This window comes from Tachypleus tridentatus, chromosome 8, assembly GCF_004210375.1.
Source record: "Tachypleus tridentatus isolate NWPU-2018 chromosome 8, ASM421037v1, whole genome shotgun sequence".
Taxonomy (NCBI): domain Eukaryota; kingdom Metazoa; phylum Arthropoda; class Merostomata; order Xiphosura; family Limulidae; genus Tachypleus; species Tachypleus tridentatus.
In genome coordinates this window covers 92,328,292-92,604,684 of record NC_134832.1, presented here as the reverse complement: position 1 = coordinate 92,604,684, position 276,393 = coordinate 92,328,292, and the positions used below count along the sequence as shown (strand labels likewise).

The 276,393-nt window shown below is 33.7% G+C and overlaps 1 protein-coding gene across 6 annotated transcripts; it reads left to right on the top strand.

Annotated features, from left to right (window-relative positions):
- Positions 1–73,167: 73,167 nt before the first annotated feature.
- Positions 73,168–239,828, top strand: LOC143222942 (uncharacterized). 6 transcript variants are annotated; one of them, XM_076450172.1, is made up of 6 exons: positions 73,168–73,524; positions 85,177–85,398; positions 193,920–193,988; positions 196,786–197,083; positions 232,766–232,934; positions 233,390–235,916. In XM_076450172.1, exons 4-6 carry the CDS (start codon positions 196,788–196,790, stop codon positions 234,692–234,694), a joined length of 1,770 nt encoding a protein of 589 aa, XP_076306287.1. In that variant the 5' UTR covers positions 73,168–73,524; positions 85,177–85,398; positions 193,920–193,988; positions 196,786–196,787; the 3' UTR covers positions 234,695–235,916. The 6 variants fall into 6 exon arrangements, 5 of the variants coding, with proteins under 5 accessions (XP_076306287.1, XP_076306288.1, XP_076306289.1 ...); XR_013012592.1 differs by lacking the exons at positions 73,168–73,524; positions 85,177–85,398 and adding exons at positions 179,788–180,194; positions 239,459–239,828 and having other exon boundaries at positions 233,390–234,746; XM_076450173.1 differs by lacking the exon at positions 85,177–85,398.
- Positions 239,829–276,393: the final 36,565 nt, after the last annotated feature.

Below are 276,393 nucleotides of genomic sequence, written 5' to 3'. Positions count from 1 at the left end.
CTTCAAGTGATGTGTCTGCGGACTTGTATACCTTTAAAAACCTGTAGCTTTGTGCTTAATAACAAACAACAGTATATTTTGTTTGTTGTAATTGCATTTTAGCAGACGTATTTATTCCTTGTTGTACATTTATTATTTATTAAGAATAAGTTAAGTTTGATGGTTGGGTGGAAAAAGCCAATGCAGTAATAAAATGTTGAAAAACGTGTAATATTCAATTTAACGTATATGCACGTATGTAGCTTAACATTTCTTCTCCATTGACCTTAAAACATAAGATGAGTAAAAAGTGTGAATTAAAAAGGCAGAATATGTATCGTCGAAAAAAGTACAGAAACAAGTTAAATCAAATGCAAAGAACGTTTTTAAGCCTACAACTAGGGACTCTTAAAAAAGTAAATAAACAAGACTGGAAATAGTATCTACATTATTTTCTCAAGCTACAAATCCCTGTTTTGACTCCACTAAAATTTATAAGTACCCTAAACTTGATCTATATAAAGTCTTTAGGTCAAGCTTGGTTAGCGTACTGGACTTATTATCAGATTCATATGGTGGTATAGTAACGGCTCAGTAGTAACCACGAAATCGTGCAATGATTTCGTTATTTTCAACCAGCTTTCTTAAGTTTGCAGAGGGCACTGCAACTCCTACAACCACCGGTGAATATATATGAAATTATATTACTGTGTTTTACTGCAACAAGGGGTGTCTTACTATATATCAGATTTGATAGTGTTTTTCTACTACAAAAAGAGAGATTTTATATTTCAGATTTGACAAATATTTTAAAATAAAAAAGGCTTAAACGAAGTTAATAGAAAACCAGAAGCAAAAACCAAGTGATTACTTCATTATTTTTATGTTATATTAAAGTTTAAAAAGTGCTCATATTTTTTAGTGTTTTAACAATGAAAGTCTTGGAACTTTAAAACCCACAACATTAACAAAGCTGGTGCCAGTAATCGCCATATATAAAAACTGACATCGACAGAAATTCAGTTAATAAACACTCTGAAACTACTTCATATAAATTTAATTTAAATAATAATTGACTTGTTAACTGTATTCCAATAACAAAATATATATTATTATATGTAATAAGCTAAGATGTTCTAGTTTATTCAGATACTTAAACTGCACCTTCTATCTGGCGAAAATACTAGAATTATTTCTGTTTTTTATAAAGATATTTATGTAATTATATTTGTTCACGCCAAGGAAGTTTGAATTACGATATTTAAACGTTAATGCCGGGGTAACTGTACAGCTTATGCGAGTTACAGTTTAATACACAAACTGTGAGTGAAACAGTGATTATACAATTCGAAGTGAGTCTCTTACAGAAACAAAGAAAATAATCTTGTAAGATAAGAAAGCAGAAAATCTATCAATAAAAATTACAATTAATGATAATTTTAGCAACTTGTCTCGTAGAACTCATTACATAGTTTTACACACACATTTAATTGTCCCAAAGACAAGCAGGTAACGAAAATATTAGTTCACTTTGGAAATTCTATAAAAACAAACAAAAACCTTGTTTTTCTTTATTTTATAACTTTCGAGCAGATCACTCTTAAATAAAACGATTTGTTGTGTAAACTAACAAAAGATTTCTTTTAAACTGTATTTATTTAAAATGAAAACAATTAACCACTAGTGTAGTAATTTAATAATTTTCGACTTGAAGTTTTCTGTGATAAAGTATAACATTTTATTAATAACTAAATAGGAAGAAATGACCATAAAAAGAATAAAAAAGTTATGAGTGTTTAATTTCATCCTTATTTTGGGAATGTATAACATTGTCTAATACCACTAATCTAATGTGGTAACAGAAAGTTTTATTAGAAGTCAAATATTTCTTTTCTGCAGATGAATATACTGTTATGTAAATAACTTTAATATGCCTGTCTTTTATTACCTTTTTCCCTAAGAGAATACCTTTTGGTTTTCAAAACAGTTTATACTATGTTTCTTTAGTTATTGCATTGAGTTCAAATAAAATGCATGTATAGAGCTGAATAATGAAATATTGTATCCCAATAGTGGCCAGGGCCAAATCATAAACAGTACAGATACCGTATCTCAGAACGGCTGGTATAGGTACTAACACTTTTATTGATAAGGAGAGAACAAATGTATGTCGTGGCAAGTATTTCTGGTGAAGAAATGAAGTGTTTCGTGTCTTCGATCTAGCCGGCCCGGCATGGCCAGATGGTTAGGGCTCGACTCGTAATTTGAGGGTCGCATGTTCGAATCCCCGTCATACCAAACATGTTCGCACTTTCAATCATGGGGGCGTTATAATGTGACGGCCATTCCTTCCATTCGTTGGTAAAAGAGTAGTCCAAGTGTTGGCGGTGAGTGGTGATAATTAACTACTTTTCCTCTAGTCTTACACTGCTAAATTAGGGACGGCTATGGCAGATAGCCCTCGTGTAGCTTTGAGTGAAATTCACAAACCAAAGACAATCAATCTAGCTATTGATTATTATAGATTTAATAAAGAAACTGGGATTACAATTGTTGGTGTTTTTAAGAAATCAACTTCTACTGTCTTTACTCACTTGTTTTACAAAATAGAGTTTTAACTACTTCTACAATACATATTTTATTGAATAAGTTGCATTTAAGTAATCTGTATATCTAATTATTCCTTTATTAAGAGATCACGGAATTGAATTAAGAAAGAAACTTAAAAAAAGTATTTCGATCAGTTTACCAGCACATCTCTTGCTGATTCTGATTAATATTTAAACCTCGAATGGTCAAATGTTTCGTGTAAATTCACATGATTACGTTGCAAACGCGATTACGTGGGATTTATTACGCGACACCTGCTCTTCCGTATAAGAGAGAACACCAGAAGTTGGAAATGAGAATGCCTCCTACACCTCCCGACAATTCATAAAGGATTTTGATGGTACGCTAAGTTCCATATCATTTGTACGGATGATTATCATACTGAAAGAGACGCTGTAAATACATTTGTTACAGCGTTATCTAAATGTTGTTTGTAAACAATTTTTAATAGTTTTTTCATAGATTGAAATTGTTGCATTCTGACTTCAGTTTAAATTTTTGAAAATTCGATTTTCCGGTTACTCTATCAAATCTGTTGCAAGATCTCCATAGGCTTGTCACAGTTAACACTGTTAAAAGCTTATTTTTGGCTCTTTTCTTTCAAATGGTCAGGTGGGTTAAGGCGTTCGCTTCGTAATTCTGAGGGTCGTGAGTTCGAATCCCCGTCACAACAAACATGCTCGCCCTTTCAGTCGTGGGGGCGTTATAATATAATAACAAATCACACTTTTCTTTGGTAAAAAAGTAGTCCAAGAGTTGGCGGTGGGTGGTGATGACTAGCTGCCTTCCCTCTAGTCTTACACTACTAAGTTAGGGAAGGCTAGCGCGGATAGCACTCGTGTAGCTTTGTGCGAAAAACAAAAACATCTGATTGCCCTTACTTTTGATGGTTTCACTGGAAGTCAGGGTAGGTTCAACCCAGATGTTATTCTTTTTTCCACTTTACTAATTTTATTCCTCAGTTTGTGTACGTTTCTTGTTCAGATACTCGTTTTTGTTTGCTAAAGAACACTTGATTTACTTATCTACTTTTCTTTATTTCCGAACTCCCTCTTGAGAGTTCTCTTCTTTCACTCACCTTTTTTTTTTTACTTCGCTTTGTATTCGGATTTTCCTTTTTTTCTTTTGTTTACATACGTCTTTCCCGCATCCTGTAACACCTCTTCATTTAACTTAATAACTGATCTTCAGTGTCTAAATTTACAAGTTATTGTTTCATTAGTTCGAACTGGTATTTATTCTCCATCACATTTTCATCGGCTGTGCTATTTCTTCTACTTTGTTCCAAGGCCCATTTTGTCTTGTGTGAAGACTCATTGTACAGCTTCTTCGATTTAAGTCTGATATTTTTGTCGGTTTACCATTTTGTAATCAGAACCACACTGTTTCCGAAACGTTCTTTAACTGGGACGTAGCCTAACTGATTTCTCATGCTTCTTTCTCCATGCGGTGATCTACAAGTAAAAAAATACCTAATGTGATGCTTAAAGTTAGAGCGGCCTATTACTAAGTCTTCCTCTTCACAAAATTGTAATAATTTTTCTGCCCTCTCTTTCTGTTCTCTAAGGCTATGTGATCATATTAGTATCTCGTTATTACCTTCACTAGTATGTATATTAAAGTCACCTGTACCAAAATATATTTCTCTGGCTTCATTGACTAGATAACGTATTTAATATATGGGTAAAAGCTTTTAATTTCTTTTATTTACTGTTAAATACAGATGCGGTTTGTCTAAAATTCCATACTAGAATAACAAAAATTAAAAGGGAGTCACAAAGCTCTGGTTATATTATGTTTTTGAAGGTCCGGTAATATTTCTTTTATCACAATAGGTTTGTTTTTTAGAGCAAAGCCACATTGGATTACCTACTATGTCCACTGGATTTTTGCATTGTAAGTCCGTAAACGTACCACTGTCTTACCGAGGGATAAATGGATAAATAAACAAGTAAGTTGAACGTGAATGTAAAATATTAAATTAGATATCGTTTTTAAAGTCATTATGCATCTGCCATGTAATATGAACTTCTGATTGGAGTAAAACTTACGCATTCCTTATATAAATTTTTAAATATTTTCTGCTAAGCACATTATTAATGAAGCCAGTGCTGGTCAGTGTTCAAGGTTAAACGCGATGCTTCTTTATAAGAAGCACAAATTTCAGCTATTTGTCAAAATCTAGAAATTCCTTAAAGGTCTTGAACCAGGTGCCCATTCAGTTAGAAACTGAAAGTATATACCTCAGGTATTAAAACAAAAGTATATACCTCAGGTATTAGTACAAAAGTATATACCTCAGGTATTAGTACATTGAGCAATGTCCCTCGCTGGGACAGCGGTAAGTCTACGGATTCATAGTGCTAAAATCAGCGGTTCGATTCCTCTCGGTGAACACAGCAGATAGTCCAATGTGGCTGTGCTATGAGAAAACACACGCAAACATTGAGTAGTAGGTTGTAAGCTAAGATGTTTTTATAAATAGTATATTAGTATATCTTGAAGTGATGTTACAAATGTTTCAGTATTAAAATTTCGTTAATAATTGTTTTAAATAAATTATTTGTGAAGATTTATCATGTTTAACTAATACATGTTAGAACAAGTACATACCTCAGGTATAATTGCGTTGATCTGTGTATTATAAGTTAAGATGTTTCTGAAAATGGTATATTAGTGTATTTTACAGTTCGTTTAGCAAATATTTTAGCATTAAAGGTTTTCTAAATATTACTTAAGTATATGTAACACGTAAAGTCTGTGAGTTTGCTTAAGTGTATTAACGTTAATAATTAGGCTATGATAAAATATGGGTTTTTATACAATAACTATAAATGGAGACTTGTATTAATATATTAATGGGGTGAAAGTTATCATGAAAGACTAAACTATACGTGTATATCTCAGTAGTTTATGAACTAAGGTGTTTTTATAAATAGTATCTTAGTGTATGTATAACTTTCCTTAACAATAGTTTCGGTTTGTGTGATACTTAAGTTTGAGATTTTAGTTACATACACCAATGACAGTATACTAGACGATGATGAAAAGTGAGTTTTATATAAGGAAATCACAGAACACTAATTTCTAACTGCCAGTTTTTATATGTTTTAAGCGAAATTGTAACAGTTTCAAAATCTATGTGCGGAAATATTTGTTTTCAAATAGTCGAGTAACTAGTTCGTTGAGCCTACTAGCTAGAAGTTTACAAGTTTAGATTTCATTCAATCATTTATCCCTTTATTTGGGCCCGGCATGGCCAAGCGTGTTAAGGCGTGCGACTCGTAATCTGAGGGTCACGGGTTCGCATCCCGGTCGCGCCAAACATGCTTGCCCTCCCAGCCGTGGGGACGTTATAATGTGACGGTCAATCCCACTATTCGTTGGTAAAAGAGTAATCCAAGAGTTGGCGGTGGGTGGTGATGACTAGCTGCCTTCCCTCTAGTCTTACACTGCTAAATTAGAGACGGTTAGCACAGATAGCCCTCGAGTAGCTTTGTGCGAAATTCCAAAACAAACAAACAAACAAACCCTTTATTTGTGTAATGACAGGTCTTTGGTACAATATATTAAAATGTCTCGTGACAAATTCAGCTTGCTTTCACATATTGTTAAACAAATGAAAAATACAAACTCTAACTGAAATGGTATTATAAACATAATGCCCAAAAATTGTATAAGTACTAACCCCGTAGTTTATAAAATAAGATATTTGTAGTACATGAGTGTGTTTTGAAATTTAGTTAATAAATGTTTTAATATGCTTGTTACATCTAAGATTTTATTTAGTTTTGTCAGTAAATGTTTCAGTATCACTGGCAACAGTCTTATTTAGAGTTTTTGGTTTTGCTTACATAAATTGTTGATAGCACATCCATATGGAGTCTGAGATTAGATGGTTAAACACGTATGTTAGAAACATGAATAATCAATTCGTGGAGTATAACTGAATAGAAAGTATACAAGAATTGTATTCTGACTGAAATGTTACAGTTCTGTTTAACATATAAAAACTTTTATAATGAGCCAGTAAATTATGTTTACTGACTTTTAAATTCAGTGACATACAGAAGCTGAGTATCACTGGTTAATTTAAAGTATAAAGAACGTTAAACTTATGAGCCACTTTCTAGAAAATATATAAGAAAGTGGATTTTGGTTACAAGTCTGATTTAATAGTCCACTTGTTGCTGGAAGATCCCACTTGCACCAATCAATTTCAAAGAACTATTTTTGAAATTAGATCTGCTAAATGTCTTGAACAACCAGAAATATAATAAAAAATGTGTCTATTATTCTGTATTTCTGACTCCAAATATCGACTTCTTCGTGCTTATCAAGTTACTCCAATGATCTGATCACATTCCAGAAGAAGATAGAAGTAATCCAGAGTTCACAAGAAGTTCATCACACAAACTCATTGTGAGTATGCTCTTTCTGATCTAGTGTAACAGTTTCACTTAAGGTTCAATAATGTATTATGTATAAAGAGAGAAAATAGAATAACATTTACCGTAACAAAGGAAGAGTAGATTTGGAAATGTTTAAAGTGGAACTACATAAAGATATCTTATTAGAATTGTTAATGCAGTTATACAGATTATGACTGGGAGAATTTCTCCTGTTAACTTTGTTTATAATTAACTAATGATGAGTCTATGCTATTGAACATAATAGACGGTCCTATTAGTAAACACTAGACTTTCAAAGTGAAGAATAAATGATTCGGGCTAGAGTTGTGTCAAGATAACATTGAGAGTTTCAGTTTAAATATAAATAAAGAAGATATTTAATTTGTATTCAGTTGTCTCTGTGTAAATTCTGTATTTCACACGTAAACTTTCTCGAGTTGATGGTTTGTGTGCTCCGCTCGCGAAAACATGGCCCGAAATATTGTAAGAATTTACTGTTACACGTTTATCTTGATGTCTACCTTTGCTTCGGTTTGATGCGTATGGCGTGTATTGTTGGCACAAGCCCCGCCTTTTCTCTAAATTTGTGGAAAATTCTTGAGAGTAAGAATGAACAGTATTTGTTTTACGAAAACTCTCGAAAGTTCGAGAAGCTCGCGTGATTCGTATAAAATCAGCTAAACAAGAAATTGTAATAGAAGATTAAATTGGGCAGCTATAGTCAATGTGATATAGGCCTAGAAGATAAAATTGTGATTAACGTTATTAATTGGTAAATGACAGAATTTGAACAGGAGTGTTTATAGATTTCAACAATAAAACCGTTCAGCTTCAGTGAACTAACTTCGGACGTTGGTGGTTCTGCGAGAACATTATATATTGTCGTCAATGAAACTTACGGGTGGTTCAAGCTTAACCAGCCGTCAAAAGAAGTAGATCTAGCATGGCCAGGTGGGTTAAAGCGTTCGACTCGTAATCTGAGGGTCGCGGGTTCGAATCCCCATCACACCAAATATGTTCGCCCTCTCAGCCGTGGAGGCGTTATAATGTGACTGTCAATTCCACTATTTGTTGGTAAAAGAGTAGCCCAAGTGTTGGCGGTGGGTGGTGATGACTAGCTGCCGTCCCTCTAGTCTTACACTGCAAAATTAGGGACGGCTAGCGCAGATAGCTCTTGTGTAGCTTTGCTCGAAATTCAGAAAAACAAGCAAAACAAACTAGCGTAGATAGCCCTCGAGTGGTTTTGCGCAAAATTCAAAAACAAAGCAAACAAAAGAAGTAAACAGGTGTATTAACACAGAATTAGCTTGCTGTCCGTGAACGTCGATAAGAGATTCAGTTTCAGACTAGCTATAAAATTCGGTATTGTTTGTAAATTTGTAAAACTCTGGTATGTAAACTATCATTTGTAATTAATAGTAGTAATAACTATTATTATAAACTGTATTGTTTTTGTTTGTATATTAAAATATACTCTTCAAAAAAAGAAACGCAAAAGGCAAAATATGAGACAAATTGTTGACAAGTTTATTCCGGGTAGTTCTGTATGACATGTGTGAAACTTTGCACATTCACTGCTGAAGATTCAAAGTCTGCAAAGGCGAAGTCCACGCTTACTAGGTGAAGTTTAACGTCACTCAGCGTCAATAACGAGTATGCCCCCGTGAGTATCAATAACTGCTTGGCATCTCCTGCCCATGGAAGCGATGAGATGACGAATCACATCCTGTGGAATGGCTGTCCACTCAGCCTGCAAAGCTGCTGCAAGCTGAGGTAGAGTCTGCGGTTGAGGTTGTCGCCGTTGCAGACGTCGGTCCAACTCGTCCCAAAGATGTTCGATGGAGTTTAAATCTGGTGATCTGGAGGGCCAGGGAAGAACGTTGATGTTGTGGTGTCTCAAGAAGACAGTGGTGAGTCGGATTGTGTAAGGACGGGCGTTGTCATGTTGAAAAACGTCGTTGACGTTCACCATGATGGGTTGCACATGGGGCCTAAGAATCTCGTCGACGGTTGCGTACGGTCTGATCGGAAATCCTACGCAGCCCTGGTATGGTTGAGGCAATAGACGTCGCAGTGGTGGTCCTATCCCGAAGGTGAAGTAACCAGATGTAGCGATCTTGTGCGGGCGTGGTCACACGAGGTCTGCCAGATCGTGGACGGTCACGAGTTGATCCATGTTGTTGGTGACGATTCCATAGCCTTATGATGGTGCTTGGGTGAACATTCACAGCTCTGGCAACATCTGATCGAGATTCGCCTGCTTCCAAGCGACCAATGGCGTTGTTGCGTTGTGCTTCAGTCAGTTTTGGCGTAACTGTATTGTGTATAGCTTAATACTGAGCTATGGAAACCAAGTACCCGTCACTTTTATAGGGATTTTGCACATGTTGCACTTGCAGAACATGCAGATCTCTCAAACAAATTTATTGGACACGAATGCGTTTTGGTGAAAAATCCGATGTTTTCCTCCGTTTTCAACGTGCACAACTTTTATTGTCATTTTGGTCTGGCAATCAGTGCCTTAACACGTGTAACATCACATACTCTGAGCTTGTAACGTTGTTACATATATTTCTCTTTAAAATAACAAAAATATCCCTTTTGCGTTTCTTTTTTTGAAGAGTATATATTTGTGTTTAAAAAATTGTGTATATCAATCTTGTTAGCAAATATAATAAATTTGATACATATTCACATTTAACTAACCTCTAAATTAAAATTAAAATTTCCGACTACTTGAAAACTTAATACCTAGAAAAAGTAACGTAATAAGTCGGAGATTCGTCTGAGATAAGTTATAATACATAAAAATACAAATATATTTCTTTGTAACAAGTGTAAAGCCGAACCAAACGACTAAGTCTATTAGCTCTCTAAATGCCCTTTACATTAGAATTTGCATAGTGAAAATTACTAGTGGTAAAATACATATGCAACAACATTTTGCAAAGAAAATAGTGTCAATATGTGATACAAATTGTCGCAGTTAACATAATATTTGATAAATTAGATTTAAATTTCGAGAGCTGTCGAAGCATTTGAAACTAATAGGTTAAAAGAAGCCATGTAAACTGCAATTTTTTTAAATTTACGTTTCCTCTCAAGTTGCCCATGTTGGATTTGAAATCAGAGGTGTATTTAAAAAGAAACAAACAAAAATAGATTTGAATGAAGTACAGAGTAAAAAACAACTGACCACCTAGAAGGAATACATCAGTTTAACAACATTCACGGCCAACACTTGGGCAGCTCTAATTTCACGGTCATTCTTATACATGTTTCCATGGCTCTTGGTTGCAGAACGTTTTTGTGGCAACTTCTGGATTCGTGGACCTTCAAATTCACAGCCCAACACATTAATCACGAGATCACGCCTGGCCCCGTATCAGGCATTAATTTGTAATAAGTAAAAATCAAACTTTATAGCAATTAGCAATGCTCATGAACAGCTCATTAAAAGTTCAATAATTTTTTTTCTTCTACAGCTAATGCATACGAAGCGTGTTAAGGCATGCGACTCGTAATCTGAGGGTCGCGGGTTCGCATACCCGTCGCACTAAACATGCTCGCCCTTTCAGCCGTGGGGCGTTATAATGTGGCAGTCAATCCCACTATTCGTTGGTAAAAGAGTAGCCCAAGAGTTGGCGGTGGGTGGTGATGACTAACTGCCTTCCCTCTAGTTTTACACTGCTAAATTAGGGACGGCTAGCACAGATAGCCCTCGAGTAGTTTTGTGCGAAATTTAAAAACAAACAAATTCTTTCTGACGGCCTTATTTGCAGTTCCAAGACCAATATCATGCTGCTGAGCTAATTTTTGTAATGATTTTGAAATATCCAACAGTTTCTCCTCCGATAACTTTGATGGCCTTCCATAGCGTTTGGTATCATCCACTAATCCTGTTTCCCGAAACATATCAACAAGGTTACGAACTGCATTGCGATGTGGAACAGGTGTATCTGGGAATTTTTCAGCAAATCGCTGTCGCACCACATCTGTGTATCTACCACCTTCTCGGAATACGTGTTCGACGAGCCATACACGTTCTTCAGTTGTTAAAACCATATTGGGATCAAAATCTGAAATATAATAACATATGATTACAAAACTGCACAATGACTTTTCGAACACCCTGTAGTTTTAACGAGCGGCACTTCAATGATATAACCCTATAATTGTTGCTTAAGTCTCGTTTTTAATAAACAAAATATAAATGCAAGTTTAAGTTGTGTAAATAAACATAAAATTATATTTGACAAGTATTAACCCGATAAAATAAATGAAAGTTTTTTTGTTGAAAGACTTCAGACAAAAACACGGTAGTTTTGAACTTGAACTCGTAAGGAAAGTAGTGTATCACTTAGCATTAATTGTTTGGTAAAGAATGTACAATGAATTCTATACTACTTTGTGTTTTCATTAGTGATCAATATCCAACGCTATTTATTAGTTTGTTAGGTAAATAATCATAGTTTAGAGTATTTACATGTATGAGTAACTAACTGTAGCCAGTAGTAACTAGACTGTTTATAATCACCAGTACTCGGAATATATATATGACTCTATCATTTTCTATGTTGGTGATCACTGCCTATACAAATTTTCTCACTTTTGAACTGATGTTAAATAAAACTAGCTAACCATAACAAGGATAATGCCTTAAAAACATTACCCGAATATGGGGAGGTCTTTTCTGAGTTATTAAGTAACGAAGTTCAAAGAGTTGGAGAGTAACTACTCATGAGAACATTACGACCCATAACAACTAATACTGAGATGTGTAAGGACGTGGGCTCGTACCTAACAGTAGGCTAGTGCCTAACGGACGGGAAGCTGTCAAATCTTAATTCTGATTAGTCAGTTACAATTGCACACACAGACGTTGGTCTCAGGACGTGTTTCATTGTTTGAAAGAGCATTACTACTAGTGAGTTGTGGCGGGGTGTGCTCTACAGCTATTGGATTAGTAGAATACTAATAATTAGAGGCATTATTAATAATGAGGTAACCCAACATGCCAAGGCCAGAGAGAATTAATAACACTTAAAACCGGGTTTCGATACGAATGGTGAGCACAGCACAGATATAAAAATGTTTAGGTTTTGTTTAGTAATAAAACAAACAATATCTTATTAAAGGTTCTCTAAAGATTTCTAAAAAATAGAAGGAACTTTTATTCGGACCATAATCTAGGTTTAATGTTTTAAATCATGAAGAATGGTGGTCGTTAATCTGTAAATAAAGACCCAGACTGATGTTCAACCAATTGGCAGTAATTGCTGCTGTTGGTTTTATATACTCAGAACTACGCAATGGACTCTATACACCGAAGCAAAATAAACCTGATCTTCTATAACAGAGGACTGTCACCACTGAGAATTACTTATTACCATCCGGGTTTAAAATTCAACTATATAATGGTCCTGCTATCTATTGACATTTTATGGAATTAGATTACAAACTAATTTGCCACCTCAGTAACACATGAGAATACAGAGGGAAATAAATTCAACTACTCCTGAAAAGCTAAAGATGTGGCTAAATCTCAACTTAATGAAGGTTGTTTTGAATTAAGCACAAAGCTACACAATGGGTTATGTGTGCTCTGCCTACCACGGGTATCGAAACCCAGTTTTTAGTATTGGACGTCCGCAGACATACCGCTGAGCCACTGGGGGACAACTTAATAAATTTCGTATGATTTTGAGAAGAAATATCGGCGTTTTAAAATCACTTTTAAATTTTTAGACCAAAATATTTAGTTATTAGGTGGTGCTACCATCGTTGGTAAATTCCTATTTATGAAGGTTGCTGTCACAAAGCCCATTTATTTAATCAATGTATGCGTATATTTGTGCTCAATTTTGAAATTTATTTTCAAAGTTTCGTTTTATTCTCGTAATGCAGAGGCAAACACTTTGGATATGATGTTTATTCAGTAATTAACAACCTCTAGTTAAGAGTAGAATTAATATAGGAGACCAGGAACTACTATCCGACGGAAGCCAATCCTTCACAAAGTGACCTTTCAGTAATGGGTCAGAGAGAAGTTTCAAACCTTACATTACAGGGCTTTATTTCTCTCGGCTGACAGAACAGATAGTCTAATGGCACTTTAAACTAAATCCAACGAAACGAACTTTATAAACAACTGGCTAGTAAAATTAATTGATGTCATAAAATAAACTTCAAATCCATAGTATTTGATGTCATCAGATAAACCTATAGCGATTGATGTCGTCAAATAAACATGTAGCGATTGATGTCATCAAATAAACTTCAAATTCATAACGATTGATGTTATAAAATAACCGTTAAACCTATAGCGAGGGAAGTCAAATATATTTCAAATCCATGACGATTGATGTCATAAAACAAAGTTCAAGTCCATAGCGTTTGGTGTCGTAAAGCAAAATTCAAGTCCATACAATTTGATGTCATGAAATAAACCTATAGCGTTTGATGTCATAAAACAAACTTCAAGTCCATAGCATTTGATGTCATCAAATAAACCTAAAATGGCGATTGATGTCATAAAACACACCTGTAGTGATTGATGTCATGAAACAAACTTCAAATCCATAGCGATTGCTATCATAAAACAAGCTTCAAACCTGTAGCGAATTATGTTATAAAACAAATTCCAAATCTATAGCGATTGATGTCATGAAATAAACTCCAAATTTATAATGATTGATGTCATAAAACAAACTTCAAATCCATAGCGATTGCTATCATATAAGAAACTTCAAACCTGTAGCGAATTATGTTATAAAACAAACTCCAAATGTATAGCGATTGATGTCATAAAATAAACTCAAAATCTAGAGCAATTGATGTAATAAAATAAATTTCGAACCTATAGCGATTGCTATCATATAAGAAACTTCAAACCTGTAGCAATCTAAGTAACAGAAAATTTAGAACACCCAGAAACAGACCTCGAAAACTAATGAATGAACGCAGCTGTGTTATACAGATACACTTATACTCGATAGAAAAGTATTGCTTTCATTACACATGTTGAAAGGAGATAAACCCTAACATACACTAAGAGGTACAAGCTTCTAATCCACTTCTTCGTAATAGTATGACCTTACTCCAGGAGAACGTGACACGGAAACAGGGCCAAACGAATATTATTTACTTAACAGAACAGTTGTTGTAACATGTAATGTATGTCTTAACCAGTAGATTAGTACAACTTTATAAATGTTTCTCATTTATTCAGTAACTATATACATAATGCCTGCGTGACATTTTTTGAAAAATTACCTGAATATGTCTAATTAGTTATGGAAGTGTGATATAATTAAATAATACATGAAAAATATATTTATAAGATATATATATGCAAAAACGGCTCGTTTGGGAGAACCTGACGATGACCGAAGAAGGTCGAAACGTTGTTCGCTCTTCTATGTAAAATATTTTCTCAACCCAAACGAGACGTTTTTGCATATATATTTCTCTACTAGTGGGTTTTCTCGACATCACTGATTATTTATAAGATACTTTGATTATCGCACATCCGACAAATAGAAAAATCAGAGAGTGAAGCCGTTTATTTCATTATTACTTGACAAGATAATTGTTATACAATCTGTTTATAGAGTATTTCTGAAATATTCAAAGCTTATAAAAACCGCATATTTTATGTAAGAAAATATGTGTTACATTAGTATGTAGATGTCTAATCTGTAAGTTTGGAAACATTTTCCGTAGAAAATTTTCATCATATTTCCTTACAGAGATACGATTTAGAGTGGAAGTTGTATAAAAACTATAGTTTCTGTTGCATTAGTATCAAAAACCATGAGATTGGTTATATTTTTAAACATGTTGTATTCTAAAATCTAAATCATATTGCAAACTAGCGATTTACTTGGAGAATAACAAACTTATATGGAATGATTTAGACCCTATCTTTAGAAACAGGTTTCCAAGATATGTTTTCTTTCAATCCAAGAACAGAATGTGAACCTGAAACTGAAAGACAAGTCTCAATCTCATAAGAACGAAATACGTCGAGGCTACATTATTGATTCGACAAGATATCACTTCCACTCTGTAAACGAGTTTGTTGCATTGCATAGAATGCTTGAAATCCTGAAATATTACATTACACACTGCTCTGAACTGTGAAGTTCGCTCCTTTGGGTTTTTGTATTATTCTCTATTACTGAACTTAAAAAGCAAACAAACTTGAGAGACAAAAATCAAGACATCTGCGGAATTACAGTAATGTTATTTCAAGAATTTTGTTTCTACTTACTCAGAAAAATAAATAAAATATAACGTACTTTTTGTGCGATGATAAGTGTAGAAAGATGTTACGAAAATAAACCTAACTTGTTGATCAAAATTGTCAATGGAACTCAATATTATCAAAGACTGAAAACAAAATTTGTATATAATTATAGAAAACCCTTACCCTCGAATGAGTTAAAAGCTTTTGATTCATTTTCGCAATGATGCTTCAACGATGACAAAAATACTACTTTTAAGTTACAATGTCATTTTACGTGAAAATGAAAACATGTATGTTTGGTTATAAGTAAATAGCTTTTCGATTTTTATAACCTATTTTAACTATGTTATAAAAACATATATATATTTGAATAAATTTACGAACAAGTGAGGAGGCTGGAAATATGAAATACATAAAAATATTAAGATAGACCTTGTACCTCTGTTTTTCTGTTTATGATCAGTTCTTTTATTATTTCGTTTTTTTTTGTAAGGTTGGGAGTGAAATATAGTAAAAATATTAAGACAGTTTCATTTTGTTTATACTTCAGGAATTGTAAGAACTTTTAGAGATGGCTGCACTCCAATAACTGTTTACAGACAGTAAAAGGGAGTAAGAGATGAGAAGTTGTGGGTGTAAATACTCACATCCATATCCTTAAATGATTTTCCATAATTTCTATTTAGTTTAACATCGTCATTTGAATTTTGTCTTGTATATGAGATATCCCCAAAATTCTGAGAGATATTACTATAGACAAAATCTGTTGTGATTTAAGGTAACGTCTGTGATTTACAATGGATTTTTCAAAATGTTTTTATTGCTTATTATTACATACACTGCTGGCCAAAATCTTAAGGCCAATGAACATAAAGAAAAAATATGCATTTTGCGTTGCTAAACTCAACCACTTATTTGACTAGAGCTTTGAAAGATGAGAATAAGAAAAGGAAAAATAAAAAAAATAAAAAACCTTTTTAGTACGTAATAGAGAAAATGTGAACACTGTGAATTAGCCTAAATACTAGCTGGTCAAAGATTAAAACCATACTGAAACGAAGGGTTAACCGGAAAACACGTAACGAAATGTAGTCATTTGTGTTCAAGCATTAGCGTTGTCAACATCTCCCACTGATATGTTCTGTGTTACATTGGGTAAAACATGGCAAAGGCTAAAAAGTTGACAGAGTTTGAACATGGCAGAATTGCCGAGCTGTAAAAGCAAGGTGTCTCTCAACGTACCATCGCTGGTGAGATTGGGCGTAGTAAAACTTCTGTTGCAAATTTCTTAAAAGACCCTGAGGATTACGGAACAAAAATTTTAAGTGATCAGCCCAAGAAAATTTCGACGGCATTGAGCAGGAGGATTCGACAGGCTGTCTGGCAAGACACCAGCCAATCGTCGAACCAGATTAAAGCCCTTACGGACACAAAATGCAGCTCAAGAACAATAAGACGGCATCTACGAGAAAGAGGCTTTAAAAACCGTAAACGTCTTTAAAGGCCACGCATCCTTCCATACCACGAAACAGCTCGGTTAAACTTTGCTGAGAAGCACCGAACATGGGACGAAGAAAAGTGTAAGAAGGTTTTGTTCTCTAATGAGTAAAAGTTTAACCTGGATGGCCCAGATGACTTCCAATGTTACTGGCACGATAAGGATATCCCACCAGAGACATTTTTCACACGGCACAGTGGAGGAGGTTCCATCATAATCTTTCTCCTTCCATGGAACAATTGAGCTTCAGGTTATACAGGAGCGTCAAACAGCAGCTGGCTACATTGGCACGTTGGAGAGAGCATCCTTATTGACTGAATGCCCTCGCTTGTGTGGAAATGACTGGATTTTTGAATAAGACAACGCTGCAATCTACAGTACCCGCAGGACAAAGGACTTTTTCATGGCGAAGAACGTGATTATTTTGGACCATCCAGCGTGTTCGCCTGAACTGAACCCCATTGAAAATGTTTGGAGGTGGATGGCAAGGGAAGTCGATAGAAATAGACATCAATTTCAAACAGTGCATTATCTTCGTGAAGTCATCTTCACCACTTGGAATAACGTTCCAGCCAGCCTTCTGCCAACGCTTATATCGACCATGCCAAAGCGAATGTTTGAAGTTATTCGCAATGACGGCCGTGCAACTCACTACTGAGACCTCTTGTTGGGCATTTTCTACTCTGTTTAGGACCATTTTTTCGTATAGTATTAAACTTTTGACCATTTAGTAGTAAGGTTAATTTCATAGTGTTCACAATTTCCTATTAAATGCTAAAAAAATTATTTTCCTTTTTCTTATTTTCATCTTTCGAAGCTCTACTCAAATAAGTGGTTGAGTCTAACAACGCAAAATGCATATTTTTTCTTTATGTTCATTGGCCTTAAGATTTTGGCCAGCAGTGTATACATATGAACGTCGGAAGGCTACGTTACAGTGATTTTTAAGGCTCTTATAATATTTTTCTTAATTTCTTAGACATATTATAGTTGATTTTGAGTAACATCGAGAATAAAATAGTAAACCTATGTCAATTTCTCCAATCTTGTAATTTTACACCAAACCTAAATAAGCATAACAGTATTGTCGCAGGGTGTTGATGGATATTCGCCGAAATGGGTATAAAGGTTTATTAGGTCCGTGTGAGAGTACATAAACATTTTCAGCTTTGAATTTTGCATTTGTAGTTTTATGGATAATTTGGTGTTTTTTATCATTACTTCACCCCCTGTTGACGGGTCTTCACCAAATTTAACGTGAAAGTTTGTTGGATCTATGCAGAAATACATACAACCTTGCAGTTTCATATTTTTTTGTGTTTTGCAGTTTTTCGGGCGTTTTGCGTTATTTACAATTACATATAAGGGAAGCAACTTTCATGTCGTAAGATAACTTTCATTAATCGTGAATTTACATAACTCACGTCCAGGGAATGGGTACTCCAACTAATAATTAATATTATATTACGTGTAAAACCAAGAAGTGATTCCTATTTGCCTGAACTCGTGATCTACCGTGAGTATGATCATCGTACTACGTCATTACAGCTATTAAGACGAAATCGTAGAACTTTATCAAAGACATTTAACCTGTTGCTATAGTGTAGAGTAGATACAAAATGATAGGTTTATCCTATGATGGCGAGAAGATACGATAGGTAAGTCAAAGACTGAGAAGATAGCAAAATGGTGCACCGATGTTTGGCTAAATATTACTGTGTTCAGAGAAATATTACATTAAATTATATTTTATAATTAAACGACAAGAAGGATGCGGATTACAAAGTTAAGCCATTATAATTTACGTTTCAATGGACATAGTTTAATATATTGATATATTTCTTAACTCATATAAATATTATAAGTAAATTCGAGTTGTTTTAAGAATAAAATAGTTAATTTGGATGAATTTCCTTAGTTTGTGGTATTATGTGCTAGGTTGATGATGGCAGGCTAGGCTTAGTGATCGCTTCTTTATATAAAAAAAGCTCAATCCACTCATATATACACTGATAACTTGATATACAGATACATGACAAATAAAGTGAAAAATAAACACATTAATAAATAACATTGAAAGTGGTTGCTACGTATTTGTGGTCGTTGGTTTAAAAGACCACTAGTTAAGTAGTGTACAATATTTGTAGCTTTACTGCCATACATAGCTAGATTCAAAATACTTCACTAGTACAATACAATTACAAGATAATAAAAGTACTATGTCACTAGCTTTCCTTACATAAACAGAAAAATTCACTTGAACGTTGTACTTTACTGGTACGATGTAAGATTTAACGTGCTATGAAAAGTATTTTGCAATTAGCTTCATCTAAATAAACTGACAATTCCACTTCATTGTTGTGTACTTCGCTAGTATCATATAAGGCTTCAAATGCTAAGCATAGCATTAGAAGCTCTTCTGAGGTAACTAGATAGATTCGGTGTGGGGCGTTTTACTAGTACACTATAAAGTATTCATGCTAATAAATATATTCTGTTATTAGCTTTGTCTTCTTAACTGTTTGGCGCCTTATTTATACGACCAATACAAGGTATATAAGCTAAGAAACATATACAATGTGAATATCTTTATCGACATACGTAGATTCAAGTGTGGGGTGCTATACCTGGTATGCAATAAAGTATAGTATAATACTCAAGCCCACAACGTTCTAGGTCTTTACTACCTTTTATTTTGTCTCCGTTCTAAAAACCAGTTTGTAAGGTAATGTGTAACATAATAATCTATGTTTTTTAGAGAGTTTAAAATTTCTATTTTTTATGTTTTTTTTTTTGTATGTTGTAGAGCAAAGCCACAGTGAGCTATCAGCTCTGTCTGCCGCGAGTAACAGAACCTCGGTATTTAATTTTAGAAGTCATATGTTAGTTTCATACCTGTCATGCAACTGTTACTCGTTTTCTGGGTCAGAACTAGCAACCTCTACAATTTCTTGTAATTCCCGGTCTGAGAATTTGAGGTTTCGCAGCTCATGACTTTTTACCCCAAAAACGCGCTACATACTTTGAAGTTATGGGTGTTAATCGAGTGATGGTAAGTGTTTATCAAAATTATTTGGTATTGTTAAGTGTTAATATATCTATAATGGTACTTTTAGGTGTTGACAATACCTATATTGATACTGTTAAGTGTTGACGATATCTATGGTTGTATTGTTAAATGTTGATTATATGTATATTGTTAATGTTAAGTGTTGACAATATTTATATTTGTACTGTTAAGTTTTGACAATATCTGTATTTGTACTATTGAGTGTTGATGATATCTAAATGGTAATGTTAAGTGTGGACAATATCTGTATTGACACTGTTAAGTGTTAACTGTATCTGTATCGGTACTGTTAAGTGTTGACAGTATCTATAGTTGTACTGTTAAGTGTTGACAGTATTTATAGTTGTGCCGTTAAGTGTGGACAATATCTGTATTGACGCTGTTAAGTGTTAACAATATCTGTATTTGCACTGTTGAGTGTTGACAGTATCTATATCTGTTTGATGATATCTATATTGGTAATGTTAAGTGTTAACAATATCTATATTGACACTGTTAAGTGTTAACAATATCTGTATTTGCACTGTTGAGTGTTGACAGTATCTATATCTGTTTGATGATATCTATATTGGTAATGTTAAGTGTTGACAATATCTATATTGACACTGTTAAGTGTTAACAATATCTGTATTGGTACTGTTAAGTGTTGACAGTATCTGTAGTTGTACTGTTAAGTGTTGATGATATCTATATTGGTAGTGTTAAGTGTGGACAATATCTACATTGGTACTATTAAGTGTTGATGATATCTATATGAGTACTGTTGAGTGCCGACAATATTTATAGTTGTATTGTTAAGTGTTGACAGTACTGGGACAGCGGTAAGTCTATGGATTTACAAAGTTAAAATTAGGAGTTCGATTTCCCCTTGGTGGACACAGCAGATAGCCCGATGTGGCTTTGCTATAAGAAAACACACACGTACACTTTCTTTACAATAATTTTAAGATACATGTTAGGCTTCGTTGACATGTATTATCACCAAATACTCGTTTTAAAATCTTATAATGACCCAAACTCATTAAAATATATAAAATTAATTTTAATTATCGATCAGTCATCTTAATTATTGAAACTTTACATTCAGTTGCATTTCAAAATGTGCATAATTATGAAGAACAAGAAGAAATATAATTAAGATAGATATTCTTGTCATCTGGTAGATAACAATTGAAATATTGAAAACCAAAAATGTTTCAAACACGTCACTCATTGGATTATTCAGTTTAAATCAAAACCGGAGTTATTTGGTTGAGTCATATTTGATTATCTTTTTCTAACTCTGCACAATCTTTATTGACACCTAATATGCTTTGAATATCTGCATATCGAAACCCGGATCAAAACCTTACAAAAGGATTGACAAGAATTACTTCACCTCTAAATGAGAAAGAGTTATATCAAAAATTTTGATTGGTTTCCATGATTACGTGGTTGTTCCTCTGTCTCATGGGAATCAAATCTTAACAAGCATATGTAGCAAGGGGAATTAACAAGCTGTGCTTGGGATATAAACCTCCACTGAATACAGTTGACTGAGTTGAGACAGAAGAGAACACATCGTGACAAGATAAACGGTTTTATCAACGCATGGATGCACCTATTGAAGTACAGCTGGAGTTCTTTACGTCTTTCAGTTTGAATCTGCACATACGTATTCTCGCGTGTTACAGGTTAAGTCTATTGGTATAAGTGCTGTGGTAAGAAAATATTCATAAAAGTCATGCATAGGAATACTATACCATACCTTTAAAACAACTAAAAGTCTGAGTTACGTCATCCAGTTTATTTCTAGAACCTAAGTTTCAGTCGCCTTTCAACTCTTCAGTTGTCAGTCTTCAAGCAAAAAGTGTGTACCGAAGTGTGTAAAATGATCTCCATTTTCCCGTTCTTGTTTTATAAATTGTTTTTTATGAGGTTGTTATTATGTTTCTGAACAATACAAACTGAATTTTACAAAATACAAGGAAAAAATTGATAAGAGTAGTATAAACAGAATAGAAGAAAAAAAATCAAAGACAGTTACACGTTTCACAAAAACTTCGTTTAATCATGACCTTGGTTTTCGTAGTAAAGCCATCATCACATTTATTAGTAAAGTAAGATTCTGAGTGTTACGAATCATATCTTAGAAAGGCACATTCTGAAGGAGTCATTTTGTAATTATTTGAAACATCACGAAGTCATAGAATTATTCAGGAATGAAAAGCTTGACATGGATTTTTCTTATCAGTGTAAAATAGAGCATGGAAATATTTCATTAATTATAATATTTCATACTGGTAATGTTCCATCAGTTTAAACCTATTTTGTTGTTATTTGGTGTCAATCTAAAACTAATCGAAAGTAAAGTTAGTTCGTCTAAGACCATCGTGATGACGTTTGATCATTCAGGGTTATTTTAGTGAGGCGTAGATATTCTAAAACTAAGTTAGTTGTGTTTGGTAAGTTTAAAACTTTGTTGGCAATGTTTAATCATCTACAATAAACGTTGTGATGTTGGGCTAACATAAAAGTTTAGAACATTTAGTTCTAGCACAAAGCTACACAATGGTCTACCTGTGCTTTGCTCATCACGGGTTTCGAAACCCGGTTTCTGGCAGCATGAGTCCGCGGACATACTGCTGTGCCATTGAAGGCAAACTAGAGGGAAGACAGCTAGTCAAAAGTAACCATTAACGAAGAAAAATTAAGATTTTACCATTACTTTCATAGCCACTATTATCGCAAATAACACTATGTAACAAAATTTTTACATTTTCTTGTTACTGGGCAGAAAGTGCTATTTCCCAATTTCTTATGCCTAAAGTAAATGGAAAAGACCTATTTTGGTCTTCAAACTTTGCTTTTGTGACTTGGGTAATGAATTTTTTACATTTGCCCATTTTCCAGAATATTGCAGGTAGATTCAGTGCTGTGTAGCTGATAGAGAATTTTCTCGAACTTACAATAATTTTTAAGAAGTTTTTAGAATATTGTAGAACTTACGAGAATTTTCAAGAACCTTTTAGAATTTTCTAGAACTTTCCTTAGTAATATTTATATATATATACATATACAGGGGCTTAGAACCAACCTGAAATCAGAGCTTGCATCAAGAAGCTGCAAGCATTCTCCAGATGCATTCTGCTATGTATGTGGCCAATTTATCAAGAAAAGAATGAAAAAGTACTCTGGAACAGCATCTGCTAAAACGTGTGAAGCCTACAAGGCATATTTCGGTATGCAGGTAACCCTGGGCTCTCATTTTACCTGCGAGCACTGTAAAAAACTGGAAGGTAAGACGGACAATTTTTGCTTGCTTGGATAGTAAGATTTTATATTATACAAATTTTAGACCTTGAAATATGATGAGTATAGCTGGGAAGTTCTCGGAGACTTCAAAATGGTAGCATTCCTGATGGGTCTTCAAAGAGGCTTTACCAAGTTCCCTGTTATCTTTGTCTTTGAGACAGCAGGGACACCGCAGCGTACTACAACAGGAAACACTGGCCACAACGGACCGAGTTCTCTGTGGAGAGACACAATGTCAAATGTGATCCACTAGTAGACCTCCAGAAGGTGTTGTTCCCATCTTTGCACATAAAATTGATTGGGTCTTATGAGACAATTTGTCATAGCTCTTGATAAGGAGTCTGCAGCCTTCAAGTACCCTTTGAGATACTTCTCCAAGAAGCTCAGTAGGAAGGAAAAACTCTGGGCAGCTTTGTCGCAGTGGTTCGGGGCTTCTTGGGCAATCACAAGGCTGAAAATTATGTGGAACTGGTTGAGGCTCTGGTGAGAACTACGGCAAATTAGGTTGCAGGATGTCCCTGAAGGTCCATATCTTTGACGCTCATCTTGATAAATTCAAGGAGAACATGGGAGCATAATCAGAGGAGTAAGGCGAGCGCTTCCACCAAGATATATTGGACTTTGAACGCCGCTACCAAGGAGCGTATAACGAAAACATGATGGGAGACTATATTTGAGAGCTGATACATGAAAGTGATTTACATTACAGTCACAAATCTCGAGAAACTACTCACTTCTAAACATTTTTGTATAACTTTAATATAAATACATGTAAATCTTGATTCATATGTTGTTTTATTCAGACTTTATATAAATAAATACAGGAAAATTTGCTCTTTTTTACAGAGAAAATAGGTTAATTTCTAAATTTCATTATCCGGGTCACAAAAGCAAAGTTTCAATGGAATAATGGCCATTATCTGTAATTTTACAACATAAACAATTAAGAAATAACACATACTATCCAGGAACAAAATTTGTGTTTCATAGTGTAATAGTTGTTGACAAAAATTATACATAACAGTAGTCGCGGAGGAAAATAATTGAAGACTTAGAAAATGCTAATCTAACTCTCCGTCAAATAGAAAATAAATTTCTCTAAAATGGCAAGATCTTACGCAATCTTCCACAGACATAAAGTTCGGTTTCTTGTTTTTAATCTCAACCAACACGAAGTATAGCTGTCGATCATGATGGATTTCCTCCTGTAGCAGATTATACGTTCTTTTTATCTTTATTTTTTCCAAAATCGAGAAAGAAAAAAAGTTTCACTTTTTTTTATTAGTTTGTCTTTGATGGTTAAAAAGGGTAAAAACTGGGGCTAGAAATTGGAACTTTTCATGTAGCATACTTTGTATAGTATTCTGTGATTTTGTCTGCTACTAATACTGTATTAAGTTCAATGTCAGCCGTCCATTCCACTCACGGCTTAGTTCTAATTTTGCAAAACATTTGTGAAGTAGCCCAGAGCTGTCAACGAATGTTGCTAATGGTTATTAACACTACACGTTTTTAGACATTAATCCTTACAGGATATTAGTAAAGCACTTCACAGTCAAATATATCTATGTATGTCGACAAAACCATTAGCACAATACATTTCGTAACCAGTAAACCTTATATTACAAAAGTCTCACTCGTAGGGACGGTTCGAAATGCGCAAATGGCGCACGCCATAAACTTTTCACAGAGTTATCTTCAAAATGTAATTAACTTAGGGCATGCCATAGTTCTACTTTATGAAAGTGAAAAACTAAGATGTTAGAAGAAATGCAGAAAATGTTCCACGAATAATCCTTTTTGTGTTGAAATTATTTTGTTTTATGAAGTTTTAGGTGCCTTTATTCTTAATTACATAAGCTAGTCACATATAAAATAAAGCGAAAATTAATGATTCTTGTAAGGTTATAGAATTTCGAAAATTCAAATCAAAAGGGTCAGCGAATTTTAAATGCATCGCTTTTTTACATTTTGGATAAAACGTGCAAACTGAGAGATTGTTTTTTTCTCTAGGCTGCGTGCTTGTCTATGATGCATGATAATAAGATATTTATATTTTAGGTCTAATTTCTAACGTTTGATTTAACATTTACTTAAATATTATATATAAAAAATTTATAAAGTTTTTTTTGATTCGATGCGAGAAAAAGTTTTAAACTAACTATTCAACGTGAAATAATTTTAAGTTTGTAATTTTAATTTAGCAGAAGGAGAGCGTGATTCACTCTTAGTGTTTATATCTTATGGTACAGTGATTTTAAAGTTGAACGTAATTTTATAACAGTATTCTGGCTAGTCTTGTGCGATTATACTATAATAATTACACTGAGCTGATCAGAGGTAAAGTAAATAGAATCATATTAATTTTAAGTTCTTGAGAAATAAACGATTGTTTGAAAAATAAATTCCTACAAACAGAAAATATCGTAAAATGTATAACTTATAACTGAAACTGTGGTTTCTTTATTACTATATATATAGGTTGTCCCCCAAAAATGTATACTCACTTTGAATGATTATAACTCACTCAAACTTTCTTTTATTTACAGGTGCAACTGACTTAAAGTAATGGCAGAAGCAAGAAGCTTTGAGAAAAGGAAATTTATCTTAAAGTGCCATTGAAAGTGCGAGAACGTAGCTGAAGTGCAAAGACAGTTTAGACAGAAGTTTCAAACAGATCCATCAACGCAACTCACCATTACTCGCATCAGAGATAAGTTTGAAACAAATGGAACTGCTCAAGACGTCCATAAATGGCGTTCTGGAAGACCGCGGTCGTCCACCAATCCCAGACAAGAAGCAGAGCTGTTGGAAAGTGTCCACCGATCTCGAATAAAATCTGTTTAACTAAGAACACGTGAGACAGGATTCTCAAAATTAACACTCCTACGAAAAGTGGGGCGTAATAGGCCCCAGAGCAACTTGAAAGGTTATTAATATTAGGCTAATAATTTTGTATTTAAATGAAATTGCCATTTAAATCCATTAATGAATGGATTAACGAGATTCCCACTGTCCCTATCTACTATCTAGCGAAACCACAGCCAGGGGAACGGGCTTGGAGAAATCAGGACTAGAAACGTCTTTTCGTAGGAGTGTTAAGCTTCCATCGCATGTTGAAGAGCGTTCATTGGAGAAGTTTTATTCCGGCATTAGTCCACGCCCTCAATGAAGATGATCCTGACCGGAGCGTTCAGTTTTGTGAGTGGTACCTGGTACAATCTGCAGAGGATGCACAGTTTCCAAACAAAATTGTCTGGAGCGATGGGGCTACATTTAAGTTAAATGGCTCAGTTAATCGCTACAATTGCACCTACTGGGCACCTTAGAACCCGTATGTTACGGTTGAAAACCACGTATACTTACCAGTGTGGTATGGATTATCAGCGTTGGGCGTAATTGGACCATTCTTTTTCGAAAACACAGTCACTGGTCTCGTTTTTCTGAACTTGCTGCAAGAATCTGTCGTGTCACGCATTCGAGAGTAATTTGGAGATGAGGAGTTTTATTTCCAGCAAGATGGAACACCTCCCTATTATCATAGTAATGTGAGGACCTATCTTGACGAAAATTTACCGAACAGATGGATTGGACGAAAAGGTAGCACTGAATTTCCCTCATGTTAACCAGACCTCACATCTCTGGAATTTTTTTTATGGGGATACGTCAAAGATAAGGTTTATGGCTCAAAACCTGCAACAATCATTGAGCTAAGAGCAGCAATTGAAAGAGAATGCACCCAAATACCAAATGAAATTATTCGTGAAGTTTACAATTCCATCTTTCCGCGTTATTAGCAGTGTTTGAATCAGAACGGTCATCAGTTCGAACACCTGCGATAACTCAAAAGATTCTACACTTGTCTTCTTAAATTTGGATTATAAAACCTAAATATATCTTAATAAACATTGTATTTATAATCATTCAAAGCGTGTATACATTTTTGGGACACCCTGTATATATATTGATGATATATTCACTTCAGGAGGTGACATGAATAATTTTTTAACGCTTAGAAGTTTTATCAAAGATGCAGAAATACGTGTATGTTTTCGTATAGCATAACCACAGAGGGCTATCTGCTGTGTCCACCAAAGGGTATTGAACCTCTGATTTTAGCGTTATAAATTCAAAGACTTACCACTGTCCCATCGGTGGATTACAAAAATATGGGGCCCGGCATGGCCCGGCGTGTTAAGGGGTGCGACTAGTAATATAAAGGTCGCGGGTTCGCATCCCCGTCGAGCCAAAACATGCTCGCCCTCCCAGCCGTGGGGGCGTTATAATGTAGGTCAATCCCACTATTCGTTGGTAAAAGAGTAGCCCAAGAGTTGGCGGTGGGTGGTGATGACTAGTTGCCCTCTCTCTAGTCTTACACTGCTAAATTAGGGACGGCTAGCACAGATAGCCCTCGAGTAGCTTTGTGCGAAATTCAAAAACAAACAAAAATATAAAAATTAACGTCATGTTACTCAACTCTAGTATATTATTATCAATTAAATACTGACAGTACATTTTACTAAATAAAACGTAGAGTTTCGCTGAATATTTAACATATTCAATGCTCTTTCCCCAAATACTAATACAAATACTAAGGTATTCCATAATATCTATATTTTTTCACTGATATTTATTTTTTGAGTAAATTTGGGGCTTAAATATCGGCATTTTTATTTTTAAAATACTGAACAATAAGCTGCACACGTTGTTACAACGACTTTCTATGGCTTTCAACCGAATAACGAGACTGACCGCCACCCTTATGATGCATGTACAGCTGAAAGTACAAAACCTATTTTAGTTGCATTGTGGTGTTAGTCATGGGCATTATGATCCGTAATCTGGCACACTAGCCAATAGACTTCGCCTGGCTCCCAAGTAAATTGGAAAATAAAATATCACTTCTTCTATAAGAGTTTTGCAAACTTTGATGATAGGTTAATTTAACATGCTATGTTATAAAATGTTTTTTAATTGGATTATTTATCTGAAGATTTAAGACAATGACATCAGAATTAACTATCAAATATTATAATATAGATTATTTTGGTTACAAAAAATTGTACTTATTACGACCAGACTATGATATTTTCTTAGAAATCTCGAGGTTGCGTGCTAACAGTTTAATTACTTGAAGGTAATCACTTCAATGTTCTCTGAAGCGAACTTAATCATTCAGTGAAAGAAAGCAGGCTGTCAACACATCTTCCAGTAATTATCCTGACTTTTTATGTTGAATAACGTTATTTTTTACTTCATTATTCAGGACAATACATAACTTGAAACATCATAAATAACAAAGTCAAATATTTCTTTAAAGTTTTTTCTCTTTGTGATTGAGACCTTTTTATTCAATAACGTTTGTTTACACTCAGTTACCACCTAAACCATTATTATTAGCTTTCCAGGAATAACTTTTTCTTATATAGTTAAAGTTCAGTAGATTATTCTTAAGTACAAAACATTTGTTAAGCCTATCATAATCTTTGGTGAACAGTTTTCATCTGTATATTATGAGATAAGCCTGTAACATTCTTACCAGCTTGAACAAGTAACAGATAATAATTTCAGTTCGCTTACAAGATAAAAGATTTCATATGAGATCCACTGTTTATTTTATAATTTCTTATGTTATATAATATAATTAGAAGTCATTATCTCGGTCTGGTGCGACTTCTGGTATCGCAAGTTCACGCAACTTTGAGTTCCACTGGGCAGAAGTAGAATCCTTATTATTGCCTTATAAAAGAAAGATTCTAACGAAGCACCTCAGTAAAGGCGAAAATTTCTTTCGTTCGTGATAATGATTAACGCATTGTTCAACACCTTGAAAACTGGTTGGAAAGCACGAACCGAGGATTCGGTTTTATGTGTTGTAGACTCGGGTGATTTCACTTTATGTACAACACGAAGCTGAGTCATTTAATCCTTACTTTCATTTTTAGGAACTTATATAATATTTAAAATATGTTTTGTAATATATATTTTGTAAGATGGGTTTTATTTTTTTATCAAAGGAACAGTGGTCGGTATATCAAAAATTAATTGCAGTGTCCCCTTACTAAAGCTTCGTGTAATACTATTTCCTTAAAAAATTAGAAATTTTGGAATAATGAACTTATTATAAAAAAACATATTTCTTCGTTATAGTACAGGAGCAGTCTGTAAAAAGTCTTGGACGGTGGTATACTGAGGAATTGAAAGACGCCAGGAGAGCTCAGGAGGCAGTTAAGTAGATATATGAGAGTCTGAAAGTAATTGATAAGTGTGGCTTACCAGGAAAGTTGAAAGGTAGGTGTTTACAGAACAGCCTTATTCCAAGGACTATATGGCCGCTCACTGTATATGAAATTGTAATTAGTCATGTTGAAAGGGTGAAACGCCAGACGAACAAGTATACGAAGAGATGGTTGGGAGTTCATAGTTGTTTGAACAATGCTATGTTCCACAACTGCAGCAAGAAGCTGGTGTTACCAGTGGGGTCTCATGTAGAGGAGTTCAAGGTATCCAAAGCAAGATGATTCATGACTCTAAAAGGCTAAAAAAGTCCTGTGGTAAGAGCTAACCAATCTAATGTCAGATCTAACAGTAAGTGAACTGCTGAGAAAGTGGTGAATGAGGCAGAGTCCAGACTCAAGCACGCTGAGATTGTAGGAGCTACCCAAGTAGGGCGTCAGGGTCTGGAACTGTCAATTTATAAATGTGGTCATCTGCTAATGACCAAGAGTGATGTCAGTTAGTTTTGTGAGAAACCTAGAAAGATGAAAACTATCCACAGCACTTGGCTAGGTCAAACTTCTTGGACAAATTGAGAATATGTACAGGAATGGACTTTATTATAAAATGTGTTGTGGCTAGAAGATACCAACAGATCTTGAAGGAGAAAGAAATTTCCATATGAAGTTGCAATCACAAACATCAGGCCATATATTATTATTTGTTATTGATTGTTTTGGAAATAAGCACAAAGCTACACAAAGAGTTACCTGTACTCTGACCGCCACAGGTATCGAAACCCAGTTTCTTGCACTGTACCACTGGGACACCTTTCGACAGAAACAGGCATGGTTTCAATGACAAGAAACTGATACGAATAGTAAGTATTATTGATTTGTAAGGCAAAACTAAGGTTTGGAATACAGTTTTACGTATTTTATCATCACTACCACGATTTATTTGGGCATTTTTGCCTAAATTTTTTCTTCTCTAAATAAAAGTTTGCTCGAAAAAAAATTAACTTCTCTTTTCGGCTGAAAATATTTCGTGAACGAACAAAGACGAAATAGACAGCAACTGCATAGTACAGGGTGACATTTGTAGAAAAAATTCTTGTACGACTAATTTATAAAAAGTAGCTCAAGAAAAGCCAACGTTCCAAAAGCCTTCTGGTTTTCATTGGATCCTGAAATAGTTTTAAGATACGAGTGTTTATTTTATCTTCAGCTTTTGTATAAAATTAATATAAATGTTTTAAAATTTAACAATGCTACCTAATCGGTTATAACTATGACTTGACAAAACATATTCTACTTAGTTTCTAAGGTTGAAGGTAATTAATGTTAATAAACTATCATACGATGAACTTGATCAGATAAATGATTAAATATTCGTTGATATTTAAGTTATTTTTGAAATTTCTTTTCTTAGCCATAGAATTACCAACTATTTTTGTGCTAAATAGCTTGTGGGCCTATTAATTTCTTTGTTATCGTGGTGTATTTGTGTGGTTAATAACACTAACCACACAAATACATCACTTAAACACAAATACCATTATCATTACTATTAATTAATAGCACTGAGTCCAAATTTAACTCATTTGGACTGAAATGATTCAGGATTATATTTGTAATAATACCATTAGCAAAATTCTTAATTGTTTGGGTTGGACAAGTGGTTATGGTATTTGAGGCACAATATAAGGGCCTCGGGTTTATGCTCACCTTTTCAACCGTTGAAGCGTAATAAGTGATGGCCAGTTATACTATTCATCGGTAAAAGAGTAATTCAAGAGTTGGCGGTGTGTGGTGATGATTAGCTGTTTTCCCTCTAGTCTTTCACATTATGGACACTTGTTTGTTTTCCAATTTTGTGCACAGCTACACGAGGGCTATCTGCGTTAGCCGTTTCTAATTTAACAGTGTAAGAGTAGAGGGAAGGCAACTAGTCATCACCACCCGCCACCAACGTTTCATGCACTCTTTCATGAACGGATATTGAGATTGACCATCACTTATAGCGCTCCCACGGTGGAAAGAAAGTCTGAGCGTCTTTGGTCTGATAGGGATTCGAATCCACCACTTTCAGATTACGAGTCGAACGTACTAACAACCTGGTCATGCCAAGCCGAATTAGGGACGGTTAGCGCAGACAAACTTTGTGTAGCTTTTCGCAAATAATTCTAAACAAAGTAGTCCAAGTGGAGTTCAATGGTAAATTTTAAGGTTTAATAACACTAAATTTTGATGTTTGATCATGCGGAGACACAAAAGGTAGCTTACTGACTTGTTTGGGCTAGAAACAAAACGAAACTTCATAATTAATTAAAAATGTTTCTCACATATTTATCTTCATTCTTCTTTACGAATATCATAACTTAAGCATTTGAAAATTAACTTTATGTCAAAAAGAAGTGTTTGAATCAACGCAAGTTAATTTTAATGTGTACATATGTACATGAAGAAGCAATTTAAAACATTATTTATAATAATACAGCGTTATTTGTTTGTTTTAGAATTTCGCCCAAAGTAACTCGAGGGCTATCTACGCTAGCTGTCCCTAATTTAGCAGTGTAAGACTAGAGAGAAGGTAGTTAGTCATCACCACCAACTCTTGGGTTACTCTTTTATCAACGAATAGTGAGATTTACCGTCACATTATAACGCCCTCACGGCTGAAAGAGCGAGCATATTTGGTGTGACGGGGATTCGAACCTGTGACCCTCAGATGACGAGTCGAGGGCCTTAACCACTTGGCTGTGCCGGGCATGTATTATTTAAGCAATATTTCTAAAATATTCGCTAGTGTGCCCTAGTGTGCTTCTAAAGATTTATGGTTCGTGTTTCATTGCTACAAAATTTTGCTCTAAAGATTGATGGTGTATGTTTTAAGGGTGACTGTAAAATCCCACTATTAAGTGGTCAAGAGCTGGAATTAGGTGCTATTGACTAGCTGTTTTGCTTCTAGTTTATCTTGCATAACCTTGCGCAAATATGGGAAATAAACAATAAACACAATAAGGTAATCCATGCATTTTCTTTATTATACTGTAACTAGTTCTAATTATTCTGGTCACCTTCCAGTTAGGTAATCCACAGACACAATTCCAATTATAGTGGGGCCCATCTTGGCCTGGTGTTAAGGCATTTGATTAGTAATCCGAGGGTTGCGGGTTCGAATATCTATCACACCAAACATGCTCGCCCTTTTAGCCGTAGGGCGTTATTATGTGACGGTCGATCCCACTATTCGTTGGTAGAACAGTAGTCCAAGATTTGGCGATGGGTGGTGATGACTAGCTACCTTCCCTGTAGTTTTTTTACTGTTAACTTAGGGACAGCTAGCACAGATAGCCCTCGTGTAACTTTGCGCAAAACTCAAAACAAACCAAACCAAACCAAACCAAAACCATTATAGCGGACTAACTTAAATAATCTGTTAATGCTATAACATATAAATCAAAAACAAAATGAACTGCACATACTAGAACTGGATACTTTAAGCATTATTTACAGTACTGCAGTGACGTTTAGATATGCACTGTTTATCTTAAAAACTGAAGTGAAACTTTAAACGAGTTTCTAAGGAGACCCTAAACTCGAACTCTTTCAAACAGTTCACTATTCTTCTTCAGGAACTATTCGAGAGTGCTCAAGTTTTGGGTCTCATTTTAAAACTATTATAACTTTTCTATGCAATTCTGTGCGCTATCTTTTGAAAATTTGAAGATATTCATATAGAAAGTAGTGGAATATATCCATTAAACTGTGCAAATTTTCCACTTCACTTAGTTTAATACGTGGCAAAATTTAGGTATGAGAGTGCACAGAAGTTCAGTTTTTCTCCACCCATCACTCAAAGTTCTTCTAATACGTACATTCTTTTATAGTCGAAAATGTTGCGTATTTTCATATTGTCCCGTCATTAATATCTTGTTTTTAGTATGTTCAGTTCCTTTTGAATATTATTAATACTCTTTCAGTACCTAAATTTATTTCTTTTTGCTATAACGTTTATATAAAGATATTCTAGTAAATCTAGTGCATTAATTACACTTGACTATTTGGACACATTCAGCGATATGACTTGGTAAACTGGTCTATTTGTATTACCTTAGGTGATACAAAATGATGCATTAGATTATTTATATTAATTTAAACTGGCACTTAACTGGCATAGTTAATTATTTATTTTTATTAAGCTGTCACACTCGACAACTTTGATTACATTAACTAACACACTTGGATATTCGTATTATAATAAATTACTGCATTTGACTTAAGCTTACACATTTGAACATTTACATAATATTAAAGTGACACATTTGGCTGAGTGCATTAAATGCAGTTAGTATGCTTGATTTTGTTTGTTTAGAAGTATCGAATCTCTGTCGGTGTTTGGGTAAGAAAAGTTCATACCCTGGAGGGTCAGGTTCTCTATGACCTCTTCCTCCTCCCCGTACTTATGTTCTTGCCAGATTAGTATTTATAATTGTAGAACTGAATATTATTTTGATCCTTTTCAGGGCAATGTCCATGTATTGTGAATCATATATAGTGATTATTTTATTTTATCAACAGAATGTCAAGTTTGTTGGTGGCTCTTTTTTTCTATTGTTTAATACATATATATACATATGTATATTTATTTTTATTATAATGATTATTTTTTACATATTTATATTTATTTTTAAATTTAAAATATAAGTTAACTGGGGAGAGATATTTCGGACTAGCTTCATCATGTATGAAGTACCTGTCTAGTTCGCATAGTAATTCGTTTTTCATCCAATTCTTATTAAAGTACATTATTGTACTATGTAGGAGTCTATCTGGTATGGTTGGTATGTTCGAATATTTGTGAATGAACTGAGATGATATAATTCTTGGAACTCTGTATGCAGTTGTGAGGAGTGTGTTTTGGATTGTTTGTAGTTTGGTTTTAATTATTTTATTGCTTACAGTTATCCATGCTGGAGCTGCATAATCTATTACAGGTCTGATATATGTTTCATAGATTTTTAGTATGTTATCTGTAGATGCTCCACTGTTTTTACCAGTTAGACTCCTAGCATAGTTAGTTCTTCGCCAGACTTTATTTTTAATTTCGTTCACATGATTGATCCAAGTTAGTTTTGAATCATAGGTCAGACCTAAAAATTTTGCCGATGGGGCAATCTGGAGTAGAGTGCCATTCATATATAGTTCTGGCTGTTGTTTTTTGTGTTTTGTCAATTTCGTAAAGACTATGAGTTGTGTTTTTGCTGTGTTTATTTTTATTCTATATTTTTAACAGTATTCACTTATTCTATTTAATTGCGGTTGTATGTTAGTGGCTGCTATCGTGGGTGTTGCGGCACTTTTCCAGACTGCCACATCATCAACGAACTGTGAAGAGAATCCATGATTTGGATCCCTCAGTGGAATATTGTTTACATACATGATGAAAAGTATAGGGCTAACCACCCCTCCTTGAGGGACACCAGCTTGTGGAGTAAAGTATTCAGAAAATGTTCCTTCAACATTTACTCTACATTTTCTGTTTTACAAAAAGTTAGATAACCAGCGAATAATTCCTCGCGGTAGTTCCATTTCATTCATTCGGAACCTTAGACCATCGTGCCAAACAGTGTCGAATGTTTTCTCGATATCAAGGAAGCAAGCGACAGTACATTCTTTTTTATTGAAGCTATCTATTATGGTTTCGGTTAATCTGATTAGGTGGTCTGTCGTTTGTCTAAATTTCCTGAATCCATTTTGTTCTTTTGGTAATTCTGATGTTATCTCCAAGAATGTGGAGAGTCTATTACTGATTATTCTTTCAAGAATTTTGCCTACACAGCTGGTCAGGCTGATTGGTCGGTAGCTATTAAGTTTATTTGCTGGCTTTTCTTCCTTATGGAACATTAATATATTTGCAAGAAACAGAGAAACCAAAACCCAAATAAACAATATTAGAAATCACATCAGAACACAAATAAAACAACAAAAACAAGATAAATGGGACAACTACTGCTCAAAACTAAATGATAAAACTAACCCGAAAAAATTCTGGTCACATCTTAAAAGACTCACCAATGAAAATACAGACACAAAGAAATATCCTGCACTCAAACATAATAATACTATAGCACACACAAACAAAGAAATAGCCGAAGCTTTCAAAGATCAACTCCAAAATACATTTAAAACTCACACTGATCCAGATATGGATACATATTTCTACAATAAAGTCACTAATCACATATTAAACAATAAACAACAATTTGAGCCAATTTTTCCAATAAACATAACTAATACAAATACAAGTTCCGACACAGATTATACAAGCACGTTACTAACAAATGAAATATCCCTTCAAGAACTACTCGAAGCAATAAAAAACACAAAAAACAAAGCACCAGATGAAGATGAAATACAAGCTATCCTTTTAAAAAAGGGCACTCCGAAATTGTTTGATTACCTAAATTTACTTTTTAACCTATCTCTATCCTCAGGATACATCCCAGTTTCTTGGAAGTTTAGAAGTATTTGTTTTGCATTGTTTGTTTTGAATTTCGCGCAAAGCTACTCGAGGGCTATCTGCACTAGCCATCCCTAATTTTGCTGTGTAAGACTAGAGGGAGGGCAGCTAGTCATTACCACCCACCGCCAATTCTGGGGCTACACTTTTACCAACGAATAGTGGGATTGACTGAAACATTATAACGCCCCCACAGCTGAAAGGGCGAGCATGTTTGGCGCGACGGGGATGCGAACCCGCAACCCTCAGATTACAAGTCGCACGCCTTAACCCATCTGGCTATGTCGGGCCAACTGTTTAGAAGTAAACACAAAGCTATTCAATGGGCTATCTGCACTCTGCCACCGTTGGTTTTGAAACCACGATTTTTAGCGTTATAAGTCTCAAGACATACCGTTGTGCCACTGAGGGTTTGTTTTAATTTCATGCAAAGCTACACGAGGGCTGAAAGGGGAACATGTTTGGTGTGATAGGGATTCGAACCCGCGACCCTCGGATTACGAATCGAACACCTTAACACACTTGGCCATGCCGGGCCTTAACATTTACTTACTTGCATTAATTGGGAAATCTTAACTCTTTTTATAAACTATCACTGAGCTGGTAAACTTGACTACTTGCTTTACATTAAATTGACACTCTTAACTATTTGTATAATATTATCCTACAAAATTTGACTACTATTAGTTTTACTTTAACCTGGCTAACTTGACTATTTGTATCGTATTATACTTGCGTATAGTTCTTACAGTAAGCTTACACACTTTATTAATTATAAATTAAATTACGTTAGGCTGGTAAAGTTCACAAATTTTTATTACATTAAGTTACACACTTAATAATCTGTGTCACAATAATTTCACACCATGGTCTGTGTTTATTACTTTGAGTTGGGACCATTGAATATTTGTTTTACATTAAGCTGGCAGCATTGGTTGTTCTTTTTACATCAACCGAATGTGCACGAGCCCTGTATTACAATGTATTACAAAAGGAATATCGATAACGATTCCAAGTTTACTGAGTGTATGTGCAGAAAATATGGAAAACGTTAAGTAAAATATTATATTCAAACAATCAGGTGTGTTACAAAAGTATTTATACTCCAGACTTGTCGGTAAATTAACGCCATCAGTATAATTGAAACTCTGACGACTCGAAGCGGAAGGTAATATTCAAGTGAAGATTAAAAATAATTTTATTAATTTCAGTATTTGTACTGTAGACAATATTACTGTATAGTGTTTCCAGTATTTACTATCATCTGTCATGAACTGTCAATAAATTAGCAGTGTTGGGTAAAATGAATAGTTCGTGGTTCTATCACGGATTACATAATACTACGTTCAATGTTACTGTTGGTGTGAGCGAGCTTTGCATTAACTATGAATAAAACCTACACATTAAATAGATGAAGTGAAGAAAAAGTGTCATTGGCCACTGTTTAATTCTTCACGTTATATAGCTGCACGATAGTAGATATAATAAAGAAATTAATAAAATGAACAAACAAAAAATTAGTGTAATCCAATAATACATGTTGATCAAAGTGTAGGTTCAACTGGACTTCTCTTGAACCTAGACTTTGGAGTTAAACAATTTTCGGAATATTAAGTTTATTTGTTATAATAGCATGTCGAATAATATTATGTAAACGGTCCTGACTTCTACACTTTGATCCGCACTCGTGCACAAAGGGTTAAGGTGTAAGCTTGGCTACTTGTATTTCATTAAAATGGTACACTTGATTCTTGGTGTCACATCAAACTATTATCAGTTTTATTACACTTGTATAACATTAATCTCACACGAAGATGGCAAATTTCACTATCTGTATTACATTGTTGCTGTATGGCTAACCCACATGACTAAATGTATTATACCAAACTGGCACATTTCACTGTTTATGTCATACAAGTTGGCGAACTTTGTTATTTTGTGTTAAATTAATTTTTCACGCATATCTATTTGAATTACCTGAAGTCGGCACATGTGACTACCAGTGTTACGTTACTTAAACATTTATATTACATTAAGATTACAATAAACTTGCACTTTTGACTATTTGTATTATATTACGCTGACACTAAATTGGTATTTTTGGCTACTTCTATTATATTAAGCTGCCACACTTCACTATTAGTAGTACACTAAAATGGCACACTTGACTTTTTACATAATATTAAGCTGACACAATTGACTATTTGTATTACATTAGCCTGGCACCCTTAACTAAATGTAATGCATTAAGCTGGCATTATTAAACAATTAAATATTTATATTTCACTAATATATCACATTGAATTATACATGTTAATTTAATCGGGTACAATTGACTGTTTGTCTTACATTAAGCTGAACACTTGAACCATTGTGTTACATTAAGCTGGCTCTAGACTAACAGAGTAGATTACTTATATTATATCAAATTAGCTCCTTTAACTATTTCAATTACATTAATCTGACACACCTGGTTATTCGTGTTACATTAAGCTGGTGCACCTGGTTATTTGTAAGTATTGCATTTGTTTATGTGTTACAATTCAGCAACAGTATTAAAAGGAGTGGATACATAACAATTATATTAAATGTTAAAAGATAAATATACCCACAATATATTAATTTGTCTGTTTTGAGTTTCGCGTATAATCACCCGAGAACCATCTGGGTTAGTTAGTAAAAAACACACCTAATACCAACTCTTGTGCTTCTCTTTACAACCAACGAATAGAGGGATTAATTGTTATATTATAACGTTCCCTACGACAAGTATGCTACATGAAGTTATCTGAATCCACGAACTGCATATTGTGAGTCGAATACTCTAACTACTAGGCTTTGCCTGGCTTGGGTACTTGGAGAAAGAACAGGACCAAAAGCTATGAAAAAATATATATACAGACAAAATAAACGAATGATGAAAAGGTTAAAAAGAAAAACAACAATAATAACAATAATATATAAAATATCTAATGTACTTATGTGTTTACCTAATCATTAAGCTACACAAGAGGTTAACTGCACTTCGCCTAATACATGGAGAGTTGAGTATAAAAATATAATGGTAAAACTAATGTAAAACATAATGGTAAAAGTAATGTAGAAAAGGAAAAGGGAAGAATGTAAGGAAATATAAAAAAACAAAGAAAAACAGAAGAAAGTGAAAGAAGAAACAAAGAAAAGGAAACATTAATTTATGAATTATCAATGACGTGCGTAAAATGATTTATTATGTTTACCTTACCTACAAATAAATTAGACACCATTCAAAAACTGTATCTTAGGGATACGTACTTAGCTTGGTAATGAAACAAAGCTACAAGGAAGGTAAATCGAATATAGTGCACGAACTCCAGATCATAAGAATAACTTTACCCATGATAACTCTTGTTTACGGATCATACCAGTGATTGCAAACATGAGCACTTTTGTGTATCACAAGTATGAACCTTTACGTCTAAAATGTTAAAACAATTGAACAAACCGGATCCACGGATTTCAATTAAAAAAACAATCTTTATTTATGAGAGGATATTTCGGGACTCTAAAAAAATTAAGCTGAAACGTAAAGAGTGAAGTGAAATAAAAAAATAAACTTTTACATGAAATTTAAATAATACATACTAGCGAATGAAGCGTGTGCGCGTTTGCTTTGAGTTTTTTGATGAAGTAAAAACCCATATATACCAACGTTTTCAAGCTTCGTTTCCTCTTTATGAGAATGCTTTTTAAATGCGAAATAGTAATATCTTTTATATATTTAACCCAATTTTATTTCGAAACAGGCTATAGTCAGGGGAGTATCAATATTACATCTTTATTGAAGAGACGCATATTCTGTAAAAAAGCACTGCGTCTGAATTTTGAACGAAATATAAAAACTGTTTGAGTCAATGAGAACTGTAAAAGAATTTATGTTACGGAAATGTTTTGTTACCAAACTAATCTCCATCTTAAGAATGCGCTGTTTCCACTAGTATGTCTAGCGTAGCTGAAAATACTTCAATAAAACATCCAGAAACGTTTATACCGTTCACTGAATTTCCAGTCTTGAATCTTGGATTAAAGAGTTTCGTGTGTAAGTTAGCTATTATTACTTTACAGAAAAGACTGTCTGTTAGTCTGTCTGTATATTACACATGCTTTTAGACTAAAAGGAAAATCTGAATTAAATTACAAAGGTTATTAAATATTTTCAAATACTGTGACGTGAAATATGCATGTGTTGTCATGCTTTGAGGATTTTGTTTAATATGCGACAGATGGTTTGAAATTTACAAGCGCAGTAAACTGTGAAAACGTAATACTATGTATTTATCACGAGTGTGAAATTAAAATTAATGTTTGGCGTCCTTCATGATTAATAATGGTAACATTCTTATAGAGATTTTCTATGACATAGTGTATTCCACATAAATCATGATGGATTAGTAATAGCTTATGCGCTTCATGACTGAGAAAAATACATTTCATACGCTTCATCACTCAGAAAATAACATTTATGAAGTTTATAGAAGTGAAAAATAGCTTTTTTACCTCCTAAGTAGAATTTCTCATACATATTTCTGATAGAAAATATATAAATGTGTAAACATTTTGAGAGAATGCAAAATAGATTCTTATATACTTTACTTACGGAAAAACGCAACACGAAGTTTACATAAGAATGAAATTATGTTTTCTATATTTGAGAAACACAATGCTTGTATACTTGATGATTGTGAAAGCAAGCTTTCATCCATACTTCAAATGTAGTAAATAGCTTTTTATAAACGCTTCATGACCGAGAAAAATAACGTTCTATATATGAAACTAAAAGCAGTTTAATGTGCTTCGTGAGTATGAAAACTGGTGTTTTGTGCGTACAATAAGAGGGAGGAGTAGCTTTATGTGCAAACAATGAGTGAAAATAGCGTCTTACATAAACAATGATAATTAAATGTCAGATTTTACATATATTGTGACTGCAGAATATTTTATTCATATCACGAATGTGGGAGCCAACACCTTATGTACATTATGTGTATATGTAGTAATGTGTACATGGCCAGGTGGATGAGGCACTCGACTCGTAATTTGAGGGTTGTGGGTTCTAATTCCTGTCACACCAAACATACTCGCCCTTTCAGCCGTAGGGGCATTATAATATGACGGTCAATTCCACTATTTATTGATAAAAGTGTAGCCCAAGAGTTGGCGGTGGGGGGTGATGACTAGCTGCCTTCCCTCTAGTCTTACACTGCTAAATTAGGGACGGCTAGCACAGATAGCCCTCGAGTAGCTTTGTGCGAAATACAAAACACTAAGTAATGTGTAATATCTACTGTGAGTATGCAAGGTAACATCTTATATGCATCACGGCTGTAGATAGTGACATTTTACGTGTATCGTGAATGTTAATAGTAATGCTTTATAGATATCATGTAGTGACTAGATAATAACGCTTTATTTTACCGTGGCTGTATATAATAACATTTTATGTGTCGTAGCTGTGTATAGAAATGTCTTATATGCATAATAGGCGTATATACTAACACTTTCATGTTTCGTAGCTGTGTAATGCTGTCACACATTATAGATATGTATAGAAACGTTTTGTAAGCATAATGGCTGTATATAATGACGTTTTATTATATAACGGCTGTAGATAGAAACGTTTTATTATATAACGGCTGTAGATAGAAACGTTTTATGATATTAAAAAGTGTGGAAATTAACCTTTTTCTGTAGTTTTTATGTCAACTTTAATAAGCTAGAATTTTTATTAACTGACTTCTCTTAAGACGTTATGGTTTGTAATAAAATGTATTTTCACTATTACAGGTCAATTTATATGTCGATTATAATAAGTAAGGATATGTTATTTTAAAGGTTTATCAATCTTGGTATAAATTATATTAATAATTAATACTTTTTAAAATAATTTTATTAGTTTACAAGTAACTACGGTATAAATGATGACACTGGTAACACAGCCATGCGATGTCAAGACTTTGTCTTGACATTTTTACTTGTTTGACAGTAATCCCTATACGTTGAATTTGAAAAATTATATCCATTACGTTGTAAAAACCCGTAGATTTTATTGATCTTTCACAGTAAAATTACTAACAAGTAAAAGCAATATAAAAATATAATATACTTCTTAAATTCACAATGATCAACCAACAGCTTTTACACCGTCCCATTTCAATTCAGAATGGAATAGCAATGTATTTTGTGGTGATATTTTTGTGGTTTCACACACGTATAAGATTATATTTTTTTGTAGATAAGTTATAAACAGCGAAACAAAAAATTTACTTGCTAAATACCATCTTTATGACCTTTATTATGACCTAAGTTTCAGTAACGCAAGAAGATAAAGGACTTGAAAGAGCAGGATCTCATTGACAAAAAGACACTTTTCAAAAATCGCAAGGCAAGACTTTTTTTTTGTTAGAGGGTAAGAGTGGAAACAGAGGGTTGTCTCTTGTGCACAGAGAATTAGTCAAGTCCTCTTTTATTCATATTAACTTAGGCGTATAAACTCTTTTAAAATCTGAAGTTAAACAGCGAATTATTGCGTATTAAAACTTAATAGCTTACCACAATTACTTTTTGCTCTAAAGAACTACAATCCTATGTTCCGTTCACTGAACTGAGACCTTTTTACTAATAACTCACAGCACCTAAAGTGTGGAACAAGGTGTACCTTTTAATAGTTGTGAACAGTAAGTTTGACTGAAAAAAAGGCACTTCTTGGGCATAAGAACAGGACAGACTTCAGTCCATCTAAGCACTCTCCCTTTACATCTCACTGTTGAGTTTCCCATAGAAGTTTACTTTTGATCTTAAAATAGTTAAGTGCTCAGATATTTTTTTTCGTTCGTATGCATCTTTAATGATATATTTAATTGGACTATTTTACTGAAGTAAACGGAAGACTTTATATTACTTTTACAATTTATAGTCTTACATTGCAAAATTAGAAACGGTTAGCGCAGATAGCCTTCGTGTAGCTTTGCGCGAAATTAAAAACAACAAAGAAACTAATAATCGCTTCACAATTAAATTGTGTTAGATCGTTTTATCTAATCTGTAAATTACTTCAGTAGAAATTATAATAATTGTAGTTAAGTTCCTTACTCTGTTTTACACCATAACTGTTGTTTATGAAAACTGAAGTACTAAGTCTGTTACATGCCAGCCAAAGATACTGGCTAAAGGTCTAGTCAGCACTGAATGTGGCAGACGTTATGTAGTGGACATATACTAACATATTATCCTTTGTTTTTCACTTATAGGTTCTTAGAATGTTTCTGTGAGTTACAATATTATGTGCCTGATATCAAATAAATTGTCTTTAAATGACACAAATCATTTAGTTATTAGTGTTAGTTGAGGTATTTGTGGCGGTTTCATCTTGAGTGATGAAGGGAGTACATTTTAAAGGGCGTGTGAAGTGAGGTATTGAAAAACTAAATATTTACAACTTTAACGTAACTATCCGAATAATCAGTTACTTAGACAGAAACTGGTGAATGATTAGATCACCAAATTAGATAGAAACATTTTCACCCGGAGAACGTACATCAAAATCTTCGAAGGCAGGAATTGATTAAAAATAAAAAATACTGATGTCTTTAAAACTACGATGAGCGTATAATGTTAGATACAGCGTAAATAATAGAGCTACACGACCTAGAAACATCAGTATTAAAGTTATTTTATCTACGTCACCACTTTAGTCATTTCATATACAACATAATCCAGTCATGAGCATTTTATCAGTTCTTTCTACTGACAGTTTACCAGCGTTTTACGATCCATGGGATATAAAAGTAAGAAGCACACCAAACTTAAAGTATTAAAAATTTTTTTTTTAAGACTAACCTGTTTATCTGTGTGGTTAGGTTTATTTTTGATCAACTTATCATGGTACATTTACAATGTGGTCAGTATCATGTCTTTTGTTAGTCGTGAGTGTCAGATATATAAAGTTTTATGACAGACAGTAAAACGTCCATACACGACTTAAAAATGAATACTGGTTTAAGTTTTTTTGCGATTAAATTTTGGTTTTCGTGAGTCATGCAACCATTTTACTCTTCTCTCACTATCTGACTTTCGTTTTACCACAAACTTTATTTTTATAGTAAATTTTAATGCAATTACCATTCCTCCCAGCTCATGGCATATCGTCTTTGACGTTTTGTAGTGCCTTGAACATTTCCAGTTCATAGAATCTGTGCTTTTGAGCATGCGCGTTTATCTGAAGAAAATTTACTGTCTTCAGATTTCATGGCGTATTAGATTCTCACGGAAACTGCCTATAGGTGTAACATTTTCACAATATATATCTATAAGATTGATAGTCGAGAGAGTATCTTGAAATAACTAAGTAATGGATGGGAAAGCTGTGGTGAGAGGCCTATCAAAATCATAACATTATTTAAAAATTAGCTTTCTCTTTATTTTTTGAAGCTATACGTTCAGAGCATGACGTAAACAAATGTTTTAAAAGAATAGAGAACCAACAGCCATGAAATATGATAGTATATAAGAAAAAACATTGACAAGGCTTTCAAAGGAACAAGAATATGTTGTTAAAATGCTACATGTGCTTACATTTTTTTTTTATCTAGAACAAAAGTTTAGGTTTAATTTTATGTGAAAGAATAAACAAAGCCATTATAAATCAAGCTTACTAATTACTTAATGTTTGTTTACTTTTCAAAATATTAATATATAGAGAGTGTTTCAGAAATGAGTACACACATTATAGAACCCTAATTCATTCTTGTTTTTTGTTCTTCTTCAAAAATATTATTAATGTAAACATGGGTGATGTAAGCTTGACGTTCGAGCAACGAATATTGGTATTGAAATGATAATGTAAAGTTGAGAATGTGTGTGAAATCCAATAGAAGTAGAGATGTGAATTTGCTACAGAACCTCCAAGATATACACAAGCAGTGATCTGGAAGACCCGCATATCTGCTGGTCCTGCAACTACTGATATGCTGTTACAATAATTCACACGATCATGGAGGAAATCCGTAAGGTAGTGCGCTCATGAGACAGAAATCAATAGAGCAATCATACAGCGGATTCTAAAGAGTGCGAGTTGGAAATGTTACATTCCAACTCTGTTAGATGTCATGAATGAATATGATCCTGATGGTAGAATTGAGTTCACGAATGGTTTCGAGAAAAGTTTGCTGAAGATGCACAGTTTTTCAACAAGATTGCTTGGTCTAATGACTGGCACAGTCAATCATCACAATTGCACGTACTGGTCTCGTGATAATCCACATATTCATGTGGAAAGGGACGTGAATTTACTAGGACTTACGGTCTGGTGTGGTTTGTCATCCAAGGGTTTGGTTGGACCATTCCTTTTTATGGGACTGTTACTGGTCCTATGTACCTCGACGTTCTTCAGACATCAATGATGTCCACAATTCAACAGTTGTGTGGAGATGAGGACAATTACCTTCAACAAGATGGGGCACCACATACTTCCATCGTGAGATGAGGAGTTACCTTGATGAAACTTTTCTATCTCGATAGATAGGATAAAAAGAAAGTGTGGATTACCCCTCCCCGCGTTCACCAGACTTAACCCAACTTGACTTCTACTAGTGGGGTTACCTGAAGGATAAAGTGTAACGTATATAACCTGCAACACTCAGAGAGCTAAGAGAAGCAATTGAAGAGATGTGTGCAGCCATTCCAGCATACACCTTGGTGGATGCTCGCAAAGCATTTATTCGACGACGTCAACGTTGCATCGATGTCAACTGTGAACAGTTTGAACATTTGAGTTAATTCATTACGTGTCACAAACAATTGCTTCTGTGTACATCAAATATATATCTGAATTATGATATTATAATAAAATATGTACCATCTGAATTATGTAATTGGTATTTGTTTGTGTAATGAAGTGTGTAAACATTATTTGAGACACTATGTATATATTTTATCAATGAGACATATTTTGTGAACACAACTATTTTTAGCTACAGTTGAACTGAAGCAAAATATCATTAAAAACTGAAGTAAATCTTGATATTGAATTAAATAACGCTTGTTTTTGTCTGCCTATGATTATATCTTAAAACGTTTATTAGTTTAACATAATTGAAATTGGACTCTATTCTGAACCTATTAAAACCTGAGAACACTATACAACTATAATATGTAATGTAATATTTTTTTTTATGTTCAGTAACATGAAATGTATTTAATGTATTGGTATCTTCATTCACACAAAAATAAGCCATTTTCATTGACTACGTCTAATTTAAATAAATATAAATATATCTCTATATGTCTAACTGTATTATTTAGAATATTCTATTGGTGGTTGATTTAATATGACAAGTTAACTTAATATAAAGCCTGCTTTTCAAACTTTAGTGTTTTAGAGCAGGTGGTATAGCTCTTATAGGGGCATAACAACTGCCTCGGTTGGCCCCGATATAAAAAAAAAAACGGATATGAAAGGAACCCAATTGAACAATCCCCAGATAGTTCCAGCACATACGTACTAAGCGTCTGCCTTTAATACATAACTAACTTTGCTATACACTTTGCTGTTTTTGTGTTTAATCAAAGAATAATAAACATGAAGGGAAAGGTATAAGGTTATCATCACGTTTTCTATTGTCACATTCAAGGTTGGCTACTTTACCCTTGTATCATAAGTGTAAGTGATGTAAGATATTAATTAATTTATCCACAGAAAAGTTTGCTCTATCTAAGATGGTAGAGTAAAGAGGATGTACCGAGAGGCTGCACAGTATTAGATAATCCTCAACTCAGAGGTAAAACAGTTTTCTATATTTACTGTCTGTGTTGTGTATTCAGAGATCGTGATTTGGGATAAAACTAAATGGATTTAAGTGACAGTTACAGCATTTCGACAGGAGTGATTAAAGGTTTTGGAACAGGCGACGGAGGTATAAGAAAAAATTAGCTGAATTTTAGCGGTGAGAAGATTGCAAATAGCCTATTGTGTTTCTTCGTGCTTAACATTAAAAACAAAAAAAGCCCACTAAATAATCTTATCTATTTGTTTTTCAACAAATAATCAGACTCAAAATATTTCATTCTTGTTCAAAATTACCTTTATAACTATAGAAGCTTAATGACCCCCAGTTTCTTCATATAACCAAATTTGTGTTGATTAATGATAAAATATCATAAATTGATTACTGAAGATTTTACCCGTTAATTGGTTTGGTTTGTTTGAATTTCGCGCAAAGCTACTCAAAGGTTATCTGCGCTAGCCGTCCCTAATTTAGCAGTGTAAGACTAGAGGGAAGGCAGATAGTCATCACCCCCCACAGCCAAATCTTGGGCTACTCTTTTACCAACGAATAGTGGGATTGACTATCACATTATAACGCCTTCACGGCTGAAAGGGCGAGCATGTTTGGTGCGACAGGAATTCGAACCCACGACTCTCAAATTTACCTGTTAAATACTGATCCTACATAATGTTAGTAACTGAAAGGGAGCTGATAGCTTAATCTAAAGTGGAAAGAATTGAAAAAACAACAACAACTCGTTATTATTATTGAAATTTCACTGCTTAAATAATTAGATCCTCTGCTTAAAATGTCACGCATAAACTTCAATAATATTATTAAAACCATTTTATATAATCGATTTGCATGTGTAAATGCACTGAAAAATTCAGTTGAAATAAGTGATAGTTTGTCTTATTCCTATCATTTCCTATAATTCAGTCCAATAATTAATAATTATTAAAAATTACTATAATAATATCCATTGGAACAGTTATATTTAAATGTACAAGTCACTTTATTTCAATAATATCATAATATAGTCATTTATTTTCATTAATACTGTAGCCACCTTCTAAATATTTATACAAAGAGAATTGAGGATCAAAAAGGGTTTTATTTCTTGAATATCAAGAAGATCATAATTAATAAACTAACACCAATGATGTTAAGGGTATAGATAACCACAAATTGCTTTACTTATTCACTATAACTACAGCGCATTTTCCAGATCGCGCTCTTAGTTTTATTACAACAGTGTGATAAAACGCAAGTATTGGAGTTTATGAGTGAGATTTGTGGAAACGTCCTCGCAGGTTTTCCTTCAGACGAGTAAAAAGGTAGAATCGTCACTTCAGAGATTTCTTTATCTGTGATGCATGCTCTTTATCACTGCAAGGTGGCTTCAATAAAATCGATATTCGTGCTGTCTTTCGAATGATAAAGGTTGAATTGAATGTTGGTATCTATCTATAAAATTCGGAAAAATCAAGACCATGGTTCCAAACTCCAAACACGTCATCGGTGTTTTTAAGTCAATGTAGTGGTATGGGTATCATGACGACACTTGTTAAGTGCCTACTTTTAAAAACGTGTATAAATTTCGTAACAAAAATAAAATGTACTCGATGACCCATTGCAACACCATTAAATTGGAGATGTATCTTACTGTCAAAATGTAAAACAATATCACATTGACTCACTTGTAGCTATCATTTCTGTGTTACATGCCACCAATCACGGAATACTACTAGCAGGAGGCATATTTTATATATTAAAAATATCATCCTTCAGACGTAATGTATTCTCATTCAGTGTTGGTATGAAATACAGCGGTGTTTTGATTAATCGATTTTATATTCATATCATAAAATAAATGTGAAAGAGACAAAATGACACCAGGTTACTTGAAGCAGACCTTTTCAGAACCAGTAAAGCAAATAAATTATCTCGTTTATTAAAATTTCAAAATGTCATACATAATTTATTTTAAAATTTCTAAAAACGGAACTTATATTTTGATAATGGTTTCTAAGGTTGTCATTCCACTTGCTATTCTTGAATATAATGAAAATCCAGTTAAATTTAGATTTATTATTAATTATTTTAAAACTTTTAAGATAACATGCTCAGTTAAACAATTGATTTATTGTTTGAGAAAATTAAACTACATATGAATGGTTTCAAATTATTCTATGAAGCCTCTTTCGTCTCTCCATGGTTCAGTGATAAGCTACAGCGTTTATAACGTTTATATTTGGGTAAATAATTTATGAAATTACTTTCTTAAAATATTTTGTGTATATTAGCTAATCAAACTAAAATATCAAGGAAGAGTTAGTGGAAGTTTATATAAAACTTACAGATTATTTGTCAGACAAACTTCGTGTGAGAAAGAGAAGAAACATTCTTGTAATACACAGAGTACAACTAAACAAATGTAATAGATGAAGTAATACATGTTTTAGTAACCTGTTTCCACTTTCGAACTTCTTTGTGCTGTGTGATTATTAATGCCGATATATCGTGTCTTCAGTCGTAGTTTGACTATAAGAAATTGTTGATTATTTTCAGGATTAATTTTCCTACAAAAGAGTTTGTGTATTGCCTTCAGTTTGTGTATTGATATTATTTTGTGTATTGATTTCAGATTGTGTATTGATTATATTTTGTGTATTGACTTCAGATTGTGTATTGATTTCGGTTAACATTTTCAAACATTTTCAACATAAACAGTACTTCAGTTATTTCATTTCTCTTTTTCTTATTTTAAATCTCATAATATCACACATAATTTGCTTAATCAGTTAAACACCCAACGTTTTCGCTTTGGAGCTTCTTCAAAAACGTTCCACTGAAACACAAACCGTAAATGTCAATTGGTTTAAAATATGAATGCTAATCGATTCTACGGTGTACAAGTAGTAAAGGTGATTTTTGAAAATATAATTTGTTATCTATTCTAATCAGAATATCTATTAAAACTAATGATTGAAATAATAAAAGTTGAGAAAGAAAGTGAAACCCTGAGCGTTAAACTCAAGGAGAAGAACATATTTCGTGTTATAAAGTTGTTTATTACTAGTATTAACGTGCCTTTTTCATTATAATTTGTACATTAGAAATTAAATATTGGTATTTTTTTATTTCTGTTATTTATTGTAAAAGCAATATTGACGTTTATTCCTTTAACATCAGCATAGATTTGTGACAAGATATCGGAACTGTTGATTATCTGAAAAATTAGCGGCTCAACTGATATCAATATAATTGTGTGAAAAAAAATAAAACGGTGAGCTTCAACAGTTTTTAAATAATTATTTATTTAGCATTAAAATCAAGGTGGGTGGATGTTGTCCGTTTCGGGTAACTAAAACTTAGTAAATAAATAGAAGTTAAAGAAAGAACACCCACTTAGTTTTTGCTTTGTTTTTCAAATATTGATACAATACAACATTCTGTATAATTTTTATTCAAATACACACACACACACACATATATATATATATATATATATATACACTTGGGGATTTTCTTAGAGAAGAACTATTGCAATGCCATTAATTTCTCATTGCTTTATTTATTTATTTTTAAGTTTCATACTTGGAATATTCAGAAACGTATATCTGTACTATAATGAAAATATGTCAGAGCTTTCGACACGCAGAGTAAATAATTTAGATTTTTCAAATATTTTTTCTTTAAACGTTTACTCTCGTGTATAAGTTCTATTAAGATTGAAATATTTTTATTCAATATTTGAGTAAGATATGACACACAAACATTCGTTTTGATCCTAGATAAAACACACAGATTCAAAAGAGTATACATTCCAGAGGGAATCCAACATCTTTACCTCCAAAATGAAGTTCGTTTAGAAGTTTATATTATAGAGGAAGGTATTAAACTTTAGAAGATCAGTTTAGAAGTTTATATTATAGAGGAGGGTATTAAACTTTAGAAGATCAGTTTAGAAGTTTATATTATAGAGGAGGGTATTAAACTTTAGAAGATCAGTTTTTCCTAATATTTCACATCGTTCAGACGTTTTGTCAAAGACTTATTGTTTTGGGTCTGTGAATTGAACGCTGTCATTTTCATTTATAAATGTAAGACATAATATATAGATGAATTTTTATATTGATTATTCCAAATGATAAACTATAACCTAGTTTACAGTTTCCGTGATGTAAAACCCTTTTCCGATATTTGTGATAAAATACTAAGATCGGATTTTTTCGATTAAAGAATAAAATTTTAGAAACAAAATATTGTATTTGAATTCCTTTGCACAGTAAATTTGTAGTTTCTAAAATGAATGAGTGTTCAGAGTTACTTAAAGACGAGAAGAGGAAAGAAAAACATGCCATTAAAGTGTTAGTTTTTGTTTATTTTCTGCTTGCTGTTAAAAGCAAAGTCACACAATGGGCTATCTGTGCTGTGATATCCACGGTTATCAAAACCTATTTTATTTTTTTTAGCGTTGTAAGCTATCAAATTTAACCGCTGAACCACTTTCGAGGGGGGGTATAAATGTGAATAAACTCTAAACTAAATTTAACATTTATTTTTATAACTGTTTTAAATTAAGTTTAAAGATTGGCTAAAAATATCTATTTTATCTTAGAATAGTGAGCTGTGTAAAGAATAACTGATAAATTATTGTCCTAAGAAAAAGTTACTAGGGCATTAAAGATTATCTCTCTTGCCTTTAATCAGATAACTGTGTAATACATACGTTAATGGCCTGGCATGGCCAAGCGCGTAAGGCTTGCTACTTATAATCCGAGGGTCGCTGGTTCGCCCCCGCGTCGCGCCAAACATGCTCGCCCTCCCAGCTGTGGGGGCGTTATAATGTGACGGTCAATCCCCCTATTCGTTGGTAAAAGAATAGCCCAAGAGTTGGCGGTGGGTGGTGATGACTATCTGCCTTCCCTCTAGTCTTACACTGCTAAATTAGGGACGGCTCGGTACAGTGGGCTAACAACCTTCTCACTTAAAATACTTGTTGAAGAATCCGCAAGCGATTGCGGCCCTATCTTCCTAGATGGAATCTAATGGTGATAACTAACTAACATACGTTAATAACTTATTGTTTTCAGACCTGTCTTCATAAGTATGGTAAGGTTTGCATATAAAAAATAATAGGTTTAAATGCTCTAATACGTTTTTGAACTAAGCTAGGTCTTTTTAATCGTATGATTTACCAAGATACTCATTGCAACTGTAAATATTAAAAAGACTACTTTTTATAATTAGATTATGTGTTTATAATTATATTTATGTTTATTGTTCTTATTAACCTAACGTTTTCATTTTGTTTAGTTTGTAAACAGTAACCCTAACTTTTCTGGGGTGACGACTATGATTTTCTATTTTTCTCTTTTCTTCACTGCCGTCATTCGGTTTCGTAACCAAATTGTTCATCCCTAATACATTTTCTAACATCATTGCAGGGATGCCAACTATTTCAAATGACTGAGCGTAATGATTGTAGACAGAGCTCGTACAGACATCGTAGAACCACTGGATACAGTTTTGAGTCATCTATGTCTGTGGATCCATCTGTGGCTAAACTGTAAACACTGTTAGTAAGTATGCTTGAAATCATTTTGTCATCTTCACAATCCAACATTTGTACAATGGCTGTAGTTTTGGTTGTAGTACAGCCATATGTTTTCGCTATATCAGAGTCTGGGAACATTTTTCTGAATAGAGATGTCCTGCATGATCGGCTACAGCTAGGGGTAAATTATGAGCAACAACGAATTGCGTGAACATCATTTCTGCATTTATGGTTTTATATTTTGAATTCTTACTCATAAATGTCGTTATCTGCATCTTTTTTGTCTTCGCCTCAGCCTTTTGTTGGTGAGATGTCGATTTTGTATGTCTGGAACAATCGTTTATCCCGCCATGCGCCACAGAAAAATCGATGTGACAAACTGTACAAAACGCATGACTGTCACTGACTTTTGATGCAATGACCAGATATTTTGCACTATACTCTTTCCTAAATTTTTGATTCACAGTTTTAGTCCTTTTAGATTTGCCAGAAACAAGACAATCTGGTGAACGAGGTCTCTTTTTTTTTTCATCCTGTGAAAGATCGCATTGGTGTTTCTATGCCACTTAGAAGACAAGAAATACCCATCTACGCGAGCGCTGATTGGCTAACAAGCACTGATGACGTAACTATGGATTCCACACGTACTCAGTATGGAGAAGCACCGCACTCAAACTATTGTTAGACGTCGGAGATACAAATATTTTGTATTATTTCAAACACAAACATGATTATCGCAAGAAGCCATTTGGACTATGTCTTTTATTTATTATCAAAATTTATTTGTATCTCAAAAGAAATTTTCTTTTCACCCCTTTCAAGCCCTGGGGAAACAATTAATCACTTTATTGTATAGGTCTATATAATGTATAATAATTTGGGAGTTGCAACAAGTCGTAATAATTGTCTGTATAAGCGTATAGTCGTAATGTATACACCAAAATCGTAATGATTACGCTTAAATCGTAATGGTTGGCATCTCTGTCATTTGGTTTAGCAAGCCTCTGTCTACCTTGTTCTTCTTCCTACTGTTTTCTCATATGTGACTTACCAGGAAATTTGTGGGTTTATAATGCTAAGTATCGAGTTTCGATACCCTGGAGGTTACAGCATAAATAATCCATTGAGTGTCTTTCTGTTTAATAATAAAAATAAACAAACAAATAAGCTTCCTAGGTTTAAAGATTATTTTTAACATGAAACATACAACCACAATGTGGTATAAAGGTAGATTTACATTACGTTAGAAATAATATGCAAGAGAGAAATTAAAACTAAAATTCCTAAAAAATGTCTCAGTGGTGAGGTTATGGATTATAACATCAAGACAATAAGTTATCAATTACCGAACCGTGTATATAACATTGTTATATATAATATTCTTGTATACAAATATTTTGAAAATATTCTCTCTAAAGAATGGATGTAAACTTTCTTATCGTATTATAATTTGTGTTTTCTTTCTTTCTTCGGAACAAAGCCACATCGAATTTGTTGGTGTATCCACCAGGGGGAATCGAACGCTCGACTTTAGCGTTATAAGTCTGTCAACTTGTATTTGTCTCGTCAACTCATTATAAAGACAGTCCCTGTTATCAACATGTTTTATTTTTTATTTTTTGGATACTCATGTAACTTTATACTTTACCGCAATCACTGAAAGACATTTATCGAAATTTATGTGGTGTCAGGTATTATATTCACAATAATTTTGTTCTGTTTAAGCTTCGATTTTAGATAGGCTTACTCCCTGTTTTATCACATAATAATATTCAAAAGTCTAACGTATTCCCAGTTGTTTCTTGCTATTTCTAATTAATGTAAAGCTACACAGTGAACTACCTATACTCTGTCTACAGCGGGAAAACGAATTTACCGTTTAGCCACAGGGGACTTGAATAATCGATAAAAACTTAATGTCAGATGACATAAAACAGGTTTGTTTGTTTTTTGAATTTCGCGCCAAGCTACACGAGGGTTATCTGCGCTAGCCGTCCCTAATTTAGCAGTGCAAGACTGGATGGAAGGCAGCTCGTCATCACCACCCACCGCCAACTCTTAGGCCACTATTTTACGAAGAAATAGTAGGATTGACCGTTACATATAGCATCCCCACGGCTGAAAGGGCGAGCATGTTTGGCATGACAGGAATGCGAATCCGCAACCCTTAGCTTATGAGTCGCATGTCTTTACCCACCTGGCCATGCCGGGCCTATCATCTGTGAAGCAACAAAACAGTGTTTCGTATTAAGTGTTACTATCAAATTTACGTGAAAAGTTTTTGACAGACTGTGCTAAACCGAATGATTTATCAGCTTGTGAGCATAAAGCTACACAATCAATGTCACTGAGAGAGGGTAGGTTTGTTTGTTTTGTTTTTGAATTTCGCACAAAGCTACTCTAGGGCTATCTGCTCTAGCCGTCTCTAATTTAGCAGTGTAAGACTGAAGTGACGGCATTTAGTCATCCCCACACCCCGTCAACTCTTGAGCTACTTTTTATCAACGAGTAGAGAAATTGACCATCACATTATAACACACCCACAGTTGAAAGGGCGAGCATGTTTGGTGTGACAGGGATTCAAACCCGCAACCCTCAGATTACGAGTCGAATGATTTAACCACCTGGCCAAGCCGGTTTAGAGAAACAGTCAGTATCATGAAAGTAGGAGTATATTAACTAGTTAATATTAATTATTTCAATAACAATTATTATAAAAGTAAAGATATAAATTAGGCATATTCTGAAATAATTTGATATCATAGGAATACAAACAAACTATTTAAAACCTCGTTCGTTGAAAACAATCCAGTCATCTTGCATAACAAATTAAATATATTTTAAAATAAATTTTAGTGAAACGGTTCCTAGAAATAGCTATATTTTAATATAAACATTATAATTATAAATCCATATAAAGTTTTTAAAATATATTTTAATATATAAAGTTGGTAAAATATATGTAAGAAAACGGTGGCTGCAGCTAAATATTGTTTTTGTTTTCTTTTAATTTCGCGCAAAGCTACAAGGGGGCTATCTGCGCTAGCCGTCCCTAATTTAGCAGTGTAAGACTAGAGGGAAGGCAGCTAGGCATCACCACTCACCGCCAACTCTTGAGCTACTTTTTTACCAACGAATAGTGAGATTTACCGTTCAATTATAACGCCCTCACGGGTGAAAGGGCGAGCATGTTTGGTGTAACGGGTATCCGAACAGCTAAATATTTGTAAAAGTACTTGTGTAACTGATGTAACAGAAATAATGACCCTACTCATTTTCTGACAACAGTTTCACTAAATAAAACATTTAGAATTCTATCGAGTATTTTAGAGACAAGTTAAGTAACAGTATTTATTCAATTAATAAAACATCTAAGTACAAGAGCAGTTGTACGAAATTTCAAAATTTATTACATGGTGTGATAAAACACTTAAAGTTTCTCTAACGTTACTTTAAAGAGAAATTAATGGAATATATTTGTTATGTTTAGTGAAAAGTAACGCGTTTACCCGTTTTCCTACTTTGAAGTGATTTCCGTCAGAAAAGGAAAGGAAGACGAAACTGTTTTTACCAATATACTGTCAATACGGTTTTCTAAGTGTGTTAATATTTCCTCTTTTGCCTTTTCAAATTATAAGTTCAGCACGTTTTCTAAAAATATTTTGAGATCATCACTTTTAAATTACTTATTATAATGAGGTTATATAAAAAAGAATCACTCATAGTATTATTGATTTGTGTCACTCTTCTGCGTCACACCAAACATTGTCGCCCTTTCAGTCGTGGGGATGTTATAATGTGACAGTCAATCCCACTATTCGTTGGTAAAAAAGTAGCTCAAGAATTGGTGGTGGGTGGTAATTACTAGCTTCCTTCTCTCTAGTGTTTCACTGCTATATTAGAGATGGCTAGCGCAGATTGCCTTCGTGTAGCTTTGCGCGAAATTCAAACCAAAGCAAACCAAACCACTCTCCTCCATTGATACATCCGTAATTCTACGGACTTATAACGCTAAACACTGGGTTGTGATATCCCTGATGATCACAGTTGATAGCTCATTGTGCATCCTTGTGCTTAGCTACAAATGAACAAAGTATTAATGACACATATATAAGGTACTATAGCAACTTCTTCAGGATTGTTTTTTTTTCCTTTAAATTTAGTGATGTTAAATATCTTGATTTACTGCAGGTATGTTTTTATAAAGAAATGTAACTTATTTAAATTTATGTTAAATAGCTAGCTAGGCTAAGAACCAATAGAAAACTGAATGTCAAAGAAAAGAATGACAAGGTAAGGGCGATAATTCAGCCCTTTAACCTAATTTTCTACATAAATAAATGCAAATGGTCAAATTAAGTAAAAACATATTTAACGATTTATAGGTGAACATTCGGCAATATATAACAATGATGAAAAATGTGAGAAATCAGAAACACATCTGTGGAAGTGAAAATTCATAAAACAAAACAACCACTCATAGCAATACTATTTGGAAAAAAACAAATACAAATCACCCTAAAAACACGAACATGAAAGAAGAAAAATAAGTATTGTATCAATTGTCAGGAAAGTTCAGGTTTGAAAAGAAAAATGTCTGTGACATAATCCAAAAATAATGATACGAACCATTTTTGACAGTAATATTATGTTATCGTAAATTTAAGTATTAATTAATTATAAATATAAATTTAATAGATGTTTAATTCAATTTCGGAAGTGTGTACAAAAAAGATAAATTGAAGTATGTAGAACCAATATTTACATTCAATTTTAAGGCTTTATGTTTGTTAGCATTAAAAGTATTGCAAGTTAGGTCACCTAATAAATATTTTAGTTTTATTAACTTCATTAATTAGAAGTTCTGTACAAATTTGTTTTACAAGTAGTTAAAATTTACAATTTGTCCTTAAGCACAAAGCTACGCATCTCACAGTTGGTGTCAAAAAGGAGTTTCTAGCAGTATAAATATATAAACATACCGCTCTGATATTGGTGGCCAATTACAATTTGCTTTATTAATTGGGTAACATCGTTTTTGAATTTCTGTAGTTTTCTATACATTAGGACTATTTATTTTACGGTATTAATAAAAAATGATTTCCATTTGATAATGTAACAGAAGGACAAATTCTCTTTAATGATTCTTCATCAATGTCCGTTTCAGTATTTTGTCTAAAGCAGCTAAGAACGCTATTACCTTTCATCAATCAGAGTTGACAGAGTTTGAACGTGGCAGAATTGCCGAGCTGCAAAAGCAAGGTATCTCTCAACTTGCCGTCGCTGGTGAGATTGAGCGTAGTAAAACTGTTGTTGAAAATTTCTTAAAAGGGATACGGAACGAGAATTTCAAGTGGTCGGCCCAAGAAAATTTCGCCTGTGTTGAGCAGGAGAATTCGACGGGTCGTCTGGCAAGACACCAGCCGATCGTCAAACCAGATTAAGGCTCTTACGGACGCAGAATGCAGCTCAAGAACAATAAGACAGCATCTACGAGAGAGAGGCTTTAAAAACCGTAAACGTCTTTAAAGGCCACCTCTTCTTCTACACCACGAAATAGGTGAGTTAAACGTTGCTGAGAAGCACCAAACATGGGACGTGCAAAAATGGACGAAGGTTTTGTTCTTCGATGAAAAAAATCTAACCTGGATGGTCCAGATGGCTTCCAACGTTTCTGGCACGATAAGGATATCCCACCGGAGACATTTCCTACACGACACAGGGGAGGAGGTTCCATCATGATGTGATGGCTTTTTCCTTCCATGGAACAATGGAGCTTCAGTTTATACAGGGGCGTCAAACAGCAGCTGGCTTCATTGGCATGTTGAAGAGAGCATCCTTATTGACTAAATGCCCTCTCTTGTATGGAAATGACTAGATCTTTCAGCAGGACAACGCTGCAATTCACAATGCCCGCAGGACAAAGGACGTGATGTTTTTGGACCTTCCAGCGTGTTCGCCCGAACTGAACCCCATTGAAAATGTATGAGGGTGGATGGCAAGGGAAGTTTATAGAAATGGACGTTAATTCCAAACAGTGCATAATCTTCGTGAAGCCATCTTCACCACTTGGAATAACATTCCAGCCAGCTTTCTGCAAACGCTTTTTTCGACCATGCCAAAACGAATGTTCTCAGTTATTCGCAATGACGGCCGTGCAACTCACTACTGAGAATTATTGTTGGGCTTTTTCTACCCTGTTTAGAATTCTTTTTGGCATGGTCTTAAAATTTTGACCAGCTAGTATTTAGGCTAATTTCATAGTGCTCATTCTTTTCTTATTAAATACTAAAAAATTTTTTATGTTCATTTTCCCTTTTCCTATTTTCATCTTTTGAAGCTCTACTGAAATAAGTGGTTGAGTCTAACAACGCAAAATGCATATTTTTTCTTTATGTCTATTGGTCTTAAGATTTAAGCCAGCAGTGTATATTTTCTTAGCAAACTGCAATAACATAAAATTATTTTTACTGGTATGAGGGTGAAATCCAAATTAAAAAGTAATGTTATTACGTAAATAAAACTAACCTTGAAATTATGAGAGCCAAAAGAAATTGTTCTTAAAGAAAATGTTATCAAATACATATAAAATTAATTAACTATATATAATTTAGTTTGAAACAATTCTGAAATGGGGAGGTGATTAACTAGCTAACATTCAAGGTTTAAAAATAATATGAAATTAAAGACAAATTAAACCTCTGATGACAGAAAAAACACACTATAAAGTGTTATCATAGACCCATATCAAACGAAGCCTAAATGAAAACAAAATCAACAAAAAATAAAGTGATACTTGAACGAACTGAATTTAATTTTTTTATTATTGATGGAATCTCAAGTAAAGATGAACTGGTTATTGCCAGTTGAATCTAGTTTAAAACTGTTGACATTGATGGTGATATTATTAAAGATAATAATGGAACTGAAGTAGAAGGTAAGCTATCAACTTTAGGTATAAAGAGTGATCTTAATGTCCAATTGTTAATACAATTAATTCTAGTAAAAATACCATAATATAATTATCACAAAAGCCGATAAAAAGTACAGTATTATCAAAGTTGATAGTTTGCTGATGGATGAGTTATATGTTAAAGTAAATAAAGATCAAACTTTTTTTTTTATAAGATAAAACATGATGATGAAAATTGTATAATATTAGCAGCTAATAAGAAACAGAATCATGTACTATCGTATTATAACATAACTAGATCTTACGCCTAACCTAAAGCACATCTGTAGATAACAGAGGATTGTCCTTTCGTTTAATTCCTAAATTCAGTTTTGGAAATCGTTCCTGATTGAGTACTTCAAGTGCCTATACTATTGAGAAATCGTTGGTTTTTATTACGAAAAAATCGAGGAAATTAATTTGATAGCATCATACCAATTAGTATCTTGAGATAGGGTGTTCTTATTTACTATAGTTCCAGTAGAAAAAAAAGACTTAAAATGTTTTAACGTAGATTAATGTGCAGTAAGAGGTATGCAACATCATAAGTACAGAATAGAATAAATTTAGTGCACTACGACCACAAGTAAAAGTTTGGCAATAGGTTCACAGATTTCACCATTTGATATTGAGTTATTCATGTTTGATTCAAACCAAAAACGCTAAGCACAATTTTGGTTAAACCAACTGTTTTAAATGACATACATCAATTACTTGTTTCTTGTGTGGGAGCGTAAAACGAAAACATGATGGGAGACTATATTTGGGAGCTGGTACGTGAAAGTGATTTACATTACAGTCGCAAATCTCGAAAAACTACTCACTTCTAAACAGTTTTCTTCATTTTTATATAACTTTAGTATAAATACATGTAAATCTTGATTCATATGTTGTTTTATTCAGACCTTATGTAAATGAAAATGTGCAAATTTGCCCATTTTTACATAGAAACTAAGTTAATTTCTGAATTTCATTATCCAGGTCACAAAAGCAAAGTTTGAATGGAATAATGAACATTTTCTGTACTTTTACAACATAAGCAAGTAAGAAATAAGACATACTATCCAGAAACAAAATTTGTGTTACGTAGTCATTAAATCTTAGATGTTCGACTTTCAGTGTATTCTAAAATTTAGTAGGAAATTGGGAGTTGAAAGGAAATAACTTACAAGAAAAATGTCACTTTATGTGAACGGTGAACCTCACAGAAATTATTACTTATAATTTAATTCCAAAATAAATAATGTGGTAAATGTTAGAGCACATAAAATGAGATATTTGTTTCAAAGATTCTGGAATTTTGTCTAAGAGTCGCATCATATTTGTTATAATGAATTCAGCTCTCAGCTAACGATATGAGTATAAACGTAATGTTTAGTTAATCTTTGGTTATGAATATTAACATCAATTATTTACTTCCATTGATAACTTTTAGAGCGATGTTGGTAACATAAACATCTTTACTTCCGATGATGACTTTTGTGCATGATTACTAACATAAACATCTTTACTTCCGATGATGTCTTTTAGTGCATGATTACTAACATAAACATCTTTACTTCCGATGATGTCTTTTAGTGCATGATTACTAACATAAACATCTTTACTTCCGATGATGACTTTTGTGCATGATTACTAACATAAACATCTTTACTTCCGATGATGACTTTTGTGCATGATTACTAACATGAACATCTTTACTTCCGATGATGACTTTTGTGCATGATTACTAACATAAACATCTTTACTTCCGATGATGTCTTTTAGTGCATGATTACTAACATAAACATCTTTACTTCCGATGATGTCTTTACTAGCATAAGCATCTTTACTTCCCATGATGACTTTTAGTGCATAATTACTAATATAAACATTTTACTTCTGATGATGACTTTTGTGCATGATTACTAACATAAACATCTTTACTTCCGATGATGACTTTTAGTGCATAATTACTAATATAAACATTTTACTTCTGATGGTAAGTTTTTTGCTTTAGCAGATGTGATATTTACTTGTAACTACGAATTTGAGATCAAATTTATTAGATGGATATTCATATATGTTATATAATGTACCGAATTTGTCACGGGAATGCAAAGTTGTGATCTCACAATAATTCGAGTTGATTGACGGAAATTAGTCTCGAGATTACTCGTGTTTCTGTCTTTGTTTCAAATATTAGTTTTGAAGTAATTTTCGGTCGATCTTTTTTCAGTTTTCATTGATAACATTTGATGTGATCTAGTTGTTTTTGTCCTGAGTTTTAGCATATCATCCTGATATTTCTTGTAGTTTCTTACGTTGTTTGGTGGCACCAAAATTGATTGCTTTTGGGAGTGTTATGTGTTAGCTCTTTGCAACATAAAATATTCATACACTCAAATCATAAAAAATATCCTCAATTCATGGAGTGATAATTCCCAAAAACGATATATATTTTGTACTTAATTCTATCGGAAACAAAGATGTGTATTTTTTCTTATAGCAAAGCCACATCAGACTATCTGCTCTGTCCACCGAGGGGAATCCAGCTCCTGATATTATCGTTGTAAATCTGTAGATTTAGTGCTGTGTCAGTGGGGAACAGGAATTAAAGGAACATGGATTAATTTAGGAAATCGCGACCATCCAGATGGTGACTTGTTACAAGAGATCATAGCTATGGTAAATAAAATTTGGCATTTTGTAACAGGCTAGAATACGTGAACTCAAGGGTCAGTAACGAAAGTTGTCCACATGTTCCAGACAACTGTACTCAACGTTAGGATCTACACGTGTATGAGTAGTACATGTCTGGAATGACAATATATTTTGTGTATACTACATGCTGTTTCCATGAAATATCGATAATGAAGATTGAAAAAATTATATGAGTAGCAATGTAACAAATTATAAGAAAAAAAAGGAAAAATAATAAACGATATAGGCTTAGGAAAATTAGAACCTAGAAGGGAAGGAATAAAAGAATTAGCACAGTACGTGTAGAAGGTGAACGTGGTCTCTTCATGGCTGATGGACAAGACAGAAACTTGAAATGTTATTGATTAAAGTGTTCCTCCTTTTTTAATAAAGTAATATCAGGTTTCATCTCTCCGATTTTTTTGATTGTCACAACATCAGTTTCAGTCTCCTCGAACTGTTGTTTTTATGGGTAAGCAAAGAAAAAAATCCATAAATCATGAATGTCGAAGTCCCATTTCTTGTAATTTTGGAATAATTACATGTATTAGTCAGAGGCTTGAGTTTGCTGTTTCTAACGCAGCCCTTACTTTTGATTTTGTTGTATTTTACTTGACTGTTCAGTATCTATATTCTCTCTCTCTACATATATATAAGTATATATTTCGTTCTCTCCAGTCAGGTCATAAATATTTTCTTTTTCGTTTTATGTATATCATTTCAATATTTCATTGTTGACTTGGATTACAACATTTCAGTCTTTCTCTATACTGACATGCATATTTTGTTTAAGAATTTCGAAATATTTTTATGACATCTGTAAAAATATAAATTCACTTATTTAAGCGATAATAAAGTTTATTATCCAGGTTGTCAAATCACATACACAAATATTTTCACATTTTCAATCCTTTTTCCAGTTACTCGTTTCAATGTACGATCTCTCCTTTATGTTGCTTAAGTCAGTTACTACTGGTGGGCAGAGCACAGATATTGTGTAGCTTTATGTTTAATTTCAATCAAACCACTTGCTACTGAACACTGGCATTAAATACACTTATAATATTTCTTTCTTTTGGTTTTACAGAAAATTGAACATACTTTATCGCTTCCTTTAGCCAGCTTTGTGTTTACTGCAGGATATAGTTTTTGGACACATCGTATGTTATGTTGAACATGTTGCTTTCTTTGTTTTAAATTTAATCTTGTTAGATTTTCTTGAACATTTAGGTATTATGCTATTTACTTATCTTCATAAATATCACTTTCTGTTACTCCATGAGAAAATAAGTGCTAGAAATTCAACATATTTTAAACACTAACACATATGATATATAGATCTCTGTATATATCTGTTCTTAATAATTTTGAGAGAGGTCAAGAGAGGGAGGATGGGCCTCCTATTTAATTTTATATTAATAAAACTATTGTAAACAGCATACTTTTTTATTTTTGGTATTGGTACTTTTATGTATTTTTATTACATTTTTAATGTTTATTTGGCTAATAAAAAAATAGTTTCCTATCTTTGTTACAAACAAGGTTGTATTTCACCCGCTCAACGGACGGGTACTCTAACTACCAGGTTCATTTTATAGTTTTGCTTTAAGCTACCAAATAGCTCTGATTTGAAATTGCTATTTGTACTTGTACTTCTCAGATATTCGATTAACATAAATACATCTGCTTAATAATAAGTTGGCAAATAACAATTTATAAACAGATGAATTGATTTATTTTGTAGAAACATGTAGTACGTTTTTGCAAAAAGCAAATCATTTTATTGCGCTTATAAATCGTTGTTTGCAAGCTTATTATTATATTAGCATAACGTGTTTCGCTACTCAAGAACGCTTGTTCAGTAACGTCACAAAAACCGAGGTTACATAAAGGTGTTTCTTTTGTTTTCTTAAGATTAATAATTAATTAAAATAAATAATTCTGTTTTTAAGGTTGGTTAAGGTCTAACTAGTAGTAGAACTGAAACTCTTTGGCTGATTTTTATTTAAGTTTTTGTATATAACAAGCTAGGGATTACACATAAGACTTTCTGTCCTTTTATTTCTGAGTTTGACAACTTTGTAATTGGAGCAATCCAGGTTGTCAAAGTACTGTACTCACAAACAAATGAATTTAATCTGTTTGATAAAAAACACAAAGTATATTATTAATCTGGTATGATATCCTATTCAAAGTAAACCTAGTAGATCTGGGAACATTGTAATGAATTTCATCTTCTCATACCCGAAAATAATACATCTTTTCCTTGTGTAAAAAAAAAAACTGTTGAGCAAGTTATATTCTAATCCTTGCTTTGTGTCAAAACAAACAAACAAGAGGATTTATTGCTTGGTTTGAATTTCGCACAAAGCAACATAAGGGCTATCTGTGCTAGCCGTACCTAATATAACAGTGTAAGACTAGAGGGAAGGCAGCTAGTCATCACCACCCACCGCCAACTCTTGGGCTATTATTTTACGAAGGAATCGTGGGACTAACTGTCACATTATAACGCCTCCACGACTGTAAGAGCGAGCACGTTTGGTGTGACACGGATTTGATCCCGCGACCATAACCTTACGAGCCGAACGCCTTAACCTGCCTGGCCATGCCGGGCTTAGGATTTATTGCAATTCCAGAGTCTGATAAGCCGAGTAAAATGTTTTTTTTTTTTTTTACTTTTATTGTCCTAATCCGGGGGTCGAGGTTCGAATCCCCGTCATACCAAACATGTTCACCCTTTCAGCCGTGGGGGCATTATAATGTGACTTTCAATCCCACTATTCGTTGGTAAAAGAGTAGCCCAAGAGTTGGTGGTGGGTGGTGATGACTAGCTGCCTTCCCTTTAGTCTTACACTGTTAAATTAGGGACGGCTAACACAGATAGCCCTCCTGTAGCTTTGCGCGAAATTCAAAACAATCCTAAGCTTCGCAGTTAATACCTGGGATTCTGCGCTTGGACAGGGTAAAGGAAGGACATACCTCTGAAAGGCTCTAGATTTCTACGTGTTATATTTTGCTTCATATTTTGTTAGTGTTTTTACTTTTCACTTCGAATTTTAGTTTTACGCCAGTAGACAGAAGACCTTATTTGAATTGGCCCAAGACAGGAAATACCCCTTCGCTAAACAACGAGGCGACATGCCGGTCGGGGAGTCGGAGACCAGGGAAAGCGATGTAGCGTCTGAGACTGAGGGAGCAAGCCCGTCTGTTTCAGGGACAAAAAGTAAGTCTAGTGACTGTGGCCAAACAGATAATGATAATTTAAAATTAAAATCTTTAATGTTCATAGCCGAAAAGAACTAAAAGCTAAGTTAACGCCGGTTAAAGAAAATACTGTAAGGACTCGAAAAAAACGAAAACTAGTAAAAGATATTATGATTTCAGCATGTGAAGACAATGTACCTAAGACTACGGTTATAGACTTTAATATGCCAAAAACTAGCAGTACTAGCAACCCAAACCCCACCCTGGATATTCAAAAACAAACATGTTCAGACAAAGACGAAGTTCTTTCTGACGACGAAGGCTTCACGCTTGTGCAGACTCGAAGTCAGAAAAACAAATTAAACAAAGAACAACCACCACAGACACACATACACAAATCGCACCAAAATCACCTAAGCACGCAGTTATAATCCAAGGAGTTCCTGGTAGTTACAACCAACCACAATTGGCCAAAGAAATATACAGGTGCAAACCTAATACAAAGATTACTAATATTAAGCGTCTGCCCAGAGGCGGTGTTCTGGTTCAAGGACAGGAACCCGCTGACTTAAACAGTCTACTAAAAGCTTGGCCTGCAGACGCATTCAAAACAGGAAGCATTACAATACACCTACCAGGAACTAAACCAACACCGAAATCTTTTGTGATACGAGGTGTACATAATTCAATAGACATAGAAGACGTTAAGGAAGAGTTAAGTACACAAAACATAAAACACATTTCAGTTGAGCGTATAATTTCAAATATTACTAAAAGACCCACAAACCTAATCAAAGTAGTCACAGACAACAGCCAGGATATTACACAATTCATAAATAATGGTATCACTATGTGGTATCATAAGTACACAGTGGAACAAACAAAAACACCAGCAGTGGTTGTCACACAGTGCTACCAATGCCAAAGGTTTGGACATGTAGCAGCAGCATGCCAAGCAAATGCGCGTTGTGTGGGCTGTGGGAGAATCACCACATTACACATTGTACAAAACAGAACCCCAAACCCAAATGCTGCAATTGTGGGGAAGAACACACGGCAAATTATAAAGGTTGCCAGAAATATAAATCCATAAAACACACTTATACGAAATTAAAATCCCAACATGAACAAGCCGCCACCACCACGAACAATTAAGGAACCCACACCTACCACTCCAGCACCACAAAGTACAACTACACAGACAAACACATACGCTGCAGTGGTTAAAATTCATCATCCCGACAGGAAAAACCATTACCAAGTGAAGAGGAAATACCAAAACCACCTAAAAATACACAACCAACAACAATTGAAACAACATTGACATCTGCCATAACTTCCACCTTCTCGGAAATAATGGCAGAATATACAAATCCACAAACACCAACAGTCTCACAGACATAATTGTTAAAATCATATTGGAAAACATACACAAGTTCTTGCCGCAAATTTTAACCTCCATCATAAACTCTACTAGACATGGATAACTTCACAGTTCTACACATCAATATCCAGGGTGCTCTTGCTTCCAAGAAACATGAGATTGAAGATACAACAAGCTCCATAAAACCTGATGTAATCATAATTAGTGAAACTCTTCTATATAACTACCATCGATTTAAATTAAACGGCTACTCTACTATTAGACATGACAGGAAGGATAATAGAGATCCAAACAGAGGTCTTTTATTATTGTATAAGACTGAACTTATAGTTCAGGAACTTACTATCCCTTCCAGTAATGAATCTATAGTTATTAATGTAAAAACGCAAAATCAGACAGACGTTACTGTGGCGGGCATCTACTGCTCGCCTAGTACAGTGTTAGATGTAAATCTATTGAATATATTGTATAATAGCAACTGTAATCTTATTATTATCGGCGACCTAAACAGTAAACATATAGCATTCAACTGTCGTTGCTCAAACGCAAATGGCAAATTACTTTATCAATTTCTGGACGAATCAAACATGACTTTATTAAACGATGCAACACCGACACATATCTCGTACGCACATGGAACCAGTGAAATACTGGACCTATGCCTGTGTTCGTCAAATATGAGTCGCAAATTCGTAAATTTTCATGTTGGTCACGATATAGATAGTGATCACCTTCCAGTTTGGTGTATCTTCAATCTCACCCCACTTAAATAAAATCATAGTGAGAGACCAACTGAACTACAAAAGCTAATTGGCCAGTTTTCCAAACTATATTAAATGAAACCTTACCTCCAGAAGTACTACATATTGCCGCGGACGCATCAGATATAGATGCATACTGTCATATCATCTCTGAGTGTCTAAAACATGCAGCCAACAGTTCGATACCGAAACAAAAACACTTCACAACAACTCATTCATGGCAACCACATAAAGATATAATACACTTAATTAAAACAGACGTATACTCCGCAGACAGTACATTCAAAATCGCAACCCCACACTTAAAACTCAGATAAACACAATAAGAAATAAAATACGAAACTTAATCAGACAACAGAAACAAGAAAACTGGGACACCTTCTGTTCCGATCTAAATCATAAAACTGATCCTAAACAATTCTGGACACATTTGAAAAGATTTACAAACACAGGAACAACAAACACAGTATATCCACCACTGGAACTGGATGGAGAAACAGCATACACTAACACAGAAAAAGCCGAGATATTTAAAAACACCTAGAAAACACGTTCAAAACACATCATGAACCAGACATGAACAGATACTTTTATAATACAGTCACAAACTTTATTGACCAAAACAGAAGCATTTTACACCTAAATTTCCAGTCAACAATATTACACACCAAGAAAAACAAAAGACTGGAGCACTCATCAACTGGTAAAACATATCACTGTTACAGAAGTAGTAACTGCTATTAAAAACACAAAAAACAAAGCTCCTGGAGAAGATGGTATTCAAGCTATCCTCCTAAAACAAGGCACTCAGAGATTATATGAACACCTAACAGCGTTATTTAATCTCTCACTATCAGCTGGATATATCCCCGTTTCTTGGAAGGAAGCAATAATATTAATGTTCCAGAAAGAAGGAAAGTCAGCGAATAAACCAAACAACTACCGCCCGATTAGCTTAACCAGTTGTATTGGCAAAGTATTAGAGAGGATAATTAGTAATCGTCTGTCAGTTTACTTAGAAGAAAATTCAAAATTACCAGAAATTCAAAACGGATTTCGAAAAACCGCCAAACTACAGACCACCTGATTCGACTTACAGAATCAATTACCGACAGCTTCAACAAAAAAGAATGCACTGTAGCTTGCTTTCTCGACATTGAGAAAGCATTTGACACAGTGTGGCATAACGGCTTAAGACATAGATTGCTTGAAATGGCATTACCCCAGGAAACTATTCGCTGGCTGTCCAACTTCCTGGATAACAGAAGGTGTAAAGTAAATGTAAATGGGGCCCACTCAGGGTCCTTTTCACCCGAAGCAGGAGTCCCGCAGGGAGGGGTTGTTAGCCCTATATTATTTATCATGTACGTGAGTAATATGCCTCTGTCGGACCTAAATTTAGGTTATGCATCACAGTTCGCTGACGATGTAGCAGTCTGGAAAAGTGCCCCCACTCCGTCAATAGCAGCAACGAACCTACAACCAGTCCTAAATAACATCGAAGAATACTGCCAGAAATACAGAATCAAAGTTAATATTCCAAAAACCCAAGTCATAGTATTCAGCAGACTGAATAAGCTGAAAAAAGATCCACCAAAACTCTATATGAATGGATCACTTTTACTGACTGCTACTTCTGCTAAATTTCTAGGTCTAACCTATGACTCAAAATTAACGTGGCTACCACATATTAAAATGTACTGATACGAATCTGGAAAAGAGCAAACTATGCAAGAAGTCTTTCAGGTAAAATCCAAGGAACATCACCAGACAACATACTTAAAATCTACAAAACGTACATTAGACCAACAATAGAATATGCATCACCTGCCTGGATTAACATAGCACCCACACATGTACAGAAACTTCAACGTATACAAAATTCTGTACTAACTTCAGCATACAAAGTACCACGTAGCACCTCAACCACATTCATGCACAAGTATGCAAACATAGATACAATAGCTGAAAGACTCTTGCATAATTCTCTAAAATATTTCAATAAGAATTGGCACAAAAATGACTTAATGTGTGATCTCGACAGATATCACGTACATGATGTAAATGGTACTAAATACCTCTCCCCTTTTAACATATATTTAAGAAATGTAACACAAGCTGGCCACTATGCACTAGACACTTAGTCCTTGTTTCTTTTTATTTTTATAATTATTATTTTCTTTTTTTAATCATTATTATTATTTTTATTTTCTTCTCTTTTTGAATTATTATTCAAGTATTGAATAATAATAATTATTATTACTTTCTTTTCTGTGTGAGTGTTTGTGTTACTACAAGTAGTAGTAGCATTCTCTCAATCGAGAAAAAGGAGAAAAAATACAAAAATATATATATATATATGAAAATACAAAAAAAAAAAATTAAATGGAAAAAAAAAACAAAAAAAAAAAAACTCCTTGTTCGTCCATGCATGGACTGAGCCCTGAAATGGACCTGAGTATGATGTTATACTTTTACTCTGGCCCAAAGCTTTAAAAAAAAACCAAAAAAAAAACAAAACCTAAAGACAGACGCTATAATCGTTCGGGAGGGAGGAAGAGGTCAAATGTACCTGACCCTCCTGGGTATTTAACAACATCAATACCCAAATACCCACACAGTCAAACTTGGAACTTAATACCTGTGAAAACTGGGGGGAGTGTCAGATCAGTCAATTTGTTAACAAAGCACGCTTTCAAAATATTTAAATGTGTTGATTACATATACATTTTAATAAATAAAATCCTGTATATTGCGTAAGTGAAACATGATTTTTTTATTGTGTTTGCATTTCCTTTCTTACATTCCTTATAAAAATTAAAATCGCGTCTATTTTTAATCACTTTCTACATCTTAAGATTTATTCGTATACTTATATTTACTTTAATATAATTAAACTTGAGACCCTTCTGTTGTGGGAGCCATGCACATTCGATCTTAAACTGTCCATCAAATAAAGAGTAGATACTTATTAAAACAATCTTATCACAACACGGAATATTTTTCATGACGTTTTATAATTTTCATTTTTAATCTTTCCAACTTTTTTCGCCATACAACTCTACTTTTTATACATGCATTCGTCTGTCCGCTTAGTATATGTGTCTCTTCCCTCAGTGGTTTAAAACATGTATTGAGTGTTACTATCAAATTTACGTGAAAAGTTTTTGACAGACTCTGTTAAACCGAACGATTTATCAACTTGTTTGCAGTTGAGCATAAAGCTACACAATCAATGTCACTGAGAGAGGGTAGGTTTGTTTGTTTTGTTTTTTATTTTCGCACAAAGCTACTCGAGGGCTATCTGCGTTAGCCGTCCCTAATTTAGCAGTGTTAGACTAGAGGTAAGGCAGCTAGTCATTATCACTCACCGCCAACTCTTGGGCTTCACTACGAATAGTGGGATTGACCGTCACTTTATAACGTCACCACAGCTGAAAGGGAGAGCATGTTTGGTGTAACGGGATACGAACCCTTGGGCAAAGCTTAGGTAAGTATTATTTTACTAACGTTTATTCCAAAATCATTGCATAACAAAGATAACCTCAGATCACCGAGCTTAATAGCAGAGTTTGATAGCAAGGTATGATTAATTTTTCTTGTTAAAAAAAAAACGTTTTAAATCTTTGGAACAGAAAAAAGAGGTTAGAAAACTGAAGAGCTCAGCGGTATGTTTGTAGAGTTACAACGTTAGAACCAGGGTTTCTGTACTCGTGGTAAGCACAGTACACAAAGCCCATTGTGTAGATATATGCTTATTACATGTATAAAGAAACAAATTACCAATGAGACTGCTCGTATCGATACGAAGAAGCAAGGCATATTTTTTAGGGAAGAGAACACTGAAATATTTGAATATTATTTCTAAGTAAATATAAAACATGGTATGTTGTAATATGTTTTCACTGATATAAACTGAAATTAATAGGTTTGGGGAAAATGTGATACGTGAAGGATATAATGTTATTAAATGTCTAGAATTTACATTGAAATTATATTTCTACCACTGTTTTTGTATTATTACTAACTATTTTATCTTATGGAAGTCTATATATATATGATTGAAAATGCAATAGCATTTTTACTGCCTATTGATTGAACCGTTTATGTGAAGTTTTTGTACTGATAATGCTTTAAACGCGTGTCTTTTTAACCAGGTCCGAGTTGTGTTTTGTGGAACAACAAAATATAAATCTTTTCTTTACTGCCATCAATCGTTGTGTAGATAACATTAGTCTGTAACAGTTTTACTGTCTTGAAATTTTTACATGTTCGACAGTATTTCCTGTACGCAGATTCCGAACGCGATATCCATTTTTGTCCATCACGTATAGATTTTTTCACAAAACGTTAAAATGCAAGACATAAAAGAAAGATCACAACACGTGGTTTTGAGACTCAAAGACGTAGATTTTACAAACAAAAATCAGGATGAATGAGGATATATACTGTTACATATTATAACTTTTCCCAGACGAGTCTCCGATTTATTATACTACGTATGTTACGTCTTATGATTTTAAATATCCGAAAATTTTAATTTAGAAGTTAATTAAATATTGATATGTATTAAATTTATGATATTGGCTAAATAGAATGATACACACAATTTTCTTTCTTAATACAAATATATTTTTATATACTAAAAAATAAACATTATTACAAAGAGCTATTACAAAAATCATTTATTTAAAAACATTTTACAAACTGAAAAACTATATTTAGTTTTCTATCTTGACAGTATCTGAATATTTTATCGACGATCTAGTTCCACGACGACCGAATGAATTCTGAGTTGACATTGTTACGCTTCGTTTAAGCTACTTAGCTGTCAGTTCTTGGCTGACCTCACGTCGCGTACAAGTTAACTTTTTACCGAGAAGACATTTAATGCTTACGTAGAAACACTAACGTTCGAAATTAATTCACTGAAGTTAAAAGGTCTGCAATGCTCGAATTCTATAAACGTTCCTAGTCAAATTCTGCAGTGTTCTAGTTAATAAGTGTTAATCACAATTATTGCTTCCGGGACTTATAGTACACTAAGTGTAATTTACTAACAATATAAAATATATATCATTGATTCTTATACTCGAGAATTTTCAACAAATTTGCAGAGCAGGCAGAACTTGCGTAATACACATTTAAGAATATAAGTTACATATATTGAGCTGAAACAAACGTAGATATTAAAATAAATTTACAACAGTAAATTCGTTACAATATACGTTTAACATCAATGCCTTTCTATTTTTCAGTTTGTTTGTATTTTAGTTACCAAACTTAATAGCAAACTAAATGTTCATTACGGTAAATTAATTAATAATTTGGTCTAAGTGAGAGTTTGTAAAAGATTTGTAAAAGAAAAAAATTCTTACTTGTTGCCCGGCATGTCCAGGTGGGTTAAGGCGTTTAACTTGTAATCCGACGGTCGCGGGTTTGAATCCTGGTTGCACCAAACATGCTCGTGCTTTCAGCCGTGGGGGCGTTATAATGTTACGGTCAATCCCACTATTCGTTGGTAAAAGAGTAGCTCAAAAGTTAGCGGTGGGTGGTGATGACTAACTGCCTGCCCTCTAGTCTTATACTGCTAAATTTGGGACGGCTAGCGCAGATAGCCCTTGAGTAGCTTCGCGCGAAATTCAAAATAACAAGTTACCTTACATGGTAGGAAAAAAGAATATTCGTTTTGAAATCTGTGTAGTTGACTTATGGAAAATCCGTTATTGAAACCAAAACAACTTCTATACAGTTTAAATGTGCAGACCATTTTAATTTTTAATTGTCAGTTCGTTAAACACTACACATGTGATTATTAAAAGAACTATTTTCATACTCTAGTATACGCCCCTAACGTGAACAAATAGACTAATCCAACAATCTGAGGCAGAAAAGTGACGTTACTGCACGTGATCCTATTAACATCACTTGGTCTTGTAGTGGTTTATTTGTTGCGCTACACATTTCAGAGAAGCGTTAAGTTACGCGACGTGGATTTTGTGTAGTCCGGCTGTGTTCTGAAATACTGTGTGGTAACCATACAGAGATAGGAAAAGATACTTAGTTAAATAAAAATAATGAAACTATTGTTATTCCAGTAGAACGAGTATAAGTGTTGGCAAGATTATTTATCCGTACTCAGATACAAATATATCGTATGAATAAAAGTGTTTGCACTACAGTCCACATCCAGATACTGCACGTAAAGGCTGTGACCCGTTGCTAGTGTGTATCAAAACAGAAACAACTTAAGTAGTTATTCGCACTGTCACTGGTAAGATACACACTTTAAAACTGGAAGGATATACGAAATAGTAGGTAAGATTTTCTCTGCAGTTTGTGCAACTAATTTAATATTAATTCTTGTAGCAGAAACTTGCTTGTTATTGTATGCGTTTTTCAGTTTTTACAACTAAACCCCTGAAAATTATTGTGTATCCCAATAATTTGTATAAGATCGTTCTATATGTACAGGATTGCCCGTAAGTCCTTACCCATCCATATATCTTATGTATCCAGTGTATCTGTGTGCTGTCCCTCATTCTCGCTGCATAATATTATGCGACGCCATGTTCTGTGAGACATTTTCCTCAATATGGGCTTACATCGGCCATATTTCTCTGAAAAAAAAAACAAGTGTATAATACATGCGTAATTGAATATAACATAATAAGATATGGATGGGTAGTGACTTACAGGCTACTCTGTAGAAAACTAGCTTGGAGGATGACGTAGCTGAAAAGTTATGATATTGTTGTAAGCTATATTTTCAATGTTATATAATCTAATTGTTTGCCAGAAGAAGTTGCATACTGTGATGATGATGCAATAGATAGAAAGTTCATGACTACTAAGAATCGAAGAACTTAGGGTAATGTGCATAAACAAAAGTACATAATAAACAGGAAAGCCACTGAAGCAGTGAATCAATGAGAAGTTACTGAGTATTCAGGAGAGCAAGTGAGTGATTCGGTTGAAATGAATTATCTGTTCAATCAGGTGCTCGATCGACTAGCAAGAGAATCCTATAATATTTGTATGTGTGCATTGAGCATATTATAAGTTTTATAATTTATTCTCAAGAATTGTTTGTCAATTTACACCTAAACCTAAAATTTGTTTCAAAGACAACTAGCCTGTAGTAAACATTATTGAAGGAATAAATTAATTTGTTATTGCTCTTACTGGACATGGTATTACTTTTACACACACGTAAAAATCCGTCAAATAGTAGAATTTTATAACATTGATGTCATAAATGAAATCACATTGATTGATTCAAAGTATAACTCTGAGTAAACTTCAGTCTGATAACATGGTGAAGATACAAGATCGAAACTTTAATAGAAATGATGAAACATTTAAAAAGGTTGAAAATTAAGCAAGAATAAGATGGAAAATGAATATAGAAACCCAACCTAAAACAGCATTTACCACAAAATATGGAATACATCTTATTTGGTCTACACACATTATTACTAATGCCGTGCCATCTGTTATGGCAGGACTTTTCTGGATTAATTCAGTCATGTCACTACCAAATCCAGTTTCGGACGTAAGCTGACCAATTCAGCAACAACGCTCTTTAGAGAAACTAATGGGCTATGATAGCAAGGTACCATGGGAGACGCATCAGGCTTAGGTTGAAATCATTTTGAGAGTGAGCAAAAACTATTAATATTGTAATAGATTAATGTAAAAGAAACAATTTTAACGGCATTAAATAATCAATCAGATGAGAGTCATGATAATTATCAACTGCTATAAAAGTTACATTATCTCGCAAGATTGTAGTGACACAACAGAAGGAAGTATTCCGAGCAAAGTTCCAGAGCATGATACAAAGAAAAAACATCTTAGTTAAACTTCTGGAAGACTTGGGAAGGCTTGCCCTATTATATTTTATGGATGCTCCACTTGAAATGAAGGAATCGTTGGCACGTGACCAATTTATAAGTGCTGTAACTAAAGAAGGTAGATAACTGGTTGGGAGTAAAGGTATATATATATATATATATATATATAATAACTTTTCAGTTGATGATATAAAGTTGCAGATAAACAACTAAAGGCATGATCTAGAAGTTTTTGTGATCATCAGATCAAATGGTTTTGAAATACAACTCCACCTGATGATAGTATAGAAGAACTAAAGGTATTAAGAAACTATTCGCAGTGAAAATAGAAAATAAAACACAAGACAATAGAACTAACTAGACATCAGAAAACGGGAATTTACTGGACATATGGGGCAGAGCTTAGCAAAGAATATCCATCTGCTCCAAAGGAGATAAGAAGTTATATATTTAAAGAAACAAGTCTTCGAGTCAGTAGGTTTATTGATTGAAAGCATTGCAGCTTGATTTAGTAATGAAAGATATGATCTTGCCTTCAGCAGCGATGAAAGAAGATGACTTGGTGCATAAAGCAAGTGGACGTAAATTCACACAAGTTCTTTATCGGTTATACGTAGTAAAACGTTTGTTTATTTTGTTCACAACGTTTCACTAGGATTACACCTCATCATCAAGAACTTAGGTTAACATTTTGAACAAAATAAACAAACGTTTTAGTATGCAGAAATATTTGTGATTTTCAAAGAACATAATTTTTTCTAATATTTCATCCAAGTGGGCATAAAGTTCGAGCTGTAGGAAAGATGAAAGTTACTCTTATTGTTGGAAACTTTTCTACATCTCATAATGCCTGGGTAATTGGTAATAAGAGTGCACACTGGGAACTGATTTTATGAGAACAAATGGATGCAAGGCTAGGATAGCTCCAGATAGCTTCATAGTCTATGGCATAAAATTCCTGTCACTATATGGTAATTATTACACATTATGATGAACTTTCAGTAATAGCAAGAAGACTACTCATTGTACTTTAAAGAAGTAAAATATCTATAACATGACTTTTTAGGAATAAATTTACATCTAGTGATTTGGCTGTAGAAAAATAAAAAACTCCAGTGTATCCTGAGAAGTTGAAATGGTTGTAAGAACTTTCACGGAAAGTTCTAAAGAAAAATCATCACTTGGGCAATGAACTATAAAATTCGAATCTGGTATCACTAGAACATTGTAAAATGTGAAAATTTACAAGTAGAATTTCTATATCAAAGAATATCAGAAGCGGTCATCTTTGCGATCAGATGTAGTATATCTAATGCCAAATCTTAACATAAAACAGCTTACTACTTCATTTGCAAAAACTGTATAAGTATAGCTGTGGTGGTATTAAAGGTGATAAATGCCATAGGTCACATGATTTGCTCATGGAATATCAAAGTACTTTCTTTAGTGTACCTTATTACTTAAACAAAACTAATAAAATATTTAATAAAATTAATACTGGAGATGTAGCCCAAATACATCTTAGCCAAATGACTACCACTTGAAAAGCAAGCTGAGGCATTCAAAGAGGTAGAAGTCATTAAGGAACAAGGATTAATAGAACTAAGAGGATAGATTAACAAGGTTCTACTAGAAGGTGAACAAAGTCGTAAAGGAGGGTGCATACCTATTACAAAGGATTTAATTATTTTAAATGTTCTATCTGGATCAAAATGGTCTGTGGCATTGTATCATAAGATTGAAAGTTGGCAAATCCAAGTTTATGAAGTAAGTAGAGATAATAGAATTTCTACTGCAGAAAATTGATTGTAATAATTTGTTTTTTATTTGTACTATATAAAGCATCTCGTATATTTTGATGACTGATGGAAATTATACTTTTCTATTTGGATAACATAATTGCAAATTGTGAGGCTTTTGGTAATGCTTATGTTGGTATAATAAAAGTTTTGAGTATGCTGAATAAATATAATCTAATGCTTATTTCCAAGAAGTGTCAACAAGTGAACTTCCTGGGATACATAGGCAGTAAAGAAGGAGTGTTGTCTGCAGATCTATCTCATGTGGAAGTGTTTTAGAATTTGCTTAAATTAAGGATCTTGAATGAGGTAAACGGATTTTTGGACTACCTTTTCTATCATCATTTTGTAAATTCATTCTTTCACAATTCAGATAACAAGATCGCTATAGGAACTTTAGGGTATAACTTTAATATTCTTCATATTCATGGGTGGACATTTGATACTATTGATGTATTGTACCAAAGATCACATACCAATGAGAAATGGAAATGCTCTGTAAAGAGGGTGTGTGTTTTTCTTATAGCAAAGCCACAAAGGGCTATCTGCTCAGCCCACAGAGGGGAATCGAACCCCTGATTTTAGCGTTGTAAATCCGGAGACATACCGCTGTACTAGCGGGGGGGCCTCTGTAAAGAGGGAAACACAGTAAAGAAAAATAATAATCCTCAAGTAAAACTGAGTACAATCTAAGATGTTACGCTTAGAACCAATGGTGAAAAACTGATGTGGGCTAACTTTTAACTGAAAGATGCTCAGGCAGATATGAATTTGAAACAAATTACTTAGTGGTTTAAAAACAGAAGGGAAAAATAGTCCCTTCATGCAGTCCAAAGATGTACTGAACACAATGGAATTTCATTATACCTAAAATAGGGTTTGTTATGTCAAAAATAGGGAGATACCAGTGTACAGTCTACATTCCAAAACTCTCTATCATTTCTACAATCTTTCAACAGCTGGATACTCATGTGTTAAAAAGACATTGAAGACAGTTAGAGAATGCTTCTGTCAGTTTATGTATCAGAAATATCTAGAAAACTGATATATAATGTTAAGTATACCATGAGCTATAAGGTCCATGAAAGAAACAGCATGACCAACTACAGTAGTATTGTGTTGGAGCACTAGTTAAGAGAGTTTCTGGCGCTTTTGATCTATGTTACAGAGTCATAGTGTGAATGAATACATCAACTGACCAGAAACGTGTGCTATTTCTAAACAGGATAAAGAAATTATAGCAAGAGAATTCATTAATCAATGAATATTTTCAAACTTTTGAATGTCTATGCAATTCCAATCGATTCAGGGAAAGAATTTTGAATCAGCTTTGTTTGTGGAAATGTGTCAGATTTTTGGAATATAAATAACCAATAAAACAGCCCCTAACATATCTTCTGATGGCACTGGGGAGAGATACAACTTTACACCGTTAACTCAATTAGCCATTTACGTGGATGAACATCAGAAAACATGGGATCAAGATTTCCCATTACTACTTATGAGTTACTAACTAAACATAGATCAGGCTACATGCAACCCACACTATCATTACTGATGTCTGATAAAAAATTTCAAGTGCCATTGAACCTTCTGTATTTATATCCTGTTGATATTCACGCAGCAGTCTTTCATAGAATATTCACAGGGACTAAGGAACATCATCAAGGTCATACATCACTTTACCTAGGAAAGATTTTAATCATCAAATGATAAGATGAAAAATGTATGTGATATTAATAATAGTAGAACTGGATTATATTGAGGTGAAATGGGATAGTTGTACAATTCCCATGAAAAGAAGGGATTAACTCCAAAGTTAAGAAGATGTTTGAAAGGCCCATATCTTGTACTGAAAAAAGTTGTGGGTTACAAAATTTAAAAGGACAAACACTCCAAACCAAAAGTCATCAAACGTAATATTCTTTGGCTGCATATCAGTGAGAGAAGAACAAACTGGGTAATTTCAAAAAATAACTTTCCAACTAAAAATCAACCAGCAGAAGAGCCCAGTTTTTGTAGAAACCACTTCAGGAGTATTCCGCAGAGGATTAACTCGATTTCCTACCTAAAGAGAATTTCTTCAGTAAGCAATAATAAGGAAAAATAAGAGAATAGAAGATTTAGTGTTTTATTTGTGTATTAGAACTATTCAATGGACTTCACAACCCAGAAAGGGGAGGAATGTTGTGAGATATCTTTTAACGGTATAACTGTTTGCTTGAGGGAATTACTAACCATGACGATGACAATGCAATATCTGAAGTTCAGGAACGTTAAGAATCGAGAAGCTAGGTGTAATATATATAAACAAGGATACCTTATAAATAACGGAAATCGAATCAGTGAATCAATCAGCGAGTGATTCGTTTCAATGTTAGAAGTAAAATGTTTCACATCTGTTCAGTTACTTGATCGATTAGCTAGGATATTTTGTACTTACGAGCTAGGCATGGCATTAGTCTCAAACGTTCAAACATAGTTTGTGAACTTAAGCATAAGCCTTATGTCAAATCACTGTAGCCTATAGAAAATGTCACAGATGAAATAAATTAATATGATATAGTTACTGTTATGGATACTTTTTGGCATTGTTTTTACCAGATAGCCCAGAAAAAATTGCTCAACGATAGAGTACATTACTCAATATCTTTCTACAACGTTGATTTTCTATGACTAAAAACACAATTCACAAACTTAGATAATCTCCAGGATACGCTGCTAACATAAGGAAAATATCTTAACCCTCAAATTACCAATTTGCATATATATATACTGTTCACTACCTCTGGGATCACATATTGCAACATATTGAATAATTATGTTTTTACTTTTTAGAAGACCCACTGTAAAGAACTAAAAAAAGCAACAAGTAAAATATAAAAGCTACACCAGCAATGAATAGTGCGGTTAACTGAAATATTCACTGTATATTTTTTTTCTGACCCTGTAACCAACAAAATCATAGATCCACAAGCAACTTGGTACATATCTAGTTTACGAAATAGCTTTCAAAAGCCAATGTGGTCCACATGAACCCTTACATATAATTCTATGGTTAGGCTAATCGGTTAGGCTGTAGCGTTGATAAGAGTTTTACAGCAATGAATAAATATTTTCTGTAACATTCTTATCAATGTCAAAAGTGTAGCTACTAGTTACATAAACCTAACTAATAGTTCAATCAATAACTCACGTGAGTTTTTACGTATGCGTACTCAAACATTTTGATAAAAAAGTAAGCTATTAGAGTTAAATAATTTTGCACGTGTGGTTTATATTTAGACCGAGTTTTAAACTTAAAGCACCAAATTTGAAAAAAAAATCCATAAAAGTTAAGTATAACTTTCTATCAAATAATGTTTCCGTACTTTCGGTCTTAGGTAAAAATAAAAGGAAAAAAACTGAGTAAATACTGAAGATTTTATATCTCGCAAATTGTCTTGAAATTTGGAAATGAACTAAGAGTTCGGTAGGGTATATTAACTCCTACTATAATGTTACTTTGGATTTCCACAGTCAGAGCTAAAGAAGGTGGAAGATTGATAAATTATCATTTCTTTTAAAAACACAGTATAACCTGCAGGTTCTTTTGGCTACACCACACACTAATGTGTGTCTTGATTATTCTATGTAGCTTTGTTCAGTACAATATTATGGGATATTATCTCAGTTTTAATTATAAATATATATATCATTGGTTAAGTATTGCTTCCATATGTTCATACTGCTTCTTTGTAGAATGGTACATTTACAAAGTAACTTAATTATAAAAAATCAATTAATATATTCGTGAAAACAATAACACCAGTGCTTTATTTTGATATTTTAATTGACTGAGTGTCAGTAAATAATTTTGATCAGGTATACTTTATTTGAATATAATACAATTAACTTGCGAAGACATGATTTTTCAATCATTTTTCATGTAAGTTGGAACATTTTTCTTTATTTTACATTAAGCATAGCGGACTATAATATGAAGAATTATTTATTGTGAAAAACTTAAATGCCTCATAAAAGTTTTTCACAACCAGATGGATGCAGGGGACACGTTTTTTGTCGATCGCTAGAATTAAGGTTTGAGTGAACATTTTAAATATATTTTGCGTAAAAGTTGAACGTTTTAAAATGTAGAAAAAAATGTTTAAGCATTCACATTCACATGTTCAAAATGGCGTTAATCTTGAACATACTGGACATGGTGACCTTAAGAGTGTTGTGTTAGTAAAACACACTCATGTCGAAATTCGTCCTAGTCTATTAATGCTTTAAAAATGAAAGGATGACACGTGTAGCTAAAGTTTAAGCACTGTAGCACCACATCTGAACTTACCTAGTTTATAACTGCAGTCACAGCTCAGGAAAGTCGTCTTTTGTGAGGTGAGATTAACAAACGCCTGATTTTTGAATTTTGTAAGTTGCATGGTTTTACTTAGTTTGGCGGCCCGGCATGGCCTAGCGCGTAAGGCGTGCGACTCGTAATCCGAGGGTCGCGGGTTCGCGCCCGCGTCGCGCTAAACATGCTCGCCCTCCCAGCCGTGGGGGTGTATAATGTGACGGTCAATCCCACTATTCGTTGGTAAAGAGTAGCCCAAGAGTTGGCGGTGGGTGGTGATGACTAGCTGCCTTCCCTCTAGTCTTACACTGCTAAATTAGGGACGGCTAGCACAGATAGCCCTCGAGTAGCTTTGTGCGAAATTTCCAAACAAACAAACAAACTTAGTTTGGTAAGTTGTTGAAAACAGTCATAAAGTTGTATGATTAATGTTTTTATTGGTTATTTTGTAATGTATTGCTTAGCAGTGGTAAGAACCTAGCTCGTATCTTGAATTTGAGTCGAGAACGAACATTTCTAATTGAAGATGATTTAAAACATATATAAAAATATTTGTGTCATGTGTTGTTTTTCCTATGTTGGAATGACAGATCATTTTGCTTCGTGGATTAACCATGTAAGTGAATGACTTGTGGATAAAATTATCTGTACAACAATAAATTGGCATTAAAATACCGAAGGACTGTCAGTGCTGAAATATTTACTTATTAATAAATAATTTCTCTGACCTTTTAGGCTTTGTTTAAAACCTGTAACATTTGGTAACTTCATTCATTAATTGAAACGGAGAATTTAAAATACAAACGGAAGTCTGTGGGTCTTCTGTAAGAACTGAGGAATATAGTTTGTGTTCGAAGTATGAACCGTTAAGATCTCTCAGGGTTACTTAATGCATTTCCTGGCAGGCAGAAATGTTGAGTTTAGGGTTGGGAACAATTCACCCGCTGAGCTTTTAAAACTTATTTAGTGGCGCCGGATACAACAAATACTTTTTTTTTTGTTAATATTAGCGGAAAGACTGAATAAATCTTTCATGCAGTTTAACTTTCCTTGATTTGACTTAAAAGCCTCTAGTATTCTCTCTGATCTTGCATTAGCAAAACAAAACAGCAACAACAAAGTATAGAAAAAGTCCTGATCTGAAAGGACTGGTGTCGTACAAAGGTGTATGTTCTAGACAGTCTTACAATAAACACATCTAATAAGCAAGCGATACCTTTTTTTGTACAGCTTTATCTGAAACTAGTTTCGTTGATCATAATTTCACTTATCAACTACTTATATATTTTTATGATACCTATTCAGTTATCAGTCATGAAACGTTTGCTCGTCTTCGAAAGTATAAACTTTACTACTTAAATTCAAGTATATAAATATTTTTTCTTTAATTCACATTTTAATTCTATAAGTGCCAAATATTATCTCCATAGACTTTTTAAGTACATCTTTGTAAACTGTTTATACCTCAAATCTCTTGTAGTTCCATAATTTGATAGGTCACTTAGAAATGTAAAATTCCACCAGTTTTGGAATGAATTCTATTACGGATTTACAACGCTAAAGTCAGGGGTTGGATTCCCCACGGTGGACTCAGCAATTAGCCCGATATAGCTTTGCTGTAAGGAAAACACAAACAAAGAAATTTACTGCTGGATGGCCATCAAATATTTCACATAGGGTGATTAGGTTTATCTCATGTTTCTGAATAGTTCTTTATACACGTTTTCCAATGGGATAGCGGTAAGTTAAAAACTTAAAACGCTAAAATTCGGAGCTTGATTGTCTGTAGTAGTCAGATCACATTGTGTACATTTGCACGGAAACAAATAGGAATCTTCATAGTGGGTACTAAAACGTGTATACAAAAATAAAATTACTAAGTGTAACGCAATATGTATTCCCTAACGGTAGAGCACAGTGCAAAATGAGATCATCAGAAGATTGAGTTATTGTGTAATAAGAAAAACCCTTTTTTTTTTTAATAGACTGTTGTGTTGAAGACCTTTGGTTCGATTTTATTCAAAACAAGAGATCAGGATAAAAGTTATTTTCCAGATAACTGTTGTAATTTTTATCATTTATTGTTGGTTTGTGCATAACTATATCTTCTTCTCGCTAGTGGGTCAGTAGTAAGCTGGATTACCGAAAACCGAAAACATCAGAAACACCATAATAATAATTTCTGAATGCACGGACAGACAAACCTGTGAAAATGATCTGTAAGAAGGCTGAATGATAATATTCAGAAAACTAATTCACTCAAACACGCACGGCTGATCTACTGGTAAACAAATACTGTTAGAACTTGAGAGCCACTCAGTAGAGTGAATATCTCCGCCATTTTGCGTGTATCATATCTGACACACAAAAAATACGGAAACGCATCCATGTATCCGTCATTATCGACGAACATGAACCAATTTTTGCAGAACACAAAGGAATAATATTCTACACATGTTCTCCAGATTTCATCAAAATCCGAATAATTTTTGACTGAGTTATAGAGCAGTTATAGAGTGTCATATGGATTTAGTGACATTGCTCTGACCTTTAACTTTAATCTTGACTCTCCAAATACAAAGAGCTTCTTAGTTTGATCATAGTCCAAATATATACCAGTTTTCGTCGAAATCCATTAAGTCTTTTTTTGAGAAATCTTGCTGACAAACACACACACGAGCTCGCATATACAGTGAAATAAAAACATGCCCTTCGGTGGCGAAGGTTACGAGATCAAGTCCAAACAAAAGCATTTTCGACTAAAGATACGCCCACAATTCAACATTAATATTTCTGGTAAATATACTTGATGTAAACGTTTTCTGATAAATGTCAACGATTTAATCTTAGAGTAAGAAACGGTCTTAATTTCGCAAGTGAAAAATCTCTAGATTTTGTAGTAAACGTCGTCTGTTTTTATCTTGATTGTTCATTATAACTTTGTTGCTAGATCTAAGAAATAAATGGTTACTGAAAATCAATATTTAATGAAAGTGTGTATACACTTTTATTGTAAAATGTGATGAAAGAGAAGCCACATTATAAAGACAACTGCACCTGCAAGTATTAGGGACCTATATTCGCCTGATAGTTTACACGTTCTTACCCACCTGTCGGCAATATCTGGTATCATGCAATATATATATAGTGAAATTAAATAACTACATCGAAATGAAGCCAAATAAGTAAACAAAATCACGAGAAAGGAGGTGACTGTGGAAGTAGGACCCACATTGTGGTGGGAATACACTGTCTACCAGTTACTTCTAAAATCTAGAATATATTTTATAATCCCACGTTGTACTTGTATCCTAGGATCTTTTTTCAAATGTGCAGCGTAATTTGTTAAATTTCAATGTGTTTTGTTTATGGCTTAAAATTATGGTTATAATATATATAAACTTCTAATGTCTAAAAATATAATACTGTGTATATTTTGCCTTGATAAGTGTGATCGTAAAGTCCAAATATAACGATAATCTGTGATTTTATTAATGTTATTCATCTATTCAAGATATTTATTTGAAATGTAAACATTGAAACGTGCTGGTCATTTGATGTTTTGATTTTGGTATAAATTTTGATGCAATTACTGCATTGATTACTTAAAGTGTACGATTAAGTATTCAATTGGTGTTTACAACGAATGGCACTCGTGATTAACATTCTCACATTTTATATAATGTTCAGCCCTCTTTTCACCATTTAATGCAACTACAGCGACTGTTTTTTTTTTACGGTTGTAATTATGTCTGTAAAACTGTGTGTATAAATAAGAATCAAGGTTAAGCCTAATTTCCCGTCGTGACTCTTTTCATTGTTTGATGTATTTTCAATTTTAATTCATATTTTTGCCAGACAAAAGAAAAATGTGACTTGAGTGTTATCTGTGAAGCACGTGTATACATAAGAATGCCGCAGGCATTCAAAGCGTGCGCTCATATATGTAACGAGTCATTATAATCCCTAATTATAGAGTACGTCCCTCAGTGGCACAGCGGTATATCTGCGAACTCACACTGCCCAGAAACTGGGTTTCGATAGCCGTGGTGGACAGGGCACAGATAGCCCATTGTGGAATTTTGTGGTTACTTCTAAACAAAGAAACAAACTCATGATGCACATGCACTCGCTTCAGGTCAAATAAACCTTGGCTTCCCATACGTGTGGTTTACCTCCTACATCTGTGTAGAGCCATGTAAGTAATTTCTTAAACCTTTTTTTTCAATACAATAAATACAGACATTGTTCCTTATTTATGTTTTATATGTGAAGGCAGAAATATATTATTACTTAACACAAATAAATTTGAAAATAAATATAACTATGAAGTTTTTTGCGTGTTTATATAATCACTCTTGTACATAGTTATAAGAACGTTAACGTGATACACATAAACGTACAATAAACGAATACGTTTTACAGTGCAATAGTGTTTTATATTTGATTTAAACAGAACAGTACACTTTATAACTATCATAAGTTATCAATTCATGATGATAAACTGGTGTACCAAATGTCCTGTATTACTTCCTACAATTCAACCAAGTTGTTTAGTATTCATTGAGCTTTTATTTTTCCACACAAACCATTATAGCTTTGATAGTATTCATATCAGTACTTTACGTTGGCCAAGTCATGATTATGATGGTTTCAGCGCCTCTTTTTATTTCTAGATATCATTTTACCACTTTAGATGTTTATACATTTACCATAATACCGTTTCTCTGTAAAGAGCATCCCTCCCCCATCTTTGCTCATCCAATTGATTGAAGTCTCGTGCCAATGTTGATGTGGTTCTCTGTTTTAAACAGAGAAGCTTATGCTCCCTGAGGCCTTTCGTGCATGTGTCTACTTACTCTTTTGGAAGTGACATTCAATTAGAGCAAAGACAAAACATCAGTAAATTGGAATATATCAGGCAAAAAACATAATCTGAAATCAATATCGACGCCCAAAAAAGACAGACAAACAACAACTTGGAAACTAACTTGTAGAGGAAGTACAGACTCTATTACAATAAGCGAAGTATCTAAACAGGTGAAATTCACCGTGTATTAGAGTTAACTGTTCACATGTCTCACATGAAATTAAAATGTAATTAGAAATATGAGCATCAACTGTGTGATGTTCTTGCTCAGAGATTATATATATAAATACGTATCTACACAGTAAGTGTAGATTTTTGCTTTTAATTGACAAGTGCATAACTAGTGGAACTATCATCGTCTTATTGGCTGTGACATGAAAACTCTTATTTGATCAAAAACACAAAGGCAAAAGTTTAAAGAAGTATAAACAACAGAAAGAACGCAGTTACATAATCCTGTCGTTTAGTCAGTTTTACCGTACAGTAATTGATTTTTCATGCTGAACAGTGTTGTACATATGAAGCACATTGTGTAACTGTTACTACAGGACAGAAGACTAAGGCTGAACTATGTTCAACAAAGAGCAAGACTGCCCTGAACGGAACGAAATATAAGTTTGAAAATAAAATGTCCAACTTTGTAATTGCATTAACGATCAGAAAATATCAAATATCTAGTCACTAAAGCAGAATAGACAGGAAGTCAAAGATGAGCAGAAAACAAGGAAGATGTAACATTCTAAGGGTAACGGTTTAAAAGAAGAAAACTTATAATGGGAGTTAAATCTGAAAATACTCATTGGTTTTTACATTCCAGGTCTGCGGTTGTTGAGGAGGTTGGGTTTGATAGCCTAAATATCATAAATGCACATCTGAAACTAATTTTCATTACCTGCATGGAATTGAAGGTAGTTGCTCTTAGTGAAACTATTAAAATCAGACAACTAAGGCTGTGGTAAGTAGTTTTTAAATGTAAGCTGTGTAATACATATTTTCCAGCATCACTTAAAATGCCTTAATGCTTCATTGAAACGTGTGAAACTTATTTTCATTTTTTGATAAGTTAATCACGTTCACTTTATGAAGTAAGTAAGGCTTCAGAGGTTAAATAATTTATTAATGTTTAAAATGACTTCATATGAATTAGAAGTGGTCACGAAGATGTAGAGAGAACGTGCAAAATGATACATGTACAAGACTGAAGTTGTGTTTTTCTGACATCATGTATACCTTCTAATCTTTGTGATCTGTTGTAACTTTGATAAAGTATTGAATATTTTGTTTATTTTAAACCCCTTCAAAAGAAGTTCTGAAAAAAAGAAGCTAAAGAGGGTGAAAAACATTGTGTCTCGTTTATAGTTTAGGATTATTGTGATAAGAAATAGTGTCATAATCCTATGAGAGAATCAGTATAGGATTCATTCGTCTTATTGTACTAATGTTAAATATATAATAATACATGTATAGACTTAATAGCTGAGGATAGAAACGAGGATAAGTGAAGTCTATCGGCTGTTTGATTTAAATTTTGAATTTTCTTTTTTTGTGATAAAAGAAAGCTATGTACTTTAGAGTGAAACTTAAAATCAAGTTGGTAACCAATATAGCTAATTAAATATACGTTCCTCACGTTTGTTCTTATATAAGAATTAAAATTCAATGCCTCATCAGTTGAGTATTTTCACTTTAAAGAATAATTCCAATCATAATCCAAAAGATATCTCAAGAGTTTTGGCCAGTTTAGAAGATTTAGATTTGTCTTAAGAAGTTAAACTAGACTAAAGATGTAAAATAACCAAAAATGAAGTATAATAATAAACATATGAAATATAAAAGCGTATAATGACATTCGAAGTATTGAAAAATATAACAAGTACAATTAGTGCAAAGATAAATAATATACCTTACTTAGATAACACACGAACACTGAACTACTGTCTTAGAAATATGTATATTAAAAACAAACGCTCAATGTATTCATTCTTTTCATGGGTAAAATTGAAATAGCATGTTTTTTACTACATTTACTACTCATGATTCCCTATACCGCACTATTAGTGTAAAGAAAAGTCGATATGTTTCTTCTGATGTACTATGATGGTTACTTTGCTAATACAGAAAGGCTTTTGTTATATTATAATAAAAATCCTGTCACATAACATAACACTGCATTTTATATTCCGCCTGGAGCAATGCTATAAAAATAGATTTTGGTATGATGAAGGAAATCTAAAGATGTTAAGTAAACTAGTGAACTAATGAGCTTAATAGTTATATTCATTGAGTATTCTGGTTAACAGTTATATTCATTGAGTATTCTGGTTAACAGTTATATTCAACGAGTTTTCTGGTTAACAGTTATATTTAAAAGGAACCTCTTTATTAGAAACTACATACTAGTTACCGTAAATACATGCTACTAAAATGCAGATTGCTTTCTCTCTTAATATTTCTCAGAATAAATGTAGATTTACTTTCAATTAGAACATAAAGACCCGAAATTTTAGAACGGTAGAAACGGAATTATTTCAACCTTAGTTTTTACAAGCTATGCTCATATGCCCTCGCCTTTTCAATATACCTTTTTAGTTTTTTTGTCCAAAGTGTGGTTTGGAAACGTAGTGAACTGTTTTCATACAAACTAGACCACATACATCCAAGAAGATGCATGTTTGGATTTTACAAGTAACTTGTATCTTTATTTTCCAAACCATTTTCTTTTATATTGTAGACTGGAAACCATGCGTGTTTGTTTGAAGCATTTTGTGGGCTATGACATTATAATTTCTCTGCATTTTCTTCTATGGGGAAAGACTGTGGCTGAACCCATTCCAACACACTAGGTGAACAACACATTTATAATAATTCTGCACATTACCCACTTTCTCACGTTACTCGAATTCTAATAATTTCGCCATAATTACTTTTTCGAATTGCCTTCTTATTCGATATCCGGTGAGTTAGGCGGTTGAGCAACCACAGTCCCATTACTGAGGAAGGTAGCTTGAATCTGGCAATGATAAAGGATGTAGTCACTTCGTGTTAGTCCTCACTTTTTCATAAATCTTGAAGTCAAAATATTTAAATTGAACCGAACTTTTTGTATAATTTTCGCGAAAAATGCCTCAAATAGTTATATAAAATATGAACTAGTGAGTGATGTCAATATTCTTGGGTTTTTCTAAAATGTTTGTCATTAAAAATCTAAAGTACGTTTGTAGTGTAGTTAAAGCTTTAGTTGAATTGGATATATTTCTAGAAGGATGGACATCAAAGTCTTCAATAAAATAAATAAAAAATATCCAAGTTACATTTCAATCGAAAATAAAGAAAATAGCTATAGAAATTCAGTTTGTTTGAAGGTGTGATCAAAGTGATAGAAGATGGCTTCAGGTACGAGTGTGTAGGGACGACAGGTAAAATGGTTCACGATAGGACTTGAAAACAAAGATAATAAAGATGGGAGCTTATTCTCAAGTATATGTTAAGTGTTGTTACTTGGCAGCTAAAGTTGTTGAAGTAATAGATCACGTAGTTATAGACTCAGTTTTTCTAGTCTTACGTTTTTTCAAAATACATTTGTATTAGAGTAGCGTGCTCTCCCAACACTTCAGGAATGTACTGACTGTTTGGTAGCATTATCTGCGCTCTTTCACGATCTTCTCTCTTCCTTCTTAGAAAAGGTTCCTGGTGCGCTAAGATCCCGAGTTTGATTCCTTATGGTAGAAGAGTGCAATTAACTTATTTTACAGCTTTGCACTAGAAAAGAAAACAAAACATAAGCTCTCAGTAAATGTGAGTTTAGAGCTCTAATCCATTATTCATTCTCACAAACTATAGACATTTTCTTGATGAATTTTTTTTTGGTAAAAATTCAAAGGGTGAAATTATTTAAACAAGTGCTAAAAAACACAACAGAATAATGAAGTTACTACAAGAAATTTTGTCATCTTAAGTGTAATTTCTTCTCAACTATTCATGATAGGTAATTTAAGTTTTTAGAAATAATGACGTAAGTCACATTTTGTTGCTGTCGTCGTGCAGTGGAGCAAATCTTCTCATCAGTTGTTCCAGTTGCTAGGAGTCTATTTGTCTGGCCCATGACCTCTACTTTTTCCCATTCTGTGTCTAGAAATTCATGAACCTTATATTTTCTCATGTTCTCTCTCACTTCATACATCTACCTTTTCTTTGTTATTCTTTTACTCTTCATTGTCGTAGTTATCATTCTCTTACTGGCATACTCTTACTCTCTTATTTACACATAATTGAGTTTCTCTTACTTTCTTTATAACTGATACTACTCCCACCCTCTTTCTAACGGTTCTGTTATAGATGCAGTTCCTCTTTGACATCCCTGTTACCCACCTCAGTGTCCACCTCTTTCATCATCTGCTCCTCCTTTTTTCCTTTAAACTCCAACATTCAATCCCATAAACCATACTTAGTCTTATCACTCCTTTATAAATTTTCCCTTTTAGCATTGTTTCTATTCCATACCTGGCCCGGCATGGCCAGGTGGGTTAAGGCGTTTGACTCGTAATCTGTGGGTCGTGGGTTCGAATCCCGGTCGCACCAAACATGTTCTCCTTTCAGCCGTGGGGGCGTTATTATGTGACGGTCAATCGCACTATTCGTTGTTAAAAGAGTAGCCCAAGAATTGGCGGTGGGTGGTGATGACTAGCTGCCTTCCCTCTGGTCTTACACTGCTAAATTAGGGACGGCTGGCGCAGTTAGCCCTCGTGTAGCTTTGCGCAAAATTAAAAAAAAACAAAACAAACAAATTATCACATACCACTTGAACCATGCTTTATTTATCCTTTTCTCTTTACTTACTCCTACGTCCACCTGCACAGTTGATCGAATATATTTAAATGTCTCCATTCTTTCAAGCTTTTCATCATTGGTAAGCCCATTTTTATTCTATCTTACTACCCTTCTACTCAATGTTACTAGGATGTACGTTTTGTCAGACTTGTATTCAAACTTCTCCTCTTACCCTTACACTTTACTGTTATTTTGTTCACAAAGTTATATCATCATCTGTAAATAACATACACCATGGTGCTTGTCTTTGTATGCCCCAAGATATCGTGTCCAGCATCATTATATAAAGGAAGGTACTCAGAATTAATCTTTGGATTCAGCTTTCACTTTAAAGCTTGTAGTCTCCTACCATACTCCTTAAAAATGTTTCCACTCATTTACATATATACTTTATCAACTTACGTACAGCTGTGATATATTCCTTCTTTCTTAAACATTACCATATCACCTCTTTTAACATTATGGCGTAATAATTTTCCAATGTATAATAATACCTTACACAAATATTTACTCTTTTCCAATATTTCTCTATCATCCCTATCAACGCACACATGGTAACCGTTGTTGGCCTGCCAGGCACAAGCCCAAAGTGTTCTGTCTCTGCACAACCCTCTCCCTAAGCTTCATTGTATGACATAACAACTTTATCCTTTGATAGTTGCTGCAATATTACACTTTGCGATTATCTTTGAATACTGGCACAAGCAGACTCTCCTTCCAGGCGCGGCCCGGCATGGTCAGGTGGGTTAAGGCGTGCAACTCGTAATCTGAGGGTCGCGGGTTCGAATCCCTGTCACACCAAAGATTCTTGCCCTTTCAGCCGTGGAAGCGTTATAATTTTAGGGTCAATCCCACTATTCGTTGGTAAAAGAGTGGCCCCAGTGTTGGCAATGAATAACTTCCCTCTAATCTTACACTGCTAAATTAGAGACGGTTAGCCTAGATAGCCCTCTAGTAGCTTTGCGCGACATTAAAAAAACAAAAAAATAAAAAATCCTTCCAGGCATATCTCATTACAACACTGAAAATCCTGTAAAACATTTAGCTTCCTAACTTCTCTAGTTATTCAGACGCTAAATAGGTGTGGGACTACTGTTTTATCATTTCTCTTTTTTTCCACATAACTGTCTCCTCCTATCTTATATCCAATTTTTCAAATAGCTCTCTTTGCAGTGGAGATTTAAATAAGTGTTGCAAAATTTTTCATTAAATAAAAGTGAAACTCTGATAGTTGAATTCAATACACAATGACGATTTTTCAAAACAACTTTTGAATCCAATGGACCGAAAATACATAAATATGGATTTGTCTTTATTTTAATTTATGTGTTTAGCCGTTTAGCTGTGATTGATTTTCTCAGTTTGTTCCACTATCTTGTGAAGACTTCAATGCAACACCAGTCAAATTGTCATAACTACATGCAATACCAGTCAAATTGTCATAACTACATGCAATACCAGTCAAATTGTCATAACTACATCTATGGAATTATAAATGATGATACCGCCTATTTTGATAGTATTCTACACTAGTGATGACACCACCTATTTTTATAGTATTCTACACTAATGATGATACCACCGATTTTTTATAGTATTCTACACTAATGATAATACCACATATGTTTTATAGTATTCTACACTAATGATGATACCACCTATTTTTTATAGTATTCTACATTAATGATGATACCACCTATTTTTTATAGTATTCTACACTAATGACGATACCACCTATTTTTTATAGTATTCTACACTAATGCAGAAGGATATGATTAATGTCATTGCCGCTTCATGAGTTCATCCGTTAATTTTCGTAATATAACTCGAATTCACAATAACAGGTATTGATTAAACTTTGCGTCAAATTTCTTCAACAACAAGCAAGATCTCTGTTTAAAAGAGGGTTTCCTGAGTTAATGGCTTTCTACACTTGTTTTGTACACAGAACAGTATTATGTAATTGTTTAAAGTAGCCATCATCAATGTGAACTGATTTTATGTTATGCAGAACTAAAATGTGCTATTTATTTGTCTCAATTAATGTTTTCTTATGGTATATACACAACTTTATCGTTACTTTTTACATCGCCATAAAAAGGATAGGCTGCCTGTATTAAGTTTCAAAAATGTTTAATGCAGTGAAAGTAATGTTTCTTCTTAACATGGATTACCAATCATAAAGTTGCTACAACTAGTGCACGTTTAATACAAGGAGAAGAAGTTTTGTACAGTTGAAATTATTTTTAAGATAGTTTACGGGTACCAGATTACTAACGTATTAACATTTACTATTATAATAATAATAACAGAAAACCAGTTTACTATTGTATAAAAATTTACTATTATTATGATAATGGCAGAAGACCAGATTAGTGATGTATTAAGATTTACTATTATAATGATAACGACAGAAGACCAGTTAACTAATGTGTTAAGATTTACTATTATAATGACAATGACAGAAGACCAGATTACCAATGTATTAAGATTTATTATTATAATGATAACACTATGTAACAAACTTTTTCTTGTTCCTAGGCAGAAAGTGTTATTTCCTAATAGCTTATGCCTAAAGTAAGTGGAAAAGACCTATTTTTCTCTTAAAACTTTGCTTTTGTGACATGGGTAATGAAATTTTCACATTTACCCATTTTCCAGAACATTCCAGGTAGATTCAGTGCTGAATAGCTGATAGAGAATTTTCTCGAACTTACAAGAATTTTTAAGAACTTTTTAGACTGTTGTAGAACTTATGAGAACTTTCAAGAACCTTTTGGAATTTTCTAGAACTTTCCATAGTAATATATATACTGGGACTTACCACTCACCACTTCAGTTTAGTTCTATCTGTCAAAGTAAACACATAAACCTATCTGATTTTACCAGAGATGGCATCAAGAAGCTGCAAGCATTCTCCAGACACATCCAGAAACCTCAAAGTTATGCTGCTCCATAACGGGATAAGTATCCGTCTCTTTCCCTGGCTCATTCGTTGCACCTCAAAGAGGAGTACAACAACGTCAGGACCTTGCTAGAAGCCTTGAAGTATGATGAGTATGGCTAGGAGGTTATCGGAGACTTCAAAATGGTGGCGTTTTTGTTGGGTCTCCAATGAGGCTTTACCAAGTTTCCCTGTTATCTTTGCCTTTGGGACAACAGGGACACCGCAGCAAACTACAACAGGAAACACTGGCCTCAACGGACCAAGTTCTCTGTGGGGAGTCACAATGTCAAGTGTGGGCCACTAGTGAACCTCCATAAGGTGTTGTTCCCACCACTGCACATAAAAGTGGGTCTTATGTAACAATTTGTCACAGCTCTTGACAAGGAGTCTGCAGCCTTCAAGTACCTTCAAGACTTCTTTCCTCAGCTCTCTGAGGCGAAGGTCAAAGCTGGTGTCTTCTTTGGACCACAAATAAAGAAGATCCTGGAGTGCACTGAATTCCCAAGAAGCTCAGTAGGAAGGAAACAATTTTTGGGCAGCTTTGTCACAGTGGTTCGGGGCTACTTGGGCAATCACAAGGCCGAAAATTATGTGAAACTGGTTGAGGTTCTGGTGAAGAACTACGGCTAAATGGGCTGCAGGATGTCCCTGAAAGTCCATATCTTTGACGCTCATCTTGATACATTCAAAGAGAACATGGAAGCATACTCAGAGGAGCAATGCAAGCGCTTTCACCAAGATATACTGGACTTTGAACGCAGCTGTCAAGGAGCGTATAACGAAAACATGATGGGAGGCTATATTTGAGTATTCATACGTGAAAGTGATTTACATTACAGTCACAAATCTAGAAAAACTACTCACTTCTAAACATTTTTGTATAACTTTAGTATAAATACGTGTAAATGTTGATCCATATGTTGTTTTATTCAGACCTTATGCAAATAAAAATGGGCAAATTTGCCCTTTTTCTACGTAGAAAATAGGTTAATTTCTAAGTTTCATTATCCGGGTCACAAAAGCAAAGTTTGAATTGAATAATGGCCATTTTCTACAATTTTGCAACATAAGCAATTAAGAAATAACACATACTATCCAGGAACAAAATTTGTGTTACATAGTGTAATGGCAAAAGACCAGATTAGTGATGTATTAAGATTTACTATTATAACGATAATGATAGAAGACCAGATTAGTGATGTATTAAGATTTACTATTATAATGATAATGACAGAGAAGATACCAATTTTTGGTACTTCTGTATGTTCTCCTATTACTTGTTATTCTGTTTGTTGAAAATGTATAAAATGAGGTTGTTGCGTCCTTGATATATATTCACACGTATGAGGAGTTTTATATCAAATTGTAAGTTTTTATCCCGAATTACTTATGGTTTTGAAAATTGCTACTTAAGTTTCCTGAAACAAAGAAATAAGTATTGTTCATCCGAAGTAAAACTATTCAATCTATGTAAGAAATCTACTTATATGTAAAACTACTTTTTGGCACTTGAAGTGAAACTGAATATTTGATTTTTTTTCGGACAAGTAGTAACTGCAACATCTGTGTTCAAACTGAAAAATGTATGACAAATACTGATTACTTGGGTGAACGATGTAAGATTTCTAGTTTTTGTGTCTGTTTTGATTAAGAATAAAAACAACAATTTTTAATATCTTTGTATGCATATATACAATCTAGTACAGAGTGAATACATACTCCCAAAATCGAAAATTAACCATCTTCTTGATGTCCTTCGCAAATAACACTGTCGTAAAAATAAAGCATGGCTCTTCAAAGGCAGTACATTAGAGCACCTCGTCACAACAACATTCTCACCCTTTCAACCGTGGGGGCTTATTAATGTGATGGCCAATCCCACTATTTGTTGGTAAAAGAGTAGCACAAGAGTTGGCGGTGGGTGGTAATGACTAGCTGCCTTTCCTCTGGCCTTACATTGCTAAATTAGAGAAGGCTAGCGTAAATAACCCTCCTGTAGCTTTGCGCGAAATTCAAAAACAAACAAACAAACATTAGAGCACCTATGCCACTATCCAATACATCCGGGAAGTTAACTATTTTCACGAGGTCGAACAATTAGATGACGTAGAAGTCAGCAAGAAAATGCTAGGCTTCTTGCATTGTCGCTGTTCTCAGTAAATAGGGTAGCAGTCTAGTTTCAGTCATGTCACAAAATAAGATTTCTATTTGGCTAAGGGGTCCGAATCCACAAGAAAAAGTGAAGACTATTTGTGACCTAGTATAGAAGTGAAGACTATGTATGGCCTAGTATAGAAGTGAAGACTATGTATGGCCTAGTATAGAAGTGAAGACTATGTATGACCTAGTATAGTTCATACTCGGATCTCGACCTAAAAGAGGGGCATGATCATAAAAGTTGTTACTAAAACTGATAATTTAGAGCATGTACAATAATTATATAATTTACTATCATGATGTATGTGGAGGGGGGGAAGGTCTTTTCAAATTAAAATGCGTAATATGTTGAAATTAGTGGTATGATGACACCCTCCTGACTTTCAAAACACCAAATGTTTAAGATGAATCCTAGTTTGTACAATATCTGTACATTATACATATCTGGGTTCGACGACTGTCCTTTTAAGAACTTTCGTTGAACTCTTTGCGAACCATGATAAAACACATAGGTATTTCTGTTGTAGCATGTGGGTCTCAGTGAATGATCACAATTTGTAATGAGTGAAAAGATGTTACTTCTACTCGATACATCTCAGTTCTCTAGCATGGTCTTCTACCCGTTTACACCAGTGACTAGTGTTTTCGTGTAAAATAGGACTCATATCCGTATAGCCCGAATCACGAAAGAAATGGGTGAAAGATCGAGGTATTAAAAATCTTTCGTGGACAGACCATTTATCCAACATACGTTTGTGTTGTTAATCTCCAATCGCTCTCTGAGACCTCATCCCAATCAATCAGCCTCTGGGTATACCCTCCTCCAAGTTCTTTGCCAGGAGTGGGGTATAATCAGAGAATTGTAAACTTTAAAAAGAAAATTGTGTATGCGATCTTTTGCCTTAAATACTTCAACTAGAAGATCAGTCAATCACTTCTAAAGATAACCACGTATCCGTTTCTTCATGTTTGTTAAATAAAACGACATTATTTCCAAAATAAATACATACTTGTACGTGTTGGTAGGCAATATATTCATTAATGTTGATTTTATTGTGTAAAAGGACGGAAGAAGATAATTAAGGAAGAGATGTTATAACAGGACATCCCAAATAAAGGACAAAACGATAATAAAAAATTACGAAAAATAAACCAAACGAAATAAACAATAAGAAACTTTCCAAAAATCAAATAAATAAATAAATTTCACGTAATGGAACTTTTGTGATGAACTGAAAACATGAAATGGTTTGTTTGTTTGTTTGAAATTGAGTGCAATGCTGCACAATAGGCTATCTGTAGTCTGCCCACCACGTGCATCGAAACCCGATTTCTAGCGCACACTTGGGATGGGACAACGTTAAATAGAATAATGTGTTTTAGTACTATTCAGGGTTAAGATTTATTATAATTTAGAAGCTTCTATTTGTTATACTTTCATATTCTATTATAATTATTTTTAATCGAAACATTGAAATCGAGTAAATGAGCGCTTTGTGTCTGATCTAACATAAATGTTTTAGTATATTTCATGAATTTGATACGTTCATAATTGGGTATACTAGTGTTTCAAGAATTAAGAATTACCAAACTGTTTTGGGTACTTGCTAGTTTTTTGTTTAGTAGATTTCTCTGTTACGCAAAAGTAGACGGGGAGAATATATTTGATTTTAATTTTTTTTTTTCCCGGAAGAAGATGTAGCTGGATAGAAAGCTGCCTATGATAAAAATCATCCAGGGCTATAAGAATGTTACCTCCGGGCCAGTGTTCTTTAATGGAGAAAATGATGATAGGAAACTTTAGTTCTGAGTAGTTAAACTGTTATTGCTATTTGTTATTAAGCACAAAGCTACACAAAGGGCTATCTGTGCTCTGCCCATCACGGGTATCAAAACCATGTTTTTTATCAGTATTAGTCCACATACATATCACTGTGCCACTGGAGGACGTCAGTGTAAGCTCAATTAAAATGTGGGTATAAAAAAGCTACTTTTTCTTATATTGATATACAGCCGTATAACAAAAATGTAATAAGGTGTTATAACATTTTTGTCCTCATATATATTTGGGGCATATTGGTTTCTGTACATTATATCCTGTATATTTCTGAGTATTATCCTCAGGTAGTCTATTTGAAAATTTATTTGAGCAGTGGATACCCATAGTGAGTTTATTGTTCTACAATTAGGGGTTTAATCCTAGCGGTGGAGACAGCTGAGCTCTCCCACAGGGAAACCTTTCTCGCTATTTCTTCATGTAATTTAAGAATTCATTGAAAGAGGAACAAGCAGTGATATTCTTGTTATTAGCTTCATTAAACGTTTTGTGTGAGTTCTCTTTCTTGTAAGATCCGCGGATACGTCAACCCTTAGATCGGTTTTTGTTACATAAGTGAACCAATCTTTGCAAGTCGATTTTACCAGAAAGGTTAGGGATGCTTTAATTCTTGGATAGTAATTATTTACTGAAAAAACAACAACAACATCTACTATATGTTAATTTTTCCAACAATATCAGAAGGAAACCAACCATTAAACAAGTTACTGATGGCGAGAAACCCACTTGAAATAAAAATGTATCTCAGAACGGCTGGTATGGGTATTAACACTTTTATTAATAAGCAGAGAACAACGTTTTGAACATCTTAGGCTCTTTGCTTATCAATAAAAGTGTTAATATCCATACCAGCCGTTCTGAGATACATTTTTATTAAACAATTTTCAAACTGAATTTAATTATGCATGTGATTTGTCTTCCAGGATGGTTAGGTGTACTTGTAAACAGTAACTTTATGACCTATAAAAACAAACTTTTAAGTTCTATAACTGTTAAATAACCAAAAAAAAAATTACTCCCGAGTAATTTAAATTCATTTCTGCCTATATAGAGCTTTATTTATTTTCACAAGTTGCACTGTTTTGTTTTCCTGTTGTTACAAAAACTACACAAATAATTACTCTGACCAGAGCAAAGACTTTCCACAGAATAATATTATAAAATGGAAACTCGAAACTGAGAACTGATCAGTGTTTAACTGATTAAATAAAGCTCCAGAACGTCTATATTTTGACTAATAAATCAGCTGTAAGTACAAAATATATTTTACTTATAACTATATTCTACTAGACATGTTTTTCTAGTATTTAATTACAGAACACTTTTAAGATTATTGTTGAATAGGTAAGATTTTTAAAACGAACCTGTTAACTAACCTTATAAATTAGTATACGTGACATTAAAACCAAAATTACGTCTATACAAATAAAAATAATTAAATTAAATTGAACATTTGAATTGATCTTGTGAATAAATATGTAATGAAATAAAATCCAGCTAACACGATATTTTTATTGAATATGAAATGGGCGTTATAAAGGAACACGTAAAGTGAAAGTCAATTTCCTAACGTGTTGCGAGATATGCATTAAGATAAATATTAACTTAATATATTTTAAAAAAATAATATTTCTACTGTTCATCATCATTTATAAATCACTCTTCCACAAAGTATGCAAGTGCGATGAATAAATGAAAATTACTTGCTTTACATTTTGATAAGTTAAAACAAATCGTCCTGTTGTTGTTTTTATCTTCTTGTGGTTTATTTTTTTACCTGAATGGTAAAAGGACAGAAATGCTTTTCTATTTCTGTTCCTTTTAGCGGGATGTCAGAATCTAGTAACAATTTGGGGGATTTCAAGAGAACACAGCTTGACGTTTTCCGGACACCTGTAAATAACGAATTCTTGCTGACTGATAAAGACATTTGTGATGTTCCTAACAGAAGGTCCCGGCATGGCTAAGTGTGTCAAGGCGTTCGACTCGTAATCCGAGTGTCGCAGGTTCGAATCTCGGTAGCACCAAACATGTACTTGCCCTCCCAACCGTGGGGGCATTATATGTGACGGCCAATCCCACTATTCGTTGGCAAAAGAGTAGCCCGAAAGTTTGCAGTTGGTGGTGATGACTAGTTGTCTTCCCTCTAGTCTTATACTGCTAAATTAGGGACGGCTAGCGCAGATAGTCCTCGAGTAGCTTTGCGCGAAATTAAAAAAAAAAACCAACAGAAGTAATTTCATTATTAAATAGCTTAAGGATCGAGGTGATGATTAGAAGATAATATATTTTGGTAATGGAAAAGAGAGACTGAATAGGCCATTCCTTTTTCCCCGTATGACCAGTGTATCGAGAAAGGAACAATATTAGAAACAAATGTATTACGAAAGAGCTTGAGGCGTAAACGGTTCATAAAAATTATTTTTTTACGAACTACTACCAAAAAGTGTTTGGTTAAAGAAAATAACATTACCACAATTTTTGTTAATAAATGCGTTAGGCTGGCAGCACTTACCTATACGTTCAATTAAAAGCTCAGCAAAAACGCTTTCGTGTGCAGAATAATTTTATTTGTATAATGTTAAAAAACAAAGAGCACGCTCTATATGTTTCGGTAGATAATATGATCCACCATCTTCAGGAGAGAAAGAAGGACAAATAAAGTTCTTCTATGTACATAGGAAAACGTACATATAATACTAGTATGTTGTACAGCGGCTCACTTGCAACAAAGAATTCTAAAAAAACACTTCCATAGCACGTGAACCTAAGTCTCTATCTAAACTCATTATTTTCTTTCTGACATTTGTAAATGACTCTAATGCATCTAATTCTTTTTGAATTCACCTTTTTAACTAATTTCACAGTGTCTCAAACAACCACACGTGAAGCGTCCGCCACATGTTCAATTAGGTTTAATTCTTCAACTGTATCTTTATGCTTTCTTATTCTAAATCTTTATACATCGGCTCAAAATAATATAGTCACAACTGTCAGGCCATCCCTTAAGTCATGTTCGAAAATTTGATACAGAAAGTGCATCGTCATTTCATAGAAGGTTTTAATGACTAAAATATGTAGTAGGACGTATATAAAAATGTTCAGACAAATAAAATAAAACTAACCAAACTCCACTTTTTCGGATCATTAATCAAATAAACTCTTATGAAAATGGATGTGTCAGAGGAGCACATTAGGCATATAATGCTTTATGAGTTTTAAAAAAGCAATAGTGTAACAGAAACTACACAAAACATTCAAGCTGTTTATGGAGCGGAGTCTCTCAATGAAAGAAAATGTCGAAGATGGTTTCAGAAATACAGATCAGGTGGCTAAAGTTTAAGTGATGCGCCACGTTCAGGTCGTCCTGTTGAGTGCACTTGATGAAAATTGTGCTGTAACAGTTGAAATACTAGCACAGAGCTTAATTAAACCACTTCAACAGCTCACTATCATCTGCAACAGCTTGGAAAGGTGTCAAAACTTGGAAAATGGCTCCCCCATAATTTGGCAGAAGCCAACCTTAGAGCAACAGTGGACATTTGCACTTCTCTGCACTCTTATAAATGTAACTCACCTATTTTAGACAGGTTAGTTACTGGAGATGAAAAAATGGATATTTTATAAAAGTGTTAAGCACCGCAGACAATGAATCAGTACTGGTAAACTGTCTAACGCAAAATGGACCTCCACCCTAGGAAAGTCTTGTTAAGTGTTTGGTGGAATATTGTTGGTGTGATCCACTTTGAGTTTCTGCCACTCAATGTAATGATTACTTTAGACTTCTACTGTCAACAGTTAGAGCACTTGAATGTTGCACTGAAAGAAAAGAGGCGTGCTTTGATCAATCGTAAAGGTGTTGTGTTACACTAGGATAATGCACGGCTTCATACAGCAAGGATCACATCTGCAAAGATTGAAGAGTTCGACTGGGACGAACTTCCACATCTTCCTTATTCTCCAGACCTTACACCATCTGATTATCATCTATTCTGAAGTTTGCAGAACGATCTTGATGGAAAAGAGCTTTGAACACATGAAGATGTCAAAACTACCCTCTCTACATTCTTTTTCTCCAAACTCCAAGAATTTTATAGAAGTGGCATTCAGAAGCTTGTGAATCGTTGGCAGGAAGTAATTAATAATAATGGGACATTCATTATTAATTAAATAACATTAAAAGCAATTGAAATCCTTTTTCTTTCTCTGAACATACAATCGGACATTACTTAAGGGATGACCTGATATATGAACTTTTATACATTCCACATTTATACTTTAATTTTGAAGGTCGCGAGTTCAAATCTTCGTTACACCAAATATGCTAGCCCTTTCAGCCGTGGGACGTTATAATGTGCGATTAATCTCACTGTTTGTTGGTAAACATGTAGTCCAAACGTTTGCGGTGAGTGTTGATAACTATCAGCATTTTCTCTAGTCTTATACTACAACATTAGGGATAGTTAACGCAGATAGTCCTCTTGTAGCTTTGTGCGAAATTTAAACAACAAAGAAGCAAACAATCCTCTAATTCCATTTTATCGTTTTAATCCATTGATAATATTAATTCAATTCAATTCAGGTGTAAAATATATTTTACAATACGTATATTTTATGAAAACATTACCTATTTATACTGAATACAATCATGTCGTTTTTCTAACGTTACCTTTTTATGCTGAAATTATAGAACGTGCAACAAACATGTTTTCCTAACATTACCTACTTGTGGTGAAATGATGGAACATATAACAAAGGGGTTTTTTTTTTAACATTGCTTATTTATGGTGAAATAATGAAACATCTAACAATCATGTTGTTTTCCTAACATTACCTATTTATGGTTAAATGATGGAACATATAACAAAGGGTTGTTTTCCTAACATTACATATTTATGGTGAAATAATGAAACATGTAACAAACATGTTGTTTTCCAAACATTACATATTTATGGCGAAATGATGAAACATGTAACAAACATGTTGTTTTCCTAACATTACGTATTTATGGTTAAATGATGGAACATATAACAAAGGGGTTGTTTTCCTAACATTACATATGGTGAAATAATGAAACATGTAATAAACATGTTGTTTTCCTAACATTACCTATTTATGGTTAAATGATGGAACATGTAACAAACATGTTGTTTTCCTAACATTACCTATTTATCTTTTTCTGAGCCATGTGTGAAGAAGGTTAAAATGACGTGAATGTTTTAGTGCAGAGTTTAAACTTCCTGTCGACCATCTGTGTACAAATTTCTTCGCATGTTGCGCAGAGAACTTTGTATTTAAATTTGTGTCTCAAATCTGGATTATTCCAGTCCTCTGCAAAACGTATCCTGGTGAGTCAGCATCAAGTCTTTGGACTTACGACTCTAAAATCAGGGCTGCGGTTCACCATGGTGAACTGAATAAAAAAAACACCAAAAAACATTGTGTAGGTTTGCGCTGAAAGCAAGTAAAAATATAATAGAGAACTTCGTCTTGAAATCTGGTCAGTTGATGTTATTATTTGGGCAAGCCAGAAGGTCTCTCGACTATTGGATCTTATGACCATATGGAATGTTATTGAAAACAAGAGAAGATAAAAAAAACAGATGTTGACTCCTTGTGGCTTTTTTAGACTTTGTCTATAGACAAAGACTAAATTGAGTTCGTTGCTTCCAACTGCTGCATGCAAGACAGACATAAACACTGCAGTGAACGTTTTGTTATACTTATGCATTTATGAACAAGACGTTTTCCAATTACGATACAATCGGTGGTCTTGGAATTCTGATTGATAATGTATCCTTTGAATACTAGTCTGCCCCCCACTAGTACAGCGGTAAGTCTGCAAATTTACAACGCTAAAATCAGAGGTTCTATTCCCCTCGGTGGACTCAGCAGATAGCCCGATGTGGCTTTGCTATAAGAAGATACAACACAAACACAGAATAGTAGCCTTATGTTTATCATAGTGCCATTACAATTACCTACTTGTCGAATAAGAGACAGCTACTCCTTTTTGAGGGTGTGTTAATGATTTTTAATGGTAAAAATAGGAATTTATTGAAATTTATTTATCGAAGTTGTATTGATTTAACTGTTTTTTTTTAGTTAATTAGTTGTAAACGCTGCCGCTAGAGAGTTTAAGCCATTTTATAAGAATGTTTAATTGAGAAGCATTTACGCCTATGGCATATAAATCAAATAATATCACTTAATTTTGGCATCATCACATAGTATCGATCATCTAACTTACTGTAGGACTATTTCCTGAAGAGACAAAGCAATCAATCACAATCGAATACACTCACAATAATAAGTATCTCAAATTTCCAAAGATTGAAAAAAGTTATATCTTTTACGTTTTAGGGCTAAGGATATTTAAATATTAAAGTTTAATGTAAAAACCGACTTAACTGTAGTTTATTTACATTTTTACTCTCGTCCCAAATAACCGACATCGATTAGATATCCAATGAAAACGCCCAGCGTGAGCAGGTGGTTAGGACGCTTGTCTCGCAATGTGCGAGTCGCGGGCTCGGATCCTTGTCCCACCAAACATGCTCGCCTTTTCACCTCTAGGAGCGTTTTTATGTTATGGTCAATCCTACTATTCGTTGGTAAAAGAGTAGCCCAAGAGTTGGTGGTGGGCGGTCGTGACTAGCTGCCTTCCTTCTATTATTTCACTGTTAAATTAGAGGCGGGTAGCACATATAGCCGTTGTGTAGCTTTGCGTGAAATTCAAAGTAAAAATGAAAAATGTTGACGTCTTGTTTTCGCTCACTAACACAGCATGTGGTACACTGATTATTTGTATTCAGCAGTGCGGAGGTGCCAGATTGCCACACATACAAAACAGCGACACAGGAAACAAACCATTAAATATTCTTATTTTGCTTTTAACATTTATTCGTGGTCAGTAAACGTTATTGAATTGTCGAATCCGTTAAATGCATCAACTGGCAAACCCCCACATTCTAGTTCATAGGACTTCAACAAATGCTTCACAATTCCTGTATCGTCTGAAAACAAACCAATAAAGCTTCAAAACCACACTCACTAGTAACCGAACCAGTGTTCGTTATCAGTCTGTCAACTTACCACGATGAATCTGCCCTATCCAGACTTTCCCTGATATGACAGGATTTCAGGGGTAAGGGGCATAATGATGAATGGAAAATCGCATTCAGAATGTTCACGACTCAGTGACTTTGGAAATTCGATAGTAAAGATGTCTAAGATCCTACAGTACATAACCACATGGCACAATAATTGTAATGCCTTTTTAACATTAGATTTTTTTATGTTTTTTCCTTTTAATATTTCAGTACCAGTCACGTGTAATTACTATTATTACTGGAAACACGATATTCAGTGCACAAACTTTGGAAATTCGTCCAGTACTCACCAGGTATGATTTGGTTTTTATCTTGTAAAAATTCATACGGTGTATTTATCAATTTTCGATCCCAAAAGTAAAATGTCATTTTAATGTAAAGATGTCTTGATAGAAGTTCAGGTCGATATTTCTGACCAGTATTTCAAAGTAGCAACTTAAACTTTTATTTTTATTTTTACTTCTTTTGAACACCAGATTCAACATACATGTAATTAATTAAATATAAATAATCTTCTGAAAGACAACTTCATCATCAAAAATCTAAGAAATTAATATTACTTCTTTGGAATGGTAGGGAACGATCCATATGATTTGTACAGAAAACAAATGAAAAACTTGTAAATATTGCTGGTAAGATGAAAGGCATCATTAGACACATTTTTTTTGCTAGTGCAAAGTTTTATTTAGAGGAAATACAAATCGCACAAAAACAGTAGTTAAAAATTGTTACTAAGCCTAAATCTAAGATTATGACGAATTCGAATGTTTCTGTTGGATTATTCACCGTACGAAGTCTTGGGAATCTTCTAAATCGCATGGGTCTTACTTAATGAAATATTGAAACGGACTACTTTGACAAATAGTTAAGTCATTTTTACTCTAATATTTATAAATATAGAGTGTAAGAAAACAAAAAGTACATTAAGACATTGGATAACGAGGCCTAGTTCAGTCCAATACCAAAAGAGGAGGGAAATATCTCTAATTCTTTTCTAATAATGACGAGTTTAGTAACCACTTATTTTGAAGACAACCATCTGTAGACAGACTTGTTTGGCACATGGCTAGCACGTGTAAAGTTTTGGAAATAAGGCTTGATTCATGCAACACCGCATAGTCAAAAACTATTTATGGTTATAAGCAAACACATTTAACAAAATATTATGCCACTTTAGATTTAAGTATCCAACATCATCACATGGTTGGTTTTAATATAAATGTTTTTAACGAAGATAAAAAAAATGTTTATTTTTTATAATTCAGAAACAGAAGTGACCGAAATAAAGTTAACTTTTATAAATCCAAGTATAACACATAATGTAATTTATAAACCCTAGTGTAACACATAATGTAATGTTGAGTTATGAAAAAAATATTTGCGAACCTTCTAGATATTTTTATCTAAGGCTTTATTTTGATGTCAAGTTCACATGAAACTGTTTAAATGCCACAAACAAGACTTATATAATAGTAAAGTAACAATAAAAAATCACAACACCAATATTTCTATGTGCATTATAATCTAATTTCTACAAAATGATTCACTATTTTCAGGAAATAAAGAATTACACCGGAGATTCATTTATGTATTTCACTAAATGTACGTATGCAAATAACATATTGTACAATGAAGCCGTATAACAAATATTTACTTCCATGTAACTTGGACCTAAATGTATTCAAATTCCTTATTTTATTTTTAATGGTTTCAAATAAATGGTATTTAAACTGGTAAAAAACGAATTAATTATTTTCACAGTATCTCAATTAACGACATGTCAAGTGTTTGCCACATCTATAACCAAGACTGAATCACTCGTTTCTGGTTTTTCAATTGCATTTTTGTTATCTTACTCTAAATTTGTACACACCTGCTCAGTATGCCTTTATATAATGTTGGTTTGTATTCAGTGTGATAGGTGTCTAACCAGGAAAGCTCATCGTGACAAAGAAATATGTTAGCAAAAGTAGACCCCAAAGATGACCCCATTGCTACGTCATCTATTTGGTCATATAGCTGACCATTGACAATAAGGTAGTGTCCTTGAGGACAAGTTTAAGTAATTATTCGAGTTGTTGACGATTAAAGTTTGTATAAATTTCATTTTTGTATGAAAAGTTTATTTAAAATTATATGTTTGATTCCTTCAAGTGGAATGTTTGTGAATAAAGATTCAATGTCGAAACTAGCAAGTGTGTATTGATCGGCGTTATTAATTTTAAACTTTTCTCAAGTAAAGGAAAAAGAATCTTTAACTGTAAACTCATTGAAAGTGAGTGAATTTGTTGTTTTTGAATTAAGCACTAAGCTACACAAGGGGATATCTGTGCTCTGCTCACCACGGGTATCGAAACCGGTTTTTAACGGTGTAAGTCCGCAGACATGCTGCTGAGCCACTGGGGGCATGAGTGAATTTATAATAGGAAGGAAGAATTTAGCCAATTTATAGGTATGGGAAGGGCCCAGCATGGCCAGGTGGTTAAGGCACTCGACTCGTAATCTGACGGTCGCGAGTTCGAATCCCCGTTGCATCAAACATGCTTACCCTTTCAGCTATGGAGCGTTATAATCTGACGGTCATTCCCGCTACTCGTTGGTAAAAGAGTAGCCCTAGAGGTGGGTGGTGATGACTAGCTGCCTTCCCTCTAGTCTTACACTGCTAAATTAGGGACGGCTAGCGCAGATAGCCCTCCTGTAGCTTTGCGCGAAATTAAAAACAAACAAACAATAACAACAAAGAACAAGGTATGGGAACTGATACTCGATAAAGTAAGTTTTAAAGGAATGTTATCTTTGTGAACTTTAGGTAATCCATACATGAGATCTGGGTGAGAGCCTTAGGGGTAATTGGTTTATTAAGTATAACCACACTTATACCTTTATCAGGGTGGGTGACGACGATATCTTTGTGATTAGCTAATTCCTTTAGTGCAGTATATTCTTCATGAGTACTAATGAAAGCAGGTTTATGGGAGTGTTTTCGAATTTTGTTTTTACAACCGCTCGATCTTCAACGGTCAGCTACATGACCAAATAGATATGGCAATGGGGTCACCTGTAGGGCCAACTTTTGTAACACATTTCTTTGTCACTATGAGCGTTCCTAAACGCCTGTCTCGTCTGCTCAATATAATTTAACTACAATCATATTAAATTTTATATATTTCACATTTGTCTTTTAGCTTAATTTTATCTTTCAATTTATTGGTAATATTAATTAACTTTAATTAAAATGCACAGGTCACTTGACAATTCATATATTTCATTTCATTGGTACATTTGTGCTGTTCTTTTTGAAAATATAAGAAACACATTCTTATTCTGTTTTTTTTTTATTGTTTATAACACATCATATAAAATATTTATAATTTAATGTAATATTTTTCTTAAATCCTATATATGATATTATATTTTTACCCTCTATAAATTGTTACATATTTTAAATTATGACAAGCAGTCGTTTAGGCTGGTTGTTGGAGCTTTGACTTTTACCACCAGTCACACGTATTTAAAGGTTTGGTTTGAATTTCGCGCAAAGCTACGCGATGGCTATCTGCGGTAGCCGTCCCTAATCTAGAGGGAAGGCAGCTAGTCATCACCAACCACCGCCAATTCTTGGGCTGTTCTTTTACCAGCTAATAGTGAAACTAAACGTCACATTATAACGTCTCCATGGCTGAAAGGACAAGCATGTTTGGTGCGACGGGAATTTGAACCCACGACCCTCGGATTATATGTCTGGTACCTTAACCACCTGGCCATGCCGGGCCCACTTATTTAAATGAAGATACAGTTACGAGCGGAGCACACAAGTCACTAACTTGAGGAGCCTACAGTTAGAACAAAGAATGATTCAGACACAGATATAATACAAAACATCAAACTTTAATAACACTTTCTTAAGATGCAACTACAACTTGTTTTCAACTTAATTAATTTCTCAGAAATTTCCAGTAGTTCCTTTATTATTCTTAAAAACTCTTCAGTTACTGTATTACTAGAGATACACTATCCATGTTACACATTTAGTTCCATGGCTATATTGATCGACCGAGAGAAATACCATTTGTAACTTACATCACAGTTGTAGTGGCGAACTGCTGTTTTTGAATAATGGGTTCCATCGGTATCATGAACTTATTACTTACTTTATGTTCCGGTGAAATAAGCTGCAAACAACTTTTCAACTGAACTGAACTTTTTCCTGGCTTCATTAATTTAGTCACTTAGTTACTGATCTCTATAATAACCTAACTTATTTTTAATATAGCTACTAATAACTCATGAAAATTATTAAACTTAAAGAGTATTAAAAACTTTATTATTGGCAGTATGTATTTTATGAGCTTTCCTGAATGTTTCATGTGTCATGAAACGTCTATTTGTTTTGGTTCTGTTTAAGAGTTGTCACTATTATTGCATAATTTGTTTCCATATTCTCAAATATGGCTAAGATCGTTAAATATCTTTTGCTGAAATGTGGTTTAAGTATCTTGGAGCAGCTAGGTAAAAAACATAAGAACAGAAGATGTCAAGAATGTGAGACGAAATGTTGGATTACCACTTAAATCTCATTTTTGACTTACAAGTTTGAATATGTATAATTTATAATTTTAGGAAATAACGCGTTTATGGGGGTTATCAAATCCTAGTATTTTTATCTATGTGAAGTTGAACTCGGATAAAACGGTTTTAATGACTAGGACACTTTATTTAGAAAACGTTTCTCGAACAGCACAGAAAGCGTTCAATTCAAGATACGTATGTTAAAACAAGTTAGAGATATCATATACATTTTTTAGTATTTTCAGCTTGTAATCACATTGTCCACGACCTACATTAAATCCCTTGATCAGTAGAAGGAATTTCAGCATCCGAACAACGTTGAACAGATTGTTTCTTTGTGTAATTACCGAAAAAGAAAACAAACGATGACAATATCAAACAACAGATGTCGCCCACTGTCTTAAAATTATTGGGTTTGTTAAATTACCTTGAAAATACGTCATTTGAAATGTGTGTGTTTGTGTGTTTTTCGTATAGCAAAGCCACAGATGGCTATCTGCTCAGCCCACCGCATTTGAAATGTATCTGTTCGAAAAAGAAGTCCAGTTATACGTAACGGACATAAAAACCTAAATGCTGCATTTATCTACATATTATGTAAATAAATAAATAATATCATGTAATATAATATAGATATAAAAAAAACTTGAATGTCCGTCAACAGCAAACCAATTTGTATTAATCTGGTATTCCGCTGAAGGTTCTCAACAAGTGTGTTTGTGTTTTCTTATAGTGAATCCACATCTGGCTAACTGCTGAGTTTATCGATGTGAATCGAAACCCTGATTTTAGCGTTGTAAATCCGCAGACCTTCCGCTGTACCAGCGGGAGACATTTTCAACCCTTTATGACTGTGTATTAATGAGTAACAGAGAGAAGGCGAAGAGTAAGTAAGGTGACGTTTGAAAGCTCCCTTTGATAACCTCATTATGACTGAGCTGGTGTTCTGATACGTTTGTTTTCTACCCACCACCAACTATCTGTAAAAACAAGAACAACAGATGAGGATGTTTGTTTGTCTATAATTAAGCACAAAGCTATACAATGTGCTTTACCTACAACGGTTATCGAAACCCGGTTTCTAGTGTTGTAACTCCGCAGACATGTCGCTTTGCCACCCGTGGGCACACGTGGGAATGTTTTGCAATAAAGCCCCCACGACATTATTGTATAGTGACAATCAATCTTAGTATTCGTTGAAAAAGGAATATTCCAAGAATTGGCGGTAAGTGGTGATGACTACAAGCCTTCTCTCTAGTCTATAAATTATCTACAAAAAGTACTTTAGGAAGCTCTGCAAAAAACTGTTGTGTCCCAAGTAGACCTATCATGTTCGTCTCTTACCCCAGTTAGTTCTTCTGCTTTATTGTGTATTATAAGTAAAATTCCTCGTCGTTTTTCTAGTTTGCGATTATAAAATATATTAGAGATCAACGAGGTTGGCTTTTTTTATAGCCTATGTTTTATTATGCGCTGAACACTTCTGAACCGATCAAGTCAAACATTTGGACAAGAACGTGCAAAAAATAAGAACATCATACGCGAAACAAACTAATTTTGACAGGAAAAGTGATGTGAAAAAGTGCTAGAAGGTCGTTAGTCACAGCCGGAGTCTCATGTAGCCTATAGAATTTCAATCTGTGTCGTATTTTTTCACTTTTTTCAGGCTATCCGTTTTTCAGTGCCGCAAACTACGATCTCTTATTATACTGGCTTGTCCGTGCAGAATTAAATCAGGTCGTGAGACACCTGAAGCAAGCATCATATTATATAAGAATATTAATGTTAGTTTTTGTGAATTACTTTAGAGTTGAACTATAAATAAACGTATCTCACTAAAACAAAGTGACTGGTTACGTAAGATTTCGATTAATCACTTTTACACAATATTGTATTGTTTAAATAAATAAGCAGGGACTAGTTAATATGTGAACGTCTTGAAATAAAATCAGGTGGAGTGAACTCCTCGGATTTCGATCTAAGCTACAGCCTGCTGACAAGTTGATTACACTGAACTAGTTTCATGCATTTGTCTTTTTTATACATGTGCGTGTGCATACATTTGGTTAATTTTATACCGCGCATAGTAACAATGTGTTGATATCTGTGTTGTGCCGACTACAGGTGTCTAAATCCGATATATAGCTTTATAAGCTGAGCCACTGTGGAGAGTTGGGGTTTAGAAAATCATGCAAATAAACGATCATAATAGCTCCTCGAACATAGGAAAGCTACGCTGTTAATTTTAAGTTCAGTGAGGCACAAATTGAATACATAAAACAATAATTCACCGGCCCTGCATAGCCAAAGGGATAAAGCACTCGATTCGTAATGTGACAGTTGCGAGTTCTAATCCCCGTCTCACTAAACATGCTTGCTCTTTCAGCCGTAGGAATGTTTTCACGTGACGGTCAATCCAACTATTCGTTCGTAAAAGAGGAGCTCAAGAGTTGGCGGTTGGTGGTGACGACTAGTTTTATTTCCTATAGTTTTACACTACTAAATTAGAGACGGCTAGCGCAGATAGCCCTCGTGTAGCTTTCCGCAAAATTTAAAAACAAACAAAACAATAATTCACCAAGAGTAAAATACGAATAAATCAATAAACAAATCAAGTTGTGGAAAGTTTTTATGAGCGAAGACTATGAGAGACAGTACATACACACTATGTTTTTTGTCCAAATATTTCTTCCTTTTGTGAGTCATCATGATCATGCTCTCGGCCGAGTTTTTAATTCTAAATCGGGTTAGTGATTCCTTACTTTTGAATATTGGAGTTTTTAAAGAAAATTTTAATTCGAATGTAAACTTTTAAGCAGTTAACTATGAAAGAAACTTTATAGATGCTAAAAATGTCAAACAAGTTAATTCAGTTACTGAATTAGTATATAAAATGGGAAATATTCTTGTGTTAATATACTTTCAAAGAAAAATTGTCATTTGTACCCAGTGTCTGAATGCTTTATTTTCATATTTTCGTTCCTGACTCTCCTAACCGTATACCAGTTTTATGCACCATTTAACCTTTTCTATATTTTTAGAGGAAGAGAGGAGACTTGCCACTATGTCTTTCTGTTATATTTCTAACTTCCAGTCGTATTTTTCACATTTATTCCACTGCTAACTTATAACATTATCTCACCAGAATTTCTAAAATACTTCAAAAAGTTAACGTCAGAAAACATATTGATGTTGTTTTTTTCACAAGAAAGTTCACATTGCTGTTATTAGGGTGGCTTGGATACGTCACTTAGACTAATGGTCGAGCGCTATTTATAACATAAAATGTTAGATTATTTGAGTAACTTAGTTTTCGAGGAATGAATAAAGTGAACACAAACGTAAAATTACAATGAACAATCTTTATTGAAGCACAGTGGATATGTACTTTACTTTCCGTATCGAACAGTTACCATTACTGTGGCGTTTTGGGGATGTTTTAACTTACCTATATGAGGCCAAAACAATACTAACTAACTTATCTGATAGCTTCACTTCATAAACATTTTGTAACTCGCTTAACTCATTAACATTAGCCTTACCTGTAGCAAAAAGTACTACCTCGTGTTGTTCACTTTTAGTGAAACATAGAACAGGTTGTTACCTCAAATAATCATCTAACTGCTACTGAATATGTAACTTTTCACACTACAGATGACCTTACAACAGTCTTTATTATGAGATGACAAAAAAGTATTGCTCTTGGTGAATGACACTGAATAATAGATAGCTAGAGAAAGAGTACCTTAACAACTTTCTTGGCTAAAATGTTATGTGGACACTGACATATTTGTACAAATAACAATTTTTGAAAACTACTTTTTATTATTACAAGGAGATAGAAAACATATATTGTGCTTATATATTACACTATTATAAAACCACCAAGCGTTGTTGAAAGGTAATTCGCTGAAATTGTTTGTTCCATTTTAATAAATTGCAATACTAGTATGTTGCTGAAGAGGATTCTGTTGTAACATTACATAATCGAGATGGTTCACTATGGCATTTCATATATCCCAATGTCACTGAAAGGTTCCTTATTGTAGGAGGTTCAATAGAATCCAGCAGGCATGTGAAAGGCTGGTTGTAAAAGTAAAAGCCTAAGTCTTTAGTGTACCGTATGACTTCCATTGGTGGTAAACGAAGAAATACAAAATATGAAATATGATAAAAAAGAGTTACACTCAAAGATACAGCTTGAACATAAATAAATTACTTTTACTCACTCGTTTTACTTTATTTTCATTTATTTGGCGAATGATTAAAGACTTTAAATTCGGGTCAACAAGTGCTAAAAACCACTCCCCCCAGTGGCTCAGCGGTATGTCTGCGGATTTACAACGCTAAAAACCGGGTTTCGATACCGGTGGTGAGTAGAGTACAGACAGTCCATTGAGTAACTTTGTGTTTAATTCAAAACAACAGCTGAAAATGATGTTGGATTGATGAAACTTAGTTGGGACAATAAATCTTATTTGTGAACCACTACCTCAATGTAAAAATAAAAACTTCGCTGTTTTTTGTAGTACAATGTTTCAGATAATTATTGTTAATATGGAAAAAATTTTTTTCTAATATTAGCTTGTCGCATTGAACAATCCATTTATATTGTTTGTGTAATATGTTAGCATGGGACTTAAACGTCAACTCTAAAAATAAACAGACAAGCATTCAAGTTTTAGAAAACTTGGAGCGGGCGGCATTTGTTTTATTCTTTTACCTTACCTTTCACTATATCATTTAATATTAGGATTAGATAACTAAAACCATCCAGGGATTTGAATGAATCTTGTTTACAATAACTTTTTTTTTACTGCTCTAAAACCAGATATATCTATCACAAAAGTATTGTAACATAAGGATTATGCGCGACACAGAATACGTTTTTGGTTTGGTATATTTTGAATTTCGTGCAAAGCTACACGAGGGCTATCTGCGCTAGCCATCCATAATTTAGCAGTGTAAGACTAGAGGGAGGGCAGCTAGTTATCACCACCCACTGCCTAATTGCACAAAAAATAATGTTATAATAATAATGAGTTTTGTTTAAGATTAAATAATCAAACTAATAACATTTAATTTAAAGAAGGATCACCAACGTGAGCGCCAGGCCAGTTCCTAACAAGGTTCACGATATGGCTAGGTGGTTAAGGCACTTAACTCTTAATCTGAGGGTCGCGGGTTCGAATCCCCGTCACACCAAACATGTTTATCCTTTCAGCCGTGTGCGCGTTATAATGTGACGATCAATTCCACTATGTGTTGGTAAAAGAGTAGCTCAAGAGTTGGCGGTGGGTGGTGATGACTAGCTGCCTCCTCTCTTCTATTTTTATACTGCTAAATTAGGGTTGGCTAGTGCAAATAGCACTCGTGTAGCTTTGTGCGAAATTCAAAGCAAACCAATCTAACAGAGGACTACTTCGTTCGCTATCAGGCTTCAACAACTGCATTGGAAAACACTCATCCTACAACAGAAATAACCAGATACTTGCAACATTCGAGACATATAGTTGTATATGGTCAACAGTGTCGAATTCAAATTCAGAAGCACATTAAGTTAATGTAAGTTTAAAAAACAAAATATATTACAGAATGGCATATATGGAACAACTGGTTGTGAAAATCACCAGGTGTCGTCGAGACATATTTTGTTGTATTTTATAATTAACAAATGCTGCAGAAATGGTTTTAATTAAAGCAATGATAAATGTTGGACGTTGCTAAGAGGATACACTCTGTAACACTATATGGTAATTAAATGTCCTAGAAAGTTGTTCTGTCATTTCATTATATAATCACCAGGCGTCACTGTAGAATAATGAATATTTTGGTAAAATATAAAAATATAAGAATATCAAGGTTTGCACAAATATACATACAATATTAATAGATCTTGTTTATTAAATTCAAGACAGTTCATAGTATACAAATATTTCACATGTTAGTTTAATATTTCTAATCAATAGTCTCTTGCTGGTACAGTAAGCTTTTTTGCAGTTTAAAAAGTAATCGTTGACAAATGTCATATATATGTTACACAGTTTTGTGTAAAGAAAAATAAAATAGACTGACACACCTACTTGTCTATCTTAGCTAATAAGCCATTACGAAAATGGTTCTTTCGGTTCATATACACATTTGAAAGCTTATAACGACAACATTGAAAATTCGATCCATTGTACTTTCGTCCTTAGCAAACAACAAACACTAAACCAATTATATCAGAATTGTTAACACTTTTCTACTCGTACAGTTAACATATTCAAAGAATTTCTTTCTTTCTTTATCAAACCATTTTTATTGAAGTCAGTTCTTTGTATGTTATTCATATTTATTTGCTCTCGCAAAATCTTATCCGTTCAAAACCACGAAAAACATTTATGCGAATGTTACATTATTAAAGTTGTATAGTTTATGAAAGCACACTTGTTTATATTAAAGCAAGCATGTGTAAATTCATTGGTGTGTTTTGAATTTCGCGCAAAGCTACGCAAAGGCTATCTGTGTTAGCCGTCCTTAAGTTAGCAGTGTAAGATTAGAGGGAAGGCAGCTAGTCATCACCACTTACCGCCAACTCTTGGGCTACTCTTTTACCAACGAATAGTGGGATTGACCGTCATATTATAACGATCCCACTGCTGAGTGGGTGACGAGAACTCAAACCTGCGACCCCGGATTACGAGTCGAGTGCCTTAACTACCTGATTTTGCCGGGCCGTGTAAAATTACATGAGAGAAAAAAAGTAGATTTAGGTCTCTGAATGTTACTAAGGGCTGATGTACTTTAACATTATTATTTTTATAAACATTTTAACTAAGGTTAATTTAAAATGTGCTCTTTGCATATACTCATGTTCTTCTACGCTACTTCAGCAATGAAATTTATATTGTTTTTACCTAATTTTTAATAGTACTTCAGGTTTAACGACTCTGCATTTTGTTTAACAGTTATCTAAAAACACCCGTTTGCTTTGTTCCCTAATTTCTTGATCAAGTGTTCATGTTATACACGGCCTGGCATGGTCAGCTGGTTTAGGCACTCAACTCGTAATCCGAGGGTTGCGGGTTCGAATTCCCGTTACATCAAATATGCTCGCCCTATCAGACGTGTGGGTGTTATAATGTGACGATCAATCCAACTATTTGTTGGTAAAAGAGTAGCCCAAGAGTTGGCGGTAGATGGTGATGACTAACTGCCTTCCGTCTAGTCTTACACTGCTAAATTAGGGACGGGTAACGCAAATAGCTCTCGTCTAGCGTTGCCCGAAATTCAAACCATATCATATACTTTACAAACTTGCTCTTGATATCATAATTTCTATTCAACCTTTTAAGATTATATTTTACCAAAAAAATTGAATTTATATATTTAAAAAAACTGCTGATATGGGTAGAGAAAGCAGTAATAGAGGAGCGAACAACGTTTTGACCTTCCTTGGTCATCATCAGGTTTACAAAGTAAGAAGGGGTTACTGACTAGTAGCTGAGCACGTGTTTGATTGTTTATTTTGAATTACTGTCGTGATTTGTAACTCTGTGGAGTTTACTAAGAGTTTGTATTTCAACCAGTGCTTTACATAAAAAAAACATTTAAGTAGAGGTTAATGACAAATAGACTCGGCATGGCCAGGTGGGTTAAGGCGTTCGGCTTCCCGTTGCACCAAATATGTTCACCATTTCAACCGTGGGAGCGTTATTATGTGGCGATCAATCCAACTATTTGTTGATTGATGACTACCTTCCCTCTAGTCTTACAATGCAAAATTAGGGACGGCTAGCGTAGATACCCTTCGTGTAGATTTGCGCGAAATTCAAAAAACAAACAGACTTAATGGCAAATAATATGATCTAATATTTTTAGCTTCTTACTTTGTTATTAGTATTTTCTATATATTTTACTTATGAATTTGTTTTAGATAAGTAAATGTTTGTTCGTAAATGGAACTGAATATGATTTTAATAAGGCCAGGAAGTTAGGGCGTTTTACTCGTAATTTAAGAACCGCGATTTCAAATCTTCATCTCACCCAAGATGTTATTAGCTCTTTCGGCTATGGAGACGCTATTAGTGACGGTTAATCTCACTATTCGTTGGATAAAGAGAGATCTTGTATGTCTTTGTGTGAAATTCAAAACAAATATTTTGACAAGTTTTACTTGCAGAAACCTCACCACTCCTAGTCGTTTATATATCCTGCACCTGACGTGTTATTCTGGAGGTATTTTCAAAAGTTTTGTACTAGTGCTCTGCGTGAATTATGACATGTTTGTTAACTGAGTGTCGTGTGCTTATCCTTTCACTTAAGTCAAGATTTCATATTTTAATGAATAAAAGTTTGTATTCCCTTAGACATGTGTTTGTACACACATACTCGAGTGGTTTAATTTGGGGATGTTTTTCTATAATCGTTATTTGGAATGGTAGTACGTATGCAGTGTTGTATTCTTGTATAGAAGTCTTGCATGCACCTTCACGAACTTATTTTATTTCACGCCGCCATATTGGACGCTTATCATTCCATCTACCAATCAACAACAAACCTAATCAATACAAAATTTGGTAAAGATTAATATGCTATTAATGGTATAAATATCCATCTCTCGAAAGCAATAAGGACCTGAAACCTACATCTATTCAGTTTCTCTATGTACCTTTTTCTTTGTACATTACTGATAAGATTTACAGAGTCAAATAACACGTTATTAGAATATACATTTGCCATTTTTTATCTAAAATAGATTTTAACCATTTAAGGTCCATTATGGCAAAATTAGCTTTAGATCGTGTGGCTTTTTGATGTCAATGCATTTGCTTTTTACTATGCTTTAAAATCTTGTCTGAATTTGATGTGTAAATTCAGAATTCTTTTGTTCGTTGTGCAGACGTTAAAGAAAAGACCCTTCTTTACAACAGCGACAGCAAAAACAACGGAAAGGTATAAGCTGCCAATAGGTGAAATAAACAACATACGATTGTGAGTGAATAATTTGTTTTATTTGTTCACATGTTTGTTTCTGTTGTGCGAGTTTCGTTTATTTTTTACTTTAACATTTTTGAAATCTACATTGTTGTGGATACAATGAACGTATTTTGGTATCATGACCAATGTATTAGATATTTTCGATTTATTTTGTTTTACACACTAATTTTTGTGTGACTTTATGTTACTGTAATATTTACGAATTGTGATTCCGGAAATACACTTTCTAAGACAACGTGGAACTTAACGGAGAGAAGATGGAGCTACGGATAAAGTAAGAACTAGAGGTGAGAAAAGTTACACGAAATAAAAGAAACACTCTATTTGACCCACAGCTTTCACCAACAATTGTTAGAGTGATGTCTGTATTTTCGGTATACTCTTGGGACCTTGGGTTTGATGGCCTTCTTCAGATGTGTGTATGGCGCTGAAATTTTACTCACGTGTTACTAAAAAGACATCATTCTTAAAGAAATGGCATTTTTTACAAGTCAAAGTACTTAGACTAAGAATAAAAGTCAGTCACCGAAAGGAGACTGTCTGGGAGATAGTTGTCGGGTTTTGGAAAACTTTTCTCCTGAGCAAAGTTTTTTTTTTTTTTGGCAATGCTATGAAGGTAAATTACTTCTTACTCAATGTAGCTGCAGCTTCATGAAGGAGAAACAGCTGTGTCTGATGCATTCATAACAACCAAGAAGTTTTTCTTTCGAGGATCAATATTACTGTGAGGGAAGCACAAATGATTAAGTACCATTATAATGTTGTAGTATCTGGTGAGATTGACACTGTATGGGATTCCTCTCTCAAGTAATTGCTAGTCAGAGTAACACAGCTCTAGCATTAGTCAAGGTCATCAAAGGCCAGTCAAGAAAATTTGAGTATGTCACTGTGAAGTACACCAGATACAGTTGTTACACCAACTTGTGAGAAGTGTAATAGACAGCTTGTACTGTACTCTTTCAGAGCTGGTTTGAGATTTATACGTGCCTGTTAGATTTCAAAGGCGATAGTTAAAGTTCCTGTATTATGAAGAAGCTACAAAGAAACACATTGTATATCGTGCATTTACCTCATTCTAGTAAATGGTGTAAAATTGGACATACATGAAGAGGCAGGTCTGGCATCACTCATTAAATGAAAGAAATCATCTCTCACCTTAATTTTGGTCTTGATATACTTTGAGATAGAAATACTGTAGAAACAAGTGGCTAGTTTCATCTTACAACATGTTAACTGATCCGGTAAACTTATCTGATGCCAGCCAAGGCCAGGAACAGTGGACTGAATGAACACATGTAGCAGAGAGAATCATATTATTTATTTGTGCACGAGTGGTATTCCATGGCTTACCATGGATAAGGGCTAGTGTATCAATACTTGTAAGGTGATAGTAGAACTAATCCATAAAATGCACTGTTCTCTGCTTAGAAAACAAGAAACTATAGCTGAGGTGCTTATCCACTCACGAAAAGATGAAGTTTCGGTGATCTCTGCAATTGTGAATAACTGGTTACCTACCTTCCCACTAAATTGGTCACAAAGTAAGTAAAACTGAAATGATTGAGGCTAGTAGGCATCACTACGATTGCTCATATTGTGCCATGTATAAAAGTAAGTACACAGTTGCTAACACATCTGAGTGATATAGCTGAGGATTGTGTGAACAGTCTGGACTTAAGAAAATAACAGCAACACGACGATTTGTTGGCTGAATATGTCAATGCAGTTCTATTATCACATGACTGCTTGTGTTAAACAACAGTATCTCACCATTATATATATGTATAAATATATATTACCTTTAAACGACTGTCATGCAGGTAGCCCTGTATCATTGTTGAGATATAATGAAAGTTAGATTTGAAGACTACGTGTGCAGTTCTGATCGAGCAAACTGATGAGATAGCGCCACCACCAGGATAATTTTATTACTGGTAACAAAGATGCTTCCAATAAATTAATGAAGGCATCCAGGTAAAAATCCTGTGGAACAGCAAGGATCACCAGTGAGACAATATGAGGGATATCCACGCCAATGGTGCTCAAGATACTGCTACTCAAGATGTTCCAAGAACAAACCAAATAGCAGGCAAAGTTAGAGCTACTGGTGAATTAACCAGTGACTATCATCATCTAATCCATCTTATGGTAACTATAAATCTTGAAGTGATATTGTCAAGGATAAAAATGGCCAAAGGTCTTGGTACTGCTCCAACTATGCTCTACATCATAACCCGGGTTGGAGAAAGAAGACTACCAGCTGTAAAGAGAGCTTGCAGAGACATGAAATGCCCTGATCAACATCCATGGGTTCATCACACCATCCCCATGACACTTTATGGCCAACTTTCATTTCAGAGGATCTCAGAGGATCCTATTCACACACATAATATGTATTTATTACATGGTCATTTGTAATTAGTTTCAGTTATGCTTTATTTCACACTTGAAGGGCACTGTATCTAATTTCCATTTTGTTTCTTTATATGAATGTATCTATTAATTACAGGGTGTTTCTTTCAATTTTTTGTTTCACATTTTGTTTTACTAATATTATTGTTTTGATGTAAGATATAGTCAGGTTCTTTTAGCATAATTATAAATGCATTTAGTTTGAGATATTTTATGTTTTTATATGGGATAACACTCGTTTATTTTCTTTTTGTATGTTAATGAATTTTTACAAAGTTTGTATAACGTTTCGTAAAATATGAATATTCAGAAGGTTATGCCTTTTTATTGTTGTATGCCAGTATGGTTTGCTTCTTATGTGAGTTTTTTATTGTGATTTCTCAGCGTTACATAAGCTAGTCTGTGATTAACATTAATGGTTTTATTTAAAGTATTTGCTGATTGTGTGGCAATGATGACAGAGAGCAGTAAATCTGTATGTTGATTAAGTGAAGAACCAGTAAAACCTAAGACCTGAAGGAGTGAAACATTCACAAGTGCAAGAGATACATGATATACGCGTAAACACATATTAGCCTGAAGAAATGTCACTTCACCAAGGTAACTGTTTTAATAGTCTATCTCTAAAAATAATGTTACAACAGAGCATCCTAGTACGCATCAACTTATTCTAATATAAATGCATTCTAAGGATTTCACATGGATGCATATATTTTCGGACTTACAGAAGAGGACGGCAAAAGAGATTTAAAATGACAGCACCTAGGAAAGTGAATTATTTGAAATATTAATGACTGGCAGCAAGTGACATTTTTTATTTTTAAGCTACCAAATGGTTTTTTTTTTGGGATTGAATATATGTACTTGATTATTTTACCGAGTTAAGACGTTGGTTGAAAAATCTATAACTGGAATGGCATTGTGGACATAATTTCTTAATTATTGAATAAAATTTAATAGTAAAAAGCTAGGCTGACATTTTGTGATAATTACCCAGTTTGTCTAGGTGAGATGAAGTGAAATTTCTGTGGAGCAAACCAAAAGGAACTCACTATATATTTAGTTAAAAGAAATACCAAGCAAAATTGCTGTTGGTTTGACGTTGATGACATGTTGGAATTCTTACAAACCAGTGTATGATGAAAGGCCTTTCTAATCCTTACTTTATGAGCACTCGTTAAGTTTTGTGGAAAATGTTAAACTTTGCTTATACAAACTTACAATTGTGCTTATAAAATATAAATCAACTGCGATTTGTGTTGTGCCTTTAGGGCAGAGGCAGCTTGGAAACTAAAAATGTTCCATAAAATTATTTTTAAGTTGTCTTTCAATGTTGCATATCCCATAAAGTATGGCACATGTGCGATACCAATTTTCTTTCATTCTGAAGAAACAAGTGCTACTATTGAACTTCTGACTATCATTGGTTATTACTGAGAGTTTTTAATCCCAACTTACTAATGGAGTCAAGGATCCTGTTAATTACCTATAAAGCCATTACTCTTAGAACAAAACTATGATGAACTGTAGAGCATACTGGAAAACTTCAGCCTAACATACCAGAAACGTGTAGGTTGCACAAATATTTGGGATAACACGCAATTCGAGTTTCTACCTACTGATGATGTGATGTACTCATTATGGAATGGGATCCTCATAATACCACCACATCTTGAAAAGGTGATAAACCCATAACCGCAGGAAAACCCATATTATAAATTAATAAAATATATGGTGTTCAAATGAATAATAACTGTTTTTATTATTTTTGTATTCTGAATTTATTCGTATTCTTTTGTAATTGATTCATACTATTTTATTATAATTCTTATCTTATATTTTGATTTATAATATTTTAATTTTGCCTTATATTTCATAATTTTGATTTTGTCTATTTCCAATTTTGTATTGTAATTTTGGTTTCATTTGTTTGATTTTAATCTATTTTGAATTTATTGTGTCGTAAGTTATCTCAGTTACTCTCTATATTTTTAAGTTATTGTTTACTATTAAGTACAAAGGTACACAAAGGACTATCTGTGCTATTTCTTACAGTATAAATCCGCAGACATACGGCTATGCCATTGTGGGCCTTTAAACTGTATTTGAATTGTATTATATAAGGTTTTCATTTATTTAGTTTATAGAGTTGTATTGCATTTTAGTTTTATTTCACTTAGTTTATATTGGTTGTTAGAATTTTATGTTGTTACCCATTGTTGTCTTTATGCAGGTGCCATGATGTGCAGTCACCCGAGAGAAAGGATGATAAGATTTTTAAACCCGTGTTTAACTTTCTAATTCAGCCAATAATGGTTAAATACAAAATTCAAAGCTAGAAAAAAAAATCGAGACAAGGCAGAGGTGGGGATTTGAATAGCTGGAACAGTTATTACATTTCATCCATTCATAACTAGATTTGGATAAATCTTTAGTACCATATATTCAAGAGAAATGTTTTTCAAATTTTCATTCAGGTATTCTTTATTTGGTTATTACAATGTTTTTGATAGAATGTTGAAAGGTCATGAACATATTCTAATCATGTTATGGATATAAATGTTGCATATGCAATGGATAAACAGCTTCTTTCACTTGTATTTCATGTCAATGTGCTCTCTATGGATGTGGAAATGAGTGAGTCAGCAGATATACTGGTGTGCTACTGAAGTGGGGCTTGGTATGTTTGACATCATTGTAACTCAATTACTATTTAAAATTAAACACAGGAACGTAAATTTCAGAAACGTTAAAAGAAATAGAACAAACAAAATTAAATTGTTATACGAAAAGGCTTGATAACAACCGAACTAGAATAAAGTGGATAAAACTGAAAACAAATTCATAAATAAAATTGAACATACATAAGTGTAAATAAATTAGAAGATACAAGACACAAAATAGATGTCATTAGCTAAAATAAAACATTTCGATTGAAAATTGTAATTCGACATTAATTTCAATTTATAATTACAATAAATAAAATAAGCTGAAATAAAACTTAAGATCAAAATCAAACCCATACTTGGTTACAATGAAATAAAACCATACTAATCTTTGACATAACTCAAAACAAGTATTTAATTGAACATCAGAGTTTTAAGCACACTGATAATTAGGCAAGCTAAACGTGATATAATGTTACTCGGTTACAATCAAGAATAACCACAGTAATACTGAATCGGGATTGACGTATTAAGTGACTCACAACAAGATATTACAAAAAATAGGGTTAATATATTTAATTGTATAAGACCGAAATGTAGAGAAACGTAAATGAAGGCAGCTAGTCATCACCACCCACCGCCAACTCTTGGACTACTCTTTTACCAACGAATAGTGGGATTTACCGTCACATTATAACGCTCCCACGGCTGAAAGGGGAGCATATTTGGTGTGACAGGGATTCGAATCCGCGACTATCAAATTACGAGTCGAGTGATTTAACCACCTGGCCATGCCGACCCATTTATACAAATACTAATCATGCTTTTGTGATCGTTTTTACAAACGCCGAACCTATATAAATTTTTACTTTTACATAGTACTGTTTCCTTGCTAGCTACTATAATGTTCCTGCCTCATCCGTTTATGTACTTTTTATTTCACTTATAGCTGACTCTCGGCAGGACAGCGGTAAGGCTATAGATTTACAACCCTAAGATCAGGGTTTCGATTCTTAAACTCAGTAGTCTGCTCGATGTAGCTTTGGCATAAGAAGACACACACACACACACACGCTTATAGCTTATTGTATTGTTCACACTTTATACATATTAAAAGTGTTTCATTCAAGAGACACCTAAACTATAAAAAGTAATTTGCTTCTCACACACACTTAACGGTTTGTAACTTGCTTCTCACACACACTGAACGGTTTGTTACTTTCTTCTTCACTAGTTTGAAAAGAACGAGAAATAGGTTTTTTATTATAACTTTTTCAACGTCCATCTCACAGCAACCCATTTGGAACGACACAAGGGACAATCTAACCCGACAAAAAATGTATAGAATACTTAAAACCAAGTTATTTTGTTTAAAACTTTAATGAGCATGAGAAAGAGTGTTGAAAAATATCAGAATAAGAGAATATTTGTTGTTTTTTGATATAATACAGACAAAATAGAGTTTTAGTGTTATCTGCACGTGATAATTACAGAACGTATACTACTGTGGGAATAATTAATTAATTGGAAAGTTACTGGAACCCCTTTTTTTATACTGATCCTGATGAATCAAGAACTTAGTAGCAGCTTTTTTATTAATAAAAACGAAACATACTAAATGTTACAGTTGAACAACCTGAAAATGAAAGTTACTGATTCCTAAAGGTTAGTTTTAGAAGTTGAAAGCACAAACAAAATATTATCACGAACTGCACCAGGCATCTCTGAGAGACGTACGTCATTGTCATTACTAGGAGTAATTATTAAAACTTAGGAACTCTTGTTATTTTAAAACCTTTTGTAATAACTCTTTATTGAGTAAATAAGTGCTACAGGTTTCAATTGATTTTGTACACTCAAGTTTCAAGTAATTAATCTCTCTCACCGACATCACAAACAAAAGTACAGTAATTTGTATTCTTTAATTGACTAAATAAATGTAATTTGCACAATAAATGACGAAGCGGACACTTAAATTATTTAACTCCCCAAACATTCAAAATTATTTATTTTCGTGAATCTACGCCATTTTGTTTTTGGGAAATTGACCTTCATAACAATAACGTTTGAAGGAATATTACGTTTCGGTCGTAAAATATAACAATATTCACTTTATAATATGTGCACCATTCAAGTCGGAAAAACATACAAAAGGTAACATCTGAGGTTGTACTCCTCTTGCCATCGTATGATATGCCCATACCATCTGAGGTGGATTTACTGTACGTTTCTTACTATAGTTATTGCACTTACGCTTTCTTGGGTATATACTTTGTGTAATCAGTCTTTCCTCGTAATTCTAAACGTCAACAGTAACATTCTTATCTCTATGATATTTAGCGTTTGCATATTTTTTTCTCCCCTGACCAGACTATTGTTTTGTAGATCATTCCTTTTAATTTCTCAAGCATCATTTGGCCACATATGATTTGAGACATCTACGATATGTCACATTTTATTCATTATTTACTTTCCTGGTATCCATGTGTTCCACAACGTTTCCATAACTCTTGATTATTCATCATAGATTTTTGAATTTCTATGATCGTATTATACATTCTTTTTAATGTCAATGGTTTCGCCGTTTTGTGTATCATGACAAAAACTACATTTCAATTTTTGTCTTAATGAGACTTAAACCTCCTCTTTCTAAATATTTCTTTCTTTGGCGTAACTTTTCTTCTAGTTCTTTTCGGCGTTCTACATATAAACATAACATTCGCATATATTGCATATATCTGTGGTGTTGTTTTTCTTGGTACTTTTCTGTCAATGTGTATCGAGCACAACAATGATTAACTATCGACTTAAAGCAAATCCTTGGTGTATTTCCACTGCTGTCAGAAGGTCTTTTGTGTCGCCTACAGATATTTGTACATATGCTTAATAATGTTTATATATCTCAGTAATGAGTCTTATACACTTTTTTTGAAATTCATTTCTTCCTCAAACTACTCCAAATCAATTCCCCTGGCATTCTAATCTACACATTTTCTAAATCCATTAATTATAGATGAATTGTTTTTCTTTCTTTTTTTTAGTGTTTTTCAATAAAACTTCACATGATAAACATTGTATATATTGTTGATCTTCCATGTATAAATTCAAATTGATTCTATAAGACTGAGCTTCCTTGTCAAACTATTTTACCTTCTCCTATAACATCATCGTACGGCTCATCAAATTTATTCCTCAATAATCCACACTTCTTTGGACATCAACTTTTCTCTTATACATAGAACAATTGAATATTTCTTCTATGTGCGAGGCAATTATTCAGTTCTCATTATGAAGTTAAATTTACGTGTCAGTTATTCCACTGTTTCACGACCAAATGCTTTCTGTATCTCAATTGGAATTTCATTTGAACAAACTATCTTTACTGTTTTCATTTTTTCTTGTTGTTCTTTCACTTCCCTTTTAGAAATATACTGTGTAAGTCCCAAGTTTTCCTGTTTCTGAGGAAACAGCTACATTGACTGAAATATTCTCCATATCTCTCCTTTGTCCACTTGTTATTACTTATTGTTTGCTCATCTACATCCTTGATGGTTCTCACTTTTGTAATGTACTTTGTTGGCTGATCTCTAGCTTTTGCCATCTTTTACATCATCTTCTATCATATTCCACTTTTTATTTGATCATTAAATTCATTTTGCGTTTGATTGCATATGAAATAATTATGTAAGAATACAATATTTATTATCATGGATGTGCGTGCCAACAAATACGTGACTGCACCAGCAAAATTGCAACAAAACAGTGGGAAATTATACGATTTATACAAAAGTGAAAATGCATCTTCACAGGCATACCATCAAAACCTAAACACGAAGAGCTAACTGGTGTAGTCACTTTATCTACAATGTATATGCTACTTTTCAGCTATCCAAAATGCTCCAAAGTCGAAAACTGGCAAATAATATCGAGATTTTTAAAATTTCTTTTATCATCATCTTTATTCAACAGACCCAGCGCCTACCTACCTCTAGCAATGAATATAACTTTATCATAACTTGAGAGAACAGTCTTTTCGATTTTTAACTGTCTATTTTTCGTTACTGTAAGTAAAATTTAAAAAAAATCAAAAATAATAACTCTATTGTAATCGATGTTATTACGTATTGAATTTAGCTTTCTTACAGAAATCTTTTGTTCCTTTAAAAAGTTTATGTGTGAAACACTAATTATAAACAATAATAGATGAACATTAGATGGCCCGTAACATGTAGAATACTCAATACTTTATACATTATACAATCGGTGTCTTTAGGGAACCAAACTATATCATGAAAAATTTAGAATAAGCTCGGTAACCTAGTAAAACACGTCCGTAATCTTATAAAAAATAAACAAATAAGTATTAGAATGAAGAATTATAGTAAAATAAAACGCTATGTGGTGCTGGCTACTGAACTTGAAGAAGGGAACCAAAAACCAAGCAAGATAGAAATGGAAGTTGACATATCATTTGATCCTGTTAATTATCACATAGGACACTAAGTCGTCTCGACTTTACATTGAGAATAAAATATCTTTATTTCTGGCTTTCTAATCGACAAAACAAATAAAACCAGAATTTATAATCGTAAAATGTTAATATATTGTAAAATACTCATAAAAGTAGTATTCTGATATTAACTAACGATGAAAGATGAGATTCTATTCAAACTCCAAACGTTACACAGACAAGCTCCCCGCTGGTACAGCGGTAAGTCAACGAACTTACGACATTGAAATCAGGGATTCGATTCCCTTCGATGGGCTCAGAAGATAGCCCGATGTGGCTTTGCCATAAGAAAACAAACACAGTCGATAGACAAAATAAGGAATCTTGCAATGTAAGGATTTTGCTCTCGATGTAAACTTGGGTCAGTTTTGTTTGTTATATGATCAAGAGGTGTTCATGTGATACGTCCATCCCTATGTTGTTTGGTTCCTTTTTTATCTAAATTTTAGTACTCAGTCCTACATAGCTTTTTTTGTTTAGCGATAATTTTTAACCACTTATGCCTTTTAACAGCATTTGTAGCACCACGCTATCTGCGAAGAGCATGCCAAGTATGGACATTTAAATTTGTTTATTTTATCAAATATATCCAAGCGCACTTTGCTTTTTAAAAATGAATATTTAAATCCAAAAACTGTGTTTTATAAATTAATTTGTTTCTACCTACTAATTCTGGTTCGATATAGCAGAAGGTGAACACACACTTGTGAGAACTTGTTGCTTTGTTAATAACTATTTTTTGTAAAAATATAGATACAAGTTAGCAATAGGAGTGCTATTACCTGTTTAAATGTTTTATTATTTAAGGTCCATCAAATACAAGTTTATATAGTTATTATATGTACAAAAAAAATAGATTCTTTATCTGGAATACTTGGAAATTTAGATGATTTTAGTAATAAATAACGTCTACAAATTCGTTTACTAAACTGTCGAATATTTAAAGTAGGAAAATCATATGTTAAAACGGAGAAGGTTGAATTCGAAAAATCTTAAAAATTTAACCATTCCAATACTTGCGTGTTGTTTTTTGTATTATCCAAAATACATGACTTGAAATGTTATAAGATTTTAATTAATTTAATCTTAGAAAGTACAAACTTAATACTTTATTTAAAATTAAAGTTATAAGCTTGATAATAGTATGATATCAATTAGTAATAAATCTGAGCTTAACTGGGGTTTTATGCAATTTACGAATTGTGTATAAGAAATGCAAATTTAAATATTTATAATCAACAAGTATATTATATTTTTTATTGTTTTCAGCTAGTCATAATTAACTGTAATATTCTTTCAGATGTAAATTTAGTAAAAGCTTCTGTACTATTAATTTCATTTATTATAGGCCCGGCATGGCCAGGTGATTAGGGCGCTCACAATCTGAGGGTTGCAGGTTCGAATCTCTTTCACACCAAAAATGCTCGATCTTTCAGCCATGAAAACTTTTTAATGTGACGATCAATCCCACTATTCGTTGGTAAAAGGGTAGCCTAAGAGTCGGCGGTGGGTGGTGATGACTAGCTGTCTTTCCTCCAGTCTTCACTGCTAAGTTAGCGACGACTAGCTCGTGTAGCTTTGTGCGAAATTCAAAACAAATATAATTTATTATAACCTGTCCATAATTTCTTTTGGATATAAATCCAAAGTTACTGCATGATTTATCAATTAGTATGTATAATGAATGTATGCATAGTATATATAACCACATAAATTGAACTATTTAACATTTTTCTTATGTTGTTACTAATAAATATTTTCCATTAGAAAAAGAATCACATGGGATAGAAACATTTGTTACTAATTTAAATAGTACACTCATTAAAATTTCTTTAGTTTTGATTTTATTTAAAATTTAGAATTTAGTTTCTTTGATTTAGGGTGTTTATAAAATCAAATGTACTTTTAAGTAGTTTATATATATATATATAAGGCTATACAATATAAGTTAGATGAAAAAGAATATAGAGAAGAGCCACAAAATAGCTCTAGCGGTTGACTGATGATCGTCTCTTGATCGGTCAGACAAGTCATGTCAGACATGTTGTTAGAGTACGAGTATCGAGTTGTTTTACAGTTAATATTTTGTTGTAAATAGAAATTATAGCTTTGATATACATATATATAACGTTAAAAGTGAAATAGAATTTTAAAAAAAAGGTTCTTAAAGTATCACGAACAATAAATGACAGTCCTCAGCAGTGACATGAAAATAAAATATGGGTATTTGTGATTTGAGTGTCACTCATTAGTTGGTCATTCTCTTGAAACAGATAAAGATAAATAACAAACGTACAGTAAATGCAGAGCCTTATGATGAAAAGTTTCTTTTTCATATTTCTAAATTAAGTGGTTAAACAACAACAGTGTGATTATTTGGAAAAGTTACTGAGGTGTTGCTCACCCTAAATGGCCTAAAAATTGGCCTGAAGCCTTGCTTTGATGGTAGGGTGCAAGTCCAAATATGAAATACACAAAGACTGTGCAGTCACCAATGCAGGTCGATTTTGGCTTCGGTGTCAGCATTTTAGTTTTCTTAAATTCCAACACAGCCAGAGAAATATCCAAAATTGAATAGAGATTGATAGTTGGGAAAATGTTTGTCGTATGAATGTCTTTTACTGACAAAAAGTTATTATAATAACTTATATTTGTTCTAATACAACAGTGATATGTTTATTGTATGGCTACATTATTTAAAGGTCCTTTAGAGATTTTGTGTGAAGAAACGTGTGTGTAGTACTGAACCGTACTACATCTGTCATGTCCATTGCTGACGACGCATTTCGCTCAATATCAGATCTCATCTTGTAGTTTTTCCCTTAACAACAACTAACTCAAAATAAACATCCTGGATAAAACATAAACTAGAGGTTTGTATTCAAGCTTAAATCGAATAGATTTCAGCATAAAAAAAATATTTATTCTCCAAACAGTGTAAGAGAGGACACCGTAGGGGAAGGGTAGGCAAAGTGGGCCACCTAAATTGATTCAGTGATAAAATGATTTATTTACAGATATCTAACTCGTTCTTTTTCAGTGTGTGATAAGGACAGTTTCTTCCATAAACCACAGAAATAGTTTGCCGTTATTATTCTTAATTTTAAAGGAGTAATAAAATATAAAAATTCCTTTCAATGGCCCATTTTGCCTTTCACCACAGGCAATATAGGCTTACCGGCTCACACGTTATCATTTAGGTTTATGTAGCAATCATCATTTTACAGAAGCCCTTCCTTCATAACACCCTGAAACATCAAATCCAAATGCTTCGGCGGTCTTGGTCATCTGCAAAAATCTTTTGGAAACGACCCAACTGTTTCTGAAGCGTCGCACATGGAATTCCATACCGTCTGGCTGTTTCCCTGCACTCAAACCCGAACGGGCCTAGGCCATGGCTTGTCTTAGGTTTTCCAGCGACCATGAAAATGAACCCTTTGAGGTTTTTTTCATGTACTTCGAGACCATTTACAAGTAGAAAATATGTTAACTCTCGTTAAATCACAAACGATAGATAAATAAATAAAAATAATTACTGATAAAATTATTATTGTTGTTGTTGCTGCTATTGTTACTGTTGTTAAACATTGCTAATGTATTCAGTGGGGCCTATTTATTTATTTAACACAAAGAATCACAACAAACATGCTACATTGCTTTATGGTGATTTAGCATTATTAGCAATGCAGACAATTCACTGGGCAAAGTGAGCCATGGTCATGGGCATAATGGGCTGTGGCTTACTTTGCCCAAGATGTAATGCCTAAAGAAAATCGTGTTCCGGTGCACCTTTTATCTAAAATATATAAAACTTTTGTTCCGTGTGAAAAGCCAACTAGACATTATTTGGGTTGAGTACAATATGGTGTGTGTGTTTTTTTCTTATAGCAAAGCCACATCGGGCTATCTGCTGAGTCCACCGAGGGGAATCGAACCGCTGTACTAGCGGGGGGACAGTACGATATGGAGATCGTGAAGTAGTGTAGAATCAAGGCATCACGTGATGTTTAGTGAAGGATTTGGGTGAAAAGGGTGCAATTTCTTACCTTTCCGTGTTGCTCAGAGGCGCCAAGATTCAGGAAAAGGAAGTTCTAAAATTTTGTAACATCGTAATCATGCAATGTGAAAAGCGCGCTTGTGATTGGGTAAAATGTTTTATTATGTAATTAGACCACTTGGCTCACTCTGCCCGCTGGCCCCATTCCCCTAATTGTTTAGTGACCTTGTCCACTTTAATCTGCGTAACATGTAGATTAGACATCAACTTGTTAGCAAACAGAAGTCTTGAGAACTTTAGTTCAGCCGCTACAACAGTTTGTGCATTTGTCAGATGGAGCTTGGAATCAGGATGCAATCCTCGTAGGAGACGGAAATGCATGCAAACAATTTAAGATGACGAAAATGTGAAAATGTCTGCTGTTGTCATCTCGCACAGTTTATTGACAACCGTTTCAAACTGTTGTCAGTCAGTTTACTCTACATCTGATGATAACCAAAAATACGAAAGTCATAAAAATAGAAGTGTTTGCAACTGTTGGTGAAAATATACATATTAATTCTAAAAATACTGAAATAACACTGAAGACTCATTCTTTGGTTACATTAATTTCCTGAGCACAAAAGTGAAAGAAATAGAAGTTTTAACATGAAAATAATACATTTGTTATATCTTTCATATCACATTTATACATAGAAAAAGTATTTCCGGGTTTTCAAAATATGTATGCTGCTATTACTCAGTATAATACACGTTACAGAATTGTTTAAACTTGTAATACTCTCAAACTTTGCAATTTTTCACGAGTCTTTATGTGATAAGTTTACGAAATATTTATGATATACCTGTGTAGAAAAAAAATTATAGTCTTCTAATTTTTGTTTGCTATCACTTTCTTACAATGCGTGTTCCATTCACCATCTTACAATGTTTAAATCTCGATTATTCACCTCCTGCCCCACAGTAACATAGCGGTATGTCTGTGTACTCACACCGCTAGAAACAAGCTTTCTATACACATGGTGGGCAGAGTGCAGATAGCTTATTGTGTAGCTTTGTGCTTAGCCTAGCGCGTTAAGGCGTGCGCTTTGTAATCTGAGGGTCGCGGGTTCGCGCCCGAGTCTCGCCAAATATTCTCGCCCTCCCAGCCGTGGGGGCGTTATTATGTGACGGTCAATCCCACTTTTCGTTGGTAAAAGAGTAGCCCAAGAGTTGGCGGTGGGTGGTGATGACTAGCTCCCTTCCCTCTGGTCTTACACTGCTAAATTAGGGACGGCTAGCACAGATAGCCCTCGAGTAGCTTTGTGCGAAATTCCAAAACAAACAAACAAGCTTTGTGCTTAATTACAAACAAAGAAACACAATGAAACATTCACCTCTGACACTTGTAAGAAAAAAACTTATGATGAAATGTTTTGAACTCATTGATTTTAACGTTCCTTTCTAGAATATGGTATGTTTCACACTTCAGTATCTATGTAGAACAAATTTTACTTTGCGTTTCCTAGGGGGCGTATTTTCAGAGTTTTTGTTTGCTATGTACGATTTTCAGTGATGTCGAGAAAACACGGCGATTGTACGAGAAGTGTAAGTCTTTGTGTTTTTCTCAGTGTATTTGTACTTACCTGTTACCATTATGTCTGAACTAGCACACCGTACACCACTATTAACAGTATACGCTCACACGATCGTTAAGAAACTAAGAAATTTAGACCAAAGAATTATCAATAGAAGAAATGACATCTATTTCATTCAATAGAAAGGAACAACTAACCCCTAATTTTGTAAAGGTAAACTTTCAAAAAATTTTAATAAATACAGAAACATTATCCAAAATGTACAGGAAAAACTACTTAAAGCCATGTTGAACACAAAATACAAAGAACTACATGACTTACAAAAACAAAAAAAGAACCCAGATCATCAACTGGCATGCTGCATTAAACCAGAGATTTACGGACTTATACAACGAAACATAAACCAAATCAATACTAAGAACGACAGAGACAAAAAGATCTGCCACAACAAAAAACTAGAAAAACTAAGATGCAAACAACAAAAAAAAGACACCAACACGACAAACCGTTGACTAACCTCATAATTAACAGATCCGACCGACAATTAAACACAGACGAGATACATCTACTTAACAAAGGACTCAACTTCGCAATAGCACCTAGGCACATTCCAACCATAGAAATCAAAACATGTTTAGAAGACGTAGCCAGGAGACTTGTGATACTTTCTACAGAAAACAACCAAAACCAACCAACAGAGAGAAGACAACTTAGATAATTTTATTGACATCCATCAGCCAAACTTCCCAGGTAAAATTAAAAATTTATATTTTCCAGAAACACCTAAAAACAACATCTTAAACGATTTTTTCAAAGAATTTTTTCCCCAAAACCATCAACATAATTTCACAAAACAGAAAGCTAAAAATCAATCTTACAAATAGAGACATTAATTCCATTAAAAACTTAAAACAAGACAAAAACATAAAAATTCTAAAAGCAGATAAAGGTAACGCTATAGTCATAATGAACACGAATGAATACATTCAAAAAATGAAGAACATCCTATCAGACACGAACAAATTTAAACCAATACACACAAATCCAACAAAGACACACGAGACGCAACTGAACAAATTACTACTAAAAATGAAAAAAGCCAACACAATTTCACAAACACTTTATCCTACCTACGTAAAACCGACTCACGCACACCGCAAATATACGGTATCCCCAAACCTCATAAACCAGATTGTCCATTACGACCAATAATGTCCACATATGGATCGTTTAATTACAATCTTAGTAAATACATAGCATGGGCATTCTCCAAATATGTAACATCAGCCAGCTCATTCATCAAAGACTCTTTTAATTTCAAGTCTAATCTGAATCAACTTAATCATAAAGCCTTAATGGCCAATTTCGATGTTATATCCCTCTTTACAGAAGTTCCAACCACTGAAGTCTGCAAGATAGCCTTAGAACTTTATATCCGAGACCCTAACCCAACTATAGACATTCCCAGCAACCAATTAGCAACCCTCATAGAATTCACCACGATAAAGACAAACTTCATGTTCCACAACCACAACTATATACAAACAAATGGCCTAAGCATGGGCAACCCAGTATCACCAGTTCTAGCTAATATTTTTATGACACAAGTTGAAACGCAAGCAATTAACACAGCATTACATCCACCACTATACTGGTACAGATATGTAGATGACACGGTTGCGGGATTTAGATCTACAGAACACAAACTTAATTTTTTCAATCACATTAACTCTATACATCCCAACATTAATTTCACATGTGAACAGGAAGGAAGCAATCGAATATCATTTCTTAACCTCAAAAGTATAAGAACCGACACACAATTCAAAACAGAAATCCACCGAAAAATCACCCATACTGGACTATACATTCCTTGGGACTCAGCACATGAAACAAAACAAAACTCAACATGCTAAGAAACCAAATAAACACAGCCATAAAACTATGCTCACCAGATAAAATTAACGATGAATTAGACAAAATAAAACAATACTTCATCAACATCAATAAGTTTCCTCCACAAACCGTAGAAAACATTATACGCACACACCTAGACAGGAAGAAAAATCAACCAACAAAAGTAAATATATCTCATGAATTAAAAAATCACGAAACCATATACTGCTGCATACCATATATTCTCGACATCAGCAGACAAAAAAACAACATTTGGCAAAAACTGGTAACAAAATATGACATTCCAGTTAATACCAAATTTATTCAAAAACCAGGCACAAAACTGAGGTCTATACTATGTAAAACCTACACTGACAAACACCACGCCAACATTATTTATAAAATACATTGTGATAACTGCCACGACTTCTACATTGGAAAGCCCTTCGCTAGTACAGCGGTATGTCTCCGGATTTACAACGCTAAAATCAGGGTTCGATTTCCCTCGGTGGGCTGAGCACATAGCCCTTTATGGCTTTGCTATACGAAAAACACACACATACATTGGAAAAACAAGTAAAAAAATGGAAACCAGATTCAAAGAACATAAAAAGTCACCTTCACACGTTTTCGAACACTGCAAGTCAAATAAACACAACATAACCATAGAAAACACTCAAATACTAAATAAAGAAACAAACATAAACAAACGCAAAATTAAAAAAGCCTTACTTAGTTTGCTTGTTTGTTTTTGAATTTCGCACAAAGCTACTCGAGGGCTATCTGTGCTAGCCGTCCCTAATTTAGCAGTGTAAAACTAGAGGGAAGGCAGCTAGTCATCACCACCCACCGCCAACTCTTGGGCTACTCTTTTATCAACGAATAGTGGGATTGACCGTCACATTATAACGCCCCCACGGCTGAAAGGGCGAGCATGTTTGGCGCGACGGGAATACGAACCCGCGACCCTCAGATTACGAGTCGCACGCCTTAACACGTTTGGCCATGCCAGGCCTAAGCCTTACTCATACAACAATTTAAACCCAAAATAAACCAATATAAAAAAACGCCTTTATACCTATATTAAATATAATAAAATAAAGTTATATATTCAAACATCTAACACCGCCCTCTACATTCTGACACTCAGTTACACAACCCTTTCCAAACATGTGGTCAGCTTCCGGTCAGTTACCTCTTTCTTTCTTTGTGAACCTGACGATGACCGAAGAAGGTCGAAACGTTGTTCGCTCTTCTACGTAAAACGTGCCGTTTTTGCATATATATGTACGATTTTCTTTTTTGCATCATCTGTTTGAAAAGACGAATAATTTGAAATGTCTCAGAAAACATTGTTTTGTCTTCACCATTCATACCGTGTATTACCTTCGGAATAATAATGACACAGACCTGCGATGGTTTATTGTATTTAATTTTATACATGTCTTACAGTAATTCCTGTACGCTGAATCCGAACATGACATCCATTTTTCTCCATCACGTACAGATTTTTCGCAAAACGTCATATGTACTTTTATATAAGTGAATTATTTTCATTGAAATCGACTCAGATTTTGTTTTGCTTAAAATGTTGACAACCACTGGCTATAAATTTCTATAGACAGTTCGCGACGTGAGAGACTTATCGATCGTTTTACAACTTAAACAATAATAATAAAAAATGCCTATTGTGGTAAACAAATAATAATTTGATCTGAATAAGAACTCTTCTATTTGTTATTGGTAAAACATCTTCACGTGAGAGAGAAAAAAAATATTTTCGAAGTGTGCGTAGATGGATTATTGGAAATTTTTTATCAAAACCACACAGCTTTTATGAAGTTTAAATCCGCATGTATTTTAATTACTTTTTTGTAAGTTTTATGAGTGTTTTCCACCTTGCTTGCTGATTACTCAAATCAGGAAAGGCTTGATCAAACTAGTTTAATATGAACTTTAATACATGCTGTAGTCAAATAGTTAACTCGTTTTTTATCTGTTGTTCATTCAGAGAGTTTGACCTAAGAATTACGTATACAGATGAAACATGAGCTCAGAATTTCAATGATGAAATGGGAAAGGTTGACTTGTATGAACTATTGTGGTTAAGCGAGATGATGACAGGTTGGTAACACCTGTAACAGCTATGGTAACAGGTATGTTGTTTGAAAGAAATATCTTTTTCAAATATGCTCTTATGACTCAGAGTTTTGTCATAACACGAAGGACAGCACCAAGTCTCTGGATTTATAACGCTAAAATCAAGGGTTCGATTCTCCTCGATGGAAACAGCAGGAAGCCAGATATGGCTTTCCTATAAGTAAAATACACATCCACACTCAATCACTTATACAATGCGAGTAACAACTACGATGATATTTTGCATCAAATATAGACAGATCCGTGTGCGCTTGCGTTCTGTGATGGACAATGTCATCAAGGCGTTCAACTGGTCCAGATAATATATTCTCTCTGGTGGTCTTACTAGTACCCGTAGTGATCTGATCCTAGTTAGTTTATCACCTTGCTTCTGCACATGAACGCGTACAAAACAGTCATGTGAAATCCTGATGTCGTGCCTCTGATACTTTACGTACTGCCCTGTTCGATGCTTCAGATGAGGAGGTTTTATAGATTGTCGAATCGTCTTTGCTCTGTGGTTCATATATGTAGCTGTTGGATATATTTGTGTTTGATGACAGACACAATTTGTGAAAGGCGATCTTAGTTTTGCCTGAACAAATGTCATTATGTACTGGACACAATAGTTCATACACGTCATGGATGTTGTTGGTACAGTTGTTTGTTTAACATGTTAGTCTTCGAAACATTGAAATATTTATCATAGCACCACAATATATACGATTTATTTTGCCCTATGAAAAGTTAGTCTTCCTTGAACTTTGGTACATATATATATTAAGTAGCTCATTAAAACACTTTGTATGGGTTAACATGAAATGTCGGTCAGTTAGATATTGGTAACTGATAAAAGCCTTACTTCAAACTTTACACCTGTGTAGCTTGTGTTAAGATATCACAAGAACGGATTATATTATTGCAGACTTAGTGATTATGACGCAGTTTTTGGGGTGAAATTTTTGACAAGGGTTCTTGTAGATATCAATGTTTAATAGCATGTCCATACGGGTTACTTATTTCATAACCCTTTCATTTTGGTCTTAAGATATACTAAAATATCGGAAAAATATAGTTATGTCTTGTTCTACTAAAGAGAATCTCAAACGATGAAATATTATAAACAGGTTACGGTATAGGTTAAACAAATCATGTCCCGAAATGGCATGTTTCATCACAGTGCTAAATTAATTACACGAGTAATAAAGTTATGCCACGCTACTGAAACCGTTATATTTTAGTATTACTTTTGTTAAGATATCACATAAACTTACAGTTATTACAGTTTTCATAGTATTAGATGCAGTGTTCCGCAGGACATTTTTTTAAACCATGGGTGCCTATAAATATTCAAGCATAAATACATATGAAAAAGGTTATTTTTTCACAGCCATCCATTTTATACTTCTAACATACGAATATATTAAAAATATGTCAGTGTTTTGTTTTACAGAGGGTAGGGTTCACCCCCAGAACAGGCCTATGCCACAGAACTAACTATAAACTGATGTACGCTTGTTATAAATACAGTCTAGTTCTTGCCACCGAGTAAGCCCTGTGATGGGTTCGATTAGTTTTTATTATCGCTGCTGTCGGGCTAAGTCCAAAACAAAATCCATTATGTTTCGGGTCATGCCTACATGAGGGAACATTGGCTCAGCGGGTGATGAATTGTTCAGTCATTGTGTAGTAGATGTTGCAAGCTGTAAAAGATGGCCGTTGAAATCTAAACGACCAGTCAAGTCAACCCCTGGTGCACCATCAAAAACGTTTTACTACGAGAACAGTAATAAAACTACGTCACATATAATAGTCAGCAGTGAGATTGATTGGGGTTTATTATAAGTCTGACTAGATTATACCGTTAGGGTACAAGTCGACCAGAGTAATAGATATTGGTTTCAGTATGTGATAAACTTGCAGTGGTGAAAGTTGTTTCAACGGGATGATTTTTTACCCTGACCTTGATACAAATTTCCAACTTATCCAAACCCTTATAAAAATGAGAAAACCAAACTTAGAAGAACTTCGTTTTGTGATCAATTCGAATCCATGGCTCTACATAAAGAAGGAAAGTTTCAAAAAATACTTTACTTATCTGGTTTCCAGGTTGTTATTTTTTGCTGTCTGGTAAATAGTACAAGAAAACAACAAAAATACGCTGCTGGCTAATCTTAAGGCCAATGGACATAAAGAAAAAATATGCATTTTGCGTTGTTAGACTCAACCACTTATGTGAGTAGAATATCGAAAGATGAAAATAAGAAAAGGAAAAATAAAAACAAAAAAACTTTGTCAGCATTTATTAGGGAAAATGTGAACACTATGAAATTAGCCTAAATACCAGCTGGTCAAAAGTTTAAGACCATATTGAAACAAAGCGTTAGTCGGTAAACACGTAATGAAATTTAGTCATTTGTGTTCAAGCATTAGCGTTGTCAACAATTGTCGAGCTGCAAAAGCAAGGTCTCTCTCAATGTGTCATTGCTGGTGAGATTGGGCGTAGTAAAACTGTTGTTGAAAACTTCTTAAAAGACCCTGAGGAATACGGAACGAGAATTTAAAGTGGTCGGCCCAAGAAAATTTCGCCAGCGTTGAGCAGGAGGATTCGACAGGTTGTCCAGCAAGACACCAACCAATCGTCGAACCAGATTAAGGCTCTTACGGACGCAGAATGCAGCTCAAGAACAATAAGACGGCATCTACGAGAGAAAGGCCTTAAAAACCACAAACGTCTTCAAAGGCCACGTCTCTTTCCACACCAGGAAACAGCTCGGTTAAACTTTGCTGAGAAGCACCAAACATGGGACGTAGAAAAATGGACGAAGGTTTTGGTCTCTGATGAGAAAAAATTAAACCTGCATGGTCCAGATGGCTTCCAACGTTACTGGCACGATAAGGATATCCCATCGGAGACATTTTCTACACGACACATGGAACAATGGAGCTTCGGTTTATACAGGGAGGTCAAACAGCAGTTGGCTACACATGTTGGAGAGAGCATTCTTATTGACTGAAAGCCCTCGCTTGTGTGGAAATGACTGGATCTTTCAGCAGGACAACGCTGCAATCCACAATGCCCACAGGACAAAGGACTTTTTCATGGCGAATAACGCAATTCTTTTGGACCATCAAGCGTGTTCGCCCGAACTGAACCCCATTGAAAATGTTTGATAGCGGATGGCAAGGGAAGTCTATAGAAATGGACATCAATTCCAAACAGTGCATGATCTTCGTGAAGCCATCTTCACTACTTGAAATAACATTCCAGCCAGTCTTCTGCAAACGCTTATGTCGATCATGCCAAAGCGAATGTTCGCAGTTATTCGCAATGACGGCCGTGCAAATCACTGCTGAGACCTCTTGTTGGGCATTTCCTACCCTGTTTAGGACTTATTTTTGGTATGGTATTAAACTTTTGACCAGCTAGTATTTAGGCTAATTTCACAATATTCACATTTTCCATATTAAATGCGAAAAAGTTTTTATGTTTATTTTTCCTTTTCTTATTTTCATCTTTCGAAGCTCTACTCAAATAAGTGTTTGAGTCTAACAACGCAAAATGCATATTTTTTCTTTATGTTAATTGGCCTTAAGATTTTGGCCAGTAGTGCAATACACCGACTCAGTGCAATGGTGAATTGATGGCATAATCGTGACTTTAAAGAGTTTCTATTTTTATAGAATTTTTTATTATATTTCCTAAGGTTAATCATTGTATCTTCAGGCTTGAATTCCCGTCACACCAAACATGCTCACTCTTTCAGCCGTGGAGGCGTTATAAGTGACATTTAATCCCAATATTCGTTGGCAAAAGAGAAGCCCAAGAGTTGGCGGTGGCTGGTGATGACTAGCTGCCTTCCCTTTAGTCTCACACTGCTAAATTACGGACAGCTAGTGCAGATAGCTCTCGTGTAGCTCGCGCGAAATTCAAAACAAACTATTTATTTCGAGCTTGTTAATATTATTTTTGATTATTCACTTCATTATCAGTTTATACATGTTGATAATGGAAATAAAAAGCATACTAAGTTTCAAAAAACAGTTATTTGGTCTATGCAGATAAGTTCACTAGGCGGTTTATCTCTAGCTTCATCCACATCACTCTGCTGCTAGAACATTCAAACTTACACAAAGTAATTTTGTAAAATCATGTTTGGTCTCAGTATCATTCTCATCTTTATAAATATTAAGTGATTAAATACCAAATTCCAGAAGAATATATCCACGTGATCATTGAAGGATATATGAATCGATTTTTATGAAAAAAAAAGCTTCTGGCAAACCAAATGGTCCCTCCAAGTGCTGAGTTTGTAAGTGTTAATAAACGGGTAAATGAAAGTTCTAATTTAATCTAAGCTGATTACCCTTTACCTGACTTCTTTATTCATGGCTTAACGTTATTAATGATTAGCAGCTTATGATTTCAAGGACGTTGCGGAAATAAATACATAAATATTGAAGCAAAAATCTCGGAGTGAGATTAAAAAGGCACAACTAAAGTAGACCATATTATTTTTATGTTTCTATTCCCTGAGATATTTCAGCTACTCTTAGTTTTCCCATAAGACACACAACACATAATATTGCCACTGAATTTTTGCGATGACAATTTTCTCTTCTCACACAAAAGTCAATGAATAGCCAGGGAATAAACTTATTAAATTTATTTTGTATAGTGTTGACTGGCTACCTTCCCTCTAATCTATCACTTCAAAATTAGAACGACAAGAGCAGATAGCTCTCGAGTAAGTAGCTAGATGGCTAGCCGTGCAATGTTTTGAAACAACTTAAAGTCGTTTCATGCTTTTGTTTAATTGGCCACCATGTGGTTTACTCATGCTTTTCATACTAATTTATATTAATAGTTTTTTTTAAATTTTACAACGTCAAAATGAGTAATTCTGAATGGTAATGCCTTTGAGATCAGTTTCTTCTAATACCATTTTCGGCTTTGCATGAGTCTTGAAATTTGAATTCAATAAGAACAACACTGGCTTTATTCATTAAATTTGCTTTTTACAGTTATCAAGATGGTATCAATAAATTACTGGAACAACAGAAGAAAGAACGATTTGCTCGTTTTTACAGGACTCCTGTTTTGCACTTCTGCACTATACACTGCTGTAAACGATAGTTTAAAATGTTGACCATAATATTTCAGAATTAAACTGTTTTTTCTAAGTAGTTAATAATTATTATAAATAGGATTGACGTTCTCAGCGCACAGCGAGGCCAGGCATGGCCAGATGGTTAAGGCACTCGACTCGTAGTCTGAGGATTGCTGGTTTGAATACCCATCACACCAAACTTACTCGTCCTTTCAGCCGTTCGGGCGTTATAACGGGACGGTCGATCTCACTACTCGTTGGTAAAAGAGTAGCCCAAGAGTTGGCGGTGGGTGGTGATGACGAGCTGCCTTTCCTCTAGTCTTATATTGATAAAGCAGATAGCCCTCGAGCAGCTTTGCGCGAAAGTCAGAAACAAAGAAAGAAACAAGTGCAAAGCTATAAAACGTCACAAACATAAACGGGAAACACTCATCAACTTGAAACTGGAACATTAGATTTATATTCATAAGCTTAGCAAACCTAGTTTAAAAAGAAAATTATGCTTCGTTCCTAAAAAGAAGCGTCAGAACTTTTAAAAGACATTTTACTAAAAACAAAAATACTAAGACAAATGACATTTGTGAAATTATTAATCTTTTCCACGCCTAGTTTGTAAATTTTTTTAAACACAGTTTAATAAATTCGAAGACGTCGAGTAGATGCTGCGTTATTTCCCATACTACGTTATTTCCATATGAATGGTTTCTTGTGCGTGACATCTATGGAACGTGGCATGAACATGAGGCTCAATGGAAGCCTGTGGATGGAATTATATAAAGCATGAGCAGATATGGACGCAGCTGGACATCCCTGCACATAGACACAAAAGAATATCCTTTTCAATCGGTTTTAATACGCGTTTAATAACTAGTTGCGACGTTACATGTATGTTCTAAAGCAAATATCACTTTAGTCACAGAACGCGATAACTCCGCGTGTTAAGTCCATTTTGCACGATAACTTATCGTTTTGACCGCGATCAATATGGCTCATCGCTATTTATTCGTAATGTTTACAAAACCTTCGTTTCTCATCGTTACCTCGAATTACAAACAGGTGTGTTATGTTCGGACAGTGAATCACTATTCTTTGACTATTTTCTCCTAGAAAGAAATAACGTTTTCGTGATTTCGTTAATTACTTGTCGATATGCTTGTGTCATAAGAAGTTATTGGGTACTAAAGAAAAGTGTTATTTACTGAAGCTGAATGGGATACAAATGTACAAATGCAGCGTGAGAAGGACGCGATAACTGATGCAACTCTTCTACTTTACTAACAGATAAGCCAGGCATGGCCAGGTGGGTTAAGGCGTTCGACTCGTAATCTGAGGGTCGCGGGTTTGAATCCCGGTCGCACCAAACATGCTCGCCCTTTCAGCCGTGGGGGCGTTATAATGTGACAGTCAATCCCATTATTCGTTGGTAAAAGAGTAGCCCAAGAGTTGGCGGTGGGTGGTGATGACTAACTGCCTTCCCTCTAGTCTTACACTGCTAAATTAAGGACGGCTAGCGCAGATAGCCCTCGAGTAGCTTTGCGCGAAATTCTAAAAGAAACAAAAATCAAACAAACTAACAGATAAACCAACTATACATCACCTGCATCTCAGAACTCATAAATCATACGAAAAAACATAAATATTAATGACATCTCTCGAGTGTATCAAGTATCGCAAGCAAGCTAAGCTATATTTTCTGTCACATTTATTTGACTATAGCTAAGCAACCATTACTCACGCTCTCGAAGCAACCAAAAGGTTCTTCCAGGATTTCTACAAAAAGTTATGTGGTTGTATTAGTGATTGTTTTTTGTATTTTTATTAAGTATAGAATGTTTTACTCAAAATGGTACTGATGTATTATAAGTCACGTGACTGTTAGTGGTACGAATATATATTAAACATTTTAACTCCTAGTGATACGTATGAGTTATATTAAAATTACCAGTAGCTGTGACTAGCCGCTGCTAGATATAGTTACTGATTAGTGCTATTAGTTATGATTTAAAGTTATACTGACCACCCTTTTCTCTTCACATATTTCGTTCATTATGCATCAGATGTTTGTCATTATTACCCTTCTTCATAATGATATATTACTGATCATCAGGTACCTATAGAACAACTATGTAAACTTCCTCTCACCAGTTTTCATCTAGAGTCACCTGAAGGTTTCTAGAACATCTAAATATTTTCAGTAGACTCAGTAGTTGACTCTCCGAAGGGTGACAGCGCCTGAGAGGATAAAGGGGAGGAGGGATTCAAACCTTCTCTAGTGGAAGGTATTCTTTTGAGATGGTGAGATCACGTGGCGTCACATTTCCGCAAGATGGTGAATAGTTCCAAAGACATCTATGATGTGCGGGAAGATGATTCTCAAATGAACATCTGACAGTTTGGTAGTTCGGTATATATGAACGTTTCTCAACGTGTGATTAGGTCATAGTGAATGTTTTTACTTTTTACATTTTGGCTATTTGTGTACTATGTCTCATGAATATTTATATACTACAGTCTGTGTAAAATATTTAAACTTTATATGTCTGTTATACTAATAACTATATACTGATTTAACTTACATTGTGCTTGGTGTCGCTTCATAAGTAAAATATAAACTAACTGTAAAGTAGTACACTTGGACTTTATTATTTACTTACATAACAATACATACTCTAGATTATCTTACAAATACGTAGTCCTGAAAAGGACTTTCCTTCATACTAATATTCCACCTGTGAATATTTTCTTGTCTAAAAAACAAAACAAAGTAGTTGGACAATATCCAACTTATCAGAGTCTATTTAACCATGTTTTTATTCTTATATCTCATTTTTACAACCTAGTTATTAGACTGTATAGGAAATCATCTTTCCCCAACGCATACAAACGTTTCTATTAAAAACACTATGCAAGAAACAACCAGCAACGTTTACCTTTTTAATCATAACATAAGGTAACATATCTCAACTTCTATGGTTTTCTGTGCAGTGTGTGTGTGTCATCTATGAAGTTATAGTGTTATCTTTGTCTTAGCTGTCATCATGGACTGTTTTCAACCCTTTAAACTTCGAAATATTTTGATTTGAGTAAGAATTAATTTCGCTTGTTGTAATGAATGTAGTAATATTACTGTTAGAGACAGAACTGCTGGCAAACTGAGTCAAAGTGGGTGGTGTCAACTGTTCAGATGAATTACAAAGTAAATAATGTCTGATGTGGATCACGCGCTACAATCTATTTATTGTAATTCCACTTACCCTGCCAGTTATTGTGAAGTAAAATATTTACTTAAAATCTATAAAAGCATTAGATCAATCTATCATTTTAAAATAAGTCGAAGACTGGTTAACTCTTCACGGTACATACACATTCCATAAGTCAGTTAGACTGGTTAACTCTTCACGGTACATACACACTCCATAAGTCAGTAAGATACAAATTTTCATGAAACCGACTGATAGTGCAGAGATCAATGAATAATACAGGTGCATTTGAAGAACTCTCCAAACAAAGTAAATATAACAGTCAGTTTAAATACTTACTTATGTGTGTTGACGTGTTTTCTAAATATACATGACTTGTTCCGGTCTAGACTAAGATCAGTGTGACACTCGTCAGAGATTTTAAACAAATTTTAAAACAAGATAAAAAAAAACCTATAGATTTTATACAGATGCTAGAACAGAACTTACTAATTGTCTGTTTCAATATTATCTCAGTAAACAAGAGATACAAAAACATTTATAGTAGAATGATTGGATTGTAAACTTACAATTAGAATATGGCTCTATTATACACATCATGGAACTTACAAGTGTTTCTCTGTAGTGGAAAATTTGAGCAACGTCCATAACCAATCATATCATCGAAGTATTAAAATGAGACCAATGAACGGCAATTATTTTAATCAGGTTCTGGTACTGAACACTACTCTCAACGAAGTAAATTTTCAGTCCAAAGTGTGCGATCAAGTACATATGAAATATTTACAATTCACAAGAGATTATAGACATTTCCCAGCGCAAAAACTACAATACTGTTTTATAAAAAATCTAAGTGGAACGTATTATGAATTTCAATTACAATTAGCAATCAAGTTCTACAACTATGTCTACGCAATGGCTGAGATAATACAAGAATAAGAAAGGAATGAAAATAAACAACATTTCGTAAAACGAAAATAAATAAGATATTTTGACAAAGTTGTTAGTTTAAGTACATCTGAATCTTCTGCAATTTTAAAATTTGATGTATAACTGTAGTTACAATTATTTGACATCTATAATACATATGTACGTGATGCTACCTAGTGATGGTTCTGTAATCTGTTTTGCTACCAGAATCCTAACAAATTATGTCCCTCATCTTCCGGAAATGGCCTTTGTCGGATTACAGTATTCCCGCACTTGGTGTAACGTACATGGTAGTAGAGAATCGATTACTTCTTTCGCAGGCTTACAGTCTCCTATTGTAAGGAGTTATATTCAACCAGGTCTTTGCAATGAAACTCGATATTTAATTAGAATCTTAAACTAAGTAGAATAACTACTTCTCAAACCCAACAAAAAAATCTATATCAACTTATTCATCCGAAAAGTGAGTGCGAACGAGAATCATGAGTTTAGATAACACTTTGTCCTGTACTATCAGTATTATTTGGATTGGCCCGGCATGGCCAGGTGGATAGGGCGCTCGACTCATAATCTGAGGGTCGCGGGTTTGAATTCCCGTTACACCAAACATGCTTGCCCTTTCACCCGTGGGGACATTATAATGTCACGGTCAATTCCAATATTCGTTGGTTGTAGCTCAAGAGTTGACGATGGGTGGTAGTTTTTCACCGCTAAATTAGAAACGGCTAGCCTTCTTGTTGCTTTGCGCGAAATTCAAAACAAACAAACAAACTACTTGGATTTAATAATACTTTTAAAAAAGAACAACAACAGCACACCTTAATATAACGTTACACATTAGTAGAACAAGGAGGTTGGCGAATACGCGATGTATTGTTGTGATATAAATATTTAAATACTTAATATACGGATAACCTTAATATATTATGTTAACATGAATGATGGATTTTATTCACTATACATGTACACAGAGATTGTGAAACTTCATACCGTTAGTGTTGTAATTGTTCGATATTACCAATCACTCAAGTTAATCAAATTTCTAGATGGAATATGATAAGCGAAAAATTTACAAAACCTCATTACAGACCCGTTTTCAAACAAAGTTTACAGACTTTTATAACTGATATATAGAAGATGATGATATAAAGATAGATATAGATAGGAAAGGGATCAATAACCCTATTGAGCTGGACCTCAAGGGTAATGGGGTCATGAATTGTGGGATGTATTGAGTAACCTGGTTCTGAAAGAAAGAACCTTAGTTGTAGGAAAACAAACTTTTCAGTCTGTTATAAATTTAGCATCAGACATCACACAATGAAAATCTTGGAAAACAACGATCAGCGCGTTCAGCTCAGAGGCGAACTGAAGGAACTTGTGAACAAACTGTTCAACCTAATAAAGAGACCAACAGTTCCTGTTATCCTAATTCTTAAAATTAAGACACAAAGAACATTGAGTCCAGACTTTGTCGACAAGATATCATGACCTTCCTTTTACATGGAAAGTGTTGTTAGTGCACAAAGTCTGAACTAGATTATTTTTATCTCACTTCAATGCAGACCATGATTGAGGAGGTTCAGTGGGCTGAATAATTATTGTTTAACTTTAGTGACTAAGAGAAGACCCATAGAATTTTGTGTATGAAATTTGGCAAATGAATACTTAGATCTGGCACAATCATATCTTTATGTAAAAACAAAAGAGTGTGAAACCAGATGGGATCGGCATGAAGAAAGAAAAATATAAATCCTCATCTTTCGTCTCTCAGTCTTTGTGCTAATAAGACCTAAGTATAAGCATTACTGAGTTATCGTGAAAAAGGTGTGAGACCTCACTTTACCTTAAATATTTGGGTCAAGGACATGACAGATAATTTAGATTATCTTGACTTTAATAATGGCGAGAAGAAAAGAATCAGAGATCGATAAAAAAGAGACACATGGTAATCAGATAGTCGACATGATTGATCACCTATATTCGGACATGTACTTACAAAACAACTTTTTGCCCAACAGAGGTAAAGATACATTTTGTATTACGTCTAATGATGAATTGGGATTTAAGTTTGTTCCACTACACATTTCTCTCCATGGTGGGCAGTTCAAGACCAGCCCATCCTACATTCTAGTGTATGATAAAACACCAGAGAAGAACAGCTTGCTATCCTTTGAAATATATAGCGTACAAGGCCTTTTAAGTTCTCTGAGGATACGTAAAAGCATCTATCGACACTTTATTTTCGGGTTAAGTATTCACACATATTGTTGTAGAAAGTGTGGATAACCGTATATTTTAATGGATCTTGTAATAAAAAAGGTCCGTACAGTTTCAAACGTTACTGTATCGATTTTGTCGCCGTTAACGTGGATGAAACAAATCAAACTTCGGCTTTTCGAACCTGATTCTGACATTAATCTGTAAACACGAAGTTATGACACCTTATTTAATTAACCAGAAAAGCAGTACCAAGATCAACAAATTTACTTCCTTTGTGAAAAATGTTAGGAAGATTATATGATCTTTGATCTTTTATTAATGATCTTTCTTGCCTGAGATTCGTACTGCAACTTCATAAAACAGAAACATTTATTAATAGATATATTTTGACAGGGCATTGTTACATTACACAACACTAAAAATATTCTTGTATATTTAGAAGTTCACTGTGGTTTAGGATTTGATCAATCAAAAATCGTCTCTAAATTACAATATAGAAATGTTTTCGATTATTTTGCAAGAGTTGTGTCCACGAGACAAGCTCCGAAATATGTTTGCCAGTGATCAACTATTTCACTGTATAGAAAAACAGATCATAAACCAGGATTGAAATCGTAAGCCAAACGTTCACTGGGTGTGTACCTACTTTGCTGTTGGAAAGGAAAATATATTGATCCAGATATACTACCTCTCAATAACCCCAACACAAGAAGAATCATTGTAAAGAAGTGTCCAACGTAGACTTATTGGTCTGGTAGTTATGGTACTCGACTCGCAAAATGCGTGTCGTGAGTTGGAGTTGAATCCTATCGCTATGCATGCTCGTCCTTTCAGCTGTATAACGTGAAGATCAATCCAGCATGTTGTTGGTTAGAGAGTATAGATGGCTAGCATTTATTCATCTGGGTGTGCAAAATATTATTTTTGTTATCATTGGCGACATTTTCAAACGATGTTTTGTTTTGTTTTGAATTTCGCATAAAGCTACACAAGGGCTATCTGCCCTAGCCGTCCCTAATTTAGCAGTGTAAGATTAGAGGGAAGGTAGGTAATCATCACCGCTCACCGCCAACTGTTGGGCTACTCTTTTACCAACGAATAGTGGGATTTATCGTTACATTATAACGCCACCACGATTACGAATCGAACGCCTTAACCACCTGCCCATGCCAGGCCTTATCAAACGAAAGATATTAATTAAGTTTAGATCTGATAAAAACAGTAATGGTATGTTAGTTCATAGTTTTGATTCAAATACTTTCGTATGAAAGCACTCGAAATAGATATGTCTTTTCTTGTAGGCTTGGTAAAAGAGTAGCCCAAGAGTTGGCGGTGGGTGGTGATGACTAGCTGCCTTCCCTCTGGTCTTACACTGCTAAATTAGGGACGGCTAGCACAGATAGCCCTCGAGTAGCATTGTGCGAAACTCAAAAAACAAACAAAAAACAATTTCTTGTAGGCCATGTTGCTAATTTTTACTGTAGGAACTAACAAAAACAACAAAATTGAAATCGTTTGTCATGAACCTTTTCTATTTATAACAATAGTTTTTAGAGATTTTGTTTGATTTTAAAATCTTCAAAATATAAATCCTGTTAATCCTGAACGTAATCTATAAAATAACACACTATAAACGAAAGTGTAACATATGCAAATGGAAGATAAAATTATGGTAGATCTTACAGTTTTTAAAATAAATAGCATTAAACGTAACGTTTTGCACTATAAATATCTAAAATACATATGTAATTTACTGTCACTTGTGTTCACTGGAAGGCTGAAGCGGAGGAACGTATTATCCATTATGTCACTTTCCATTATGATATGAATTAACTAGTTGTCATTTGAAGAAAGTTTATATTGACCTTTATACAGTATCAGTCCGCGTGAAAAACTAGTTGTTATATAAGCATAATATTCGTCACAGACGTTTCGTATGTATATATATAGAAAGCTTGTTTTATGCGTATTGCAGTTCCAGACAGGTTTGTATGAAATAACAAAGTTTTATCGATTTTAAGTGTGTGTCGTGAGTTCCTTATATTACAGAATGCTCTAATTACAAGTTATCTCAGTAGTCTATTTTCTCAAAATGACTATTTCGCAGAAAAAACACAGAAGTTGAGATGTCTCACCTGGTGTTATGGTTACAATGGTAAGTGTTGTTGGTTATTTTCTCGCTTTGTTTCTTCAACAGAAAAGTTTCTCGAGTGACTAAATTTTCATGACCTGTAAATCTTATATTAAGGCACAATTAATTCCCTAATAACTAGATGGTAAAATCAGACATAAGAATGAAATCAGAACAACACAGACCACAATAAGTTGGATACTGTCTTACTATCTTTATGTTATTGAAGACGAAAATGTTTAGATTTGTTTGTTTGTTTATTTTGGAATTTCGCACAAAGCTACTCAAGGGCTATCTGTGCTAGCCGTCCCTAATCTAGCAGTGTAAGGTTAGAGGGAAGGCAGCTAGTCATCACCACCCACCGCCAACTCTTGGGCTACTCTTTTACCAACGAATAGTGGGATTGACCGTCACGTTATAACGCCCCCACGACTGGGAGGGCGAGCATGTTTGGCACAACTCGGGCGCGAACCCGCGACCCTCAGATTACGAAGCGCACGCCTTAACGCGCTAGGCCATGCCGGGCCCGAAAATGTTTAGAAGTAGGAATGTTAATACCAAAAAGGTCCTTTTCAGGACTATGTATTTGTAAGATAAGCTAGTGCATGTTTTGTAATGCATGTAAACCATAAAGTTTAGCTGAATAAATTACAGCAAATTAGTGCATAATAACAAGGGACGTAGTACTGGTCACTATATAAGGATGAGTCCGATTGAAATTGGCGACCTGTACACTCTCACACTGTAGCACTCACACTAGGACACGGACAAAATTAGTCAAAAGGACAGCAGAAAACTCTTAACAAATTAAGCATAAAAAGCTCCTTCCAAAATTCAGATTATCTTTCTTAATGTCTAAAAAAACGGTCTGCAAAAAGAACATTGGTTTTCTTCATCTTTTTTCTTCCTTTTCATCAACTGACACTTATAAACCACAGTCTCTACTGCCAGCCTGTACATCAAAACCCTTCACTACTCCATAGGATGTGACTTTCAAACCTAGAATCCACGATATGTTAGTTACAGCCCAAATATATATATGCAATGATAAAGATTATTTGATATTGCTCAATACGCATATTAATCAACAGATGACGCGGCATGTTATGCTATTCTTATCAGATTCAACGTAGTAAGTTGTATGTTTATATTAAGCATTTACCGTTAAAATGTTTCTACTAGTGTATATAATTTTAAACCACAAACTTTTTGACAGTGGAACTTAATCAAAATGCGAAAAAAAAAACGCACGCGAAGGTCGTTTTGTTGAATCTGCTAGCATACATTTCTGTTTGTTTCTGAATAAACATTACATTATAGGTTTTACTCTATTTCCTGCTCTTTTAAAAACACCCGTCACTTATGACGCAGTGTTGACAACCTCCTGTCAGAAGAACGAAATACAGTCACTTAAGGTATGATGTTGGCCATGTTTTTTTAAAGAATAAACACGGAATTTTGAGATCTTACAATGATATGTTGCTTTCATAATTAGTACTGTCAATCTTTATCGTGTCTTATCATTCTAGGTCTATTAAAATCCTTTAGTTTCGAAGTATGTTACTTGTGCTCATAATCAGAATACAGATGTAAATAATAAGACTGAAATATTATGGTCAACTGAGAAATAAACTAGAAAAGACTAAATGATGTACGGTAATAAAGATAAACGGCGAAGTAAAACAATAACCATGGTATGAAATCAAAGATCTAATGTAGAATGAATTGATAAATTACAGAAAACTTTTAATTTGATGAAAAACATTTATACTCTCGCGGTCTCTTATTTGAAAGCCACTAAGTGCGGTATATGGAAGTAGATAATCTAACGTATACTCCTTACCACGTAGCGCAGTATCCTGGACATGACTTATCTTCGTTCAAGAAGTAACATTTGTAGATTATATTATGATTTCCTGTAGAATAGAACTGAATAAGTTTGTGCAATGGTACCTTTCATCTGGAAGTTATTGCTCCACTGGAAGCCAAGACTTGGGGTCATAAAAATTGTAGAAACAAGTAACAAAAATTTGATTGGATACAAGGATGGAAAAATATTAGAAACTAGAGAGTATTATTAATTCTTGTGTACCACCACCTAACGTGTACATGCATCAGCTCTGTGAGGTGTAGAAGTAGTGGAATGTAGCAATGAGTAATTGTAGATTTTTTTCTTTCATTCCAAATGCTCATTAGTTTCTGATATTTTCCCGTTCTTACACCTCATTAATTATAGAATATATTTTTTTGTTCCTAGAGTATACGTTATTTATTTAGAGTTCGAACATTTTTCTTATAAAACAACATGAATCAGTTTGTATTCTAACTTGTGTGTGTGTAAATGAATAGATATATATCTAGAATTTAAATGTTTTAAACTGTGTAGATTGTAGTTTACATGAAATATGTTATACTAATAAACAAGTTGTAAAATATAAAATTACCTCCACTTTTTGAAACGCTTTGTTTATTACTGAAGTGAAAGTATAAAGTTAACACGAACTATAATGCACAGTTTTAAGAACGTTAACCAATATTAACAGCATAATATGACACAACTTGACAACCAACAACACCCTCTGGTGGTTCGCTCACCATCTATTCAAAAATCATAAATGATCTGATCGTCCCACACTTTGGACTCCTGCAACACAACTTGGGACTTCCCTTGGACAACAAAAAATTTATAGACTTACAAAATTTAATATCCGAGGTTTGATTCGATTTACCGCGATGGACATTTTTTTTTTTTTATTTCGCGCAAAACTACTCGAGGACTATCTGCGCGCGATGGACATAACTAATAATTTATTGTGGCTTTGCTCTGAAACTAAAAAACAATCAAAACAACTTGGAGCTACTTTGTGGAACTATCTGTCTTTGCGGAAATATACGGCCCTGATAACACTACCTTCTGACGTCATTTTGTGAAAGCATTACATCACGTAACCTCCCGGTCTGAAATGATTTTCTCTGCTTGTCGGAATCTTTTAATCTTCTCTCATCGATGAATTTCTGATGAGACAACTCTTTCAGGTGTAGAATAGCAGGATTAACTATTAACTTCACTGTTTATATTGCAATAAAAGAAGTGATATAAGTGTTCATTTTCTTACTGGTATGTATCTTAGGAAAAAAGTTCAGAGTACACACTTTTACAAAGTTTGATTATTAAACGTAAAAGCTGTTTAGAAATTATTTTCAGAATATCTTGTATTTTTTAAATTTATCCTAATATGTACATTTAGTAGTTACATGCTAATTATCTAAAGAATCGCCAAACGAAGTAATTTTAACGTATTTCATTTTCCTTGTTTGAGCTCATATATCATGTTTGGAACTAAAAAAACACTGTATTCATAATTCGCCATTTATTTGTTATGGGAGTTTTTAGCATCAATTTTCGCTATGAATTTGCATATAGCTTAACCTATGAGATTTTGGCTAGGAAGTTAAATTTAGATGCGCTTTGTATATTTTTAAGACGTGTAAATAATGTTATAACAACATTAAATTAAGCTGTTCTTTGTAAATTATTTTTAAGACGTGTAAATAATGTTGTAATATCATTGCTCTATGTTCCTAACTGGCCTCCAAAATACTGTTGTTGACAGTATGATAAGAATCTCTGGAAAAGTTTTAGATAAGTTTCCAGAAAAGTGCATCAGGGTGAAAGAAATATTTTGAACTGTTTTTGGTCGTAATCCAAAGCCATAATACAGGTAATGGTTATATATGCTGTAATGCATTATTCTCAGTCGAAATCTCAGAATAGAACAGCCAAAAATATAGGAAGGAAAGAAATGAAATAAGATGAAGTTCAACTGTAAAGATATTAAAATAATGTTGAGAAACCATACACAATATAGTAACCATATACAATTTAGTAACCACACACAATATAGTAACCATATACATTGTATAACCATGCACAATATAGTAACCATAAACAATATAGTAATCGTACAAGATTGTTGCAAGATGAAAAATAAAAATAAAAACATGCTGGGAAATGCATATCGTAAAACAACAAAAATACTTATAACCTAGAAACTGGAGAAAATATAACCAGTATCTATGTCAGATAAACTATGGAAAAGGGAGTGCTATACGAATCCAGTACTTGGACACTATAAACTAAAGAAGAACACGTGCTTAATGAAGATTGTTTTTACACACTAGAAACTAAGGAACAGTATGTGATTAGAAAAGATAATGTCTACATTCTGGAAACTAAGGAACAATATATGATTAGTGAAGATAATGTCTACACTATGGAAACTAAGGAATAGTATATGCTTCGTGAAGATAGTATTCACACACTGAAAACTGAGGAAGAGTATATGATTAGTGAAGATAATGTTTAAACAGTAGAAACAAAGAAAAAGTATTTGCTTTGTGAATATAATGTTTACACACTAGAAACTAAGAAAGAGTATTTGCTTTGTGAAGATAATGTTTACACACTGGAAACTAAGAAAGAGTATTTGCTTTGTGAAGATAACGTTTACACACTAGAAACTAAGAAAGAGTATTTGCTTTGTGAAGATAATGTTTACACAATAGAAACTAAGAAAGAGTATTTGCTTTGTGAAGATAATGTTTACACACTGGAAACTAAGAAAGAGTATTTGCTTTGTGAAGATAACGTTTACACACTAGAAACTAAGAAAGAGTATTTGCTTTGTGAAGATAACGTTTACACACTAGAAACTAAGAAAGAGTATTTGCTTTGTGAAGATAACGTTTACACACTGAAAACTGAGGAAGAGTATATGATTAGTGAAGATAATGTTTAAACAGTAGAAACTAAGAAAGAGTATTTGCTTTGTGAAGATAACGTTTACACTGGAAACTAAGAAGAGTATTTGCTTTGTGAAGATAACGTTTACACACTAGAAACTAAGAAAGAGTATTTGCTTTGTGAAGATAACGTTTACACACTGAAAACTGAGGAAGAGTATATGATTAGTGAAGATAATGTTTAAACAGTAGAAACTAAGAAAGAGTATTTGCTTTGTGAAGATAACGTTTACACACTAGAAACTAAGAAAGAGTATTTGCTTTGTGAAGATAATGTTTACACACTGGAAACTAAGAAAGAGTATTTGCTTTGTGAAGATAACGTTTACACACTAGAAACTAAGAAAGAGTATTTGCTTTGTGAAGATAACGTTTATACACTGGAAACTAAGAAAAAGTATATGATTATGAGTATATGATTCACATAATAAATTTGTAAGAGTATGAAGCTTGATAGTTTCATATTCTCTCAGTTATTGAAGTTCGAAATACATAAAGTACTACATCAATGTTTGTAGTCATATATCATTTATAGCGTTATTACTTTAAAAAAGTGTTCGTTAGTACTTTAAATAAGACATGTTACACATAGATAAGTTTTAATTTTTTAAGCAATAAAACGTATCATTTATATTGTACTTTATATTTATTTTACGGTTGTCGAAACCAGTCTGGAAATGAGTGCTTCTAGTTTAACTTGAATATTTAGTGTTTGGGTTTTATACTATGAATATTATTGAACATATTGGTGAATTATTGTTTCTAAGGTATTTTATGTAGTGTATATATACATAGTAGAGATTTGGTTCAAATGGTCTGTTCAGTATAGGATCTGAAATGTTGCCTTACTTTATGTCAAACCTATGACATTGAAAGTTACTTATAGATAATTAAATTATCAAAAGATCTAGCAAGCAGAATTTGTTGTTTGTAAAAGGAATTTTGTGGAAATATTACAACGTTTCATATAGCTGAAATAAAATCAGCTTACATGTTACTTTCAATTTTCTTCATTACCACATCAACATCAAAATATCACTGGTTGATTGTATCAACATGGAGATACATACACACGTTATTCAGAGACGTATTGTTCCTGTATTAGCCTTCTGTGATATAGTTGAGGGGCAGGATGGCTGGTGTGGTCAGTAATCTGAATGTGTTTTCTAAATTAAAAGGAACCTATTTTACATCAGTAAACATATCTTCAAGTAGCTGATAATGTGGTAATTAGTAATATTTTTGTATAAGCTTTACTAGTATTTCCTTAGCTTAAACATGGTAAGGATTTTGGAACAAGATGTAGAGGACGAGATTTATGATTTCTACTTATTTATATTAGCGTGCGTAAAAATTAAATAGCCAACCATTAAGTGTGTTAGTTAATAAAACATGAGCCACCTAAATGTGATGTCATATTCTAATTTTTATAGAGTTTGTATCGACTTTATCATTCCTTCATTATGACGCTTCTTTTTATAACCTAATTTTTAAAAACTGGTAATCAAGTGTGTTGAAAAATAATTTATATAAGTGGAAATGTGTTACGTGTTATGATACGTATTACAGTTTCAAATAGTCTGAAATTTAGTTAAATTTGTTACACAGATTTAGAAGTAAATAAATTTCGATATGTTTCCTGTTTATGATACTTTCCAACAAGATTGATACGCAAGGTTTTCTTTTTTAATACAAAACGTACCACAGTTTTAATAACGGTTATTACAAATAATAATCTATGTACAAACATTTTATAAACAATATTGAGTCTTCTATCTGATCCGGAACTTTTATGATATCTTATTGAGGGTTCACGGTGAACGAGTATATTTTGAGATGGTGTAGATATAATTCACTAACCAGTGATCTAGCTAGCTTAGTTCTATACTCTTCTTCCTTCACCGAACACATGCTGAGTTATTCCATCGCTGAAGTTATGTAATGGTTTCGTAAAAATATTAATGTCCGGGGTGAATCCACTGAAGTTAAACGGTTTATAATGTTCGAAATTTATAAACGTTCCTGGTCAAATACCTGAAGTTCCCGATTAATAAGTATATCACAGTTATTGTTTCTGAGGTCTATAATATACCAACTGTAGCAAACCAACAATATATACTGTCTCTTGGAGTATCATATTGGTCATATATAAATATGTGATATAAGTTTCTCGAAACTTCAGTTCAGGTAAAAATAAGGACGATACACAAGAATTGATTCTTACACTCGAGAATCTTGTACATATTAAAATAGATATATGATAGTAAATCCGTCACAATTATAAATAAATATTTTGTGAGTGCATCCACTCTATTTAAACTGAGGTCAACTTTCCTAATTTTATACATAACTTTTGCACTACGAGAGGTGATACTTCTTCAGCTCAAATGAACCGAAGGAAATCTTCTTTACCTTGTGCAAATATTTGTTTTAAGCAAAACTAGAACAGTATTCTTGTATTAATACAAAAGGAAATTCTGGGTTAAAAAAGTCGAATGTTAATCATATTATGCCAACTCATCTTTTGGATAAAAAATTGGGAAATGCTGCACATTTTTTACCAATCTAACATATGGCAAATAAAGTGTTTGTTACTAAATTTTTAAAAAGCCAATTTTCGGACAAAAGTTTAATTCAATAATTCTAATTCTTCACAATGTCAAGTTTTTGGTCAAAAAGAAATTGATGATTGATATTAAGTTATCCTCAAGTAATCTTTTGGATAAAAAAATAGATGAATGTTACAAAAATTTTGCCAACCTAACCGTTAGCCAAAAAAAGGTGGAATGTTACTAATTTTGCACAAATCTAAGTTCTGGACAAAAAGTGAATGTACTAGCTTTGCACACAAAACATTTAGTTAAAGGTTCCATTAGAGTGATACAATAAGTGTCTTGACTCTACTACAATCGATCTGACAATCTGATTCATTAGTTCTTATAAGAGACGGTTGACGAAAATTTATTCTTCAAGAGCATATGAAGAAAGACTCCAGTATACAATTAACCATTGAACTCAAACACTGGTGCTATAAATCGTTGTTGTAATTCTCTGACAGAAGGGGAGGGTATTACACATTTTCCCACTATGATAGAACATTCCCTTACTCTCTCCCACTCCATCTTCAAACACTCATACACTGTTATATGACACACGTCATCATTTATCAGAAGTAAGTATTAGCTGACTCTGTCAAAGGTGCTAGAGAACACCTTTCTTAATAGAATGGTGGGATTAGGAAGTATTGTCTAAAACGTGACTATTATTCACAAGTTTTTAAATTTAACTTGTGCATTACTTTTCTGAGCAATCCGTTTTAGTGTTTTCAGCTATAGCATTTGGGTTCGAAGGAAATACAGGTATGAAGTGATTTAATTAAAACCAGTGGATGAAAAATTTGACTATTAATATTAACTTTCGTGATGCTGACTAATAAATAGTTTGAGTTGCTTGTGACTTATATTCAACGCATGTTGCGACTGTTTTGGGTCATGTGTACTTACTACAATTTTTTATGAGTAACAAAACTTGTGTTTCCGTGTAAAATAACTTTGAAAACAAACAATAGAAGTCTTTGTATCCTGTTAAACTAGTTCTATAATTACTTCGTACAAAATCGTTTTGTTCTCGCCTTTTTTCAACAAATTATAAATGTATGAGTCATCACTGAAAAAAATCACTAACTCTCATAACAAAACTGTACTGATATTCACGTATCTCTTTCTGTCTTCTCATCTCAACTCAATATACCCTGCCAAAATTTATATTTATGTATCCTAGTCATGCTATTCTGTTAAGTATGAACAAAGATGATGCATCAACAATATTAATTCCCTTTACAATATTAAACACCTCAATCAGATCCACTCTAACCCTTTGTAACAGAAAACAGATTGAGAGATTTTGAACTTTTCAGGTATAACAACTCCTCAATCGCAGGCACCCTCTAGTAATCCTTCTCTGAACCCTTTCCAATAATTCAATGTCTCTTTTAAGGTAAGAAGCCCAAGACTGAACACAATACTCTAAATGCAGTCTAACCAGTGACCTATACAATGAAATTATAACCTCTTCAGAGTTCTATTCAATATTTTGTAGATATAACCTAAAATCTTATTTTCCCTACCATTAACAACAGCATACTGCTTGGATGGCTTAAGAGATTGATCAACTATTACACCAAAATATTTTTTTTATGACACTGTTAAGGTTATTCCAATCCAAAGAGTGCTTATAATTCAAATTATGATAACTCACATGTGTTATATTGTATTTATTACATTTAAAATCCATTTGCCCTTTATTCGCTCTACTCCTTTTTTTTACTACATGAACGTCTTTCAGTTACTTAATGTAAAAGGCATATCTTTCTGTAAACTGTTATCACAAACATATCTTTCTGTAAACTGTTATCACAAAAATATCTTTCTGTAAACTGTTATCACAAAAATATCTTTCTGTAAACTGTTATCACAAACATATCTTTCTGTAAGCTGTTATCACAAATATTTCTTTTTGTAAACTGTTGTCACAAACATATCTTTCTGTAAACTGTTATCACAAACATATCTTTCTGTAAGCTGTTATCACAAATATTTCTTTCTGTAAACTGTTATCACAAACATATCTTTCTGTAAACTGTTATCACAAACATATCTTTCTGTAAGCTGTTATCACAAATATTTCTTTTTGTAAACTGTTATCACAAACATATATTTCTGTAAACTGTTATCACAAACATATATTTCTGTAAACTGTTATCACAAACATTTCTTTCTGTAAACTGTTATCCCATTCTCGTACTTACTTAAGTTGATAGTAGTACACATCCTTCTTAAAGTTATGGCCCGGCATGGCCAAGCGTGTTAAGGTGTGCGACTCGTAATCTGAGGGTCGCGGGTTCGCATCCCCTTCGCGCCAAACATGCTTGCCCTTTCAGCCATGGGGCGTTATAATGTGACGGTCAATCCCACTATTCGTTGGCAAAAGAGTAGCCAAAGAGTTGGCGGTGAGTGATGATGACTAGCTGCCTTTCCTCTAGTCTTACACTGTTAAATTAGGGACGGCTAGCAGAGATAGTCCTCGAGTAGCTTTGTGCGAAATTCAAAAGACAAACAAACTTAAAGTTATTGTGATATGAGGCTTTATCTTCTGCAATTCTTTCTATGAGTTATTATCACATGTACATATTTGAGTGAGTTTTTATCTCATGCACAACTTTCTGTAAATTGTTATCCAATGTACATCGTTTTCTGGAAGTTGATATGCTTTATCAACGTTTTGTAAGTCTGTGGATGTCCTTTACTTATTTAAGTTGTTTTCACATTTCGAAAAGCTCTTACAACATGTTTACTTTTCTGCAAATGTTACCCCATAGACATCTGTTCATATCTTGTTAATCTGTATAAAACATTCTGTAAGTTGATATGTGATTCATACGTTCATGTGATATGCATTTATTTCTGTCACTTGTTAACATATACAAGTTTTCTTTAAGTTTTTACCAGATAGACGACTTTCTATAAGTTATTGTGACATGACATAACATAGACATTTTTCTATGACGTGACATCACGTGAACATTTTTCTGAAGGTTTTACTGCATTAATATTTTTATAAGTTTTATTCAATGTACACCTTTCTTTAAGCTGCTAACACATACACATTTTTCTGTAAGTGTTATAACATAGTCTGTCAGAAACAATATAGTATGCACGTCTTCCTTTAAACAGCTATCACGAACACTTTTTTCTGTAAGTTGTTATTACATGTACTTATTTCTGGAACACATATTTTCCACACATGTTTTTTTCTGTGAAGTGATAACACATGCGTTTCTTTCTATAAGAAACTGTAGTCATCTTTCTGTAATGTAGCATCACATGCTTTATTATTGTAGTTTGATGCCACACGCACATATTTCTGTAATTTGTTGTTCTATGTCAGTTTTTAATCCATGCACATATTTGTGTAAAATATCTTATACACGACTTTCTCCAAACTATTAATACACAAACGTCTCTGTGCTAGACGTTATCCCATCACGTGTGTGTGCAAGTTTGTTTATACCATACACATCTTTTTCTGAGTCATTATTTCACGCGTATATCTTTGCAGAATTGTTATTACAAGCACATACCTTTCTAAGCTAAAGTCTGCCACGGTCTGGTGATTAGGGCTCTTGACTCATAACCCATCGGTTCGAATCTCTGTCACCGAACATTTTGGTCCTTTCAACCGTGTTATAATAAGTCGATCAATTCCAATATTATTTGGTACGAGAGTAGCCGAAGAATTGACGGTGGGTTGTGTTAACTAACTGCCTTACCTATAGTTACCATTACCAATTTAGGAACAGCTAACGTGATAACTCTCGCGTAGTTTTGTGCGAAATTCGAAATAAACCAAAGCAAAACAAATTGTGTAAGCTATTGACACATGCACAACCTTTTGTTTGTGTTTGTGTTTTCTTATAGCAAAGACACATTGGGGTATCTGCTGAGCCCACCGAGGGGAATCGAACCCCTGATTTTAGCGTTGTAAATCCGTAGACATACCGCTGTACTAGCGGGGGGCACAATCTTTAGTAGTTGTTATCATGTGCACATATTTCTGCAACTTAATCACACATGTATATCTTTCTGAAACTTAATCACACATGTATATCTTTCTGCAACTTAATCACACATGTATATCTTTCTGCAACTTAATCACACATGTATATCTTTCTGCAACTTAATCACACATGTATATCTTTCTGAAACTTAATCACACATGTATATCTTTCTGCAACTTAATCACACATGTATATCTTTCTGAAACTTAATCACACATGTATATCTTTCTGAAACTTAATCACACATGTATATCTTTCTGAAACTTAATCACACATGTATATCTTTCTGAAACTTAATCACACATGTATATCTTTCTGCAACTTAATCACACATGTATATCTTTCTGCAACTTAATCACACATGTATATCTTTCTGAAACTTAATCACACATGTATATCTTTCTGCAACTTAATCACACATGTATATCTTTCTGAAACTTAATCACACATGTATATCTTTCTGCAACTTAATCACACATGTATATCTTTCTGAAACTTAATCACACATGTATATCTTTCTGCAACTTAATCACACATGTATATCTTTCTGAAACTTAATCACACATGTATATCTTTCTGAAACTTAATCACACATGTATATCTTTCTGCAACTTAATCACACATGTATATCTTTCTGCAACTTAATCACACATGTATATCTTTCTGAAACTTAATCACACATGTATATCTTTCTGCAACTTAATCACACATGTATATCTTTCTGCAACTTAATCACACATGTATATCTTTCTGCAACTTAATCACACATGTATATCTTTCTGCAACTTAATCACACATGTATATCTTTCTGAAACTTAATCACACATGTATATCTTTCTGAAACTTAATCACACATCTTTCTGCAACTTAATCACACATGTATATCTTTCTGCAACTTAATCACACATGTATATCTTTCTGCAACTTAATCACACATGTATATCTTTCTGCAACTTAATCACACATGTATATCTTTCTGAAACTTAATCACACATGTATATCTTTCTGCAACTTAATCACACATGTATATCTTTCTGCAACTTAATCACACATGTATATCTTTCTGCAACTTAATCACACATGTATATCTTTCTGCAACTTAATCACACATGTATATCTTTCTGTATAAACTTAATCACACATGTATATCTTTCTGCAACTTAATCACACATGTATATCTTTCTGCAACTTAATCACACATGTATATCTTTCTGAAACTTAATCACACATGTATATCTTTCTGAAACTTAATCACACATGTATATCTTTCTGCAACTTAATCACACATGTATATCTTTCTGCAACTTAATCACACATGTATATCTTTCTGCAACTTAATCACACATGTATATCTTTCTGAAACTTATTATCTCATGCACGTCTTTCTATAAGTCATTCACAACTTTGTATAAGTGTTATTCCATGAACGCCTCTTTATAAGTTGTATTTCCACGAACCTTGATTTATTAGTTATTAGAGCTTTTACACCTTTCTGTACGATTTTTCTCATGGATATCCTTCTGAAGTCACTTCGCACATCTTTCGGTAAACAGTTATTACATCAATATCTTTCTTTAATTTCTGGTCACCTGCACATCCTTGTGTAAGTTATTACCCTGTGCTCATAATTCTGCAACACGTTATCCCACGCAAATATTTCTGTAAATTGGTCACATAGGCACGTATTTTTTAATGCTACGATCCAATTCACGTCTCTCTGTAAGTCGTTATCCCAGACAGTTAATTCTTTATTTCTGTAAGTTATGTTAATGAACACAACTTAATGGAAGTAGTTATCATGTACATGCCTTTCTGTAACTTACTACCACATCTTTGTCTTTCTGCACATTGTTATTAGGTGCACGTCTTTCTCTATGGTATTATAACCTTCACGTCTTGTAAGTTGTTATCTTACTTACACATTTTCTGCATGTTGTTATAGTATTTCAAGCTTTATTTAACTTTTATCCCAAACAAATATATTTTTGTAAGCTGTTATCATAAAAAAGCGTTTCAATAAGTTATTATCCCACGAACATCGTTCTATAGTTTGTATATGAAAACCTTTCTTTAAGTTGGTATCACGTACACATATTTCTACATGTTTTTCTTACAGACACTTCTGTGGTAATATCATATGATCTATTTTTGTTCGTCGCACAACTTGTGTATAGATAGCTTTGTTCAACCAGTTAAAACTTACTCTACTGTTTTTGTAAGTAATAAGTGTTCGAAACAATATACAGTAAATGTTCTATATTTATTCTTTTATTCTTTCGATATGGACAAATACCTTCTTGTAATTATATATATTACAAGGTCTAAAGGCTTATAATGTTAAAAATTGGATTTCAATACTCGTGGTGGGCACGGCATAGGTAACCCATCGTGTAGCCTTGTGCTTAACTACAAACAAACAGCCAAACAAATTGTACTTAATAATTTAATATTAAATTAACTCTATTTCTCCTCTGAATGTTCACGTTTAATTGATATCTGTCTTCTGTGGTCAAACTTCATTAATTATCGGAAAACGTTCGTAGAAACTAAAAACATTTAAAGCGATTTATTAATGAAATTATTATGAAGCACATTGTAATGAATGACTCTGTATTTCTAATTTATATTAGCCATTTACACGTTTCAACTTAAATTAACTCTAAACGTTAAAACAAAGTTCGATCTGTTGGTATCTGAAAAATTAAGGAGGTAGAAATTGGAACCACTGTCTGATTTTGAGATATCTACTAATGTGGAAGAGAAGTAGTCAGTGATGTATGTGACGTATAATCCGATGTATAAGTGCATACAATGGGTGTCATATAGTGAAGGTTAGTTTTATAGTAACCATGAAACACTGCTCTACCTTGCCTAGTTTAACTGGAATATTATAAACTGATGACTATTACTTTTGATATAATTTCCACTCTCACGAGCTCAGAATTATTATACGAAAAAAAATTCTGGAATAAAAAACTGAAGTAAACTGAGTTAAAACAACATCTATGCAGTTGAAAACGAAGGACAGTTTTATGGGAAGATTTTAAACGACGACAAGCTGGAAAACACAACATTTCAAAGAGGGAAGCCTTCAGCGACATTAAAAAAAAAGTCGCACATCAGAGTGTTAAGAACAGCTACTGATTTCAAAATTACACGCCAGTCCACTCAGAAGCGACTCCTTTGCCCACAAAAGGAAGGATGAATTTGGAAAAGAATCACAAACATTCACTGTGGTATTGGATATACTTTACGATACCATTCACAAATTAACATACCGAGATTTGAAACTGATGAAGATTTACAGACTTGAGATCACAAGTTTCTAGACCACACTTTAAAATCAGCAGCTGTTTTCAAAAGAAAGATGGTCCAAAACTAGAATCATATAAATCTCATTCTACCATATATCCATCAAGATCTACGATGTATCTCCAATGGATTTTTATGCACTTGGTCTAGAAAGCAAAGTGTTCTGTAAAGGTATGGCAATATATGCAGTCGCTTAAAAATGCTAGTTACAATAGCAGTTGTAATGCGAGACAACAGAACGTAATCACAAGACTGAACACAAGCAACAATTGAAGATGTAATTCCAAGGAAACCAAAACATCATTATTATAAAGTGTAATTAACGGTCTTGTTGTCTTCTAAGACCTTGTGACTAGTGATTATCATCGTTTAAACTCTGTAATATTTTGATAAGATATTACCTTTCAGGGAACATTCCCTTGATTTGTCTGTTTTGAAAAGTTTAATATTAAACAACAATGACAATCATGCTGTTGGTTGAGTTTTTGTTGTATATTAATACCACATGTGGATGTGAGGAGCAAAATAGTGTGAAAAGCATGTTATTACCCAATACTATGATTTTCATTCACAGAAACTGTTACTGAATGTTCTTGATATTTTTAAATATAGAGTTAAAATTGTGCTCTGGATTCCATCAGCCTTTTAAACACACTTGTCAAATTATTTATACATAAGGTTATTTGTGGAATCACAGCTTTCTTGATCTCAAAATTTCTAATTGTAAAAAAAATTGTAAAATTTACCATTAATATTATAATTAATCTAATTAAATATTGCTGGTGTTTATTGTTTATTTACATATAAAAATCAGTAATCTTATTCAGTAGTTTTAGTCAGTTCGATACACCGAGTGTTGTAAAAAGCAAAAATAAAATCACTCGTTATGGTGCAATTAGTAGTCCGTACTGATATTAATGGAAGCTGTAATTTGAGAATACACAATGTTTTTAGGAAAGCCTACAATAAACATAACGTTCTAAGTTGTGATGTGAAGTATGTTGAATTAAAACCTATTAAAAGTTAAAGTAAAATACGTTGACGTTATGCTTCGTTTCAAATTTTTAAAAACAATTATAGGTGAAAATACTTAAACCGCATATCCTCTTTCTGCGTACATATTGTGTATCATAAAGACTATTTTGTCAAACGCGACATATTTTCGTTTTTTAGTTCATGTTTAAATGACGACTACAGCTTATATCTAAGAAGGAACAGCCATAAATTATTAACCCAAAATTTATCCAGCTTTGTTAATCAATCGAGTTTCAGACATTTGGTTTATAAAAGTTTCAGGTTTGAACAGATGTTCCAAACTGTAAAAAGTCTGTTTAACAAAATGCGAAACTACAAGTAACAAAGAAGTCAGAAAACCGCCCAACCTTGTAGCCAACAAAGAGGTGTGTTTGGAACAAATAGAGATCGAGGTTGATTGATATGGAGGTAGGTAGTTACTTCCTTACACAAAAACATGTTGAAAGCCGCCTTCTCAACAACTTCCCACCGTAGGCTAATCTGAGTGAGGCAGAGCTTTCGTTCGTAGTTAGACCATGCAAATCAATCATTGTATTTCAATCAGCTACAAGAACGTGTGGCTTAGGACACAGTGATGTCCTGTTTATAAACTTTGAAGTCCTAATAAAGCCCCTGTGACAGTCATTCTTGCAGATAAACCGAGGAACACTACAGATTAGTGTGTTTGCTGCTTTACAATCAGGCAGCGTGAAGCAGGCCAGACTGGTTCAGCCGCGAACTTGAATATAACAGAAAAACGAAGAAAGCTTTGTCATCATAACTTCCTCCTCTCGTGTCTGTCCTGTCAAATATGTTTAGAATAGACCGAAAACTTGGCCTTTGTCACACGTTGATGATGTGGGACTGATTGTACCATACTCAGTCGACAATAAAGGCCTTTCAGTATAACACGAGATAAACATTCAATATTCTATTATTTACCGTAAATACTCCTATTCCTATACATTAGATGTTGTGTTCTGTCCTTGTTATCCGGTTGTCACAGTATATTTATTTTTTTTATTGAAGGTCCAATTCACAGTCTACACAAGGATATGAATAAACTATAAATCTTTTATTAAACATGGAGAAGACAAATATTACTGACGTAAGCAAGCTTCACCCATTTGACTTGTAGTTTGGTAATGGAGGTTGTTTTTCTTTCACTGTGTATGTAGGCTTTCCACGCATTTTGTAGTTTAGTATTCTGTGACCGTCTTGAAGGGACGTAAATATGATAGATATATGATTATATTATACTTTTTCGTACGTAGCTTTACTTGAATATACTGTTGTTTTTTTTTCATGTATCAATATTATAATACAGGCATGATTGGATATAATACGGTTTGTTTAAATCACAGATCAATAAAAATAACCACTATCTGTCTACTCAAGCTTATTGCTACCTTCTCAACGTATCTATTGTACAATATAAATAAAATATAATGAGGCTATAAGAACCGTTAAAAATGGAATATTGTAAGCAAGATACTTTTTGTGTTGGTTTTAGTTTACCTGTTCAGAACTTAAACGATACTTTCTTTATGTTTCTCAAACAATTGATGGGTACCAACAGTACCAGTCGGGTTTATCAAACTCATGCACAACCTCTAAAAAACAAGTGATTAAAAATATAATAAATGAATATCGAGTGGTCATCTTTACCTTAAAGTAAGTATTCATTGTTGTAGCCGAGTCGCGCCAAACATGCTCGCCCTCCCAGCCGTGGGTGCGTTATAATGTTACGGTCAATCCCACTATTCGTTGATAAAAGAGTAGCCCAAGAGTTGGCGGTGGGTGGTGATGACTAGCTGCCCTCCCTCTAGTCTTCCACTGCTAAATTAGGGACGGCTAGCACAGATAGCCCTCGAGTAGCTTTGTGCGAAATTCCAAAAACAAACAAACAAACAAACATTGTTGTAGACCAGAAGCTCAGTCCCTAATTCTAAAAACTTCCACCATGTATCGTGTAACGAATTCGCAACTTTAAGAGTTTATACCGCAAGATAAGCATAGATTAACAGTCATTCATACGTTTAGCAGTACTTGGATTTTGTTTATTTCAAGGACTTTAATGTCTAAACTATCGACAAGATTGTGTCCATGTTTATTAGAGTCTATGTCTTTGTCGAACGTGAATGATTAGTAATTTATCAACCTGATGTACAGATCTCTTTAAGATATTTTTACTGTTGAATGTACCTCGGTATCTGTGTGAATTTTGTTAAACGTTTCTGTAACGTTTATACAGTTTTTTTTAAAAACAAAGTTTGTAATACTTACGAATATTACGCATTGTTAAAAATTCTTAATGTATTATCATGCTGCTGGTTTTAGTGAGAGAACACAATGTATTATCATATTTATAATTTGAGCGGCTCAACAATCAATGTATTATCATATTTCTAGTTTGACTGGATCAACAATCAATATATTTTCATTCTTCTAGTTTGTGTGAGTCTACAGTCTTATTGTATTATCATACTTTTATTTTTAGTGGTCCAACAAACTTAATTTTTATCACACTTCTAGTTTGAGTGATTCTACAGTTTTATTATATTATCACACATCTGTCTTCGGTGGTTCAACAATTTTAACACTTATCACATTTCTAGGTTGAGTGTTCGTACTAAATTTCAGGATGAGCAATGACTATTCATTTCATTTACTTGTCATAGAATAAAGTGCCGATTAATCACTTATATGTCCAAGTTAATCATTCACCGTCTTGTTAGTATATTAAACATAATATTTTAAATGATCTCTCATTATTTCGGCACATGATTGAGTCTTCTAAAACTCCTAAAAATTCTGACAGGCTAAACGCTATTGACCAACAATAAACCTCTGTTTGTATGATGAATTAGGAAATTTGGGAATCCGAACCAGTTAAGATATTATAAGGTTTTTGACAGTGGAGAATAAAATGTAATGAAACGTGAATTGCGTGTTTATGGTACACCCTTTATCGGTTTTAACGTGTCTGTACACCTTTTTACCTGAAGTTTGTAGTTTTTACTTGTTAGTTCCATCTAATTAGTTTATGAGAGAGAAGCGAAGACGAATTTATAACTTAAGTATTTAACTCTAGTATTTATAACTTACGTATTTAACTCTAGTATTTATAACTTAAGTATTTAACTGCAGTATTTATAACTGCAAGTATTTAACTGCAATTCAATTTTCGTTTAGATTTTGAAAGCTATATCAAGTTTAATTAATCTTTCATGCTCAGAGATATTTCACAGTAGTTTATGGACGTACCCATAAAGTAAGTCGTTGGGAAGATGACCATCTTCTCATTATCCCTTTTATTAAATCTACATACAATAATTGTTGAATCAATTGTTTGTTTGTTTAATTTCGAGCAGAGCTACACGAGATCTATCTGCGCTAGCTGTGCATGATGTTGCAGTGTAAGACTAGAGGGAAGGCAGGTAGTCATCACTACCCACCGCCAATCTTGGGCTACTCTTTCACCAACGAATAGTGGGATTGACTGTTACATTATAACGCCCCGTCATGTTTGGTGTGACGGGGATTCGAACCCGCGACCATCAGATTACGAGTCGAGTCCACCTGGCCACGTAGGGTCTAATGAATCAAGTAAATAGAATATGTAATATTTTAACACATAAGCAAACTACATAATGGGTTATCTGTACTTTGGTGAAGAGGAATAAAATTCCAGAATTTAGCGTTATAAATCGATAACCTTCCTGTTGTTCTCTAGCGGTACAGATTACCAAAAAAAAAACAACCTAATGTGTTATCAAAATGTTTCACGCCCATCTCTTCGTGATCTAAAATAGACGCTGTCCATTCTCCATACCGTAACCAATTTTATAGACAGTTTATTGTCCTATTATCCATTCTCGTTCACCGATCCAATTTCTAAATTATAGTTACCATGAAGTTCGTTTAATTTAGATTAGTCTATAGGACGAAGCGACTCTCACATTCTTGAGCTGAGCTCCACACTTGCTGCATTACAAGATCAAAAGACTTCAGTTTTCTCGACATAATAAACAAATTCCACACATTTTACAGCTGACCACCGACTACACGGTCAGTAGTTAAAAACATATGATTTGAAAGTGAAAACCGTAACAGCAAATGCTACAGAATCCAATTATGATGATGGCTTTCTATGGTGTGCGTTCTTTCTTCTGTTAGGATTTGGCAAGGCGTGCTCAACAGCTATTCGTCAGAGCTGAAGCTTCCCTAGTGGTGTATCTTCATACTAGTATGAAAATCTTTTTATTGTAGCGAAATTCGCTGGCACATTTCGTTAATATTTTTTGGTACAGAATCGAAAAAGAAAAAGCTGCTACTATCATTGATATTTAGACTAATCATCCGCTACAGTATTTCTCAATATTGTGCACCAAGAGTTTAAATATAGTGTGTCTCTTAACTATCACCTTGTAGAGATCTCAAGTGTTAGTTACAGATGCAGATGTCGTTCTGTATGTGTTTTCTCTTTTACCCACCTTAATCTCGTTCTCTAGTTTTACAAGTCATGAACATATCATGATTTCATATATTTTTTCTTGTAAATTTAGTTAAGGCTTTCTACTTCAAAACTTTTTAATTCAAACATAGTATTAAAGAAGCGTTGATGAACGAACTAATAGTTCATATCGTGACGTGTTTTCGATCGATTTTACCGGCCTATAACGACATGCTCATCCGTCTAAATAAACTACATTTTAACTGGTCTATCCGTTTTAGAGAATCTCGATATCTATTAAAACTGACGTATACATTTTTTTTTGTACGAACTGTATACGTGCTGTATAATGATTCCATACTTTTATTATTTTCGAATGAATTTCAGTTTCATTTCAAGCAAATTTCTGTTATAATCCAGCTTTCATGTGATCATTTCCCAATATAAAACAGCTTAAAGTTGGGTAATGATATAAGTAAATATCTACTCCAGTCATGATTATATTAAATTATTTGAATTTCAAAAAAATTGTTACAAAACCCTTATCGTGTCATTAAAGTAGTATATCGTCAGGTGCAAAACATTTCCTTCAAGGTATATTTCTTTTCGTTGTTTGAACCGAGATAAAACATTTGGAGAAATAAAGACAAATTGTGATTTATGATTGAAAGTCCTTGATTTATTTAAGCGTTATTATTTGTTTTTGAATTTCGCGCAAAGGTGGTCAAGGCACTTGACTCGTAATCCCAGAATCGCGAGTTCGAATCCCCGTTGCACCAAACATGCTCGCCCTTTCATCTCTGGGGGTGTTATAATGTGATGGTAAATCCCACTATTCTTTGGTAAAAGAGTAGGCCAAGAGTTGGCAGTGGTTGGTGCTGACTAGCTGCCTTCCCTCTAGTCTTACACTACTAAATTAGGAACGGCTAGCATAGCATAGGGGCCCGGCATGGCCAAGCGTGTTAAGGCGTGCGACTCCTAACCTGAGGGTCGCGGGTTTGCATCCCGGTCGCGCCAAACATGTTCGCTCTTTCAGGCGTGGGTGCGTTATAATGTGACGGCCAATCCCATTATTCTTTGGTAAAAGAGTAGCCCAAGAGTTAGCGGTGGGTGGTGATGACTACCTGCCTTCCCTCTAGTCTTACACTGCTAAATTAGGGACGGCTAGCACAAATAGCCCTCGAGTAGCTTTGCGCGAAATTCAAACCAAACGGAGCGCTAGTGCAAACAAATATGTGTAGAACATTTGAAACAATTATTAAAACGCACATGTTATACATATACGTGAGTTACAAACAATGATAAGTTAACTATTTAGTTCTAATCACTCATTATTACAACACGTGGCTACAGAGAAAAAAAAGCGCCTAAATTGTCAATGCATTATTATTTTGAGAGTATTTGAACAAATGATTAGCGCGTTCAAACTGTTAATAATAGGATTCAAAGTTCGCTTTCTTTTGCTATATAAACACATCCCGCTCTTTTGAACCTTTATGAACTATAAAAGTGACGGTGAAATACTACTGTTCGGTCAGAAAAGCGTATCAGAAGTGCTCACGGCGTGTTTTTTTGAGCGGTTGCCTTCGTACAGTCTATGAATTGAAAATTACATACGTCTAAACTACATAGCTTTTTTCTAGTTTTGCGCGAAAATTTTAGAATAAACAAGCAATGTTTATCATTATACGGTTTGAAAGCTACTGTTACAAATATCCTGTATTACACTCCAATATTTAAACAAGTTGTATTGTTGTCCTTCATCCACACAAGCCAGTACAGCCTTAATAATATTCATTTTGAGACCATATTTAGGCCCATTCTTAGTTGTGAGGGTTTAATCAGTTTTTTTGTATTATAGGTATCATTTCGCAACACTTGCTGGATGCTTGTCTCACTGTTTTCTTGAAAAATTAATTCCTGCTCAACATGTTTTATTTCTATAGAGACAACATTATGATGTGTTATTCTTTGTTCAAAGGAATAATGACACACAGATAAATTAACCCTGAATAACAAGTTTCAAAGGATTTAGTGTGGTGGAATAAGTAAATAACAAGAGAAACAACCTTGAGGAACACAACAAAATACAGTTTATTTCTCATTTTACGTACAGTTGTATTACGTATCTTAAAGGATGAGAAGACGAAAATGATTGAACTTGAAATTAATCTGCAATTCAAGTTTGTACTATCGACGAGTTGAATTAAAATGTTAAAAAAGACCGTGAACTTCCAGAACGATTTATGGTTCTTTCAGATCAGAAAACGAACCGCCTTTCTCGAACGTTGGAGCGAATATTATCCGAAACTGTTAAAACTACATTTATAAGAGTAAGATTTTGGCTTAGTACCTTGGAAACAACACAAATTCACAATATACATTCTCTTAAGCTGATCAGTCAGAAAAATAGCTTGATATAACCCAACTATTACATGAAACAGCAGATAGATTTCTCGACCAGTCAGTCTACAAAAAATAATATCTCAGGTTGAAAGATTCATACTGTCTAGTATTTTCCTAATTTAGAACTTAGAAACTTTTGTTGTATGAAATTCTTATTATGAGGAGAGTAACTTACGTTGTATTTTATACTATAACAAAGAATAATTAACTTGCACCTGCCAACAGTCAGTTTACCATCAGTCCTATGTAGGCCTCCATCAACATTGATGAGATGTAGTTTACACTTGTATCTGATCCACAGAAAGTTTCACTGTGGATGTTTTGCGTTGCCTACGATACTGTTCTTCTATATATTATTAAAAACTATTGTTAATTGTTGTCAAACAATTTAAACTTAGATTATTCAATAAAGAGCTTTACTCATCATATTTCAACAAGTTTAAGCAGCTACATATCCACATGTGTATTTTACCCTTTTGGATGCAACTTTCAGTTATGTACTTAAAGCTAGATCATTCTGTGAGACTGTTGTGTATTATGTAAAGAGAATACCTCACTTTTGAAAAGTACGGGATTTTCTTTATCGGTCGCATCTGTTATAATTACTTATAATTTTGGGTAATATCTTCAAACTTTCATATCAATTTCTACTGAAATACCAAATTTTGCATTAATAATCTATTGCATCCAAATTCACTAGCCAAAGCTATGATTTATAAAGATGTTTGTTAGGTGGTATTCCTGAGAGCAATAATGTGGCTGCCTGTACTTTTATACAAAGTGTAAGTTATTAGCTTGTGACTGTTCTTGTTGTACATTATGTTCCTATAACACTAATGGAGAGGTGAAAGCCTCATAATATTTGGTTTTTTATACCCATTTTATTTTCTGATTCAAAAGTTGCTTTCAGTGATGCAGACGAACACACATCCATTCGATATTGCTTTTTATCTTACTTTAGTTAGGCTGTTCACATGTGTGTCTGTGTCTGTGTTTTTCTTACAGCAAAGCCACATTGGGCTATCTGCTGAGTCCACCGATGGGGTTCACATGTGTACCCTATTACACCGCTAAATCTATGATGTTACCTTGTTTTACAGACTACAATAACCTGTTGATTAAAGCAGTATTAAAATATACAGTTTTGTCACCTGTTGCTTTAAAACTAGAGAGAAGCATATTAATAATTATATTTAACACTTCAACTGTAATTGACATCATATGCTGCAAGCATTTTGCTTGTAACATTTTGAATTTTTGTACATGGGGTGGTGTACATTAAACATTCCCATCTAGTTAACTGTAATTATTTTTTCCATTACAAGGAAAATATATTTCAATTTATTTGTTGTAAAACATTAAAAAATAGCGAAATAAGGATGTTTATTACAAATTTCTGCCAGAATGTTTGTATGACTTTTCTTCCCTAATAAAAATAATTGTATTTTTTTTAACTTTAACACAAACTGTAATATGCTACTAGACATTTCTGTCGGTTTAAGGCCCGGTATTGTCAGTGGTTAAGGTGCTCGACTCGTAACCTGAGGCTCGCGGGTTCGGATCCCCCTCACACCAAACATATGCTCCCTCTTTCAGTCGTGGGGGTGTTATAATGTGACGGGCAATCCCACTATTCGTTGGTAAAAGAGTAGCCCAGGAGTTGGCAATGGGTGGTGCTGACTAACTGCTTTCCCTCTAGTCTTACACTGTTAAATTAGGGACGGCTATTGATTTAAATAGATTAATGACTTATAGCTTTAGAATTTATTATCATTAGCTCAGTATTTCGCTTTTGCAACTTCATAAGAAATTATCGTTAAACGAAGTAATAATGAAATTGAAACACCGTTATCAGTCAATAGAACAAATTAATACGTGTTTCAAGTGTCTTCTTTTACATCTATAATTTTAACAGTTCACTTGTTCGTTTGCACTTTACTTATTTATCAATGTTGGTTCCTGTTTTTTTTTAAAGTATTAATCCAAGAATCATTGACATTATTATTAATACGATCTGAAGAGTTGAGATACATGCATCTACGTTGGACTAACTTACTATCTCTCGATAAACGACCTATGAGCGCATAAGAATTAGTTGTATGTTTTCGGTTTTAAATAAGTTTTGAGTGCTAAGTATTAAATAATTAATGTAGTTTAACTTGTGGATAGTCTGTTTTGATTATGTTTTTGCATTTTAACTTGAAATTTGGTTTAAACATGAAAGAAATAAAAAGAAATGGCGGATATCTCGATATTTGTGTGGCAGGATTTATTTCCTTTGTTAAAAGTGTTCACGTGACAGAACGTAAGAAATTAAGGGAATAATTATTACTTTGTAATATGTTATAAATAGATATTATATGTTCTGTTTGGCAGATCTAGAACAAGGTTACGTTTGAAGGAGTCTGATATGAAACTGCCGAAACGAGTATGTAAATCAGTAAATGTTTCTTGTGGTAAATAGGTGTGACATAGAGATTGTACGTTTTACTTGTCATAAGTATGTTTGTTTTTTTTTAATTTTGCGCAATGGTACACGCGGGCTATCTGCATTAACCGTCCCTAATTTAGCAGTGTAAGACTAGAGGGAAGCCAGCTAGTCATTCCTTCTCTTGGGCTACTCCATTACCAAGAAATAGTGGGATTGAACGTCACCTTTTAACGCCCCACGGCTGAAAAGGCGAACATGTTTGGTGTGATGAGGATTCGAACCTGTGACCCTCAGTTTACGAGTCGAGCGCCCTAACCACCTGGCCATGTCGGGCCGTACTTTTCATTAGACATTAGTATTAGGCCTACCACAGTTTCAAACATTACAGGAGTGAAACCATCTCCACTCTGTCATAAACTTTACTATTAGAAACGAACCGAGTGCTAATTTAAGAAGCTGTTCGAATATTATCTGGTTAGAGTGCAGGACAACATCAGCTGAGCATATCTGTTTAAAAATTATTTGGACTGTTTACTTAATATGTTAGTTACTAAGAGCTAAATATCAAAGCTAGACACAATTAATTTGTATGCATTACGAAATTTAAATTCTTTTGAATAAAGGTGAAAGAGTCTTTTAAAAATAAACTCGTTACGAATTTAGTGCAGGCACAAGATATATAGCATGTTTATAGACTAGGAACTAAGAGTCTATGGAATAGATTTGAAAATAAACCATTTTTGTATATATTCGGTAAGCTATAAATAAGCCCGAAAGGAGGGGTACCTCTAAGCCGAATACATGGAGACAAACTCAGACAGATATGTTTAAAATGACGACACCTGCACCGTTATGTGGCCGGATAACAACAAACCTTTGAATATTGACAAGTTCTTGTTAACGAAAAAGAGATTATTTAATGGGTTGAAGTTATATAAGGAGGATAGCTGTAAGTTTAATGAAACATTCTATATTCGGCATGCCATTTTTGATAAACTTTCGAAAGGAATTCTTTAGGTACACACAAAAGAATAAAAGTAAATCGAGGTTGGTATACACAATCTTCAACTTTTTGACAGTACTTTTCGTAACTAGCTATTCATACCGAAATTAGTTTTTTTAACCTTAAAGTTATTGTTGTTTTTAAGTTGAGATTTTCAACCAGTTTAGTGAGATGATGATAGTTATGCACGAACCTTTCTTAACTTCAAGACCGGATGCAATATGTTGGCTTGTTAACTATTTTTCCAACGATATTTCGCCTTCAATTCTTCTATCAGAATCTTACTTTCACAGTAACGATAACCAGAGTAGCTGTGAAGATTTCTATTATTTGGAATAACTTCGTCGCGCTTATAGATTATCAAAAATTGAATATCAATAAGAAACCGTACTAAGTATGAGATCAAGCTTTTGAAAGCAAGAAACAAACGTAACCTCTACCACCGTATTAGAGTATCTATACCATCGTATTAGAGAACCTATACCACCGTATAAGAGTGCCTATACCATCGTATTAGAGTACCTCTACCATCGTATTAGACTACCTATACCACCATATTAGTGTACCAAAATCACGGTATCAGAGTACCTATAGCACCGTATTAGTGTACCTGTAACACCGTATCAGACTATCTATACCACCATATAAAAATACCTATACCATCGTATCGGAGTAGTTGCAATTGATTCATCTCATAAAAATCAAACACTTGAAATACACAATAATAGCAAAAGATGTCTTTAATTACAGACGTTTTGGAATTATTTGAAATTACCTCCTCAGCGTTAAACCCTCAAAAAATAGTTAAAAATAATCTAACTATGAAAAACAACATCAGTTTTTGACACAATCAAACGTTTAAAAGAAGAAAGATTTAAACGGCAACAACATAAATGAATGTACGATAAAACGGTCATCTTAAGATCCGAACTTTGTGAATAGTTTTCTCTCTAGTAACGAACGTCAATAGCTGGATAATTTATCTTTTATTACAAACCAGTGTTATATAGAAGATACATTGACACCTTTGTAATTTTTCCATCACTATTCACACCAAGAAGTTTTTAGAATATTTAACCTCACAACATCCATGTATAAATTTACATGTAAGATGGAGGAAACAATAACTTAGTTTTTTCTAGACGTTTAGATAAACAAAATAAATAATCTCTATATCACATCTGTCTACCATAAGAAAACATTTACTGGCTTATACGCTCGTTTCGATAGTTTCATACCAGACTCCTTCAAACATAGCCTTGTTCTAAACAGAGCATATAATATCTGTTCTGGCTTTTTCTGTCTTCACTCAGAATTTTCAAAAAATGTATAACATATTAAAAAATAATGGTTACCTCTTTAATTTTTCACAATCTATCACACAAACATTCTAAATAAACAGAATATAACATACCATAACGTCACACATTGTCTCAAAATATCCATTAGTTCTTATTATTCCTTTTGTTGACAAAGTTTGAAATTCAAATACAGAATTCAGAAAATAATCAATACATGTTACCTGTAAGTTAAGCTACGTTTTTACTATTTATGTCAACATTTGGAATTCAACGCTTATTTGAAACCAAAAACCACCTTACCCATCCTTATGCCTTTGTGGGTCGTATATAAATACATTTGTGGCAGCTACAAACCACCTATACTGGTAAAGCTACGTGTCGCATACAAATACGAACACGCAAGAAGGTGAGAATTTCAGCTAGAAGCGATTTTTAGATAACCAATCCGTGTTGGTCTTGTATTTGATTTATTTATTATAAGTTTTTACACGTATTTTTTATATTAAGAAACATGTATGAACACAAGTTTGATGTATATGTACACAAATATGTAAACGTACCTATAAAACTTGGAAGTTTTTGTTTTTGTGATAGAACTTAAAACCGTTCAAAGAAATGCGACTGCTGACTTTGTTGTTTTGTTATTAAGCACAAAGCTAGACCATGGGCTATCTGTGGTCTGTCCACCACGGGTATCGAAACTCACTTTTTAGCGTTGTAAGTCCGCAGACATACCTCTGTGGCACTGGGAGCGTGGCTGATGAAATAAAAATGAACTTAGTTCAGTATTAGATTTGAAATACAATTAACTACAGAACTTGCAGTTTGTTTGGAATGCACCTTGCTTTCTGATTGTAATCTCTGCCAAGAATTTTAAAGTCTGTCAGAGAAATTATGTAGTTTAAATATTTTAGACTGATTTCTCATGTAGTTTTACGCTTTTGTTTGCATATATACGATTACCACAAGCTCGTGGATGGATACCACAAACTTAGGGTTTTTGTAAGATGTGATGCAAGTGGAGATAAAGGGTAAGTAATGGAGTTACCGATCAGCAATGGGATACGTAGCTTCTGCTTATCGCTGCAGGCTAAAAATATATCGGTGCTTGAGAACGTATTAACAGGCGTTAGATTCCCCCTGTTGTACTGAGAGTAGACTGTCCCTCTTTGGACTATTCACCCTCGTGGCTCGGATCTCGACGCCGTCATTCGGTGATATGGCAGCCTTCTTGCTGGTAGTGTGTGTGAATTCGGAGCTTTGTTCAGCTCCGATGGAATGTTAAAAGTGTGAGATATTGGCGGAAGAAAGTTTTGAAGTAGACGTGAAAGAAAAGCATTCAATCAGGTTTAAAACTACTTTGGTCTTTGCTGAGTTTAATTATTTCTGAGCGAGAAGTTTGCTAGTTCTCGATCTGTCAGCTTATGAACAAAATACTACTGTTCAGACTATGATAGTTCTGTGAGAATAATACTCTGATAAGTTGCATAATTAACTTATAGCATCATATTTTCTATGTAAAACTAGCCTGAATGAAGAGGAATGTTCCAAGTTACAAGGTAAATATTTCATAGCTTATTCCACGTGTAAAAAGTTTAAATTATATTTGTATTACTGTTTAAGATTTACTGGTTTTTGAAAAGGAGATATGTTATATACAAAACATCAAATAATCTTATAATTTGATTAATAGATTAATACCAAAAGTTTTAGTCAGCTGCATAGTAAGTATGTGACTTGGCGTGAAGATGGATGGTTTCATATTTATTACTTTACTATTTAGTTTAAGCTTAACATTTATCATTCATTGTCTTTCAACAGTTACTTGAAAATTTAAATACAAGACATAACCTCTCGAATTACTAGTAATTCAACACGTATGTTCAACGGAATGTATTAAGCAGAGATTTTGAGGAACTTAAACATTATTTATTCTATCCGGAACTGTTCAGAAGCATAAACCGCTTTTTTTATAAATCAGTCTGAATCTGTTTAAGTTATAAACTACACATTGGGTTGTAATTATTTGAGATTGGACTGAAATTACTTGGAGATGTTAAAACGTTAAAAATGCAGGAAGATATAAATGAATTGTGAATCAGATTTATTTTGCCTGGTTTGGTTTATTGTTGTAAAATGGTTTACAAGGATTTGTAGGTTTCGAAACGCTATCCATTGATCATCAAATCCACGAAACCCAAAAGAAACTCACTGAATTTAAAAATACAGTGGTAAAATATCTTCATGTCCACTTGTCAAAAACGTAAATAAATAAAACAACGTTCAGTGTCCATCCTTATCCATATTACCATTCGTATTTAATGAAAAGCAATGTTTTAAAACATATACCTGGTTGTATTGTGCAACATAAAACATACCGTGTATATATATATATGTATGTGTGTATGTGTGAATACAGAAACATCTTTGATATCTTTATCTAGTGCGAATAATTTAACTTTAATAAATTAACATTATCAGCACACGAAGGGTTTACGTGATACAATGAGAAATGTAGTACGAATTCTGTGAATGTTTCCTGCGCAATAATAGGAAACCAGGATTACATATCTTTGTTTATCAGTATGTATTCTATGCATAACGCGCTTTCGAGACGTTTTACTTGTAATTGGATGGAAATTGATGCTGGTCAGAGAAACAAGGTTAAAACGTATTAAAGAACGAAATCGTTTCATTCGTCCTGATATCAAGGTGAACAATGGTTTTTCATCGAAGTCATTTTTATACAGATCTTCATAGAAATAATTCAAAATATAATAATCTGCCATAGCAAAAGTATTCATTTATCAAGAGGTAAAAACACAGTAAAATATTAAGCCTTGTGTTATAAAGCTTATATCAACAAAACCAATAAATAAAAAAAGATTTCAGTTATTGTTGTAAAGTATTTTGATCGCAGTATACATTCGATGTAACATACTGATATAGTTGTTAACATGGAAATCGCTAGAGTTTATGAAAGAAGCGTTTTTCCTATAAATTGAAGTTTATATGTTGACCAGAAGAAATTATATACAGAGCAACTGTGTGTGCTGATTTATTGATTAACTATGATGGACGAAGATAATAATCGTATTGATAGTAAAATTATAGTAATTAAGCTACAATGAGATTTAATTTACTTATTAACAATACAAAGAGTTAATTACACATACAAGTAGATGTGTTTTAGGTTTACCTATTGACTGTTTCTGTTTTTCACATTTCCAAGAGTTCTCGTTTGTAAATCTCTGGTCTTCTCCAAGCGTGTCCTACTTTGTTTTACTTAAATACAGTTACTGCACAATTTCTTCGCTCAGGACTGTATTTTTAAACATTTATCATTTTCCCTATCAGGGTTAGATTTTACTCTTATTTCCATTCAGGTATAGTTACCGCTTATTTTATCTTATTTATTTTTGAAGTGTATAAACTTGTAGTTTATAGCCTCTCTCAAGTCTGATTCAGTATTTGTTTTATACCTCCCCACAATCAGTCCCTCTGCCGGCCGTGTTAGTACTTACTTCTCAAATATCCCGGAATATTCATTACTTTCATTTTACATAGGCCTCATAGAGTGGTTATGTCTAAGTTTACGTCTAATTACGAATTATTTTAATTAATATTATTAGGCCTCGTTACTCGGTGTTTCGCCCCTAGGTATGTGTAGCTACTTACAGTGTTTCTCAGGCCTGTACATGTATTTACTGCTTACTTCCACTAGGTCTGCTAAATAATTTACCGCTTAGTTTCTTCAGGTGTGCCCGGTCCTTTACTTTATTGCTTACTTCGATCAGGTCTACTAAATAAGTTACCGCTCAGTTCAGTCAGATCTGGCCGAACCTTTATTGTTTACGTTCCTCAAAGTAAACCAGAAGGACTGTCTATGATTTCTTTAATGTGCCATACGGCATCTGAAACACTTTTGCAGAAATGTTTACTTTTCTTGATTTTCTAGGATTGTGTAGCGGGTCTTCTAACCAATATCTAGTGTATTGTCACGGTCAAGGTACATAAGTGTGCCCGTTTGCGACCACTACAAAAGAATTTCTGCTGTTTGTTATCTCGTCACGTACGACATGATAACGTCTGTATGTTACCCTAACTTAATATTTAGATAGATGAAGTTACAGATCAGAAACAAATAGAAATAGTAAAATAGAATAAGTTTAGAAGGCGTGTAATATAATCCAGTTAAAATCGAAACGGTTGTTCCTAAACAACTTGTTAATATAAATAGCGTGTCTGACGTATACCAGTCGTACGGAACAGGCCTTGATAATTGGTGAAAGTCCTTCTAGGCATTAGATACAGAGGATAGTATGATTAACGTTATATGTTTTTTTTAAACCTTCACTCGAAAGTCCGTATTAATGATATACTGTATAATAGAGTGTACAAATTAACGTATTCTCAGTTTAAAATATATATATAATAGACATAACTTGCTCACTCATTATGTTCAGATTAAGTAAAATTTACCCTTACAATTATGTAAAAAAATGGAAGAAATTTAATTTAAGGAGTTTCTTATTTAAAATTATTTTTGTACATATTTTGACGGGAGCAAGATATATGTTTGGTTTGGAATTTGACGCAAAGCTACACGAGGGCTATCTACAGGAGGGCTATCTGCGCTAGCCGTCCCTCATTTAGCAGTATAAGACTAGAGATAAGGCAGCTAGTCATTACCACCCACCGCCAACTCTTGGGCTACTCTTTTATCAACGAATAGTGGGATTGATCGTAACATTATAACGCCTCCACGGCTGAGAGGGCGAGCATGTTGGTGTGATGAGGTTTCGAACTCACGACTCTCGGATTACGAGTCGAGTACCTTAACCACCTGGCCCTGCCGGGCCATCTGGGTGGAGTCTTTGTTGATATATTTACAAAGTGTATTACGATTCTGTAGATTTGTCATCACACGTTATCCTTTTAAATACATTTTAAAATGTATTAAGATGTAAAACCATTAACCTATGATGTGATTTAGATTTATAACTCTACTTTAAAGTGTTAATTTGAGATTTTGTTTAATTTTATAAGATTTTTTGGTTTGATAAAGTTAGTTTAAAATTGTCTTAGCGTTATATACGTCAAAAATTATATGTGTACTTTGAAATAAAAAACAACTACTAAAATGAATTAAACTCACTTCAGAAAAGATTAAATTAATTAGATGAACAGTGTTGTCTAACTGGTAAATATCTATGTAGATATACTTCCACAGCGTCCCAGAAAAAATGTGTTTTCAGAGTAAATAGAACCAAAATTAAGAGCAACAAATATTTCTTGGTTTTAAATTTCAAATGTCATGCGTTGTTGTATCCTACAAGGTGCATAATTATACTCGTAATTCATGGCATATTGTCGTTTTACTGACGCCACAAAAGTAGAAATTGAAGTATTAAATATTCCTTATGTGACATTATTTTTAATGTCTACTGATGAGTAGCATCAACACTAATATCTGATCTGTATAGCGGTCCGAGTTATTGATAAGTGACAATATCAGTAATAAAAAAAGATAAACTTGCCTTATTTGCAAAGGAACTTGAAGAAATGAAAGTAATGAGTGACCTCGTCCAGGCGGTATTCGTCTTATGCATCCAGGTACATGTAATACTTGTGGATTCTTACAGATATTATACAAGTTATTGTAGCGTTAATGAAAACAAACCTGTATGGACCCTACCAGCTATCACCTATACGATCTATTTTATTATTGCGTATCTGAAACTAAATGTACATCTAATGAGAAAGACAACTTGTACAGCTGTCTCTTTTAGATGTATTTGTAACAAACTTTAGGTTTACCTGAATACATTGATAACAGATTACTTCAATCAAGCTGAGATAGAAACAAGTTTAAAGAAGGAATGGAAATAAATGTTATCTTCTTGTTTGCGAAGCTTTGTGTGCGTTTTGATATAACACGGCTTTGATCAGCTATCATTTGTCACCAGAAGCTGTCACCTTCCTTATTCAACCAATTAAAAATTGAGGTTATTGTGCGTCTAGGTGGCGGCACTGGTCCTTGACCAATGGTATGGAAAAGCACGTTGGTTATTCTGTAGCACTCGTAGGAAATAATGCTTGGGACTAATATACTACGATAACCTTGTTTATTTATTTATTCTAGGATTCTTGAACAATAAAGTTAAACCGTACGAAAACGTGCTGTACGTTCAACATTCTATACTGTGGAAATTATTTTCATTCTTCCGCCGTTAAACGTACTGTATATTTAGAATTCCTTATCTTTTGAAATTACTGTTCCTTTAATACTAAAGTGCTGTATTAGTACTCCTCCATGGGTGGAGTGCTCTACATTCAGTATTTTGTACTGTATATAAACTCTTATCATTCCGTGACTAGTAAAGTGCTGTATGTTCAACATTCTATGCTGTGCAAACTATTATTACTTTCCCACTAGTAAAGAACTTGAGATCTGGTGGTTGATCTTTACATACCTCGTGGAAAGACTAAGGTTTTGTGCATTCCGGTTACAAACAACTTTGAATTAATGGAACTAAAATTATGGTATATTTAACATTAAATATACTGTTTCACCTTTTTGTAAATGCTCGTCAAATAAGAACAACAGTTAATGAAACATTTAATAGTGCTAGCAAAAAATATTATTGAAACATTTAACAAAATTAAACAATTTTATTTGGGATCGAAATAGGATTCTCTCTTGCAAGTCAAACAATACTTTTCTCAAATAGTGCAATTAGAATAACTTTGTTATTTTGTATTACTATATAACCATGTACAATGATTACTTTAAATAGAACTTATTGTAGAAACTAGTTATCTAAATAACCAGAAATGCCCGTCGTGAAGACTGATGAAATTATTTTAAATCCATCACACATAGGAAAGTTTTTCACTGAGTAGCTTAACTGTGAAGAAAATATCTTCCTATTTAACTATTAATAATAACGTGTTCACAACATCTCGAGTTAACTTTTAAAACCACCAATCATATTTTTCCGAATACAACAAAAATTATTTTACCTCATCAGATCAAGAAATAAAAATACCATAAAAATTGTGACTTTTTTCTCTCTAACAGTCGTTTTGCTGCTAAAGTATCGTAGAATAGTAACTATGTAATGACAGAGCTTAACACTGCTTTACTTGTGTCATGATAACATCACTAAAATACTCTCACCATCAACATTTCTAGCATAATTCACACAGGATCTCTCCCTTAAACAGAGGTACTACTAACTTCTTGAAGGTCCCTCGCTGGTACAGCAGTAAGTCTACGGACTTACAACGCTAAAATCAGGGGTTCGATTCCCCTCGGTGGACTTGACAGAGAGCCCAATGTGGCTTTGTTATAAGAAAACACACGCACACACTTCTTGAAGGTGTTTTACACACCGTTGGAAAGTGAAAAATATGCTGTATTCAAAGGTGCAATTCCTGTCATACAGTTGTAAGTTATGAGCAGTCACAGACACGGGGCTTCGAAGCGGCCTCTCCATCTTACCAGCAACGGTTACATACGCGAACTGATTATCTCTGTTTTCTTTTCTTTAAAAAAATATAAAATCAAATTATACGACCTTCCTTCACTGTCTGCTTCAGACTGGACCTCGTTCTCGATATTATTATCTGGTGAAAGGTTACTACTACTATTAGAAATACTGGTAAATACTGTTCTTGTCAGCACCAAAGCTATTTTGAGTTCCACCACAACGTTCTTTGTCTTGATAGATGAATTTGGCTCAACAAGAGTGGTCGTAAAATCCATTGTTATCGTATTCACAGAGGTGTGCAAGTCGAATATTTCGGAACCTTGCACATGCAGGTAAGCGACAGGATAACGGTGAGTGATAAAGATGTATTGGGGAATAGCAAAACTTTAGTCACAGTCAACGGGGCTGAGAGCTATCTGACGTAAAGCAACACGAAATACTCTCATAAAACATGGTGTTTCCTACTGGTAAACTGTAAGTTGTAATTGTAACATATCATCGTATACCACATCCTGTAAAAGTTTCGTCTAAATCGGATAAATCCAGAATTTATTATGTCCACATCCGAATCCTGTTACCGAGACAACTCTGGTTGAAAAGGAGATCCCGGGTGATTTATAAGGTGACACTAAGCCTCTAATTTTCTGTTACTGTGCTGTTGTATACTCAATGTTAACACTCAATCCAAAGAACATGATGAAAGGACAAAATGTCATTGATATATTTAATATTCTTGTGTATTCTATTATTCTAGTTATTTTTCACTGTTACATGGACGCCTATATGGATTCAACAGCTCACCAATACTATTATAAAATACAAAGAGTACTGCAGTTATTATGTAAGAACACAAAAAAATATTCAAAGGAGTTAACTTTATGAAACTAAATCTGAGAAGAAAAACTACGCAAATTCTAAGCACGTTCCCACTTGATACAATGAACTTAACCTTGGGGGATTTGTAAAAGTTGAACATTCGGTTTCTAATGTAAAGTGATCCCCGCTAGTACAGCGGTAAGTCGACAGGCTTACAACAATAAAATCAGGGGTTCGATTCCCCTCGGTGGGCTCAGCAGATAGTTTGATGTGGCTTTGCTATAAGAAAAAAACACACACGCAATCTAATGTAATGTAAAAATCTACAAAAAAGTAAAAAAAAAAACAAATACGATCCACGAGTAACTAGAGAAAGCTGTGGCCTCTGATTCACAATAATGTACTTGTGAACGTTATGTAACTGTAACGCAGAGAGGGCCACCTGTCAGAGAAAGGAATAAAATTATTACTATGATACTTACGATCTTGTTATTGACAGTTATAAATAGACGAGTTATGTTTTTAAATTTGACAGTTGTAAAGTTTAGCAAAATAAGGGTAAATTATTGAATGATGAGAAATGTGTGATTTCCATGGCAACATTTTTCTTCATCACACTTAATCTCTTGTTATAGCCAACAACATCGAAACAACAGTAATAACAGCCATCTTTATTGGTTAGTGTTTCTTTAAAGTACTGTGTTCTATGACATATTTTCGCTTGAGTATGTGCATTAGATGCACACAAGTTTTTAGAAGTTAAATCACTTTTAGATCTGCGTGTTTTTTTGTGTGAATGGAAAATATGCTAATAATGGTTTTAATATAATATTTCTTGCTGCTATAAACCATGTGCATCGCTATCCTGTATGAGTGTATTTAAAACCATTTTTAAATAAAAGCGGAAGCATGATTCAAAAGAACGTGCTATGAATAATTTAGACGGTTTCTAATAGCAAGTATTTTTGTCACTGCAGTTTCCTTTGAATTCCTTACAGCCCATTATATAAGTTAAATATTATACATTTATTTATAATGTCTACCTTACAGTAACTACCTTTACAGAAAAGTGTATTTAATCATAAAAGTTTCAGAGTTTTGAGTGACAAATAACATGTACATGTTTCTTGAGTTGGAAGTTGAAATAATATGAGTACTTTGAAACATCTTCCAAACATTTTTTTGTGAATGAGAAGTAACAAAAAGTGTTGAACCATTAATTGGAGTTTTTTAATTATTTTATTGTTACCATAGAAAAAAAGGCCAGTTATTTAATGATACACACACGGTATACATTATTTGTGTAAAAACTATCTGACGTAGAATAGATGGATAATAATAACATATCCGTTTCTATTTCTGTTTTTTATGATAGGTACGTGTTTAGCTTCCAAACATAACTTATAGAAATGTACAGCTCTTCCAGTTATTTGCGTTTAAAAGTGAACTATATAACTCAATGACCTTTCGTTTTAGTTTATTTCTATTAACTTTGCAATTTTTAATGTAAGGTGACTTATGTTTGACTTGTACTTTATCTTGTTACAACCATTTATTACACACCTGAACGGGACTCGGCATGGTTAGACAGCTAGGGCGCCCTACTTGCAATCTGAGGGTTCAGTGTTCTAATCCCATCCCCACCAAACATGCTGCTATTCGTTGGTAAAGAGTAGTCCAAGAGTTGGTGGTGATGACTAGCTGCCTTTCCTCTTGTATTTTACTGATGAATTAGTACGGCTAGCCAGATAACCCATTTGTAGCTTTGCGCGAAATTCAAACCGAACCGTTAGTTTTGGCCTTGCAAATTATAGAGTTATATTTTCCTGATGTTATTACGGATATGTTATTAGTTTGTTGCAATTGGTGGTAAACTTCTACCGACCATTGTTTTAATTTTGGTACCTAGTCACGAAGAAATTGACTTACTGAGTCGTTGTATCTCAAAAGTGAGGTTTCAACTATTGGACAACTTTTAGAAGAACGTGAGCGGCAGTGCTACATACGTCCACATGTAGAGAACTGACTATTTGTGTACTATCATATCAACGTGTTGCACATGTGTAGCATATTTCATCAATGGTAAAAAAATTATCACAGAAAATTAATACTCTAATAAACTGTCACAACGCGTACTGGCTGAGCGATTAATTTGTAACATATTAATATAATAATAGTATCTAATAAACACAGCAAATAACGCAAGACTAAAAACCCTGCTTGCTTCAAGGATATTAAGTGCAAATTGTGTGCACGTTGAATTATCTTCAAGTATGTTATTTTAAATTTTAAGTCTTGTTAAAAAAATTAAATTGTCCGAACATAACATGATAGTTTTGAGAATCACCCTAGAAATTGCATGGTTGCATGTTTAATCATACACAAGTTTGTGTGGACAGGAGAAGCCACTCAACGATAGAATTAAAAATGTTTACAAATATTTTAGTAGTTATCATAGGTTAAACATATTATCAGGGAATAAGAGCGCCACATAGTTACTCAAAGTAATAACTGTATAAAACACGTGAGAGACAACAAGCGTGATGAGCCACATTATCAAAATTATGGTTGAATGGCTTTATGGCGTTAATCTGCTCTCAAATAATAAAATTGATAACAGAAGAAAAGCATGGTTTTGTTACATATAAAGAAAAAATATATATGCACTGTTCACATGCAAGGTAGTACCAGAAAGTGCTATAAAAAACCCCAAACCGTGTACCTTTACTTCTTTGACTATATTAAGGCACTTGACAAAGTGAGTCACTAAGAGCTGATGAGTATGTTCAAGAAACTGGATACTGACGCAAAAGGTCTTCGATTAATGAGAAACTTTTTTAATGCCAAGAAACTGCAATTATAATAGAGAGAAATATAAGTGAATGGAGTCAGAGAATGTTGTGTTCTTTCCTTTGACCTTTTATTACTGTAAAGCGAAATCATCCTTAGAGGAATATCTGACTTGAAAGTCGTGACAAGCAGTGGACAAAATATAATCATTCTACAATACGCTTATGATACTGTACTTATAGATAAATAGATGGTGATTTATAAACAATATTGAACAGAGTCGTGTCACCGATAGTGAAAGACTTGATGTCTTAATTAATCACGAGATAATATAATGTATGGTAATAACAAAAAACGCCAATAAAAATGTACAATAGCAATAGATGAAAAGAAGTAACGCAATAGAAAAATTCCGTTACTTGAGAAGCTGCATTACATCAAGTAGGAGAAGCCAGTCAGAAATGAAAAGAAGATGAGTAGTGGTAAAGACAGTTTTTCAGCTAATGGTAATTGTGCTGAGGAATAGAAGTGTTACCATGGGAACTGAAATGCATTTTTGGAAATGTTACGTTTGGTTCGTTTTTTTTTTATATGGATGCGAAATATGGACAACTAGTAAAGCAGATTTGAAGAAGTGGAAATGTGGTATATAGGAGGATAATGAAAATATCTTAAAAACAAACAATGACAAATGAGGGAATGTCTCATCAGAAGAGTTTAGAGGTCTTTTATGAACATAATAAAGAATAGGCAACTGCCGTTTATAGGACACATTGTGAGAAGAGAGGGTAAAGATAATTTTACAAATGCAGGCTAGATTGAAGGAAAGATGTTGGTGGATGACAAAAGTTCAGTTAGATTAATAACACCAATAATTAGATGGAAAGTAGAAATATCAACATAGACTTTTCACAGACTTTCAGAGATCGAAATGGATGGAGGGGAAATATTGTTAACGTTTGTAACTGACGTTGTGCATTAACTTACTTTAATTATATAATAGGCAATAAATATTTTCCAATTAATTTAACATGATAATGTTACATTACCTTATCAAACATAAAGAAGGCTTAACGCTCAATAAGCAGTAGATGCTTTCGAATGAATCTACCATGGTAATGGCACACTGTCTTGTTAATTATGACATAAATGTGGAGTAACTGTCAATGGGCCTGTGCTACACTCATTACCTCAAAGGCGCATTTTAGTTAAGCAAAAATACGAAACTCTTCCCCTCTAGAGTTTATATTTATTCTTGATACCTTACAATATCTTATAAAAGTTAAAACTAGGTTTATCATTTATTTATAGTGATAACATACTAAAGTGTATATCGTAATGCTTTAAAAACACACGTCAAAGTTATTGCATTAGTTTGTTTCAGAATATTTGTTACACTGATTTCTGACAGTAATACCTAAACCTCTGAAATATTTAGACCTTTATCCAGGTGGTTTAGCCGTGAACATGATGGATGATTATTAATAAAAGTCTGGCTCCAATCCCCGCAGTGGGCACAGTACAACTAGCCCAATATGCAGGTTTGCACTAAAACAACCAAAATAATAATACGTTTTACAAACTTGTATGAGGCTTCATAAATACTGTAAGTTTATTTCTCCTATCTATTTTTATTTCAATCACATTATGCATTTATAATTCGGTTATGTAGTTGTATTAACTGACGATATGAATCTAACTACCTCTTGTTAGAAGAGGAATCAGTATAAGTGAAATGTTGCGGAAATGCAACTTACCCCCACCCCACCCCTATCCATCTTGTGATTAATTTCATGATTAACAACAAAACCATATGATAACGTTTTATAAATATTTTGTGTGTGATTCTTATGTTACCAACGGTTCTGCAACTATCAAAATTACTACGTAAATTATTCTGAAGGCTACGTTTAAAAAGATCGATGACCTTTGTAGGTTCTATGGTTAAAAATATTTTAAAATGATCACAATTCACGTGTCTTCTGTAGATGTTTTACAAATAACTAAAATTAAATCTGGGTATCATGTATAGCTGTATTTTAGTAGAAATATATGTCTTTTTGACATCTTTGTAACAAGTGAATGAAGAGCTGTTTCTGTAATTTACATCATGGACAAGTTTCGTGAACTCAGTTATCCTTAATGAGTCTATTGATATGTCTCAGATGTATTGTTGTTCGTATATTATAACATACTCCCCTTTGTTTTTACCCATGAGTTCATAGAGTTCTCAATAAAGTTTGTAAGTATTCGACGTTTGAGTCAGATTACACGGGTTTAAAAAAATTGTCCAAGATAAGACCCGTAGTTTTCATATTACTGAATGAAATCTGCGTAAAGCAAGCACTGGTTCCCTCTTTTTATTATCATTTAATGTAGGCCACATGATAAGTTGGACAATAGGGAATGGTGCTCTGGATGACGTCATGGTGAGCTGGTGCTTTTCCCCTGCGATGTGATAAGTATTTGATTCATGTTCTGTCAGATTTGATACGCAAATCTGTGAAACTTTTTTGCACATAAAATACTCGCTACATAATACCAATGGAGCGGAAAATAGAGGATTGTAGACACTGGATTACGCAAAGTCTCAAAGTTAGGTTTCCATGCTTCAGCAAACTGAGCTTTATAACAAGGACGATTACTGGATAGGTGGTTACTATAGGCAATTTTTTATTGAGCAGCTGGTTGATTACTATAGATACATTTTATTGAACTATCCATCTATAACGAACAGTAGTTTTTGTTACACAATTCTATTGTACTCTACTATTTTGTATTAAAAGATATCAGTTAAAGATTTTACAATTAAAATGAAACAACAGTAGGTTCGCAGACAATGATTATAGGCATAGTGAAGTGGTTTTTTTAACATTTGAAAATATACTCAAGTTTCAAGAGAGCGTTGATACCAGAAAAGGACAATCTGATGTTCTGTTGAAGAAGTAGTATATTCCCCAAAAATAAAACCACTTCATTATGTTTATAAAACAATGTCTGTGAATTTATTATTACATTAGCTGTGTGAAAGCTGGTTAAAATGTCTTATTTCTACTGCCCTATAGATCCTACGAAGTGTTTTGCTAAGTAATCATATCCTTACAAACCATGTAAAGTGTCTTAACAAATAAAGTTGGCCCTACAGACTATACTAAATGTCTTAATAATTGAAATTGTAAAAAAGTTTCTTGCTAAATGATATTGACCTTAAAGACAGCAGAAAGTGTATCACTAAGTAATTCTGATCCTACAAACTATACAAAGTTTATCGCTAAGTAATCCTGATCTTACAAACTATACAAAGTGTCTTGCTAAGTAACCCTGATCCTACAAACTATACAAAATGTATCGCTAAGTAATCCTGATCTTACAAACAATACAAAGTTTATCGCTAAGTAATCCTGATCCTACAAACTATACAAAGTTTATCGTTAAGTAATCCTGATCCTACAAACTATACAAAGTTTATCGTTAAGTAATCCTGATCCTACAAACTATACAAAGTGTCTTGCTAAGTGAACTCCTGCTTACTTACAAATTATACGAAGTGTCTTATTAAGTGCTTTTGGCCGTGCAGGTTACACAAAGTGAGTTGCTAGGTAATTCTGGTCCTATAAACAATAGAAATTGTCTTGTTAAGCGATGTTGGTCTGGCTAACTGCTGCTTTCTTATATCTTAGATTAGTGAAATCTGTTCCATCGTGCAGAATTACTCAAGTGTTTTGATATATTGGTATAGTTTTATTTTATTATTATGCTTCCTTAATTAAATATTATGATGTGCCTTTTTGCTTGCGTTTTTTTATTGTGTGTCTCAAATTATGTGGGAACAGTAACAGTAACATAATGTGATATATATTATATGTTTTGATTTTGTCCTAAGCTTATGAAAAAAATGTATTTTCGAAACACTTCAATACTCAGATAATTCAAGAATCGTAGTGATTAATGTCTCATGTCATGGCCGGTTGTACTTTAATAATCGTACGTTCTTGAGGAAAGCATGAATGTGTTGTTTGTTTCTTCCTAAATAAATATGTGTGGATCTCTAAGTGACAACGTTAAAAACGTGATAACGCGATATACTATTTAAATGTCAGCCTAGTACAATCGCTTCAGGTTTGTGCACGTGCTGAACAATAGAGTCCCACAAAGTTCTTTATCTATAACCTCTCTTTACAGAACGTTCGTTTCCTGCTGATTTTTCCGAATACACACCAAGCACGAAGTATCAGCTACCTTGGCTTACAGGTATAACTCTTAACATTTTCATTCATTATAGAACGGTCGGTAAACAAAACACACCTTATATTCAGAAGGGACATCATTTACTGATATCTTTCTCATTTTGTCGACAGCAAGTAGTTGTTTGCGTCTAAGAAACACTTATGAAACTTCCAAAGTCCATTTTAATGCTCTAGACACCTATATCTAAGCCCATTTTCTGTGTTTGTTATGAAAATAGCGTGTTTTATTTTTATTTTGAGTTCAATAGAGTCAAGCCAACATTGTTTTGAAAGTGATAGCCGTGTAACGAAGACTCCCTCTTCAGTTAGCTAAACAAAATAAATCTTCGAAGAAATAGTAGGTAAATGATTAAGACGAAAATAGTAAGTGGCTAATTAGACAGATGTTCTAGTCTATCATCACTCAGCTTTTATACCACATGTGAAACTAGGTGGCGCACAAAAGAAACAGTTGTAGTTCATAAACCTGTTACAACAGTATAAACTCTAGAACTTCTTACGGATAATCATATAAAAGTAAAAACATTGGTAGTTTTTATGGCATTGCAACATACACTCTGTTCTGTTACAACATGCTTGTGTGGTGAACAAGCTTCTACCACACCCACGCGTCGTTTTTTGATAACGTGTGATGAAATATATTCCCTTGACTAAAGCCATTTAGAACACAGTCTGTACACACTGTAAAAATGTAAACATTCGTATGTAAAGCAGGATTTAGTGATGATGTGAAAGTTATTTTAATGGCAACTTTTAAATATGTGATAACAAAAATCAAATAATAAATATTTGTGGTTAATATGAATAAATTACATGGTGTTATTAATCCTTATCCTAGTTCTGATTAATAAATCACTTTAAAAAGAATTGACAAAAATCACACCTCACGAGCTCATTCTGTTTAACACCATAACAACTGGTAGTTTAAATAGTCTCACAAACGTTATAATATCTATCCTCTTCCAGCCGGTTAGAATAGCTTTGATACTAAGCGAAATGTCTTATCGCCACTGGATATTGGCAGATAAAGTGTGGTTGACATACTGTTTTTAATACATATTTCTTAACTTTCAGTAATACGTTTTTAGGATACACAAATAAAGTCTTGCGAAACCTACATCAAGAGAACGATCGTTACGTTTCAATGAAAGACAGGAAGAAGACGATGCTTTCGTATAATTGTATTTGGTTATTGATTAAGTTTAAGTTTTGTGGTTAAGAACAGTATACGCATGATAACCACATATCTTGTAATATAAAGTCTAACATAACATGAACATATAGATCAGATAGAAAATGCAACGTGCATTAAGAGTTTCCTAATCAATTAAGAAATTGTGAATAAGCATGAATAGTGAAAATACATATGAAAAGGTTAAACATACGATACAAAAGAATACATCAACATGTACAAATGTGAGACACGTATTCCTATAAAAATATGTAAAATGTAATTTTCATTAGTGAAACAAAATATGATGTTAAACGTAACTTTTACTCAAACTTGGTTTTACGAGAAAATCAAGATAATATGGTTAAACCGGCTGTGCCATAAGCAGTGTTGTGAGTTAAATGTAGGAACATTTAGACTGGAAAGGTCCTCACATCACGTGTACTAGTCAATTCATATTAGAAAACATTAAGCAGGATAAAAAAACAGACTTGATAAAAGGAATTTCAAAACGGTTTCATCATAAACCTCAAAAATATATACTTAAAAAATTATTCTATGTTATACAACTTTCAGGTTTGACGTTTCACTTGAACATAATGTTATTGTGTATATATATCTGCCATAAACAAAAGTTAATAATATTACAGCATGTGTTGATAAGTTGTATAGATCACGTGATGGGAACATTAAGTTCTGAACAAGGATTTGAATAATTAGAGGATTCTCATAACCTAAATTACATTATCAATTATTTTGAAACGTGGGATAAAAATTTTGCTCGTGGGTTAACCACTGAAGCTTCTTTGTCGACTGGAAATCAATCACTTTAATGAGAAAGTGTGGTGTTTAGAGATATTACCTGTTGAGTAGAAACACATTTCTTTTGGTTTTGGTTTTCAGACCCGGCAGGATGGTATGGAAATGTAGTGATGATGTCATAGAGTGTGATGAAGATTCTAACTCTTTCTATACTCACGTGACATCTCACTCTGAAGAATGAACTTTTTGTTTCAGTTTCTTTCACTAACGGTTAGCGAGACTATCTGAGTTAATTTTTATTTCACTGAATTTTGTTCTCATTGTATCTTGAAAGCAGAGGAGAAGATCAAATGTCTTGGTTTATTCGATAGCTACTGATTCTATTTAAATTAAGAGTTCCTGGCTGGAATGTTTCTTATATCGATAACAAACATACACGTATTTTTAAGTTTTGTGACTTAATAAAGAGTTTTCTTTTATTTATTAAATTAATATCTGCACATAGCATGCAGTTTTCAGTCTTAAACATACATTTCAGTTTTTGTATCAGGTATAAACTAAAGCCTTACTACAATTTTTTAATTATTTTACTGTTTTATATGAATATTTTATTTCATGTAATTTGTTAGTCTTTATTTTATTTATGTATTCTTTGATGTTTCAAACATCATGAGCTTTTTTTAGCTTTGTATATATTTGACTATAACTGGCTATTTTCAAATACTGAACGATGTTTTTTGAGCAGTAAACTATACATAGCTAAAATATATTTACCAGTATACACAAATGTGATTATTATTTTCTGCAACATTAATTATACTTTTTAAACAACTAAATACATTTTTATCTTTGGGTTTACTGACGGAAGCCATGAATCCGGAAGATAATTGGTATATGGACTTCAATTCGCACTGGGAAGGAAAGGACGAAGACTTTGATTACTGCGATTGCCCAGGTCCTCCATCTCCTCCTCAGTTTGTGATTCCCCCGCCTCCACCTCCTCCTTCACTTCAGTTGTGTCAAGGAGAACACACGGACTTGCAGTACTGTAAAGTGAGAGCTTTAGGAAGTGACAACACTCATCCACACTTTTACTTCCTTCCAGTTATCGCTGTGGTCTCTTCCGTAGTGGTTGTCATCTCGGTGGCTTCTTTTCTCTTATGGAAGTAGGTATTATTAGACTTATTTACCAAATAATCTAGCTTCTAGAGTTTAGTATGATTCGTTCTAAATTTTAGATCAAAATATGTTTGTGTTAGATGTGATAAACGTTTTTAAGTGTAATGGTCATAAAAGATGCTCTTTAGATTCTTGCAGTCATGAAGTTTAAGTAAAAAAAAAAGGGTTATGTGAATTCGGCAGTGTTTACTTACTCGATAATTTATTTTCTTTTATCATACTGTATGTAGCAGCGAGTGGCTTAAACCTTATCACCATGGAATGTTACGAATGCAAATGTAGGCCTTCAAATAATCGCAATTGTCGAATATGTACAAATTCTTGGTTATTAAATCCAAAGTCTTTTTGTACGTGTATTAATATAATACATTTAGTTTTAAACCTTTGTTTAAAAATATATTTTGGTACCATATGTACTATCAATACATTTTATCTTTTAAATTATCAATAAAGTTTGTGCTATTGACGCATGAAGCTCATAAAATAATAAGTTCAAAAGTACTGTAATTGTAACGGTTAAAACATGAAAATTTTATTAAAGTACAATTTTAGTTGCTATTTACTAGAACGGCAAAGGTTTAAGAAAATTCAACCAATGTTAAGCAGCAACTTGAAATTAAAGTACGTTGTTTTACATATAAATTAAAATATATAAAACCAGGTGAAATAATTACTAACGATGAAATTAAAATTTTAATTTTCACTGATTTATAACTTCCCAAGTAACACATATTATTAGCTGGAAATATGTAGGTTCTTCACAACAGTACCCTAGACTACAAATCCACATTTCGTAAGATCGAACAGAAAAGTAGCAATTTCATTAACTTTATTTTGTAATTTTCAGAAAGCCATATCATAAACTTTTATAATCCAGGGGGAGTGGAGATCGCACGACTGAAAACTATCTTTAATAATAATAGAAAAATGTTTTGGAGTTTGTGTTTCCTAATCAAGTAAAATTTTTTTATTCGGATCTAGGAATTAACACTAAGGTTAGTAATAATAAAACAAAATAGATTAAAATATAGTGTTCAAATAATAATGATGAAACGGCAGAATGTGCCTGTAGAATTAGGGCTCACACCGCAGTCTGTCGTCTGCTTCTAATTACTCCCCCTTCCATACAGACTCATGTAGAACAAAAAGAAGTGATATGGGTACTCGAACTTCACAACACTTCACATCTTAAACTGAGGTTGACGGTATGAAGTCCTTTCTAGGATGATAAACGCTGCAAATGAAAGAGAATTACAAAATTAGATAAAATAACTACAATGGGACGACTAACGGTAACAAGCGGAACTTCTCTCTTGATGATGAAACTTCATACCACATCTGCACTGTTACTTATCAAACTAAGTTTTATTATACTCTCGGCCTAGCAGGGCCAGGTGGTTAAGGCACTCGATTCGTAATCTGAGGATCGCGGGTTCGAATATCCGTCACACCAAATATCCTAGCCCTTTCAGCCGTTGGTCAATCCCACTATTCGTTGGTAAAAAGAGTAGCCCAAGAGTTGGCGGTGGGTGGTGATGACTAGCTGCCTTCACTCTAGTCTTACACTTCTAAATTAGGGACGGATAGCGCAGAAAGCCCTCGAGTAGCTTTGCGCGAAATTCAAAAAACAAAACAATTATACTCTCTTTATATCTTTAAAATTATTTTTAATCTGTTAAATTCTTCCAGAAGTTTCGTTCCTCATTAGGTGTTACATGACTACAACTAATGGCCAGGTGGTTAAGGCGCTCGACTCGTAATTTGAGAGTCGAGGGTTCGAATCCCTCTCACACCACATATGTTCGTCCTTTCAGCCGTGAGGGTGTTATAAGCAACGTTTAATCCCATTTTTTTGGGTAAAAGAGAAGCTCAAGAGTTGGCGGTAGGTGGTGCCTTCCCTTTAGTCTTACAGTGCTAAATTACATATGGCTAGCGCAGATAGCTCTCAAGTAGCTTTGCGCGAAATAAAAAAAAAAAAGTCTATAAATAAGTATGCTTTGTTATACTTTCATCATATATATACAAACACGCCTAGCAGCAAATACAAAAAAAGTTTAAGTTATATGTATCAGAGATTGTTGGAAATCACACACATGTATAAAAAAAAAAACGAACAAGAGGTTTAGGACAGAAACCAAACACTTATGTATCTGAGGAAAAGTTAACCATAACACTTTTAGAAAAATTTTAGAAAAACTAGGGGTATTTTAAATCATTAAAGAATTTTAAGAGTTTGGTTCATTTCAGGATAACTGTAATTTTGACATTTATTAACGTCAGTCTGAAATAGGGTTTGTATATGATTAGAGACTGGCCTGAAACAGATAATTAATTTTACTGAGATTATCCAAAGAAACCTGTTTTATAAAGACATATTGTTACATTACAAAACTCTTGGATTTTCTATTGAAAATCAAGTTAACCAATCACTTAGAAATTATAAACAGTCATATTTTTTAATGAAACCTGCTAGCTAAGACTTGAATAGATCAACTTAAGATATTTATTGACATTAAATGTTTGTTTTTCACTGTAAGATTTTAGTGAAATCTTAGAACATTAGAACATGAGAACAACACAATACCACGATTCTATGAATCGACGTCGTCATGCTTTCAGCCTTTAGAATTAGTTAACGTAACATACTTACAAACACGTGTTATACTGGTCCACATTTAAATGATGGAATGTTATTTATATGAGATTGTACTAGTACGCTATAAATATTTGCCTGTATATTTGTTAAAGACTGAGAGAGTGTTTGTAGTGCACGATCTTACGGATACTTGAATTATTCTAAACAATTTGTCGTGATTGAATTACAGTTTATGTTACATATATTTCCGCAGGGTACCAGAAAGTGCTCTGTTTGAAGAGTAAAAATAAAACCAAAATTAAGAGTGACAAATTTTTTGTTTCTTCCTTTAGAAGTTTATGTGTTATGTTGTGTTGTAGCCTACAAGGTGCTAATTCTTTTCGTGATTCATGGCATGCGTACATTCCACTGACGTTACGACTGCACAAATTGCAACGTTGAGCATTTCTTATGTGACGTCATTTTAGTGTCTACTGACTGACTAACTGATGACATACTACTGTATAATTCTGCTTAATGTAGATTTTCTTGTATATCCCTCATTGGAACAGCGGTAAGTTTAAGGAGTCAAAACACTAAAATAGTGTGAGAGATTAAAACAGGAGAACCATCCAGGCGGCCTTCGGAATACTTTTGGGGAAATTATAAGAATGTTTTGATTATCTTATCTTGACGATGACTTATCAACATATCTGGAGGTGTTATATATTGTATTATAAATCTAAGTGCAGTGTATCATCACGCGCAACATAATGGGACATTAGTTCTTAGTTTTGCTTCCATTATATTTTCAAACAAAGTAGTTTCACAGAAAAGTAACGACAGAAGTAATAATGTCTTCCCGCTCTTTTCGTCCCGCACACAGTTTTTCCAATCATAATTTTCATAAGAATACATACAAATAATCAAACCCAAGAAATCATATGTAAGTTGATGACTATATTCGTGGAAAAATGAGCAATCAAAAGTTAAACATCAGTACTGTATTGTTACTAAAACAAATACTGAAATCTACTGCGAAAGGAACAATATTATTTAACTGGACTGCGTAGCCTGGAATGTTTAATTTTTCTCATTCAAAGGCATTTCATACAGTTTGCTGAAGTACAGGTTTGATTTAGCATAGTATATTATATTAATTGTCATTTGTAGGGAATTAATAACCGAAAGGACAGAAGACGCTGGATGGTGAATATTATATAGCTTTGAGGTTGATGTTTGCTTTGTAAACGTGAATGATCTTTTTTCGTTATTTGATGTTTGTTAAACTTCATTCAGCGGTGGGCTTACTTTAACAGTGGCGGCATTACAAAGAAACTGTAAAACTAATGAATCTATAGTTGTTGTATTTTTGGGAGAGATGAAGACGTGTAATGTTTATCTGGGAAGACGTGCAATGTTTATCTCACAGAATATTCCAACAAAAGTACAATTTGACGTAATGAATTTCCTTGGAGATAAGTGCTATCGAATTCTGCTTAATGTAGATTTTCTTGTATATCCCTCATTGGAACAGCGGTAAGTTTAAGGAGTTAAAACACTAAAATTAGAAGTTCGATTACCCTGGATAGACACAGCAGATAACTTGATGTGGTTTTTCTATAAGAACACACACACTTCTTGTATTGTCATTGTGGCACGCTGCTTCTCTGTTGTTTTTGTAGTATTGATTGAAAAGGAACCACCATCAGTAGTAGATTTTTTTATGAGGAGATGGCAGCTCAGGCCTATTGCTTGATTATTGTTATCTAGCAGTGCAACCAAGTAGAAAGGTGTTAGCTTCTAAATTTACTATACATGACCTTGTTGGCTGATATTACCTTTGATCTGTTAGCTTTTGTAGTGTATATATGTTGAGATGTTTAATTACATCTTCAGTGTGGTAACATAAATCAGCATGGAAGTAACACCGACATTAGAATAACGTTTGTACGTGTTTTTATATTTCTGAAGCTATACTTATCTACGTGACTAGCAGAAAAACAACAACTAGAGAAACGTTAGTAATAAAACATATACCATATTCCATCATACACGTTGCTTCCTATATTTGCACATTAGGTTAAATATTTCTATACTGAGTATCTTTTACTTTTCCATAAATGTTCAACTTATTCTGCTAAGCCTTAAAGGTAATCAAAATAATTATAGTGTTAAAAATACTTTAAAAACTGTACTAGATGGACACTGAATTTGTCTTTCGTTAGAGTGGGTTTATTACACTAGCGTTAACTGGTGTTATGTAGTCTAAGACCATTTTTGGTGAGGTTAATTTACGTTTTCTGATGGATATAGAATACTTTCAATCAAGGACACCTAATTACTGTAATTAGTATAGCAGCATGCAGTATGTGAGGGTGTGTTCCTGAAACAAACAGGGTTTGTATAATTAACCATTACTTAAAGTACTTACATTCCTGAAAAAGCTTTTTTTTATATCTTATCAGTTTGCTTAATTATCTTTGGAACAAATGAAAAGTTCAGCAAGTTTTGACTTTGAATTAACCGATTTAATGCGACTTAAACTCATTAAACATTTAAATCTCGCCCATAATTGTATAAATCTGAAAGATCAGAAAGTAATGTGTATTTCACATCCATATCTCGCTCTCGATGGTCCGTCCACTTCCACATACATCATTCCTTGATCGTTTCGTGCACTGTTTTAACCAGAACGTTATGCTGCTCTTTGAAAATAAGTAAAATTAAACTAGTGTTAGCAGTAACTATGAAACATCCAGAACTAAAACTGTTTCGTAAAAACTGAGTTGTTAAAGTTACTGATATATTACTCTAACAAAACGTAGTTTTATGCAACGTAGTTGTCCTGAAAGTTTGCACAAAAGTCATGTAACTACAATATTTTTGTTTTGAAAATTCTAGTATTTTTTCCCAAATTTCTTAATTTTCAAAACTTTAAAACTCTTTATTTACACATACGCTATTTTTCAGGTAAAAACTTCTGATTTCCCAGAAGTATCACATAAACAAAACTGCAAATAACTACTGATTAATTCAGGAAATATGGAGGGTGAATCTGATTAGATAACTTAAGTGAGTTTTCCTAGTGTGTGTAGAATAATGACACTAAACGAAGCTAGCGAAAACTAAAACAATCGTTATAATGAAACAGAAAACAACAATGCAGTATACGTACACAAACAATCCCTTCTACTAGACTGGCTAAGATTCATAACTTTCCTTCACATGGAATAAGCTTTCATTAAAAAAAACAACAGAAAAAGATCTTAAAAGTAAGCTTTATTCTGTAATCTCCTTATAGAAATAAACCAAGAAAGCGCACTAGAATTCAACAGGTAAACTCGCTTTATTTGTTTAGACGACAGCGTCACTTCAATGACTTTGCTCTCTCACAGAACTGGTCGGCTCTTACATTCATTCAACATCATACTTGTCTAAGAAAATATATTACTGTGTGAATTCTTTCAACCTAGATGCTATAAAATTATTGCAATATTATCTTTAAGAGCATAGACTTCATGTACTATGGGGAACAAAGAAACGAAGCAACTAAAACAGAGCTACTTTAACGATTTTCTGGAACACTTGTTACCGCCATTACAGCAAGGAAACTAAGTAACAAAATTTAAAAAAAAATCCTTATCATCAAAAGCAGGTAGAAAATATATTATATGCTTGCATATCCCACACGCAAAATGGATTGATTGTAGTTTGTTTAAGTCTGTTACAAGGCTGTACAACAGCTACGTAACTTTATGTTTTGTAACGGACAGTGAGGTTTTTTTTTTTACTTGTTAAGTATGTCAAATTATAAGTGACTAAATTAAGAACATTAAGAAGATTTAAAGAAAAAAAAACGTAGACGAGGATACCATCAGAGAGACGGACAGGATAAATTATAATACGAAACAACCAATAATAATAACTGTGTGATATATACTTGTAGAACATATTGGGCGGGTAATGTTAATTGTTTATTTTAGGTCTGAATGTACATTTATTTCACAAATAAAGCTCGAATTAATTTCTGAACTAAATCTGTGTTTTCTTTTCTTGCATCTTATTTTGTTTGATTCGTGTATTCAAAGGTCTTAAAATTGTTTTATTTCATTTTCATTTTAAGCATTTTATAACCACCGTGGTAGTGTCGAAGTTCCTTCACACATCTTACTAAGATCTTCACTTGAATTAGACTACATAGTGGGTTTTCTTTGGTTGTTAGTAGATAAACTCTCTTTTATTTATTAACTTAACCCACGCATTTTGATTTCATAAGCTATTAAACAGTGTCTTTGAATCAAGGTGAAACAATTTCCGAGTGATAGGTATATTGTAATAATTTTGATAAATTAATGCTCTGCATCAAATAACCTAGTTATTTCTATGACAATGTCACTGAGACAAATTATCCTATTTTACTTTAAACAAGTTGTTTCAACCATGCGTTTGTTGCTTTGCCAACACGTCTGTGCAAGTTGGCCAATAAATATTCCAGCAAATACGAGGAATTCCAGTGGGAGGTAATTTCAGCCGACAAGTTGAAGACTTATGTTTATTCTAACTGGGATTTCCATATTTACAAAAATGTTGGTAAAAAAGATAGTAATAAAGCTCTGCATGCCAGTTTGGCTTTTAGACATATTGAAGACATTCTGGATGTAACTAGTGCCCCAGTGGATTAACGGTAAGTATACTGACTTACAACGTTAAAATCCGGGGTTAAATTCTTCGAGAACACAACAAGGTAGCTTATTGTGTAGCTTTGTGGTACTACAAACATTCTTATACCTAATTATCAGAGCTTTCTTGACACAACCGAACAAACATACATACCTCAATCTGGAGAAAAAGCTCTGCCATTATAAACAATCCATCAATTATTAGGTTTCATAATCCAATGTTGAAGTTATAAACATTCTGTTTTAAAATTCAAATACTTTAAACAAGTTATTCTACAATGTGTATTACACACATATTGTTAGATAGAATTTCCTTAACATTACAACTATTCTTGGACAGGGGTCGTGAACTACCTCACATTTTTTCGAAAACGAGGATTTTCATATCGTATATCGAACACAAAATTCGTTTCATTTTGTATGAAATTCAACAGCACTTTTGCTACTAACTATACTTAACTGCTTTACTGTGTTGCATACCATTAGTTTGATCTCCCGTTATTTTAAGCTCCTGCTTTTTATATAGCTAACGTTAGCTATATGGCAGTCTGTATAACGTATAACAACACGCTAATAGTACAAATACATTAGTTGTTGCTAATTGTTGTATTTGCCGCACTTACGATTTTTGTAGCATCTCTAATTCTTACTATAATTAATTAATTTTCTCCAAAAGTAGCTTTTATTTCTCGAATATTTTAGAATATTAATCTTTAATTTAATTATTACGATTTTCTTGTTGCCATGTGTTTCTTTCAAGTGGAAGAGGTTGTAATCAGATTAATGGTGTTATACATATATCATAATATTTTCATACTGTTATATTTTAAGTATAATACCAATATTCTAGCTATTTATTGCAAAATTCTGTTATTTATCCTTTCCACAAAAACATGACTTGTAAATGAATTAAATAAAAGTAGTAATAATTACAATGTGCTCCACGTCTTAACAGTCACCTGGTTCTTGGTTCAAATTCTTATCACCAAAAATTCCAGCTTTTTTATTTTAGAGGCATTATAATGTGAGGGATAGTACCTCTATTCGTTGGTAAAAAGTAGCCCAAGAGTTGGCGTTGGGTGACGATGACTAGCTGCCTTCCTTCTAGTCGTCTTACGCTGTTAAACAACCTTTCTTATAATATTATAAAAAAGTAGATCAAGCCTCAAAGTCACAGATTAAATTTTCAATTTTCAGTGGTGTTGACTAGATTCCTTCTCTCTATACAACCATTGCTAAATTGTGGACGGTTAGCGTAGATAGCCATCGAGTAGCTTTGCTCAAAATTTGAAGTCAATAACCAAACCATACTAGTCGTTGCTCATGAAAGTTAACAATATATATATATATATAAACATACATCATAACTAGACTACTACTATATTTATCGTATTTCAACCGGCCAAATGACCTCTGGTATTGTGTTTAAGGCGTCGTAGGCACTGGATATGGTAGATGTCACTAGTGTCGGCATACACTAACATTTATTTTTACTTACATAACTTTGCAAAATACCAACTGTCCTTCCACTTGGCACCACACTTAAGTAGTAACATGTGTAATAGTAATTTATTCCAGATATCAGGTATCTTTGCAATTTTAATGTTGGTAAGTTTTGTGTTTGCACCGTTATACTGCTGTTACGTTGTTTAATGAACATAAAAAAAACATCAACGCTTTGATAATATTTGAAACTAACAGCTAAAGTTTGTGTGTTTCGTAATTGAGGTGTACTCTATTGTTTCTTTATTAATGGTATTGTTTAGAATTTTTAATATATCCAATTTTATTACTTTTAATTTTCTTACACTCATATTTAACGGTTGTTTCGGGGGAGTCGATAGAGGCTCCCTCCTGGCTTGGGAAGTGTCCAAAAAGCAGATTCTTTTGAGACATTTCTAGTTAGGTCAGACTAACTTATATGCGCAAATTAAGCTGTAACATAGGCCTCCTAGTTGAACTGTGGTTGCGTGTTCAATCCTCTTTAAATCCTTTCCGTAAGTCGTTGTCACTATTAATACTGATTTAGGACTAACCTAAATCTCCTCTTCTGGCCATGGTATATTATTGGAGTGAAGAACGGAAATATCTTTAACAGCGAGGGAAGTGAACTCATTAAATAATTTATTTTAATAATTAGAAGTGTGAATATAAGTAAATAACTTTTAGTTATCTTCATTCATCCACAGATAGATTTTTCTTTTTACTCTAAATGAGTAACTTGCTCATCAGATTTCGAAGTTAATAGTAATTACTAAACAAAATAAATCATAAAATATTTAGAAAATAAGTTAACGTTTCTTATAATTGTTTATGATTATTATACATTTTCATTTCATTCAAGTCTTGAAGCGATGTGCAATCGTTATTTACGCTTAATCAAAAACATTTTTCGACTAATTAACATTACCCGCCCAATATGTTCTACAAGTATATATCACACAGTTATTATTATTGGTTGTTTCGTATTATAATTTATCCTGGACGAATCTCTGATTTATTATGTTACATATGTTGCGTCTTACCATTTCAAATAGCCGGAAATTTTAAAGTTAATTTAAAAGTTAATTAAATGTTAAAATATATCAAGTTCATTATATTTGCCAACAAGATTGACACAGTCAATTTTCTTTTTTAACATAAATATATTTCAATATACAAAAAAATACAATTTATAATAAAGGTTATTACAAATAGTTAATACAAATAATCGTCGGCTCAGCATGGCCAGGTAGTTAAGGCACTCGACTCCTCATCTGAGTGTCGCCGGTTCGAATTCCCGTCACGCTAAACATTTATCGCCTCTTCAGCTGTGGGGGCGTTATAATGTAAAGGTCAATCGCACTGTTCGTTGATAAAAGAGTACCCCAAGAGTTGGCGGTGGGTGGTGATGACTAGCTCCCTTCTCTCCATTCTTACACACCTAGTATATTGTTTATTCTTACGCTCGAGAATCTTTTACACATTTAGAGAACACGTTTAACAGTAAAAGCTTCATAATTTCAAAATATGTGCTAAACTGAAAACACAATGTTTAAAATAATAAAGTCCGTTACAAAGTAATGTTAAGCTTTAAACGTTTAATTATATGAAGTTGAAAAAGGATATGTTATAAGGTATTGGAAGTATAAAAAATTGATATTAATTACAGTGGTGATAAGTTTAGTATAAAAAAGAAACTTGTCCCAAGGACAAAATGCTATAAGAACTATATATCCTTCTTATAACTTATAAATCTTTTTCACCTGTACGACAGTGAGCAGTGAAACAAAAATTGTCACAATTCACGCATTCAGAAGAGAAATAAAAATCATTAACGACCCATATGTTTGTATGGATTTTATACATTTAAATCTATAATCTTTATCGTCTGAATCTATAATTCCTACGTCAAAATCATTATTTTACAGACGCAGTACAAATGCACACGGACGCTTAGTGTGTTTAAAAATTAATGAAATAACAACATGTGAATATGTTTTTAAAAGTGTCTGAACGATTTGATCATAACATGTGAAATTCTGAAATATGGTTTATGTATTGTCGTATTCTCCCCATGTTGTCAGTTATTAGATTTATTTATAGCAAGAAATCGATAAACTGGACATTCATAAGCATTCATAATTACATTGAAATCTATATATGAATATTTTAGACGCAATATGTTACATATATAATTTTTCATTTTGAGAAAATAACTTTTTTTGTAGTTTTCACAAAAATGTTATGAAATTCAAGTGGGTTATTTACTGAATAAAACCATTAAAATTAAAATATTTAAATCAAACTTTATTATTTGTTTAAAAATTTACAATATCAGTTTTGTTTCTGGAAAACACTTTATATTTGTAAGATTTTACAATTAATACAAAAATATTGGTAGCTCAAGCACGTATGGATCTGCGTTTCACATGTAAGCTCTTCATATATATATATACGTCCACGTAATTTATGGTTTTTACATGTAGTATATATACATCACGCACGAATTCATAGAAAGTATGAAATAACAGTAAAACTTATCTCTTAAATAAATCTTGTTTTCTCTGGCGTTTTCTAAATGTGTAGTTGAAGCGAAATAAACGTAAAAACAAATTTACGAAATCTTTGCAACATCATAGAAACTAGATTGCATCAAATTAAGCAACACGTAAACTAATAACGTCTGTGAGGTGCGTGTAACATGATTTACAAGGTGTGAGTATGCTGGAAGGATGTACATAATCTCCAGTGTATATGTGTACGAAGGTGGCTGCATTATGTGTTTTGATGTAGGAAGGGAAGTATGGCCATGCTAAAGTGCTAGTATTAACCTCTTGGTGTGACCTTTAATCTTGACCTCATAAAATAATATATACAAACTGTGGCAGACTTCTGTTTGTACCTAGCTAAGAGTTTGCTTCATGTAACGACAGTAATTATTAAGTCTGTAATATATTAGAATATCGTTTTCTACCATGTAATTAGACGTTAGGATATTTGTGGCGTGCAATATACATACGTATGTGTGCATTTTCGAAATACTTTCTTTTTTTCCTGTACAAGCTTTGACTTCGGAGATTGTTATGCTATATTTGTTTACGCAGTCATGAAATTAAAAATGTACATACATTTTCCACTTTTCAAACATTAAGTTTTCTCTACAAAATTTTGAAAGACACCTTTATTACATTTCAACATAATATTGGATGAGGAAAGTATAATTACTATGTTTATATAGGTGTCTAGAATCTTACTAGTATTGTAAAATGCTTCTGCAATTGTTATTTTACTAAAATTTCAATGGTTTTATGCATACAGAAACCTAGCACATGCCACGTGTAAATATAATACCTGAAAAAAAAAAACATTTAATATATACGGAATTACAATAATAGAGATGAGATTTTGATACTCGTTGTGGGCAGAGCACAGATAGCCAAATGTATAGCTTTGTGTTTAATTACAAAGAAACACAACATTTAACACTAGATAGGCGTGAAACATTGTCTTCAATGAATTGATCTAAGCTGGATCCCAAACAGTTGCTCTCCAGTGAATCAATATTAACTTCATGGATTTATGTTCGATTCCCCGTGTTGGATAGAGCACAAAATTCCATTGCGTAACTTTGTGCCAAACAAATAAATTATATAAATAACGTTTGGCAGTTATATTATTGTTATGAATAAGAGAAAGTTTATATATTATCCAGCTAGTTTCTCCTGAAAATTGTCATTTTATTTTATTCAAATAGTTTGTGCATAGATATAATATTTGCTATGATGATGAGAAAGCTGTGAATGTTATACTCAGGTTATTAATGTTACTTAACCACATACAATTGGAGTAGTTAGAGTGTCACCCGTGCGACACACCGTTACAAAGCGCTACACTAATGCAACATACAATTGGAGTAGTTAGAGTGTCACCCGTGCGACACACCGTTACAAAGCGCTACACTAATGCAACATACAATTGGAGTAGTTAGAGTGTCACCCGTGCGACACACCGTTACAAAGCGCTACACTAATGCAGACTTCAACAATGGAGGAAAGAGAAGATACAATGATATCACTAAAGAAGATGACATCATAGTTCTATGACATGTTACCATAGGGTACTTGCAAAATGCAGTGATATTATCAGAGAGGGATACGTTGCAAGTCCTCCATGACAGGGGGACATAACGTCATAATTCCACGAAGTGGAACCATGATCGTCATACATATCTTAGCATGATTGTAAGTTATACAGTTGGTATAACTGACTAATTCATTAGTTCATTAAAGTTTCTGTCCTAAACAGATGATATCATGGAATAATTAAAACACACTGTTTGAGTTTTTAATTATAACAAATGTGATTTTTTAAAAGATTTTCAGTAACGTGATTGTAGTAAAACGTTCTCGACACAACATTTTCTCTTTAATAATAATTTCTTAATTTTCTCACAATAAATATTTTTCGAACTGATCTACATGAAAAAGACAACTCTATTAACAACTTATTTATATGAAATCGGTTTATAATTAACTCATGAACAAAAATATTATTATCATTATGGAATTCCAATTTCGTTTTCGTTTCAACACATGTCGCCAATGATAATAAGTAAAATAAATACAATATCGTCCACACACAGATGTATATGGTTCTTTGAGTACTTTTTGGTTGTAAGTTTACGTTCGACAATTCTTCTTGATGACATTTCTTATGTTAAGATTATGTAGAGATAATCCTAATAAATTAAAATATTTTACTTTTTCAATTTGACCAATATAAATACAGTTCCCATGGCTACCAACTTTATCACTAGAATCCAGGTTGATGATGAATAACTGTTGTTCTGCATGATCAGGTAGTTGATCACTGGCAGATACACCTCCAAACTTATCCTGCATACGCAAACATTGTGAAGGTATTGATTAAATTCCTAATGTGTCCATAGCTTCTCAGATATGAAATATGATGTTTTTAGACTGATAAGTTCATAAAATTGACTTAAATTCAACATATGTTAGTAATACAACAGTACATCTGTAGACTTACAATGCTAAACACCGAGTTTCGATACCCCTGGTGGATAGAGCAAATAATTAACCCATTGTGTAGCTTTGAGGTAGATTACAAACAGGTAAAGAACATGTAACAATAACTAAGCCAAGTTAAAAGTAGAATGTCCATCAGATAGATCCGATGTAAGATCCGTGGCAAAGAATGTATATCCTCTTGGGTATATCCCATATCAGTTCCTTGATCTTGAAGCTCTTTTTATGTTTCATTAAATAGTGTTTTGAAAGAGTTCAGCATCAAAATCTGGTTGTAAAGGCAGAGCAAGAATCTGTTTTCTATCTACGTTGACTACCATGAAAGTGATATTGTAATGTTTGAAATTATATCCATCAAATGCATAATTATCAATATATCCTATAACAAGACGTATAGGTACTTGACATAAAAGAGCCTTATCTCGGGGAACTAAAAATGATTGACACACTATATTTCAGTGTATATTTAAACTGTTCTTTTCTGAAATGCTTTAACATGTGACAAAACCACTGACAGGCTGATATTGATTTTTATAGTGTAGACAGAAACATGTTGTAGTACAATTTTGAGTCCCGATTCGTCATTTAACACAATACAAATATAATTTTTACTTCGTACCAGTCAGAGTTTTAAACTTTCACCATTAGGGCACGAACTTGTTCTGTAAAGAAGGATATCCGAATGTGGATAACCAATCATGTTATAAGTCTGGCTACCACGTGTATCAACTTGTCAGTCTTTGATTCTATCTTTCTCACTATCATTGAAATCGAGATTGTCAAAACTACCCACCATGTCTTTTATCCACATGGGATGTGTCAAATGACTTCTTTCAGCTTTACCATTATAGCTCAGTAAAGTTTCTCTGTAGGCCTTATATGCATAAAGGTTGTGAGACAAAGAAATGAATTTGTCATTCAGAAGTGCATTGATTTCAGAAAACAGAGAAAGAAATAACAAGTTTACAGGTGCAGAGGTATTTTCATCCTTTTTTATCTGTACGATCAGGCTTGACAATCTTTACCTTTACATAAAGATATGATTGGGCTGGATCTAAATATACATCTGATCCAAATTTAGAAAATTCTATTGATTCTCTGTCAGTCACTAAAGAAAGAAGATAGTATTCAGTCCATTGACCTTTCTCAATTACAGTTTGTATGGAAAGGAAAGAAAATAAGTCTAGTTTAGATTTTGTACACTGATAGGACTTTTCATGAATCGTTATAACTTGTCAAAATATCTAGAATTAATATTCTTCGTCTCTTTGTTTCAGATATTCTGAACACAGGACTTTTCTGGTTCTTCTGTTTCTAACCAAGTTCTGAACACTTTGTATTGCACATCGTTTTCCTTTGTAACATATGTTACTAAATTTATGCCTGACTGGAAGCTTGTTTTCCTAATGGTAATGTTCCTTTTTTTCAGAAGTGGTATAGCCAAATGAAACAAATTACTCAAAATGTCTTCCACTCAGAGTCCCTGTTGCCATTGGCTACCAGCATAATAAGGTAAACTGTTTCCCACTTTATAAACCTAATATGCATCGTAGACAGCTGTTTCTTGACAGAAAGGAACTCTCTTGTGTTTGCGAAGATAGAGAGTTTTGTTTGTTTTTTGAATTTCGCACAAAGCTACTCGAGGGCTATCTGTGCTAGCCGTCCCTAATTTAGCAGTGTAAGACTAGAGGGAAAGCAGCTAGTCATCACCACCCACCGCCAACTCTTGGGCTATTCTTTTACCAACGAATAGTGGGATTGACCGTAACATTATAACGTATCCACGGCTGAAAGAGTGAGCATGTTTGGCGCAACGAGGATGCGAACCCGCAACCCTCAGATTACGAGTCGCACACCTTAACACGCTTGGCCATGCCGGGCCCACGATAGAGAGTAACTTTATCACCTGCCTTAAACTGAAAGTTTATTTAGTGTGTGGTTTGTAAATTGTTTTCAACACCACAGACAAATAAGAGATTAACATCGATTGATCTCATTTTATTGTTGCAGTGATACAATTGGTTGTAGGCAATGACCTGATGTTTCAGTACAGTGATATTTTATAAGTTCCTCGATAAGTAAAGTAGTGCCATGTCCTAGTTTTAAGAGCGCAATTAAATCTTTCTACCATGGCTCCTTTCTTTCGTTATGTATAATAAAAAATATCTTGTTCCTTGAGATATCTTTGAAAGAGACAATTAATTAACTATGTATCAGCGTCATTTTGAAGTTCACAAGGTTTGTGATCCTGTTTTAAAATCTGTTTCAGAGATTTTACGAGGGTTAAACATTTCTTGTCCATGATAGGAAAAAACTCAAGTTTATTTCGTAAAAAAGTGAGTAAATACTTATACTGATTGTTATATTGATTTAGGAAAGAGAGATTCATTAAATCAATCTGCCATTGTTTATCAATATCTGAAACAACAACTCAGTGTCTCGAAAACTCATATCTCACTGGTTTGTGCAAAATGTATGTCTCCTCTCGACTTAACCGGTCTTTAATCTGATTTCGAGTTGCGGGCTTACTTAGCACTTTTATAGATCTAAATAAAAGATGAACTCCACCAAAACTACCAGGATGTGTAGGGTTATAATAGATAGATTGTAGAGTTTTATCAGACATTATTTTATACGCCGTATACTTTTAGTTAATCTATTACCATCAATCTTGTCTCTAACAGGAGTAATAAGTTGACCTTTACAATAGACGATGTTAATTCATAGGTGGCTGGAGATGTTACTAATGTTAAAAGGCTGACAGTTGTCCATGACGACAATCAAGACACAAATGAATGAATAATACAGTAATACTTTATTAGAAATGACCCCATTTAAATATAATACATTTAGGTTTTTTATAACATGTATCATGTTTCATATACTTCCACCTGTTTACATTTACAACAACTTCTTGGCGAATAATCATTCTGCAAACTCTTTCCAGCCTGAGGTTAAAATTCTTCTTTCTTTTTTTTTCATAAGGCCCGGCATGGCCTAGCGCGTAAGGCGATCGACTCGTAATCCGAGGGTCGCAGGTTCGCGCCCGCGTCGCGCTAAACATGCTCGCCCTCCCAGCCGTGTGGGTGTATAATGTGACGGTCAATCCCACTATTCGTTGGTAAAAGAGTAGCCCAAGAGTTGGCGGTGGGTGGTGATGACTAGCTGCCTTCCCTCTAGCCTTACACTGCAAAATTAGGGACGGCTACCACAGATAGCCCTCGAGTAGCTTTGTGCGAAATTCCCAAACAAACAAAAAAATCTTTTTTTCATAGCATATAATTGATTAGGTCGATTATGTTACTGTTTGGTACGGATCTGCCACTAATCACTCATTCTACACGATCATTCCACGTTAGATCCCCTATGGAATGTATCAAATTTAATAGAATTTCAGCGTTATATTTCTAAGTAACACTGTGGACGATCTGTATATTTTCATGGCTCGGTGATTCCATTCTAATTTTAATGGCTTCTCATTGAAAGGTCTGATGATGTTGTTACTTGCAACTGGTTCACCATCTTTGCCTTATTACCTAATGTGTCATTTTGTGTAACCAAAGTGATGTCATAATCTATAGAGTTTGATACTTTATTCAACAGCCTTTCATTTACTTGAATTGAAGAAGACAATTTACCTTTTTTTTTCAGGAAAGAGAAATATTCGTTTTGCTATATTTTTATATACCAGCAACTTTACCGATATCACGTCCTGTTAAACCACCAAATGGTGAAAGTATTGGAGTTTACGAGTAATGATAGAAACCATTCTTTCTGTATTATCAAGCTTCTTTTCTTGACAGTCATCTCTCTTGATCATGACTTATATCATCTAAGTTTCTACTTTTGTATGCTCGTCATAAAAACATTACCCTATAAAACACTTAAAGTAGACTCACAGATACTTAAGATAAAGTCATTTGTAGCTCCGACAATTATGTCTTTAATATGTTTACGCGTAGCCTTAGGTAATGCTCTTGATATCCTTTAATTCTAAGTGTTATGATGAATAAATGAGAAGATATTGTGAGTACAAGATATATATCTATTTGGATATAACATCCATTTCTTTCACATTAGAGTAACAATAACTTTTAATATTAAATGAACGGGACAGAGTTGATTCTGAAAATTCTTTAACTTTGGTGCATCCAAATAATTCCAGAATGTAACAAGGAACTTTCAACAGACTTCTCAGAATCTCTGTTTTATCGTTTTTCTTTGCATAAATGGTGGTAAAATTTTTCCTCCACAATCTAGCTACGCTGCACAGGTGAAGATAGTCGATATTACCTGATTACCATGGAATAAGATGAATGTACCATGTTACCCAAGTAAACTAATATTACACATTTTTCTATCCTGATGAATTACATTTTGTACAATATAAAACAATGATAAATTTAACTGGTCACTTCCGAGTATAAAACGTTGAGATACTCGTTTGTTTTCTCCTCATTCACTCGTAAAATCGTCAATTTTAAAAAATACTTAGCTTATCATACCGCAGATGATCATGACAGTTTTCAGATAAGTCTTGAACGAATTGAATGTTGGGAATGTTTTGCACTAATTTTGTATACAGCGACTGAAATTCGCCATAAAACCAAACAGTTTTTTTTTCTTTCAGGAATGGAATAAATAACTTCACGATAATGAGTTAAAACTTTGCTTACAAACTATGGTTTACTACTTCCTGTCGGGCCTAACACGAAACACATATAAGAGTATTGTAGACGGTTATCCATCTTGAAACCTAATGAGAAATAAACAAATAAACCTTAAATAGATCATGTCTGAGCGCATTTGGGATCTGCTTCCATGACCATGTATACTCCTTGTTTTCATTTCATAGACCACGGTGAGGAGGTAGTTTCATTGGATGAAAAACAGTCTGTATAGAGAAGGATGTATCGTTTGGTGTAAACTGATATTAATTTTCCTTTCTTCCATTTTGTAAGAAGTTTAGTTTTTAAGTCTCCACGAATCTTCTTTGATTATTGACAATTATAGAATGCTGGAAGTGACTGAATATATCTGTTATCAAAGTAAGGTTCAAGTTCTTGATGTCGATAAAATTGTGGATAAACTATTTAATTTTACAGCATGTTTTCCGTCGTCACCCACTGACCTATCATGCTACACAGTGTCCGTTTAGCTCGTCTGTAAACTCGATAAGATAATTCCTTGGGGTGGGTCGTTAGATTTGCCTGAAATGTACACAATAATGTTTGATGATACAAAACAGACGAACCTCACTACTCTAGTGTATAACATAACTTCAGACAAACATATGTTGTGTTATAACCCAACAAAAAAGAGTTTGGTTTGATCTTCCTGGAGCATACATTCAGGTTTATGTTTTCAATTAAAAGCTATTACGTTTTCATTAACACTACACAAAGTTTTTGTTTCTTGAAAACTGTTGGGTGCTCCTTATAGATTTTTGGCTGCTGATCACAAAAATCACATCCAGATTTGCCCATCACGTACCGTTTCATCGAAATCTTCAGTTTCACCAGGACATCGCTACAATAGAAAAACGATATCAGGGCAACTGGAATCCGTCAATGCTTGCTGACTACTGTTGGACACTGCAACGTGATGCACCGGACATTGAATACAAACGAAAATAAGGAGCAAAACACTTTTAATTATGTTGAACTTAATAGCGTATTAGAAACATAAACGCAATTAAATACGTTGTTGCCGGTAAACAGTTAACTGTCTATTTCTCAGAGTTCCTACGTGATGAAGCAAAACCAAAACTATATTTGTGCATATCCACCAGGTACCCGTCACAATCAGCAAAAACTTTTCAGGAAGCAAAACTTATCAAAACAATTGTTGTGCAGTGTTATCAGTGCAGAATTTGTTATTATTATTTATTTTTATAATATTATCATTCACTAATGAGTGATATTCTTTAACATGTATTACATAGGTAATAAATAGGTTGGAATTAATTTTACACGTATTTTTTTTTCTTTTCATCCTCGATTTCTGATAGTGTGGAAAGTTTCAGATAGAAAACATAGTAATCCTGAAATTTTTCATTGACATCGTGGATTATCTGCCTCTAATAAGCTTGAAATACGTGATAAACATAATTTACACCTCATAACATGTTTCATGTAGCTCTTCGTTTGTTTCAATAATTATCATTAAAAGGAATTTATAAACCGAGTCAGTTCATTTACTGTTACTTTATATCAAAATAGTATCAAGTAATATATAGCACAACTATAGCATCAAATAAGAAGCTGAATAACCATTATAATGGATTAACTGAACTATGTACCTATATAGTTTATATCAACCAGATACAATGGAGCAAAGAAGCATTCCATTAGAAAATTTCCCCATATAATTTCTACAGTGTTAAAATACGGTGTTGGAGCATAATATAATAATTTTGTATTTCGGTGATATTTTACAGAATTACTAAAGGCTAGATGAGGCAACTTTTCTAGTCTATTGGAAATCAAATTTTCAAAAAGTTACATTTCGAATCAACCTCTTAGGTAAGTTGTTGGTCGTTTTAAGAAATAAAACATAATTTTACAACTGACCTTCTTCGTGGATTAACAACAATTCAGGAGTCAGTTGCACTTTTTTTAATTTTTGTTATGTTTGATGTTACACAGTGAAAGGGTCAACTTTCGTGCCTTAATTTTAAAAAAAAATATCGATGTGGTTCTTAAAAAAATCTCTAGACCTTGACGGGTAAAATATAAATCTCAAATATTGTATTACACATTATTCACACTTCTCTGTTTTTTTACTTCTTCTGTAACCAAGGTACCATTGAAGCTTTATTTCATCGCTGTAGTTACACAGTGGAAGTGACCTAAATTTCACACATGATCCATATAAAGGAAAGGTTAACTTACCACCACATCTAAGTGGTAAATCTGGATGATAGAGCTTTCTCGGAGCTAGAATTTTACATTTTATTAAAGCAAAATAATTGTTTAAATTAGAGAAAATTGTTGTTATTATTGTAGAATGTCTAATCGAATACTCACAGTATTTGTTTCTCCGTTGATATAGCGATGTATAATTCACTGTACTTTATCTCTTCTCTTTCTTTTATGTCCTATAAAAAGCCTGTTGCGTTGGCTCGTACCTTCAGGTGTGGCGTATGGTCCCTAAGTAAATCATTAAATCTGTATCGTTAAACTTCATCTTTTTAAACTCATGATCCAATTTGTGTTTGAGTTTGTGTTTTAGAGCTTCGTGTTGTTTCCGTATTACTAATTTACGATTTCTACTAAACTACAGGTGTCTACTTAGAACTATATTTTTTGTGTCAAAGTCATAACATTTATTTCGGTCACACTGATAGTCCCCTTAAAATCAATAGATCGTGTTTAGTTCTATACAGAAGCAATGCAAGTGAATGTTGTTATTCTAAATAATAGTAAAGTTAAAGAGGAAGTCGTTCATTTATCACATTTACTAGTTGCAAGATACAGGACGGTAAAAGTAAATTATTAATTTATAATAACTGTTTCATTCGAATAATATGTAGTATTTACATGCTAAAGTAAAACAGTAAATGTCCTATAGAGCATTGTGTGAAAGAAACTATAAACAAGATTCGTGTACGCAAAGAAGTTTGGAAGTGTGTTTGTCAATCATAAATTTATTGCATTATCAGCTGAAAATGTTATACTATTTTATTCTTCAAGCGAATGAAGTATTTCATTAATTAGTTTTAGTTGTAGCAAAATAAATTGTTACAGATTTTAAAATATACAAAATAATGGTACAGTAACACTGTCATAGCATATTTGTTAAAATTCTATGAACAGTTTGTTTGTTTTTATAATTTCGCACAAAGCTACTCGAGGGCTATCTGTGCTAGCCGTCCCTAATTTAGCAGTGTAAGACTAGAGGGAAGGCAGCTAGTCATCACCACCCACCGCCAACTCTTGGGCTACTCTTTTACCAACGAATAGTGGGATTGACCGTCACATTATACACCCCCACGGCTGGGAGGGCGAGCATGTTTAGCGCGACGCGGGCGCGAACCCGCGGATTGCGAGTCGCACGCCTTACGCGCTTGGCCATGCCAGGCCTCTATGAACAGTCGTTAAAATAATGGTTTTAATATAATTACATCTAGACATTTTTGATATATGACAATCAAAATACAGTAACACTGTCTACTTTTGCAAAAATTATGTAACATAAAACTATAAATGTAACATATGTAAAAATGAAACGTTTTATCTTTCGTATCAATTAAGCGCCCAAAAATCTTTGAAATAGTCCCTTGATTTATAATTGGAGTAAAATAGTTAGTTTTAAGTATTTCATGATATCGTGCTTTTAGGAAAGGAATTGTACTTAACTAACTAATCAGTGTTTTATGTTGACTGATTATAGTTATGTCCAGACATATGTCGCGATTGTGGTTCCACTTCGTGGAAATTTGTCGTCACGGCTGACTGTGATGGCGCTTTAACAAAATATCGTTTGATTTCACTGTGTAGAACTGTTACGTAATCGCCCTTCATGGCGTCCTAGCAACGTATTTCTCTCTGATAACATAACTGCATGGCGCCAATGCCCTCTTGTGACACTTCGTGGTATTTTGACATAATTGTCTTTTGTGACATCATTCCATCCCAATTTTCTCCTCCTCGAAGGTCTGCACGCATGTAGCGCCCTCTAACGGCATGTCGCGCGATGGACGTCCTAGCTATTAATTGTGGATAAACCTTTAAGCTTAACATCATAAGGATAATTTGCACTTTCATGTTGCCTTTCTGAATCACCTACAGTCCCGCTTAATCTCAGTAAATTAAGAAGTAGATATAGTTTGGTTTGTTTAGAATTTCGCGCAAAGCTACACAAGGGCTATCTGCGCTAGCCGTCCCTAATTTAGCAGTGTAAAACTAGAGAGAAGGCAGTTAGTCATCACCACCCACCGCCAACTCTTGGGATACTTTTCTACCAACGAATAGTAGGATTGATAGTAACTTTATAAGGCTCCCACGGTTGAAAAGACGAGCATGTTTGGGGTATCGAGGATTCGAACCCACGACCCTCAGATTACGAGTCTAGTGCCTTAGCCCCATCAAGAATTATGAATTAACTGTTAAAAGTATTTGATTGATAACTTTATGAGATTATGAACACCATAGATGATGTATCGGTTTGCACAAAATTATATTTTATTTCATCAACATCACATTCTGTAAACAAAACAAAAAACAGCATTTCACGATCGGATTTATTGTTTTTTTTATTTAACCTAATTTAACTACTATTGAATCACAAATCAGTGAAAAATCTTAATAAAATCAAAGTAGTTTGTATTGTAATTCAGACTTTTTAAGAAGTTAAAAGTGGACCAGTGAAGTAAAGCACATTTGACAATCACTTCTATTAGTTATTTCAAGATGCTGAAAGAATTCCTTACAGACATTCATATTGTATATAGTTTCTTCTTGAAAGTGACTGGTATGTTAAACACTATTTTTCCATGAAAAGGTCTTATCAAAGAATGGATAATGTTTACAAATATCGCAATCGTAACACTTTATATGAGGGGAAAAAAATTGATTACTTTAAAGACAGAATTATATACAGTTACAAGTGTGTATAGGAAAATGGACAGAACTGTGACATGGCCAGATGGTTAAGGCGCTCGACTCGTCATCTGATGGTCGCGGGTTCAAATTCCCGTCACACCAAACATGCTCACCTATTCAGCCGTGGGGGCGCCATAACGTTACGGTCAATCATCCTACTATTCGTTTGTAAAAGAGTAGCCCAAGAGTTGGCGGTGGGTGGTGATGACTAGCTCTAATCTTACGCTGCAAAATTAGAGACAGCTAGCGCAGATAGCTTTCGTGTAGCTTTGCGCAAATTTGAAAAAAAGGTATTAAAACAGAAACCTCCCAAGTGTTACTTGTGTATGATCAAGTTGTTAGCAAAGAAGTTTGTTTGTTTCTTTGTTGGCTTTCATGAAAACCTACTCGAGAGCTAATTATTCTAACCATCCCTAATTTAACAGTGATAGATTTGATGGAAAGCAACTGGTCATAACTACCCAATGCCAACTCTTCATCTACTCTTTACTAACAAATAATTACATTATAGTGACCCCACGGCTCATATATTACGCGTAGAATGTCCTAAGAATGTAGTCATGACATGCCCCATTAAAGAAGTAAAGTTGATTTTGTAGGTAATGTCACTGAAGGTAAGTTTTGTGTAATAAACTTGTGTGTAAACATTGTTTAAACTTTATTAACAGGATTATCTTACTGCATATAAATTTTGTTAACTTTCTTATGCTCTAAAGGTTTATTAAATACAGTAATAAAACGTCGATGTTCGGGTACATCCTACAACCAAATTCCTCATTAATTTGATAATGTTATAACCTGTCATGAACAGCATGTGGATTTAAAACATAAAAGGCTCGTTCTATAGAATAGAACAGTATCTGATTGATATTTAGCTGTTTCAATGAATCGATTAAACGGACATTTGTTTTGAAATACTGTGTTTATAATAAGATGTGTTTTAAACTGTGCATACCTCAGAATTAATTTTATTCATTTTAACGTCTTTAAGTTATAGCCTATTAATTCTGAAACGTTTTGATGGAAGCATGATTGACATTAGGATCCTATCTTTTTGATTTACATACACGTTAGAAAAACACAAGCGAAGTCACGAGGTTTAGTTTACTTTGGTGAAAGTATGAACGAACTCAGTTTTAGAATCATTTTCATATATATATTAAGGACCAAGTACTTTTTATGAATGGACTGTGATATCCCATACTTTACGAGAAAGCAGTTTATTTTGAAATATATTAACTTCGCAGCATTGCCAAGATGACAGTTGTATTAAATAATTTGCAACAATACGACGTGTATTTGAATATTCAAGATTATTGTTTCGATTACGGCATATAGATTATTAGACATCCAGGTAACAAGAGGTATATACAGATAGTAGAAATAATAAAGACGGGTACGCCTTCATTCTGTTGTAGAAAAGAGTTTTCGTTTGGTTTGAATGCACGAGGGCTATCTGTGTTAGCTGGTTCTAATTTAGCAGTTGTAGGTTCAAAGAAAAGCAGCTAAAAAACACCACCCAACCACGAATTTGGAATTACTCTTTTATTAAAGAACAGTACGATTTACAGTCACATTCTAATGTACCCACAGCTTGAAAGGGTGAACATGTTCTGTAGCGAGGATACGAACCTATCCGCCCTTTCAGCCGTGGGGACCTTAAAATGCAATGGTCAATCTTACTGTTGTGAACTTTAGAAAATAATGTTTCATTGTATTATACATTTGTTTCAATATGTTGGAAGACAAGAAAATACATAAAGATATTCCTTGATGACCAACGTACGATAAACAGTGTTTATGGATTCTGAAACATAATTAAATGGGAGATGGGGTTTTTTTTCTAATAAAGATTACAAATTTCTTATCTGGCATATAAGTTTTTCATCTTTGTTGTGCCTAGAAATCTGCACTGAGTTATAATGGATAATTATTGCAAAACTTGTTCTTAATTTGATAATTATCTGACAATTGATTTTGTCCTTCTTGGTTTTATTTGTATTTATGGAGCTTGTGATGCAAGCGTCTTTCTCATTTGTTCCAAGACAATATTAAGGTAATCTTGAAATTATCTTTGGCACATGTTTAACCTACAGTGCTGTTGTTTCAATTAATTTTTCAGATTGTTGTCACATTTTAAAATCATTCTTTATTTTAAGGGTCTCTGAAGCTTTTGTGGATCTTTGTTACTCTGTAGTTTTCGTAGATTTCTGTTGGTTTGGTGATCGTATTTTTTCTGGATTCCTCTTAATCTATGGATTACCAGGGCATGGCCTTCTGGTATATTGTGACCAGACTGTGAATCAGATAATTCATGGTTCACAAAGCATTGCCACACAAAAACGTTTTGCTCTTTCTGGCCGTATGTATGTGTTATGAGAGTTGACACAAAATCCTTTTGAGAAGTCATCTTCCGTATAGCACTTCAATTTAAAATTATGGAAGGTTAAGCACAAATATTCCCTTTTTGCAGCTTTGTGAGAAATTCTAAAATAAAGAAAGAAGTATCTGCTGTGATTACTATTCTGTGGTTATTTTTAACTTGTAAACCACTGTATCTTTATTTTTCTGATTCTTAGTCGCTATTATATCGATTTTTACTGCTTTCCACATATTATATGTACCGACATTCATCAAGTTGAAAAACCTGCTTTTCATATACTACAGGGAAACGTTAATGGCGTTTCCTACAGGTATCACATGGAGACGATATTTTTGGCATCTGCTAAGGTAAAGTTTGACAATAACTTTTTGTTTCAGTATGATAATGCTACTGTCTACAGTGCACGTATTTTCTAGGATTATCTCGGCCAGGAGAATGGTACAATATTATCATGGCAAGCAAAGTCTCCAAACTGTAATCCCATTGAGAATTGTTGTGCAGAATTGGACTGGAAAATTGGTAACCACGACCCTAAATCAGCTACTGTATCTGTTTTAAAGCAACTTATAGCGATAAGTTGGAATGAAATCCCTGTGAATTACAGCAAGAACCTCATAGACAGCATGCGACGCAAGCTTGCGGAGGTTATTAGAATAACGGACAACCAAGTATTGAATATTTAATATGAACATTACACATGGTTTGGTAATATTTGTTTTGTGATATGTTCAGTACTGCATTACACATTTTTTTACAGGTGCCTAATAAAATTGTTTGCTGTTCCAATAATACGTTTATAACTTCATAGATTCTACAAATAACATACGTTGGTGTTTAATGTAACATACATTTCTCAGTTTGATAGCATTAAGTGTATTTGTATTCCATCTTAATAATAATAACCTTATTTATTACAAAATATGCAAACATTTTGGCCAAGACTTTAGTATATAACTCTGAAATTGTATTACAGAGACTCTTTCAAACTGTCTTTGTTAACCTGAAGATGACTTAAGATGGTCGAAACGTTGTTCTTGTATTTTATATTAAACATGGGCCTGGCATGGCCAGGTGGTTAAGGCACTCGACTCGTAATCCGGGGGTCACGGGTTCGAATCTCCGTAACGCTAAACATGTTCACCCTTTCAGCCCTGGGGGCGTTATAATGTGACGGTCAGTATCACTGTTCGTTGGTAAAAAAGCAGCCCAAGAGTTGGCGGTGAGTGGTGATGACTAACAGTGTAGTCTTACACTGCTAAATTAAGGACGGCTAACGCAGATAGCCCTTGTGTAGCTTTGCGCGAAATTCAAACCAAATTTTATTTTAATAACAGTTTTTAGTACCCACACCAGTTGTCTCTGTCACATATTTCTATTTTAAGTGTGTTTCTCGTAACCATTAAGTTTTATATTCGAAGAAATTACATAATAGAAGAGAAAAAAGTATATTTGCTACAGCAGTTAGTCTTAGAAGTATCACTATAGTGATATTTCAAGCCATTGCTTTGAGAAGCTAGCGATTAAAAAGCAACGTGTAAGTAGAACCATGACAAATAAACCACAGTGAGCTAGATACAAGATTTATCTTCAGATTGAGCAGGAAAGTAGATAAGTAACCAAGATGGTAACCACGTGAAATATTTGCTACGAATGACATGTTAATTAATGTTTCTTAGTTACTTCTTGAGATATATTAATTAATGTTTCTTAGTTACTTCTTGAGATATGTTAATTAATGTTTCTTAGTTTCTTAGTTACTTCTTGAGATATGTTAACTCTCATAAGTCTCGACTGTAACAAGTCATTGTCATGGATACATACAATAGACATCCTCTATGAATTATAATGGCCCTATGGAAACACCTTAGCGGAACAATAAAACTCGGTATGAGAGAAAAACGAAAGAACAAAGTACGTTATAGAACATGTCGTTCCATCCCACTAAGTAAAACCTGAAACTACTTTAACCCGTACTGTGGACCCAACTTCAATTACTTTCAATTCACGAAGTTCTTTTTGTTCAAACGGAGGTTTTGCAAGCTTAGAGGAAAAGTAGGCGGAAAGCTGTGTGTGTGTGTGAACGTGTTCAGTTACTTTAACAGGGCAGCAAAATGTGTATGATAAATGTAACGAAGTTTATACATTATTTATGTGCGTTTGGTTTTAAAGATCTGTTTAACACCGTATTTTTGAAGTCGAATTTTTCTTAATAATGTGAATTGCTAATATAGTTAACACAATCCATTAGATAAACGCACTATTCTTACAAAGTTCAGTATTTGCGTAAATGATGAGCGTACCGTTATGTAAATGATTAGAAAGCATAAATTTAAAAATGATACTTTTAAACAAAGAAAGATAAAAACATGTTAACATTTTAAATTCACAATGGATAAAGCTTCCACAAGATCGAGTTGGTAACTCCATTATATCCATTTTATTTTTAATTAACTCAGTAACCAACTTTTTTTTCGATCGTTACCAAACGTCAAAACATAGCCGAAAAGGCTGGTACAAATTTCATACATTTAGTTACTGACATGTAAAATGTATTCACGATTTTTTTAGTTGTAATTCATATGTAAGAGGTTTTAATTGACACAATTATCAAACGTGTCTTTAGCGTTAAAAGTTTTGTCCAAAAATATTTTGTTTTCTCATAAAGGCAAATTTTTACTTAAATTTTATTTTCTAAGCTTCCCCGTAGCTCAGCAGCAAATCTGAGGACTTATAACACTAAAAGTAGGGCTTCAATATCCGCGTCGGAGAGACCACAGATATTCCTTTGTGTAGGTTTGTGCTAAACAACAACAACAATGAAAGATAAACTAAACTCAAAATATCGCACCTATTGAACAGGTTTGTACAGAAGTAAGAATGATGTATGTATTTTGTTAATTCTTAATTCGTAAATAGGCAACACAGTAATTACCAAAATCTTCTGTATTCAGATAAACTAAATACAACAGTAACAATTGTTTCTAATGTAGACAAAGGTAACACTAAAGTAGCAATTCTTAATGACGCTGATATAGGAAACACCACAGTAGAAATGATTATAGATGAAAACTCTACATTATCAACAGTTACAGATGCAGATAAATGAAACACTACAGTAGTAATGATTATAGATGAAAATACCACAGAGTAACAGTTATACGTATATGGACTTTGCTGAGTGAAAGAAATAGCTCGTTGAATCATTAAAAGTGCTTCTAGTTGCTGTGCCTTTTTGTCGTTAAATACCTAATATTTAATTTCATATTGAGTAACGTAACTTTATCCACCCGCACGTGGAAGTTTGGAGATAGCATTTAGTTTCGGAGCTACCATAAGAGGATGAAACTTGTTACTCGCATTATCCAAACTCAATTCAGGATAGTAAAAATTATGTGGAATTACAAAACATATACAAGTATCTCTATAACAAAATCGATGTAACTTTAAAGACAAAAGTCTGATAAAACCAGAGCGGATGAAACTCCATCATTGCTTATCCCACTTATCTTATACATTTTTCTTTTCTCAGCTGAATTCTTCTCATGTTTTAGTTTATGTATTTCTTGTGATATTTCTGTCACTCTTCTTCCCTTTTGTTCGACATAAAAACTGTAAAAATGTTTAAAAGAAAATCTGTTTTTCTTTTATATTTCTACAATTCTTTTACATGTATGAATTGTTAAGTAGTATATGATACTTGAAGATTAAGTGTAATAAATCGAAGGTAGCTGTGTCTGTATAGTTATTTAAAGTATCATTTGAAAAAGCTCGCGAAATTATTGCTATATCTACGAAAATAAAAAGAAGACGCAGTTGGGAAGATTCGAAGTCATAACTAATTCTAAGAGGAAGAAAGTAAATTCTTTAAAGCAGAAGACTGGAAATAAAAACTTATAGAATGTGAAAATATTAAGAGCAGGAAAAGGGAGTTTATGAGGTATTATAATCTGGAGCTGAGTACTCAGAAGAGGAAAGATAATTTTAGAGAACATCAACACTGAGAGAAAATACTGAACAGGGAAAAGGGAAGTCAAGAGTGTGCAAAAGTCTCAAATGAAGTAGTGAAAAGAGGTCTTGAAGAAGGTAAGAAAATTAGACGGGGAAGTGTTGTTTTGTTTGTTTGTTTTGAATTTCGCGCAGAGCTATTCGAGGGCTATCTGCTCTAGCCGTCACTAATTTAACAGTGTAAGACTAGAGGGAGGGCAGCTAGTCATCACCACCCACTGTCAACTCTTGGACTACTCTTTTACCAACGAATAGTGGGATTGACCGTTAATTTTATCACGCCCCCACAGCTGAAAGGGATGATAATGTTTGGTGTGACTGGGATTCGAACCCGCAACCTTCGTATTACGAGTCGAGGGCCTTAACCACTTGGTCATGCTGAGCCAGGAAAGTGTGATACTGAGAAATATTGAATTACAATTACACTGCACAACAAAGTTTTTGCTTCTTGAATACTGTTGAGTGTTCCCTTTAGATTTTTGGCTGCTGATCACGAAAATCATATCCAAATTTGCCGATCACGTACCGTTTCATCGAAATCTTCAGTTTTGCTAAAATGGAAAAACGATATCAGGGCAACTGGAATCCGTCAATGCTTGTTGGACACTGCAACGTGATGCACCGGACATTGAATACAAACGAAAATCAGAGGCAAAACACTTTTAATTATGTTGAACTTAATAGCGTATTAGAAACATAAAGGCAATTAAATACGTTATTGCCGGTAAACAGTTAACTGTCTATTTCTCAGAGTTCCTACGTGATGAAGCAAAACCATAACTATATTTCTGCATACCCACCAGGTACCCGTCACAATCAGCAAAACTTTTCAAGAAGCAAAACTTATCAAAACAATTGCTGTGCAGTGTTATGATAAAATAAATGGAAGTTGAAGAGAGCATACTCTACAAGTGAAATATCCAAAAGATATTGGAAAGAGCGTGAACTTCGAATGAACATAATGAAAGGAAGACAGAATATCTGTAGAGATCAGAAGTAGATAGAGAAAGCATTGAAACTTCGTGTGTGGAATTTATTTTGGTTTTTCGTAGACTACAGATGAAAAAATAATAGATATATTACGTATTACAGGCTTAGTTATTGAAATAAATGGATTTGTTATGAAAGAAGATAAAGTTAATGGAAATGCTGATTTCTACTGCAGCTTTCTCTTGCGACTGGGTAGAACTGAAATATAATATATATATATATATTATGGTATGTTTCTCAATTATTTTTCTTCTGAAAACAATGTTCAGAATGTACGACTGTTTTCTCTTATATAACTTGAAGATACTATTGGTTTATCATTTTTCGTTGAGGTAAAAGAAGGGTTTGATGCTTGATCTATCATATTGCTAATATAGGCTTACAAAGATTCTATGAATTTCAGAAAAAGGTAGTACATTTCAATTTGTTTTATATACATTTGGGAAACTGCTCATAGTGTTATAGAACTTTTGAGGAATCACATATTAAACAACAAAACTAATGTCAATTTATTGGCATAGGATAAAATCAAGTTAGTTTTAAAATTTCATTGTCAATAATTGTTTGAAATCTCTCGATATACCTCGATTTTTACTACATTTTCGAACGTTCGGAATCAAATGAAACATAATATATATGTATGAGGCATTTCTTTTCCAAATACTGACGTATTTTAGTAAAATGGAGCAATGCTTGCTGGTTATCTGGCGAACAGTGAAATCGAAAGAAAGTATTCGAGGTTCTGCGTCACCCAGTGGCTCAAAAGCTTTAGTGAGCTAAAGGGCTGATAACACTAAATATTGAGGGTTTGATACAAGCACTAAATAGAGGGAGAGCAGTGTAACTTTGAGCTTTAATGCAAACAGATAAATAACTGAGTTCTATTTAGGTGATGAGGTATATTGTTTGTTTTCTAATTTTAAAAAACGTTTCGAGGAAATCAATTTGAAGATCAACATTAGGAAGTTATGGGACACCTGATAATTACTACAATCCTTGTAACATTTTGTAACAGTGTAATGCTCCATAAGACACTAATTAATGAACTACTGTGATACACAGATATCATATTATCATTAAATGATAAACTTCAGTCTTAAATGAACATTTTCCTTTTTATTTTCATTTTGTTCCTTGATTAAAGTTGCCCAATAGAAAACTTACTTATGTGCTATGATAGAAAAAGCACAATATTCTCAAACACGAAACGCCTAGTTGAAGATCTGTTCTTTAACTTTTACTGTAACAATTCAACCATTGTATACTATACAAACAATAATCGCACTAATTGGCAAACATATGAAACAAGGTCGATATTCTAACACAATACATTTATGTGAAATATTAGCTGAAGACAGGATAAAGGGTAAACGTCTCGGGCTTATGCTCGTAATAGTTTGGAGAGATTTATTAGTTATTTAAAAACTACTAAACTGAGGATAAGACTAATGAACAACATTTACGACAAGCAGTCTACCCTCAGATTAATGGTAGAAACGTGTTGATTTGTTCTTCTAAGAAACACAAACATGTTTACATATTATACGGTACGAAACAGTTATATCAAAATAACAGATAACTATCAAGATTTATTTGTTTACCTGTGTATATTCATTTAGCGCTAATATTACTGTTAGATTATTACACGAATATCAAAAGACTGTTTGATAACTAAAATATATGATGTTGTTACTCATGTAACATGAACGTAGGATTTCAGCATTTCGTCAGCTTAATTGTTTGAGTTTTAGCATACAGATTTATTTAACAACAAGCAAACTTACCTGTTTCCTATGACGGGGAATATTTAAGCTAGTCTATAAATTTGCATTATTTTGTAGACTTTTTCACTCACAGCCAAAGCTCTGAGATACTTATTCCGTCCACCGCGAAAAGTAATTGTTGAACATTTCAGTCATGTTAAGAGCCACTCAACAATACGTAATCTGAGGGTCGCAGGTTCGGATCCCCGTCACACCAAACATGCTCGCCCTTTCAGCCGTAGGGAGTTTATAATGTGACGGTTAATCCCGCTATTCGATGGTAAAAGAGTAGCCCAAGAATTGGCGGTGGGTGGTGATGACTAGCTGCCTTCTCTATAGTGTTACACTGCTAAATTAGGGACGGCTAGCGCAGATGGCCCTCGTGTAGCTTTACGCGAAATGTAAAACAAACATCCAACAATAACATACGGTAAATCTATATTTTTATTATTTAAGTTACGTCACATTTTACATGTGAATAGTAGTAATGTAAGTAATTCCTAACACTTTAATATAGAATATCCTGCTTCTGAAATGACATCTAACATCAGCATTATTCATTTCTGTTCTACAGTAATTTCAAAATTGAATGTTGAACTTTGCCTTTGTGCTCAATTTTTTCTCCCGGAGAGAGAAGAACGTCCACTACTGTTCACAATATATGCACTGCTGGCCAAAATCTTAGGGCCAATGAACATAAAGAAAAAATATGCATTTTGCGTTGTTATACTCAACCACTTATTTGAGTAGAGCTTCCAAAGATGAAAATAAGTAAAGGGAAAATAAAAATAAAAAACTTTTTAACATTTAATAGGAAAAATGTGAACATTATGAAATTAGCCTAAACACTAGCTGATCATAAGTTTAAAACCATACTGAAACAAAGCGTTAATCGGTAAACACGTAGCGAAATTTAGTCATTTGTGTTCAAGCATTAGCGTTATCAACATCTCCCACTCACATCTCCTGTGTTACATTAGGCGAAAACATGGCAAAAGCTAAAAAGTTGACAGAGTTTGAACGTGGCAGAATAGTCGAGCTGCAAAAGCAAGATCTCTCTCGACGTGTTATTGCTGGTGAGACTGGGCGTAGTAAAACTTCTGTTGCAAATTTCTTAAAAGATCTTGATGGTTAGGGAAAGAAAATTTAAGTGATCGGCCCATGAAGATTTCGCATGCGTTAAGCAGGAGGATTCGACGGGTTGTTCGGCAAGACACCAGCCGATCGTCGAACCAGATTAAGGCCCTTACGGACGCAGAATGCAGCTCAAGAACAATAAGACGGCATCTACGAGAGAAAGGCTTTAAAAACCGTAAACGTCTTAAAAGGTCACGCCTCCTTCCACATCACGAAACAGCTCGGTTAAATTTTGATAAGAAGCACTAAACATGGAACGTAGAAAAGTGGACGAAGATTTTGTTTTCTGATGAGAAAAATATTAACCTGGATGGTCCAGATAGCTTCCAACGTTACTGGCACGATAAGGATATCCCACCAAGGTTCCATCATGATCTGGAGTGCTTTCTCCTTCCATGGAACAATAGAGCTTCAGGTTATACAGCAGCTGACTACATTGGCATGTTGGAGAGAGCATCCTTATTGACCGAAGGCTTTCGTTTGTGTAGAAATGACTGGATCTTTAAGCAGGACAACGCTGCAATCCACAGTGCCCGCAGCACAAAGGACTTTTTCATGGCGAATAACGCAATTCTTTTGGACCATCAAGCGTGTTCGCCCGAACTGAACCCCATTGAAAATGTTTGACAGCGGATGGCAAGGGAAGTCTATAGAAATGGACATCAATTCCAAACAGTGCATGATCTTCGTGAAGCCATCTTCACCACTTGAAATAACATTCCAGCCAGCCTTCTGCAAACGCTTATGTCGACCATGTCAAAGCGAATGTTCGCAGTTATTTGCAATGACGGCCGTGCAAATCACTGCTGAGACCTCTTGTTGGGCATTTCCTACCCTGTTTAGGACTTCTTTTTGATATGGTCTTAAACTTTTGACCAGCTAGTATTTAGGCTAATTTCATAGTGTTCACATTTTCCCTATTAAATGCTAAAAAGTTTTTTATGTCTATTTTCCCTTTTCTTATTTTCATCTTTCGAAGGTCTACTCAAATAAGTGGTTGAGTCTAACAACGCAAAATGCGTATTTTTTCTTTATGTTCACTGGTCTTAAGATTTTGGCCAACAGTGTATAAGAAGCTATAAAATTCCATAAGTTCTGCTCAAAATTATCTAACTTAGCCTCTGCACCTACAAAACAACAACAGAAACAGAGCAGTGTTTATAGTAAGTCTATATTTGTTGTAATTAGACGATTATTTTAAGTCTTGTAGGTGAAAGTTCCAATATAAACGTTTTCTCCGTTAATGTATGTGCACCACGTATTGCAGATGAAATGGCTTTTAAAAAACTTTTGTTTGCCTTGGTAGTAAATGAAAGTAACCAGGTTGCTATAATAAGTTTATTATTTTTCATAGCAGTCGTAAGAAGGTTTGCTGGCTACGACAGTAACATTTTTATCTTGCTACACATTTGCCGCAAGGTAATGAATCGAATTTTTAAACCCGAATGATACTTTATTCTGCTCGGGTGGCAAAGTGTAATGAAGGCTTTTTCCACTTCTTTGAAATAAATAGTGACTTCCACTGCCACAAAAATAACTCATTCACAAATGGAAATATGGAACACTTTCAATATCGCCATGTCTCAATCCTGTGTTGTTCGATCTGAACAATGAACCACATTCGAATAACTGTTGCATTAAAAGAAAGTAATTTATTTGTTAATTTCCCCTCCCTTGGTAGCTCAATTGTAAATTTGAGGATTTATATCGCTAAAAATTTGGTTTCAATACCAGCTGTGGGCAGATAGCCAGTTGTGTAGCTTTGTGCTTAACAACAAGCCAACAAACCCGTTGAGTAATAATTCAGTCAAACTTATAATAAAAGCGTTTTTGTGCGTGTGTGGATAGAAACGTTTTTGTTCTATAATGTTTAGATTTCTTTTTCTACTTTTGTAACAAATAATCACAATTTTAATATAGCTTTAAATTTTTGGAGGAATTAAAGTCTCAAAAGCTGGCATAAATATATTTAGATATATTTGTGTTGTTTTCTGTTTAGGCATAAGAAAAAGATCCAGAACTTCCTCCCATGTAAAAGTGGCCATCAAACCAGATGTGACGTCGATAATTCCAATGGAGTTACTTATAATGACGTATTAATGAACCACCATCCAGTTAGACTATCCAATAACCGTGGGCTTGAGGCTCAAACATTGACTCCTATTGAGGTTGGTATAACGTGTGTCTGTTCAAAAATATTGCAGACAGTTTTAGACGAGCATTAAAATAAATAATCAAGATGAAAGCGTAAGTTTTAACTATTTTTTCATCCAAATCTATTTTATTGACTTGCAGAAGAAGACTACAGTTAATGAGATGAAAATGAAAAGTGCAATATTATATCCATGAACTTTGTGTCATGATTTCCCAGTTTTGTAAAAGTAACTTTTCTAGTAAAAATGTTCAAACTTTAAACAGAATTCTGCGCGTTCATCTTTTCCTTAAGTTTAATTTCTATGAATCTCTTAATTTCACAACTAAAGGATGGAAATGACCACCTATGTTTACCTATATCATTTTTTTACAGGAAGCAGTTACGCATTGTCTTTGTTGTTTTAAGTTGTTTTGGGCCCTGATTGCTGCCGTAATACTAATGTAAATCACGTCATTTATTTTTCGACAGCTGCTTGATGTAAAGTTTGCCAGATATAAATACCCACATTTAGTACCTGTAAGCCATAAAAAGATTTTATTCACGAGTGAAAAAGGTCGAAGTATGCATTCCGATAAGGGTAAAGACTTGTTCAGTCCGGTCTATGAAGAAATTTGTGGAGCTTCAGATGGAAAGGATGGAAGCCACAGTTCTAACTCAGACATCGATGATAGTGAAGTAGACGCTCGAATTGTAGCTAGTGAAGATGAGTTTGCTGAAGATGAGTTGAGTTTAGGAGAGTATCCACACCAGCCTAGTCGTCCCTATTCAGTAACCAGTAGTTTTCTTGGCCACACGAGAGGAGACCTATGTCCTAAGATGAGTTCTGCGCCTAGTGATGGAGCTGAATGTACTGAAAATAAGACACTCCAGCGTTTGTTTCAAGAGAATAGTCAAGGTAGATCTTCATGCCGAAAGCATAGTTCTCACTCTTTGGAGAGAAACAAAGATGGGCATCCTAGTGAGGGATTTGAGGCAAAAGAGAATTATTATAACAGTAAAAATATGTTGGGATCAGAGTTGAGTTATTCCAACATTCCTCACGAGGATGAGAAGTGTTTATGTTTATTTCCTAACCAAATTGTTGGCCATCACAATAAGTCTTTTTTATCTGGACAGTGTTTACCACAAAATATTTGTAATGGTGAAAGGGTTCCTGTGCTGTATTTTCCTGAGCTAAGGTTACCTGCTCGATCTCTTTCTCCGCCACTTCTTCTCTACCCAGCCGAGATAGAAACTGAGCCGTTACCTTCCGTCTACGATCCTCACGCAGCATTTTTAGTAACAACATCAAAATCCAGTTGTCTACCAGGGGGTTTGCTGTCAGAATCCGATGGAAGAGCAGATGAAGAAATGCAGCTAGTGAGTCACTTGGAATATAGCCCAGACGACCTTAGTGGTCCTATGTTCACTGTCGAGTCTGAAGATGCGAATATCACAGCGCATGGGCATGTAAACCAAGGAAATACTGATTCATTAGAACTCCACACTTCACATACACTTGGTGGAAGAAGACCACCTGCCCCTCCAATGCGTGGGAATATTTCTTCTGTAAAGGGTGAGAGGCTTTTTACTATAGACGAAAATCATCACCACCATAAATTAGCGAGTAACGTGCCAAGCGATACATGTCAAAGCTTTTATAACACTGAGAAACTAATCGCGCCAAACAACACGAAAACGTATCACAACATTCCAGTAACTGAAAACCTAGAAGAAAATGGACCTTGCGGTGACATCAGATCGGTTTCTGATTCCAGGACCTTATACACGTGACGCATATGAGAGAATGACTAACACGACTGCAAAAGAGTGACTTGTGTAAACTGTAAGTGCTGTATCGTTAACGTTAGTTGTACGTTTTTGTTATAGTGAAGAATTGATGATTAAGTCAGTTAACCGTCTGCAATAGCTCCTATCAAGCTCTTACTAATTAAATGGATTTCCAAATAATAAATGTAATCGAATGATAGTCAAAAAGCCTCTATGTCTAGTTTTAACATATGTATTTATCTGATGACAATAAATCCTTTATCTGGAGATATCTTGCCATTATAAACAAAAGACTTCCAACAACAAGAAACTTCTTTCGCCATAAACCATGAAAATCTATCATAGCCAGTCTTGTGATAATTATTTCTATTGTATGCGTTTGCGCAGAAGCACTTAAGGTTCTATTAAGACTGTAGTTGTATTTATTGTTCCTTGAATTTGAGTGATTGTATTTTTTATAGAAAATGATGCTCAATTTTGAAATAGCATTGAAATCTCTTTATAATTATACGACATATATAAAACTGACGAATATGCGACTAAATCATTATATATAGTTTTATTGCCAGGATAGAAAACATGATTTCACATTGTAGTTAGATGCAATCACCTGTACAGGTTAAGCAAGAGACTGTACAAAATTTATTAGTGCATAAAACAGTTGTTGTTTTTTCTCTTAGCAATATGCAGACAGTTACTATTGGGTTTTATCCAGAATAAATTTAAATAAATGCGTTTTATAAACACAAATCTTATATCTATCAGAATTTGTGGATCATTCAAACAGCTATTAAAAGAAAAATTGAAGTAAGTGTGACATATTTATTCTTTCGTGGTGAATTATGATTGATTTAATTATAATCTGTTTATCGAATTACAAATGCGATATTTTTTATGTAAATAAGATATTTGTAAAGGTATATGTTTAAAACAGTATCATGATATAAGGTATCACTTCAAATGAGGATATACCATTCAAATTCCTGTGTAGTGATAATAATAATAAAAACTTTATTGCTTGACTATCATGGATACGTTCTTAATTTATGTAAGAAGATTAAAATCCAGTGAATGTATGGTATAAATCTGATTGGCACAGACATCCCACCGATAATGGGTTATTTCTCTTATATATCGTGTTTAATCGTTATTAGTTTGGGACTAGAACTGCTTGACTGGAAAGAATAATAAAGTTTCTAAAATTTTAATGTACTTGACGTGTTGTGTTTGTGTGTTTTTAAGCGTTGTTTTCTTAGAACTACATCTATTTGGAATTTTAACATTAATTATTAGGTTTAATTCTTGATTGTTGTAAATGAAAATAAAAGGAAATTAAACTTTAACAATAAAGTTAGGGTTGACTCAAAGAAACACAGGTTCCTTTATACCATACAGCAAACACATGTGAGTAGAACGTCGTCATAATAAAACTGCTACAATAAGTATTACAAATGCACTTTTTACGTCTTAATATTCTTTTTCTTATGTAACAATTAACTGCCCAACTTATATAAACAATCTGTTTTTGACTTTTGGTATTCGGTATTTCTTGTTTTTAGCTTTCAACCCATCATTCTAAACCACCAATCTAGATTAAGTAACAGCAACTGACGGTTATAAATGTATGAATCCTTTCTACACATTAGATAAGTTTAATTAAGTAACAGAATAAACTTTGTATGACGTATTGAAACTGTGGATTACGTTAACAAAAGGTAATATTTGTAAATATGTTTAAAGTTAAAAGAATATTTAGTAGTTAAACAGTTTTAATAGTTTAAAAAAGTTCCAAATGAATTAGCTAGAAACAGTTTGTTTGTTTTGGAATGTCGCACAAAGCTACTCGAGGGCTATCTGTGCTAGCCGTCCCTAATTTAGCAGTGTAAGACTAGAGGGAAGGCAGCTAGTCATCACCACCCACCGCCAACTCTTGGGCTACTCTTTTACCAACGAATAGTGGGATTAACCATCAGATTATAACGCCCCCACGGCTGGGAGGGCGAGCATGTTTGGTGCGACGCGGGCTCGAACCCGCGACCCTCGGATTACGAGTCGCACGCCTTACGCGCTTGGCCATGCCAGGCCAGCTAGAAACAGTATTCAACGTACAAGAAGTTAAAATATTGTGATACACCTTCATACTAGCAGAAAGAGACACGAAGCAACATAATAAGGTTTTTGCCATTTTTATAACATTCAAATGATGTACTAATTTAAATACTATTTCAGTAAACAAACGCTTTAAACAATCATCCCCTCACAATAGCAGAGTGGTAACTTTTAATGCTTATAATGTTAAAAACTGGGTTCTGATATCAGTGGGGAAAACAGCATAGATAGCACATTGTTCAGCTTATGCTTAACCACAAACAAACAAACAAACCAATAAATCTACTCAAAACATGTAATTAAATTCTTGGATAAAACGTAAAAACAATGTCGAAATAATGAGTAACTTGAAACTATATATTTTGTCAAAAAAAAAGTTATATTTTCGCGAGGTTTTATAAAAAGTGCAAAAACACAAAATCTATTTTTAGCAACACAATTTGTACAAGTTTCTGGTGTTCTGTGTATTTAACGAAACTACTGGATACTTAATGTTTCATGGAAGTAGGAAATGGGTTAAAGTTGTGAAAGTTTTAAAGACAACTGATGGAATATAACTATTTCCTGAAGTGTAAATAAATATAATTCTACGCAAAAACAGTGACAATACAAGTACAGTTTTTGGAAGACTTTCGGCATGTCTGTTATTTAGTGAAGTTGAACTAATTTAAATATGATAAAAAGTATCAAACTGTATACAATTTCTAAAATTAATCAACAATATCGAACTGTATGCGACGTGTGTTGGCTCTGTTCCTCAAATTTTAAGTGTACAAATTGGAGTTTCAAGAATATTACCAATTTGAAGTTAGGTGGTTTTGGCTTTAAAATAATTCTAATTAAAATTACAGATTAAATATTCGATAAAATATGGTGTACTAGCAATTAAGTTTTCGTCAAAAAATAAAAATAATAAACTTGAAACTCGCTTTATTGTGTTAATATAATGTCGTTGTTTTTATTTATGTTTATGCGATATACAGTAATTAAAGCAGAAAAGGCATACGTGACACATATAAAGGAATCACAAAAATGAGCGACGACAACAAGATAGAATTTAGTTATGGCACAAAATAACATTACAGAATATATTAAAGTAAAGCGAAGAAGTTATGCAGCTGATATTTATAAGGTTTTCATCATTTTATATTTAGATGTATTGAAACTACGTGTTTTACTGGAATTATGAATTGATATTTTATATGATTGCACTTTGCATCGCACTTTATTTTCAGTTTGACGACATGCAATTGTTTAATATTGTTCCTGTTCCAAATGTTCTTTAATATTCTTCAAAATTCATCAGAATTGTTTGGCAGTCTTTTAACCTTCTCAATTTTTATATGACCCATAAATCCTTAGGAATGTTAATACGCAGACTTTGTGCAGGCCAGGCCATGGCAGTGAGTATTCCTCTGACTTATTTACCATCAATATATTGTTGGACTACACTGCTTGGGATCATTGTTTTGCTGGAAGATCAATTATCCACTACAAGAGTTTGGTATTTCTCAGCTAAAGGCATTGTGGATCAGATTATATTTGCACTAGTCAGACTGGGTTTCGTCACATCAATTATGGTATAAATTATCAAAATGTGCCTCTACTTTTGGTACCTATTTTATTTCTTCGTTATTTCGTTGCAATATCTAATACTGCATATTGAGAAATATTAATTTATTCTTATAGAAACAAAGTACTAAAATACAGAATTATAGGTAAACATTATTTTATACTTTATGTATAACAACTAACATGTAAACAGAAATAATTTGAAAATTCTGATAGCTTGGCTTCTAATATTCTGAAGTTTATTGCAAGTTATTTCAAGGTCAAGTAGCAGGTGTATTATGTAAACATTCCTAAGTATGATGTAAGGCAACTTTCTTAAACTTTAATTTAGAAAGTTTACCCGAGAAGACGCGGTTAAACTACGAACGATGAATGATATAGCTCTACTTCATTTCTTGCTACCATTTTTCGTTATTTTCGTACAATTTCGTTATTTAACAGCTTGCTACTACTTTTAACGTCTTGCGTTTTGGTTTCTACTTCGAAATGGTTTTGTATTGTATCACAAAAATATCTGACAATATCACTCTTTGTAGTTCTAAGATCCTTGATTTCAATTTAAAGGTCCACTAAAAGAAAGTTATACTGAATAAAACCTTATGTTTTAGGTCGCTTATAGTCTTATCTAACGTGACTTCATTTGGAATTTGCCTAGAATTTTTTATAGCCATAACAAAAGGTTTTCTTTAATAAACTTCTGGGATTTTGTTATTTAACTTCTTTATATGTTTTACACGCCTTAAAGATTTCATGATAATCCTCTCCACAGTTTACACATTTAGTATTATTTCTTATATCTTCACACTTTTTCATTTCATAGCTATCAGCACACATTACACATGTAGCGTTATTAGGTCAGTCTTCTGCCATGTGTCCACATTTTATGGCACTTGAAACATTGTATTATGGGTGAGAAAGCCTTTTATTCTTCAGTGTTATAACGTAAGTATTCTATATGTAAACCATTTTCAATTAAGTTTTTACATTTTTCACGTTTTGTTAAAAACTTTTGCTAGTGTTTTCAACTCGTCTGTTTTTCTGCTTATTATTTCCCCTTTATTAATTTCTATACCTTGATTTTTTCAGTTCCTGCTTGATGTCTGTGGGCTGTATCGTGTAATTTACACCTTTAACAACCAACTATTATTTTTACCCCTGCATTGTTTAGTGTAATCTTATTGTAATATCGGCTTTAAGAAAACTTTTTTTTGGCCATTCATACCAATATTATACATTAAAAGAACAGTTGGATAGTATCCCTTCCATAGAAGATTCCAAAGAAAGTTCTTGATAAAGGTGGAATAAACGTGTTCGTTATCTCTGAAACATCTATTAAAGAACAAATTCTATCCACGGTATTTTGTCAGTAATTTCGTCGACTTTCCTCAGTAACTACAGTAGGCTGTAAATGTAGGTTTTCTTAGACAAGAGTCAACAGTGATTGTTCATCTGTATATTTTAATCATTATATAACCGGTGACTATTTACCGATAACTATTAAAATCAGTTTCATTAAAATAAATGTTATTGCCAAAATATTACTAAAGTGCTCATTGTATCCATCAAATTGTTGCTATCATAACAAATGAGTAGATAAAAACAAACCCTACAATCTGGAGGAAATGCTAACATTCTATACAAACGGTGTGCGTATGTTTTCTTATAGCAAAGCCACATCGGGCTATCTGCTGAGCCCACTAATTATACAAATTAAAAAGCAGTTTTTAAATTACAGATTGGTCATGGGGGAATTGAATTTTAAGAAAAAAGGGACCATAATACTAATTAATTTTTAATGGCCACTAGGTGGCAGAGACATTGTGGTAAAAGGCTTCGAGGACTTGGAAACAGAAGTAAACTCTGTAGCATGTTGGCTGATTACAAGATTACATGTCTTGTTAGTTAAGAGTGCGCGAATGGAGTAGGCGTTCTTTATTTTATGTTGTAGAACATTAAATTCTACACCAGACAATTATCTGGCATGTAAAGTCGTATGCGAAATTAAAAAAAATGAAATGGCTTACTTAATTTAAACGAATACCTTTTTGTCATTTTTGTTTACATTTGTACTTAAACCTTACTGTTTAAGCTTCTAAGACAAAAAAGGTTACATAAAGCCAGTGTCATGTCATAGCTCTCACATAGAAAAATATTAATATGGAATATCACTTCAGCTGGGCCCGTCATGAGCGGGTGGATAAGGCATTTGGCTTATAATCTGAGCGTTGCGAGTTCGAATCTCCGTCACACCAAATATGCTTGCTCTTTCGGCAGTGGGGGCATTATAAAGTGACGATCAATCTCACTATCCGTTGGTAAAAGAGTAGCCCAAGAGTCGGCAGTGAGTGATGATCACTAGCTGCCTTCCCTCTAGTCCTACACTGCTAAATTAGGGACGGCTATCTGCGCTAGCCGTCGAGCAGCTTTGCGCGAAATTCAAAACAAACAAACAAACACTTCAACTGATATTACATTAATTCAATTATTTCTGCGAAAAACAACAAGAGCACGTTATATAATCAGTTAAAATGTTGACTGGAGAAGATTTGAAATAATGAACAATAATTTTTAGTTTCCATAACAACGAACTAATAAGAATAATATTTATATTTATTAAGTATTAAGAAAGTAAAATATAGTCACAAGGTCGAAGTGAAAAGAATATAGATAATTAATCATAGCCTGATTAACCATTACAACCAGATTAGCTGTATAACTTGGTTTGTTTTGAATTTCGCGCAAAGCTACACAAGGGTTATCTGCGCTATCCGTTCCTAATTTTACAGTGTAAGACTAGAGGGAAGGCAGCTAGCCATCACCACCCACAGCCAAGTATTGGGCTACTCTTTTACCCATGGATATTGGGATTGACCGTAACGTTATAACGCCCCCATAAATGAAAGGACAAGGATGTTTGGTATGACAGGGATTCGAAACCGCGACCCTCACATGACGAGTCGAGTACCTTAACCACCTGGCCATGCCTAGCCTGCTGTATAACAAATCTTACTTTCATTAAACTACAGAAGAAGCCTTAGTGGCTTAAAAATGAACTATCAACCAGAAGACTAAACATCTACAATGGATATTCAAAATAAACGTACTTGATATTTGGAGGTTAAATAAAATGAAAAAAATGGAAAAAAGAAGCAAAATAACTGGAGTCTTTTGTGTTTTCACACTTTGGATGTTATACATAAAAATGTGCCTGCTTGTCAAACAAAACGGTAGTTTTAGTCAAAATAAAAAAATAGAAACAAAACTACTGTAGTACTGTCATTTTGTTTAAGAAAAGCTACATCAGTTTAGTTTCACCAGATTAAATGTTATTCCGTGTAACCCAAAGATGATTCTTAACTGCATTAGGAGACACACCAACATTCAATTACACTATCGACTTTTGAACCATTTATTTTACATTCCGACACAGTAATCATCAAGTCATGGTTGGTTTAATATATGTTGAGTATTTGTGTTGCATTAAATAAAGAAATAAATATCTTTATGCTGTACTTGTTATGTGCGTCATCACTTCGTATCTGTACACCTGATGCCACAGCTATAATTATTTTTTCTTCTTTATTAACCAATTAATCACAAGTTAGCTGTATCTCCGAGCTCTCTTGTTGTTGGGGTGGTAAATTATATTTCCTTCCGTGATACCGAACATCGCACGTGTAAAAAGAAGTCTCTGAACTGATCATTAGTTACTGTTGTAACTGTTGTTTTCAAATGGCACAATGAATTTAATAACAGGTCGACGTCTTTGTAGAATTTTAAAATTTCCTCAAACATAAACTTATCGCAATTCTAAAATCTACAAAACTCAGCTAAATATCTGAAAATATATTAAGAATCTCAAGAACAGAAATATCTTACCAAGCACGTGGCGTACATGTAATTTTATGTGTTTAGTTTACATGGCTATAAAATAAGCTGACATCAAAATGATTAAAAGAAACGGTTTAAATTCAAAATATAACACTGCTTCGATAATGTGTTTAATTTTATCGAGTAATATAAATGCCCTATTTCCACCATAAGGAACTCTATAGAATACTAACAACTGTGTGTGAGTTAACACAATAAGAATACAACACACAAAATTATGTTTACTTTTCTTATATTCCCAGGTTTTGGTTAAAAACAAATATATAACTGTTTCAGAAAATATGCTTCTTTTTCTATATATTTTTTAATAATTACTTTTATGTATTATGACTCCAGATGAACTGTTTGGATAATTCAATTGTTGAATTAATAGAGAATTAGTAGAATATGTTACAATAAAAACACTATCACCAATTATAAGAGGTGCCTAGAACTCATCCAGATCAAAAATGAAATGTAAGAACACTCCAGCATAGTGTTCACATGTGGTATTATAATCTAGGGAGTTTATGAATTTGTTACTATGAAATAAGAAGATTGAAAGATGTGGCTATCTGTAAGTTTTGTGAAGACTTTTATTGGCTAGAACAGACACCCATGTGGTTTTAATTTTTAAAAAAATTGACTTCTATTTGCGTTCTTTATTGGTAGTCATTTAAGGTGATTGATAATCAATAAAATAAACAAAAATAATCAGAACAGGAGTAACGGCAACTGAAGATTACGGGATAATTGTTTAACATAAAAAAATGAACTTGTGTAATTGAACGTTGTCAGATTTACAAATATAAATCTAGCGTTCAAAGAACCCTTCCCTGGAATACAGTCACTTATAAAAGCCTAGCCAATCCCAGCCAAGGAAACCTGACTTGCTGCACTTCTATCTTCCCATGTGATATCAATTCAATAACTTCATGAAATTACATATGGATCAGGAGATCTAATAGAAGGTAACGACAGTTCCCATTAATAACAACTAGATGAACGATAACATCCCATATTCGCATCTGGAAGCGCGAAAAAAAAAACAACAACGCTGAATCAAACCTACAGAAATATGTAGTTTATGATATGAACTCGTCATAAGCATATTATCTTATAGATGAAATAAGCCAAAAAGTTACTATATAAATATACCATAACTATTTTTTATACGTAAACACACATATACTATCATATACGAAAATAGTGATACACAGAAGTTAGTCACTTTATTACGACCTGTGCATCATTTTAGACACACACCTCAACTGAATTCCAGGTTCAAATTAATTGATCAAATGATGTGTCAGATTCTTACAACACTGTGGCAAGCAGTGGCATATCCTGTCCTGTTGCTTTCGTTTATCGCACACACAACCGTAATCACAAACATTTGCAAAATCATAATGAAAAAGATGCAACTAAAAATAAATTTGCTTTTACAAAATAAATAAAACGAACTTAGTTCCATCTGGCATTCACTACTCTACGTTGAACAGCAATCATGAGCGATGTACATCCGAGTTGTTTAATGTATGTTAATTGGCTGAACTGTCTTCGCCACACCAATCACCACAGACAATACATATAATAAGCACTCTCAGAGTTACTGCCGTCAACAATGGTCATGTCTTGTGTAAATAACATCTTATGTCGCTGGTTTTCTTGCAAACTGCAGTAATCATATGTTTCTATTAGTAATAGATTAGATTAAAATATTTTTATGTTGAACAGAACACTTAAATTCTCCTAAAGCTGGTTTACGCGGTAACATGGAAAATACGCCACTGGAGACGAGCACATTTTCAATCAGTGTAACAGATATGAGAGACTGTAAATATATTAAAGTATATATAAAAGGTATTACAGTAGATAAATATATGACAAGAGTCACAGGAGCTTTAAAGTTCTACTAGTAAGCTGCTCCCATACTTCAGTCAATCGAGTTTTAGAAACTGTAAGTATAATAAAATATCTTCAGTGACGGAAAAGGACTCAAAACATGTAGTAAGGGAAAGAGAATAAATGTTGTTAAATATGGCAGCAAAGTTCAACTATAATCAAACTGACAATGAAATCCAATGCATGCCAATCCACATATACCTGGACAGCCCTACGAAGAATCTTGTAAAGAATAGACCATGTCAGTAGAAGACCATTGGTGAAAATTATTGATCTCAGTTACCAATAAGAAAGACACTGCAAGCAATGTAAAAAGCACAGTTATTGGACTAACGAGGTATGGCAAAAATTATGGTCAGACGAGTCATGCTTTGCCATTTTTGGCATAGATAGGTAAAAACAAGAATGGAGAAAGTCACACGAATCATTCGACTCCTTCTTTTGGTTCCATTTGTCCATGCCTACGACCATAAGGTTATGATTATGAACATGTTTTCGTGACGTATTCTGGGTACTTTAATCGCTTGAGAAGATAGAATAAATGCTTCAACTAACTTCAGTGTAATTTTTCATCAAGTTCATCCAAGGATGACTGATGTGTAGCATGCCACAGATATTTAATTCCAAAATGTCAATGCTTCCATTTACAGAACTCAAACTCTTCGTGGATGTTTTAAGAAATAAGATGGAAAGTGGGAACATCTTCTACGCCCATGGCAATTTTTGATCTTAATGCAATTTAGCATCTGGAGGATGAAAGACACATTCGAAATCACTATTATGTGCCAATTTGCTCCATTAATTGAGTAGAGTATTACTGATTAATTTGAAAACAAATGCTCATGACATGGTTTAACGTTTCGTAGGTTCTCTGCCACTTTATATGATGAATTAATCCGGGCAAAGGGTAATTCAATAAACTGTTAGATAAACGTATAATAAGTGTATATATATATTTCATAGATACATCATGCACTACATATAAGTACATATTGAAGAAAAACTGAGCTCTGTACACTTCATTTTACCAGTTTCACCAGTGTAAACCTCAATACTTTATCTACCTCACATTAATATTTTAGAGATTTCTACCAATCCAAACAAGGAATAATGAAAAGATATGGTCTTAGCATGATGTTGTTACTGTTGTCACAGTCATTTTTGAAATACTTTTAACATTCAAACTCAATACTAAACATTAGTTAGAGGAAACTTGTTCACACAACTTACACATTAAATACAACAACTCAACCAGGTATAAATAATCATAAAATAAATTCATATGACAGCCAGTTAAGTATTAAAACACATTAAACAAATTGAGGATGATTAAAAGTGTTTGGCAGAACTTGAACATTCTAAATAGGGGAGCATTGAATCCATTCTTATTACATTTCCAAATGATAAATGTACCGCCATGGCCAGGTGGTTAAGGAATTTGAATCCCAATTTGAGAGTTGCGGGTCCGAATCTCCATACCATTATACATTTTCGCTTTTTCAGCCATAGTGGTGTTATAACATTATGCTAAATCCCGCTATTCATAGCCAAACTAGTACCACAAGAGTTGGCGGTGAGTGGTGATGACAAGCTGCTTTCTCTCTATTCTGCCTGCCATCACTAAATCAGGAACGGCTAACATAAGTAACCCTCATTTAGTTTTTCGCGAAGTTCAAAACAAACCAAACATTAAAACCCTTTGCATAAATGTGGTCTACTAGGAATTACTTCTTGTACTTCTCTTTGTGCGTAGGTGTCGCTGTTTCATAAATGTATCATAAGAAGTAGCTAAGGGAACATGTTTTAGGTTATCAGACATGATCACTTGTTTAGTGAATACCTTAGCACATACTGCTCATTTACTCCATTAGCAAACTACATAAAAATAGTTATATTTTTTAATAAGATAAAAGGGCCTATTTAACAAATACATAATTATGTATTGATGTACTTTCCAAGATAAATCTACGAATTAATTATAATTTTTTTCTTACTTTTTCATTTAGATTATTATTTTTTAGATGACTGAAAACTATAATATATTTAAAAATTCTAATTTTAAACAGAAAGGCTGGCGTATTCAGGTTTTGAATATAAGTGTTTGTGGTACACCAACCTTTGGACAGTAATGTTATTTGCCATTTGATGCTAGAAGAATAACGATCAAAGTACATTATTTAGTCAGACAATAATTGTCAGAGTTAACGATTGTTGTGTTTGACTAGCTGCCTTCTTTACATCTTGTCAATTCCAAATTATGGCTATGTTGCTTTGAGCAAAATTCCTGAAATAAAGATTGTTTCTTTGTTTTTTAGAATTTCGCGCAAAACTACACGAGGCCTATATGAGCTAGCTGTCCCTAATTTATCAGTGTAAAATTACAGGGAAGGTAGCTAGTCATCACCACCTGCCACCAACTGTTGGGCTACTCTTTTATAAAAGAATAGTGGGATTGATCTTCACTTTATAACGCCCCCACGGCTGAATGGGCGAGCATGTTTGATGTGACGGAGATTCGAACTTGCAACCCTCAAATTATGCCCCAACCATCTGACCATGCCGTGCCTGAGGTAAAGTAATTTTATAAATGACTACTTACATACATTTATGATCTTGTTACTACTCCCAGTTCTTTAACTTAAATCACTTTGCTGTTTATCTTACTTTCGTTTATTAAAAGCAATAGATTAACCTTTATATGACATGTTGTTGTTTTTTAAATATTGCTTTATAAATTTCCATTAAGAAGCAATTGGAGCTGATGTAAAATGGTCTGGGTGTGACCAGAATGGACAAACCAAGTTTCTATAGCTTCCGATTGTAACATTTTAAAGTTTGTGTTGAGGTTTTGTTTCTTTTCCAAAGAAAAGCAGTAAAACGTTTAATTCAACAATAAGGGAAAGGTATACAGAGGTGGTTCTAGTGTAAATCAAATGTCATATCAGTTAATATATCAATTGGATGTTTTCACTAACTCTTAGTATTGTACGTCTGTTCATGAGATATAAACGTAGCAAGCTTCCTTTATTGATTGTGATATAAATACATCACTACGATCGTTGCTTATATTCACTCACTGTAATAGTCTTGATTACTAAGCGCCAGTAGTACGAAGATTTGTTGACATGATCTTGGATGATTAACCATGTTGGCCTGAAAACGCATAATGATACACACTATTACACAGCTATAGCTTCCTAACTGCTAAATATCCCTATTAGATAAATATATATAACCATAATTTTTAAAGCTGAAACAAAACACATTAAAATTAAGCGAAATACGTCGCACTTTTTAAAAAAAGATCCTAGGTTTTGGAAGCGACTGAGGAAGTAGGACCCACATTGCGATGGGGATACACCGTCTATCAGTATTAACCTCCGATTTGCTAGTATCGTATAAGAAATAGACACAATTAGACTAGAAATTAAAAGAGCAAGATGTGGGTGCTCAAGTCTGCAACGTCCCACATCTGTATCACCTTTCACTGCCTGCAGTCAGTTGTGGAAGGTGACTGCTCTCTCAAGTTATAATAAGAATAAGAAAAAGATGAACGTAAAAATATGACAATAAAAAATAAGGAAATAAGGTACTAGCATTTAGGGGTAGGTAAGATTTATCTCTTGAAGTTAGCATTCTTGCCCCCAATATGGTAGAGGCACTAATTGCACGACATTGAACCATATTAGTATACAAAGTTATTGTGACTGTCTTGCTTTTATACTCCAAAACCTAGGATACAATTCATAATCACACGTTGTAGCTTCTACCTTAGGATTTTTTTTAAATGCAGTGCAGTTTGTGTAATTTTAATGTGTTTTGTTTAGACTTAAAAGTGTGGTTATAATATAATTAATAAGAACTTAGGATTTGCTGTTTCTAACGCAGTTTGCTTATTTAACTTTATTTAAATGTATTTATTTAATTTCAGTAAAATTTATATGTGTGTGTGTCTGTTATATCTGATATTAACGTAGTATATTAATATTTTTAATATTAATGTTTCTTGGTTGTTTGGCGCACAAAGTCCAGTTGTTTTGTGCCAATAAACACCATACAACTAAATAATTGAAAGGTTAGTTATGTGGTACGTATTGTCCTAAAAAAATATTATAGTCATGTGGAGCAATCCAGTGACTGTATAATTAAACATATTCCACAACACATGATAATCACCAAGAACCTCTAGCACAAAAGACATTTTAAACCGAACTGTGTGGTCAAAATGATAAACCTATCGACTTATCTAGTAAAATACATTCAAAACCTAAGTATAGGATGACGGTGCAGCTTTAAGTGTCTCCAAATAAATGAAAGAAACTTAAGCACATAAACACTTGTGTCTGAGATGTGGTTCTGAGGAATAACAGATCTATTCCCGAATACCTTTACATTTCCAATGCACAACACTATCTGTACCCACCTCTGCATCACACATATGATGACGTCATACGTACGTCTCTACTCCAAATGTTATTTGTGCACAGTCTAATGAAGCTCAAGTAGCTTCTCACGCACGAACACACACACACACACATTACTCAATTAATTATAGAGATATTATATAATGCGATTTGGCTTTGTTGAATTTCGCGCCAACCTATTCGAGGTTTATCTAACTAGTCGTGTCTGCTTTGGGAGTGATGGGCTAGAGCGAAGGCAGCGAGTTAACATCAACCATCGGTAACTCTTGTGTTATTCTTTACCTGTGAAAAGATGGATTTATCGTTACATTATAATACCCCCATAGCTGAAAAACAAATCATAGTCAGTACTTAGTTTCGAGCTCGAAACACGCAAATTGCGAGTCGATCGCCTTTCCTTCCATTCTCGTCCTTTAGTATATTTTCAACATTTTTATATAATTAAAAGAAAATAGAAACTATTTTATAGAAAAAATTAAACTTGTGCTATTACTAAAACACTTATATAACTTAGAGAAAAATAAATAGGGAAACTTTTAAATGTGTTTACAATTATTTGGTTTGCCTGCTGTTAAATCACAAAGCTACATACTGGATTGTTTGTACTCTACACAACACAAGTATCGAACCCGATTTGTTAGTTAGTGGCAGGAGCCTGATGGCTTGCGTTGAACTCCTAGAGGCACTTACAACTGTCATATACGAAAAAAGTTTTTTTAACATTTATATAAAGAATTTAGTATTTAATATTAAAGGCAGAGTGTGCTCCTGTTCTTAACTGTTTTTGAATTCATAAAAGAAATCATTGTAAGCCACCCGTAAACTTCTTTACTGCTGCTCCATTACATAAAGCACTTAAGTCTCTAGAATGGTGGAATAAATGAAAGTCTTGAGAACTTGAAAGTAATCGTGTATAAACTATGACAATCCGCTTTGCATGCTAAACGATTGTACTGCGACAAACTGTGTGAAACAAATCATATAAACATTTTTTATGTCATTTATATTGAAAACATTTCATATTGATACTTTTGAGCAGAATTAAATAAATATAGAACAATTAGATTGATAGATAATTATAAATTAACCTGTTTTCGACATTCTCCACTTTCTATGTCCCCAGGTTTCAAAATGGCGTACAAATGGGTATTTCTGAAGAGAGGGTGCGTTAAAACGATTTTGAACGAGTAAATCTGTAACTTACATGACAAACACAGCCGATATAAAATCGTGGTGGAACAAAGGGTACCAAACTGCATTATTATATTAAATAGGAAGCATAAAACCATCGAGATGTAATAACCTTTCCTAACGTCAAATTTTTTTACAATTAGTTCATAACATGTGCACAGATGCTGAATTTGGAGTTTCCAAGATGGAGTTGTCCATGTATAATATTCAGTTAAATTTGATTTCCAGACAAATTTCTCTGATATAAATACCCGCGAATAGCTGAAAATTCTAAGATCTGAGTTAGTGTGAAAGTTTCAGAGAAATAAAAAATATTTTATGAAAACCTGTCAACCACTCTGTATCTGTATCGAAAGAAAATCCTTCTTTATGTAAAACATATACGAAGAATACGCCTGGATTTCAAACACCAGCTTGCTGCTTCTTCCAACGAACTGCATCACCACGTGATCTCTGTTACCTGTTATCAGGTTCAATTGACGTCACATTTCATATTAGAATACATTCCTATTTTAGATAGCTTAAAATACTCTAATATATTCTTGTAGGCAGGATACGACAAATTTTGAAATAACACAAAAAAGGGCTGAGGTGGATAAAACAGTATGAACCTTGGATCACATGTTGGCGCTCTGACAATAATTAAAATTATATTTTATATCACTGTTTTATGAATCAGTATATTTGGAAGCAACTGACACTAGGTTGTAGATTAAGAATGTACTAAAGTCCCCTGCTGGTACAACGATAAGTTTCGGGATTTACAACGCTGCGGTGGACTCAGCAGATAGCCTAATGTGGCTTTGGTGTAAGAAAACACACACACACACACGTACTAAAATATTAAAAACAAAAACTTAATATGCTTAACAAATGTATCTCACAATGTGGTGTAATACGATAACTGGGTTATCGTGAAAAAGAGTGAAGCAAGCCGAATCTAGTGAATTAATACATTTATTGGGATAGAATATTGTGACTAAGGTCATGTCTTACTGCAAATGATACTTTTACATCGCTTTTGAAAACTTCATGAGAACTTATTAATAGAAATGTTTTTAATTAGTTCATAGTGCAATAATTACAAAGGATATAGAAAATATCGCTTAACTACTGACATTTACTATATATCTTTTAACTAGTCCACAACAAATTTATTTATGAGACGTAACTTAACAAGTTCATAATCAACTGTTGAGAGAAAAGGAACAAAAATATCTGAAATAATTTGTGATTTTAATCACAGATATGTATCCTAAAAATCACATTGTTTTTAAAATAACACAGGTCTGCGAATTTAAACTTTATAAACGTTTTAGCTTCAATATCGAATTTTCCATAACTCAGCTACGCAGATTTTGATATAATATTCATTTTTTTTATATCACGTAAGGATGTTTTATAAATCGAGAAGAAAAAAAACGTTTACTTAGATCAAACTATTATCTTTTACCACGATGAACATTTTCTATTATTATATGTGTTTCTTGTAGGTTCTAGAACGATCGATAAGACTCTCACGTCGCGATTGATCTAGAGAAATTTATGGCCAGTAGTTCTTAACATTTTAAGCCTAACAAAATGGGCCCAATTTCAACAAAAATGATTTACTTATGTACAATTACATATGACATTTTGTGAAACATCTGTACGTGATGGAGAAATTTGGGCACCACTTTCGGATTCAACGTACTGGAATTACTGTGTAACATGTAAAAATCTCAAGCCAATAAAACCATTGCAGGCCTGTGTAATTAAAACAAGGTAACATCATGTTACAAAGCCAAAACAACGTTATGTTCTAAAAATTTTGGTTATTGAAAGAAAAAAACACACCTTATATTGCGAGTGCAAAGCCTTGTGATCTTATACAAACAAACGCCTAGAATTAGATACTAAAACAACCAGTTTTTATCTTCACCATAATAAAGCTACTGTCAAATAATGCGAGATATAATTTTCTTTTGTACTTTTATATAGTTTACTTGATACACCATTACAGTTTAAGCATCAGCCAAAGGAAAGACATGTTTCAAGTTTTTCAAGTTTTACAAAAATTGACCTGAATAAATTACGTGTTTTTTTTCTAAAACAACGTAGCCAATTTGTATGAATGTTATAAGATATAATAGTAGTTACATTTATAAGTAGAAATAATAAAAGTTAACTCTTTATATTTTTTAGAGAACTAACTCTTCAAGGAAAAGAAACAATACTTTTGAAATAAGAGTGTAAATGGATTTTTGGGTATTCCTAAACTAAATTAGTATATCTGGTAGAAAGAAAGGAAATATGGGCGGATAAAATTATCTTCCCAAAAATTAAGCCGCTCTTCAATGGGTCAAAGGTATGTTTGAGGGTTTATAATACTAATACTCAGGTCTTAATCTATGCTGTGGACAAAGAATGTGTAACTTGTTTTGTTGCTTTGTGTTTAACAGCCAAAACACAAGGTTTCCAGAAACAAGACTTAAAACTTTGAGTTTATCTTGAGAAAATTGCTGTTTTCGACGTGTTATTTTCTTATCAGAAGAAAGTAAAACTTTTAAAGTAATAAAATTTCTAGACAGAAGTCACTAAGCCTTAACTCCTGAATTATTTGTTTGTAATTAAACACAAACTTGCACTGCCTACTATGGGTTTCTAACTCGCTTTCTAGCGGTGGGAATCCGAAGACATTCCGCTGTGCCACCACTGGGGGAAACTCTTGAATTGTGACATTTTTTTTTATACGACGTGGCGTTTTATAGAAGTCAAATCTCACATGATCTACCTACAGAGAATAATTCATACGGATTACGTAAACGACATAGTTTATAAATGGTTATTTTAGAAAGATTATATATACAGAGAAGATATTTAACATCGTTTTTTTTGTTTTTAAAATGAGAAAGGCCAAAGTAAACTTGCGTTGAAATGAAAATAATTTAAGTAGACGATACGATGCAAGTTTCTATATAAACATTACAAAACCTTTTATTACAAGATACAAATCGAACCATCAGGCTATACAAGACCCAACATTTTACATTTAATACACCTTGAGTACTCTGTTATGTAGATATTTAACCTTTATCTACTTTGAGTAATACACACACACATATTTGCATATTAAGAGTACACCTCCAGTTTGGTTAATCAATGCTTAAATAATAAACGAATGGTAAAAATTCAAATATTATTTAAAAATATATATTTATTATTTACTTAGAGGCCCACTGCTAGTACAGCGGTAGTACAGTCTACGGATTTATAACACTAAAATTAGCGGTTCGATTCTCCTCGGTGGGCTCAGCAGATACCCCGATGTGTCTCTGCCATACAAAAACACACACTCCATTGACAGAAATAATGATTTTACTGTGTTTTCTATACAGAGGCTAAACAGGTTTAATTAAAAACAGATTTAAGGAGAATAATACGTTGGCACGCAAACACCACCAAAAGCGACAAAAGAAAAACAACAGTTAGTTTAATTTGTAACATCTGGATTAATTTATACACAGATCGTCAATATAGTTTCTCACATTTCATATATAAGATCAGTGTCTTTCCTTACCATTCTTATATACATGAATATGTGACAAAAACAAGGTAAAAAGGAAAGAAACTGAAAATTCTATCAGAAACTAAACCAACATATCATGTTCCTATTTCGTTTTACTAGCTTCATGTGTATACTTCATGAGGGAAAGTGGACATAAATATTTATATATATTGTGTTATATATACACAATAAATGTATATTGTGTTATCTGTATATATGCTGCTGAAAATTGGTGACTTCAAGCAACGGACTGAGGCTCAGATATCTACAATAATGTAGTCGTAGCACAGGTTTTCTGGAGCAGTTCTGGTTTGATAGTTATTTCTGAATTAGTTCTGACTTAATACTTGCATGCCTGGCTTATTAAAACCGTGGTAACGCTTCATATCGAACAACTAATAAAGACAAAGCTCTGAAGGGCAAGGTATTAATCCACGTGACATCATATAAAACCCGACTGCACTTGTACATTAGCGATAATGAAGACATAAATAATGATAAAATTAAACCTTAATATATTATAAGTAACGGTTTTAGCTTTCGTTTTAAAAGTTATTGCTTGTTTTTCGTAATGAAAGGCTTTTTATTGACAAAACAAACAGAACCAGAATTTCAAATCCTAAAATTTTACCCAGTTGTAAAATATTCATAAAATAGTATTCTAAAGTTAATTAAAATAAAAGTATAATGTTAAAAGTCAGTGGACGAAGTCAGTAATATAGTATTTTATTCTCCATGTAAACTCGAAAAAACCTATTCTGTGATGTGATCATTAGCGGATCCAGTGACATGTCCATATCCATCCGGCCCGGCATGGCCAGCTGGTTAAGGCAATCGACTCGTAATCCGAGGGTCGCTAGTTCGAATCCCAGTCACACCAAATATGCTCGCCCTTTCAGCCATGGGGGTGTTATAATGTGACGGTTCATCCTAGTATTCGTTGGTAAAAGAGTATCCCAAGAGTTGGTGGTGAGTGGTGATGACTAACTGCCTGCCCTCTAGTCCTACACTGCTAAATTAGGGACGGCTAGCGCAGATAGCCCTCGAGCACCTTTGCGCGAAATTCAAAACATACCAAACCATATCCATCGCTATCTTGGTTCTATTTGTTTGGTTTCTTTTTTCAAATTCAGCAACCAGTCCTTGCTTATGACCAGTGAGAATGTATTATCGATATTTCTTCATTAAGGAATATCCAGTGAGGATAATGATAAAGTTTTAATGTTTCTTCTTAAAGTATTCCTTGCCAGAACAGGCTATCCAGATTAATTATAAAAAACTCAAACAGATGAGCCGCTGTTTTACTCTTAATTGACAATTATCAGCTGTATTTTTTGGACATAAATAGCGCTTGGCATCTGATAAAGTCAGGGGTTTTAATAAACGGTATTTACACAATATTTTTAATTATGTACCACTAACCATGCCCGCAGGGCGTGAGAGATCAGGGGGTTATTTGGCCTCCCACTTCGGAGAAAACCATACACTCTCGGAGAGAGAGTGAAGGAAAAAGGAAAAGAAAAGGGTAAAGAGGAAGAGAAAGAAGAGAAAAAACGAGAGGACGAAAAACAAGGAATAAATATGGAAGGAATAGAGAAGCAAGATAGATCAGATAGAGAAACAGAAAGATCACCATAAAAATATTAAGACTTGACTTTTGTTTTTATTTCACTTGTTTCCTTACCGTCAGTAAACAACTGAACAGTGAATCAAGCGAGATGATGCATTGATCAATATAATTCTGTATCAATTTTTTTTTACATCTCGCTATTGTTAAATAATGAATATATAATTTTTTTTCTGTTTTTACTTAGAACAAAGGTATGATGTTACTTTTTCGGTCGGATCAATTGGAAAATTTGTCCTGCGGGCTTGCCACTAACCTCAAAATATCATGAAATTGTTAAAAACAAACAAACCTGAAGCTAGTTTCTCGTTTTTTACTCAATTACTAGAGATCTCTTCCAGATTAGTACTTAACCAAACTTGAAGACTGTTCGTAAAGCAGAGATGCTTTTAATGCAATCAATATCAAGAAAATACAGATATACAAGTTAGCGTGCACTTATTATCTGCATAGAGGGTCACCTATTGCACAGTATTTTTAATAAATAACCTTCATGATGGCTTTATCATTGTATAAAAAGTAAGCATTATGTGCAAATCGAATGCTTTAAGAGGTATGAATAAAGAAATGGTCTCTTTGTATACTAATCCAATACGATAAGATGGTGTTTTTCTCATTTCTTTCAGTCATCTCAAATGAACCAGGTAATTTCATGTACAGTTGAGAGCATTTTTGTTCAAGGACTAAGAAAAAATTAAAACACGTACCAATAATTCATAAACTAAGCTAATTCTAACTCAATAGGATTTGATCAAGAGTACTTTAGTGTGTGTTCACACACTAATACTTTATGTATTAATTCAAACAAATAAACTCTTCAAAAAAGAAACGCAAAAGGCAAAATTTGAGACAAATTTTTAACAAGTTTATTCCGGGTAGTTCTGTATGACATGTGTGAAACTTTGCATATTCACTGCTGAACATTTAAAGTCTGCAAAGGCGAAGTCCACGCTCACTTGTTGAAGTTTAACGTCACTCAACGTCAATAACGAGTATGCCCCCGTGAGCATCAATAACTGCTTGGCATCCCCTGCCCATGAAAGCGATGAGATGACAAATCACATCCTGTGGAATGGCTGTCCACTCAGCCTGCAAAGCTGCTGCAAGCTGAGGTAGAGTCTGCGGTTGAGGTTGTCGCCGTCGCAGACGTCGGTCCAACTCGTCCCAAAGATGTTCGATGGGGTTTAAATCTGGTGATCTGGAGGGCCAGGGAAGAACGTTGATGTTGTGGTGTCTCAAGAAGACAGTGGTGAGTCGGGCTGTGTGAGGACGGGCGTTGTCATGTTGAAAAACGTCGTTGACGTTCACCATGATGGGTTGAACATGGGGCCTAAGAATCTAGTCGACGTATCGTTGAGCCGTAAGATTCCCTCGAATGTGCAAAAGGTCTGTTCTGGCATTGTAGGCGATGGCAGCCCACATCATGACGCTGCCACCACCAAATCTGTCAACTTCCTGCACACAGTTTGCTGCAAAACGTTCACCTCGGCGACGGTAAACACCGGTCCTTCCATCCTGCATACGAAGCATAAAACGTGATTCATCGCTAAACCAAACATGCCTCCATCGTCGATGAGGCCATACCCGATGTGTCCGAGTCCACTGTAGCTGTGCTTGACGATGTTGCTGGGTGAGCATGACGCCTCTGACTGGACTTCGAGGTCGGATTCTTGCATCTCGTAGACGGTTGCGTACGGTCTGATCAGAAATCCTACACAGCCCTGGTATGGTTGAGGCAGTAGACGTCGCAGTGGTGGTACTATCCCGAAGGTGACGTAACCGGATGTAGCGATCTTGTGCGGGCGTGGTCACACGAGGTCTGCCAGATCGAGGACGGTCACGAATTGATCCATGTTGTTGGTGACGATTCCATAGCCTTGTGATGGTGCTTGGGTGGACATTCACAGCTCTGGCAACATCTGATCGAGATTCGCCTGCTTCCAAGCGACCAATGGCGTTGTTGCGTTGTGCTTCAGTCAGTCTTGGCGTAACTGTATTGCGTGTCGGTGGCTTAACACTGAGCTATGGAAACCGAGAACCCGTCACTTTTATAGGAATTTTGCACATGTTGCACGTGCAGAACATGCAGATCTCTCAAACAAACTTATTGGACACGAATGCGTTTTGGCGAAAAATCCGATGTTTTCCTCCGTTTTCAAAGTGCACAACTTTATTGTCATTTTGGTCTGACAATCAGTGCCTTTACACGTGTAACATTACATACTCTGAGCTTGTAACGTTATTACATATATTTCTCTTTAAAATAAAAAAATATCCCTTTTGCGTTTCTTGTTTTGAAGAGTATATAATATCGGTGTTGCTATCTTTATAACTAGAAGTGTATATAATAAATAATAACTGTACATTACAACGTGGTGCTGGTATTTTGCTGTTTTATTTATAAGAAATTTACTGAGAGAAATAACATAAGTAGAGTACTCTGAAAAAGTGTTAAAACAAGATAATATTTCATCATTCTTTCATTCTCTAGGACTAATTCTCCTATTCCATTACAATGTAAATTTTAACACTATGGTAATGTTCCGCTGATCCATGTTGACAAATGAATGATCCAGGGTGACAATATTTATCATTCTTTACAATTTTCATACACTTGTACTAATAGCATGTTATTAAGGTTCTGTTTGAATGAACATACTAATCAAACTTAGGGTTTGAAATAACTGTCATTGTACTCTATGCAGTGTATTAACTGTATGGAAAGATGCAAGCAAAAATCTAGGATATGGTACTAGTATGAGCTAGAAGAAATCACTTTAATAGCACCCCACAAATAAACTTTGATAAAACCAGCCAAGACTCAAAAAACGTAGAAAACTGTTAGTAGAGCAGAGAGTTCACATAAAAGCTTTACGTGATGTTGGTTTCATTCTCCAACAAATAAATTATTGCATAATTGAAATTCTCAGCAAACATTGTCAAGTACACCCTAGATCGTGAGAATAAGAGATAAATTTGAAAATAGGAATGAAGGAGGCAGAACTCAGTGATACTGATATCAAGTATCTTCCTTTATTTAGCCTTTGGGATCGAAGGAAGATGAAACTGATCTCAAACATGAGATAAACAACCATGTATCAAATGATAGAATAGCGTTCGGATCTACAGTATTAAAAAAAAAAAAAACTCAACGAGAATGTAATATTTGGTTATGTAGCAGATACAAACTTTTACTTCGATATTAGGCCCGGCATGGCCAAGCGTGTTAAGGCGTGCGATTCCTAATCTGAAGGTCGTGATTTCGCATCCCCGTCGCGCCAAACATGTTCGCCCTTTCAGCCGTGGGGGTTTATAATGTGATGGTCAATCCCACTGTTCGTTGGTAAAAGAGTAGCCCAAGAGTTGGCGGTGGTTGGTGATGACTAGATGCCTTCCCTCTAGTTTTGCACTGCTAAATTAGGAACGGATAGCACAGATAGCCCTCGAGTAGCTTTGTGCGAAATTAAAAAACAAACAAAAACATACTTCGATATTGTCAAGAAACTTATAATTGTTAAAAAGGTACAAAAACTGGTCTGCTTACGATTGGAAAGATTGTTATGGAGAGATCTGTCCAAATTTGACATATATGGTTTAAATTTGGGATTGTACGTCCATCGGAAAATAAGTAAAGATGATTAGCTAATGCGTAGCCCCTACCATAAAGCATATGCAAGGCAGTGTGATGGTTTGGGGGTGTTTTGCTGTTGAGGTGACAGGAGATATTTCAAAATGGATGAAAAATGGACCAGCGCAAGTACCGTCAGATAACTAATCCATCATGGTGGTTTGCGTATTATTACCAATAAAGGATTCCACTACCAAGAAGAAAATGACCTCAACCACTTGTCCAACCTACGCAGAAATTTTTTAGCAAAGAAAAAAATTGCTAGAGCCATTCAAATGATGCAATAGCACCCACCGAGCCCAGATTTCAAACCTACTGAGCAAATCTGGAAATTGATAGATCAAAATCTTGACAAATCAAAAGTTACTTCCAAAGAAACTTCACAGGAGTGTATCAGACACATTTGGAGTAAAATCCCAAATGACACTTCTATTACATATTTTGGAAAATACCTGAAAGACTGAATTATTGAAGTTAAAGGTGAACATACAAAATATTACTGCTTGCTGCATTCAAATAATCCTATTGAGTTTCTGTTGTACTAAATATGAAGATTAATAACATCTGATTTGTCACCTGGGAGTAACCTTCCACTGTTCTTTGAAAATAGTCTGAAGTACAATTTTTGGCTTTGTTCTGACGCTTTTGTAGAATACTGTATTACTTTATTATTCATTTTAAATAACTTTACGTGTTATATAATTTGGAGAAATAAGCGAATTTTCCGCTTATTTAATAGAATTGGGCCCCGGCATAGCCAGGCGGTTAAGGCACGTAACTCATAATCCGAGGGTCAAGGGTTCGAATCCCCGTCACGCCAAACATGCTCGCCCTTTCAGCTGTATAGGCGTTATAAAGTTACGGTAAGTCCCACTATTCGTTGCTAAAAGAGTAGCCCAAGAGTTGATAGTGGGTGGTGATGACTAGCTGTCTTTCCTCTAGTATTTACACTGCTAATTTAGGGACGGCTAGTGCAGATAGCCCTCGTGTAGCTTTGCGTAAAATTTAAAAAGAACAAACCAAGCCATACCAGAAATATAAAAGATTCTCGAGTGCATAAATGAACAAAATATATTTGTACGTGTCGTATATATTGTTGTGTGGGCTGAACTTTTGAAAACTCTTTTCAAGCCTCTTAACGTAACCAACGCGCCGCGCCAAGATAGGGTATATATATTATTAGTTTGCCATAGTTGTTATACTATAATCTTCGGAAGCGATAATTGTGGTTAACGTTTATTAATTGGAAACTTCAGATATTTCACCAGGAATGTTTTTACATTTCGAATATTACAAATCATTTAACTGAATTAGATTCACGTCAGACATTACTATTTTTATGATCAATGAAAAATGCAGAGCTGTCTAGCTTCTCGTTAAGTGAATTATATCGAAATCAACTTGAAATTAACTTCCTTATCATGAACCCTGATAGGACATCAAGGAAGTTCCAGATCAGAAAAAGAAACAACTTGATAGATATTGTTTGTAACTTCATAAAATGTTTTCACATTAATCATTATTTGTAATACCCAAAATTATAAATTGTATTTTTGGTTTATATCAAAATATGTTTGCATGAAAAAAGAAAACTCTCTGTATAAATCTTATTGGTAAGTACCATAAAGTCTATACATATCAACTTTTAAATTTAATTACAATTTAACTCAGACTTAGGGTATTTGTAGTTGTAATATGTAACATAATGCATTGGTACCTCATGTTCGAGATTTAAATGAGATACAAAATTCGATCTAAATTCCAATTCAAATCATAATTGAACATGATTTGATCATGTCTGATTATCACATTACCGTGAATCACCTTCCAAATACCCGAACAACTAGAAAAATGTATTACAAAAATGAATTTCTTGAACTTGCCAAAGTTTTAGAGCTAAAAGTTTAGAAATCAGTGAAAGAAATGAACTACAAATGCGTATTATTGAATAACTAGTCGATGAGGATTTGTTGTCTGAGAAAGCATTTGGTGAATAGTCAAGTATCTCCACTAGCCAATCGAGGTTGAGTAATAAAGATAAGTTAAATATTCATTTAAAGGTCTAAGGATTCGAGCTTGAACAAGCTCGTATAAATGCAGAAAGAGAAAACAAACGTATCGAGGCCAGTAAAGCATACATTGAAACTACAAAAGAAATTATACTAAGAGAAAGGAAAATTAGACTCATTCCGATCGACCATGGCAAAATGAAACTTTGGACTTCGTCAATATAAAAATGAAGTTGATAAGTATTTCTAACAATTTGAGAAAGTTGTCCCAACCATGTAATACCGAAAAATGTTCATTACTATTTTAGAATGTTTTAACTGGTAATACAAGAAGCCACTTTAGAACATTGTACGAATTATGATAAGGTTAAAGTAGCTTATTTTCAAAACATACGAGCTAGTACCAAAGACTTATCGCCAAAAGCTTTGAGGTTATCACAAGCAAGACAATCAAACGAAAAAAAGGTTAGGTTTATTTTAATAAACGATATGATTCTGTACTTATTGGTAACAGTTTCGACAAACTAAGAAAATTACATCTAATTCAGGAATTTAAACATTGTATAAGTGACAACCTCAAAACTTATTTCTACAAAAATAAAATTAAAACATTACATGAAAGCAGCTGCTCTTTCCAATGATTACACTTTAACACATAAAACCACTTTTCATAAAAAGAAATTTCTGACATCTCAGCAAAAACCTGTGTCTGTTCAATCCACCAAAGTTGAAGATTATTCTAAAAAATCGATTTCCTATAGTTCAAAATCTTCTGACAATCAAGATAAAAGACCATTAAAACAACCAACTCCTATCTGCCATTTCTGTGAAAAACCTAGTTATTTTACGTCCGATTGTTGGTTTTTGAAAAACGGGAAAAGGAAATTAGACAGCATTCACTGCGTTCGTGTTCACATATGGATGCAGTTTCACCAGATCATCCAATATGGCTGATTTTGCCACCAGTAGGAAGTTTGGTGTTGTTAGGAAGGAATGTATACCATACGTGTCTGTTGGTTCTGCGTTGTTGACAAATGACACTGCTAATTACCCATTCGTATCTTACGTGATACTGAGGCAATCCAACCATTGTTGTTAAAAAGAATATTGCCTTTAGATTCGAGTTCCAAGACTAGTGAGTCTCTGATTAGTATTTAACGTGACTTTCTTATTTTCTTCTTCATAACATTTATTTAGCAGAACCAGTTGTGGTTGGAGTAAGACCTAGTCTATCAGTTAAGGGTGTATCATTATTGCTGGAAAACGATTTGGCTGGGAAAAAGTTGTTGCCAAAGCAAAAATTGTTAGCAAGCCGGTCACTGTTATCACTGAGAAAAGTCCCAATGTTTTACTTTGTATGCTGTGACTTCAGTTTATGCTAATAAATTAAGCCAAAATCAAATAATAGAAACTTATTCAAAGGATGATATTTTATATATGTCTCATATATTTTTCTGGATACGACGGGAATCATGTGAATGATAGTTCTCCTGATGATTCCTTGATGAGTAACGATAATGGAAGTGAAGGATATGGTTCATTTGGTGAATTTTCATTTGCTAAAATACAGTGATTACTAAACAAAAAAATGATTTGCAGATCTTTTCATTATTAAAGATGAAGTATTGGGTACTTGTGTCTTTCTAGCTTTGCAGTTTTTTTTTAATTTGGTTAGTTTATAGTGTATTAATTTTTTCCTATTTTGCCTATTCTGACCTTTACTGCCATTTCGACACATTTATACCTAACATTTACAAAACAAATTTTTGCAATTCATAATGTTCTGAACTATTAAAAGTTGCTTATAGACTCCCAGTTGGAAGTCATTTAAGTGTCAGAAAGACATGTAGCAATATTATGAGACAATATTTGGCCAAAAATTAGACTAAATGTTTCTCAGTTTTATATAAATTGCCATACCTGTCAGTTGGTCTGAAAAACCTAATCAGAAAATAATTATTACTTCATTGAAACTTATTCCAGCTTTCAAAGAACCCTTGAGTCTTATGATTATGGTTGTGTTGGAAATTTATTAAAAACTCGATCAGGGAACCAATATTTGTTAACTATCATGTGCACATCCACTCAGTTCTATTCCTTTGAAAAACAATTCAGTTCTCAAAATTTCTAAGGCTTTGGTTAACTTCTTTACTTTAGTTGATTTACCCAAAGAAATTCAGTCTGATTAAGGAACAAATTTTATATAAGGGTTCTTTCTACAATTTGTTTTCGTCTAAACAGACAAAATGTTGTACATACCATCTAGAATCACAAGATGGTCTTGAGAGATTTCATTCTTCCTGGACAAATAAGATGCGTACTTACTGTCTCAATAATGAGAAGGATAGGAATGAAACAGTTAATTTATTATTATATGCTGTTCGTAAGTCATTTCAGAAGACACTGAGTTTAGCCCATTTAAGTTGGAGTTTAACATTCAGTACATGGTTCTTTGAAGTTGCTGAAGGATAATTGGTTAGAAGATGACCCAAAAGAAATGCACTTTCTCGACTACGTTTCCAAGTTTTAGTTCAAATTCTTATATACTTGTAACTTGGCTTGAAAAAAATTGAAAATATTCCAAGTTAAAATGAAAAACGTTTATGACTACAGAGTTTAAGAGTGCAAGGTCCTTTCTGGTACACTTCGAGATGAATCTCTGTACGTGATAAAGGGAGCTCACAGGGAATGTTCTCCATATTCTGTTTATTTCCTTTGAAATCTGAACATCCATATGCATATTTGCCATGTGTGGTAACCCGTGAAGGTAAAGGTGTCCAATCCCAACACACTACTTTCATCTTGAATTCATTTAGATAGATGAACTTGGTAGACCCCAATTAGCTGGCCCTGTTCGAGTTTGAAATATTTGGTTCAAAATTTGCAGGAAAAAAGGACAAGATACTTACCTCAACGCATAGCACCTTACATGAAACATGAGGAAGGCAGTGAGATGGTTTGCTAGTGTTTGTCTGCTAAAGCAACAAGAAACATTTTCAAAATAAATGGAATAACGGATTGGCCTAAGTACCATAAGATACCGATCCGTCATGGTATACCCAGTGCTTTACGTATCATTGCTAAAGGATTCTTCTATCAATAAGATTGTGACCTCAAATACTCATACAAACTATACAGAATTTACTTAGCTAAGAAAGAAGCTGATCTAGTCAGTTAAATTATGCAATGGCTCCCACACAGCTCGATCTTAACTCATTTGAGCAGATCTGGTAATTGACAAAAAAACAAAAACTTGACAAATCAAAAGTTACTTCTAAAGACATTTTATGGGAGTGTATTAGAGACATTGTGAATAATGTTCCAAAGGACACCATTATTAAATATGCTGCAACAATGCCTGAAATACTCTTTGCATTTATTAAAGTAAGAGGGGCTCATGTAATATAATAAGTGCTTGAGTTCAGCAAACATTTGTTTCACCTGTGGTTTGTCTTCCATTGTTTCCTTTTAAAGAAGCATGAAATATAATTGTTTACTTTGCACAGTACTGTATACAAATGGGACTATTAATTTCTTAAATATGTATGCAAAATGAAAATACTGTAATTAGAGTGACCATTGGCATTGGCTATCACTTCAAAACTGAGATCATAAAGAAGAAAATTTTCACACTCGTGTGAAACAATGATTAAGCTCTTGAGTCTTATCAACAATTAACCATTAATTAACCAAAGAAATTGAACAGAATGGTAATACTGCTGTCACTCTTTGTACAAACTTTGTTAATGTATTGCTTTAAATTCTGGCATTTATAGACTGATCTACAAATACGTCTTCATTGATAGATGTTATAGTATTATAGAAGGCTTCATATTTATATTTAAAAGTGCAATGCTACCGAATAGGCAATGTCCAAATCTGCAAGTACATCAGGTAGTTTACAAAAAGATGTCATCATCATCTCCCTCCAAAACCTTTTTCATTGGGTTTGTTTGCTCCATGCTGGCACACGCCTCTCCACCAGTCACAACTGAAACACAGTTTTTCCTTGTAATTCCAATTATATTATTGTGATGACGGAATCACGGAATATTCCTTGGAGTTATTATTCTAGATAATGGTCTAATATTGAATCCTTTAAATTACTTCATTTTATGGAAAAATATCTACTTATATTGTGTCTGCCTCTTTCTTTACAACCAGCCATCACCTTGAGATCTAAATTTAAGGTATGTATATCTTACAAATAAACAGCTCAATAGCAGAACAGGTGTCGTCCGTAGGCACTGAGGTTATAACCAGCTTTGCAGTGCAGTTATGTTTGGAATTTTGGAAACCTTTGAAAATAAATAGTGAACGCTAATTACATATGCAAAATTTTCTCTTCTAAAGTTGTAGGAGGTAAGAATCACAAGAACGAAAATACTGTCATTTCTTTTCTCATATGTCGACTAAAGTACAACATAAAATGTGTAAATATAAATTAAGAGAATTTTAATGTTATGTGTAAAGTGAATAAACAGTGGAAATGTTCTAAGTGTATAAAAGTAATCATTATCCAATATAACGAATCACAGAGTCAGTAATATTGGAAAATTAGAAAAACTGAATTATCAAAGTGGCGTGCAAAATGAGGGTAAATTAACTGATTTAATTAACAATGTTGGGTTAATTTACCAAGACAGTAGTTTTATAGTTCTTCTGGAATAGAGAGTAGAATATAAACCAATTTTGAACTTGCAATGAAAGAAAACACAAGTTTAAAAAACGTACTTAAGTTATGTCTGTATGAAATAAAGGAACTATTGGCTCTTCAGACAGTTAATTTAATTACCAAAATGAATAGTAAACCAAAAAGGAAAAATAAAAAAAAACTTGGAAATAGTACTACAAGGTGCGAGAATCCATTGAGATCTGCTTCTGACAATAACTTTCGTCATGATCTTGAGGAAGAATTTGTTCCGGCCCTAAGTCGAAGAAAAACAGCCAGGTAACGAATTTTTGTCACTCGAAGTATCAAAAAGACAATAAAGATGGTTTATTGAAATCGGCTTATAGCGGAAGCAGGATGTTTTTTCTTGTTTGGTGTGCTCCAAATTTTAAGACACTTTGGAAAAAAAGGGTTCCTTCATACAAAATATGAGTAGCTCATTTTAAGAAGATGACAACATCAACTTTATTTTGTATTGAATTTAACTGTCTTCTGTAATAGCATCAGGTTTCTTTCCGCCTGTATTTTAATCTAAGAGATTTTGTTGTTGTTTCTTCAGTCCGGAATTTACTCAAACTTAAAGTAAGGAAAAGTATATTAACATGATAAACAATAAGCAAGAAACTTAATTTAATATGTTAAAATGTTGGAAGTATTAAGTATAGGATACATGATGTGATAATTTAAGTTTTTAAAACTGGTATATATTGGTATTTCTTGAATCTTGGTATTGTTAAGAAAAGTTCTGTCCCACTAAATGTCCCCTGCTGGGACAGCGGTAAGTCTATGAAGTTACAACGCCAAAATCAGCGGCTCGTTTCCTCTCGTTGGACATAGTAGATAGCCTTGTGTGGCTTTGCTATGAGAAAAACACACACGCACTCCCACTAAATTGTAATGCAAGTTTTTAATTTTTGGCAGAATCTCTGGGTATAATAGTGGAATTATTATATTAACAAGTCTTCGCATAAAGTTTCGCTTAAAGATTGATTTCAGTTTGTCATACTGAATTATTTAGTTTTAATAGTTAAAAATGTAATACTTATTATTATATTTATTGACCACCTTCTAGCAAATTTAGTGATCTTAAAGACATTGGTTCATTCGTTGATAACATTAACTGAAGTAATTCAGTATTCTTTTTGTGTGATAGTAATGTGTATTTTTTTCAGTATATCTAAGCTCTTACTGATTGAAGACGAGTGCCTGAATGAAATAATTTTATCTCTGAAATTGATAGCCATTCTTGTATCTATCAACATACTATGGTACCAGGTGCTGTTGTATCGATACTTAATAATAACTTTACAAATTGATGTAGTTTCTGGCGTAATTAGTTCTGATAATTCAGATTATTATGCGTTATCCTTCGCTGTGTTAATAACTCTGCCAAAGTTTATAACTATAAAATGTAGACGTATTAATGTTGACACTCTTGAAGAATTTTAATCTTGCCTTAAGTGGTGTTCATTATTATAGATAGCTATCCTAATGTCGATTCAGCCTTTTCTTCGTTTATAGAACATTGTTATGAGGTGTATAATTTATTTATTTCATTTATTAAAGTTATTAAGTTGAAAAACAAGAGATATCCAACTTGAGTAACTGTAACTTTATTACGTAAGCAAAAACTATCGTCGCTTTAAACATATAGGTAATCTTCAGCGTCTAATTGTCGATCACAAAGCAAAATATTTTTATTGTTTGTTTTGGTTTTTGATTTTCGCGCAAGCCTCCCAGTGGCTCAGCGGTATGTCTGTGGACTTACAGCGCTAAAAACCGGGTTTCGATACCCGTGGTGGGCAGAGCACAGATAGCCTATTGTGTAGCTAGGTGCTTAATTCAAAATAACAACAACAACATTTCGCGCAAAGCAACACGAGTGCTATCTGCGCTAGCCGTCCCTAATTTAGCAGTGTAAGACTAGAGGGAAGACAGCTAGTCATCACCACCCACCGCCAACTCTTGGGCTACTCTTTTACCAACGACTATTGTGATTGACCGTCACATTATAACGCCCCTCGAAAAAAGGGGCGAGCATGTTTGGTGCGACGGGGATTCAAACCCGCGACCCTCAGATTACGAGACAAGTGCCGTAACCACCTGGCCATTCCGGGCCCAGTGTGCACCGAATCATAAAATGTACAAGTAACTGATGTTGTATGTTATCTGGTCGCTCCTCTGCGGGCTTATACTGCTAAAAACCGAGTTTTCATACCTGTGGTGGGCAGAGCAGAGATAGCCCTTTGTGTAGCTTCGTGCTCAATAATAAACAAAAACTCCTCTTGTCTGAGAAGTTCTAATATTTGTTTCGTTGGTAATGTAATGTTACAATTTTTTACATCTTTAGTATTATTATTGATTTATTGCAGCGTGGTTTGGTAGTTAAGAGGTGTAACTAGCAATATACGGGGCGTGAGTTCGAGTCTTTGTCGCTGTACGTGTTTTCACTTTCAAATTTGATGTTATAATGCGACGGTAAATATTTCTCTTTGTTAGTAAACCTAAACGTTCGTAGAAGGTGTTGTTGACTACGTTACCTTCCCTCTAGTCTAACATCGTTGAGTAATGAACGGATATCACAGATATCCCTCGAGTGACTTTGCATGAAATTCAAACAAAACATTTTTTTATTCTTCACTCACAAGTTAATAATATAGTGTTTTTTACAGAAACAAAAGCTTGATAAACTGAACAACAGTTACTAAATGTTTGAAAATGAAGGGAAGGTGGAACTAATCTTGTTTTTATTTGTCAAACGTAGAACTGCGAAGTCTTGTAGGAAGCGAGAGACTTTTTTTTTCTCAAATTCTGTTTTTAAGTTTATGGCATTCTTTATTTTCTTTCCAGTCTGATTCCAAGTCTCTTTAAGTAACTCCGCTCTGGTGATAGATTGTGCTGGCTGAGTTAAAGTACAAACAATAGAGAAGTTCTTAACGGAAACTTCTGACCAACTTCGAAACCAAAACTAAAAATAGAGTACATTGATCAAAGAATGAATGATTAGTCTTTCTAACCATTAGATGTTGTCGATTTTTCAGACATCACCTTCCACAGAACACGTGAACATTAGGCACTAATGTTTATGTCTTGGAGACTTCTGAGTTCATATATAAAACACAAATGGTTTTAACTAGTCCAACTGAAAAATGGGTTCATTACAGAACGTTTTTCGTCTCTTACGCATAGAGTCAAGGATTAAGAAAAAGAACCTCAGAACTGAAAAGTAGAAAAATCAAGTTGAAAAACCAAACAGGGATACGCAAAGCTGTTATGGTTTATGTTTACCTGTTGTTTTAAAATCTGAGACAAGAAGATAAATATCCTTAGAGATTACATGCAAGAACCATTAATCATAGGCATTAGGTTCGTGATGAGGGAAACGAAGGTTAATAAATATGAAGGCAAAACAAAACATTATTTTACTTACAGAAGTTTTGAACTTTACGAAATGCTCTTATTTCATCTCCAGCGCAACCTGGAAATATTATTACAGTCACATGTAACAACTAATGCATTAGCAGCTTCCATAGCTTATTCACTTAAAATATTAATTTAACTGATATAAAATACCAATTAAAGGACATGTTACGAAATTAATATAAATTACAAGTTGTTTGAGACACAAGTTATAATGATAACTGTTCTTGACAAACGACTCAATGTTAGGTTAAATTATTGAAGGCGATTGTAAGTTTAAATATGTTTGTAATTCATAAAGATGTGAAAGTCTTTTGGTGTAAGTAAAAGTGGAGTTCAAGGTGTGAAGATCCTGTTATTTATAACATTGTTACTTATGGTGTCAACATCTGAATGGCTGGATTTTAATAATGGGCTGTCTTCAAAAGGTAATTTTTAAGTGGCGCTTATTATTATTATTACGACAAACTTTTTTATCTTCTATCAGTCTCTTAACAGTAGAACATGAACAATACATCTTTGTATTGTCACCTAAACAATGAGATACCTTTCCAGATCTCAGTAGCTTGTAACAAACATTTATCAACAATACGTACTAGGACGCTCTCTAACAACAAATAATAAACGATTTCTCTATGGTGATATCAAGTGGGGATCTACACCCTCGGGTCTCCCAGTTTGAGTAAAATGGATTAGTCTTTTAGAAAATAACCGTTGCACGTACAATAGAAGGAGAGCCAATGGAACGTTAAAGACTCGGTTATGTTGATTTTGTAACTGACAGGTTCCTCTTGAATAATTTATTTAGCGAACAAAAATCTATTACATAGTCGATGCAACTATCACGTTTTTTTATCTGTTTCATGTAAATTTCTTTAGTATCTTAGAACGCTTGCATGAATTTAATATATTAGTTAAACTTTGTAAAAAATAGCGTACATTTTGTCTGTTTCAAAGATGCATGAATGTTAGTAACTTTACAAACGTCTTCCGATGGAGAAAGCTAGACTCTTTATGTAAAACTTGGTTACGTGATTTGGAACAGTTTATAATTACAAAACGACGTTTTCTTTATAATTACTAGTTTATTTTTAAACAGCCAAATGTTATGTTTTCTCTCAGTGCAAGTGAACTTTAAAAGCACCAAACGTCTTATGTATTTGCCATCAAAATATCTAAGAAAATATAATTTTCCCCCATTATTTTTTGAGCATTCTGTTTTTTAAGAGATTTTGTTTGTTTCTCTAGGAATCTTACGTTTACAGTCTTAGTTAACCTGCTGAAATTAAATTTGTTTTCCAAATGTTTTCAAAAGCACGATGTTGATAACTGATTTCTAGAAATGAAAACCAAAGACCTTTAAACATTTCTTGTGTTCATGACACCATCACATATTTTGTTCCATCTGAGAATTCCACATAACGGAAAAGATTTATCATTCCTAGCGCCATCTGTAGTTGCATCAGATAGTGAGAGGAGAAAAATAGCATATTGTTAATAAAATTCTTATGTTATGCATGAAAGTTCGTAAAAATCCACTTCAGCTATTCAACTTAATAAACCATGACTGCAGTTAAAATATAATTAATTATTTAAAATAATTTATTCGCAAAATACGAATTGATGTCAGGATATTTACATGTCTGGCCTATGGTTTTACGATGATGTTCAGTTACTCATTCAATAACCAAGGCTGTCATTCCTTTACTCAGATGTTCAGTTGACGCCCAGCAGTCAAAAAATGTTGCACTAATGGATTTCATTTGTAAAACATTTCTTTCATTTCAGCCTCATTAATCTGAAAAATAAAGTTGTGTCCTCATAACACATAGATTAATTAGATGAGTTAAGGAACATACCTTAACCACGGTAGGTTGAAAATTGTTTAGCTGCACATATTAAAGAGGAAGAGGAAACTGGAAATTAGGAAATTGTTGTAATCTTCAGTGAAAACCCATTAGAGTAAGGCAATTTGTTGTCTTTGAAGATTCATAATTAATATTATAAATCTCAATAATTTCTTCTTTTATTATTTCCTTTAAAGAGTGAGTACAAACTCTTAGAATTCGTGGTTTACAAATGCTCGACACTTTTCGAACTCACGGAAACAGTTCTCATACTACATAGCATTCAAAATCGAATTTTTTGAAATACAGACGAATAAATCATTATGAACCGAGTTACCTATCTATTAAATAGTAATATACTTGTTTATTAGTAAATATATCTACCAGGATATGTAATTATATTCATAAGGGCCAAGACAAACTAAATTCTGATAAAATAAGATGTAGAAAAAAGTATAATATGGAAACGAAGTACAATTGTAGATTTAAGAGTAGACGAAATTGTTGTTATTATTAAGCTAGAAGTATGAGAAACGAAACGACTGGATGATTATCTAATGTTCAAATAATTTAAAAAAAAAAACAAAAACGACTAGATGATTACTGAATGATCTAATGCTCAAGTGTCTTTTAAAAAACAACTGGATGATTACCAAATAGTCTAATGTTCAAACATTTTTGTAAAAAAACGACTGGATGATTACCGAATGGTTTAATGATCAAGTATTTTTGTTTGTTGAGAATTAAACTGAAGAAAAACGAATATCATTGTAACTTAGTTTCTCTTATGTCAGTAGGATTACACAATGTAACACACATTTTGTTCCTGGATAGTATGTGTTATTTCGTAATTGCTTATGTTGTAAAAGAATAGCAAATGGCCATTATTTCCTTCAAACTTTGCTTTTGTGACCTGGATAAGGAAATTTAGAAATTAACCTGTTTTCTATGTAAAAACGGGCAAATTTGCACATTTTCATTCACATAAGATCTGAATAAAACAACATGTGAATCAATATTTACACATATTTATACTAAAGTTATACAAAAAATGTTTAAAAGCGAGTATTTTTTCGAGATTTGTGACTGTAATGTAAATCACTTTCACGTATCAGCTCTCAAATATAGTCTCCCATCATGTTTTCGTTATACGCTCTTTGGTAGCGGCGTTCAAAGTCCAGTATATCTTGGTGAAAGCGCTCGCTTTGCTCCTCTGAGTATGTTCCCATGTTCTCCTTGAATCTATCAAGATGAGCGTCAAGGATATGAACTTTCAGTAACATCCTGCAACCCATTTTGCCTCAGTTTTTCACCAGAACCTCAACCAGTTTCACATAATCTTCGGCCTTGTGATTGCCCAAGAAGCCCCGAACCACTGCGACAAAGCTTCCCCAAGCTTTTTTCCCTTCCTACTGAGCTTCTTGAGGAATTCTGTGCACTCCAGTATCTTCTTTATTTGTGGTCCAACGAAGACACCAGCTTTGGCCTTTGTCTCAAGCAGCTTAGGGAAGAAGTCTCGAAACTACTTGAAGGCTGCAGACCCCTTATCAAGAGCTGTGACAAACTGTTTCATAAGACCCAATTTTATGCGCAATGGTGGGAACAGCACCTTCTGGAGGCCCACTAGTGGCTCACATTTGACATTGTGCCTCCCCACAGAGAACTCGGTCCGTTGTGGCCAGTGCTTCCTGTTGTAGTGCTCTGCAGTGTCTCTTCTGTCCCAAAGGCAAAGATAACAGGGAAACGTGGTAAAGCCTCTTTGAAGACCCATCAGGAATGCCACCATTTTGAAATCTTCGAGAACCTCTCATCTATACTCATCATACTTCAAGGTCTAAGTTTGTATAATATAAAATCTTACTTTTCAAACAAGCAAAAACTGTCCGTCTTACCTTCTAGTTTTTATGCAGTGCTCACAGGTAAAATGAGGTGCCCAGGATTTGTCTTGATCCCCGACAGGCATGTTGAAATATGCCTTGTAGGCTTCACACATTTTAGCATATGATGTCACAGGGTACTTTTTCGCTCTTATCTTGATATATTGGTCACATACGTACTAGAATGCGTCTGGAGAATGCTTTCAGCTTCTTGATGCCATCTCTGATAAAATCAGATAGGTCTGTGTGTTCACTTAGGCAGCTAGAACTAAACTGAAATGGTGAGTGGTGAGCCCCTGTATATATATATATATTACTATGGAAAGTTCTAGAAAATTCTAAAAGGTTCTTCAAAATTCTCGTAGGTTCTACAATATTCTAAAAAGTTCTTGAGAATTCTTGTAAGTTCGAGAAGATTCTCTATCGACTACTCAGCACTGAATCTACCTGGAATATTCTGGAAAATGGGTAAATGTGAAAATTTCATTACCGAGGTCACAAAAGCAAAGTTTGAAGAGAAAAACAGGTCTTGTTCATTTACTTTAGGCATAAGCAATTGGGAAATAAAACTTTCTGCCCAGAAACAAGAAAAAGTAAATTTTTTTTTGTTACATAGTGTTATGGTAGAACTTCACAAATTTAATTGAATCACTGTAGTTTTACTCAAGTATTCATATTTGTTTAATATTATAGTATTATTTTAGTCATATTTGGAAGTAACAACTTTGATCTTTAGTTAAATTCTTTAAGACTCTTAATTTTGTGAAATAAAAACGCGGAAAGGAAACTCAGGTTTAAGAAAGAAGAAAATATTTTCAAGCATTCACACTTAAAAAATGATATTTACTTTTATAATATTTCAGTTGTAATAAAGTAGTATGTAAAAGTGTCAGAACAGAGTCAAATATTAAATTTCGGGCTACCTTCAAAGAACAATGGAAGGTAAATCACAGGTGAAAAAAATTTAAAATCTTCATATTTAGTACAACGGAAGCTCATTGGATGTTGTTGTTGATTTTGAATTAAGCACAAAGCTACACACTGGGCTATCTGTGTTCTGCCCACCACGGGTATCGAAACCCGGATTTAAGCGTTGTAAGTCCGCAGACATACCTCTGAGCCACTGGGGGGCAAGCTCATTGGAAGTGCTTTAGTTCAGCAAACAGTTAACATTTTGTGTGTCCACCTTTTGTTTTAATAACTGCTGCAACATTACTATTAATCTTAATCAGTTCTAATTCTAAAATGTCTTTTGAACTGTATTAATTAGTAGTAAAATATGCTCATGAATTCGTTGAAAAATCTACTTAAGTATATTTTTTATCAGTCTCTAATACACTATCAAAGTTCCTTCGGAAATAACTTTTGGTTTGTATTCTAAAGACTGCTGATATAAACATTAAACCTTTATTTTAGAATACATTTTTACTTCAAATGTGTTTCTTGTCCTGACGAATAACTTTTAAATTGCCAAGTCTTTAAGCTTGAAATCCCAGGTACGCTCAATTGTGTTGAGATTCGATTAGTGTTTGAAGTCGTTATCTTCTTGGTAGTAGAATCCTTTACAAATAAAACACAAACCATTGTGTATACCATGATGAATTAGTACCTGATGGTACTTATGTTGATCCATTTCTTTACCTATTTTGCAAATATTTCCTTTCACCTCAGCAACAAACCACCCCCAAACCATCACAGTGCCTCCCCCATGCGTCATGATAAATGTTATGCATAAGTATCCTTCTCCTTTCTTCAATTTGAGGTGCAACCTATGCTTTGAATCAAATATTTCAATTTTGGACTCATCAGTCCATAACACACTTTTCCAATCATTAACAGTTCAGTTTTTGTACATTTTAATGAATTTTAGTCTCTTGACAATATATGAAGATCGCATTAAAGGTTTTTTAAACTGCAACACGACAAAATATTACATTCTGATTGAATCTTCTTGACAATGTAGATCTGACAACCTTTCTGTCATTTGATACGTGGTTGTTTATCTCATGTTTTAAATCAGTTTCAGTCTTCCTTGTGTCCTGAAGGCTGCATAAATGAAGATACTTAACATCGGTATGATTGAGTTTAGGTATTAATAATCATAATGTTGAAGCTATGACTTAGATATTAAAAATTTAGCATACTGGCTTCTCATAGCATTGTACAGATAAACTGTAACAAACACTGAGTATTATAATTATATAATATGTGATTTTTTATTACAAAATATGAAATTTACTTGTATCCGTTTTCTCATATTTAGACAAAAACTTGTCAACATTGGCATATATTTCGATAATATAGGGTCATTTCTTCTCTAACTAACATCTCACAGTTAAAACTAACAAAATACTGAATGAAGAAACGAATTTCTCGAATATGTAACAAAACACCAAATTGTATGAAAATGTGTTTGGGGTCCGAACGGACCCAAAGGGGTCGAACTACATCAAACTTTGTTTCAGAGCTGAACTAATGCCACATTTTGGACAAAATGTAAGCAAAACTTATTCTGAGCGAACATAAAGTATTTTTCATATCTTTTACCGGTAATATTACAAACACTCATCACCGTACACTGGGTATGGATTGATCAGCGCAGACATGGTTTCCACGTGCTGTACAGGTTTGACGGATTTTTCTGTCCGCGAAACTTGGGCAAATATAACATCGTTTTTTTTCTGTTGCTGAAACATCTTGACCAGCATGCTGTCTTGTGTCAAACAATCCTAGATCTACAGAGGTAGATTTGACGTCTTTCTGCATTGCACGGGAATTCTGAAGACGTCTCTGAAGTAGGTTGCGCGCATTTAGTCCATACACACAATGCATGATGAAGACACAGAGCTCCAAATCTGTATATTGCTTTGGGTCCGCACTGACCCCATGCAACTTTTTATTCACAAAAATTATTCGACTGCAAAACATGGAAAGTTTTACCATTTTTGTGTCAGAGGGTAATAATGTGATACATACAAATAAATAAAAATATAACTGATCAATGAAAAAATATTTAAAAAATATTTATTGTCTGGGTCCATGTGGACCTCAGATGTACTGATGAAGGTTAAGTATAACCATTATGACATTATATCGGTACAAATACATTGAAATTGTAAAGATTGGTAAGTATTCTCACCCTGAATCATTTGATTGTCAACATGGATCAGTGAAGCATTACCTTAGTGAAATTTACATTCTGTAATGACATAAAAGAATTAGCCCATAAAATGGAAAGAATAATAAAACATTCTCTTGTTTTAACACTTTTGCATTTCGGTATTTTTTAATAGTTAATAACAGTTTATCATACCCATGTTTGACCATATCAGTAATCTACATGCTGAAGTGGGATACGAGTTTTAAAACTAAAGCTATCAACCACATCATCTTTTTAGTAAGACATATATATACGAATACGTATTTTTCTATTATTATTTCCTAATCCATAAAATCTACCAACTAGATAAAGCTTTCTTATAAAGATATCATACAAAGATAAAATAATAATAGCTTTAACTTGGGTGCAGCAAAAATTTCACGAGATCTTCGTCTTAACTGCCACTAAATTTCGGATTTCTAAGATGTTCACCATCAGGTGTTAAAATGTTAGCAACACAAAAACCTACAAACCACAACTTACTAAATAACAGGCCTTAACGTCCAAGTTCAAAATAATAACTCTAAGAATCAAAACGGTAACCAAAAATATCAAAACTTAAAACGATGGTAAAAAATACTTAAATACATAACATCTAAAACACAGAATAAAGAATGGACTCTTAAACATAGAACAAATTTGAAGATATGACCCAGTAAATATATGTCCTTATCGCTTAACATTAAATCATTGATGATTAATCAATAATTAGCGTTGAAATATCCAACACTAAATCATTATAAAATAATTTCATACACTTAATGTCTAAAAAAATATATCATAGAAAATATAAATTATTCCATGAAATTAATGAAAAACGTTTGCAAACCTTTATACAATAATC

Excerpts from the sequence above, each read along its gene's own strand:
- LOC143222942 (XM_076450174.1), top strand. The coding sequence starts at position 196,788 with ATGAATCCGGAAGATAATTGGTATATGGACTTCAATTCGCACTGGGAA. Across the intron at positions 197,084-232,765 it reads GCTTCTTTTCTCTTATGGAA|GCATAAGAAAAAGATCCAGA; the intron begins GTAGGTATTATT and ends TTTTCTGTTTAG. Across the intron at positions 232,935-233,389 it reads AAACATTGACTCCTATTGAG|CTGCTTGATGTAAAGTTTGC; the intron begins GTTGGTATAACG and ends ATTTTTCGACAG.